The 280,622-nt window shown below is 41.1% G+C and overlaps 5 protein-coding genes and 1 non-coding gene across 13 annotated transcripts in view; 4 read left to right on the top strand and 2 right to left on the bottom strand.

Moving 5' to 3' along the window:
- Positions 1-48,171, top strand: part of PPARG (peroxisome proliferator activated receptor gamma) — a 149,449-nt gene extending 101,278 nt beyond the window's left edge. For 3 of the 5 annotated variants that reach the window (XM_036030788.1, XM_028518765.2, XM_028518764.2), the window contains 4 exons: positions 2,278-2,416; positions 19,105-19,304; positions 28,632-29,082; positions 47,725-48,171. In XM_036030788.1, the coding sequence (XP_035886681.1) occupies positions 2,278-2,416; positions 19,105-19,304; positions 28,632-29,082; positions 47,725-47,972 (1,038 nt within the window). In that variant the 3' untranslated portion in view covers positions 47,973-48,171. Of the gene's footprint in view, positions 1-2,277; positions 2,417-19,104; positions 19,305-28,631; positions 29,083-47,724 lie in introns of those variants that run through there. The other 2 variants (XM_036030789.1, XM_036030790.1) reach the window with 2 other exon arrangements.
- On the top strand, positions 43,701-43,824 carry LOC114502173. The gene has a single exon (XR_003685025.1). It is a non-coding gene; the product is annotated as a small nucleolar RNA SNORA71 (small nucleolar RNA).
- A 45,240-nt stretch (positions 48,172-93,411) lies between the features above and the next one.
- Positions 93,412-132,936, top strand: TSEN2 (tRNA splicing endonuclease subunit 2). 3 transcript variants are annotated; one of them, XM_036030786.1, is made up of 13 exons: positions 93,412-93,519; positions 98,093-98,335; positions 98,733-98,934; positions 100,612-100,693; positions 107,028-107,064; positions 112,776-113,292; positions 114,162-114,239; positions 119,187-119,237; positions 121,481-121,619; positions 126,237-126,273; positions 126,801-126,912; positions 127,987-128,076; positions 129,061-132,936. In XM_036030786.1, exons 3-13 carry the CDS (start codon positions 98,746-98,748, stop codon positions 129,118-129,120), a joined length of 1,392 nt encoding a protein of 463 aa, XP_035886679.1. In that variant the 5' UTR covers positions 93,412-93,519; positions 98,093-98,335; positions 98,733-98,745; the 3' UTR covers positions 129,121-132,936. The 3 variants fall into 3 exon arrangements, with proteins under 3 accessions (XP_035886679.1, XP_035886677.1, XP_035886678.1); XM_036030784.1 differs by having other exon boundaries at positions 98,728-98,934; XM_036030785.1 differs by lacking the exon at positions 93,412-93,519 and adding an exon at positions 97,399-97,742 and having other exon boundaries at positions 98,728-98,934.
- Positions 132,937-138,044: 5,108 nt separating this feature from the next.
- On the bottom strand, positions 138,045-144,509 carry MKRN2OS (MKRN2 opposite strand). Of its 2 annotated transcripts, XM_028518741.2 has the most exons (4): positions 144,112-144,509; positions 140,929-140,978; positions 139,409-139,571; positions 138,045-138,394 (listed from the first exon to the last, which is right to left on the bottom strand). In XM_028518741.2, the coding sequence occupies exons 1-4, from the start codon at positions 144,432-144,434 to the stop codon at positions 138,154-138,156; spliced, it is 777 nt and encodes a 258-aa protein (XP_028374542.2). In that variant the 5' UTR covers positions 144,435-144,509; the 3' UTR covers positions 138,045-138,153. The 2 variants fall into 2 exon arrangements, with proteins under 2 accessions (XP_028374542.2, XP_035886676.1); XM_036030783.1 differs by lacking the exon at positions 140,929-140,978 and having other exon boundaries at positions 144,112-144,169.
- A 3,659-nt stretch (positions 144,510-148,168) lies between these two features.
- On the top strand, positions 148,169-191,251 carry MKRN2 (makorin ring finger protein 2). The gene is made up of 8 exons (XM_028518675.2): positions 148,169-148,331; positions 174,530-174,658; positions 175,777-175,958; positions 177,407-177,705; positions 178,971-179,185; positions 180,472-180,582; positions 189,792-189,936; positions 190,097-191,251. The coding sequence occupies exons 1-8, from the start codon at positions 148,306-148,308 to the stop codon at positions 190,232-190,234; spliced, it is 1,245 nt and encodes a 414-aa protein (XP_028374476.1). The 5' UTR covers positions 148,169-148,305; the 3' UTR covers positions 190,235-191,251.
- A 187-nt stretch (positions 191,252-191,438) lies between these two features.
- On the bottom strand, positions 191,439-275,757 carry RAF1 (Raf-1 proto-oncogene, serine/threonine kinase). Its single transcript, XM_028518674.2, has 17 exons — positions 275,374-275,757; positions 221,701-221,933; positions 212,063-212,175; positions 209,382-209,484; positions 208,684-208,841; positions 207,136-207,234; positions 205,391-205,544; positions 201,707-201,734; positions 201,471-201,598; positions 201,003-201,120; positions 196,746-196,830; positions 195,852-196,028; positions 194,710-194,756; positions 193,427-193,545; positions 192,919-193,050; positions 192,690-192,824; positions 191,439-192,456 (listed from the first exon to the last, which is right to left on the bottom strand). Exons 2-17 carry the CDS (start codon positions 221,905-221,907, stop codon positions 192,313-192,315), a joined length of 1,947 nt encoding a protein of 648 aa, XP_028374475.1. The 5' UTR covers positions 221,908-221,933; positions 275,374-275,757; the 3' UTR covers positions 191,439-192,312.
- Positions 275,758-280,622: the final 4,865 nt, after the last annotated feature.

Raw genomic sequence — 280,622 nt, 5'->3', positions numbered from 1 at the left:
AGTCATATAATAGAATATTATACAATTCTGAAAATGAATAAATCATGGCTTCTCAACAAGAAAGTGGATAAATTTTAGAAACCTAATACTCAATTCTTTAAATGAAAGTCCCTTAAAAAGACATGAAGTATGATAGCTTTTAATAAAGCCCCAAAACAATCATAACTAAACAATGTATTATTTAGTTTTACAGACTGTGTGATAAAACTATATCTTCTTAAAAGCCAAGGAAATGATAAACACAAAGTTCAGAATGATAACCGTCAAGGGGACACAAGTGCAGGAGTTGAATAAGAGAAGAATACATAAGTATTCTGGTCATGATTTTAAATCTTGGGTTGGATAACAGGCTTCATGTGTGATAATTATCTTGTTATATTTTATAATTACATGTATTTTCTACATGTTTGTAATTAATACTAATAAAATAACATAGAAAATAAAAGGAAGAGAGTATGACAATGGCCTTGTAAGACCGCAGTTACAGTTTAGGATCACAGAATATCAGAAATGGAACCACCTCCTCACTTTACACATAGAAAGGGTGAGGCCCAGTAAGGAAGTTAAGTGACACACATGTTTATTCAACAGATTTTAATGGAGAACTATTGTTGGTGTCTGGGTTTCATCCAAGGGTGTATGTAAGATACCATCCCTAGCCCCATGGAGCTCACTGTGGGCAGTGGGGGAGGGGCAATAACATAAACACAAACATAGTAAGTAAATTATATTGTATCCTAGAAAGTCCTAAATCTATTGAGGGAAAAGGAAAAAAAAAAACAAGGGCAAAGTAAAGGAGATCAATATTTCCAGAGGAAAACTGGGGGCAAGAACAGGCCACAGTGTTAAATAAGATAGATAAGCTTCATTGAGAAGTTGAGGTTAACAAAATCTTGAAGGTAAAGAAGGAAATAGGCAAGTGTACATTTAGAGAAAGAGCTTTCTACATAGACAAAGAAATCAAGAGTGACTTCAAGGATTTTGGCTTGAGAATGTGGGAGGATGAAGTTGCATAAATTGAAATGGAAAAGCTGAGGTGAAGTAAGTTTGTGGGGTAAGATCAGGACTTTAGTGTAGAATATGCTGGGTTCACGGTGGCTATTAGATTTCCAAGTGAAGGTGTCAAGTAAGCACTAGAATATACTTGTCTAAGGTTCAAGATAGAAATGTGGAGAAAGTCAAATGACATCAGTGACAGAATCAATACTAGTTCAGTGCTTTTTGTACCAAACAGAATGAGATAAATTTGGAAGAATTAAGAGCTGAGACCTATTAAAATGAACACAATAGAAATGAATAGGAGTACTCTGAACAAAAAAGTGGAGTTAGAAAACATTTTGACTTTTTCCAGGTCTTTTTGCAGAATTTTTTTTAGGTCTTTCCAAAAATATATAAATATAGCAGTATTCAGTTAGCCTCAAGTTGACATATTTCCTATTTTGAGATAGTTGATTTTCTGAGGATTTATCTATTACTTACCATATTATTTTCTTTCTTAAATTTTTATTTTTAAAGATTTTATTTTCAAAGAGATGGGAAGGGAAGGAGAGAGAGGGAGAGAAACCTCAATAAGCAAGAGAAATATGAATTGGTTGCCTCTTGCATGCCACCAACTGGGGACCTGGCCTGCAACCCAAGCATGTGTCCTGACCAGGGATTGAACTGGTGACCCTTCAGTTCATAGGCCAGTGGTCAGTCCAATGAGCCACACCAGACAGGGCTCATGTTATTTTCTATTATTTCTTTTTGTTTGTAGGCTACAACAATTATGGAACACACACACTTTCAGCTGCACAAATAAATGAAACCAATTTTGCAGGAAATTATGCAACATAGAGAATTCCAAAAAATTATCCACATGTGGATTTTTATTGGCCCTGATCATGTATTGCGATGAAATGATTATAACTTTGCCAAACTGCTTAGTACAAGTATAAGGGCTTGGCGTGCTCCTGGAATAGTTTGCAGAGATACTGAACTGATTAATTGATGTTTTATTTGCACTTTTTAGAGCATGCTGAAATCCAAATGTAAAGCCAAAATCCACTGAATGACATTAGTGGGATGTGGTCACTTTCTAAGAGCTTACACAGGACACAGGAAATCCTCATGCAGTTCCAGAAAGGTTAAGTGACTTGCCTAAAGTCACCAGTGCCAGAAGTGTGTGAAGCACCTGACTTTGCTGGTACCTAGGCCAGTGTGCCTTTACCAATACATTGCTGCTTCAATGCATCACAAAGGCTTATAATTCGCTTCTTTTTTATTATCTTTTTGCAGGGTTTCTTCCGGAGAACAATCAGATTGAAGCTTATTTATGATAGGTGTGATCTTAACTGCCGTATCCACAAAAAAAGTAGAAATAAATGTCAATACTGTCGGTTTCAGAAATGCCTTGCTGTGGGGATGTCTCATAATGGTAAGTGAACACTTAGCTCCATGTATTTTATTATTCTCATTGTGGCTGCCAGATCAGTAAACATGAAGGCCATTGATGAAAACGTACTTATACCACAGAATGCCAGGTTTCAGAATATTGCATATTTACAAAGCATTTCTCATTTAGGTCAGAGTTTTTAAGCTGTTGTGAGGAATCCTTTCTGTGGTTGGGCATGTGCTATGATCAGAGTAAATACTTGAAAATCTGGGAGGTGATGGAAATAACTGTAGTATTTTAAAACAAATATATGTGTGATTATATTTTATGTTGCTTTAATAGCATTAAACAGATTATACTTCTGTGTATCAATAGTTTCTTTCTAATTTAAATATAAGAATTCTGCAGATTTCTAGATATGGAACTTTAGGTGGCTTATCAGAATTTAGATTTATATATTCTATTTATTATGCAAAGATGAGTGTAGCTATAGTAGTAGTCTTGACTTTGAGCAGCATACAAACTTGTGAATAAAGAAATACGTTAAAGTTCCACAAAACTTCAGTGTCTGTAGAAAGATAAGAGAATAAAACTTTCTACTTTTTAAACCTATATCAAAAATCAAGCTTATGAATTGGAGTGTTGACCTAATGAGTGACCTAACAAGAAAAATGTAGAAGACCTGAGAAGACCCATGTTTTCATGAGCTGTAGAGTTAACTCAACAAAGTCCTGGAAGATAGGTCTGTTTGAATAAATAGTTCTTGATTTCTATTTAGCTCTGACTGATTAACTAGATTATAAAACAAGTTTGATGTAATGATACTATTGTATTTTTCAAGTATTAGTTCTTTAAAAACTCGTTATAGGCTCAAGAAATGTAAAACGCGAATGTGATCAAATTGAATCCAAAGTCTCATTTCACTGGATATCCTGTTTTTTCTTTCTTTTGCCTTCATCTCTCTCAAAACTGATCTGGTACAAGGATAATCTCTCTCTCCTTCTTTCTCTCTCTCTCTCTCTCTCTCTCTCTCTCTCTCTCTCTCTCAACTGTATTTTTATTGTTTACACTCTTACAGCTGCCCCTATTTTCACACTCTTTGCCTACCTCCCCCTCTTCCCGCTGGCCATCACCACATTGTTGTCTGTGTCTGTGGGTTATGCATATATGTTCCTTGGCTAATCCCTTCCTTTCTTTATCCAGTACCCACTCCCCTCTCCCTTCTGACAGCAGTCAGTGTGTTCCATCTATCCATGGAATCTTTGAATCAATCTTCATCTATAAGGACTCCAAAGCATCTGTGAAAATTAAGTTTTTGCTCATTATGCTGATGTTTTGTTTTTGCAGTGAAAATCATCAAGATATTTGGGAATCACTAATTGGTTGATACCCTACTCTTTAAAAATAGTTTTTAGCCCTGGCTGGCGTAGCTCAGTGGATTGAGCACGGGCTGGGAACCAAAGTGTCCCAGGTTCGATTCCCAGCCAGGGTACATTCCTGGGTTGCAGGCCAGAACCCCCAGCAACCCCACATTGATGTTTCTCTCTCTGTCTCTCTCCCTTCCCTCTCTAAAAATAAATAAATAAATCTTAAAAAAAATAGTTTTTAAATTATACTGTTATCATTAAATGGCTCATTTACTCTAAAGACAAGAATGTGTTATGAATAGATCTATTAGCTATAGTTGACAGGAAGGAAATTTGGTCTAACTTTCCTCAATAGTTAATACATTTGCTGTGTATACAACTGCAGTCATTGATTGCAAAATAATTTGCTGGTTAATATTATCCATTTTCTTTTTATTTCAGACCTCATAAAACATAGGGCATGTTTTCAAGTCAAGGGTTGTGTATTAGGTGATGAAATCAAGTTGCAATAAACTTCATTTATCTTTATGAAGAAATCTTTGATTTGAGGTCATTATCTATAAGACTGCCTAGAAAAACATGCCAGTTCTGCTTTTAATGCTGTTTCTTTTTTGTTCTTTAAAAAATTGTCACTTTACACATTGATGTAAAATATATTTCCTGTTGCTTGTACATATTATGTAAAATATATCTCCTATTTCTTATTTTTAATAGGCAAATAGTATTTAAAGCCCAACCTATGTGGTATTGAGGATATAATTTTCTCTCCCCAGAAAAGTCAAAGAAAGCTATTATGAAATGAGTAAGGTCATGTTTGAACATCTTATGACTATTTAAAAAAAGGAATTAAACATCACACATAAAAGGCTTATACAGTTTAACACTTACAGGAGTGCAAACATGACTAAGAGAATCCCTTCCCAGAGGTTTTTATGGTAATGTGTTTGCTGCAGAGAGAAGAAAACATCCACTTAATCTACACATAAGAAGGGGGACTCCACAACTAGATTTTGATTAGTTTAGCCTGTTTTCCTGATGAAGGTACCATTTTTAAATACAAAATTTTCTAGGAGATCATAGTAACTATTTAAAATTCATTGCTTTGTCCAATGTGAGGCCAACTGTAATGAGATTTCCATTAATACAAAATGCCTTTTTGTTAATGTTTTATATGAATGGTCCTCAGTGTAAGAACCCACCAACTTAATAAAGAGGCTTCTAGTGTTATATCAAAATCAGCACCTCACTGTTTTTAGTATGCACAAGAAGAAATGAAATTCCCCTGAAGTAAATTTGCTTCTTTCTGTGTTACTTTTATTTTTGTTCTTTGGTCTCTGTGTAGTCCATTCTCTGAATTTAGCTTCCATGTTAGCTACACACTCCCAGCTTTGAAAGACACTTCTAAAGTAACCATCAAGGAACCCAAAGGCCCTAGGGAATGTTGTTGGAAAATCACTGAAATCAGCAATTGCTAAGTTCTTTTAACTTTGAAAAGTCTATGATGCTATATAAGTCAAACAACCTATGTCACTGAATTTTTCACTTTTCAACTAGTTATTCCATATCTTACAGTGTCAGTCTTCCCAAATATTTAGGCAACTGATACCTGTCAGTCACCTGAATTTAAAAGTTTCCACCTGTATGATTTGACGCCATAAAAATATAATTCATGGCGTGCTTGGTGGCTGGGACTGCTCTGGAAGGGAAAGACCTAGGTCTCTGACGCTTGGGTTAAATATTTATGTACTGAGGGTCTTGTAGTCTGGCGGCAAGTGTTGGAAACAACTCGCTGGGTTTTGGGATGTATTCCTACACAACAAAGGTATGCTAGCCATTGTTCTGGGCTTCGGGATGGAGGAATTAAAGAGAGAAAAAGGGAGAGAGAAGCATCAGTCAGTTGTCTGCCATATATTCGCCAACCAGGGAATGAACCTGCAGCCTAGGACTATGATACATCATGACATCTTTCAGCTTGGAGATCCTCCAGAAATGGACTTCCGGCAAGATGAAGGAATAGGTGGACGCACCGTACCTCCTCGCACAACCAAGATTAGAACAACAATAATTTACAACAATAATTTACAGACAGAATAACACCCAGAACCGGCAGAGGATTTATCTGAATGGAAGTCGGGCAGCCAAGAAGTTGAAGTAGACGCATTCATCCAGACTGGTAGGAGAAGATGAGCCAGGCAGGTGCGGGGCTGGGGCGGGTCAGCGGCGCGCAGAGGTCGGGGAAAGTTTGGCGCAAAATCGGTGCAACAGCCATCTGGGGTGCAAGAATGCAGCGGTGATCCCTGAGTACGAAAGCTGTGGCTGGCAGACCCAGAGGGGTAGCAATTGTGGACCAGGGCAGAACTTGCAGCCCAGGAGCCCAGAGAAGGGTCTGAGCCCAGGAGAACGGAACTACCGCCATTGTTCCCTCCTGTCCCCACTCCCGCCCCCGCCCCCACCCCCACATATAACGTCGCAATCTAGTGACTGGGGTGCCCAGCCCCGGTGAACACCTAAGGCTCCATCCCCCACCATAACAAGAGGGACCAGACCAGGAAAAAAAAAAAAGGAGAGACAGGGAAAGATATAAGATATGTTCCCAACAGAACAGATCAGTCCCCCAGGACTCATCCTTTTGAATGACCAAGAAATAGCCAATCTATCAGATGCGCAGTTTAAAACACTGGTGATCAGAAAGCTCACGGAATTGGTTGATTTTGGGCGCAAATTAGATGAAAGGATGCAGGTTACCATAAAAGAGATGCAGGAAGATACGCGGAGGAGAGCCAATAGTGAAAGGAAGGAATCTGAGTCTCAAAACAATACAGTGGACCAGAAGGAAGATAGAATCAACCAAGCAGGAAAGCATGATGAAATAAGAATTCAAAAAATCGAGGAAAAGCTTAAGAGCATCCAAGACACCTTTAAACGTTCCAACATCTGAATTATAGGGGTACCAGAATGGGAAGGGGAAAAGCAACAAATTGAGCACATATTTGAACAAATAATAAAGGAGAACTTCCCCAATCTGGCAAAGGGAACAGTCTTCCAAGAAATCCAAGAAGCTCAGAGAGCCCCAAAGAAGTTGGACCCAAGAAGAAACACACCAAGGCACATCATCATTACATTAGCCAAGGTAAAAATGAAGGAGAGAATCCTAGAAGCAGCAAGAGATAAGGGGACAGTCACCTACAAAGGAGTGCCCATCAGACTGTCAGCTGATTTCTCCAAAGAGACGTTACAGGCAAGAAGGGGCTGGAAAGAAATATTCCAAGTCATGAAAGACAAGGACCTACATCCCAGATTGCTCTATCCAGCAAAGCTCTCATTTAGAATGGAAGGGAAGATAAAGTGCTTTTCAGATAAGGTCAAATTAAAGGAGTTCATCATCACCAAGCCCTTATTTTATGAAATGCTAAAGGGACTTATCTAAGAAAAGAAGATAAAGAAAAGACATGTATAGTAAAAGGACAGGAAACTCACAATTATTAACAACCACACCTAAAGCAAAACCAAAAGAAACTAAGTAAACAACTAGAATAGGAACAGAACCACAGAAATGGGGGGCACATGGAGGGCTAGCAGCAGGGGCGTGGGAGGAGGAGAGAGGGGGAAAAGGTATAGAGAATAAGTAGCATAGAATGTAGGTTGAAAATAGATAGGGGGAGGGCAAGAATAGTACGGGTAATGTAGAAGCTAAAGAACTCATAAGTATGACACATGGACATGAACTAAAGGGGGGAAACGTGGGTGGGAGAGGGGGTACAGGGTGGAGGGGAGAGAAGGGGGCAAATGGGACAACTGTAATAGCATAATCAATAAAATATATTAAAATATATATATAATTCGTATGCCTGAATCATGTCTTCTGTATGTTCTGATCAGTTGCTCACTAATGTCAGGCAGTACATTTGATAATTGCATAATGATGCATTTTGATCATAACATGTAGCCTAAACATTGTAGAAAGACATGACTTCAGCATTTTTCCAATTAAAAACCTAGCTGTTTCTCAAATGCCCATTTTCAGCATTGGATAGAAAAAGCACGCAGTTGTTGGATTGATGTACTTGGGGAAATTTTTTGTTTTTCAGTAATTATCAAGATAAATACATATTGCCATGATTTTGGTCATTTAATAATCCTTCATTTTTAGACCGTGGGCCAATCCTGCTGATTGCTCCAAAGTCTTCCTGAGTCATCTCAAGCATGGTCAGCCCAATACCCTGTCTAGACACCTTTAGAGGAAGGCTCCAAAGACAAGTAAAGCAGAAATAAAGAGCTGACTTCCTAGGCTACCCAGAATTAACTTACTAAGGGATTATTACATCAGCTACTATTTGTTTTATATTTTGAATTAATAAAGCAGGTATCTACAGAATCTTGATAAAAACACTCTCATAGATTAATGTTGCCTCTTCAGTCTAATGGGCCCTTACACATTTTTATGTGTAAGGGTTTTAGGTGAGGGCTTTAGGCTTTTAAAGTATCAGTTTTGTGTTCAAGTCCTGTTGTCAAAATCTCTGCCATTAATCATATTTTTAAATATGCCCTTTTTATTTTTAATGAGATAATTTAGTCATTAAGTATTTTGACTAGTCAATATTTCATATTCAGAGATGCTTTTCATGTATGAAGTAAATAATAAAATACTAAGTGTTGGCTCTGCAGAAAAAATAATCTGATGTAGAGAAGAATTGACTTATGATAATTATGAGTCATTCAGCTAGGTTTTTCCCTATGCCATTGAGATTTGAATAAAAATTATGTTTTTCATAAATATAAAAATTAGTGAAACCTTAGCTTTGCTGATTAGGATGTCCTATTATATAAATGATGGGGTTTTTTAGTTTTTAAAAAAGGCTGACAACTTAAAAATAATTTCTCAGTGGCTTCATGAAAATTTAGAAAAGTGGTTTCAGAAATTTTTGTGGCACTCAGCATTTTTAAGGTAGTTCCTTTCTTCCTTGTAAACAGAAGCTCTGGTGTATATTGCAAAAAGAAAAACATCAATGGCAAATAAATTTAAACTTCAAATTGTTACTCTTTTTTTTCTTTATAGTCTTCTTTGTGATATAAAGGAAAATTACCCAAATGTTAACTTTTAGGAAAATATAACAGAGTAAATCATCCTAATGCACATAGCAGGCATGTTACTCAAACCTGGCTGGCCTTCATGACCATTTACAGTCTAGCCTCCACCGCTTTATCCCGCTGATGCTCTTTTCCACGTAAATTTCAGACAAACTGTGTTCTTTGCTCTTCCTGGAAAATGCCTGTGGGCCTCTGTGTACTATGTCCTTCAGTTCCCTAGTTAAAAAAAAAAACAAAACCTACCTGGTATTCAAGGCCCAGTTCAAATGTCCTCTCTTTCATAAGACTTGTACTTCCCCAGTTTTCCTCTTCTCTTGTTTCATACCTTTCTCTGACATCACATTGTGACTTCTTTTTAAATCACTGTTTAACTACAGTTGTCCCCATTTTCCCCTCCACCACTCTGCCCTACCCCACCCATACCCACTTCCCACACTCAATCCTACCCCACCGCCATTGTCTTTGCCCTTAGGTCCTTTATACATGTTCTTTGACTACCCTTGCCCTTCTTTTCCTCGTTATCCTCCTCACCCCTCCCCTGTGGTTACTGTGCCTTATAAAGCAAGGTAGTGATCACATCTGCTAACAAAAACCAGATTTCTATAGACAGCAATAAAAGGGATAAATAAAGCTGAGGACAGGGAGGGAATCAGGGAAATTTATGAGAACTCCAGTAATATATTAGGAACTAAAACATTGGGATGGGTGAGAAGAAATGGAATTAAGAGAAATATCAGAACAATGACCAATTAATATAAATGTCTGCAGGGAGAGAGATTGTCAAAACTATTCGGGGTATCTAGTTTGGCTGATAAAATGAATTAGCCAAAAAAGGAAAAGAGGATGAGGAGATAGTTTGGAAGGGGGAAATGAAAAGTTCATTTTTATGTTGTAGTTGAAGTGCTTATGGGATAGCCAACATCCATGTGTAAAGGAATCTAGGAAGAAGTGAAAAACAAGGATCCAGATCTCAGTAAGAGAACGCAGGAGTCACTGGCACATCTTGTGAGTTAGAGAGAAGATCAAACTAGGAAGAACAGAACACAGGTGAAGGAAGAGGTATGGAAAATAGCATGCAGAAAGAGGAGAACCAGAAAAGCAGAAACCAGCATGAAAAGAGGGTGAAGAATATCAACAGCATTAAGGTCTAGGAGATTGCTGGAGAACACAAGTAGAAGAACTTAGAAGAGGTCCCCAGATCTGTCTGTGAAAAAAGAATGAGAGACTTCTAAGAGCAAAGTTTTGGTAAATTTAAATCAGGCGAAAGCTAGATTGCAGTGGGTTAGGAAGTAAATAGTAAGTGACAAATGCAGATGGAGAGGGAGACCTACTCTTTCAATAACTTCAGTGGTATAGTAAAAAATAGCATGAAGGTGTGGGTACCCTAGGGTCAGAACCTTAAATATCTGCTTAGGTGAAAAGGAAGGAACTAGTAAAGAGGGGTACATGAGAGAAAGAATAATCTATATATATACTTAGGATCTCCTCTATTAGACATGTTTTTTTCATCCTTGGCCACCTCTCCCCCATCCAGTCTGTCTAACACGATGTCTTGTATCAATAGGCATTCAATGAATGAATTCAATGATGTCAAGTAAGACTTAAAGGAATCAGATTGAATCAGAAAGGCAGTGGTGAGGCAGTGGTGTTTTGTTTATCTCTACTTTGGAAAGAAACCTAGGCAAATGTTTAAATGTTCTCTAAAATAGTTTGAAAAATGTTATCCCTGCATAAAAATAATACTGGTGTTCAGGCTGCTCCTTGTTTTGCTTTAGAGGACCTAGAAAATTATAGTTATTAGATTGCCAAATTCTGTAAAACCTCAAAATGCACAAGGTTTTTTTTCCTAAGAAAGAGAGGTGGAAAAACATAACTTACTTGGCAAAAGCTATATGAAAAGCAATAGTGTTGTATAAGACTTATTTACATGATAAGGCTTTTATAAAATAAACATGTTAAAAGTGGGGAAACTGACTATGAGACATAACCTTACTAATTGTCAAAAGCTTGATAGCATTAAAAATTCACCCCTTAGATGTTGAAAGACAAAACTATTTTTAATAAAACTTATTTCATTCTTCTATCTTCTTTTGATTTATTTTAAAAATCTGCTTTAATTTATCTTTGTAATTAAGTAGCACTTAATGATGTTCCTACAGTTAGGTGTTTTTCAAACATGTCATTAATTGTCATTAAGGAACATTAATTGTTTCTAAGATTCAAAGAACAGGATACCTAAATATTCCATGGGCTTGGAGTTGTTGTGTTCAAGAAATCAGTGCTAACACACAATGCTGAATCTGTCATATGCTAGTAGTTAGCTCCATTCAGTTCAGTAAAAGTGTATTACATAAAGGTATGCTGATATACTTTCACCAGAAATTAACGAGTCTCTACAAAACCTTTTCTTCCTATAGGGTGCATAGTGATTCTGATATTGACAATTTTCAAAAAAAAAATAATAAGTTACATGAATTTTCTATAGGTGATTATCCCAAATAGGACACTGAATGCCCATATCCTAGAAGTTGCTCAGTGTAACATGTGCTAGATCTGTAGAACAGACAGAATGTCTTTCATTTTCTCGGGGACTCAAAGAGTAGACAAAAGTGCTTTAAAAAAGAGAGAGCGTAGCATGTTCCCCAGTCCTATGTCATAGAGACTTGTAGAATTTTATAGCTAAATTTAGAACTAGAGGAAGGGATATTGAAAGATCTTCTTTTCCAAGTCTCTCATTCTGCATAACTAAAGCAATTGAAGACCAGAGGAGAAAAGCCACATAGACAGTTGTCCACTAGCTGAAACTAGAAAGTAGCCTAACTACCTCAAGTGCCGGGTTAATTCCATTGCCTGCCAAAGAGGCTGAAAGTTCTCACTTAGTGATGTGTGGAGCATTTTCCTTCTCTTTTAAAATTAATCAGTAGTGTTAGAAGATTTTGAAAAATGTGTTTGTATATGAGCACATCAGCCTTTATATTTCTGGTCCCCAGTTTAGAACTTCCATCTTCTATTTCTAAACTTCAGTTTTATGGAAAACAGCAGTTCATAGAGAGAATACCTCCCTCATCTTGATTCTCAGATTCACTGAGGTTCAAGAATTACTTCACTAAAAACACCATTTCCTAAACAATTTAAAGAAAGAGAGATAGAGATAGAGATGGTTGGATAGATAGACGGATGGATAGATAGAGAGTCAGGCAGGTGGATAGATAGACAAAGGGATTAGGTTTTCAGCTTTTGTTCTTTACCTGTGGGAAAGGATCTAGGTTAGTGTGCCATATCTACCATACTGGTCTATTAGCCCACAGCAGCCACAATTCCTCTAGACCACTTTATCAACAAATAATAAAAGCTGCACATATTAAGCATTACTATGTGCCAGGCACTGTGCTAAACACTTTCTGTGCCTTATATCATCACCTCACATGAGGTAGGTTAGTAGTATTAATGGGATTCAAAAGCAACAAAATAAAATCAGCTTTTTCTCCCTTAAAAAATGTATGCAAATAAAAATTTGTATTTATCATTTCAGATTTCCATGTTTTATGCAAATTTAGTCACACCAAATGAGATATATTTTACATTCCTTTTGTTGAAACTGTACTATGTAAAAAATGCTGAAATCGCCTATGTAATTAGTTGCACTGACAGTTCATTGAACCTAATTTGCATCATGAGCATTTAGCGATACAGAAAATTTGTTGTAAGCTTTTGGCCTTTGGAGGGAACTTCAACTTATAAAAACTAACATTTTATTTTTTCAATTTAATTTTACTGAATTTATTGGAGTAGCATTGGTTAGTAAAATTATATAGGTTTCAGGTGTACATTTCTATAACACATCACCTGTATATTGTGTTCTGTGTTCACCACCCCAAGTCAAAATTCTTTCCATCACCATTTATCCCTCTTTTACCCTATTCTACCTCCCCTACCCCTTTTCCCTCTGGTAATCACCTTACTGTTGTCTGTGTCTGTGAGGGTTTTTTTTTTAATCCCTTCACCTTTATCACCCAGCAGCCCCAGCCTTCCTCCCCTCTGACAGTTGTTAGTCTGTCCTCTGTGTCTATGAGTCTGACTCTGTTGTGCTTGTTAGTTCAGTTTGTTCATTAGATTCCACATATAAGTAAGATCATATGGTACTTGTCTTTCTCCGACTGGTTTATTTCACTTAGCATGATACTGTCCAGGTCCGTCCATGCTGTTACAAAAGATAAAATTTGACTTCAGTCAAAATGGAGGCATAGGGAAATAAGCCTTGCCTCCTTGAGCAACTATAGCAAAAATTACAACTAGACTACAAAACAAATATCACCCAGAATTGTCAGAAAATCAAGCTGTATGGAAGTCCAACAACAAAATATTTAAAGAAACCACATTCATCCAGACAGGTAGGAGGGGCAGAGATGTGGAGACATGTGGAGACGCGCGGAGAGGTGGAGAGGCTCAGAGACACTGAGTAGAGCAGAGATGTAGAACAGGTGGTTCCACATCCACATGTGGTAGATAAAAATGGGGAGGGATACCTGGGGAGCAAGGGATCCCAGCACAGGACCAGACCACCCAACTCAGGGTTTCAGTGCCAGGAAGATAAGTCCCCATAACTTCTGGCTGTAAAACCCAGTGGAGTTTGGGGCAGCAGAAGAAACTTTGGGATTCTCAAGAAACTCCTCTTAAAGGGCCCACAAAGAATTTAGGACCAGGATTCAGCACCAGGGCAATAGTAGAAGGGGCACCAGTCACATACAGGGGGAAATTGTAGTGACTGGCAATAGGGCGAGACAGCTTCCTCCCAGGAAAAACTCCAGAGGCCAGGCAGCAGCATTGTCCCCTCTCTGAACCCTCCCCAAACAGAGCCATAGAGCTGTGACACAGGTTGCCCCACCCTGGTGATTACCTAAGACTCCATCCACCCCATATAATTTACAGGTGCTCTTTTTTACAGTAGGCTGCGCTCCTAAGACAGGGAGTCAATGCAGCTCTACCTAATACACAGAAACAAAGACAGGGAGGCTGCCAAATGAGGAGACAAAGAAACATGGCCCAAGTGAAAGAACAGAACAAAACTCTAGAAAAAGAATAAATGAAATGGAGATAAGCAACCAATCAAATGCAGAGTTCAAAACACTGCTTATAAGGATGTTCAGGGAAGTCATTGGGTACTTCAACAGCATAAAAATGACCCAGGCAGAAATGAAGGTTACACTAAGCAAAATAAAGAAAAATCTACAGGGAGCCAACAGTGGAGTGGATGAAGCCTAGAATCAAATCAATGATTTGAAACACAAGGAAGAAAAAAGCATTCAATCAGAACTGCAAGAGGAAAAAAGAATCCAAAAAAACAAGGGTAGTCTAAGGAGCCTCTGGGACATCTTTAAACGTACCAACATCCAAATCATAGGGGTGCCAGAAAGAGAAGAGGAAGAGCAAGAAATTGAAAACTTATTTGCAAAAACAATGATACGAAACTTCCCTAATTTGGTGAAGGAAATAGACATACAAGTCCAGGAAGCACAGAGTCCCAAACAAGATAGATGCAAAGAGGACCACACCAAGACACATCATAATTAAAATTCCAGAGGTTAAAGATAAAGAGGGAATCTTAAAAGCAGCAAGAGAAAAGCAGATAGTTATCTACAAATGAGTTCCCATATGACTGTCACCTGATTTCTCAAAAGAAACTTTGCAGGCTAGAAGGGACTGGCAAGTAGTATTCAAAGATGAAAAGCAAGGACCTAAACCTAAATTACTCTATCCAGCAAAGCCATCAGTTAGAATTGAAGGGCAGATAAAGAGCTTCCCAGACAAGGTAAAGCTAAAAAAGTGCAGTATCACCAAGCCATTATTATATGAAATGCTAAAGGGACTTGTATAAGAAAAAGAAGATCACAAGGATGAACATTAAAATGGCAGTAAATTCAAACTATCTGTAATTTAATCCAAATAATAAACTAAGTAAACAAGCACAACAGCAACAGAATTATAGATATGGAGATCATTTGGAGAGTTATCAGTTGGGAGGGGGAAGGGGGACCATGGGGGAAAAGGTTCAGGGATTAAGAAGAACAAATTCATAGGTGCAAAATAGAGAAGGAGATATTAAGAATAGTATAGAAAATAGAGTAGCCAAAGGACTTATTCATGACCCATGGACATGAGCTAAGGGGTGGGGGTTGCTGGAGGGATAGGGGTACTGGGTGGAGGAGGGGCAAAAGGGGCAACTGTAATAGCATAATCAATAAAATATATTTTTTAAAATAGGTAAGATTACCTTTTTTACCATCAAATAGTGTTCTATTATGTAAATTTACCACAGCATTTTTTATCTACTCATCTACTGATGGGCAATTGGATTGCTTCCAAACCTCGGCTATTGTAAATAATGTTCCAATAAACACAGGAGTACAAAAATTCACATTTTATTTAGATTGTATCAAAAGACTTTTGCTTTGATTTCTCCTAATTCTAAAATTATTTTTAGAAGTTGTTTTTGGCTATTTTGTTAGGTTATGGACAAGCAGGACTAGCAAATGTAATAAGTGACTCTCTTTGGCTGTTTTTTATTTTAAATTAACTTTTTGGGTTAGAAAAAAAGTATTTTGCTAGACATGTAAAAGTTTTGTATATAATTATAGTTTATTACCTGTGAAAATGTAACCAAAACCTAAAACAATATCTGGCACACGTAGACATTCAGTAGTTACATATTGAGTGAAAAGACAGTATTGTGCGGTCTGTTAAATAACTAAAGTTAAAGAACAAAAGATTTTTGGTGATTCTAGCCATCTCTGTTTTATCATATAACTGATTTTGTCCAAGCTTTACACCAAAATTTCTTCTACTTTTAATATGCCATAATTTTTACAGGGTGCTTTCTTTCATGATCACTTTCCCAAACCTCCCAATGTATATGCATCTCATTTTCTGTTCCCAGACTTGATATTTTGGAGTTTAATTCATCAAGCCCTTATTTGAGTTTAATTCATCAAGATTTTATTATATACCCACTATGTGTATTTTGTTGCACCCAGAAGCAAAGATGAGAAAACCTGGTGCTTATATACTTTATGTTTTAGTAGAATAACCAATATAAGCCCACACAGTAGTATATACAGTAGTATAGTACTAGTTTGATACATAGGCTAATGTATTCATATAACAGAAGCCCATCATTTAGGAAGCTTTTTCTAAACTGTCCCAAACCCCAAGTTTCTGATACATTTCTCACTGGGTATAGGGATGGCATACATAAAGTTTCCTATAAAAGATACATAATTTTAGAAGTAAACAAATGATTCTAATATGCTCTGCCTCTCCCCTATTTCCCAATCCTCAACCAAGAACTACTGATGAAAAGGAATAAACAGTACAAGGAAGCAAATGATTAGACTGGCTTCACAGAGGATTTTGAAGAAATCTGCTATCTAGGGTTTTTTTTTTCTGTCTTATTTCAAAACATATTATACAAGGACTTAATAAGAGCCAGACATTTCATTAAGTTCTGAGTACAAAATAATGAGCAAGTTTCCTGCCTTTTTGGAGATTATATAGCAGAAGAGAAAATAAAACATTACAGATAATTATTTTGATCCATGCTATGCAAGAGAATACAGTTAAGTAATGAGGGTATATCCTGAGGGACTGAATGATCAGGCCACAGGGTTGGGGAGACTGCAGTAAAAATGTGAGCAACCATTCATTGCCCATCCCTGTGGAACTGAAAAGAAAGAGAATGGGGAAAAGGGAGTAGAGAGACAAGATTTTTGACCAAAAAATATGGCAACTTGAAGGGGTCATATGCAGAGAGTATATTTACCAAATAGATACAAGCTAATTTAATTTAAAGTTCTCCAAAGACTGAGAGATAAGATCTCTTCCCTTCTAACTCAGAGGCCCCTAAGGAGGCCCCTACAACACAATATTGTATTAGTTGGTTACAAAGCTTACTTATGGTCAACTGAAAGGAACTTACAATTTGAGACTGAAGGGTACAAAGCAATTTCTTTTTTAACAAGTTCAAAATAAAATTCACTAAGTATTCAGGAATGTGTTCATGTCCTTTTATGTCTATGATAGAATGCTACCTTTAGCATAATAATGTATAGCAAGGTACCATCCATTTATTCATTCCTATATTCAACAATCATTGACTGAGCACCACCAATAAGTGTTAGAGATATAAATTAATACAACAGTCTCTACCCTCAAGGAGCTTATAGTCTAGGGAAGGAGACTGTCATAAAAACACATCACAGTGATACCATATAAGTGTAATAGTATAGCTATGCACAAGGTAATATTGGACATGATGTTCAAATGTCCTTATTATGGGAAAATACAAGGAGTCCAGTCCTTATTACAGGAAAGTGTGAAGACTGTGAAGTGTGGCTCCAAAGTAGCATTAGTCAAAACAATATTTTGCCTATCATCCAGCAACTCCACTTCTAGGCATTCATCTAAAGGAAACAAAAACACTAATTCAAAAAGATATCTTCACCCTCATGTTCATTGCAGCATCATTTATAAAAGCAGCCATATAAAAGAAGGAAATCATGCTATTTGTGACAATATGGATGAAACTTGAGGGCATTATGCTGAGTAAAATAAGTCAGACAGAGAAAGACGAATACCGTATGATTTTACTTAATATGTGGAACAACATATACAAACCTATACAACAAAAAGTCTAACGCATAGATACAGAGAACAAATTGGTGGTTACTGGAGGCAGGGAAGCAGGGCAGTGAAATGGGTGAAAGGGGTCAAAAGATACAAACTTCCAGTTATGAAATAAGTAAGATCTAGGGATGTTAGGTACAGCATGGTACCTAAGTTAATAATACTGTATTGTATATTTAAAAGTTATTAAGAGAGTAGATCTTAAAGGTTCTCATCACAAAAAATGTGTAACTATGCATGGCAATGGATATTAACTAGACTTATTCTGGTGATCATTTCATAATATATGCAAATACCAAATCATTATGTTGTACACCTGAAACTAATATATTGTTGTGTGTCAATTATAATCTCAATTTTTTAAAAGCGTTAAAGCTTTAAATAAACCGCATGTGAAGCACCTGGAATGAGGCATGATAACCGGTTTAAAAAGTAATTAATTAATTAATGATATTTTGCAGATAGTATTGGTAGAGAGGAAGAAAACACATTTGAGTTGAAAGAGTTTCAAACACATGATATTTTTCCCTCAACTGAGGACTTAAATATCTCTCTTAATTGCTCCTCTTTGCCTTTCTTTCTTTAGTTTTCAGTCATCCTTACCCCACAGGAAGCCAAATGTTAAAGAAGTTGTCTTTTTGACAAACAGCATTAAGTGGTACTTCTGGAGAGTCAGGGGGATAATTATGGCTTCTCTCCACTAAATATAAAAGTACTCTCAGAGTAATATGAAAGAAAGCACCATCCATATTTTTTTACTTTTATTGATTTTAGAGAGAGGGGAAGGTAGGGAAACAGTGGCAGAGAAACATTTATGTGAGAGAGAAACATCACCAATTGATGTTTGGGGCTCACGTACACGCCCCAGCTGGGTACCAAACCCACAACCCAGGCATCTGCCCTGACAGGGAATTGAACCCATGACCCTTCAGTCGACAGACAATGCTCCAACGAACTGAGCCACACTGGCCAGAGCCATCCATATTTATTTATAACAGGGACAAAACAGTACAGACTCCCTGAGAACAAAGCCTATGTCTGTATAACTTTGAATTCTGCACAATTCCTTCCTTTAATTTGTGAAACATGTTGATCCTTTTAGCACCTGACTTTATGTCAAATGCAGGGGATACAGAAATGAATAAGACATTGCCCCTGGCCTTCAGGCTGTTATTCTAGAATGGGACAAATAGACATGTAAAATAAATAAAGTACAGTGTGAAATTGCTATCATTGAAGTTTGCATGAAGGGCTGTTGGAATACTGGGGAAGGAATAATAAACTCTGCTTAAAGAAATCAGAGAAAGCCTCACAAAGATGACATTTGAATTAGGTCTTTAAAGGATAAGTAGAAACTGGCTTCACCTTCCTGGCAAGATTGTTTCAAATTAAAGAAATGAACAGTTTAATTGTTACTGATAGGCTGTTTGCTGTGAAATAAAAAGATGAGCAAAGTCGTAGATAGAAACCAGGACTTGAGATTGGTGGAGGGAGAAGGGGCTTTTAATATATGGGCACTAGTGCTGTGAGAAAACAGTATGCATTAGAAGCAGCGATATTTCAGTGATTCATTCTGTCATATCTCTTCCTCTCTAGCCATCAGGTTTGGGCGGATGCCACAGGCTGAGAAGGAGAAGCTGCTGGCAGAGATCTCCAGTGATATCGACCAGCTGAACCCAGAATCTGCTGACCTCCGGGCCCTGGCAAAACATTTGTATGACTCATACATAAAGTCCTTCCCGCTGACCAAAGCAAAGGCGAGGGCCATCTTGACAGGAAAGACAACAGATAAATCAGTTAGTTCTCTTCTACCATCTTCATTTGGGGTGGCTGGGTTTATTTTTGTTGTTGTTGTTATCTCCTTTGAGGAAATGATTAACCATGTTACACACACACATGCAGAGCACTGTTCAGCTGTTGGCTGTTACATATTGTAGGCAGAGTCTGAAGCACAGGAAAGGAAATGTCTTCAGATAGGATAAGTAAACATTATTTTGAAAAGGAAAAAAGTCCATCAAGTTCTCCTACTACTGGTATTTTGCTGTGGATAATATGCACTTTTTTGCCCAAATTTTTGAGAGAAAAATAAGGATGCACATTACACGAGTATAATGATTACATACCATGGGTATAATAATTCTGTGTGTGATACAAAACCGTGGGTGTGCATATGTGGCAAAATACAGTAAATTCTTCAAGAATAGTATAAACATATGCAGGTGATCTTAATTTTAATGAATGGCCAAGCCCCCTTTATCCACCACCTTCTTTCAGAATCCATTTCGTTTCTTGCCATTGAAAATAACTAGTCACAACTACATTCATTCACTCAGCCCTGCTTTCTGGTCCTAGGTTTGGAAAAGGTATTCAGTCTCATTATTTTACCTTTTGGGAGCACTACTAGAGATGCCTCTTAGGAAGTTCCACGTTGGGCAGAAAAATACATTCCAGATACTACATTACCTTTTTTCCTTGTAGCACTCCCTTGGTGATTCCTGGGTAACTGGAAGCATCATCCTTTTAGATGCATGTATGAATTTTATCTTCTGTGAGGCTTGGAGCCACCTGGGCTACTCTAGCTGAGAATCTAGTGGATTCTCAGACATCTATAACCTCATTGATTACCACTGTTTAGAGAACCCAGAATGAATTATAATTATAATTATGTGGAGTCAAGTTTTCTAAAAAGTAGAACTCTCCCCTGATAGGAAGCTGAGAAAGCAACATGGAACCATATTAAAACAAAATATAATTACAGCTGAATTCTAGTCCCAATTCTGCTGTCTGCTTACATATGGATCACATCCCTGTACCTCAGTTTGCACAGGCAGGGTCTGGCTTTCACTGTAATGTCCACAGCATGTCTTAGGGTAGTAAGTCACAGAACACATTCAGAAGGCACCACCCCAGCCCTTGATAGACCTTTTATGCTATCATTTATTTTCAAATGAATATAGCTCTAGGCAAGCTATGCAATTACTTGACGTGTGTGTATCTTTTCCTTACTTGGTTATATTTTTTGGAAAGTTTGATTACCCTTTAATGTACTTTTATAATGCTCTTAAGATGTTATTTTTTCCTTTTAGCTAACCCATAAGAATAGAATCAGCTAATAGAAAGAGAAAACTCCTGTAGTATATTCCTGTATAAAGAGCCAAATGCCAGAAGTACAAGAGAGGTTTTTGATACCTTAACAGTATTATACCTGTATTCAGTTCTTTACAATTTCAAAAATTCTTACAAACTTATATGTTCAAGATATATGACCATCTTATAGCTCCTATTATTACCCTCTTTTTAAAGATGAGGAAATTGATGGTTAAACATTTCGCCCTGAGATCACACAGCATGTGGAAGAACCAAGACTATAATGCAGGCCTTCTGACTACTGCTTCAGTACATTCTGAGCATGATATTCCCTCATGGAAGTTAGTATTTCCCATTGGCTAGCAATGAGCTAGGGTTGCCCTGTACACTAGGAAAGTTTCACCTTGGGAAAGTATTCTGAGTTATGATTTATTTTTACCAACTTTTAGAATAGCAGGAATTTTCAACCTGTCCTACTATCCTAGTATATTCACAGTTGGAAAAATTACCTTGTGCTGTTTTGTTCTTCCAGAATTATAGTGATTAGGACTGTCTTCTGCAGACTTTTATAGACTATAAATCATATGGCAAAGCTAAGTCTATATATTTATTAAATGAAAAAATTGGGGTATAACAAAACAAAAGCAAATGAAGACTTCTACATAGATGATTTGACTATGGAAAATAAGCTGTGCTCATATAAAGGGAGAAAAATAAAAAGAAAGCTGGATTGATGTGGCTAAAGAAGGTTAACAATGGGCAGATTGCAACAACTTGATGAGAGCCAGTATGGAATAGGAAAGTGGAGGACAGAGCCCCAGAACTGGGGAAGGAGTGATAACTGGGAAAGAGCCCTAAAACCAACTGTTTACACCACTGCTTTCCCTCAGGCCATTTAGTTTCCAGGAACTGCTTTCTCACCTTTTCTTATCTCTCAATCCAGGCCTGCAATCCATGCTGGAAAGCCTAGCAATTTAATTGTACTTGGAAGATAGGAGGAAGGCAGTTAAAAAATTTTTTGTTTGTTTTTCTGCAGTAGTCAAGAATTTAAATTTACTCCACCAGTGACCAACATACTCTTCACTGTATTACTGAAGGTCAGAGCCCAATCCACTGTAAACCACTTTAAAACCTCATACCAATTGATTCTTTGGCTCTAAATATTTCTGTTAAAAATAAGATAATTGCAGGCACTTTATGTGATAAATAGGTATTAAGCTATTTTAAGAGAAAAGGCTGCAAAATGCTTGATTATAGGCTTTTCAAGTTCAGAGGCCAAATGTTTGTCATTTTCCCCCTATAATAACTGTAACTGTGCTTTCCCCATAATAGTTACTTGAGATGTATTTGCTTAACTGAATTAAAAACTATTGCCTATGCCTTTGAAATTCTGGACTTTCAACAGAGTTCCTCTAACTAGCCTAATATTTGCTAACCAAACTGGACATCATTAATGATCTGGATAGAGGCAAAAATTGCCTCTTGTTAGGGTCTGGAAAGACAGACTGGGCCAAATTAAAATAATCCATTCACTGATTACACAAAACTGAAATAGAATTGTTTGGCTCTCTCTTTTCTCCTTATCTTGCAAAATCAAATTAAGCACTGGTGGAAAGAAATAGTTCAGAGAGGAAGATGGGAGAGAGGAAAAAAAACCCAAAATGTGATTTCCAAGGAGACTAGGGATTTGTTTTTTATCTTACATGGTCATGTTGTTCATTTGATAGCATCTTTCTCAGGGGTGTTATGTTATCTCTTGGCCAAGACTTATGAAGGTTAAGATTTGAATTGATTGAACAAGCTTTGCAGAAGTATGGACTCTTGAGAGGGTGGTGGAGGATGTGAAAAAGTGGCTATGGCTGGTGCAATAGAGCAGTTTGGGTCTCATTATACACCCTGATGAACTGATGTCATTATTGTTGGTTAGGCCAAGTCTGGGATAGGCTCCTCAGTATTGTGGATGACCAGTTACCAAGAACCTTTGGAAAGGAAATGACTTTACTGAAGAAGCCATTCTTTAAATTTATCTTACTGCTCAATTTAACCATTGCTCATTCTTCTCATTTATGGAATGCCTGCTAATATTTCCTCTCATGCCCAGCACCAGCATTTACCTGCAGGCCAACCAGGGCTTCTCCCTTGCCAGCTTAACTTTCTTCTCCTGTATCTTATTCCCTGGTGCTGTTTGCACCTTTCAAAACAGATAAATGGACAGATAAATTAAATGTTCCTGCTCCCTCTGATCTTTTTAACTTTAACAACTGTATTGTTGGAATATGATGTACTTTTCAGTTCATGCCTTAAAAAAAATAATGCTTGGGAATTTTAGGCTCAGGGCTAGGAAAAGATGGGATATGGAATCACTGAACATGGATCACGGGAGGATTTTAGGAGCAATGGACCTCTTAGCCACCCTAAAATAGGAATGAATTGACTCTCCCACAGTTTATTTTCCTTTAATGGCTTGTTCCAGCCCAGGACCCTTCTTTAAGAGATCCTACTGAACTCTGAAACTGTGAATATACTAGAACTGGAGTGCTGTGGTTCCTGAAGGCAGCTGGAGAACTGAATGGACTTTGGAAGTTCCCAGTGTTTGACCATTACCCTGATGTGATGATCACACTGGGTGCATCATCATCACATGATCTCATGTTTGTTGATGAAAATAAACAGAGAGTGGTTTTCAAAATCATTTTCAATGCCATGGTTTATCATAAAACAATAAATAGAAAAACTCTTGGTGTTCCTGCCAACTTTTCACTCCATATCTGAGAGATGGTGAGGCCCTGGCTGCACTCTCTCTGCCAGTAAAGATAAAACTTGTTATTTGTACTGTATTGGACTTTGCATCCCATCATGTTGCTTATGATAGGTACATGCAGTGTCACTGTTTTTATAATTACAAAAGCAAACAGTGCCATTATAAAAAGGGTTTTCCCTAAGTAGTATATGAAATAGGAAACTAATGATTAATAAAACCAATATATAAATGTAAATTGTGAAAATATTCTGTACTCTTTAAATTTTTCTCATTCTAAAATTTACATGGTCCATCAAATCTAATAACTCAAACTATTGGAAAGATATCTGTGCTTTTAAATACTGAACAAAATTGTCTCTTTCCCTTTTACCTGTGGCAAAGCCTGAGTGAGCCAGGATTTGCTGTCCTGCACAGGAAGATGACAGACAAATCCTTAGAGAAAAGAGACCACAGAGCCCCACTACAAAAAAAAGAGCAGGATAACAGTGCTGTTTTATTTCAATGGTTACTAAAGAACTTGGGCTCCTAAGATTACTAATTCATATGTCAATATTAGTAAAATAAATTCCTTTATTGCCAGAACTGTCAGGAATAACTAAAAACATAATATATCTGAACCAATAGTATTATTTCAGACAATAAATTAAAAAGATAATATTCTATATAGTTAAGAAGAAAAGTACTTGGATTTTTTTCCCTTTTTCATGATTAGATTCAGTTGGCCAATACCCTTGTTTGCCAGCTGAGTAATGTTTTGGCTGGCAATTGATGGTTTTTAAAGAGTTGTGTTTATCTGCTAGTTCATAAGAGTGTGACTAATTCTTCCTATTAGGTTTTCATTTGTCTTAAATCTCTAAATCATACAGGAAAATGGAATTACATTTAAAAACTTTCAAACTCAACTTCAATCACATTCAGCACTTAACTAGCACCTCTAGGATGTGACAGTTCAAAAGGCACTACCTCCAAGATCCCAGCATAGAAGAGTTTCAGTTCCCATCTCCTCCCAGAATATTCATTTTATTTCAAAAAGAAAACATGGGAAAGTCATGTAGAAAGATATAGAAAGAGAAATGAACTAAACCTGAATCAGGAGATCTAGATCTAGTTCTAGTTCACATTTGCTGTAAATAGCTATTTGACTTTGGAACTTCTCTTAGCTTTAACTTATTCATACTTAACCAGAGAGTGATGATGTAGATTATTTCTGAAGACCCCCTTAGTTCTATAAACCCTGTGGTTCTCAACAAGAGGAAAATAGGAATAACAGGGGCAGAAGCCAAGTTAAGGAAACTCAACCAACACATTTCGGATTCACATTCACCCAGTATAGCTAATCTAGGAGAACCATATGTGTCTAAAAGAATTAAAGTCAGTCAGAAGTATAAAGAGAAAGAAGGAAACAAAATGAAGAAGATAGGCCCTAAGAATTCCATTTCTTTCCTTAACGTTTGCTCTAATTTGTCAAGGAAAAAAAAAAAACAACTAAGAGCATCAGGAGAGCCCCACCAGGTGAGGCAGGCATTTTTCCAGGCCATTTTTAACTCTTATATAACCAAGTAATTGTTTGTGAGAGGGTAGAGTTGTCTAATACACTAATTTCACTCTCCCAAATGGTAGAAATCACTGGAACAATCTATGCTTTATTAGTTGACTTTCTCATTTATCTCCTTCAGCTTGCTATTTTATTATTCAAGAAGCTATAAACTTGGAGCATTCATATGTAGTCCCTTTCATAGCTCCTATATTAAAATGCTAATATTATTGGACTACTACGAAACACTATTGTTCTGTTTCCCCATTATTAGCCAGGTTTCCCCAGGACTTTTGTGTGTTACATAGGACGAATATAATAGATCTATAACTAAATTTAATTATCTATATAAAACAATACCCTTAATCCCATCCTGGCTTGATATGTAGAGCCATTTTTTAAAATCAAAATATATAAAAATAAAGTACATTTGATGTATCTTTTCAGAGAAAACTTTTCTGTGATTTCCCCTGACAGGAACTGTTTCTTCTCTGGAAAAAAACATTGTGTCCAACTACAATTTTCTTCATTTCATCCTCACCTTTTTCTGGTCTATCCAATATAGGAGGAGTACCAGCATCATAATGGCCAGAGGCAGCTTCATCAGAAAGCTAATGAAGCTTAAGCTTCAGGGCCCTTCCCTTGCACAGAACCCCTTTGAAAGCCCTGGGAAGAACCTGTACAATTTTGTTCTTATAATTTGTATTATTGAACCCAAGAGTTGTTGTAAATGTACTCACAACTGTATACATTTTAGGTTCCACAAAACCTGGATCTATCCCTGATAATGTCCTAGATGTAATTAAGCATTCTTTCTTGTTAAGGAGATATGTTTATCTAGTCATGTGATAGAATGTCTGAAGATAAATACATTGTTAGCCCCAAACTAGAAGTGTAAGATCATTAAGGTCAAATTTAAAGATGATATGGTTCCTCTTATAATGGCAGATCATCAGACGATACCATATAAGCTAATAGAACATACAAGGCTTCCCTTTGCTTTGTAGAAAATTCAGAAACATGTAATATTTTACACAGAAGTATAATGTTAAATTAATGATTCAAGATAAATTCTACAGACCTAGTTCCACCTGTAGTTTTAAGAGATCAGCTTTCAGGGTAAGGAGGTCCCATTGTGAAATGTGCAAGTGAATTGTGTGCAATCTGTTAGATAAGAATTGGTGAATTGGTGGCAAAGAAAGGTAGATCATATCTAGTGATCACTCATGCAGTTCGACAGATCCACATGGAGGCTGAAAGAATCTATGTAGACCTCAAAATGCAGTGAAAACAGCACAATCATATATGACTGGGAAAAACAAAAAAATCCACCTGGTATTCATTTGCATGTCAATACCCAGAATTTTTTGTCAGTTCATCACTTTTTCAAAATGCTGAAAGGATTTTTTTAAAAAACTGAATGGTTTGGCATAACGGTGGGAGCTGCTGATTCCTTTCTCTGTCCTTGAGTGTTTACTGCCAGGAAATCCTGACCAACATTGATTGCCAAGGGGTTAAAGTCACATTGTTGTTAAATTGGGAGAGAATATTAGCAGGATTTTGTGCCCTATGCTCAACTATCACAGAGTTTCAATAACAGGAACCTGGGGCTTTATATGAGGGGACAGGGGAAGTCAAGGGGAAGAGTCACAGGGTGATTTATCAAGGCATAGTTCCAGATAAATTCCTTACATGGAGGTAGAAGAATTTTATCCATATATTCTGTGCCAAAAAACCATATTGTTGAGCAGAAGCTCATCCAGAAGTTGAAGTGGGTAGTTCTAGGTACAGTATTTCCATATATGAAGAGGTGATGATTTTATATTCTTATAATTTGTACTCATGCATGTGTGGGTAGACTTTTCAGGTATCCATACCATGAGATTCTCATAGCAAAGAAAGCTAGTATTTCATTAACACAAACTATAATAAACTGCAAAACTCCTAGAGGACAGAAACCACATTTTCTCTAGGCTCTGTAAAAGTAACTTTTTCTCATGATTAGAATCTAACATTCTGGGAAAACTCAGCACATTTTCACAGATGTGACTTACTAGCCACTCTGCCCTTTTTTCCTCTCCCACTAATAATATCAATCCTAAAGTGGGAAGGGAGAAGCAAAATGTTCAAAAACATACTAAGCACTATTTTCTCCTGATTTACTTGAAGAATTAGTTAGAGTCACCAGGCAAACTTATTCTTGGGTCCTTATATCCATCCTCCTTTTTGTTTTGCTAAGTAACACAAGTGAATTGAATTTTTCAGTTAAAAAAGTAAGTTAGAATTTCTGGAATAACTCCAGTGAATGGTATTGAAATAATACGCAATTTTGGAAATTTACTCAGCATCTAAGAGTCCTTAGTGTTAGTGTTACATAGAACAGACTTAATAGTTTGGTGGAAATTATATACCTGTAGAGATTAATAGTTAGAATCTCCAAACCAGTAGGTCTTGAAACTGGCTACCACTGCCACTCATGGCACCTGCTTCTGCTTGCCAACGAGGAGAGAATTCTCAGCATCTCTGCTGAAAAGAAACCTTATTTTTAGCACATTGAAGACTCCATGTTCAGTGTATGTGCTTGTGTGCATGCATGCTCACACATATCCACTTACACATCACACATACACACCACACACACACTCTGCAGAGAAATGCAACTAGAATATCCTCAAGAGATGGTAACCTCCAATTTATAAACTCCCCTCAACTGAAATATTTGTAGCCTAAGAAAGATAAGTGACTTTCCTAAAGTCACATAGTTAACCACAGAACAAAAGCTAGAACCCAAGTACCCCCAATTCTTATTCCAGTGCTTCTGTATATATGCACTTATTTGAATAGGTTTGGGATTTTATTCCTTATATAGTTCAGTATATCCAGTGCATATAAAGTACTGTCCCTTCTCAACCAGAGTAGCCTTGAGAGTTTTCACAATGATGAACCTTTGGTTAGTTCTGTACAAAAAAAAAAATGCAGGAGAGAGATCATTTCATGACTAACACAACTTGCTTTTGAAAGCAGCCTATTGTAAACCTCAGTAACCAATGCACATGTTTTATTGATTATTTGACCTTTAGGAACAGATATCTTGAAAAATAAGTTCAAAACTCTTTATTTTGCCACTCTTTGCAGCACTTACCTACAGGCCTTATACATCTGCTCTCACTGAAACAGATTGCTTCCAGAGCATTAAAAAAAGAAATAGGCATTTTCTTGGCTCAATATTCCTAGTCAGCTTTCAGACCAATTTTTTTGTAGTTAAGTATATTTTACATGCACACTGTTTCATTCGAGATCTCAGTAGATTTAATCTCAAACTGCAAGGTTACTTTATGTTTAAGTAGGTCTTTTCAACCCTGGGTTGCTGAAATGATTTTTTACTGAAAGAGGTTAAAAATATACTCTCTTGAAAACCAAGATAAACAATAGATTTTATATCATTTTTAAAATTGATGACAAACATTCCTCAAACAACAGGAATTAAACTATTAGCCAGTCATGGGTAGTGTTGCAGGATGAGCTGAAGGAACAGAAGACCAAAACTGGGAAAACATCTTCAGTCCCAGAAGGCAATTAGGAGGAATAATCAAGACATAAGAGTATTTTGTCATTATTAAGTGTTGGCTCTTTAAAGATTTTAGCTATTAAAGTAAATGTGTATAAAGAAACTGGGATTCTATTTACTGTGAATTAGAAATCTCCAACTCAGCCACTTTTTCCTCTTTTTTTTATTTGCAGCCATTTGTTATCTATGACATGAATTCCTTAATGATGGGAGAAGATAAAATTAAGTTCAAACACATCACCCCTTTGCAGGAGCAAAGCAAAGAGGTGGCCATCCGCATATTTCAGGGGTGTCAATTTCGCTCAGTGGAAGCTGTGCAAGAGATCACAGAATATGCCAAAAGTATTCCTGGTTTTGTAAACCTTGACTTGAATGACCAAGTAACTCTCCTAAAATATGGTGTCCATGAGATCATTTACACAATGCTGGCTTCCTTGATGAATAAAGATGGGGTTCTCATATCAGAGGGCCAAGGATTCATGACAAGGGAGTTTCTGAAGAGCTTGAGAAAGCCTTTTGGTGACTTTATGGAGCCCAAGTTTGAGTTTGCTGTGAAGTTCAATGCACTGGAATTAGATGACAGCGACTTGGCAATATTTATAGCTGTCATTATTCTCAGCGGAGGTAAGATGCATCTTTGATTTTCCGTGAAAGAGGGTGGGATGGTGGTGGAATAGCTGAAAGTTTTTTTTACTTTCTTAGTGTTACTCAATGTTTCTTTTCTCTCTTTACTCACTGTACTTTCCATACAGAAAATGCCAATGGCATAATGCCCCAAAAGTGTCACCGCGCATGTAAAATACCAAGAAAAAATATCATAGATTTGCTGGTTGAAGTCTATGGCTAATCCAGGCTCTTTTCTTTTAACCCTCATAACATTTTTGCCCATCAAATTCAAACGTGGAAGATAAATTCCCTCTTCTCCTTTTTCTTTCTCCTTATTTTCTTTTTCCTTGTCTTTTTCCTCTCCTTTTCAGAAGGCCAATCTAATATTCATTTAAGTAAAGGCATGTATAATTTTGCTTAAGATGATGTTCACTTGCCATATAGAAAGCATTACTAAGTGTTTTTGGTCAAATTATGCTCCTGCCCCACCATCAGTAAGATATTTCTTTGAATTGCTTTAGCAATATCAGGAAACAAGGCATATATATATATATACCATGTACTGACCTCTACCTATTCTCTCATGTATATTCCTCTGATTGCTTCCCTTAAAGTACCTCAGTGAGGTAGTTGGCTGCGATTAAGAATGCAATCTGAACCAAAGAACACAGAGCAGAGAAATAAATTGAGTTACTTAGCAATTCATTGTATTTTTGGCCTTGCAAGTAGATGATCTAACTAACCAACTCCAAAAGCCAAGTTTTATACTAAATGCTACTTTCAATGGCCTCTCACATGTTTCCAACTTGAATAGAAGAAAGTTTACTGTCATCTTGCTCTATAAAAACTGTTTTCAATGACAAGTTTTCATTACTAAAATGGAGTTCAGGTGAGCTTTTTATGTGTACTTACAGAATATCCTCTGTTTGTGAAAACTGATGTAGTGGGGGGGTCCTATAAATATAGATATAAGCTGTGTGTAAATGTGCAGGGTATTATAAAGAACACAGTCCACTCTATTATCCTTTGTTGTCCAATTACTTGAGAGCAGAATGCTTCTGAAATCAGGTGTATAGTGTAATAATAATAATAATAATCACCTATGAAGTACATATTGTGTTCTAAGCACTTCATACACATTCATTTAATTCTTACAACCCAATGAGGTCAGTACCCTTTTGCAAACGAGGAAACCAAAATACTGAAAGATTCAATCTTTTGCCCAGGGTCACAAAGCTAGCAAAAGGTGGAGGCAGGATTATAAACACAGGCAGTCTGGCTCGAGTCTGTACTGATACTGCCATTTACCAGGGTACAAACAGATAACAACATGGCACATGTTCACTTTGGAACTCTAAGTCCAGTGTCAAGTTGTAACTCATTTAAAAATTACTTTTTTGGTGTTATGTTTAATGTAACAAGAATATGTTATCCAACATGTTTTAATATCTTGACTGAATCTACTTCTTAAACAAATTAACCCTTGATCCTATTGGAACTATGATTAATTCGGCAAACAAAAATGAGACTCCAGATTATTTGAGGTTCACTGAGAGGAAAAGATTAAAACCATATTAGAAGACAAGTTAATATTGTTTAACTAGCTAATACTTTAAGGCATATTGTATTTTTAATGAAAAATAGAAATAAAATTATTAACATTTGATATATTTCTAAGATTTTTCCTAAGCATATTATATATATCATGTATGCATTCCTTTCTTTGCTTAATGTTTTCCCATGTCATTACATACTCTTTATTAATAGTTTTTATTCATTTTTAAAAATAAAAGTAATACTTGCTCATTAGATAATTCAAAGAATACAGAAGGGTGGAAGTGGAAAGTAAAGGTTTCTTTCCTCAGAATAAAACTGGATTAACAAAGTCATTTTTCTCCTACCACAAATTTTCTATGCATGTGTTAGCGTATATATATATATATATATATATGCTACTATTTTTTAATTATTTACTATTATTCTTTTAAGAAATGGAGTAAGCAGGGATGAGGTTAAAGTGCAATATGAGCAACTAGTACTACTTTCTGCTCCCCAACTTTGTGCTCCTTTACAATCGGCCCTTTGGAGAAGTTATTGAAACAGTTGGTGGTAAACAATTTGGAAGATCACAGCAGATATTTGAAAATGGAGTAGTTTGCTCGCACATGTGAATTGCAGTGGAAGGCATTCATTTTTCTAGCCTCACTATCTCTCTGAGTTGTTTTTGCAACTGTGGAAGGCTGCAAAAAAAAAGTTCTGGAGGCTGAATGTCCAAGATCAAAGCACCAACATGGTTGTATCTTGGAGAAAGCCCTCTTTCCGTTTCATTGCCAGTGCCTTCTCACTGAGTCCTCACATGGTGGAAGGCCTATGCTACCATTTTAAATGACTCTAAAATATTTCATTTTATAAAGAACCATGACCAACTAAATCATTTCCCTATTTATGTTTAGGTTGCTTATAATTTATTATAAAAACCTATAGAAAAAAATATAGAAAATTACTGAAAACGTGTTCCAAGTTTTGCTGTAGTGAACTTTCTTGTATGTAAATTTCTGTTCATGTATCAGATTATTTTCTTATTTCAAATGGCCAGAAATGGAATTACTGGGTAGATGGCTATGAACATTTTTAAGTCTTTTGTTACATCATTATCAGATCGTTTTCCGTAAAATTGGTACCAGTTTATATTCCCATCACAGATACTGAGGGAGGCATTTGAAATAAACCATTCAAAGATGCTTTGTTTCCAACAAGGAAACATTTAGCTAAGAAACAATCATGATAATTCTGGGCTTTTTGAACCTGAGCAGTTTTGTTTTATGGGCACATGAGACAACAGTGTGGTTTCATCTAGAAAAATACCATTACTGCCCCTATTTTACAAGCTAGATTACTTAATCAGTGATTTGTTAGGCCTTTAAGTTTTTCATTAATAGCCAAAAAAAAATAGTTCTGTGAATAGCTTGGTTCAGTGTAATAGATATTTCAGGCAGGCTTTAACTATGAAAATTAAAAATGGTGCCATTTAAATGCAGATGCTGTATAAATGCGTTCTTTTAGCCTTTCACCATCTTCAGAGTGACCTATATCCAGATCTCACTGAATCCTCACAATAGTGAATGAAATCTGAAGGTAGCAGTAAATCATAGATTATTAAAATCTTGTATCTGTGGTTATAATAAGAAAACCCTGTGAATAATTTTAGACTCACTTAAAAAAAAAAGAATTTCCCATTGACTAGCATATCACAAAAGACAAACCCTGTCCTGATCAAAGTTTTCTTTTGTAAATGAAGTCCACTTACAGTAAGTCGTTGCATGAAAAGGAATAAACTGAACTTCATGTTTATTAAGTACATAGGAATTTTATTCTGTTCTTTAGTCAGAGAAGCTGATTGGGCACAGGTCAGAGAAAGAACTGCTCAAGTCCTTCTAAATCCAAATGCTGGATTCCAGTAAGATCAGAATCCCAGTCTCCTGTAGATGGTAAGATCAGTATCCCAGTTTGTGGTTTGTTGGAGTGCATCATGTAATTTCTTATTAATTTTCATTGTTTTCCTATTGGATTTTCCAGAAAAGGAAAACATTCACATAAGTAAGAGGTTTTAATCCAATCAACAGATTTCTGATCCTACCTGATCTCAGCAAGAGTGATTATTTTCTCCTCTGCAGTTTATTCTGATGTCTATAAATATCTTTAGTGATTTCGGGGTGGAGAGAGTGCTTTTGACAGAGATCCATTGACTTCATTCTGGGCTAGCTTTACAATCAAGAACACTTCATTCTGGTGAAGGCACTATAACCCTAGACTTAAGGAAGAATGGGGAGATGGGCATGGTGTAAGAATAGGACAGTAAGGAATTGGGGAGGTTAAAGGGAGGCCCCAGAGGACATAAAGGGGACTTTTTGGATGAAAGTACCTGATTTGACCCAACAAGTATTTGCTGAGGAAACTAGAGTTGCTACAGTCAGATCACTGTCACTCAGCTTCAACCCTGGAAACTGCTGATAACATTAGATGTGGTACTTAGATTGGCCTGGTGCTTAGCATCTCTACTATTTACTCAGCTTTCAAACCAAGGTTGTGAGGAAGATGACCCAGTTCTTGTCAAGTTTCTCTCCTCTCTCTCTTTCTCCTCTGAGCCTGAGGCAAGAATGAGACTAAAAAGAACATCAACACTCTAGAAACAAAGGAAAGCACTGTATACATTTTAAGAATATTTCATACGCACTCTCTCAGTAGATCCTGACAATTCTGTATTTTTATTCTCATTTTATAAAAAGAAAGTGAGGGTCATAGACTTAAGCAATTTGCCTAAGATCTAACAATTAGTGAGCAGTGCAACTAGGACTGAAACCCAGGTGTTCTGTCACCTCCATGTGCCCCGTCTGCAACAAACCCTGCCCTCTGCTACCTGGCTAGTGGATTGTGACTAACCTTCATATTTGTGTTGGGGGCCACAACCTGTGCTCCCTTCATGATACTCTCTAAGCTATAGATGTACTCATAATCCATACCTTATTCCTTGATATTTGTGATGAGTAATAGTTTCCCTTGCTGCCTGTATTCCCACTGACTAGATGGGTGGCGTAAAGAGTAATAAAACTGCCTCCAGCAAGGGCAGGTTTGCAGCTGGCGCCACAGCATCATGCCAGCCACACATGTAAACTCCCAAAACCTACCCAGCAGCCAAAGCCAAGTGGCTCAGTAAAGCTGACAAGCCCCAGGACACTCCATTGGACACTTTGCCCCTTTGAGCATTTGCTGTTTGGTGAAGAAAAAGCATAGGAGGGTTCCAGCTGGAACTCTACAACAGGAAAAAGCTCTTTTTGTTAATTCAAAACAGTTTGGAATTCATTACAGTTCTTCCCAAACTTCCAAGATATGGGGGAGGAAATTCACTAGATTTTACAATCTATTTTTCTAGGCAGATTGCCATCACCATCCTAATGACAGAGAGGCTATAAATATTGATACAATGGCCATAGATGGCAAGTCATCCAGCCTCCTCCTTTACTCTCTTGAGTCTGGCTTGGCTATCCAAACCACCTATATAGCAGCTTCTTTTTCCAGCAATCCTAGCCATGTTCTTTCTCTGTGAAGCAATTTTGGACAGCTGTTCTTGGAGTGATCATGTGTTCTGCTGTCGAGTGGGCAGGGACAAGAGGGTACAAGAAAGGGGAATTGTTCTCATAATTATACATTTTCAGATCAAGGGAAAATTGATATCCTATGAAATTTTGGATAGCCGCTAATCCTATATGTCAATAACCTGGGTTCCATTTCTCACCCTCGGTCATGACTATACAGTATATATAAGTATAGATACACATTTAGACTTAGGTATAGACTTTTAAATTTGTTGGAATGAGAATAGAATGAAAGCAAAGCCCCTGACCCAGAATAAGTACTTAATAAATGCTTGTTGAATGAATAATAATCAAATATTAATAATAACTAGCACTTATTGGATACTTCACTGTGTGCCAGAATTTATGCTAAGCACTTTACATACATTCATAATCTTTATTTAATCTATCCTGCAGCTCTACAAAGTCTATTATCCCCCATTTAACAGATAAAGAAAGTAGAAGTTTAAAGGAATTAAGCAACTTGCCCAAGGTCATAGAGCTACTAAGTGGTGAGGCCAAGGTTCAGATCCAGGTCTCCCTGAACTTAAAACTGATGCCTTTGCCCTGGCTGGTGGCTCAGGTGGTTGGTGCATCATTCTGTACACCAAAAGGCTGCAGGTTCAACTCCTGGCCAGGGCACATGACTAGGTTGTAGTTTTGAGCCCCAGATGGGGCATGTGTGGGGAGCAGCTAATTGATGTTTTTCTCTCACATCAATATTTTTCTCTCTCTTCCTTCCTCTCTCTCTGATCAATAAAAACATATCCTTAGGTGAGAACTTAAAAAAAAACAAACCTGATGCCTTTAACTACTATTGCCTTTTGTGTGGTTTGATGAGGGAGCATCCCAGTTAATTACCTTGGTCTTAGAGTTCTTTGGTAGTTATCCAAAACTATCTATTTTCATATTGCCTCCAAATATTTTAATCAAGAATTTCCAGGTTATAATCTAGATATTGCTTACAAATATGCAAAGCCCTTCTTAAGACACGATTTTAACCTAACAAAATTACACCCTGGGCTCTGGGAAGAAATGCAGCCCAGTGATAACACTGAAGTCTGGTGTTATATTCTTAAATTTGTTCAGGTTGCATGGCCCCTGGAAATAATATCACTGTTTGCAGAGCACCCCCACAAAAACTGCCGATAAACTTTAAATAACTGAGTAAATACATTCACACTTAATCAGGTACCATCTTACACCAGCTTCTAATAGAGATAAGTGGTTGCAGAAAAACTTATGAGAGAAATTTAAAATTGTTAAAGTACCACCCAGTAACTTAATTCCTTCCTGCCCATTAGAAACAATCAAAATGACACTGGTTCAGTTGTAGCAGCAGAACACCTCATTCCAGCTCACAGAACACTAACGTTCTGCAGGCATGGAGTTTGAGGAACTCTGGGTTTGTGAGTGTCCCATCACTCTGCCCCATTCCCAGCTGCCTTTCAAAATCTTGAGGATATTTCCAGTGCATGTGTAATCTTTCCATTTTACTGAGGAACTATTTCTACTAGTTACAATGGACATACAGCACAGAGTAGATATGCCTGAGTGGGCCTACACTTTTCTTGAGGAAACCCCAGGTTAGGGGGTCTCTAATTCTGCATGGTCCAGTGGCCCCCACATCTTCTTTCTGTGTTACTATCATCCTTATTAGTTAACTGGGAGGATACAAAACCCAAAGTAGTCTAAGATTTAGGTATTAAAAATACTATGAATCATAGTGAGCCAACTTTCTTTTATTCTCCTGTTCCAATTAAATATTCAGCCACCTTATCCATATAGCTTTTTTGGACAAGACTCAGGCTAGTGTCTAGATGGTAAGAGTTATTTTTCTGAATCTTTTCAGGATATTGAGAATAAACAAGAACATCTGATTTCTCACATGACTAAGTTTTAAGCAGGATAGTCAAAGAGTATTATTACATGGTTCAAATCCCCCATCCAAGCCATGACTATGTCAGAGAGTAATAGCATTCATTTACTAATTGAAAAACAGTTAGTGGGCACCTTCGTTGTGTCTGTAAATTTCATGCTGCTCTTCCCTCCTGGCGTTCTACTCCTCCCCCCATGCTGCCATGGTCAGTGGGGAAACCCTGACAGATAGCCAGTGTGGCTTTGAATAATGACTCAATTTGAGTTATCTAGAAATGCCCCATTAGTTACTCTTTTCATAACATCATGGACTTGGCTTAGACAGAAATGAAGTGTATTTATAAGTTCTCTATTGGCACTCAAATTCTGAAAACCAGAGAGCTGGGGGTTGGGGTGGAGGATAGGGAGAAGATGGAATATACTAGAAACATCTGTGAAACTTAAAAATATACACACAAATATACTTAGTCTTTTGCTGTTTGTAGAATATAGAAAAATCTTTATCTGCGATTGTTTCAGAAATAAAATTCCCTCCTCACCATGGGCCTGGTAAGCTGGGATCATTTTAGTGAGTGAGCAAAGGATTGTATTTGACCCCAGAGACAGACATGGGATTGAAAGCCAAACTGCTGAGTCATTCCTGTCACCACACCGGCAGTCTTGGAAAAGGTTCAGTCAGTCAGTCAGTGGGCCGCTTTTTGGAGTACTTTATCATTTTGGGTTCTCACAATGTGTGTTTAAACTCTGGGTGACCCCAGGCAGCCTTCCAGACTGGCACAATTCACCAAGACATTCAGACAGATCATCTGCAAGTGAGAAAGAATGAAACCAAGGACTGGTTCAAGCCACTCATAACAGAAAGGCCAATGCAGGTAGTGAAGGAGTCACGTACTCCTAGGGGAAGCACCTTTCAGGGGTCTTGCCAGCTGACAAATAATTACACCAGAAGAGAGGCAGAATGGTGCATCGGAATCACATGGGCAACCCTGAATTCAAAAACTCCCCACTCCACTACTAACTAGATGTGTAATTTCAAGCAATTATTTACCTCTCTGAGCCTTAATTTCCTTATCAGTGCCCTAAGTAAATGAAATAACATTATGTGAAGTCTTTGGCACAATGCCTGGGACATGTTAAGCACACAACAAAGCTCATTTTCCCTTTTCCCTTCTATGATATAATTGGAAGTAGTATCTCCATTCAATTCTGCCAAATTGCTTATTTCCATCAATAGCCATTCTTAAAATTCTTATTACCATATAAATACCCCCAGAGAGATATCAACTAATCCTTTTATCAGCTATCACTTTAAGGGGATTAGTTGTGGATTGAGAACAAAACCCCAAGGGAAAGAGATATGGAGAAAGGGAGAGGGGCCTGAAAAATTGAGAGAACAGTAAACCCCCTCGCCCCGAAGCAGATAGGGAATAGGAGTGGGGTGGGTTTCCACACTCCTAGAATTCTGATGAGGTTTGGAGGGACATTATGCATTGAGAGGTTATATTTAGAGATTACAGATCATGCCTATGTTTTGAGGTTCTTCTCAAGGACATTGGAAAGAAGACATGGGGATGGTGCAGAGAACTAATACTTGGCCCATTTTTCTTTTTGGTTTGCTGTTGACATTTCTAGAGGTTGAGGAAGCCAGGGAGAGTACTCGGCCTGGGAGCATGAGTGTGTCCAGCTCAATGAGAAAGAAGTCATTCCCCTTTGTCTCTGCTCCAGCCTTTCCTCTGCCTCCCACCCTTCCAGTCCTGGTTAAACCCAGTATTGGATATAGAAGGAGCAGAAATATATCTATGTTCCTTGGCTTGGGGGAAGAACACACTGCTTTTTTGGTCCTGGCACTGAGAAAAGGAACACAGTAGATAATGAAGCTTCAATTGATTGACCTCCAGTGACAGAACAGCAAGGGAACCCTAATCCCAGGGTGAAAGGAGATAGGAAAGACACGGAGATCCCAAGGGCAGGATTGAAATCTCAAGTCCCTTTTCCAGTCTGAGAGACCTGGAAATAAAGCAGAGCCCAAGCTTACTTCACTATAGACACCATGAAGCAAAGAAGTAAGCTTTGAACACAGCATACAGGAAAATGCTACCCACCTGGTGATTTAGATGTCTTTGTGTTGTGTTGTAGTTTGAGAGGGGACTTTTTTGGAGGGGGTAGTTGAGCATTTAAGATAAGGGGACTTGGTGTGGAATTGGCATCTTACTGGGCAGATCAAAGAAAATATTGCCCGGGCTTGGTTTCGTGGTGGTGGTTACCTACCTCCACCATCCTAACCAAATCATATGTGTTATTGTTGTGAAGAGTGGTTCTCATTTGGACACAGAGAAAGCATTTGTTAAATTATTGTTTAAACAGGGAAATGTTAGAACATTAACCCACTTCAGAGTGAAGGCTCTACCAGGACTTTGTGCATTGAAGGTGGAGTATGTTCACTACAGATGATCTTTATCCATTTGGTAAAGCATTTAAAGTGTTTATAAGATCTCTAAGTTATGTTGTTCCCTTCCCCTGATAGCAGCAGTCAACCAAATTTCTCCTAAAACCATCCATTGCTCAGGCTTCTGATTTAGTCTGGCCCTGCTCGGATTTCTAATACCGGACACCCAGCAAGCTTCAGTCCATGGAATGGGAAGGGAAAAACATATGAGGGGTTGGAGGCAGTGGCTGAGGAGACGGGAGCAATTAATAAACCAATAGGAGAGATAGTAAGAGGACCCAGGAAAATCCAGAGAAATGAGAAAAAGGGTAGGAAAGGAAAAGAGGCGAATTATACTATTATAAATAGATAGAGCTAACTTACTGTGTGTCACACACTGAGAGAACTTTTCTTCTGTTAACTCATTTAGTCATCCCAACGACACTATGAGTTTGATTACTGTTATGTCCCCATTTTCTAAATGAGGAAACCGAGGTACAGAGAGGTTAAGGAACTTCACCAAGATTACCTAGCAAATAAGTTTTCAGGTTGGGATTCCAACTGCTTTTCATTAAAGCAGTAGTACTTGCTCTTGGCCGCACATTAGAGTCACCTGGGAGCTTTCAGAAATATTGAAGGTCGTACCGGAGGCCAAGTCAGAATCACTAAAGACAGGACCCAGGTATTAATTAGTTGGTGTGTTTTTAATCTCCCCAGATGATTTCAATGTGTGGCCAAAGTTGAAAATCACTGTACTCCATCAAGCTCCAATTCAAATTTAAATATGAAAAGAACACATGTGAAACTTTCTTACATTATTTTTTCCAAAAGGTGAGATGGTGGGAGGTAATTGCCATAGGCCATACATAGTTTCCCAAAGATAAACTTGACTGAATTCACAGTTTTGCCTAATGCTCACCATGATTCTGATTGTTCGATCAGAAAAGTACTAAAGAATCCCAAACGCCATCTTTTCACAGAGGAAGTGAGTTTGGGAACCAGGACTTACTTGTTTTGTTGTCATGCTTAAACTATCTTTCATACGTGCATTAAGCTACAAGAATGAGAACCTGCCCAAACCCCCAAACTGTGTGTCTGCATCAGGGATTACTTTCTTGCTCTCCTGAATTTATGCTCTTACCCATGACAGCTCAAAAACCTTCCATTTCCCGTGTGTTGATGCCATGCCACCCCTGCTTACACTCCTGACCCATCCCTATGAAAATTGCCTTTATTTGAACAAACACAGAGAATAGTAATATCTTACAAAGTTCCTTTACCTAATTCATTCTCACCATGACCTCACTAAAGAAATACTCATTGTTGTCTTAAAAAAAAATTGAGCCCAAACCTGGGAAAATCAGACTTGTCCAAAATCACAAGGAAGCTAAGTGGAAGAGAGACAGGACTCAAATCAAGTCTTCGGTTTCCAAATCCACTGTTTTTTTTATTTAACACATCCGTGAATTTAGGAAGCAATGGAATAAAGTAAACTGAAGAGTAAGTACAAGGGTGAGATACGAAGTACAAAGTTTCCTAAGTAGCCCTCCCTCCCCTTCAGTTTTCACCCACATCTGAACTAAGGTCTTTCACTGTCCATGGATCAATTTACAGCTGCCCAGCTGTCAGACTTCTTTTTTCTAAATACTGTGAGAGCAGTCCTTTTCATATTACTAATATCTATCAGAAAGCCAGTAGGGATAGATTGGGAATGCCATGCCAGCACCTCCTAGAACAGAGACAAAACCATTCAATTTGGTTTTTCTGCCTCTCCTTCAGGAGACTGCACTGTGGCCATCTGGCTCCCTAACTAAGACACCTCTGAGTGTGGAGAGAATTTGAATCTGCTTCAGATAAGCACTCCACTTAATGGAACCAGATCTAGATAAGATGGAAGCTTTGTAGATTTGCCCATAATCAACAGTGCTCTCTAATCAATTCCAGCACTGTGTCAATGGAGACCGGAAAGGTTTCTTTCCCAATTCTTTGCAGCCTGGGGAGTAAGGAACCAGTAATTGACTCCAGCTTCCTCCAGTGTTTCGTCCTGGAGTAAATCAACACACACTTACCCAAACAGTCCTTCTAGGCAACCTAGGCCAGTAAAGGGGTCCCTTGACCCTGATTCTATTCTAGAACTCAATTCTAACCTTCAGCAAGATGCAGGGAGAAGATCTCAGGCTGGCCTTCTAAGAATAGTATTTTTTTTTTTTGTAAGAGCAAGTTTAACTAGAAAGTCACAGAGGTAGAAGTGAGCTCTGGAAGGAATGGGCTCAGAAACAAGTTACAGAGACGAAAGAAGGGGTTCTTGGAACTTAGGAGAGAGAAGGGTAAAGATAATGTGCCTGGCGAGGAAAAGGAAAGGGGTGGGAAAGACGCCCCATTGAGCTGGTGGGAAGTAGAGAGGAAAGGGAAAGACCCAGGGCTGCTCTGCGTGTTTAGGCAGATTTTTGTGGCACCTATGTGATACCTTGATTAGTTCAGTAAGGGTTTGAGTGTGAGTAGAAGGAAAGTGGAAGGAGAAACATCAGAGAGGGGAACAGGGAACAAGGCCTGATAGCTGACTGGAGGGTGGAAGGTGGAAGAGCAGTCCTGACCAGTCCCTTTTGTCTTTGACCCTAGGGATTGCTTAAGACCACAGGAAGCTTTTCTGCTTTTTAAATAAGCCAGGTGTTCTAAGTTTAATGTGTAAGCTTTGTTAGTACACTTTTCTAATTAGATTGAGTTTGTTTCCCCAGTTTAATTATATAAACTATGTAAAGGGTATTACAAATAAGAGTTAAAGTTTAGAACTTTTGAATTGAGGGTCTTAGAGATCATATATCTAGTCTAATTCTTTTCATTTACAGAAAAGAAAGTCGAGGCCCAGTGAGCTTAATCAGTTTGCCCAAGGTCACAGAGCTGGTTAGTGAAAGACCTAGAAGTAGAATATACTACTTTTTCCACTCTACTGCACTCCATTTTGCCTTGGCTGAGGCTCTGTAAGGACAGTGGGATAGATCTGTAAATGATCTAATTTGTCACTGGAGAAAATATAAATCAGTGGCCACAAAATTTCAGCCAAATTCATCCATCACATCATAAAAAATAACTTGCCAAAGAGAGGATTGAAAATCCAAACCAGACCCTTCTCCTCTCCTAGAGGGGCCAGTTCCATGTTATTGCATGAAAGCCAAATGTTCTCAGCACACCTGATCGGCTGCACTTCAGGGTTTCGTTGTTTGAACTGTCATGATAAATGAAACTTTCTAGGTTAATATAAGCTCTTCAGCAGAAGTTTTGACTCCGTAGATGCTGCTGAAGAGAAAGGAGGAAGGAGAAAAGGCTCTAAGAAGACAATACCCCCGTGAGCTTCTATACAGGGGTGTGCATTCCCAACCCCTGGAGGAGCCACATTTAACACCCGTCTTGACACAAAGTGCTGCCGCTTCCAATGCACATATGTTCACACTGCCACAGGCCTTTGAAATCTGGAACATTTGTTCAGGGGATGGATCAGCAATCGTTGAACCAAAGGCACCAATCCAGGACCTGATTTTCCTTGAAGTGTCAGGGGTTTTCACTAGTGCATAGCAACTGTGAGAAAGGCACCCGCCTCCAGGGGCATGATTCTCTAGGCCAGGACTAAATCATTTTGTTTCATTCTCTGAATTTGAGATTTTTGCTGATGGTTCCAAAATTAAATGCTGAAATTTAAAGAAAAAAGTATATATATTCCAGCCAATAGGACATGTTAGAGAAGTTAGGGGGAAGAAAATCAAACCAAAGGTAACTTTCTGTAATTAAAAAAAGAAACTTAATTTCAGAGAATGTGTTCAGTACCAAAAATCCCACCCTGAGACCATTCTAATATTGCTTTCCTGTGCCTCACTTCAATGGATAAAGATTGCTATAGTTTATTAGATACAGAAAAACACTATTTAAAGGAGATTTCTTCATTGTGTAGTAATCCTGCCTTTAGACTTGTTCACCAACCACAAGAATTATACTTGTCAATGCAGGACTCTTAGCTAGAACAACTTTCTATAACTCATTAACTCAGCCAACTGAGTGCTTTCTCTGTTTCCACTTGATCAGAGAGGATTAGGACATAGTTTCTGCCCTTTGATACCACACAGCTTAGTAGGGGACATAAACAAGAAAATCAGTTCTTACAATACAAGGTAGTAAGAGTTGACTATTGCATAGTGTTTGGAATCAGACAGACTTGGATTCAAATTTCAGCTCTGCCATTTACTAGCAAGTGGCAGATCTTGGGCAAGATTTAAATCTTTTCTCTAAATCTTTGTTTTCCCCTCCATAAAGCACTGACCTCAAGATTAAATGATACATTGTGTATAAAGCACTTAGCACAGTCTTTGGAAAATAAATGTAATCAATAACTGTAATCTACTAGTACAGTAGTGATTGAAGTGTTCATGGGGTGTTACAAGATCCACAGAAAGGGTATTGGAAGAATAAGGGAGAGAAAGGGATATTGTCAAGGAAGGCTGCCAGGACCTGATGACACGGGCTATATTTTGAAGAATAGGTTGAAGTCAATAAGATGGATGAAGGGGAGGTAAGACTTTCAGATAAGAGGAACAGAATCTGCTTAAGCACAGTTGTGAGGGAACATAGGAATCTGAGGGACTTGGTATGGAAATGGCTTAATATGGTTGGAGCAAAGGGATAATTACAGAAACTGAGGCTAGAGGATGAAGGATATTAAAAGGTAAATAAAAACTCTAACACAGTGTTCTAATTTGCAGTGAAGGGAAGAAGAGTTAAAATTAGAAAAAGAGGGTGATTAGCCTTCAAGAGGAATGTCCTAAATGTTAAACATAAACCTTGCACCCCTCTGGTGAGCTTCATGCAAAAACTTTATATTCTAACTGCAATGCAACAAACTTAGACATTAGAAAATAAAACTTAGAAATTAGAAAACAAAAACCCAAACTTTCCACTTGGAAATTTAAAATAATGATTCTATATAACTCATGTCAAAAATGAAATCAAAATTGTGAAACAGACAATTTGGAAAAGAACTATGTTTAGTTCTTTTCCAAAAAGAACTAGTACTCTTTTAGAGTACTGTTTAAGAAAGCCTATGGAGAGAGACCAAAGTGACACTAAGAGGAAATTTTAGATCTTTAAATGCATCCATCAAAAAACAAGAAATACTAAAACTAAATGAATTAAGCATTTAATTCAAGAAATTAGACTTCCGTATCCAGAAGTGATTGTGGGCTGCCTGTGCCCTAGTCATTAATAACACAGGGAGGGAAAGCATTTTCCCCATATTTGAAGGGTCCAGCTGTCCCTTCCAAATCCTGGAGTCTTCACACACTAGCAAAAAAAAGAGAAAAATAAACCTAAAGAAAGTTAGACGAATGAATTATTTGAAAATGAAAACAAAATACCATTTTAAAAAATAAAGTTCATTAACCCTGGCTGGTGTGGCTCAGTTGGTTAGAGTGTTATCCCGTAACCAAAGGGTCATTTGTTTGATTCCCGGTCAGGACGCATACAGTATCCGGTCTGAGTGTATGTGAGAGGCAACCAATTGATGATTCTCCCTCACATTGATGTTTCTCTGTCTCCCTTCCTCTATCTCTAAAAGCAATGGAAAAAAATGTTCTCAGGTGAAGATTCTTTTTCAAATTTTTAAAAAACAGTCAATTAATAAAACCAAAAGGTGTATTTTTTAATGAAAACTTATTTTTTTATTTTAAAAAATATTTTATTTATTTTTTAATATATTTTATTGATTATGCTATTACAGTTGTCCCATTTCCCCCTTCTCTCCCCTCCACCCTGTACCCCCTCTCCCACCCATGTCCCCCCCCTTTAGTTCATGTCCATGTGTCATACTTATGAGTTCTTTAGCTTCTACATTTCCCGTACTATTCTTGCCCTCCCCCTATCTGTTTTCAACCTACATTCTATGCTACTTATTCTCTATACCTTTTCCCCCTCTCTCCTCCTCCCACGCCCCTGCTGCTAGCCCTCCATGTGCCCCCCATTTCTGTGGTTCTGTTCCTATTCTAGTTGTTTACTTAGTTTCTTTTGGTTTTGCTTTAGGTGTGGTTGTTAATAATTGTGAGTTTCCTGTCCTTTTACTATACATGTCTTTTCTTTATCTTCTTTTCTTAGATAAGTCCTTTTAGCATTTCATAAAATAAGGGCTTGGTAATGATGAACTCCTTTAATTTGACCTTATCTGAAAAGCAGTTTATCTTCCCTTCCATTCTAAATGATAGCTTTGCTGGATAGAGCAATCTGGGATGTAGGTCCTTGTCTTTCATGACTTGGAATATTTCTTTCCAGCCCCTTCTTGCCTGTAAGGTCTCTTTGGAGAAATCAGCTGACAGTCTGATGGGAACTCCTTTGTAGGTTACTGTCCCCTTATCTCTTGCTGCTTCTAGGATTCTCTCCTTCATTTTTACCTTGGCTAATGTAATGATGATGTGCCTTGGTGTGTTTCTTCTTGGGTCCAACTTCTTTGGGGCTCTCTGAGCTTCTTGGATTTCTTGGAAGACTGTTCCCTTTGCCAGATTGGGGAAGTTCTCCTTTATTATTTGTTCAAATACGTGCTCAATTTGTTGCTTTTCCCCTTCCCATTCTGGTACCCCTATAATTCGGATGTTGGAACGTTTAAAGGTGTCTTGGATGCTCTTAATCTTTTCCTCAATTTTTTGAATTCTTATTTCATCATGCTTTCCTGCTTGGTTGATTCTATCTTCCTTCTGGTCCACTGTATTGTTTTGAGACTCAGATTCCTTCCTTTCACTATTGGCTCTCCTCCGCGTATCTTCCTGCATCTCTTTTTTGGTAACCTGCATCCTTTCATCTAATTTGCACCCAAAATCAACCAATTCTGTGAGCTTTCTGATCACCAGTGTTTTAAACTGCGCATCTGATAGATTGGCTATTTCTTAGTCATTCAAAAGGATGAGTCCTGGGGGACTGATCTGTTCTGTTGGAAACATATCTTATGTCTTTCCCTATCTCTCCTTTTTTTTTTTCCTGGTCTGGTCCCTCTTGTTATGGTGGGGGGTGGAGCCTTAGGTGTTCACTGGGGCTGGGCACCCCAGTCGCTAGATTGTGACGTTATATGTGGGGGCGGGGGCGGGAGCAGGGACGGGAGGGAACAATGGCGGTAGTTCCATTCTCCTGGGCTCAGACCCTTCTCTGGGACCCTGGGCTGCAAGCTCTGCCCTGGTCCACAATCGCTGCCTCACTGGGTCTGCCAGCCACAGCTTTCGTACTCAGGGATCACCGCTGTGTTCTTGCGCCCCGGATGGCTGTCGTGCCGATTTCGCGCCAAATTTTCCCCAAGCTCCGCGCACTGCCGACCCGAGCCAGCCCCGCACCCACCCGGCTCGTCTCCTACCAGTCTGGATGTACGGGTCTACTTCAACTTCTTGGTTGTCCGACTTCCATTCAGATAAATCCTCTGTCAGTTATGAGTGTTATTCTGTCTGTAAATTATTGTTGTTCTAATCTTGGTTGTGCGAGGAGGTGTGGTGCATCCACCTATTCCTCCATCTTGCCGGAAGTCCAAAAGATGTATTTTTTAAAAAGATAATAAAAGATAAGCTTTTAGCAAATTGAATTTTTAAACAAGGAAATACACAAAAAGTATTCAATTAGTTAAAAATAATAAGAGATTTCAGATTTCTCTCTTTCAAGAGAATATCATGTACAACTTTACTCCATTATAAATGACTAAAATTTCACTTAAAAGTAGTACAAAGCCTGAAGAGACTAAAATATATATAGAAGAAAAATTTAAGGTAGTCAAAGATTTACCACCAGGCTCAGACAATTCTGCCAATGAATTCCAAGAAACCATTAAGGAACAGATCTTACTGCATAGAAACAGGAAAAAAAAAGTTACCAACTCAGTCTATAAGACCAGTTAACATTTATTACCACAACAGGTGAAGGATGGCACAAAAAAGAAGACTCTGGACCAATCTAACCTACAGATTTTAAATTCTAAATATATTATTAGTAAATGAGTACATGGATATAAGGTAATCTATTAATATAATTCACCATACTTGATTATTATAACCATTTCTTTAGAATGAAAACATTAAAAAGCATCTGATGAAATCCAACAACATTCCTGACTAAAACAAATTTAAAATTTTTGGAAAGCCAGGGCTAAAACATATTATAATCTATAGTAAATATCATACTTGTGGTAAACCATTAGAAGCATTCTCTTCAAGGTTAGGAATAAAACAAGAATGCCTCCTACCACTTCTGTTACTTAGTAGCATATTAGAGGTATCAGCCAATGCAGTATGGCAAGAAAAAGCAATGAGAATTGTAAACACTAGAAAAGAAGGAATAAATAAGCCTACCATTATTTACAGATGTCATTTTTGTCTATCCAAAAGAGAAAAAAAATACAGGATAAAAACCACTTTGAATTGACAAGAGTTCAGGAAATTGAAATAGATTTAATACACTAAAATTAATAATTTTCTGAATATCAGCATGTATGTATTAGAATATAAACAAAAAGAAGTATAGAATATTATAAAGTAAAGAATGAAAGTAAAGATGTACTTAAGGATACATTTAACAAGATCTACATGAAGAAAAACATAACAAATGTAAAAGTAATTTAAGCTTACCCTTTAAAAATTTAAAGAAGGAAAGCATAAAGAAGAAAGTGAAAATTACCTCAGAAGAAACCTTTGTTGAAATCTGGGGATGGTCTGTCCTTCCAAATTGTACCTGTAATTAAAAACTATGTCTTGTCTCTTTGAAAATATATATGCTATATTAAGCAAAAGAGAAGACACAGCTTGTTTTAGAAGCATATTTAAAGCTGTGATGAAAAACAATGTAGAAGTTATAAAATATAGACCCATCAGGAAAGAGCAGAAGTTGCAAATGAGATTTCTGAGGGAATAGAGGCATAGTGGCAAAAGAGTCCTCAGTCTGGAGAGGAGATTTCCTTGCAACCATGCTATGTCTACTGATTACACAGACATTGGCCCGGCCAGGGAAAGAATGCCCTGGAAAGGGCTCTGATAGTCTTGGTTTCATTCTATCTTTCTGTATGCAGTTCTTTCCCACTATCTACTTAGCCTCTCTTCCCACCTTATTTTAGAATGAAAGCAAAACAGACCAACAAAAAGATGGGTGAGTAATTTGGCTAAATATGTCTCAGATGTGGGGCCAGAGGATTTTGCAATTGAACCTCCTGTTCTTCTGCTCCCCCAGATCGCCCAGGTTTGCTGAATGTGAAGCCCATTGAGGACATACAAGACAACTTGCTGCAAGCCTTGGAGCTCCAGCTCAAGCTGAACCACCCTGAGTCTTCTCAGCTCTTTGCCAAGCTGCTCCAGAAAATGACAGACCTCAGACAAATTGTAACAGAACATGTGCAGCTATTGCAAGTAATAAAGAAAACAGAGACAGACATGAGTCTTCACCCACTCCTACAGGAAATATACAAGGACTTATATTAGCAGAGAAGTCCTAATTCACTGACAATGTTTCCCTTCTTCCAATTGCACTATTATTTTGAGGGAAGATCTGACATCTAAAAAATTTACTGTGAAAAAGCATTTTAAAAAGAAAAGTTTTAGAATAATAGATCTATTTTATGCATATTGTTTATAAAGATACATTTACAATTTACTTTTAATATTAAAAATTACCACATTATGAAATTGGTGGATGTATTTGAAGACGGAGTCTGATGTGTTCCCCACCTCCCTGTGATCCTGGCTTTTTCCTTTCATTTTCTTCTCAATCTTATAACCTCTTTCTTCCCTTCCTTCCTCCCCCCATCCCTCTTTGCCTTTCTTCTTTCCTTTATTTTTCTTTCTTCTTTCTTACACATTTTTTAAAAATGTGAATGGAACTGCTAATCAGCTTTCACTCTCAGTAAATTAATTTTTTACTCAATTTACAACTTTTCTGAACCCTCCATCTGCTTTAACAATCACACCTAAGAAGGGAAGGGGAACTTCAGGGCTGAAAAACTGCCCAGAGCATGTGTTTCTTAACCTGGATGTGTTAATTTGGAGCATATCCTTAGGCCTATCAAGAATCCAATCTTCTTCCACAATCCCAACGAAGATTTTCACTCACCAAGAGCAGCCTACTAACAGGATACCAAGGCATACATAAATACCTATTGGCAAGTTATGAACTATTAGAAACTGTGAGTAACACAGAAGGGTTTAAAATTTGGCACCTACCAAAAAGAACTTACAATTGAGTTCAGGAGAAAAGATTAATCTTTCATAAAAACAGACCATAATGCACAGTATAATCATCTGCCAAATGAATGGTTCAGACTGTAAGAACTATAAGAGTTCAAAGGAAGTGAAGATTAATGAAGATTGGAATAGTCAAGAGTGACTCTAAATTCATTGAAGTGGGACTCGAAAGATGTGTTGTATTTGGGATAGATAGAGATCGGGAGAGAAAGCATTCTAAGGAAGCAAACTAGCAGGGACAAGGTGAAGAAGAAACCAAACCAAAATAAAACATGAATGAGGGAGAAGAACCATGTTGTGGTTCTAATGTATGTAGAATTATTCCTGTCACCCTCCTTGGGACTGCCTTGCCCAGAGATCTCTTACTTTTCTAATCTCACAGGGTAATTATCCATATTGTTTAGGTATTGCATCCCTCCCCAGCAAGTAGGTTATATGTTCCCTAAAAGCAGGGACCTTCTTTGCACAATTATTAAGATTCTTTGACTGAAGCCACCACATTCACTAGCATTGCCTACCCATGAACTCATAATACTGTCCTGAGGTCTCTTTGCCAGGATGATTACTCCACTGACCTAAATTATTTCCCTGCTGGTTCTCCCTTAGTTTATCTTTCTTTATGTATTAATACTCAGGAGAACATAACTACATTTGAGACTCTCAAGCAGAAATATCAGGAAATACCTTTTCATCTTTTACCCCAAAATAAACATTCCCAAAGAGTCAGGCTACAGAAGTGAGTCCTGACATCAGTCCTAGAAATGTAGGTTTCCTAACCCTTTAGGAGAGAAAACTTCTGAGCTCAAACCTTTAATAAAACAACAGATACAACTGTCATTTTGGGACCAGCGACTGAAGCCATTGTTGGAGTAACACAAAATCATTAGGAAGAAATGTGACAAATTCAGTTCATCACACAGCTATTTTTCCTTTCCTTCACTGATGCCAAGCATCAGGATATTTTGAAGCGGCCACATGACTGACTAGAGGCTTCACTACTGTTTTATGTGGACAGTTTATCATCCAGGAGATCTTGAAAAAGAAAGAACAGGCAGGCAGTAGACAAGGTGATCCTCTGTTTACAAGTTTTCCCAAACAAAAAGTCTTTCAGCACGCTGTCCATCCCTTTGCAGTTCCCACCAGCACTCCATGGCCCATCCAAACCCTTTTCACATTCTCGGAGCTGTGGCTGCCAGAAGGGGGACGTTCTCAGCTCTTTGGCACTGATGATAAGCATTAAATAGCTTTTTAAATCTGGCAGCTTTTAAATTCCCATCTCTCTGACTTTTACCCTGTGGTTTGGACGATCATTTGCTAAATATTTTATGACAAATCATATACAGCCTCCAAAGCTCCTGCTCCTTCCTCTGTCTCCCCTAGGATGATTCACAAGTTAACCAACTATATCACCAGTTATTCATAGTACTTTCTCTGGACACAAACACATTTTCAGATTTGTGTCAACAAAATAGAAAAGTAACTGGTCAAGAGTCAAAAAAAAACCCCGGTTTTGAGGCTCCCACGAGAGCCCTGCTCCCAGCACCACCCTTGCATATGACTTGGCTCCTCTCCCATCTCCATCCTGTGCTTGGAGCACAGGAACAGCAGGGCACATATGAGAGAAACCCTATCTGCGCACCCTGTTTCTCTAGCCACAGTCAAAAACTGGCCTGACCTGAGTTTCTGGCTTTTTTTTTTTAACTTTAGCTGAGGAGAAAGAACTGAAGAGAGTCAGAAAGCGCTAGCTGGTGTCACTCAGCAAATTCTCAATTATAAGCTCTGGTACAGAAACCAGAGGGACGGCTACAGCAATTCCATGGAAGAAAAAGGAATGGGGAGAAATTAGGCTTCTGTAGTAGGCCCACTTAGTTGCTACTGAATTTGAATGGCTTTTTCTCAGCTCCCTTGAGGCTAACAAAGGCAGATCCTTTTGGGGGGCAAGCCTTGACTTGGTTGATAATCTCCTACTGTTTGGTGCTGATAAAGCAAGTCAGGATGAGAGGAGTTGGAAATTGACTCCTGCATACCTGTTCCCTTGGAAATATCTGTTGAGGATATGGGGCAGATGAGGGGACTCCTGAAGAAAGCCAATTTTGGTTCTAAATCCTGACAGAGAACCAGATTAATTTTCAGCAAGAATATGCCATTGCTTTGTCTTTCTTCCCCTTTTCCCACACACTCATTGGGAGAGTTCGGGCTATGAGACAAAGGGACCACCTTCCTATTTTTCTCTTTCCTCACCTCACCCTGTTCTTGGCCCTGGCTCCTGTGGTCTCTGTTCACATTATCATCACTATCATCTGTGTATCCCCAACCCTCACCGTGTGGTTTTCCACGTTAGGCCTTCCAGTTAATGCTTATTGAAATAAAATAATAAAATAAAATAAAATAATAAAATAGCAGGATCTTAAGAGTTTAAAAGACCATCAGATGTCATCTAATCCTACTTCATTTATCAAATATATACTTAACTCGTACTCTAGTCAAGTCTACCACCATATGAAGATGAGTGTGGCCAAGCCCTGCCCTCATCACAGTGTTGATGAAATCAGACGCATAATTACAACTCAGCCCAAGTGATGAACTGCCTGAAGATAGGAAAAAGGAATCACAGGGGGTGTGGGTAGACACAGAAGTGTAACAATGCATAGTATGTTTAAAAAAAAAACAAAACAGCAAGAGGTTAGGTATGGCTGCCATAGCTAGGGAGTGAAAAGTAATGTAACCAAGCCAGCAGCAGATTATGACAAGCCTCATTCTCCATGATAAGAAGCTACCTTGGGCAGTATTCATAAACAGTTGGGATCTAGTAGATGTTGCCAGCCAGGAGAGGGACAGGATCAAATTTGCATTTTGGAAAGTCAACTCTCTAAAATAGCCAAATCCCCTCTACATGGCTTCCAATGGCTGTCCAGCCCCTGAACAAGTATCCAAAGGGACAGGAAGCTCTCTCCTTTCTCAACCCCCAGGTGATTTACATCTTGTAGGCCCAGCTCTGCCCCTGGGGTCACACATACCAAGTGCTTTTTCCTGCACCTGGGCTGTGACTCACCTCACTCTCTTCAATCAGGTTACAGTCTTTTGGCTGGCGGAAGAACTCGGGCTCCCCTGCCCCTCATCCACACTCCCAGCTCTATTGTCCATGTCCATTCCCGACTGCCCCTAGGAGCCAGGGCCTCACATCCCCCTAACTTGCAAAGTTCTTTTGCCTTCATAGCAAGGTCATTTCTAACCCCATAAATCAAAACTTGCCCATCCTATACCCATTTCCAGACAATCCCTGCAGTTATCATAAAATTCTAGAAAATTAGAGCTCAAAGGAGTCAATCAACTGAAATGACAGATGAGAACCCTGAGGGTCAAAGAAGTTAACATGCTCAAGGTCCTAGAAGTCTACTAGGATTAATTTATTCAAAAGTGCTGTATGACACACATACTCTTATCATCGTTGACATTACCACCAGCAGAACGGGTTAGTCGGGCAAGAAAATCTCAAAGTGTGTGACAGGCTTGAAGCTAGTACGAGTAATCTGCATTGGGGAGCAAAGGAAAGAATGGAACAAAATTCTGGAAAGGCTTATTGTGACGATCAAGAGATTATTATATGTTACTTAGGACTGTGTCTGGCACATAGTAGGTACAGCTGTTATGAGAGACAATATCCTAATGTGGGCTTTAGAGTTAGGCTGATTGGGTTAAAATTTTAACTCTACCACCTACTCATGCTATAACCATATGGATTTTGGTCAAACTCTTAACCTCTTTAAGTCTTAATTATCTTTATATGTAAAGTGGGATAATAATACCCAATTTACAGGGTTATCATGAGGGTTAAATGTAATAGTGGTTGTAAAACACTTCACATAGTTTCTTGGCACATCCTAACCAGTCAACCTGTGCTGCCCACGGAGAACATTATTGCCATTGTTCTTGTTAAAGCGCCCTTCATCTAAGAAGGCATCCTGGGCCCATCAACAGTCTCTTCCTGTTCAAGATTTCTGGACCTCCACCTGAATATCCTGTAGGTTCAAATCAGGAAAAGGAATTGGATTTCAGCATTTGGAAGTACAGTAAAAATATGTTCTCTCCCCAATCCATAAGTATTAGGAAAAAATAATTATTTGAAAGACAACTGCTGTGTTCTGATTTAGAACAAATGCAGGGATGAGGCTAAGAAAACATTTGCTTTTCTCTTGTGACTTAACGCTCCTAATTTTAGACTGATATTACATAGTTTACATTTCCAGAGGGGTATGAAGAATAAAAAAATTGCTAATTTGGGTCTGTAGGGAGTAGGTTAGGCTATTTCCATCCCCTCTGGAGTTTTGTAAATAAATTTGTTCCAGGCCAAAAGTTCCCAGGAGAGTGTCATTCCTGGGATCTATTCAGTGCCACGGGCTAGGCTCAAAGAGGATCCAAGTGGCTTTCTGCAGGAGCTGGAAAACTGTGATTCTGTGGCCACTTCTCCACAATACCAGAGGCCATGAAGCATGTATGAGAGCATCTACTGTCAGTCTGAGGCTTAGCTCTGCCACTTGATAGGTATGTGGCCTTGGTCAAGTCACCTTTATCTCCAGGGACATAGTACCTGGCATATAGAAGTCCCCCAGCAAATTACCTCTAATTTGTCCATCGTAAATAAAGGGATGAGTCTCAGTTTCCCTAACTGTAAAATGGGGATGAGACATATCCTGCGTGTCTCAGAATATCACATGAAGGAAGCAGGACAGGCCTGATCACCATTATTCAGATAAGAAAGTGAGGGGAAGGAGCTAGCCCAAGGTTGCACAAAAGGAAGGTAGATGCAGAGCTTAGGCTAGACCTGGGTCTTCCTGAGGCCCACTCCATCTAGGGCTCTTTTCTACTGTCTGCCGCTGTGTCTGGAAGAACCTAACACTTGTAGCCTGGTAGTCAGAGCTCAAGCTCATGGCATGAGAGACTTCAGTTTGAATTTTGGCCCTTGCTGTGTGCTAGCTGTGCGACCTCAGGCATGTTGCTTCCTATCTCTGGGCTTCAGCTTCTTCATCTAGTTGTGAAAATACAAGTTCCCACCTTGCAGGGTTGTAAGGATGAGAGGTCATATATACAATAGGTGACATGCCTAGAGCCCCAAAACAATTAAAATCTTCTAAAGACAATTACCTCCAACCTGATACAATTTGCTAGGTGCTCATTCTGACCTGAGACATTGCTGATCAATATATTCAACCAGAGAAGAAACCACGAGACTCCAGCATGGGAGGAATTATCTAGTGTCGGTCTGAGTTCTGAGTGATTTGCTGTGGCCCTTGGGAAATCGCTTTCTCTGGGCCTCAGTTTCCCCATCTATACAGTCAGAGGGTCTGTTTTGCTCTTCTAGCTCTGACACTCCAGGAGCTTGGGAGCCCCTAGGGGAGGCTGGAAGAGAGACAGCGTTCTCTGGCTGACCATCAGAGGCCTGTGTTCTCTGTTGCCTGAGAGCTTTTTCCCCTCCATGGGCCTGGGCCTGGACAGGACAACAGCCAGCACTCATTAGGGTCTGGGCCTGCTCCAGCCAGAGGGGGCAACGCCTCCAAGGGGAGGGGAGGGGCCATCGGATGGCTGCTTGGTTCCCACCCAAGCCAAGCTGCTGAGAGAGGGGTGTTGTGCTGAGTCAGTGCTCTGGCGGCCAGGCACTGGGGCTCCCTGGCCTCCTGAGCCTGCCAGATGAGATGCAGCCAGGAGCGCCTCTGAGGAGCCCCGAGTGTTATCAATGAGGCTGCCGCTGCTGCCACAGCTGCGGGAACTGTGCCCTGAAAAAGCTTATCCCCAGCCAGGCCTCCCAGGGCTCTGGGGTGGGGAATAGCTGTTGGTGAAGGACAGCGTGTTTTAGGAGCTGCCTCCTTCTGGGAAGACTCTAGCCAGGGCTGCCTGTGCCCTCCCTGGTTTCCCTACTCAGTCTCCAATGATAACCATTATTCTTTTCAAACACCAAGCACAAGCTTTACTTATAAACTGCTCTGCAGCCATTTAATCCTTCCAAAATCCCAATGAGGTTGTTTATGGGGTCCCACAGGAAATAACTGGCTCACTCAAAAGGGACCATTGGAAAGAGCTTAATGCAGGAACTATTCACAAAGTTTGGCGGGCGGGGGGGGGGGCAGTGGAGGGGGGGCAGGCAAAGGAAACCAGTAAAGGATGGTGAGACACCCCAAGCTAGCCCTAGTAGAAAACTTTTCCTAGCCCTACACAGTAAGGATAAAGGAATGAAAGGTTACAGAACCCCAAAGAGCTGTAGCCATAGAAGAGGTCTATCTGGCAGGAGCTGTGGCCCAAGGAATTGAGGATTACCATCACTGCTATCCTCCCAACAGATGAGAACAACTGGGAGAGAAATATCCCATCTTCTTTCTCCCGTCTCCCCCTCTGATCTCTCATTGGCCAAATCCTACAAGAAACCAGGAAAAAAGAGCCCATTGAATACAATCATAGGATTCAGCCTATGGGGCACCAGCAGGGTAGAGATGGGTGGAGGGTGAACCGCAGGGGCAGAATGAGTAGGTGGTACCAGTAAGCCTATACACATGAGAGGAAACAGAATCTTTAGTCTAGGGTCACAGAACGGTAACTGTTCCACTCTGGGATTCAAACTCAGTTCTGTCTAACTCCAAAGCCATAGTTATTTCCACTGTTTTGCACTAGCTATAGGAGCAGACCTAGAGGACCAAGGCAAGAAGGAGGAAAGATTTATGCATTCCATATCTCCTTAGGTCCCCTAGCCAGGGTAGCTGCAGTAGCTGGGAGCTGGCACAGTCTTACTGCATACTTCCCACACATTTCCATCATATTCCCTGGAAATCTGACAAATATAGCCCAAAGCAGCCCATGCACATTTTATCCTGAAAGTTAATGTAGGGTTTGTAGTTTACTCCCCAAAATACATATTTTTTTAATTTAAATTGTTTAAAATATCACTTAGAAATTACTTAATTTATTTCTATGTACCCCAAAACTTCAAGAAGAAAAAGACCCTCCAGGGAAGGGTGCTACTATTTTCCTATGGCTTCAAGTACCCACAAGATAGGGCCATGTACCCCACCCTGAGAAGCACAGGACCTGGTGTCCTACAGAAAAAGAATTACTTGCCCAACATCACACAGCTAATAATGAAACATCGAGTCTGTGACCTGGCTCCCTGCATGGTTGAGACATAGTAAATCTGGCCAAAATGGAGCCCAGGAGAGAACCTCACCATAAGGGTCAGCCTGAGAGAGGAGAGGAGGAAGAGATTTGAGCTCAATGTCAGCAGATGTTCACTGACATTCTCTGTCCCCAACTCTAGGGACATTCAGGTAAGCCTGGCATGACCCACATCATCAAGGAACTCACACTCTCCTAGAGGAGAAAGGCATATGAGCAGGCAATGCCAACACCACCTGACGAGTGGAAGGAAGTGGAAGCACTGGAGGCAGGCAGGTGGGTTCAAAGCCCCAGCCCTACCATGTCTTGGCTGTATGACCTTGGGTGAAGCCATTTAACCTTTCCAGAGTTCTGTTTCCTCTTTTATAATTGGAAAAGCTCATAACTACCTCATAAGTTATGACGAGGAAAAATGAGATGAAGTATGAAAGCACACAGCCCTTTGACTCAGCAAATGTGAATTAATTATTGTTTTCTTACTATAATAAAGCTGAGTCCTCACAAGATAGAGGACTGCATGTGCCATGGCTAAATAAGACAGCTCTGATTTTCCAATCAAAATTTGCACGTAAAATCCAACATCAAAATAGATTATCTCAAATGGCCCCGATAATCTGAGTGCTGTTGTTTTTGTTGCTGTGGGAGCCCAGGAGAGGTTTAACTCTGCCTGAGGTCAGGAGTAGAGGAAAGCTTCAGAGAGGGAGTGACATTGAGATGGACGGAGAGTATTTATAAGGGTTGTCCAGGCAGATAGGATTGTCCAGGCAAGGGGCTTATGTGCAAAGGCACGTGGCATTTTGGGAAGGTTGAGTAGTTTGGTGTAATGGGAACAGGAGGGTTTGGGGAGGAAGGGGAAAGGTTGGAAGTAAATTAGTGTGGGGGCCTATGCTAATTCACAAAGAGGTTGGACATTTTCCTGAGGGGAGCAGAGAGCCATGGAAGAAGATTTAAGCAGGAAATGACAAATCAGATACATTTACTCTAGTCATCCCTTCGGCAGCCGGAAAGGAGGTAGGACCTGACGGGAGGTAGGAAGACTGGGCGGCTGTAACAGTCTTGCAGAAAAGCGGTAATGGCAACACGAGCAAGGGGAGGGCATTGACAATGGGGTCAGAAGGAGCAGACGGATTTGGGAAACAGTTGAGTGTCTGCTTAATGTCTCGGCAAGAGAGGGAAGGACTCCAGGGTGATTCTTGAGGTTTGACTTGGTCAACGGAGCAGGACAGGGACATGCTCATTACTGAGATGGGGGCTTGTTTAAGGGAAGGGTAACAAGTTCTACTCAGAAAGAGCAAGGGTGGGAACCTGTTGGACATCCAGGCAGGGGGTCTGGTTGGCTGTTAGATGGTAGGAGTGATGGAAGGTCATCACAGGATGGCAAAGTAAAGGAAAGACCAAACGATGTTCCAACACATGTCCCAGTTTTCCCACTAAGGTCAACAGGAGATTTGACTTCCTCTGTCTTATTTTTATCCGGTCTCCATTGGTTCCCTAAGTATTTAGTGGTTCCTGCATGCTAGAGACTGTTGGAGAAATAGGATTCCATTCAACTACCAGCTCTTCACAGCGTCCCATGGGCAAGGACATATGTCAACTCGTTTCTCCTACACAGTGACCATCTGAGATGAATAGTCCTTGGTGTTTCAGTATTGCCTCTAGGAATTGGGGGTGAGAGACCTGCCTACATGGGTCCTTGTGGGTGTTTTGATCCAGTTGGCGCACACAGACACACACACCCCATTTCAGAGGTGTGTCTTGCTCTGACTCCTTCGTAGGACTTTATTCTCCCCTGTAACTCAACAGAACACTCTGCTGAGCTCCTATCTTTCCTTTTAGAACCAGAGTTTTATTATCAGAAAACAGTGGCCCAGACAGAAGGTGGGGCCCAGGGCCAGAGTCCTTTCACTCACAGACTCCTCCTCCTGCAGGCTCCTGCCTCCAGTTTCCAGCCCAGGAGACCTCTCTTCTCACCCCAGCCTTTGTCCCTGCACCTCAGCCAGAGCCAGAAACAGCTGGCTACAGTTGAAATTCATCCCTCCTGGTCTGACTCCCTGGGTGTGCTTCCTCTCATCCTCTGTTTTCTTCAGGCCTGAAACCTTGGGGCAAGGTTTTCTCCTCAATAAAATGGAGGTGATAGCCATTTTATATTAAACTTTTATATTTTAGCAAGGCTGTTTGGAAGATCAAATGAAATAATGGGAGGAGAAAGTGCTTTGCAAACACTATAAACTAGAAACCCTGGGGCCATTGAGTTACTTTTAGTATTATTATGGCTATTGTATCCACCTGGCTCCTTGAGTCAGGCCCCAGGGCAGGTACACCCTAGACTGAAGCCCACACTTTAGTCTGAGGCTAGGAAGATAAGCCCAGGACTCTGTAATTCCACCCCAGGGAATCAGCTTTTCTCCCTGAAGCTAAGGGAGGCTCCCGAGCCAACTCTCTGCCTGTTTTATGAGCTCAGAGAGGGTTTACATTATGACTAATATCCCATCCTCTCGGTCCCCTAGTCGCCTCTACCTGCTGGGCAGGAAGTCTGAGGGACTCAACCCCCCTTAATCACCGCCACCTCCCCATGACCCGCCTCAATCGTGTCTCTTTACAGTCAGGCAGAGCCAGTTGGGCCTCCTCAAACTTCCATATCTGCTCTGGCAGATCACTGATAGGGCTAATGGCGTTTGCTCGCCTCCACGCCCTAGGCCCAGCATTCCAGGAGTCACGCAACCCCACAGGCCTAGGGCAGAAACTGACTCCCACTGCACTGAGGCCTGAGCAGGGGAGCCTCTCCACCCCATAAAACATATGAAATGAGCCTTTCTTCATGGCCACCTGGCCAGCCAGCCTCAAAGCCATAGGGCAGCCTTCCCCCTTCCCAGGTACTGCCCACCTGCGTCCCTCCTGCCCTGGCCCTATCACCTACCTATGTTCTCTTGGCTCCCAGGGATCTCAAGACCCCAATCTCCCCCACGAGGGAGGAAGAAAGTTGCTAACCTCATGGCCACTCCACTCGATTCCTTATTTTTTCACTCACTCCTTCATTCAGTACTCACCAAGCCTCTTTTCTGAGCCAGGCCCTGTTGCTGAAAGCCAGGAACGTAAAGATGAATAAGACAGTTGCTGCCCTCAAGAAGTGCCTAGTCAGGATTGAAAGGGGAAAAGTGGAGGTTGGGAGACCATTTGGGAGGCTGTTGCAGTCCCACCCATACCCCTCACCTTTGCCACTTGAGTGCACATGGCTTGACTTTAGCTGGTAGCCCCTGCCTTGCTTTGCCTGATTGGGTTGCTAGCCTCTTAATGTTCCCCCAGGAGCAGCCCTCAGTCAAGGGTGGATGGGAATAGGGTAAACACCACAGCTCCCTCAGTCCCCAGGTAGGGTACCATCCATACTGATTCCCATAGTTTCTGGTGGGATTGAGGTCCAGCTTCCCACAGTGGTAACCAGTTTGAGAACACACTTTCTTTTTTTTTCTGAATTTTCTTCTAGATCTCACTTTCTCACTCCCCTGTTGGTGTCCTCTTCACCTTCCCAATAAAATGCTTACACTCAGATCCTTGCTCGGAGTCTGCTTGGGGGAGCCCAAACTCAGACACCAGGGTAGCAATAACAGGAGCCAGAGTTCGGACAGTGCCACTCACACATACAGGGGTGTCCAACCTTTTGGCATCTCTGGGCCACACTGGAAGAAGAAGAGTTGTCTTGGCCCACACATTAAATACACTGCAACACGTAATTACAAAAAAATCTCACAGTGTTTTAAGTAAATTTATGATTTTGTGTTAGGCTGCATCCATAGCCATCCTGGGATGCACACGGCCCAAGGGCCACAGGTTGGACACCGTAGAGTCAGTGAGGATGTCCTGAGTACCAACTGTATATCAGGTCCTGGGTACTAGGGACACTGGGGGAGACCCCATCATGGAGTCTGCCAAAAGAAATGCACTATCAGCCCTGGCCAGATAGCTCAGTTGGTTAGAGAATTGTCCCGAAAAGCCAAAGTTACAGGTTCAATCCCTAGTCAGGGCATATACAAGAATCAACCAATGAATGCATAAATAAGTGGAACAACAAATCAATGTTTCTCACTCAAATCAATAAAAAAGAAAAAAGAAAGAAATGCACTGTCTATTGAGGGAGACAGACAAACCAACAGTTATCAGAGTGATATAGGCAATGATGCAACTTGGTCCAGGATGCCATGGATAGAAAAAGGAGAGCCCCTAACTCAGCCTTGGGGATGGAGGAGACAACCACTAAGCTGAATCTTAAAAGTCCAGTAGGAGTCCATCAGTGGAGAAAGTGTGGAAAGGTATTCCAGGCAGAGGAGGGGTGGAGGAGAGGGCACAAAGGTATGGCTAAGAATGGACTTGTTCTGGAAACACTAAATAGTTCACTGGGGATGGGATGCAGAGCTCATGGGAAAGAATAGTGGGAAATGAGGCAAAATTCAGATCCTAAAAGGCCTCTTATTATTTTGCATTTTTAAAAGGGAAATCTGAATAGAGTAATGTTTAACCCCAAGAGATGAAACTCTAATGGGTGTGTATTTCAGACACCTGAGGAGCAAGGTCCTTCACATCTCCTTGTCCTACTTCATTGGTGTTCCAGGCCTGGCTGTAACCAGATGACTGTTTGCAGAGGTTGCTGGGGGCACCTCTGCAGCAAGGACTCACAGATTAGACCAGGAGGACACCAATCAGGCCGCACCCAGATCCTACTCTCCAGCCAGCCAAAGCCAGCCCTTAAAGCCCATCCCCAGCAGAACATCTTGCAGGACCAGTTCCCACTCTTCTCAGAGATCCTGCCTGTTGAAAATATGGGAAAATCTAGTCTTGGTAATAATGTATGTGGATTCAGGGGAGGTGTGATTCAGACATGCCTGGGTACCTCAGGTGAGCCAGTGGAGTGGAGCCACCCAAAGCCAGCCCCCTTGGGAAACTGAGAAGCCTGTGAGTTGGGATCAAACAGTCCAATTGGGTAAGAAAGCCTTCAGTGGAGGGGGGGACAATTCCAAGCACAGCAGGAGGCTGTCACTTAAATCTCTTCCCTTTCCAGCTCCAATGAATTATCCTAGGAAAGAAGAGACCTCTGGGTAAAATGTAAAAGAGCTGTTTTAATAAAATCGCTTCCAAATTCTTATGAGTTCTCCAGTCTAGTCTTCCAAGAATCCAGTGAGGCTCTTATAAAATTCTTATGCCCCCTTTTTAAGAAAAGTGAAGCTCAAAGTTGCTGTCATTTGCCCAAGGGCACACCATCTTTAACTCAGCAGAGAAGGGAGGGAGCAATTTCCCACACTGTACTTCTATTGATGAAGTTCTGACCCCCAAAGATCTAGGTAGCCCCAAACTAGGGCCTCCTCATATCTGATTGGTCCAGTCAAAGTCACATGATATACTATCTAACCAATCACTATTTCTAGAGAAATGCAAAAACCCAATGGGCTTCTCCCTACATCACACACCCATCCCTGAAGCAGGGGATGGGGCCCTACCTCCACCATGTCGGGAAGGTGAGAACATCTCCAAACAAAAATCAGGGAGAAAGGAAATGGATTCTGGAGGAGTAAACACCCTGTGACCACCTTCTATGGTCACAAGAGGTAAATGTAACTTATTCCATCCACAATAAAGCATGGAGCACATAGAGCAGGGCTGTTAAACTCATTTTCACTGGGGGCCACATCAGCCTGGTGGTTGCCTTCAAAGGGCCAAATGTAATTTTAGGACTGTATAAATGTAAGTACTCTTCAAGTAGGGGCAAGGAGCTCAGCACTGCCGCTGGATAGAAACTACGTGCCGGGCAGATAAAACAAGGTGGAGGGCTGGATTTGGCCCTCGGGCCTTGTGTTTGCCACCTGTGACATAGAGAATTGTGTCAGGTTCCCCCCAGGAAACAGCAGGCACACTCAGATTGGGTAATTTGAAGAGAGTTTAATAAAGAGATTATTTTACAAAGGTGTGGGCCAGATGTAGAGAAACCACAGGGATAGGGCAGAACCCAGAGCTAGTCACAGTGACAAAAAGAAATAGCAGTCACCAGAACCTGGAGAGAGAGCTGTGGAAAGTACACAGCCTGACAAGAACAATGGCCTTTGTCCAGGGAGGAAGCCAGCTCATGGGGACCCCAGAGGGAGGGAAGCAGGGGAATGAGCCCCAGATTCTTCTCTCCTTCTCCTTCTGCTCTCCTGCATGTGTCCCACAGACTGAAGCAGGCCAACAGACCAATGGTTTGTTGAAGCAAACCATTCAGGTCAGCCTCCAGGGTGCAAAGCATTGAGGAGAAAGGTGGAGTGTGTACCTAGAGAGGCAAATGGAAAGTGGCCAGTACACCTGATAACTCAGCAACTCTTGAAAGTGTGTTGGAATCCTTCATCCTCATGCTGAGAAACTATTTCTTTTTAAGGGTTTATTTACTTATTTTTAGAGAGAGGGGGAGGGAGCCATAAAGAGAGGGAGAGAAACATCCATGTGTGAGAGAAACATCAATCGCTTGCCTCTTGCACGCCCCCAACCAGGGACCTGGCCCACAACCTAGGCATGTGCCTGACTGGGAATCAAACCATCCACTTTTCAGTTTGCAGGACAATGCCCGACCCACTGAGCCACATCTGTCAGGGCACAATTTCTTTAAAAAAATTTTTTTTATTTATTGATTTTACAGAGAAAGAAGAAAAAGGGAGAGAAACATCGATTTATTGTTCCATTTATTTGTGCAGTCATTGGTTGATTCTATTATGTGCACTGACTGGGAATCAAACCTGCAATCTTGATGTATCAGGACAAGTTTCTCACCAACTGAGCTACCCAGCCAGGGCTAGGGGACTATTTCAAACAGTGTTCTCAATGTTATTGAGAACATCTCAACATGGTCATTATGGGCCCCAACAATTGGTACTGTATGCAAACATCCCAGGTGCTTCTGGGTAATAAAGACATAGGTAGTAAATCACAATTTGGGAAACTCCCATACAGAATGAAATGTGGTTTAGGCACTGGGGGTCATGAGCAAGCCAGAGTCCATCAGAAGAGGGAATGAGTAGTTAATTATGTTGATATATCATTTTGTACTCTGAGTGTATCAGTTATTTCCTGCTGCATAACAAACTATCCCAAAATCTGGTGGCCAAAAAAAATTGGTAATGATTTATTATCTCATACAGTGTCTGTGGGTCAGAAGTTTGGAGGTGGCTTAGCTGGAAGGCTTTGGCTCTGAGTGTTTCCTGAAGTGGCATCAAGATGTCAGATGAGGCTTCTGGTCAAGATAGCGGTGTAGGTAAATGTGGTACTCACATCCTCTCACAACCACATCAAAATTACAATGAAACTACAGAACAATCATCATTCAGAACTGCCTGAAATCTAGTTGAACAGAAGTCTTACATCTAAAGATATGTAGAAGAAGCCATATGGAGACTGCTAGGGGTGGTGGTGATGCAGAATGGGCTGGCCCCATACCCACATGTGGTAGATAAATATCAGGAGGGATATCTTGGCTGCAGAGATCACCTCTGAGGACTGAGGGATCCCAGTCCTACACCAGAACCCACAGCCCAGTGTCAAGGAAAGAAGTCCCCACAACTCCTGGCTGTAAAAACCTGCAGCAATTGTGGCTGAATGAGACAAAGGGATGCTGGAGTTCCAAGTGTTCCTTTTAGAGAGGTCAAGCATGAACTTACTCAAACTCACTCCCCCTGAGCTGCAGTGCTAGGACAGCAGCTCAAAGGGCACCAGGGATATACAGGGAGGAACTGAATTGTCTGCATCAGGGAGAGGGCTAGAGGGGCAGCTTTCTCCAAGACAGAAGTGCTAGCAGAGGCCATTGTGCCTTTGCTGAGCCCTCTCTGAACAAAGCTGGCAGGCAGTACCATATCTGAGTCTCCATCAACCTGGCTATCACCGTTTGCTCTGCCCTGGTGATTCCCTGAGACTCCACCCCACTAACTTGCAGGTTTACCCAAACTGTTTCCAGCGGTTTTTCCATACAAATAGCCTGTTTTGGGTCATGCTTCAGACTTTCCTAAAATCTCTGAAACAAGTAGCATCTAGCCTCAGGGTGCCCCCATTTTCCCCTCACTAAGTGGCCTCAGGCCTGGCATTAGTGGCAGCTGGCCTTGGTTCATAGCTTTGCCTCACCTGGGCACCTCCAAGCCTAGTACAAGTAGCAGCCATCTGCAGACCTCTTGGTAGCTCATGCCAGGCAGAACACAGGTGGTGGCAGACCTTGGCCTGCACCTCCCAGATGCCCCAGAACCATCACACCCAGTGGACAGCTTTAGACCACATTGAAGTACCACCCAAACACCTCCACAAGTGACACACTCAAGAGGCAGACTTAGTGGGCACAGAGCTCTGCTGAAGTAAGTCCTACTCCTGTACAGCTGCTACTCCACAGTGGTCAGAGTCAGTGGTTGTAGTCAGTCCTTGTAGCTTATCAGCTTGGGAGTAAATCCCTCCCATTGACATACCAACAACAGTCAAGGCTCAACTACAACAGAAGGGTGTATACAGCCCACACTAGGGGGTGGGGGGCACACCTGGAATGCCAAGCTCAGGTGAACAGGGAGGCTGTGCCAATGGACCCTACAGGACACCCACTACATTAGGCCACTCTACCAAGTCCAGGAGATTTAACAGCTTTACCTAAGACATAAAAACAAACATAGGGAGGCTGCCAAAATGAGGAGACAAGGAAACATGCCTTCCCAAAAAGAACAAAACAAAACTCCAGAAAAAGAATTGAACAAAATGGAGACAAGCAATCTACTACAGAGTTCAAAACAGTAGTTATAAGGATGCTCAATGAACTTAGAACTTCAACAGCATAAAAAAGGACATGGAAACTATAAAAAGAGCCAGTCAGAAATCAAGGATACACTAAAATAAAGAATAATTTAAAGGGAAATCAACAGTAGAGTAGAGGAAGCCAAGAATGAAATCAGCAATTTGGTATATAAGGAAGCAAAAGACACCAAGTGAGAACAGCAAAAAGAAGAAATAATCCAAAAAAATAAGGATGATGTAAGGATCCTCAAATGTAACAACATTTGCATCAAGGAGGTACCAATAGGAGAAGAGCGAGAGCAAGAAATTGAAAACCTATTTGAATAAGTGATGATAGAAACCTTCTATAACCTGGTGAAGAAAATAGACATACTTGTCCAGAATGTGCAGAGAAGCCCAAACAAGACAAACCTAAAGAGGCCCACACCAAGACATAACCATAATTAAAATGCAAAAGGTTAAAGACAAAGAATCTTAAAAGTATCAAGAGAAAAGCAATTACCTACAAGGGAAACCCCAGAAGACTGTCAGATGATTTCTCAAAAGAAACTTTACAGGCTAGAAGAGATTGACAAGAAACATTCAGAGTGATAAAAGCAAGGACCTACAACCAAGATTACTCTACCCAGCAAAGCTATCATTTAGAATCGAAGGGCTGATAAAGAGCCTCCCAGACAAGAAAAAGCTAAAGGCGCTCATCATCACCAAACCAGTATTCTATAAAATGCTAAAGAGTCTTCTTTAAGAAGAAGAGGAAGAAGTGATCAAATATGTGAATAATAAAATGGTAATAAATACATATGTATCAACAATTAAATCTAAAAAACAAAATAAACAAGCAGAACAGAAACAGGCTCATAGATACAGAGAACATTTTGATGTTTGCCAGATGGGAGAGAGATGGGAGAGGGTGAAAAAGCAAAGGGATTAAGAAGTACAAATTGATAGTTACAGAAAAGTCATAGGGATGTAAAGTACAGCATAGGGAATATCGTCAGTAATATTCTAATAACTATGTATGGTGTGAGACAGGTATGAGATATGTCAGGATGATCACTTAGTAAGTTATATAATGTCTAATCTTTGGGGTGTACACCTGAAACTAATATTATATATCAACTGTAATTAAAAATAAGATAAGAAATGATTTTAAAATAAATAAATAAGATGTCAGTTGGGGCTGCATCATCTCAAGACTTGGTTGGAGCCCTGGAACGTGCTTCCAAGGTGGCCCACTCACATGGTCATTGACGGGGGCCTCAGCTCCTTGCTACACAGCCCTCCCCACTTGAGTGCCATCACGACATGGCAGCAGGCTTTCCCCAGACTGAGCAACTCAAAACAGCAAGGCAGAATCCACAATGCTTTTTATGACCTAGCCTTGGAAATCACATTTCATCATTTTCACAAGACCCTGTTGGTCCCACAGGTCAGCCCTATTTACTGTGGGAGAGACTTCTCAAGGGCATAAATATCAAGAGGCTAGTATTACTGGGGGCCAAGTATTAACACAGAGACTGGCATGTACAGGTAACTCATTAGTGTTTGGTCAGTGTTGACTGTGCCCTAGCAAGGCCTGACCCACAGCACCTTCACCCAAGAACTTAACTTATTTTTGGAAAGTTAGTATAGAGACTGAATAGGAGAGGCTTGTACAAGTTGGTGCTCAAGAGAATCAGAAGATAAATAGGCATAGTAGCTAAAAGTGGCTCAGGAGAGTATCCAGTCACCCTCAAGCAGACAGACAGCCAGCTAAACCTCTATTCTTATCTTGTAAGGGAACATTCCTTACTGCTTGGAAGCTAGAGGCACGAAGCCCTAGACCTCTCTAGGGCTTGTTCTGAGCCTCTAGCCGAGTGACATTGAGCTAATTCTGCCTATTTCCTGCCCAATGGCTAACACCACCCAAGACTGTTGTTATTCCAGTTTGGGTCAAGCCTGGAGGCTGTGAGAGCTGGAAGGGTCCTGAGAGGCCATCAGTTCTCATGTTGGATGTGAAACACTGAAGTCCAGAGAGAAAAGGGGTTATCTAAGGTCACTGGAAAACTAACACATACTCAGCACCCACTTTAAGCCATGTCTTGTGCTGGAACCTTCACATCCATCACGCCATTTAATCTGAGCAACCCTGAACTGTAGGAATGATAAACCCCATTTTACAGATGAGGAAACTGGGTGTCAGAGAAGGGAAGTAAGCTGCTCATAGTCACAGAGCTAAATATTAGTGGAACCTAGATTTGAACCCCAGTCAGTCTGACACTTAAGGCCAAATTGATAGTTACAGAATTGCCCATTAAGGCCATGGTCTTCCAGGGTAGAAGCTATACAAGTGGAAGAGAAGGTGGGGCCTGACATCTGTACCCCTGTGTGGGCTCTGGGGACCATTTCTATCTCCAGCCCGGGCATGAGCTTTCCGAATGGTGCCAGGGACACATGGCCACGTTTAGCAATCCCTAAGTAGAGTGGGCCTGCTCAGGGACGGAGCACACAGTGGTGACACTGCTGAGGTCTTGGCTGTCTCCACACTCCCCATTGCAAGAAGGGTAGCTGCCACGTGAGACAATTATTGCCACACTCATGGGGCTCAGCATCTTAGGATAAGGCCATGGGGACTCAGGGGACCTGAGCTCTGGTGCAAAGGCTCATATGATCAGGACCAGTGTTGTGCAATGGTTTGGGTCAAGGGTTTGCCAGTCAGCGGCCCTGATAAACAATGCCGGGCTCCTTAGATACAAACACAACAGGCTTTTCTTGGGTATCCATTGACTGACAGCCATAGAACAGTCATGGAAAACACATTATTTCATATTTTCATAGCATTTCTAGGCTGGGGAGGTATCATCACTCCCCCTTGCAGATGAGGAAACTGAGACCCAGAGAGGAGAAATGACCCCAAAGTTCGCAGAGTTACTAAGTGCCCAAGGCAGAATTGGGACTCAGGGCTATACGACTTTCAGACCCCTCCACCCCAGACTGCCACCTCCATTCTAAAGACAGGGTTGTCTACACGGAGGATGCATGGCTGGGTGGGAAGCCTTTTCTTTGTGTTCACAGCAGGATACCTCTTGCAGCAACTGTCCAGATTTGCAGTGTAGGCCGGGGTTAAACATGGGGCCAGGTGCCTGACAGACCTGCATTCAAGTCCTGATCTGCCACTTCCAAGTCCTGTGGCTTCAGGCAAGTCCCTTGGCCTGAGTGAGTTTCAGTTTCCTCATACGTGCCATACATAGGGTGAGAATCTCCGAGCTGCTGGTCACTGTGAGAATTCAAGGAGCTGATGTGCCTGGGGTGCCTGGTGTTGGAAGCACCTAGTAAACACTGGTCACTCCAGTGGCTGTATTTCTGGCAATTTAAGCCATTATTCTGGAAGGTGAATGGGAAACTAGGGGCTTAGTAGCAGGGACCTTGAGGTCCCCGTGAGCCTGGAAACCCCTAAGATAGACAATAACCGTCTTACTTTGCATCTCCTGAACCCGGGCACTGACGAACTCCAACAGGTGGCTTAAGGCCCCACACGAATTTCACCACCTCTGATAATCTGCCCTTGATTCCTCTGGTCTCTTCACCATGTGCTCACTTCTGTGTTCCTTTAACACTCTGGGCAGACTTCTATGTTGGCATTTATCAGATTGGAGAATATTGTCTCATGGTCAATAGCAAGACAAATCTAGAGTCAAGTTTACCTCTGCTACTTTCTATTTGTGTGGCATTGGACAAATTACTCAGCCCCTTTGATCTTCCAGATTCTTTTCTGTAAAATAGGAATGGTGATCAGAAAGGAAAAAGGACTCATGGACATGGACAACAGTGAGGAGATTGTGAGGTAGGAGAAGGGGGCGTAAAGGTTCTAAATGGTAATGGAAAACAACAATGAAAAATAAAATTAAAAAATAGGAATGGTAACACCATCCTTTTGGGGATAATTAAGAGAATGAAATGCTGTTCATGCCCTTAGCACAGGGAAAGACAGAAAATAAATGCTTAGTAAATGTAGGATCATCATCATTATTGTTGCCATCATTATGACTGCGGTTGAGTAAATATTCTTTTGTCCAGTTGCCTCTCCCCTCTGGCTCTGATTAAGTCATTGCAAGAGACTCAAGAGAAAGACAGTGGATTAGGACCTCTGTTGAGCATCTATTATGTACCAATCTCCATGCTAGGAACTTTGTATATGATGTCACCCCCATTTAACCTTGGTGACAATCCCCTTCAGGGTAGGTGGCATTCACATATTCTTACAGAGAAGTGAACTAAAGGCCAGAGAGGTTAAGTAGTTTACTTAAAGCTACACAGCCACAATGATGTGACACAGGTTTTCTACCCCTGGTCTGCCTCAAGAAGCACATGCTCCTTCCATCACACATATCACATTTATCTTTGTATCCCAAGGTCTATAAATACCTATTGAATGAATCACAGTCCAGGCTCACATTGAATGATGCAAGAGAGGCCCACCCTGCACTTATCAGACCTTGGAGCTGTATACTTTGCAAGGGTAGATAAGGATGCTTTCACCAATGATATAATGCTAGTGTGGGAACAGATGAGAGTTTGATGGACAGTCTTTGGAATCTGGTCCCTCTCTCCATGCCTGGCCCAACCTTATTGCTCAACACAGGCTTCCCAGGGCACTGTCCTCAGCTCAGGCCCAGCTGGACTCCACATCCCCCCCAGGCCCTTGCTTAGACTGCCCCTCACCTGAATGTCCTTCCTTCTCATTTATCCAGGAAGAGTTGGTATGAGGGTAAAGAGAGTGGCTCCCTACCTGCCCTTTTGAAAACATTTCATTTATCTTTTTCTTGACTATACAATTCATTTTAACATAGAAAAACACACAGTCAATAAAGAATGAAATTCTCTATGCATTTTAAAATGAGAAATTAAGGATCACCTGCAACCTGACCACAAAGAAACAAGTGCCATTAATATCTCCCAAACTTTTGGTCTAAGTGGATACATACATACATTTATTAACCAAAATGCTGTTTGGAAACCTGTTTCATCATCTTTAAAAAATGTTATGACAAAAACAATTCCTGTTCATTTGGACCTAGCACAAACTGAATGACAGAAAGACAAAACCAACATCGCCACCACTGCTGACACTGGGTGGTGATTTCTTCCTCCTCTTCCTCCTCCTCCTCTCCCTCCTCCTCCTCTACCTTGAAAGGCAACAAGCATTCATTTGATACCATAGAACTGCAATTCAGGGGCACAGAAGATTCAGATAGAAACTGAGATTGTGCTCCAATTACAGGATGAAGGCAGTGGGTTTTTATGAGAAAAGGAAGGGAAATTATTACATGAATAGAGGAGAGAAATGTCTATTGGTGCTGACAAGTGGTGTTATTCCTTAGCAAGACTCTATCTGCATGAAGAGTGTCCATAATCAATGGTCCTGTGGTCGGGATGCCTGCCTCCCTCTTAGTTTGACACACTAAAACAATGTTGGTTCGGCCCAGTCCAAAGGTTATCTTGCCCAGTTCAGATTCTCCGAAGTGATTTCTTCTTAACCAAGTTTTCTATGTCTATAGAATGAGGTATGACATTGTCACAGGACTTGAATTTAAAAGCAAATTGTTTTTCTGAATCAGATGAATATGGCTTCAGGGTGGGGACAATCTGGAAAGCTGAAGAGCCTCTAATTCTCAGTTTCTCGTGGCTGCCTCTGCAGTACTCACTGGCCACTCAGGGGCAGGGGGCTGTACCCCCGCAAACCAAGCAAGATCACAGGTCATGACTCCACTGTCTACGCCCATAAGCCTTTGTGCCAATTCACCTGTCGGTGGCTCAGCCACCTCCGGGCCACCTCCCAGCCCCCTCAACCTGAGTCAATGGACACAGCCCTTTCCTTCCTACTTTTGTTCCCTCTGACCTTTGAACCCTTCTTCATCCAGAACTGTCCATTGCCCTCACCCCTGGGAGCACAGGCTTTAGGGGGGGAAAGGCTGGTAAGTTCTTTCTGGGAGAAAGCTGATGTGAAGGGAAAGCGATGACACCTCTCTTTCTTCCTAGAGTCTCTTACATTGGCAAGAACAAGTTAGGAATTAAAATGCCAACAAATTATCTGCCAATGGCATACTCCAGCACTAAAAAGAAGTGCAAACACTCTTTTGTAACATTTTTCATTCCTTCTCTTCATAATATTTTTTCTCCTACTCAAGCTATTCTTCTCCTCTGGGTTCATTTTCCTGATTATCCTAGCCTTCAGTAGCCTCATCCTCTTTTGAACTCCTAAGGCTGCGAGATCATGATCTTGGGGTCTCTGGATGGGAGTGACTGGGGCCATTGCTACACGAGCTGAGTTTGGCTGGTGTTTGAATGCCATGAGGTCAAGTCTGCATCTGACCTTGGCAGTACCCAGAAAGAAACAACTGGGGCTAAGCAGGAGTGACTCTTGACTGAGAGTTATGAAGTTGGACAGTACACATCCGTCCCCAAAACTTATTGCCACCAATGTAAGATAGAGGCCCCTCCCAGGATGTGTCTGTGTGGTCAGAGCAGCAAGTGTTGGCCCAAGCTTAAGGGTAAACCTGGTGTTTATGGAACAATGGGGAAAACCAGGGAGAATTTCAGCATCCTCTTCCACAGTTAGATTATGGTGAAGCCCAAGGCTGGTGGCCAGTTTTCTGGTTAGTGGCAACAGCATTGTGCAACATGATGTGGTATCAGGCAGTAAAGAGGTAGGGGTGGGGGCCTCAAAGTGTGCGAGTAAGTGAGGTGGACGACGAGAGCACAATGGCTAACCCACTGGCTTCAAGGGCCGAAGAGTGGCCTTTTCAGTGCCCAGTCCCACCTGTGCCTTCACCCAATTGATCTGGTTTAGCTGGAGCATAATACAGGCTGTCCCAGATAGCCCAAGGGGGACCCGGAGGAAGGAACTGTGTCTATCACTTTTTTTTTATATGTGCTCACTGCATATTCATTCACTCTAGTGATAAAAATGAGCAATTTCCTGCCTTGGCAAACAGAGTGTCCAGACCTCTGGTGACTTTTTCTCACTGCCAGTATCATATTAGGAACTGTAAGAGAGTGGCTTCTGCCCCTACACAAAACAGCCCCCAACTACTGAACTTGACTGTTCCTCTGACTGTCCTATGGCACTTCTATTTCTTTCTGGGCTTAGGCTGGGACCTCTTGTTAGTGTTGGGGTGCAGCAGTGCTCCTCACTCCCCAAATTATCACCCACTCTCTGGGAACTGAGTAATCATCTTATTAAAGCAGTATAATGCATTTAAGTCATTTCTAAATGCAACAGGTGTCTAACACATAGCAGGCACTCAATTGGTGTTGCTCTTCCATTCAGTCAGGGAGCCCAGGCAAGGGGCCTAAAGGAGACCCACCTTCCCTGTTAACTCCATTGTAGCTGCCATCAGATCAAGGTCCCTGTGCTTGGGACCGTCGCCTCTTCAAACACCTTCAATGGCTCCTTCTGACCTACATGATAAAGTTAGAAATCTCCAGTCAAGACTCTCACAGTCTGACTTCAGCTGGCTTTTCCATCCTCCTCTCTCACCTCCCACCTCCCCATTCTCCACCCTGACTTACAGCTACCCGAGACCCCGCAGCCTTCTCCAGCTGTCAATAGCCATTCTTCCTTCAAGGCCAGAGTCCACCTTCGTTCTCCCATTTATTCTAATCCTCATCAAAGTCAATTTAGATTACTGCGGGGTTTTGTCTGTCCCTCACATGGACTGGAACTTGGTGGGATTTCGGTGTTGTTCTGCTAATGAGTCCTTGAAGCCTGTGCTCAGGAGCTCTGTAGATCCCTAGATGCCATGCGGGGCACATTCTCCATACAGAACCTCTAATCTCTGTGACAACCTAGCCAATCAGGCAGCGCTTTCCCCCAAATGCAGTCTCAGGTTCAGTAACTTGCCCAAAGCCATATTTGCTCAGCTTCAAAGCCAGAACTCTTTCCATGTGTGTCTAAATATGTCTGATGTGTGTGTGCTAAAACACACACACACACAAAACACTGCTTCATAGAAGCAGCATTACCTGGACCTAAATCCCACCTCTTGTTTCTTGGGCCTGCATGTTTTTTGGAACTCCCTACCAGGGTACACACCCCCTTTCTCTGAATTTCAATTTCCTCAACTGTCAAGGGGTATGATATTAATAGTTTCCTTCTTAGGCTGACAGAGATAACAGCATACAGCATGCAGCCTTGTGATAAGTCATCTTCCTTCCTGGGTGCCCTGCCCCATCTCCATGCAGCTCGGATGCTTCATAGGTGTCTGAGAAGTGCTGGCTGGGCCAGGGCAGGAGGGCAGGGCTGGGTTCCCCCTGACTGTCCTCCAGAATCACACATCTGGCTCCTCTGGGTGGGAGGGGAAGGGAGCCAGGCTCTCAGGATGCTGATGCAATGTGTCTGTTGTGGGCTTGTTGGGAAATGCTGAAACTGGGGAGGAAGGAACAGCAGCCGTTGTGTCTCCCGGCTGTGTCCGAGGCGAGGCAACTTGAGCAAGCTCCCAGCAGTTGCTCCATCTGCCAACCAGGGTGATGATGCCCCAGGGTGGGATATTGCACCACATTCTTAGAAAGCTGCCTCTGTACATGCATTTCCATTGGAGGCCTGGACTGATTTTGTTTAATCACTGCCTTTTTCACTTCCAAATTTCTGAGGGCAAACTGGGAGACAACAATGTGGTGAAATGATCATAATTAGCCAACTTTCCCTGAATACTTACTCTGCATCCTGTCCTGCGCGTGCTGAGTGCCTTATAGACATGATCTCATAGAATCCACACACCAACCCTCTGAGATAGGCATTATTCCTCTCCACATTTGCCAGTGTAGAAACCAAGACCCAGAAAGGCTAAACTTGCCCATGGCTACACAGCTTATTAATGATGAGGCCAGGATTTGAGCTCACACTGTATGATTCCTGGATTCTTCACTACTTGCACTGCCTCCCGTGAATGGAAAGAACATGGGCCTCAAAATCGGGCTCCTCTGGAGTTAAATCTTAGCAATGCTCCTGGCTCAGGACATGTCCTCAGCTGGCCTTTTCTCTTCTCCAGACCTTCATTTGCCCATCTGTAGCATAAGAGTATTAGAGTAGATCACTGGTTCTTAAATTTTGCACTAGCTTTTTTTTTAATAGACTGTTTCAAGCAGGGATTGACTGCAAACAAACACACAAGAACTTTGTAGGGTGATGAAACATTTTAAAACTGGGTTGTGATACTTACACAACAGCATATATTTTCTAAACATTTTTGAATGAGTGTGTTTTATGGTGTGTAAATTACACCTCAATAAACCTGTAACTTATAGAACATTTTATGAAACATTGATGTGCACCCCAGGACCTGAGCAGGTTGTTTGAAAACCAATGGGCTGGATGACCTTCAGACTCGGACCTCCTGGAATTCTGAGTTCATTTCTGATACTTGGTTTGTGTGGTTGCTATGGATTATATATGGACAGGGATTCCATCTTCTACACTGTCAGCCCAGGCCCAGCACAGCAGCTGGCCCACAGAGGGGTACCTGAACATTTGCTGAATGAGTGAAGGAATGACTTGTACATTTTTTACAAGGGTATACCAATATCCCAGACTTTGGGCTGCTTGGAGGCAGCTACTGTGTATTCATTTCTAAACTCCCAACTCCCAGCACAGACCTGGGGCAGAGTGGGTACTTGGTAAGGGTTTGTTGAATAAATAAATGGGTGAATGAACAAATGGCTTAGCACCTGCTCGTGAGAGAAGTTGGTTGAGAAAGCAAGATTTCAATGCTTTTACACATACCGTGTATTACTTAGGATGCTTCAGGTACAAGCAACAAAAAAATGACTGTAACTTTAGGGCAAACAAACTGTTCTGGGAAGGTATGGGGCAGAGGGCTCACACATCATGCCGTGAGAAGCATGGATCAAAACGTCTCCCAGGGTCTAGGCAGCAGACCCGGCTCCTCTGTTTAGAAAATCTCTATGGGATGAATCAGCTCTAAGCATTTTCCGTGCTTGTGTTGTTCCCCTCAAGATTCAGATCTAGGAGAAGGGCCTCTGGGTGGCATGGGTGGGGTCCTGTGCCCTCGCTTGGCTAAAAACAGTTGAGCACTTCTGTTGACAGCCTCTAAAGACTGCATGTAGTGAAGGGGGCCTCAAAACCAAAAGCAGGTTCTGATTCTGAAAGAGAAGATAAATGCTAAGCAGATTAAAGCAACCAGTGCTCACCGGAAAGTTCCATAACAGCAAAAGGTAGAAATGAGAATTGAAAGAATTAAGGGAGGTGTCACCAAGGCAGGTAAGCTTAGAACTATGAATTTGAGGACTACCCCTGAGTGCCACAGGGGGCAGGGGGCAGAAGAAGAATTGAGCAGTGGGGTAAGAAGTTAAGGAAAACTGGGGCAATTTATAGTTTCTTCTTTTTTCTTTCTTCTTTTAAAACTCTTGGCTAAGCTATTGACATATACTGATAGCCATCTCTCAGCACCAGGGCCATTTCCTTTCTGTTTTGGAAACCTCAGGAGGCTTTGACTAAATGGTCCGAGGAAAACCGTTCTGAACAAGGTGTGCCGGTGGTCTGAGGCCCTACCGGGCCCTCTCCCAAGGCATTTGGTCCCAGCTCCCTTGGCTCCAACTTGTACTTCAGGGGAAAGGGGGAAAGAAAGAATACTGCACAAACTCCTTGTGTGGCCCATGTTGTGGGTGTACGTTCTTGTTCTGTTCAATGTCGTCAGCTTGTCAGTGAGGTATTATTAACCTTATTTGGCAGTCGAGGCAACTGAGACTGACAAAGTGACTTGCCCAGTGACAAGTGACAAACTCAGGATTTGAACCCGGAACCGGGTAGCTCCAAAGGCCCTGCTTTCTTGTTGTACCAGGTGTCTCTTCACTGGTCGTTTCATCTTCAACAAGTCATGTAGCCTCTCTGGGTTTCACAATCTACAAATCCAGGACCTAAAAGACGGGCCTTCTCCTGCCCTACAGAGACAATTCAGAAGTGTTCCAGATGGCCCCAGAGGCCATGAGTACAGGTCGCCCTTTGGGGTGGGTGCAGCTGATGTGACCTGAGCCCACAATGAATCTGTCTGAGATGGAGGTGACTGATTTAAGTGACTTTCCTGAAGAAGAGAGCCAGCCCACCACAGACTAGAGGAGAGACCTAAGCATGCGAGTCACCCCACCTCTTCCTGCCACCAGAGGGGACGATAAAAACCCATGTCTGGTCCCCTTGGGCCCCTACCCCCACCCCCAGGGGTGTCCTGTAACCAGGGCACAGCGATTAGGAGTACGTGCTCAGACACACACACAGAGACTTTGCAAACAATGCAGGGAAATAAAGTTCTCACAGGAAACATTATCATATTGACTCATGACAGACCCATCCATAAAACAAACTCTGGGTACCTGGGGCGGCTCAGGGAGCCGAGGCCGGCCCGGGAGATAGCAGGCAGGCAGTTTGCTCCTGGGTCCCGGAAGAAGTGAGTGCTGCCCCAAGGGGGTGGGGAGGGCAATGAGCCCTGGCTGCCTGACGCTTGCCCAGGATCTGAATTATTTGTCAAAAAGAGAAAAAAATATTTTTTTTAAAAAGCACAAGTCCCAAAGCACTCTGGCCTCTTTGTCTTGTCACAAGAGCTCTGTTGCAAAAATCCTTCTTAATACCGTGGTATTTTGCAAGTGATTTGCCATGTCAATGAGGAAAGTATTACCATCTCCAGAGACCTGTGTCTCCATCAGTCCTTGCTTAGCAAAGCAGGCCTGTAGAAAAGGATTTTGATCCAAGTCTATTTTCAGAGTTGGGAAGGCAGCTTGGGGCATCTGCCAGGCATCAGAGGGACAGGCCTCTTACTACACGTAGTCTCCTTGTTTGGAGCCTCCGTTTCCTCATCTGCAAAATGGGAGTAGCCATGGGAATTAAAGTAAGAAAATGCATGTACAATACAAGGCACAGTGTTCATCTCCCTGACCTTTTGTGAGAAGCAGCACACAAAAGCAACTCTACCCTTTCCTAATCCTGGGAGCTTTGGCAAGCCCCGCCCTCTCTGTACTTGGATTTGCTCCTCTGGAAAAGCAAGGGCTATAACTAGCCCTGGCTGCCTGCCTCCGCAGGTGTAGTGTAACTGTTAGGGGAGCTGGGTTGCCAACCCAGGCTTGGGACACTGAGTTGTGAGGGGTTAGGTACCAAGGGGATGGTGCCTGCAGTGTTCAAGTTGTTGCAACCCCAACTGAGCCCTGGCCATTTTCCCATCTTGAAATGAGAGTGATGCATGGTGTCCCAGGACTGTGCTGAGAAAGAAACAGGATCCCCTTTCTAGTTGTGAAGATTGAGTTGGTTCACCACTGGGAAGGTGTCATCCGTGGTGCAAAAGACACCCCTCCTTCAAGCTGCAGCAAACCCTAGCTCCCCAACAGTGATATCAGCTGACTTCCCATCGCAGGTACCTGGCACAGAATTGGCACATCACACGTCCACGGGCCATCTAGCTCTGTCCATCACTCCTAGCCTTGCTCTGTCCATCCATTCCCCTAGTGGTCATTAGGGTGTTCTCTCAAAAATATACTCGGACCAGGTCACCCTCCTTATCTTAGTCGTCAAGGTTCTTTGGGGTCTGTCATCTGCTGTGCTCACCAGCTTCCCTGTCACCCACCCTGTGCTCCAGACTCACTCGAGGATCCAAAGCCTCCTGAACCTGCCTTGGTGCTGTATGCATGCTCTTCTGACTGGTGGGCTGTTCCCTGTGTTATCTTCTAACCAACTTTGATGTCCTCTTTTCTGTTAAGACAACCCTAAACCATTCTCCAAACAGTTGTCTCTTCTGTGCTTCCCCGGTCCCCTTTCCACCTCTCTGTCACAACAGCCTTCATGCCATCTTATCATTTTTACCTTTTTATAGATCTGTCTCCTACTTGAGACCACAAGCTTAATAGGTTAGAAATTGATTTCTGAGTATTTTGCTCTGAATTCTTAAAATTTCCATACCACACTGAGGAATTTGCCCTCCCCCAAATGGTGATGGTGTGGGTTGTTGCTGTTTAAGGAATCTTGATTGCCCAGCTTTACAATCAAATGTCCTGCAAAGGAGCCAACTTTGCCTTGAAGCTTTAGTAGCTTATTTTTCTACCAAGTAGACTCCAAAAGGGTCTGCAGTAGCCAGTGCACCAGTGGCAGCTGATGCATGCCTGCATTTTTAAAAGGTATTAATGTGTAACTGTTTAATTCTTCCCAGGGAGGTATTTTTCGGATGATAGAGATATTTTGCAAATAATACACTTCTTGCCCTGACTGGCATAGCTCAGTTGGTTAGATGTCGTTCTGCAAAGCAAAGGGTCACAGGTGTGATTCCTGGTCAGGACACAGGCTTGGGTTACAGGCCTGGTCCCCTATTGGGGCACATGCAAGAAGCAACTGGTCAATGTTTCTTTCTCTCTCTTACTCATCCCTTCTCCTTTCTCTAAAAATAAATAAATGAAATATTTAAAATATAATAATAATAAACTTAGAGGTAAAGCAGGGAATGAAAAGTCAAAGCTCCAGAAGAATTACTACTATCTTTCCAGCCCCTAAGTCAGCCCCAAGGATGAGAAATAGGATACATTTCAGCCCTAAGGAATGAAGAACTCCTTGGGATATATGTCTGTCAGGCAGAGTCGTCTGGAGCACTTCCTAGAAATCTTGACCTGTCGCCATCAATGGGGAAGGCTAATTAAAGGAAATAAAAGACTAGTAGCCAGGAGATTCCACTGTGCTGAACAAACAACAGCAGCCAACCTGCAAACGGCTAAGTCAGCTCTCTGCTCTACCCCTGCCCAGCTCCCTGTCCCACCCACCCAAACACTCTTTCTTGGTCTGATTTTGCAGACTTTCCACTACAGACATCTACTCTTTTCTGCTTACCTGGAGGAATCAATAGAGACAACCTTGGAATGCAGAGGTTAATGCAATCACTGGGGCCCTTGATGCCAACCAGGGACCCCTCAAGGGCTGTCCCTTCCTCATCCTGCGTCCTATGCAGGGCCAGGCAGCTGATTGTGGTGGTTCAGAATGAGGACAGGGAAATGCAAGTTAAAACTAATAGACCTTTCTATTCCTCTATCAGAACAACTACAACTAAAAAGACTGACCATAGCAAATGTCAGTGAGGGTGTAGAGCAGCTAGATCACTCCTGATGGGAATACCAAGCAATACAATACACACTTGAGAAAATACTTTGGTGGCTCATTATAAAGCTAAATGTGTGCTTTACTGTATGACCTAGCCACCCCTTCCCAGGTACTTTCAAAAGTGAAATGAAAACATATATCTACACAAAGACTTGTATGTGAATGTTCAGAGCAGCATTACTCATGTAAGCCAAAAACTGGAAATAACCAAAATGTCCATCAACAGATGAATGAGTCAACAAAATGTCATCTATCCATACAATAGTTAGTTGGCCATAAAAAAGAAGGAAGTATTGATCAATGTCATAACATGGATGAATCTTGAAAACATTATGGAAAATGAAATAAGGGAGTGAGTGACAAAAGACCACATATTGTAAGATTTCATATATGTGAAATGTCCGGAGTAGGCAAATCATAAAGACAGAAAGTAAATGCCAGGGGCTGGAGTGAGAGCAGAGTGAGGAGTAACTACCAAAGGGTAGGGAGTCTCTTTTGGGGGTGCTGAAAATATTCGAAAATTGCTTGTAGTGATAGCTGCACAACTCTGAATATATTTTAAAACACTCAGCTGTACACTTTAAAAGGGTGACTTGTGTGATATGTGAACTGTGACCTAATGAAGCTGTTACACATGCATACACACATAGTGGTGATGAGGACCAAGACTCAAGCCCTCTGCAAGCAGCACACTGCACAAGGAATCTCTTAATTAGACCTGCAGTTGAATTGGGCTGTGGAGTCTTGTTTGACTTGGCAGTGTTTGAAAACATTATTTGGTCTCTGTGCCTGTAGGCTGGGCATGTGCTCTCCAGTCCTGTTAGGCACGCAGGATTTACCCATTTACACAACCTACATGGCTTCACATGTCCACCCTTGCAGCCAGGTGGAGGACCCCTGAAAGCCCAGAGGGTGGAACATGATCCTGGCCTGGAATGAGCTCCTTTAGAAGCCACTTTACCTCCTGCTTTCATGAGTGTTATATCATAAGATGCCACAGTACTGGTGAGTAGGGCTGCCACGTTTCCAAACTGACAGAAAGTGGACCCTGGGATGGGGCCCCGAGTCAGCGTGAGACTGGTCTGACGTGTTAGGACACCCTCTTTTGTGTAAGAGCAGTAGCAGAGGACATTTATGGAGTGCTTACTGTGTGCTGGCCCAAGCATCAACCTTAGGGTGTAGCATCTCATTTAAACCCCACCATGACCCAAAAGAAGACATTCCAGTATTACCCCAGTATACCCAGTGGTAGGTGCATGCTTTGCTCAAGGCTTGCCAGCTCCAAGTGGTGGAGCAGGGATTGGAACTCCAGTCAGTCAGGCTCCAGAGCCATGGATGACTTCATGGGTTCACAATGGCATAGTCGAGGGGCCTGAAGTGTCTCATGCTCCTTACCGCACCTGCACCTGGAGAAAGCAGAGCAAGGAGAGGACACCGGCCTTGCCCGAGGGTGAGAGAGCCCGAACTGGGTTCTTTAGCCTGTGACTCCAAGGCCAGCTACATTGGCTGCAGATCAGGAGCAGAGGAGCTGGACATTTACCCTGTGACAGATGAGGAGAGAGAAACACCATGGGTGTTTTCCCCAAAGAGCTGGACTGGAAAATTACCAGGCAGAAAGTGGGCTGCCCATTGAGAGAGAGGATGAGAGGGAAAGAGGGAGAGAAGGAAGAAAGGAAAGTCTTCTCAGCCAATGAATACTTAGAAAATGAGTGATTTTATTTCTTGGTTGGTTATTTTTCCGGGTCATTAATAGCAGACAAAGCCTAGGTTTACTTGCCTGTTTGAAGTAGTTTTGAAATTTCTTATTGAAGAAAACTCTGGCAGGCAAGCATTTAGCTTCCCTGAGACCCCACCCCTCTGTATATTCTACTCTACTTTCTGTTTAGTAGACTCAAAATCAAAATCTTGATTTTGAAAGTTTTATCCATGTAAGAGATACTGGATTGGGCTCACCCTTAGACATAGCTACAGGTCATTTTATTAGGTACAACTCATTTCAAGCTGTATGCACTAGGTCCAAAAAATAAGTGTGTGTCATTGCCAGATAGTAACGGTCAGCATAGCTGGCATCACTGAGGCTCTGTGCACATTGTCATCAGACCCCTTGATGTCCTTGCAAAGTTAGCTCTACTTCTGTCATTTCAGCGATGACCAACCTGTGGCTTAGGGGCGTCATGTCACAGCATGTGAAGGGAAAGGGCATGTAAGTGCAAGCTCTCAAATTCACAAATCTCTGGGAGTAGATCCTTTTTCTTTTTATCTGTTTTGGTCTTTGCTGATGGCTAGCTATAGGTCTTTCTATAGGTGGGCCAACTTTCCCTGCCCAGCTCTTTAACAAACATTCCAGGTGGACTTATCATCCTGTGAGTTATATGGGAAGTTCTCATTTATTTAATTAGTATCACAACCTGAAGACAAAACAAACAGGGAACTGTGTGTGTGTGTGTGTGTGTGTGTGTGTGTGTGTGTATATATATATATATATATATATATATGAATTAAATTGTACCAATCAAAAGAAGTCTGTAAAATTTTTTTCAGTGCAGTTGCAAATTCCCTTTCTCCTCTGTACTTCATTAGCACACGTGGCATACTCTTTTCTGGTATCAAGAGCAAGACAGCTACCACCCAGCTGCTGTTTCTGCCTTCTGGCCAGTCCACAAGCATTCACTGACACCTCTCTGGAGAGGGTCAAGGGCACAGTGGGCACAGATGAGTAAGACCAAGGCCACTGGGGGTGATAAGGCATGCTTATTAAATAGCAATAGGTGCCAGGCTTTGTCTGATAAGTGCTGTGGGAAAGGCTCAGATAAGATGTCGAAAGCATGTGAAGGGAAAGGCCTTTGTGTCTAGGGAAATCAGGCCAGGCTGAAGGATGGGTAGGAATTGAATAGGAAAACACAGTGAGAAAAGACTGCCTCCCTCTGAACTTCTTCCTCACCATCACTGTGGCTCTCGTGGATGGTCATGTGCTCTGGGCCATGCACATTATCCACACTAGGGTATTTAATCCCTAGAGTGACCGCTCTGTTCAGATGAGCAAACCAAAGCTCCAAGAGGTTAAGCCACTTGCCCAAGGTCACAGGAAAGTTCCAGAAGTAGACTTCGAATCCAGGTCTGTTTGAAGCCAGAGCCCCTGCTCTAAGGTTCATTTACCATTTTCAAAGAACTTTCAAAAGCGTTATCCCATCTGATCTTCCTGTACCCAGAGTTTCTCTTTGTCTCACCAGCTTGTTGGCACAGATGAGTCATTCTACCCGTAATATGGTGAATTTTACTCTCTTACCCCCTCCCCCTCCCCTTGCTCACCCTGGTCCTCCGGCCACCTGCAATGTCTCACCCATCTCTGGTGGGAGTCCCCTCTGGGTGTCTACATTTTCCTTTTCCTCCATCCCCCGCCCATTAAACTTCACTGCCCAGGAAGGCCCCAGCTCCTCTACCCATGTGTGGGCCCCCTTTGAGAGTCCTATCTCAGTCAGTGTCCTTAGTACAGTGCACCCAGTGCATGACCTCAGCTGCCCTGTCATCGCCCCTCTGTGAACCTCAGTTCCTTATCTGGGAAGGGAGAGGGGTCAGTCCAGTTCGATACACATTCCCTGAGCAGTGGCTGAATGTAACAGTGAGCCATGGAGCTGAAGGAAATGGGTAACTCAGGCCAGGCCCTGAATAAGACACACACATAAGCCATTACACCCCCAAGCCCCGTGTGTGGGGGTAAATGCCACAAGGCAATCAAACTACTGTGAGAAAGGCTGTTCCTGGTTTGGGGGAGGGCCATATGGTGGCCATAATGTAAGCCAGATCCTGGGACTCAGATCTTCACTGGCATTAACCCGTTTCATTGTCCCCCAAAGCCAGTTGCACAGGAACCAGTATTATTCCCATGGTAGAGATAAGGAAACTCAGGTTCAGAGAGGTGAAGTCACTTGCCCAAGGTCACACAGCTAGTAGTGGTGGCACCTGGCAGAATTAGGTCTGATGGCCCATATTCTAAATTGCTGTCTTCACAGAAGTGAGGCCAGTAAATCTGGACATTCAAATATCAGCGCAGTCCTGATGCTTTCAGCTCTATCTTTTCCTACATTATGCTTCTTGGGCTAGAATCACATATTGTTTTCCCATCTGCACCACCAGCTGGGACATGAATTCCTGGAGCTCACATAAAGCCATGGGGATCATCTCCCAATTCATAAAAAAAAATCAAGTAAACGGCCAGAGCTGTTTCACTTGGGAGTTCTTCTCCTGCACAGTTTTCAGAAACCTGGGGAATCCAGTGTCCCTAGTTCCTTCTAGATGTCACATGGGGTGGTATCTGGCTGATCAATGACAATCATAACCATGAACATCATCAAGGACTGGCAAGCACTTGACATGCATTGCCTCACTTAATCCTCACTGCCACGTGCAGCAGATATTTGAGATCTGTTTTACAGAGACAAGAACCAAGGCTCCGAGTGGGGAGGTGTCTTGCCGGAGGTGACCCCTAGGCAGTAAGTGACTGGTCTTTGAAGTGGGTCTAAAGCCTGTGCTCTTAACTATGACCTGTATACATTTATTTTCCATTTTCTCAGTGGTTCTCAACCCAGGCTGCACATTGGAAATGCCTAGGATAATTTTTTAAAAAGATACTTTGGCTAGACCCATCCTAGTCCACTTCATGGGACTCTCTGAGAGTGGACGCAGCATGAAGACCTCAGCTCTGGGAAATTTCTGGTGTTCCACCAAGAGCCTCAGTTTGACCTGGAACTAAAGGGAGAATTGGGTTGTGGTGAAGGAGACATGAAGTTTAGCAGATTCTCCTCCCCCTCATCTTCCCTTCCATCTCCTCCTTTTCCAGCCCACCCAGAACTAGCCGCTAGCCTCTCTCGCGGTCTGAGACTACTGTGCTTTTGGGATGAGATTTTTATGTGGCTCCTACCCTGCATGATATCTGGTAAGCCTAGCATAGAATCGGTGCCCAGTAAACATGTGGTGAACAAACTCATGAAGAGACCCCCTCCAGCCATTCCTTCCAGGCCGATGAGATCGTGTGGATCTGCTCATGGGAGTTTAAAGAACGTGCACAATGGGACCAAGCAGTGCCCGCCCCAGCAGGCAGCATTATGTTCCCATCAGCGGGATATGAGGGTGCCCCTTGCACCCCCCTTTCTCAGCAATATGTATTCACTTTAAAAAAAGAAATCCTTTCTAATTTAATATGTAGAAAACAATCTCGGTTTTGGTTTGAATTTACATTTCTTTGACTACTGGTAAGGATGAACATTTTTTTCATGTGCTTATTAGTCATTTGTATTGCTTCTGCGAACTGTCTGTTCCCAATTTACTAATTTACAACGAGAAATATAACTGCCAAAGGGACCGGATACACGTGTCCTCCAGCCAACACACCAGCTCCCTGTAGGCACACCCCAGGGGAAGCCAAATTCTAATCAGAACAGTGCTTGATGAGCACAGAATGAGAGAAGGGAGGGGTTGATTTCGGGATTCCAGGGTTTAATGGCATCAGGATAAGCTGGACCTACCACTGGGATCATGGAACCCTTGGCCAGCGCATCCTCCCTCTTTCTCTTTCCTCTGCCACACTGGCTACCCAACCCCTCTTCAGATGGACACATTCTTTCTTTAGAAACATTACTACACTAATTTAGGGTTCCCTCCTGCTTTGTATGCTTGTTCACTCAAGGCCATCTTTATTCCTAGCTCTTTTGCCTCCCTGGACTGCCTTCCTGTTCTTGGGGGATTTACAGAGTGTGGCTGATACCTTGTCTGCCTCCCTCACTGTCTTGGAATTGCCCCCTTCCATAAGTGGAAGCAGCTCTAGAGGTCTGCGAGACTCCACAGTACATCCTGCATCTGGAATGTTCACGTGCTTGTGCGGCTTGCAAGCCTTACCTTAGCCTCTCCCGGGGGGCTCTGACCTCCACAAGGTTAAGATACATTGCCGTGAGGACTTGGAGAATGAATAGGAAGGTGTAGATAGCATAGCCAAAGGATAAGAGCTAAAGGAATCAGGAAGAATGGATCCCAGTAGATGTGAGGTCAGGGAGTGTGCCAGGAGCAGCATGGACAGGGAAGATTTCATTAAAGGACCAGATGAGAAAGAGGATTTTAGGTGGCTCTCTCTGGCCTGAACACACAGCATCCTCAGCTTCCTTCTTGGTGGCCCTTGGCCTTTGATCTGCTGAACTCTAGGCCTCCAGAGTAAGCTTCCTAAACCAAATCTGACCAAGTCATTCCTCTCCTTCAGCCCTTCTGTGTCCCCACCACCCACAGGATAAAATTCAAATTCCTAAAGACAGCCAGGCCCTTCACAGTAAACCACATTCCTTTCTGGGCTTGCTTCTCATCCCCAGAAGACTGCGGAGTGGCTCCTGCATGTGTCATGCATGTTCACACCTGTGGGCCTTTGCTCAGGCAGAGCCTTCTGCCTGGATGCCCTCCCCGACTTAGTCAATTCCTCCTTATTCTTTAAGACCCAGCTCAAATGGCCACTCCTCGCTGAAGTCTTTCCTGAGCCCCTCCCCCCTTGAAACCCTTAACTGTAGCATTTACCGCATTTGTGAGAGCTTAACTTTCCCAAGCCTTCTCCCCTGCTGGCCCCTGGGAACCTTGACATCAAGTATCATGTTTGGTTTGTCTGGGTGTATTAACCTCCATCTGGCACAGTGCCACATGTAGTAGGGGCTGGATGAACAGCAAGGTCACACTGTCATAGCATTGCTCATGGGGAAGCACCATGCAGAGGGGACTGGAGATCTGGACTCTGTCTCTGGCCCCTGGGCCTTGGGCAAATTTCTTATTCTTTCTAGACCTCAGTTCCCATCTTTGTAGAAGGAGAGCATTGGAACATGACTATCCGTGATGCTGTTTATTAAGACTTACTCTGTACAAGGCACTATTCTAGAAATAAACATTATAATAATAATTATATAAGGTATATAAATATTTCCAGTAGCATGAAAATGCAAAACAAAGTCCTTGAAGTTATTTGCAGTCTAGTTCTGGAACCAAGGAAGGGAAGACCAAGACCTCTTAGGGAGAGAGGTTGAAATTGGAGGAAGAGGTGTATTTCATTACAAAAATCATTATGCCACTCTTGGCCCCAAAGAGGTGGTGTGGTGATGTGAAATGAACACAGATGTGAGAGGCGGAGCTCAGATCCCAACTCCACAACCCTCCAGCTGTGTGACCATTAGCAAGTCACTACCTTTCTGGGTCCTAACTATTGGAGATTGTCTCAGAGAGTTGCTGTGATATAGGACCTCATGAATACTAGAAACCCTTTCCTTTTAATCCCAAGGAATATAAGCTACAAGGAAAGGGAGCTTGAACAAGGGACCTCATCCCTCTAAGCTTCTTTGTCCTCATTGGCCACATGAGGGCTGCCAGGAGGACCAACTTGAGGTGAAGTGAGATCACAGGTACAGAAACCAATGCTGAGATGTTCCATAAACGTTAGCTTCCCTCCCAGCCTGGCAGGGTGGCATAAGCCCCAGCTCAACCTTCTTGGGCAGAAAGCTTGGAACAAGGAATTTGGAGCTTTGGGGACAGCTGAGAAGGAAGCACAGTCAAAAAAAAAAAAAAAAGAGTCAGAGGAAGGCCCTGCAACACGTGATGATTGCCTCTCCCATCAGAAAATGCTCTTAAGCAAACAGCAAGTTTCCTCCATTAATAAGGCCTGTGGAATGCAGATGAGATTTTTTTCCTCCTCCTTTTTTGCTGATTAAGTTCCCCCAAAACCCCCTTAAGAATTTTAATAAGAAATGCAAAAATCAACAAAAGTCCAGCAAACCCTTTCCTGTTATTAAATAAAGGGAAAGTAAATATTGCAAATTGGACATATTTCATAAGAGGATGTTTTGTTTGGGCGAAAAAAAATGAGAAAGAAAAGAAAAAACTATTTGCTTTCTGGCAGCAAATACACGTCTTTGCTGAATTTTGGTTTCAAATTTGATGACTGGGGCATTATTCCTGGTTTGCCTGGAATTCAGACCTTTTGACATCTGAGGTGGACGTACCCAGGCGAGCAGGGAAGCAGGTTTGGGCCGCGTTGGCCTCTTCTCCCCTCTCTTTAGTGAGCAAACTGAAGAGTTCCTCAACCACCCAGGAAATTATGGTCCTAAGCTCAGTGGTGGGCACCTGTGGGGGTCACACAAAAGAAAACAACTTGGAACAAAGAAGATTTTTATGAAAGAGAGAAACAAAACACAAAGGTTCTCTGTGCCTCCTTTTTAGGAAAAGATATGAGAGCATAAAATGTACTACATTGATGCAGCACAGAGGCCCTTCCATCAGGCAGGTCTCGGTTTAAATCCTACTTCCGTCACTTCTTAGCTGGGTAAACTTGGGTCAGTTACGAAACTTCTGTGACTCACTTTCCTCATCTTAAAATTGGGGAGAATAAATCTATTTACTAATAGAGCTGTTATACACAATAAATGAGTGAGGAAATGAGTCAATAAAAGGAAAGTGCTGGGCTCTATATATATCATATTATTTTGTCTAATATGACAAATATAAAGGAAAAAGAGAAAAAGCAGTAAGACTTTAGTTCTCTCTTTTTCTTTGTGATGATTGACAGTTTGCAAAGAACGTCAGCACTCGTGACTTTCCGCGCTAGTCACCCCTGCCGGGGGAGATGAGCAAAATGAGAATTGCCCTTAGTTTCCGGCGGGAGCACCTTGTGCTGGAACCGGGTGTGGCCTCTCAAGGAAACACATTAAATGTTCTCATGTGACCATGAGTTCAGAGAAAATGATGAAGGAACAGGAGGGAGGAAGAGAAGCCAGAGGGTGTGGCCACATCCAGCCATCTTGCCCCCACAGCAGAGGCCTATCTTCCCAGAGCCCCTGGACTTCCTCCTGGTCCTCTCTGTTCTCCCCGTGGGGTTCCCACAGCCTCACCGGGCACTTGCTTCTCCCTGGAAGGGAGGACAGTCACAGGTGGTGGGACCTTTTGCTTTTGTGGCATCCAGGAGCTGGATCCCACCAGCCACATTCCCACCAAGGAGAGTCTAGGCCTGTGCTCCCCAGCGATAAGCCCTGTGCCCCTTTCAGGCCATCCCAGAGCACTGGCAACCCCACTTCAAATCGGAAAATTATTTAGGTTTTTGTAGTCTTCTATCTTTACATTTATTTGTTTGCCCAAAGCATCTTGTGTGAAAATTAAAACAGATAAAGACATACAACAAGTAATTGAACAATCATCTATACCACCGCTCTCATATTTGCTCCTAGGTGTGTGTGTTTCTTTTAAGAAATGAAACATAAAGCTAAAGTCCTCTTATCTACTACCTAAGTCCCACAGATAACTAATGAATTTGGTGCTTAGCCTTCCTGTTAGTTTTAGTTTAACTTACCTATACATACTGTATAGTTTAATATTATTTTGTGTGTATTTTAATTTATATAAAGAGTATAAAGGATTCATATTGCTCTGCATCTTGCCTTTATCGCCAACATTGTTTTTAAAATCTATCCATGTTGATATGTATATAAGAGCTAGTTTATTCCTTTTAATTTAAGCTGCATAGTATTCTACCCTATGAACTTTTATAACATGCTATATGTTCATTCCTCTAGGGAGAGCCATTTAGGTCATTTTCTTCCTTCCTTCCTTCCTTCCTTCCTTCCTTCCTTCCTTCCTTCCTTCCTTCCTTCCTTTTTTTAATTGCAAACCACCATTCTCTGATTTTTAAAAAAAGTCTTTGTATGTGTCTCTTCAGGCATCTGTACACAAATTTCTCTAGGAAATTTACCCAGAAGTCAAATGTGTTTTATCGTTAGTCATAGAGCAGAGGTAGGCATACCTGAGATCCAGACTCCTCTGGTGCTTACTTCCTGCATGACCTTGGGCGAATCATTTCACCTCTCTAAATCTGTTGTGTGTGTTTTTTAACCTGTAAAATAGGAGTGTGATATTCCTTAACTCACTGGGTTATGAGAGAATTAAGTGAAACTATTTCTAAAAAGCACCTGAAATTGTGCAAATGGTAGGAGTCCAGTAGCTCTCATCATCCGTGCTACAGGTTTTCCTAGCAACCAACGTGGGACCTCGAGTCAATGCCCAACCCTTTGCAAAAGGGACCCTGGGCCCAGCAAAGCACTGCCTCAGGGACTTGCCCAGCCTACCTCTTACCGGATGGTATCAACTCTTTCACTTGCTTAGCCTGGCGTCAGCTCAGCAAATGGCAAATGTACCCCTCTGCATCTCAGTTTCCTCGCCTGTAAGGTGGGAAACAGCACCTACTTTGAAGGGCTGTAGTGAGGTTGAAATGCTAGACAATGTGTGCAGGGCACTTGTTAAAACTGTCTGCCCTTCCTGCTCACCCTGAACCCTTTCTCCTTCAAAGGTGTTAAATTATCTGAGGCTCATCGGCAAAGTAAAGCGGAACTACGTCCCTAATTTGATTTTGGTTTCACAACCCCTGCATTTTATGATGCGGATGCTTTGAGTAAAGAGTCATTATGCGCAGAGGCTTTGGGAGGTCCCTGGTTTGTTTTCCTCGCCGGAAAGCAGTCTCTGCAGAGGCCTGGTCGTTTAAATTTGCTAAAATATCTCCATCTAGTGGACTTGCTGAAATATTGCAGGGTTCGACCCAGTCTGGGGTGGGGAAAAGAGTGGGGTGACAGCTGGTGCCTCCCTGCCCTGCTCAGAAACGTCGGTGGCTCCCCCTTGTCTACAGGGTGAAGTCCAAAGGCCAAGCCTGGAATTCCAGGGAACGCACAACCGGGCTCCGCCCTGCCTATCGGACCTTATCGTCAGCTTCAACCTCCTGCAGCCCGGCCCAGCCCCTCCCCGCTCCGGAACCTCAAAGTCCACACCTGCCTGGCACGTGGACTGGCCCGGTGTCCCAGGCCCCACCTCCCTTCTGCCTCTCCACTCTCCTGATAGAAACCCTCCTTTCAGGCTCAGCTTGAAGGCCACCTCTTCCAGGAAGCCTCCTCCATCCTTCGACGCATCCCAGCCTCCCTTGACCTCCCACAACACTTGCCTCAATTTTGTATTTCCATATTGAAAGCTGTTTTGTCAATGCATTGCCCTCCCATATCCTGCATGGTGGATTAAAATAAATGCAAGCCCCATAGTCCCTGGCTCTGGGTCCTTATCTGGCCTCCACTGCTTCCTAGCTCTGAGAACTTGGGTGAGGAGGGAACCTCAACTGGGAAATAGAGGTGAGAACACCTGTCTCACAGGGCTGTGGTAAGAATTAATAGGATGAAATGTGGCCAGCACACATTAATGCTTAATAAATTGTCCTTATGGTGGTCATGGAGATTCTGTGTAACATTTTACATATAAATGATATTCTTGTTCACTTTGTTAGACGTACTAAAGATATGGGGATACACACACACTCACAAAGTTGATCCTCATTTTTAGCGGATTCTGCTTTTGCAAACTCACCTACTGGCTAAATTTTATTTGCAGATCCAAAATTAATACTCACAGTGCATGGTCATTCACAGATATGCACAGGCATGGGGCGGAGTGAAATGCATGTCTCTCAATATGCACGTTCTGGCCGAAGTCAACAGGTGATACTCTGTATTCTTGTTTCAGCTCTCATACCATAAACAAGTGTGCTTTTTATAGGTCTCTTTAGTGCCACATTTTTCATGTTATTGTGCTTTCTGGTGATTTTGGTGATTTGGTTGTTTAAAATGGACCCCAAGCAGAGTGCTGAAGTGCTTGCTGTCTAGTGCTCCTGACTCAGAAGGCTGTGCTGTGTCTTACAGAGAAAATGCATGTTAGAAGAGCTTCATTTAGGCTTGCGATGTAGTGATATTGGTCATGAGTACGGTGTTATTGAATCAATGATAGATATTAAACAAAGTATCTTTAAACAGAAACACACACAAAATAAGTTTATTTATTAATTGGTTGATGAATATTGTTGCCAGAGACTAGCAGGAACCTAACCCTGTATTTCCCCTAAGGGCAATGGTTCTGTATTTACTAATTCAATGTTACAGTGATTCTATAGAACTTTGGGGATAATAAAAATTGTATATGTACATACAGTCTCTTTTTATATATACTGTATTTTGCTGTGTATAATGTGCACTTTTTTGCCCAAATTTTTTAGGGAAAAATAAGGATGTGCATTATACATGAGTAGTACTAATTCCGTATCTATAAATATTTTAAATTCTTTTATGTATGCTTATGCGTTAAAACTAAAGAAATCAATGACAATATCCGTATGTAAAAGAGTACTCTGGAATACTATAATTGGTTTTTTTTCTAAATATAAAAAAATAAAACCATTGAATTAAAAAATTAAAATGAAAGATATTTTTCCTGAAAATCTGGGCCAAAAACATGAGTGTGCATTACATATGGAAGCACATTAAACATGGCAAAATAAGGTACATACATATATGTGTAATAAAATGTAAAGATTAGAGATACATACTGAAATATCCTGAATGAAATTACATGAAGTCTGGGATCACTTAAAAATACTCCAATGCCTTGGCTGGCATAGCTCAGTGGATTGATCTCGGGCTGAGAACCAAAGTGTCGCGGGTTTGATTCCCAGTCAGGGTACATGCCTGGGTTGCAGGCCATGACCCCCAGCGACCGCACATTGATGTTTCTCTCTCTCTCTCTTTCTCCCTCCATTCCCTCTCTAAAAATAAATAAATAAAATCTTTTAAAGAAGTCTATAAAAAAAATACTCCAGCAGTGGGATAAGGGTATGTGTGTGTGTGTGTGTGTGTGTGTGTAGAACGTAAAAGAAATAAGATACCAAAGGCCACATTGTGGAAGTGATGATTTATTAGATAACTCTCTCCCAAATGCATGTTTGAAAAAAGTCCACAACAAAAGGCTTAAAATACACATTGAGAGAAAATCTTGGGGGGAAGAATATCTTATTCAGTAACCTATTCTGGACCTTCTGTGGGGGCAGGGCTCCAGATGACAGTACCGAGATCCCCATTGTGAGGGAATCTGGAATCCCAAGTTCCTGAGTATAGAGCACCGTGCTGAGCCTCAGGGGATTGTCTCTGGTCTCAGCAACCCTCTGACTTGCTTGGCCACCTCTGGCAACTCAGTGTGCCTCTGAACCTTTTTTCTTATCAGTTAAATAAGGAAGTTGAAGTGGACAACCTATGAGTTGCCTTTCATTTTAAAACCCTCTAATTCTAAAACCAGTATTTCCTAACTAGGCATATTCTGGTGCAATATTACAGCCTTCCCACAGCTCCTCCTTCCCTGCCCAAACCATCTTGATACCACTCTTCTCTGAATCTTGCTGAGGTTCTTTTTTGCAACACCCCAATAGGAAGCTATTCTGATTTTGGTCTCTCTAAAGTCTGAACTCCTTAGCTGAGCAGTTAAGGTCCATGGTGTCTTGAGCTCTTTCTACCAAGAGCTCACAGTCTAGTTAAGGAGGACCAGAAAACAGGAAGCACAGAGGAAAGTCACCAAGCCAGCCTGGGGAGGCAAGACGAAGTCTCCCGGAGGAAGAGATATCTGAAATGAGACCTAAAGGGTGACCAGGAATTACTGCAGCAGAGTCGGGAAGGATGTTCTGGGCAAAGGCAATGGGGTGTTCCATGGCCTGGAGATGAGAAATTTAAGAAAGGTCCAGATTTCAAACACACTCACACTTAGCCCCGAAGGCGCCACTCGGTTGAGCATAATCCTGCAAAGCATAAAGGTCCTAGTTTGATTTCCCCATCAGGGCACATGCCTGAGTTGCTGCCAGGCACCAGTTGGGGGTTGCGTGAGGGGCAACCAATTGATACTTTTCTCTTTCTCCCTCTCTTCCCTTCTCTAAATAAATAGATAAAATCTTAAAAAAAAATAAAGTCACACTTAGCCCCACCCTGTCACCCACCTTCCCCAACTGCCCAACATACGTGTGTGGTGTGTGCGCTGGGGATCCTAGGCTTCATATTTGAGAAGGTATGTATTGGACTCCCTATCAGTCCTCCTTAAAAAAATTAATAAACAGGTTGGAAGAAATTTTACACTTCCCAATGCAGTTTTGTTTTGCTTATCCCATATAATCCTGACGACCTGTTTTTCAGATGATGGAACTGAGGCTCAGAATGGTTTGGTCACTCATGACACTGAGGAAGTGAAGATTCAAATGCAGGTCTGTCTCCCCATCTGTTGTCCTTTACACTGCACAGGGCAGACAGTGCAAGTAACTTTTAGGCAGCTGCCTGCAAGAGGGCACTTCCTTACAGCCCAAATGCTGCAGCTTATACATTGAATATAAGCTGAGTTCGGCGTCAGGGCCGGGGTCGCGTAACAAAGTCCGGTAGCCTCAAGCATCCCATCTCTCCAAGAGCTAGGACTCCAAGTCTTTAGACCTGGACTCCAGTCGTGGCTTCACTACCTCCTAGCCATGTGTCATTGAACAAGTAACTTCGGATCTCATGTATTAAGTGGGTCATGCGAGACTGTCCTGAGAATTAAACAAGAGTAGCAGCCGCGCAACAGTCTGTCCACATAACGTGCGGCACTCAGGAAAGGGGACGTGCTGCCTAAGCCTCACACTTCACGAGGGACGAGTTGCATGCTCAGGAGAAGCCCCTCCCCTTTTCAGGATGTGCGCGGGCGTGCTCCGAGAACATTCGGTGGGTGTGCCCACGGGCTCTGCAGCTGCGCATTCGTCCCGCTTTGCGGCGGCAGTACTTGACGGCAGCCGTGTCCGCCCTCGCCCCTCCCCCCCGCCGGCGTTGTCGGGGTAACGGTGAGCGCGTGGGCTCGATGAAGGTAAGGTAGCAGTGCTAGGCGCGCGCCGCGTGCCCGGGCATTAAGCGTGGTGTCTCAAGCATACTGGGCAAGGGCGAGGTTTCACCGCAGGAAGAGACACAGCTTCTCCGAAAGCCCCCCAGAGCGAGAGTGGAAAGGGCGGAGAGACTTTCCCTGGGTCCACAGTCGGACCGGAACAGGGCCGGGGGGAGGAGCTAGGCTTCCTGGTTCTGCTGGAATTAACTCCTCGCTTCCTTCTCCGTGCACCTGTGGCCCTTTGTACTTCTCTTTCTCCTTCCTGGAAGTGTTGACGCCACGTCCCACAGCCGCTGGTGGTCGGGCTTCAGGCGACCCCTCTCTTCCTTAGAGGAGCCTCAGCCGCTAGTTGGGTTGCTGGGGGATGGCGGGAGCTCAAGGAAACCGGCGAAGGGATAAGTTAAGACAGATTTAGGAATTTGTTGGGCCCGGAACACTTTTCGAGCTGTGTGCTATCATTCATTGCAGTTTCAACTACCGTCTGGCTAGCACTTCCCCATGGTAGGCCCAGTACCTTGCGCATTTGCACAGTTACCCATTTAACCCTAACAACAGCTTTCAAAGGTTTATTGTTTGTTTATACTAAGTAGTCTTAGGTTCTAACTTGACAGCTTCCCAGGGGCAGGATTGCCTCGTCCCTTATATCCCTGTCTCCACTGGCCCAGGAGTAAGCAGTTGGAATTTCAAACTTTTTTTTTTTCCAATTGGGAGAAGGTGAACTTTGCTGTGTGGGAAGTTTTAACCAGGCTTGTTAAGGCAAGGTGGACCCAGGGAATTGGAAAATTAAATGTAGCTAGTTCCCTTCTCCCTTTCGGTTTTGCTTTGTTTTATGTGTTAGCTTATCTGCTCAAGGGAAAAATAAAGAACAAGCCCTGCTTTTAATAGAAAAGTAAATATATTTAACACTGTGGGCGTCTGGAATCAGGAATGCCCAGGTTTGGGAAGAGAAGAGTAACAACAGCTTACAGGTACATAGCACTCGGCCCCTCGGAGTCCCTTTCTTCATCTGTACAATGGGAATAGTAATAGAATTTACCTTGGGAAGCTGTTGGGATTAAGTGTGTTTGAATAGGCCATCCTATAACCAGTGGTTGGCAACTTTGGATACATGTTGAAATTCTGGGCCCCACCCCAGAATTTCTGATAAAAGTGCAGGTAAGACCAGGACATTAGGAGTTTTAATTTTCCCTGGTGATTCTAAGGGCAGCCAAGCTTGAGAGGCACTGTTACATGCCACCCCAAGTTACTTTTCTTAATCTCTTTTCAGTTGTCATAATCTGCAGTGGCTCCACGTGTAAACCAACCTTCACATCTCAAAAACTTCCTGATGACTGACCCAGTCCTTCCTGTACATCTGTGTGTGCTTCAGACAGGGGTCCTCTTTTAGGCCAGTCTTAACCATGCCTGTCTCCCTGCATTATTAACCTGGTGTCTTTAACAATGGGGCTTTGGGCAAATAACTTGCTCCAAGTCTGGGTTTTTGGTCCTTGAAATCAGGACAGTAGTACCCACCTGTGTAGCATACAGTAGAGTCAGTGCTAGCATGTACCTACCAATCATGATTGGTTCTTCTCATTTAACTTGCATCCTACACCTTCCATCATGCTGTTCTCTTATCGTGGCACTAAAGCAGCACTTCTTAAATGTGTATTGCAGGTTTGGAGAGTTGCAAACTCAATCCTTTCTCCTCTTGCCTCCCAAGTTCAACACAAGGCAGCTCTTCCACAAAACTACAAAATTAGAGGTCATCTGGTTTGTCCTTTCAAGTATAACAGCTTTATTGAGAAATAACAGCTTTATTGAGAAGTCATTCACATACTATAAAGTTCACCTTTGTAAAATGTATCAGTGATTTTAGCATTGAAGAGTTATGCAACCATCACAATCACTGCAATCTAACTTTAAACATTTTCTTCATCCTCAAAATAAACCCCATACCAACATTTCTCCCCTCCCCCCACGCTGGCAGTTGCTAATCGAATCTGTGGATTTGCTTATCCTGGACATTTCATATTATGGTCTTATACATGCAGTATGTGGTCTTTTGTGACCAGCTACTTTTAGCATGATACTGTCATGGTTCATCATGCATATTGTAGAATGTATCTGTACTTCATTCTTTTATATTTGCTGATAATACTCTGTGTGGATATCCCACATTTGGTTGACGCATTTATCTGTTGATGGACATTTGGGTGGTTTCCATCTTTTGGCTTTTATGAATAATACTACTGTCAACATTCACATACAGACTTTGGCATGGACATGTTTTTACTCTTTTTGTATCTATACCAGGAAGTGGAATTGCTGGATCATATGGTTATTCTGTAGTTAACATTACAGTAACTTCCAGATTGTTTTCCAGTCCTGTTCAGTTTGAAGATGAAGAAGCTGGGCTCAGAGATCTTAAGTGGGTTGTGACAGTCACATGATGATGATGGCATCTCTGTATGTATGGAAGGCCTACTATGAGCCGGATTCTTGATGGGCATGCTGTTACATGGGCGGAGACAACACTAGGTCATGGATTTGGAGGCTTTGCAAAAAACTGGGGTTTGTTTTTGTTTTAGGGTTTTTTTGTGGCAAGAAACCTGTCACACATGCTTGAGTCCGAGTACAGAGTTCTTACTATCAAGTGGCATAGCTCAGTATTGCTTTTTTCAGACTACATGAGCAATCTGAAAGGGAAAATCCTGAACAAACCAGGCAAATTAAAGCATAACTTTTCAGTTTTGCTTGTTTGAGGTAATTTAATTGGAAGTTCTTGAGGTTAGCCATTCAGTATTTTCTTTTAAAAAACAATTCCAGCCCTGACTGGTGCAGCTCGGTGGATTGAGTGCCAGCCTGCAAACTGGAGTGTTGTCGGTTCAGTCCGGTTCAGTACCCGTCAGGGCACAGGCCTGGCTTACAGCCAGGTCCCCAGGTAGAGGGGTGTGGGAGACATTGATGTTTCTCTCCCTCTCGTTCTCCCTCCCTTCTCCTCTCTAAAAAGTAAATAAATAAGATCTTTCTAAAAATTTCAAGCATAAAAAATTCTAATGTAGTATATACAAGTCAAACACTAACCAGAAGTTAAGTTATAAAAGTGAAAACCTCATAAAAATCTGAACTGTTCCTGGAAATCCCTAGAAAGTTCCTCACTGAAGATCAATGTCCTGCCTCAAAAAAAGCCAACACAGTATTATTTAAGCTTTAGAAAAAACTGCTGTTTCTACAACCAAATAGTAAGTGTAGTAGTTGGCTTGGGCTGGGGGATAGGTCAGAAAGTGAAAACCTAGTTAAAGTGCTCTTGGAAGAAAACCTCTCAACTGACCATTAATGTGCAGCATACGCCCTTTCGTCGTGAGTGCTGTTCAGAGTGTGTAATGTGCACAGTCACTCTCGGTGTGTGGTTGCAGTGAGGGTTCTTCCTTAAGAAGTCTAGCAGTTTGCTGCTTGGAATACTTTGGCAATTCTACAAAGGTCCAATGCGCTGATGGTTATTTTTCATAGTTAGCTTAGTCACTGATTTATCGATTTCTCTAACTTCCCTTGGTCTGTTCTTGTTTTCTGTTTGTTTGTTTGTTTCCTCATTTAATTCCTCAACCTCCTTGTGAGAGTTGATAAAGACATTACACATTGGGCAAAGCTTTTAATTTTTTTTTAACTGTCATGAACCCTTAAAACCACTCACCTTCCTTTCTCAGCTTTGGCCACCTTCATTGGTTGTAACAGGCTTGGTTACATCCATTGCCCATTGAGATGCTGGTTCTGAATGCAGAAGGCACTTAAATAATCAGTCCTTTCTTCGCAGACTTTGGAGCCACATAGTTTAAATGTGTGTGATATAGCTCCACTCTTTCTTCAAGCACCAGATACATGCACAGCTTAAATCAAATCCAGGCCTGGGACTAAGGGAGCAGCAGATTCAAGCCTCCCTTCTCTAGGGCGTCTGCTTGTCGCTTAGAGTGGCTGGCCCAATTTCTTGCACTGTTTACATTTTTTCCCCCTTGCGTATGATTGAGTTTTCCTAAGTTAAATGCATCTACCACAGCTCTGTGTCTTTATCGCACAATACACTCAACTTGACTTCCTTCCTTTAGCCATTATTGAATTGCAGCCTGTTGTGCATTAGGTGCTTGTTTTGTCTCCTCGGGCTGAGAATAAGGCCTGGAAGGGAGAGGTACTGACTTCAGCTTCCTTTACTCCCTCCTAGTGCTGGGTGCACAGTAAGTAATTCCACAATTCTCTGTAACCCTTTAGCTTCTAACCTTGAGAAAGAATGAACCTTCAGACAAAAGGGGATGGGTGCTACTTGTGCTTGCTGCAGAGCCCGGAGGGAAGAGCTCTGGCATTCAGCAGGCCTGGGATGGTCTAGTGCCCCCCTCTCTGGAGTCTTTTACATAATCTTTCAAACCTGAATCTGTTTCCTTTCTGTATGAGGATGTTAATAGTGCTCACCCCATAATAATACTTAGAGTGAATACATGCATCATGCTCAGCATGAACCACAAACTCTTCTAAGCACTTTATGGGTCTTAACTATAAGACAGAGTTTATTTTTATCCTTATTTTGCAGATGAGGAAACCACAGCACAGGAAGATTAAATAACCTTTACCTGCAATCACACAGCTAGGAGGTAGTGAAGCGGATTCCTGCCCTGGCACTCTGGCTCTAGAGTTCCTTCTCTTAGCCACTTGTATCTGGAGTGTATAATAGACCCTTGACTGGGAACTGCTGTTGCCATTGTTATTCATCAGCTTACCTTAAAAATTGGAAGGTGATTGACATCCCCAGCACCTCTGATACTAGGAGCCCCTGGTAGGTCCATGCTAAAAGTCTGTTGGCTGAGTGAAAGAATGGGAGTAATCCTAATAGGCAGAAATCCTCTTGTGCTTGCTATCAGGAGACTTTTGCAAAGCATTGTGACTTTTGGGGCATGTCACTAGGCCTCAGTCTTGTCAGCTGTAGTGAGAAATAATGCCACTTCTTGGGCACTGTTGTGGGAATTGATTGAGATGTTCTAGGTGAATGAGATTTGCACTTCTTAAAAAAAAATTCTCATGACTGTGTCTTTTAGTTCACTGCTTTATAAATATTTGATTTTTCCCACAGACCACAAAGTTTTCTGAGCCTAGGTACAATGTACTCACATTTTTTATCAGTGTATTCACTGATTGACTGTTTCTTTCTCTTCATTATACTCTTTAAAGAATAGTTGAACTTGAAAAATGGCAGAAGCAGTTTTCCATGCCCCAAAGAGGAAAAGAAGAGTGTATGAGAGTTATGAGTCTCCATTTCCGATCCCTTTTGATCAGAACTGTGGACCTAAGAAAGATTTCAAAATGTTCCGCGCCGAAATGATAAACAACAATGTCATTGTGAAGAACGCAGAAGATATGGAGCAGCTGTATGGGAAAGTAAGTATAGGAGGCCCTGGCAGGGCTACTTCCCGGCAGCCTGGAGCCAGCTATCTTTTCTTCTCCCCATCCACCCCCAAAATAAATAAACTGTAAATGACTCATATTCTTCTTTGGCTGCTTGGTCTCATGTCGGAACACTACTGTTTGACTCAGGGGCCCTGAAACCATGTATCGTGAAGATAACTCCCTCATTCTGGACCCACATTTCAGCAATGAAGTAGGGTCAGTAACATTGAACTTTCTTGTCTCTCAGTGATAAAAGTAATGCATATTTATTGTAAAAAAAAATCAGGCAACTTACAGAAATTAAATTAAGGGTTAAAAAGTTCAACTTCCCCACTTCACTCCCATTTCATCCCCAGAAGTAACCACCGAGTGGCATATTGTTCTTACTCATGGACAGATCAGATCTGGCTCTTTATCTGCTTTCTTCCTAGTTGGGAACCTCTTCTTAGATGAGGGCAAATTCTCGTTTTTACTGTTTTACACTGATAATAGGTTTGAGTTGAGATTGGTAGCTTGCTGTCCCACCCCTGGCCTCATCCCTTAACCAGTTCATCACTGGGTCACTTTTTAATAAATAGCTTTATTGAGATATAATTTACAGCCATAAAATTTACCCATTGTAAGTGTACAGTTCAGTGATTGTAGTAAATTCATAGAGTTGTGCAACAACCCATTTCAGAGCCCTCCCATCAATTAGCACAGAGTTCCCTCGTGCCCATAGCACTTCATCCCGGCTCCTACCTTCAGCCTGAGGCACCACCCGTCCAATCCGTGTCTCTACAAATGTGTCCTCTCTAGATGTTTCTAGAAAATATATAGGTTATAACCACCCTTCCAAAATGGGATACAGTGGGTGGCATTGACTCTGGTGAGATGGGAGTCTAAGCCAAGGACAGTCTCTCCGCCTTTGCAATATATAACATTAAGCAAGAGGCTTTATAAAGTGTATATACCCTGATCAGTGTGGCTCAGTTGGTTGGAGCATCATCCCCCAAAGCAGAAGGTCACCGGTTAGTTCCTGGTCGGGGTACATGCCTGGGTCGTGGGTTCATCCCCGGTTGGGGTGGGTACAAGAGGAAGCTGATCGATGTTTCTCTCTCACATCGATGTTTGTCACCCTCTCTTACTCCTATACCCTTTCTTTAAAAATAAAATATTTTTTAATAAAATGTATAAAGTGCTATGCACATTATTCTGATTGTTAAATCTTGGTAAGGGTAAAAGGTATTCATTTTATTATTCTCTCAATTTTCTATGGGTTTAAATTAAGAAACGGGAGGGGAAAAATCTATTTTGTTTCTGGAATCATTAGGAAGGAAAGGAATATTTCAATCCTGCATACAGGAGAAGCCAAGAAGCTTTTCGTACCAGGTAGCCTTGACTCCTGCTTTTAGACACACTGCTCCTGAAGAAGAATCCCTGCCTCTACCTCTGCCTCTACCTCTGCCTGCCCTGCTGCCTTCAGCATATGAGACCTAGACTGAACTCATGAGTTATGAGACAAAGGAGGTGTACTAAAAACTCGCTAGCTGAAACCTTCATTAGTAATGGCTAGATAATTAGAGGGAAGATGTAATACATCTCTTGTTAACACAAATAGCTATTCTCCTTCAGCTAAACAATTGATAACTAAAGGTGCCCTAATTTTGTTTTCTCTCTTCATGGAAGGGTTATTTTGGAAAAGGAATCCTGTCTAGAAGCCGTCCAAACTTCACTATTTCAGATCCTAAGCTGGTTGCTAAATACAAAGGTAAATTTGTACATCATTCAGTTCTTTTGGCAGATAATTATTTTCTTTCATGTGTGATCCTCCACCTCAGCTTATATAGTAAAATTCTAGTAGAGGAGATGCACACTGACAATTTTACTGCTAAAAATAGTAACTAAGATCATTCTACTGAGGTGAAAGGGTTCTTATAATGGGTGAAAAATGTGTTTTATCTAATTTCTAAAATTATCAAAATTGTTATTCAGTCTTTTCTGTTATTAAGCATTGCCTAGAGGAGTACTGTGGGTGTGGAAGGCACTGATAGTTAGGTACCTACTCGCCTGTATGCAAAATGAGTTTTCTAGAATTAGAATTTGCAACAATAGCTGATATTGATGTGTTTGTTAAAACATAGTAATGTGTGTAGCTCTCACTTGCTGGTCCACTTTTCTTTAATTTATAAATCTTTTAACCTAGTACATTTCTCTAGGGAAATCTCATGGTAATTACATAACCAGAATCAGGAGGTTAAAACATAGTTGGAGAGGATTTTAAAAACATTTTATTGTAAAAAAATACAAATTAAAACTGTACTGAGATATCATTTCAGCAGTCTGATTGGCAAAAATCCAAAAGTTTGCCCATCAGCGAGGCCCTGAGACACTCTTGTGTGTTTTTGGTGGGAGCGCAGGCAGCACAACTGCTACAGAGAGGAGTTGAGCGACATCTAGCAAAATTATACATGTATTCACTCCCCCACCCTTCCCCGTTCTCCTCGCCTCCTGAATCCCGGTAGCCTTAACATGCTTTCCATGTCTATGAATTTGCCCATTCTACATATTTCATATAAGTGGAAACACCCATTATAAAGACTTTGTGTCTTTCACTTTTGTGTTTAGGCGTTCGTCCATATCAGAACGTCAGCCCGAATAATATCCCATTGTACGGATATTCCATGTTTTGTTTTTCTGTTCATCTAAAGATGGACATTTGGGTTGGTTCCACTTTGGGGCTGTTATGAATAATGCTGCTATGAACATTCATGTACAAGTTTTTGTGTGGACATATGTGGACATTTCTCATGTACATATACACACACAGCCCTAGGAGTAGACTTGCTGGGTCATGTGATAATTCTTTTTTAATTTTTTGAGGAACTACCAAACTGTTTTTCACAGTACTTGTACCATTTTACATTCCCCTCAGCAGTGCACAAGGCTTCCAGTTTCTATACATCCTCACCAACACTTGCTATTTTCTATTCTTGTTTTTGATCATAGCCATTCAGTGAATGTGAAACAGTGAAAGTTTTTAATTTTAATGAAGTCCAAATTATCTACTTTTTTTCTTTTGTTGCTTGTTCTTTTGGTGTCATATTTAGGAAGCCATTGCCAAATCCAAGTTCAGGCAGATTTTCCCCTTTGGTTTCTTCTAAGAGTTTTATAGTTTCAGCTCATACATTTAGGTCTTCGATCAATTTTGAGCTAATTTCTGTATATGATATAAACTAAGGGGCCAGTTTCATTGTTTTGCCTGTGGATATCCAGTTGTCCCAGCATCTGTATTTACTTTTATCCCAGTAATTCCACTTCTAGAAATTTATCATAAAATTGAGTGCCAGCCTATGAACCAAAGGGTTGCCAGTTCGATTCCCAGTCAGGGCACATGCCTGGGTTATGGGCCAGGTCCCCCGTTGGGGGTACATGAGAGGCAACCACACATTAATGTTTCTCTCCCTCTCTTGTTCCCTTCCCCTCTTTCCAAAAATAAATAAATAAATAAAATCTTTAAAAAAACAGTAACAGCCCTGGCTGGCGTAGCTCAGTGGATTGAGCACGGGCTGTGAACCAAAGCATCGCAGGTTCGATTCCCAGTCAGGGCACATGCCTGGGTTGCAGGCCACAGCCCCCAGCAACCACACACTGATGTTTTTCTCTCTCTCTCTTTTTCTCCCTCCTTTCCCTCTCTAAAAATAAATAAATAAAATCTTAAAAAAAAACAATAACAACAACAGGAGAAATTTATCCTTCCAAATTTTCCTTCCATATTTTTGCTGCTTAAAGATATAGCAGCAAAAATATGGAAGGAAATAGCATAAGGCTATTCATTGCACCACTATTTCTAATATTAAAAGACTGTAAGGAGGGGATCAGTGGAATAAACTGTAGTGCATTCATATAATGCAGTACTATGCAGCTGGGCATGAGGGATACTGGGATATATTTTTAAGTGAAAACAAGATAAAAGAAAGTCTGCCTAGTATGCTATGGTTTATCTAAATGGGGGAATATAAATATTTTTTTGAAATATAAGGAAGGATAAATCATAATTTTTTTTAATCATTGTTCAAGTACAGTTTTCTCCCCCCTACTCCCATTCCAGCCCACAAATCATAATTTTTTAATGTCTATGGGGGAAGGATGGAACAGGATGGAAAGAGAAGTGAGACTTCATAGATTTGACTTTGGAACTTTGTAAGTGTGTTGCATGGTTACAAAACAAAGTCAGTTTTAAAAAGTAGAGCCACAAGGGGGAAACTATTTTGAATGACTTCAAAACTTGATAATTTGACTGTTTAATTCTAATGGGATAGACTTTGTGTCAGTTATCTCTTGCCACAATGGTATTTAACAAGTCACCCCAAATTTCAGTGGCTTTCAGTAGCAACCAGGTTGCTTACAAGGCTACAGGTTTGCTGGGTAGGTCTGCTGATCTTGACTGGATGTGCTCATCTATCTGGCTAATCATGGGTCAGCTGTCTAATGGGCACGGTCCAATAATGGATTTAGCCAGACTCACTGGTGTCTGGTGGTCTGTTGGTTGGCTGTCAGCTGGTCTAGGATGGACTTAACTGGAAAGAAGGATGGGGGGCACCCTGTGTGTCATCCTTCAGCAGGCTAGCCCAGGCATGTTCTCATGGTCATGGTGGAGGGTCAAGAGCAAGCCCCAGGGTGCCAGTGCTTTTCAGGCTTCTGCTTGCATCATGTTTGCTCATGTTTCACTGGCTCAGAGTCAGCCGGTTTGGCAGATGGAAAACCTGAAGAATCAGGGCAGTCAATCTGCCATATACTCTAAAGAAAGAAAGGGCTACAAAATAATCTTTATATTGCTTTCAGTAATTTTTAATGGGTGGTAGTGTTGTTACTGTTATGCTGAGACTGTTATATGAATATTATATGATTAGGCAAATGAGGAATTATGATGGTGTGGTTGACAGCAGCTAGGATTTTTTATGTGAAACAGCTTGTACACCAGGAAGCAAGGAAGCTAATCAAAAACTAGTAGACATGTTTCAAAGGAGGCCATGGAAACATTTGAGCATCAGTAAGAATAATATTACAATTTATTTTAAAATTCATTCCTTATAACACCCCCCAAGGGCTTGAATCCTTTAGTTCATGCCAGGAGAAATTCATTGTTCACCTATGGAGGATTCATCATTTTGAAAACCGGCATATGTGAACTGGTTCTTGGGGTAACCAGATAAGGGAGGGTTTCTCTTTATTGAAGAATCCCACTAATAAACAAAGAAATAACAGGATTAGAATATCACCATTTAATCTAGGCATTGATCAGCAATGGTGCTGATGACATAGACCCAACAAGTCATTTTGTGTCTTCTAATGAAAACACATGCACTACCTATGAAGTAGGCTTCCCCCCAAATCGAACTGGATCCGATCAAACCTCTAGTTCCACCAGTTCCCAGGAGACACAGGGAAGAGAGGAATGTGTTAAGCCTGTGCCGCTCCAAGTACTGAAATGCGGCAACATAAGACCTTTGCACCAGATTGGAAATAGATTCCATTCCATTTAGCTACTGCTCTTTAACTAATCACTTGCAGCTTCCTTCTCCATGAAAATCTGGCTGTGAAAACAAGGGGAGCTGAACTAAGCAGTGTGCTGAGACAGTTACTTCATCTCTTCCTGAACCGTTGAGCCCATGACCACCTTGGAGTAGCACTGTGTTAACAGCACAAGGCGAGTGCGATCATCTGAGGCCAGATGGGGGGGAGTCCTAAAGGACAGGGGATCCATTTCTGCAACAGAAGAATTTCAAAAAAAAAGCGTAGCAGGGAAACCTGTATATTAGAATCAACAATTGCAGTATAGGGCCTTATTTGGATTTTGAGTCAGACTTTCCAAAACAGAAAAAAGCTGTGAGACAATGCATAGATTTTGGATGATGCAAGGAATTAATATTAGTTTTTAAAAGTGTAATAATGGTATTATGGTTATGGTTTTTTTTTTTTACAAAAGAGTGCTTATAGAAATACATACTAAACTATTTCAAGGTGAAATGGTAAGCTATGAGAGATCTCTTTCAAATAATCTGGAGGCCATGGGAATAGGCAGAAAAACAGATGAAGCAAGGTTGGCCGTGAGTTCATTGTTAAAGATGAGTGATGGGAACATAGGCATTTATTATACTATTCTCTTCACTTTTTCCTGTTTTAAAATGTGTTCATAATAACCTTTTTAAAAGGAGAGGGGGCAAAAAATAGAGCAAATTACATAATGGCCATGCCTCTACTCATCACCCAGCTTTGACAGTTACTAATATTTGACCAAAAAGAAAATCAAAGGTTTTTCAAATAGTGTAATAATCTCAATAATTACTAATCTCTTTCTGTCTCTGTAGTAGCTAAGTTTTAAATGGTGATAGAAATGTGAGGGAAATGAATTTAAGACAAGGAAACAAATTCAGGTTGTGGGCTGCCCTAAAGAAGTAAATCCCAAATGTCCACTTGAGGAAATTCTTCAAACACTAGCTTCAGCCTCACCTTCCACCCTGCCCTCTAGCCACTCACTGGCTGGCCCTGCGGCCACCTGGGGCTGCTTGCCATCGCAGGAACCCGCAGCTCAGGCTTTGTGCGGTGCTTCCCTCTGCCCACGTCCCCGTCCACCTGGCAAACTCCTGCTCTTCAGAGCCCAGCTCAGTCATTCCTCCTCCCTTGTGGTTTTCCTAACTCTCCAGGCAAGTTAACCAGTCCCTTTCTAACCCTTTACTTGGTCACAAATCAGCTTGGGTTAGAATCCTTCATTTCTGCTCTACCTCCTTAACTAGACTAACTACCCTTTTCCTGTTTCTCAGGAAAAGGGTATTTGCTTTACTGCTTCTATATCTCTGATGCTTGGCACATAAAAGGCTATGAGTAAAACTCGCTAAATTTTTATTTGTTGTTAAATTACCAGAGGAGAGAGACCATGACACTGAGAAAACTGACAAATTCCTAACAGGGTATGGGTCTGTGAAATCTTTTTTATGGGATTTTCAAGCTGAACATCCTCTGTTTTAAGCCTGTAATCCACTGAGGGAAGGCTGAATTTGGGAAAGAGAAATGACTTGCCCAAAGTGTTTTTCGTGTGTATTACAATACATAGTTATTTATTTTTTCAGTTACAATTGACGTTCAGTATTACATTAGTTTCAGGTATACGGCACAGCAGTTAGACACTTCGGCACTTTATGAAGTGATCCCCCTGACAAGTCTGGCACCCCTCTGACACCACACAGTTATTCCAGTATTATGGACCCTATTCCTTCTGCTGTACTCTACATCCCCATGACTATTTTGTAACTGCCAGTTTGTACTTCTCAGTTCTCCACCTTTTTCACCCAGCCACTCAAAACCCCTCCCACCCGGCAGCCATCAGTTTATTTCCTGTATTTGTGAGTTTGTTTCTGTTTTGTTTGTTCATTTATTTCATTTTTAGGTGACACATGTGAGTTAATCATATGATCTTTGTCTTTCTCTGTCTGACTTATTTCACTTAGCACAATACCCTTTAGGTCCATCCATGTCATCTTAAGATCTACACTGTTAGGTGACCCAATAAACATTTTAGGTGGAAAGACTCTTCCAGCTAGGTGCCCAGAGCTAGAAGTAGAGCCCAGAACTCCCAAGTCCATACCCAAACACCGCCGTGAAACTTACTTTAACAACCGTTTCTTATAGGTACAGCCTTCACTGAAGATGCTTTATGGAGCACAGGGTAATAGGGGTAAAGTATGGTAACTTTAGGGCCTAAGTATTCTGATCTGGAAGTTGAGAGCATGAGCATTCAGAGGTGGCAGAAAGGAATCTTCTTGCATGCCATTGCTGCTTAGCTAAAGTGTTGAGTTGAGAAGGATTCCGAAGTCACACCTGAGCCCAGCAAAAGCTCTGATTGGTCAGCTACACCTGCCAGGGGTTTGGGTGCATGGAGCAATGGCATGTAAAACACCTGTTTGCTCTTGATGGTTGGACAGTCAACCTTCTAAGGGTATGATTTGGTGAATTTTGAAATTCTCTTAGTGTTCTTTAGGTTTTTAGTGTTTTTTTCTCCTTAAGGAAATTTTATCCGAATTAATAGAACTTCTTTGTTGTTACAGATATGAAGACAAATATGCCTATAATCACATCAAAGAAGTAAGTCATGGTGAACTTTGACCTTGGTCAAAATTATGGTTTAAATCAAGTCTATTTCTATTTTTATTTATTTTCATTGATTGATTTTAGAGAGAGAGAGGAAGGGGGGAAAGAGACAGACAGACACACATAGGTTTGTTGTTCCACTTTTTTATGCGTTCATTGGTTGACTCTTGTATGTACCGTGACCTGGGATCGAACCTGCAACCTTGGCTTATTGGGATGACACTCTAACCGACTGAGAACCCAGCCAGGACAATTCAGGTCTTATTTTTAGATAACCTTTTCTGATGTGGTAGCCCCTGCCATTTTTTTTAAGTAGATGTGTCCTCAAAAATTGTCTAAATTTAATGTGAATCAAATCATATTTCAAATGTACTAACTTAATTTTTAAAATAATCCTAAACCAAATCCTTTGCAAGTTGAATTCCTTCCAAAATATGAACAAATAACTACCCAGTCATGTATAGATCTTTAAGTGCTAAGATGCTTAGACTTAGATTTAGAACTGGCCTCCTGTGCTGGGGGGCATGCATGGCCCTGACCTCTTTCCTTGCTTTACACTTGCAGGGTTAGAGAAGGAAGATTTCACAGAGTCTCTTCCTCACCCACTCACACAGTGCGACTCCTTCCTCCAGGCACTTGTTTACACTGTTCCCGTTTCTTGGAACCTTTCTCCCTAACTCAGCAGACACACACACTGCCTGGCTGTTTCTGCACATTCCACATACAGCTTACTGTCGCCCTCAGAGTTTCTCTGCTCACTATCACCCTCCCCTCCGCTGAGTTAGGAGTCATTCCTCCAGCTCCCAGGGAGTCTGCTTTGGTGCCCCTCACTGTACTGTTCATCATATACCTAGATTTAGGATGTCAGTTCTTGGAGAGCAGGGATCACACCTGGTTCCTCTTGGGAGCCCCAGCATTTAGTGGTTCTGTCATAGCATCTTGTTGGCTAATGATCACCTGTCTAAATCCTCATCATCCCTGAGGTGAAGCTTGAGTTGCAGCTCTTCAGGAATCGTTTCATTTTATTTTATTTTATTTTATTTTATTTTATTTTATTTTATTTTATTTTATTCTTTTATTCTATTTTATTTTATTATTTTAATTTTTTTTAATTCTCACCTGAGGACATTTTATTATTGTTTTTTTAGAGAGAAAGGAACATCAATGGGAGAAAGAAACATTGATCTCTCATATGTGCCCCACTGGGGATAGAACCTACAACCTAGGTATGTGCCCTAACTGGAATCAAACCTGCAACCTTTTTGATGTATGGACATCACTCCAACCAACTCAGCTACCCAACCAGGACTCATCCAGGAAGGCTTTTAAAGCCACTGAAGCCCACAGTGTTTTCTCATCTTGCTTTTGCATACACTGGCAGAATCTGATAGCTCCTTTTTGTTTACATGACCAATAACCCCACAGCCAAAGGAGGGCCCAGGAGGCAGTCGCACCAGGGAGATCTCATTGGCTGCTTTGGCTGAAACCACAGGCTGGGCACAGGAGTAGGCTCCAGTCTGTAAAAGGGCCCTGCTAAGAACCTGGCCGAGCCCCCATCCCAGGAGGGCTGCAGTATCTGCAGGTTGCTGCAGCCAACACAAATACTCAGAAACAGATCAGAAGCCCGCCCCTCAGAACTGCGTCCTGATCGGGCTGGCAGTAAAGATGACCTGACGTTAAGCCAGCTTGACTATGTAAGGTTCTGGATGGGGGAGATGGTCACCTCCCTGAAGGTTATTCCTTTGTAAGCTCTTCATTGAAATATTCCAAGAATTTTATCAATTCTTGTATTAGTTTCCTAGGGCTGCCGTAAGCAAAGTACTGGAAACTTAGATGGCTTAGAGGAACAGAAATTTATTCTCACAGTTCTGGAGGTCAGAAATCCAAAATCAAGGCACACTAGAGCTATGCTCCCTCAGAAGGCTCTAGGGGAGGATCCTTCCATGCCTCATCATAGCTTCTGGTAGTAGCCAACACCACCGTTATCATCGTTATAGCCAAAGGGTAGAGATTGTTCCAGCAGTGCGAGTTACTGTCTGTATAACTGTTTATCATCTCAGTTCATCTTCTTAAGAAACATTTCAGGTAGGTGTAGTCATTTCCATCCCATACATGGGAATCCGTGATTATCTTGCCCAAGATTACGTGAGCTTAAACCAGGAAGTCCAGCTCCAGAGCCTAAAGGGAGTTGACACAGAATGAGAATGACATAGTTTTACGTACTGTCGTTTCTTGAGTATGTTCTTTGTGCTAGGTACCATGCTAATTAGAAGTATATGGATTGTCTTCCTAAGTCCTTCCATCACCCCATGAGGTACATCCTGTCTTTGACAGGTGAGGAAACAAGCAGAGGAGGTTAAGTAACTTGGTTAAGACCAGTACTTGGACCCAAACAGACTGACCCAAAACCCTTTTGCACCATGGCAAGGTGGCTCAGTTAATTGGAGCGTTGTCCACTACACAAAATGGTTGTAGTCAGGGCTCATATCTGGGTTGCGGGTTCGATCCCCTGTCAGGGCATGGATAGGAGGCAACCAATCAATGTTTCTCTCTCTCTTTCCCCCTTCCTTTTTCTCTAAAATCAATGAACATACCCTCAGGTAAGGATTAAAAAAACATTTTGCTGTGAACTTTCAGTGATAAATGGGCATTAATAAGACGGTGGAGAAGGGCATTCTGTGGAAGTGAGAGAGGCGCTCAAGGCACAGAAACATGAGCAGCTGAGGATGTTCGAGCGGCACCGTTCCATGTTCCCGTTGCTTTTCATCAGTCTCATCACTGTTTCTCATCAGAGCTGCCGCCACCTTTTCCTTCTGCCTCACTCCCCCTTATGTTTTCTGACTTTCACTTTTCTCTTCCTGAAGTTTCTCCAGCAGTATTTGGGGTTAACCTCAGTAGGATTTGGCTTTTGAAAGCATTGCCAGCCAATTAGAGGATCCTGTTCTGTGACCCGTGTGCCATATGTCTTAGTCATTCGTGCATCTGGCTGTTTTCATCACCAGTCTTACTCAGAGGCTTTCTTCTACATACTTTGGCAGCCACTGTCTCATTTGTGCTTTCATCAACGAACATCTGAGGTCATGGTGAGACAGAAATGCAGGCATGATTCTGGCATTTGGCAGAAAAACAGAAAGACTAGGGGTGCTAAGTGGCTTAACTGAGAATCACAGCAGAGCCAACTCCAGAACCCAGATGTGGCGCAGCGGTTTTCCCCACATGGCTGCTCTTGCTCACAAAGAGCAGTTACTGTATTTTGCCATGTATAATGTGCACACACATTTTTGGCCCAAACTTTCAGGAAAAAAATCTTTTGTTTTAATTTTTAAATTAAATTATTTATCTATTTATATTTAGATACTTGTTTTTTGTATTATAAAGGAATTTCAGCATTTATTTTTGAACAAAAGATACAAGAAATTTTATGTAACATAATTACAAAATGTAACAGATACAAGGTACTTCAGGTACTACACATATATAATGTGTATCCTTGTTTTCCCCTCAAATACTTGGGCAAAAAAGTGCACATTATACACAGCATAATATGGTAATTAAGGTGTGCATTTTTAATGTGACATATATTTAGTCAAAATGTTTTTATTTTTCAAGTCTCCCTAAAAACCCGACAATTAAATAGTGACAAATATTTATTGAGCACTTACTATGTCCTGAGCGTTTTACATGTCTTGCCTCCTTTAATCCTTGCAACAGCCCCATGAGGAAAGTAGTTATCCCTGGTTCACAGAGGAAGAACTGAGCCTTAGAAAAAAGGGTATGCAGCTATTACGAGAACATGATGGAGTGAGGATTTGAGCTCACATCTGCCTTCCCCACTCTTTTGCAAAGAGCAGAGCAGTGACCTGTGTGTGCTCTCCCTCTCAGTTTCAGATCTTCTGCTCAAACCTTTAATTTGGTGGTTCTTTTCATATATTTTGAGTGAAGGAATTTGATTAAAACTTGTGGTTCCCTTCCCCAGAAAAATATACATTGACAGGAAAATTCATGTACAAATAAAGAAGATTCACAGGCCCCTAAAGCCATAGAACCAATGCTGTAGGTCAGGGGTATCAAACTCATTTTCACTGGGGGCCACATCGGCCTTGTGGTTGCCTTCAAAGGGCCAAATGTAGAGCTCCTTGCCCCTAGTTAAGGAATAGTTACATTTCTACAGTCCTAAAATTACATTCGGCCCTTTGAAGGCAGCTGCAAGGCTGATGTGGCCACTGGTGAAAATGAGTTGGACATCCCTGCGTAGGTGATCTGAAGAGCATAGATTCTTTCTATATCTCTCAAGTGAAAGTTTTCTTCAAACGGCATGCTACAATGACTTTTCCTATGGGTGAAAGACATCTCACTGTTATATGGGCAACTACTTCGTTTGCCCTGATTATAAAAAGCAGCACAGAACGTGATTCCTCTGAGGTAGTAGTAGTATTTACCCCGGCTTATGGGTAGAGAAACTGAAGCACAAAGAAGTTAGGTAATTGGTTTTGTCACACAATTATAAGTGACAGGGTTGAACACAAAATGTGTGTCGCTGCATCCTCCTGCTGCTTCGGTGTTAGAGGAGCCTTGCCAGGTTTTAATTTTTAAATCTAAGATACCATTCCCAGTCTATAGAAATGCATATTCATCCCCATGTAGGATAAACAGAATGTCAACAGCTTGGAGATTCTCTTGATGAATCAGGATTAAGCAGCCACATAATCTTTTTTAAATACAACAGAAGCTAACTTCCATGTTGAACTGTATGTGAGACGTAGCAGTTTATTTATAAGCTATGACATATTCAGTCTTCCATACACAGACAAAATACTCAAGGTGAAGTATAAAATTACATTTGTCTTTTACAAGCCAGTTGTCTTCTTAGGTGCTTTTTACACTTGCTGCTATAGGTAGAGGCAAAAGTGCGTGAGTTTTACCATGTCTTCAGCGTTCTGCTGATCAGATTTCCCACAAGTAGCAGTGGCCTCGTATCCTGTGAGTGTATCCCAGCAGCATTGTTCGATATTGACGCTTCTTAACCAGGGCAGAGCTCTGTTGTCTTACTGTAACTTTTTGTAACAAGAAAGTGTTCAGACTTACTTTCAAGGTTAAGAAACTAAGCGTGTGTTTTTTTACCTTAAAATATAGTTTAAAAATTATTATGGAGGAAGGAGCCATTTCTATTCGGATGCTTGGCTGTATGTACATAACCATATACATTTTTTTTCATGTGCACTAGAGACATTAGGAGATACTGTGAAAAACATTTACTGCATTTTTCATTTTTGCTTTCCATTACTAAACAAAGGCTCTTTATGGTATGAGTGGGATATATATCTGAAAATGTGATACCTAAATTGAAGATAATACAGAACAAATTATGATAAAGAATGGCCATTTTCTTTTTATATCTACCTAAATCATTTGGTCTACCAGTTTTAAATTACATAAATGCTCATACTTTATTAAACTGAGGTTAATTTTTTTCCAGTTGAGCAAGTTAAATGAAGCTCTATAATAAAAACAAAGTAATACATGTTCATTGCAGAACAGTTAGAAAATGCAGAAAAGTACAAAGAAAACATTTACCTATAGCCTGCCATTGAGAAAAAACACTGTAAACATTTTGGCATGCTACCTTCCCATCTTTTTTATGCACTCTGTTGACTTTTAAATACTGAAATTCAAGTGTTGTTACTAATAGTATCTCTATTTTGCAGATATCAGCGTAGTGTAGAATGGGCCACAAAGCTCATGCAAAGACAGGCTCATGATGAGAGTACAGTGCATAGAATCCTTGAAGATTACACAAAACCACTTGAGCATTTTTACATCAAAAGGAATGAAGACATTCCATTGCCTGATGAGCCGAATTCTGAAATAGTTTCCAAAACAGAAGCCACCATGGATAAAGAGACACTTTCTGTGATGAACGGGGACTCAGGAAAGTCAGATGATATTGAGGATCCCAGCAAGCAATCAGGCTGCCTGCAGGAAGGCCCTGGGCATGACCCACTAACTGCAAACGGCTCAGAGGAACATGTGTTAGAGGTCACTGCAGCTCTGCCCCAAGTCCATTATGGCAAACAAGGTGTTCTCCTGCCCCAGGGTGGCACTCGGGACAGCAGCCAACAGGCAGGTCTCTGTGCCAGAGAGAGAGGCCCTGATGACGAGTATGTGCTGGTGGAGGAAGTCGTGTGTGATGATGTGAGCGAGAGGGAAGATGCCCCAGATGAAGTAAGTAGAAGAAAATAAATCACTTCTTTCAAAGCCATCTGTTTCTGGTTCATAGGAGGTACTGACTAATTGGATGTCCCTCACTTGGAACTGGTAGCAGGCCCATATTAAACACCCGGTTTATGCGAGAGGAGGTCACGACACCACACTGCAGACACTCCAGGGGAACCAGCAAGCGCTGGGTTCTGCGCTGGTGGCTCAGTAATTGGAAGAGCTGTTTCACTAAAACCTTAAAGTTTGTGAATAACTTAACATTTTAAAAACATACAAATTACAGCAGGTCCAATAATCCCCCTTTGTGTGGGAGAAGAAGAAACGCAGCAGTGATCGCACACAGTCCTGCGTATGGATGCGGGGGTGGGTCTCTGGTGTGGGGGTCAGCCGTCGCAAGAGAAGGCTGAGAAGCAGACTCACAGCCACTTCATTAAGGGATGCACTGTTAGAGTTGCCCTAGAATTATCTGTAATCGTTAAAAATGAGAAACAGCCTAATGGTTAAGTAGTAGTATATGAAGCACGCACTTGAAGAGATGTTATCCAGCCTTTCAAATGAGGTTTATGATGTCTCATTAAGAACCTGGGCACCGGCTTGTGAGGTACAGTGAAAAAAAAGCAAAACATAAAATCAACAACATGACCACTAGGGGAAAAATTCATGGGACAAGAAGAAAAGAAATAAAATGTTAATAGTACAAAACCAAAATTTTTTGCACATAAATAACAAAAAAAAATACTTTTTAACAGTATGAATCCAACAAATGGGAATCTGGGAAATTTGTAAGAAAATTATTTGTTTTAAAATACAATCTCCTCTATATAACATCTAGTGCTTCCATTTGTTATGTATGTATTTTACTTCTTTCTCTTCAGTTGGCACAAGAAAAGATATTAATATGCAGAAGAAACCCATATAGGATCTTTGAGTATTTGCAACTCAGCCTAGAAGAGGTATGTTTCCAGCCTGTTCTCTTTTCAGCCACTGTCTCTGGGCCCGGGCAAGACTGTGTAGGTGAGTCTACCTCAGAATGCAACTCTGTACATAATTCAGTAACTAAGTAATCAGTAATTGAGTATCACAATTAGGTATTGGGTCACCCTGGGCAGCTTCCAGACTAGACCTGCCTAAATTTCACTCCTTAGCTTTTATTTTATCAATTTTGAGATGTGCCTTGGGGGTGGGGGGGCTTCTGTATATCATTCCACAGAGGTTCTAAGAGGTTTGTCTGAGCACTTCTTGACACATCAAAATTTTAGATTGGCCAAGTATTACTAATTTTCACTGGGTTCAAAAACAATAGTTTATTGAGATAGAGTTCACATGCCATACCATTCACCCATTTAAAGTGTACAGTTCAGTGGCTTTTAGTGTATTTGTGGAATTTCACCAACTTCCAGTAAGCTGTGATGCACTTCAAGACATGTGATGACTGCTGATTACCAAAGGCTCTCGAGGTATTTCCTTCTGCAGAATTACTAATACAGGACCTATTTAACACAGTAGCTACTTTCTCACAAGTTGGCTAAAAGCATAACTTCCTAAAAACCACATCATGTTTTTCCTCCGGTTCGGAGTTCCTCTAGCGTGGGTTCATGTGACATTCAGCCCTTCCCTTTTTTTGCTTACATTTATACTGTACACAGAAATGTCCTTTCTGCCCTTGAGGATGACACCCCTTCCACAGTCTCATGCCCAAGGGCATTATGTCTCCTGTCCGGGAGTGCTCTTGTCTGGCTTGGATAACTTGCTTCTGCAGTAGTTCTTGGTGTGTACGTAGGTGTCAAGGAGTGCTTGTTAAATGCATCCGTGTGGGTAATTTCATAGCTGTGTTAACGAGGAAGTAACTGTGTCTCCATAGCCTCTTGATCTCTTGGTCTGCATTTCCTTCCTTGCAGTGAAGCCATAGGTACAAAGAATAGACTTTCAGACAGGAAAGGATGTTTAGAATTATTTACTTCATCTCATTTTACAAACGAGAACGCTTAGTCTGCTGTTGAATACAGTAGCCTCTAGCTGTGTGTGGCTATATTTAATTTAAATTAATTAAAACTGAACAAAATTCAAAATTCTGTTTCTCAGTTGTGCCAGCTACCTTTAAAATACTCAATAGCCACATATAGCTAGTGGCCATTGTGTTGGACAGCACGTATGTAGAACGTCCCCTGAGTCTCAGCTTTCTTCTCTGTACAATGAGGGTTACATAACCCTTGTTCATAAGGTGCTCTGGAAAGTAAATTGTGCATGCGATGGGTTCAGCTCAGTGCCTGGTGTATAGTAGATGCTCAGCAAGTGTTCGTGCCTGGTCTTGTCGTCAGCATCATTACCAAGTTACTTTGAAAAACTATTAGTAGCTCGGGAAATTTTTAGAAAATATACCCTTTGAAGAAAAAAAAACCTGTTTAGTAGCTAATTGGAACTCTTTATTTCACAACAGTATTTTTTAATTTAAGTGTAGTAGGTATATAATATTATAGCAATACAAACTGTTTTACCAGTATGAATCCAACAAACATGAATCTGGGAAATTTGTAAAAAAATTGCTAATTTTAAAACATAATCTCCTCTATATAACACTTAGTGCTTCCATTTGTTCTGAATGTATTTTCTTTCTTTCTATCCAGTTTTAGGTATGCAGTCAGGATTTTGCAGAGGTATTCACTGGGTGTTTACTGTGTGCCAGGCACTGGGCTAAGTACTAGTAATACAGGAGTAAATAGAATACGGCTCTGGTCCTAAACAGCCCAGAAATCATTACAGTTCAGAGTGATAAATATAGTGTGATATTGATACACACACACACACACCTTGTCCCAATGTTGCTCCTGTTGTGTCCTTATACCCAATACCTCACATCCATTAGGTGCTTATTACTTGTTAAATGGATGTGTACAGGTATGAAATTTGCATAGAAATTGATGGAGTCCAAAGGGACACATGCTAGCTGGAAAGACTTTACAGAGTTGGTGATACCTGCAGATGTTAAAAGAATAAATAGGGGATTGCCAAATGGACACAGGGGACGGCATGGGCTCTAGGTCCCCTATCATTCAGCTCAGCACTGGAAGTGACAGCAAGGGAAGGCTAAATTGTGACAGGCATGAGTCTGAGCTGGGCCATGGTGGCCCCGGGACATTGCAGGCGGTGATGTAGGGGAGTGGCAGGAACCAGAGTTGGCATCAGTAAGAACGTGGGCTGGAGGGCTGACCCTTGAGGACCCTCCCAGCCTCTCAGCTCTGGGAGGTGGCAGCAATAGGCCTGGAGAGAATATCAGGGGTAGAAAATGGAGCTTCAACCTTCCTGACCCAGGTGGGTGACCAGTTGATGCTTTTAATGACAAATAAAAAGCCTTCCACACACTCCTTGAAAAAAGGCGAGAGTAATAGGAGGTAGCAGATGAGGTTGGTCTGCATTCTTGGAAGCTGTTTGGCTCCTGAAAACACTCCAGAGACGTGTTGCAGAAGTTTTCAAGGAACATGCAGTTAAACCTGGCTCTGCTTCTCACTTCTGTTCAGCAGACTTTCTTTGAAAGGATCACCCATGTTCAGCACACAGCTTGAACATTTTAATGTATTTCCATAAATGTCAGGAGCACAAGCAGCCCTGCTACAGTGACTCACAGCAGTTCTTTTTAGCAATTGAATGGCACTACCAGAGCTGATTTAAAGGTCTGCCTCTCTGAGATCTGTTACTGATAGCTATTCTTCTGTTATAGTGATTTGGGCCTTATGTGGATTTAGCGATACAGCATTAAAATCATTGTTCAACTCATCCCTCTATCTTATTAGAACTACCAAAGCAAAGACTTATCAGTGAGATCTCAAGGGACATAATCACCAGCCTCCACAGACCTCCCCAGTATACTGATGACTTCATTCTAAATAAAACCAACTCAGTTGAGTTAAGATCCTCTCCATCTGTAATAAGTGCCTAAGATCAGTTTGCATTGATTCATAAAAGCCATTTCAGGTCAATAAAAATGAGGCATTGGTTTCATCAGTTCTTAAGGAAATATATTTGCTAACAGTGGAAAATTTCTGAAGAACTTAAATTCTAACAGATACGAGGAAGGAATTTCTTGCTAGGCAAAAGTTGGATTGAACTTTTACAGACTGCAACATCTAAAGGGTTTTTAGAAAGAGGGGGCACTAAAATGAATTGAGCAGTTAGATGCTTTGCAGAGCTTCTTAAATCTTTATGAGCTTTAACTTCATTAAAGCTTTAAGAAGACATTATTATTCCCATTTTATAGGTGAGGTAGGAGAGTTTAAGTGTGACTTCCAAGGCCCTGGCCATTAATGAGGACTCCATCCCCGGTCTGTCATGTGTCAGAGTTCATTCTTTCCGTTACACTGTTCTGAACCAAGCAGTGAGAAAGTGAAAGGGAAAAGAGGGCTCGACTGTTTGAGGAACCAACTTTGTCTTTTCCATTGCAGCTTTTGGCCACCATTGGTGTCCATCTGAGGGGGAAAGAAAGGTATTCTGTATTAATAAGTGGGCCGTGGGAAGAGTAAAGGTCAGAATAAGATTGTTGGACACCTGGGAGGCCATCATTAGTACCTGAGAGGAGAGATAGGACAGTGTGTCCACACTGAGGAGAAAGGAGCTAAAAGAGCCCAGTCTGCTTCAGGTGGCTCTGGCAGTTTGGGCCTGAACCAAGGGCAGGATCCAGGGACCTGTTTCCTTATTCAGTATGACTCTGAGCACCCACAGTGTGCTGCATGCCTTTCTAGACCTGTCTATTCTCACAGAGTTTGCATTCTATTTGTAAAGACACATATAAGAGGGATATTTTCAGATAAAATAAGTGCTCTTTAGAAGAAGACAGTCAGGATGGGGTAACCTAAACATTGTGGTTGGGGAAGACCTCTCTGAGAAGTGACCTTTGAGTTCAGGACAGATTTTGCCAGATATGGGAAGCAGGGCAATTACAAAGGCAGAGATGAGCTTAGTGTGTTGAGTGGGCCAAGGCAGCTCGAGAGACTGGTGGTCAGACATGGAGTGGCTGCAGGTGATAGGAAGCAAGAGTGCAATAAAGCCCTTTGGAGAGTTATAGTCATGGGAGCCACATCATCATATTTTAAGAAAATGACTCTGCCTCCTGTGGAGAGCGAACTACGAGGGACCAAGTAAGAGCAGAGAGTCCAGGCAGGAGCAGGTAGCTGGACCTTGGTGACTGAGGTGGGCACATAACCACCTTCACCTTCAAAAAGCTCTAGATTTAGATCTGGGTAAAACTAAAGTAGCTCTCAGACCACTTTATTCTTTTAAAGATTATCAAGGATTTCAAGGAGTGTTGTTACTTGGATTATATCTGTGGACATTTATCAAGTCACCTCCTTGGTTAAATTTATTCCTAGGTATTTTATTCTTCTTGATGCAGTTGTCAATGGGATTTTTTAAAATTTCTTTTTCTGATAGTTCATTATTAGTGTATAGAAACAACAGATTTCTTGATATTTATTTTATATCTTACAACTTTGCTGAATCTATTTATTTGTTTTAATAGTATTTTGGTGGATTCCTTACGGTTTTCTATGTATAATATGTCATCTGCAAATAGTGAGCTTTACCTCTTCTTTTCCAACTTAGGTGCCTTTTATTTCCTTTTCTTGCCTTATTGCTCTGGCTAGGACTTCCAATACTATGTTGAATAAAAGTGGTGAGAGTGGGTGTTTTTTACTGATTTTAAACCAGTCTGTGACATTTATGTTTTCATAGATTTTTTTTTAATCCTTGAAAATTTGTATGAACCATTTCTGTTAAAAATATGTGATTACTTGATAAAGATTCAAGGACATGAATTTTTATTTGAGGCAAAGACAAATCAATCTGTAAAATACTTTCTCACGAATATGGAATAGTTTCTAAACAGCATTTTCTGCTTGCTCTGTTTCTAGGCCTTCTTCCTGGTCTATGCTCTGGGATGTCTAAGTATTTACTATGAGAAGGTAAGATGTTATATTTAAATACAATCCATTTTAAATTTTCCTGATGTTAAAAGCAGGTTGTAGTAATTTCAGTTGCTTCAATACAAATGTATCTACTTTCACTGAATAAAACAGGAATTGGCTTTTTCTCTAAGTTTCAGCTTTGGGTCCTGAATTGGAACTGATAAGGCAAAAGCTAGCTTTGACACTCTTAGATTGAGTTTTATTCCCAGAGGTTAGGAGAAGAGCATTATTTTACATAATGACCAGGAAATCTATGTCAGAACAACACTAAAAATTAATAACAAAAAATAAAAGCTACCAGTGTTTAGCCCCACTTCAGGCTGTTTATTGGGTGCTTTACATACAATACGTCCAATCCTTAACTTCCATCTGGTAAGAATTTTATAGATAAGGTAAGTGAGGCTCAGAGAAATTAAATAACTCACCCAGGGTCCAAAGCCCATGATTTTATAGAGTGGCCTGCTTCCCCTAGAAGAAAGGTCATCCCATAAGAAGTTAGACCACTGCTTGCCTTCTAGTAGAGGAAATGGAGGGCTGGCAACACAGATAGGAGGGTGACTTTCCACTGTTCACTTTTTGTACTTTTTGAATTTTGAACCATGTGAATATAATATGCATTCAAACTAATTCAAATGAAGTTAAAATTAAAAAGGGAACAGTAAATAGACCAGGGAAAGCATATTTTATTCCATTCTTGGAAGTACTTAATTTTATCATTCATCAAGTTCTAATTACATAAATCTTTTTCATGAGTATTCCGTTGGTTTGGAAATTTGGTGTCTAGTTGATGGGTGACTCATTATTCCAGATGGTGGCCATTCTTAGCCCACCCTGTCTCCTCTCCTGGGCCTTAGCAGAAACTTGTCAGAACATTCCATTTGCTACATAGAATCCTCAACATCTGAAACACAGTGGGCTATCCATGTTGGACGTTCAGCCTTCTCTACAAGACTTGCTTCTCAGAGGAGGGGTTGAATGTTTCCTCTCAGTGGGATTTGAAGGCCACACACATAAGGAGATTCCACCTTAGGAACAACCCCAGAAAAGTAAAAGGGAAAAAAACTCCCAACTCTAACTCATATTTATGGTATTAACTTCTTCATTTGAGCCAGCTGAGCAAATCTTTTCAAGTGAGTGAACCCTAAACCAACAGAAGAATTGACCATTTTACTAAGCACTGAAATGAGGCAAAAACTTTCCAAACTTACCTAGTTTTTGTGGTTGTATTATTTTGTATTGATACACCGGAATGTTCTCTGAACCAAACCATTCTGTCTCTTTCAAGTCCTACATTAGAAACATAGTTCTCTTATAAGCAGTTGGATTATTAATTTATGCCATCAGATAAAGTCTCTAGTTTCAAAAACTAAATGGAGTATTTTTTAAAAGCCTTTTACAAAATTATTGGTGGCTTTTCTGAGCATGGCCCGACATACAGTAGCTATCTGTTAGGGTCTTTTGGAACGTGCTGCCCTTGTGGACTGGTTACACTTGAGCACCCCAGCCCGCACTCGTCTCTCTGCCTGGGGTGTTCTTCCCCAGCTGTCATCACCTCCTCCTCCTCCCAGGCCCTCCCCACTCCCTTTCACTTGGCTACTCTCTTCTCATCTCAAATGTCATTCAGGGTAGCCTCAGACAGAAGCCACCAGCATCATCTAAAATTTTCTGGTAGCCACATTAAAAAGGTTTGAAAAAGTCAGTGCCCTGACCAGTGTGGCTTAGTTGATTGGGTGTCATCCCTCAAAGCAAATGGTCATGGTTTCAGTTCCCCAGCAGGGCACATGCTTGGGTTGTGGGTTCAGTCCACAGACAGGGTGCATACAAGAGGCAACCAGTCGATGTTTCTGTCTCATCAATATTTCTCTCCCTTTCTCCTCCCTTCCCCTCTCTCTAAAAATAAATAAATAAAATCTTAGGAAAAAAGATTAGGTGATATTAATTTAAAATGTATTACATAGTTTATTCAACCCAACATATCCAGAATTATTGAGATCATTTATTTATTTATTTATTTATTTACATTAAGCTTTTGAAATTCCGTGTGTGTTTTACACATGCAGCACATCTCAGTGCAGGCATGTCATTGGACAGCACAGGTCCAGATCTAGTTAAACCCCTTTGCTATGGTTACCAGTGTTTGTGTTTTTCACTGCTTCAGCTTCACATTTACAGATGTTGATTCACTGGCTGAATGATGAGTGCATATATAATAATGCCTGTCTTTTATTCAATAACTTCAGGAGCCTTTAACGATTGTGAAACTCTGGAAAGTTTTCACCATAGTTCAGCCCACATTCAGGACTACCTACATGGCATACCATTATTTCCGAAGCAAGGGCTGGGTGCCCAAAGTAGGACTAAAGTACGGAACAGATTTACGTAAGTAATTCCTAGCTTGGTAGGTGTGAGGACCAGGGTTTGCATCAGATCCTAGGATGAAAATCAGATTACTGATCTTTGCTAAGAGGTTCTTCCTTCTGGCATACATAAGAATATTGGATGTTTGAATTAGGTTTAGGGTATGTCCAGAAAGATTGAAAAGACAAGCTAGGAGAAAAACCCAGGAGTAGAAGCATGCAGCCTCAAGTCAGGCTTTTCCTCTCATCTGCTCTGTAATCTTAGAAGAGTTCTACGGCACGCCCTAATACCCGCCCCCCCCATTAGCCATGTGATCATGTGATATAGGGCAGTCCCTTGTCTGCTGGATCTCAATTGCCTCATCTAACAAATGAGAATAATCATTGCAACAGTAATTACAGCTACCTTTTATTGAGCATTTACTATGTGCCAAGCATCGTACTGTTTTACATTCATTATCTCATTTAATCCTTCCAGCAGTCCTTTGCAATAGGTACTTATTATCTTTTTTCTGAGAGGCAGACTGCAGTTTTGGGAGAATGGGTCATTTGCGCCTAACAGGTTTCAGGGCCAGTAACTTACAGAGCTGGATTTTGAATTTTGGAGCCCAGACTCTTAGAAATTTATATACACTTCTTCCTCCACTGATCTTTACTAAATGAGGAGGCCAAGCCAGGTGACCACTTCATTCAACAGAGAATTACTGAGGATCTCCTGTGGGCCAGGTCTTTTTAGGGGCCAAGAATACAGGGGTGAACAAGAGAATCACAAAGCCACCTTGATGGAGCGACTTACTTTATGGTGGTAGAGGGCAAACAAGCAAACAAATGTATACATGATGTAATTTCAGGTGTGGTAAGTACTATAAGAAAACAGCAGAGTAAAAGGATAGAGAGTACAGGAAGTTATTACAGGTGGTCAGGAAAGCCCTCTCTGAAAATAATGTGACCACAGGGAGGGAGCAGGTCACTTGAGAATTTGGGAAAGAACACATAGGCAATGTGAACAGGAAGTACAAAGGCCCTGAGGCAGGAACAACTCAACAGCAGGTCTCAGCAACAACAGAAGGACAATGTGTCTAGAACTTAGAGATCCAGAGCAAAGTGGCATGAGGTGATGTCAGAGCATTAGGCTGGGACCAGGTCACGTAGACACTTTGGATGGTATTCTGCGGATTGGATGTCTCAAGATACTTACAGCAAGGGAGTGATTTAAGTTTAATGACTTAATATGATAGGACCCTCTATCTCAGGGGTCCCCAACCTCTGGGCCATGGACTGGTACTAGTCCAGGCCTGTTAGGACCCGGGCTGCACAGCAGAAGGTGAACTTGAATATAATGCCCTTGAATCATCTTGAGATGGGTCCCTGGTGCCAAAAAGGTTGGGGATTGCTGCTCCATCTGCTCTCTTACTAATAGACTTCAGGAAGGCAAAAATGGAAGGAGAGGGACTAGTTAAGGAAGCCAAGCTCAACCAGCCCTGCAGATGGAATGGACATGAGATTTGTGGGTAAGAGAGGAATCAGGAATATAATGCCTAGATACTTGGCTTAATGTTTCGGACACAATAACTGGACATACTGTGAAGATAGGCGGCCCAGGAGCACAGAGAGCATGGAGATACAAGTCTGGCGTTGTCGCTGTGTAACTGGCACTTAGAGCAGGGGCCTGGGTGAGCGGAGCAAACGTGACCGGCACTAGTGTCTCCTTCAATAAGTGCCCACACTCATTTTCCTCGTCTGCCAAGAGAGGGTGCTTCTGGATGCGTTTCAGAATTGTTCATGAGGTTGAAACAAAAATTTCAAAATATTTGCGAGAGCTTCTAAGCAGTCGTGGCCCTGGAGGTTTTTTGATCTGTCATATATTTGTTTCATATGCTTTTGAGCCTTTTTAAATACCCAAAGAAAGCCAATTCAATTCTTTAAATCTTTTAAAGATTCGAATGCTTTAAAATTGAGCGTGCTTAACCTAGACTCATAGGATGGTCTTCAGGGGGTTTCTTGTACCCCTTGAAATTTTATTCAAAATATTGTGTTCGTAGATTGGTGTGTTTCTCTGGGTCGAGTCCATAGCTTTTATGAAATTCTCAAAGAGGGCCAGCAATTTGAAATAAATGTTAGGGATCACTCATCTTTCTATGATAAATGGTTTACTTTGTTTCTTCCATGACTGGATTTCAGGTACAGATATCCTAACTCAGAGTTACCACACCAGTGATCGGGATTAGCTTGAGATTAGTTTGCTAGGTTTCCAGATAAGTGTGTTGGCCCCAGGTCACATTGCTTAAATGAGTGATGTGCCTTTCTCATTTTTCTTCATTGACTTCCTGCCCCTTTCTCCTTTTCGTGTTCCTGTAAGAATAGCCACTTGGTGTAAATCGTTGGCAGGTCTTCTCCAACTTTCTCATCATATGGTGAAATTTGAGTAGAATTTTCCAGTGGACAGCTACAGTGATGCATTAAGAGGTGACTTGGGGTGATGGAGAGAGCTTCCCTCTCTGGGAACTCCTTGGGTTCATGGCCGGCCCTGGTTCTTATTTAATCTTTATGCTCCTGTGAGGTGTGTAGTGTGTGTGATTTCAGTCACGTCTCCTCATCTCCCTGAGTTTTTGTTTGGTCATCATACAACATGGGTAAGAATACCTTCTTTATAAAATAACATCTTTATTTTTTTAAAAATTACTTGCAGGGGAACGGAGCCTTTGTTGAGTGCCTTCTAAGCATACCTTATCTCATGTATTTTAGTACTCAAGCCATATTTGTGGATGTAGAGAGAACTTTCCTAATTTAAAAATAAACTGCCTTATAAGGATGAATGAAAGAACAAGCAGACAGACTTTTTAAAAAGAAAAGAAATAAATCAACTGCTGTTTCCCAACTCCCCAGAGGCCTTTGCCACAGCTGGGGCATGTCATGCACTTCAAGCTGCTTGTATAATTAATGTGAGACCAGGTCTCAGGCCAGCAGCCACATGAAGGGTGTCTTCACAGCGCCTGCTGTAGCAAAGGCTCATGGGCAGTGCTGGCCCAGATGGGAGGTGCAGCTTCCGAAACTTCACCTCTTCTCCAGGCTAAGCTGCTCAGTGCCACTGGTTTTTAACAATATTATTTTAGTTTTGAAGGCTAGTGATATAATCACGTGTACCTTAGAACTGCCAACACAGGTTAAATCCAGGACATCCACTTAACAGTTGTTTCTGGTTACAGAGCTAATGACACATGACAGAGGGCCGTTATGAAATTCACATCTTATCGGGGAAACTCTTCCTTGAACAAATCTTGTCAATCACATTTCATTCCAGGAGCAGTATGTGGAACAAGCGATAGGGATCTCAAGTGCAGCTGCCAGCTGGTTTACCTTGATCACCCACTGGTGAAAACAAGACTAGAAACCAAGGGAGTGGAGTTGGAGGGACCTTTCTTTACATTCCCCACGCAAAAGCTCCCGTGGCTGCTGGCTTCTTTGGCAACCAGGCATCTTGCCTTGGTGCTTCTCTTCTGTTGTCTTATTTAATCTTCATACTTCTGTGAGGCACATGGTGTTCGCCTCCCTGCCACAGACTCTGCCCCCGAAGGATGACCGCCACGACTGCATTACCACTAGTCCCCCATTATCTGACCTTTTGCTTTTCGTGGTTTCAGTCATGTGTGGTCAATGTCAGTCTGAAAATATTACATGGACAATTCCAGATATAAACAGCTCATAAGTTTTAAATTGTGCATTGTTCTGAGTAACATGATGAAGCCCCTCGCTGTCCTGCTCCATCCCACCCAAGGTGTGAATCACCCCTTTGTCCAGTGTCTCCACACAGTAAATGGCCTCCCTCTGTTAGTCACTTAGTAGCCAGCTCAGTTATCAATTGACTGTTGGGGTATCGCAGTGCTAGTGCTGAGTAACCCTTATTTCACCTTAATAATGGCGCAAAGCCATTCACGTAACTTCCATCATGGTATATTGTTGTAATTATTCTATTTTATTATTAGTTGTTGATCTCTTACTGTGCCTAATTTATAAATTAAACTTTAATATATGTGTGTATGTATAAGAAAAAACATATATAGGGGTTTGGTACTATTCACAGTTTCAGGCATCCATGGGGGTCTTGGAACATAACCTTCATGCATAAGGCAGGCAGCTACTGCCGTGGGCAGACTAATCTCTGAGCGGCGTGTATGGTTACGGGATTTTTTCCCCCGCTTGACTTTGCATTTCTTAAAAATAAGCATGAGCCTTGCTCATCTCTGGCACCAACACCTAAGTCGGTTCCTGGCCAGATTAGCCCAGACACTTTGAATTACATTGATTTGACATGCATAACAAATTGTCAAACTTCACATTCTTGATATACTTTCAAGTTCTCATTCTAGAGAGTATAAGATAAGAGGCAAGAGGAATTCATAGGTTGGGTGGGGGTGGGAGGAGGGTGTTAGGGTCCTGATGACAGATTTGCTTTACTAATTGTGTTTTATTCCTGGGGGAAAAACAGTTTGGGTTTTAAAAATAGACTACCGGGCAGATGGCAGATTTCCCACATACAGATAATTGGGTGTTTATGTCTCTGTGGAGAAGAAAAGACTTAAGTAATAAAATCAGATTTTGGTTTCTGGAGGTTATATATTTTCTTTCTTTTTCTTTCCAGTGCTCTATCGAAAAGGACCTCCATTTTACCATGCAAGGTTTGGAGTGATTTTTCAATAAGTTAATGGCTTAAAGGGACATGATATTTCTGGCCTCCACTTTGATTTTCAGTGCTACAGAAACAATTAGTCATGTTCCTGATGAGGATAACTACTATATGTCCATGCCTTAAACACCAACATTGTTACACTGTATATAAAATAATAAATAGGTTATGATAATGTGTCTTTTCATGTTACATACTGAGTTAACCTATATAGTAATTGTTCATCTTAATATCAGTGAGTATTAGTATCTAAACAGTTGAGTGAATTCTCAGCTTTCATATTGGGAGAAATATTTCCATCCCTTTCCTATAGGTGTTGAAATCAGTCTAAAATTTTATAACATAAAGTTTGAGTTTTTCATTAATATTTTCTGAGCACAGTCTAGGGGAATTCAGGATCAGGTGATGTATATTTTATATTTTTCTGTAGCTTTGTTCTTGGTAGGACAAACGATATTCTTTTTAAACAGACTGATTCCATGCTTTTTATTTTTAATACACCCTTTGTATGTTTTTCAGTTACTCCGTCATTATCGAGTTGGTGGATGACCATTTTGAGGGCCATCTTCGCAGGCCTTTCAGTTGGAAGTCACTGGCAACCTTAAGCAGAGTTTCAGTGAATGTCTCCAAGGTAACATCAGCTCTGGCATTACCTGTCATGTAAATGGTTGGATTGTTTCCCTTAAATGTAGTAGAAATAGAAAAGTCATTTGTGGAAACTTCAAAGTGTTCCTGCCATTGAAGTTCTGGAAGATTGGGCCAGAACCTGTCCTCCTTTCATATTCCCTCCCACCACCAGCTGGTTTTAAGCTCCAAGAATTGAGCTTCCAAGTTCCCTGTAGTGAATGGCATTGGTGGGCATTGCCTTCCTTCTCTGGGATGCCCTTGGTCAGCACAGCCAGCACACACTCCAGATTCACCCACACATTCACAAAGGAGTCCAAACACTGACATGTTTCTTTCCAAAGTTCATAGATTTCTTGAAAAGGCAGGAAGGGAATTAATATTTATTGCTAACCACTTTACATGTTTTCTCACCATCTATTTATGATCCTCATCCTAAGAGTGAGGAACCAGAGTCAGAGGTGTTGTGAGTGAGCACCCCATGATCATGCAGCTCATACGCAGAACTGGTGTTAAACCCAGAGCCAGCTGACTCCTGGCTGTGTTCTGTTTCCTGCTGCCATTAAGGTAGGAGGGAAGTCACCAGGACTGTAAAGGATGAGAGCCTTGTGTGTATACTGTGTGGACTCAGTAATTTGCTACCTAAAACAAACTGTGGCCCCTGCCAACTCTGTCCCACGCTGCTGGAGGTGTGGTGGGAGCTGAGACTGTCTTGACTGCAGGTTAAGTTGCTTAGGCTTTGGCCTATAAAAAGTAGCTTTGTCCCATAGAAATAGGGAGTCTCTACTGTTTCTGGTGTTTTTATGTCCACTTTTTGAGGCTTACAGTATATATTTAATATTTTAAATTGTATGTTTTATAACCAGTATTATCTACTTTATTTGCATTCTCTTGACATGTCAACAGTGACGAACTGGGAAGCCCTTAGTTACGATGGCCCCAGGAGGAGGCTGGTGCACTTGCGATGCTTGCAGGAGCACTCCGTGAGAGGGCATGGAGACTGCCTGCATGTCCTGCCCAGGCACTCAAACTCGTACCCTTATTTTGTGGAATATGGAGGTTGTTTTTCATTTCTCAATAGGAACTCATGCTGTGCTATTTGATTAAACCCTCTGCCATGACTGACAAAGAAATGGAGTCACCAGAGTGTATGAAAAGGATTAAAGTTCAGGTGCGTAAACTCAGATAACTCATGTCACCCCCAAGATTCTGTTCCTTGTACTGTGTCGTCTTGAACATGTGCTCCCAAGAAAACAAATGAAACCCATCTTGCCTTGGTCTTCTCTGGCTCTTCCCTGCTAAACCCACTCTTACTCCCCCTTAATTCCTGCTGCTTCCTTACCTGCAATGTGATCTGGTTTTTCTCCTCACCAGTCAGCTGAAACTGCTCTCCCAGGTGGCCTGGGACCTCCTGGCCAAGCCAGGACCTCTCCTGGGTCTCATTCCCAGAGACTAGAAGTGTTGCCATTGACTCATTCCTTCTTGAACTCCTCATCTGGCTTCTGGGGTTCTGTGTTGAGCTGAGTTTCCCCTTGTTTTCATGGCAGGCTTTTCTCTGCCAGGGATGCCAAGTTCATTGTCTCGTCACCCAGTGTTTAATAGTTCCATCCCTCACCCTGTCATTGACCCCCACCCTCACATCCAGCATCTCGTTGTTTTTGTCTAACATTCCACCTTCTTCTTGGTCTCACTCCCCCATCCCTCTGCAGACCTGCTTGAGGGCCACAGCGCCTCATCCCCTCGCTTTGTCCTACCATCCCCACTAGGTTAGCTTTAAATAAAATGCCCATCAGTGTCTACTTCTCCCCTCTCATGCTGACCTGGATATGGCAGCATCATCATAGACTTGGTTTTGATGTTAAAGAGGCACTTTTGTACTGGCACTCCTAATCCCGGAAAGTGCTAGTAGAATACCTCCGCTGAGGCAAGTTTAGCTTTTAAAGTCTTTGCATGGTTATGGTGGATACTGTTTGCATGTAAGGTTTATATTGCTACATTCACATTTTCACCAAACGTTCAGTGACAAGGCATGGGAACAGGTATCCCCATTGTATAGATGGCTTTTTGTGAAATGTAGCAGCGATGTCACATGGCTAGCACGTTCTTTCACTTGTTTTTGAAATTCAGTCTTCTTTTTTGTTTTGATTGGTTACAGGAGGTGATTCTGAGCCGTTGGGTTTCCTCGCGAGAGAGGAGTGACCAAGACGAACTTTAACAATTCCACCTCTTATTTCTGATTTCACCAACAAATATTTATTGAGTCTCCTACAATAAGCCAAGTTCAGGGCAAGGTAAAGAGTCCTTTTATTGTAATTGGCCTTTAATTTAAAAGTTTTAAAGGGCATGGTGCTCCCAGAACCAGAAAACTGTTAGTATTTGAAAATATAAAATTACACAGGAGAGAAAAATAGCCCCGGGCGGGGACTTCAGATTCTGTCCTTGAGTCACACTGACTGTGACTGGCCTTGAGCTCCTGGCCTCTGGGCCTCTCTCCATCCTCGTCTGTTCAGTGAGGACATTGAGTAGATGAGTCATGAGAAGACTCGTCCAGCGACAGGGAAGTTCTGTGGTACTCTGATTTTATCTGAAAAGGATAATAGTTTACATGGATGTGGCATGCTACAGTTCTCAAAGCAGCACTTTTATACACAGGCACCTCTCATTGCCCACATCCAGTCGGCTCCTGGAAGAGGGCTGGAAAGTAGCCTTGGGGACTACAGGACACTATGCCCCCTTAATGTAAATGGAAAACATAACATGTCTCTGCTTGTCCGAGAACTCCAACCAATTACTCAAGAACATAAAAATCTATTTAATGTTTAACAAGGATTTCTGAATCATAGAAAGCATTTAAAACAATTACCTAATTATTTGTCAGTGAGCTAATTGGTAGGCATGTTGGTGTAGAATGTAAAATATTATGCAGTATTAGGTAAAAATTGCTTCTTGCTTCAGTGAACTTGTTATGAAGTAAAAATAGGTGGTGAAGTAACATATGAAGATACATAATGAGTGCAGTTAACATTTAGGAAACACAATAAACAAAGCCTTTTCTTAACTGATTAGATTCCAGTGAAGAGTTGCCTGAGGCCTGGCATTTGGAGGCAAGAAGAAGGAAATGGACAGAGGGTGTGGGGGTGAGGTGAGCGAGCCAAAGGGGGCCGGTGTGGGAGTGAGGGGACACGTGTCTGAGACTCATCCACTGTCTGAATTCAGGACACTGACAGTCTTCTTGGCACTAAATATACCAGAAGTAGATGGTTAAGATTCATCTTTGGAAGCTGAGATGAAAAAGAAACAACAAAAAGAAATAAATGGGTACTTGTTTGCACTCTCTTGCATGATCTTAGAGCTCCTGATGGTCTAAGAATCTCTTATAGTTGTATTTTACTGTGGTAGTTCTGTTCACATCATAACCCTGTGCTCTCCCAATGAAATCATTATGTCCACATGCTCTACATTTTAACGATTTGGCATGCAAATAAACGGGGCTCCCCTTCCTCCCCTGCCTCAGACCAAAATGGCCATCAATTTGAAAAATCCTCTTAGTAAGTTCTTTGCTTTTCATTAGTGATACTAATAGTTCTTCAACATTGTTACTGTTCACTTTGCTTACTCCAGGCTCCTTAGCAAAGTAAAAGACTTCACTTTGAATCATCAATTTCTCATCTCAAAACCTTTGATGTCGATCTTCCTTATTTCATTGATCATGTGTAGTGACACTTCTTTGCAAGCCTAGTCAGTGCATCAGATGCCTTTATGGTCAAAACTCTTCCATGAATCCTTCATCAAAGTATGATCTTTCTATCAACACTCCACCTCAGATGCTTTAACATCAGCTAATATGCATCGAAGCTTTTTTTTTTATCGTAAAGGCTACAATAAAGATGTAGAAAAGCCAAAAGACTACATAGATACTTGTAACTGAAGGCTCTAGAAGACTGTCCAAAGCATCATCTTTAGTCAAAGAAACCTTGTATGAAGGATTTTCCTTCTTTGTGTGTAAGATTTGAACACCATGTAGCAGGCCATGCACTCTTCAGCGGTACCTGAGGGCCCTGGGGCTTCTGGAATGATGCACCAGCAAACATTTTGGTTGCCAGCTAAAAGCAGTATTAGCTTATCTTTGGAAGTATTAAGTCCTAGCACTTTTTTCTTACCTTCTGAAACAAATGTTCCAGATGGCATTTGTTTTCAAAATAAAGCTCAGATTCATCCAGATTGGAAATTTACCTTGCGATAAAACCACCTACAGGAGAAACTGCTGTTCACTGGAGGAGACGCTGTAGCCTCACTGAGGGCGGAAGTTGCTTCACCTACACCCTCAAAGCATCAGGCTTACATGGTTCTTAAACCTCTTGACCCTTCCAGATTTGCTTTAAAACTGAAATCCACCAAATCCTCTCTCTCCTCTATTACTTTCCAGTTCTCCAAAGGCATTCGAAGCCACCCACTTGTACCAGCATGTATTCAAGTGGCATCAGGCTGACTGGCCCCACAAGAATTTCACTAAAAATAGCACATCATGGTCAAGAACACCGTGAAACTTTGTGGAACCAACATTTTTCACAAGTTACATTTTGTCAACTGAGTACCAAAAAATATATATATACAAAAAGAGGCAGATACCTGCTTGGCCAATATTATATCCCTTATATCAAGGGTCCCCGGCGTCCCTCTTCCTGGTCCGTGGCTACTGGCATTACCACGCGAGCTCTACATCCTGTTCTCTCATTCCCCATCCTCACCTCTCCCACCCCCATTCCCAGTCCACAGAAAAACTGTCTTCCCCAAAACTGGCCCTGGTGCCAAAGAGGTTGGGGACCACTGCTTTATATGATCACTTTTCTCAATACACTATCACATCCAACTTTTTTCCTAATGCAGAGATATTTCCTAGGCCTCTAAAACTCACCTACTTTCTCCACAGGCTTTTCCATTTCATAGGAGACATTGTTACTTAATAAAGTCAGGAAGATGACGTGATAATAGGCCACATCCAAACCTCGCAAGCATTGGTCATCTAAGGAGCATGTGCTATGTCATCTTTCTGGTCCTGACTCTCACAACTCAAATGATTTTGCTGCAGACTCTTACATATCCATAACTTTTCATTTGGATAACCAGTATAGAGTAACATTTCTTTTGTATACAGTTACAGTAAATATTCAGATAATGGGAGTTGAGGCAGGGCAGACACCTTGTTCATTCTTACTCCACAGCAGCTTTTTGAGTTCAGGTGCTGAGACCTTCCACGGGAGGAAGGTTTGAGGCTCAGAGACATGGCTGCTGTCAGAAGTACAGTCAGACGACTTGACCTGGGAGCTCCTCTATTCAGTGCCTTTACACGATCTCCACTACTACAGTGACACCAGCCTGGAGAATCATGTGAAGTCAGAAATACAGCCCCGTTGGGGCTTGGCCGGGTAGAAGTTAAAGAGAAAGGCTGCCCTCCACTCCAAGCAGGGCTGTGTATGTGCTGGCATGCTTGGGGGGTGGTCCTTCACCTCAAGGGTTGGCCTGGAGCATGAGATTCCTCTCCCCAGGAGCTGCTATGCATATAATTTTGCATACATCTTTGGGAGGTTCACAGATTCCATGAGGACCGTCTGTGGATCCAAGATTAAGAATCTCGAGCAATATGTGGTTCTTAGCATTTAATTAGTATCCTCAAAGATCATTTTATTGAAAGTCAGATAGCAGAATGAGCCTTCTAGAAAGGACCCATTTAGATCTCAGCTCTGCTGCTCAGTGGGTATGTGACCTTGAGCAACTTACCTTGCCCTTCATGAGCTTCAATTTTCTTACCTCTAAAATGGGGCCAATGATAATATTTACTTCATTGTGGTTAACGTGGATAAAAGAGTACTCAAAAAAACACCCAACACAAGGGGTTTCCCCTCCCTTCCTGGAAGGAGTGACTCAAACCCACCAAGCTGGCAAGAGACTGAGATGGCCCAGTGCCTGTGCTCAAAGCTAAATCTGGATTGAGAGTCAAAGGGTGTTCATGAAAATTAGGCTCATCTGGTAACAAATGCAAACATTGTTTATGCACAGGAAATGCAGAGGTGCCAGGACTTTGTAGAGGGTCCTCAGTGTGCCAAGGGGCTACTTTGTCCTTGGAGTGAGTTGAGTTTCCTTTAGCCTATCTTCTGAAGAATGTGTGGCCAGAATCAGGCAGCCACCATTGGACGTGCTGGACCAGCCCAGGGAGCAGCGGGCACCCATGTGTGGTTCTGTAACCACACACCTGCCCAGCCCTTAAGACACCACCACCTCAGGTTAGAGTCCATCGCTTACAGTTTTCAGGTTTCTTGAACTATTTGTAAGACTCTGGTTTTGGTATTAAGTTTCAGCAATTCCTTGGTCTTAATTGGCCTTGAGGGCAAGATGGCTAAGAGTTCCTTGGTCTGGAGTCAGACCTAGGTTTGCATCCCAACTCATCCACTAACGAGCTATGTGATCTTCACCTCTGTTTCCCTCATCTATAAAATGAAGGCGATGTCATCAACATACACATACAATGGAGTGCTATTCAACCACACACACACACACAAATGAAGTACATGCTACAGCGTGGATGAATCTCGAAAACACGCCAAGTGAGAAAAGCCAGACACAAAATGTTGTATATTGTTTGACTCCAATTACACACCCCAAATGGGTAAATCCATAGAGAACACAGATGGGTGGTTACCGGGACAGTGGGGAGGGAGGACTGCGGAGCAGCTGCTCAGTGGGTACAGAGTGACCTTTCAGGGTAATTAAATGTTTTTGAGCTTGATAGAGGTGGTTGCACAACATTGTACTAAATGCCACTGAATTTTTTGCTTTAAAAAAGATTTATGTAACATGAATCTCACCTCAATGCAGAAATAAAAACAATAATGTTATCAACCACAGAGGGTTGCTGGAGGATTATGTGAGTTGGGTCTTGCAAGTTTCGTAGCACAGTGCTGGGCTGGTAATGTGCTTTCAGCCATTTGCCGCCCTGATGATTCACTGTGGGGGAGGAGGAAGCACTCGCACGGTAAGAACCGAAGTTAGCTGTCAGCTATTAAGGCAGTTTCTTGTGTAGCTGATTATTGCACATTGGGTCTCAGCTTCAGTTTGAGAGGCTAACGTTTCGGACCTCATCCCCCAACTGCGAGGAAAAAGGTGACATCTGCACCTTGCTGCCCGAGTCCTCTCATAAAGAGATTCACTGCTATAAAGTAATTGGCTTATTATGCACAATATCTGGCTGAGATTAAACTGACATGAATAGGCAGGTTTACCATGCTGGAGTGTTTGAGAATCGTGTACTAGTCTGAAAATTTCTTGTTACTTATTGATTAGTTTTTATTTTGTTTTATAGTTATTTTGCCTTTATTGTTTAAAACATTTTCATTTTCTCTCTTTAAAAACAGCTATCATTTACTAGAATGAGGTTTTTTAACTTAGTTTTCTCCCTGTGGGGGAGTAATTGGGTTACAAAGAAATGAAATGTTCCTCCTCCCCACCGCCCACCTTCCATTTATGATTTTACCAAATTGAATTTTTAGAAATCTCATTACAGACTCAATTATCCCATAATGTTAACTTCCTTAAAACTGTTACTGAGCCCCATTTCTAAAATTGAGAGATTTAAACCCATTAATTTATCTTAAACCTTTACTTTTTATATATATGCTGAAAAAGGTTAAGTCTTGTTACCTTTTGTGAAATAAGGGATGCCTCACTTACGAATATGAAAAAGCACATTTGTGCCCTGGTCTGGTGGGCTCAGTGGATTGAGTGCCAGCCTGCAAACCAAAGGGTCTCTGGTTCAATTCCCAGTCAGGGCACATCCCCAGGCTGTGGGCCAGGTCCCCAGTGGGAGGCCCACAAGAGACAACCATAGGTGATGTTTCTGTCCTTCCTTTCCCCTCTAAAAATAAATAAAACATTTTTTTGTTTTTAAGAAAAAGCACTTTGTAAAATTGTTAAACTAGGGGTAACTTTTTATTTCAAAGCAATTCAATCTAATTTCTTTTAAGTGAAAAGTACTAAGCACTTAATTTTTCAGAATGTTTACATATTCTGAAACAATATAACAAAGATCTTCCTAACTTAAATGGTACATTCTGATAGAGTAGAAACAGTCAAGTCGGGAAAACTTGGTCAAAATTCCAGCTCCAACCCAGGAAAGCAGGAGTGACCTTAGGAACTGTTGTTGCCTTGTAACTCAGCCTCCGTTTCCTCTGCTGTGAGATTGGGATGGTGACTACCTCCGCAGTTTGTTTTGCAGACTGAATGAGATGATTTACATAAGGGTCTGGCACATGGTAGGTATGTATACTTTTTTCCCTTTCATATAAACCAAAATTGTCAGCATTGCCATAACCATTTCTCTAGGGATTACAAAGCCTAGTTTATGCCCTGGTAGGTAACACAATGAAGGAGATGATAGAAAAATAGTGTGAGGTGAAGTCAGCTCTGAAGATGGGGGAGATGAGAGTAAGCACAAAGGGAGCTAGATATGGCTGCTGTGGAGTAATGTTTATTTGGGTTTTCCTGGTTACAATAGTAATCCATGCATGCTGTACAGGCTTTGGAAACATGCCTTTGTGTGGGTCATTTAGTCTTTCAAATCAGTAACACTGGGGCAAACTGACCTCGCTGTGAAAATGAGCCCAGTGATTGGGCATTCTGTGAGCACTGATGGAAGACCAGGTGTGTGCACACAGCAGAGATGAATGCTGAGGTGAAGACATGCATTTTGGGAGGTGCTGGGGAGAGCTACAGGACTTCCTCTGGGAGGCAGAGCGGGTGCCAACACTGATCTCTTCATCCTTCAGTTAGCATTTAGCGGGCATGATGGAGGAAAACAATCAGATTCTGTTTATAATTCTGAAAAATGGAGCAACATTGCCCTCTATTGGTGTGAAGAGATGCCTCATTTCCTTTATTGGGGTAAAACCTCGAGGGTGGTACTGTGGTTTTAGGGATGGGGAATTTATAGTCTGCTGAAGTGAGGAAGTAACAGAGGCGACTGCTGCCAGCACCACCTCCAGGCTGGCAGCAGCCCCTGGAACGGAAAGGGGACTGCTGAAGCTTTGAAAAGCAGAGGATACAGCACTAAGAGAAAGCACAAGCTGGACATTTCTGTTTCAGCAATTCTTATTTTATCTGAATTGTTTTATGACATGTTATTTACTTCCTTTCCATGCTTGAATGTTGATGAAAGCAAAACTCTTTATTTTCTCCTTTCTCGTGCTGACCCAGTTGCACATCCTAGGTACACTGGGGTCTTTCAGGTCACCAGGTGGCCCAGGAGTTAAGTGCACGGACCTCACAGTCAAACAAACGTCTTTCAGCCCTGCTTTTGCCATTGTGTAACTTTACGCAAGTCATTTCTTGTTTGCCTTTTCATCTGTGAAATGATGCCAGCATAATGCTAGTATCTACTTCACAGGGTGGTCTTAAATGAAAGGGAAGAATAAGATGTGTTTATTCTGGTGTAGAGAACTTTATGAATACTTGTCAACTACAGCTGCCATGATTGTCAATATTCAAGTAAAGAATGGAACCAGAGAAGTGAAGTCCTAAAATAACATGTTAATAGCATGGGGCAAATTGGAATATTCCCAAAACATAACACATTTTTATCTTTACCCACTGAGAGCTTTATGAATTCTTGGACACTAAAAAATAGCAATCACAGTTATGTTCAAAGTGGTATCACGTTGTGCATGGGGAGTTTTGTTTTTCTTAAAAGTACCAGGTCTGCCTGATGTGGCTAGTGGATTGAGCACCAGCCTCTGAATCAAATGGTCACTGGTTCAAGTCCCTGTCATGGCACATGCCTGGGATGCGCGCCAGGTGCCTGGTTGCAGGTGTGTGAGAGGCAGCCAATTGATGGATCTCTCACACATTGATGTTTCTCTCCCTCTCTTTCTCCCTCCTTTCCCCTCTCTCTGAAAATAAATATCTTTTTAAAAAAAATTTTTAAAGAAAAAAGAAAGCACCAGAACTTACAAGTAAAAACGTTGGTGTGCCCTGCATTTCTTCCCACTGAAGTTGCCAATGCCAGAACATTGACCAAACATCTCTTCGGAAACAAGCTTTAAGGATCTGTAGCAAATTTTCTGAATATCTGTATTACTGGGTAATTATTGATACTTTGATGAGGGGTACACTGAAGATGGGTTTGTTCCTTTGAAGTTGAGTTCCTTGAGGATGGATTTGGTTTTTGGAAGTTAGACATCACTTGGTGACCAGGCTGCAGAATAAGATTAGGTGGAGTCCTGTATCACATTTGGCCAAAAACAAAAGTGATTTCTGGAAGCAGATTCCAAAGAGGGATTCTGAAATGTTTTGCTGATTGGCTGCTTAAAGCTTGATGATTATTTGGATATACAAATTCTAATATGCTTGTTAAAATCACCTCATTTTTTTTATAGTTGCTCATCCCAGTTTTCCCCTTTCTTCTATTAGAGAAACAACAAGACAGCCCTTCACTGAGTCCTTTTGAAGTCTGCATTTAAAGGGAGAAGAGAAGGAGCTGTAGTAAACCCAGCCCTGCCACCCCCCAACCCCCATGATCTTGTCAGATCAGGCAAAATGAGAAGGGAGCAGACTGGGGCTCCACTCCCGAGGGCTTGCCAGTGCAGTGTGTGCATGTGGGTGAGGGGGGCTAATGCGGGAGTGCCCATTTCCTGACTCTGGTTCTAAGACCTTTTCTTTTTTTTACTTTCTTTTTTTTCTATTGTTGACCATCAAGAGGCTACCATATGCTGTTTAAAGAAAAACAGTGAGATAAAAATAGCCATTACTTTGTAAATTGTAGCTGTGTTGCTCACCTTCCTACAAATCCCTCCACCTTCTGGGTTCATATTGAAAGGTAAATTTATCCAGCTCTAATCAATTTATGGGGAGACTTTTCATTGTTCTGTGAATAAAAGATGCTGCCACTTTATGCTTTAACACATATTCTCAGTTTGAAAACCAAACTGCTATGAAAAAAAAAAAAAAGAAAACCAAACTGCTATGAAAAGAACTTACTTGTAATGCAAACAATTTTGAAAACCCAGGACAATTTTTTAAATTTAATTTTTTTCTATTAATTTTGTAAATTCTTATACTGCAGTAAGCTGAGGTATGCTTAAAGGAAAGCCATATCACCTATTTTTTTATTAACCACAGTTTAAGTGTTTAGAAATCCCTAGTATCTATTAAAGTAGTAACCCCCCAAATGCCCTGTCCCTTCTGCTCTTACACAGCACACTCAGCACAAAACGCTTCCTGGAGAAGGGCCTGGCTCTTGATCTGGGTGGTCAATCACATAGAACCCATGCTCTTCTATCGCCCGGTAGAGTGTGATGTACTTGGAAGCCTTCCTGGTTCTGGGGACCACAAATTTCTCTGTGAACTCATTTTTGTCCAGTTGCTCCTTGCCTTCCGTAGCCAGAATGCAGTTAATGAATCTGAGGGTATAACTGTAGCAGTTGTGGCAGTCTTCTTGATACCTTCGAAACAAGGGCATGGAGAAGAGAAGACTTAGCTTTAAAAGCTGCTCAGGAACAGGCTGAGAAACAGCTGAAGGCCTTTCTCACTTAGCAAGATGGGCCCACTCTGTGCAGGAAGGAACACTTGGTATGCTGGGTTATTTCTGCTTGCAACTTAGGTACAGATGGGACTCACCTCAGTGTTTGGAGTGGTGAGTTAAGGTGCATATAAACTCCAACTTTGTAGCCTTAATTTCACTGAAATTCTAGATTCTTGAAGTAGAATTTAGTATCTTATATGTTAGGATATTCCACAGTGTCTAAATTTATTTCAAGGGTATCCTAAAAAGAATTTAAATTGACAAGTACGCTGTATATCTTAAGTGTTAAGGAAGCAAGGAACTGAGAAATCAATTTCATAATTGCTAAAACAAAACAAAAAAGCTTAAAATATGTATAAAGTTTGAATATCATTTAAATTTTAAAAGATTTTATTTATGTTTTTTAGAGGGGAGGAAGGGAGAAAGAGAGGCAAAGAAACATCAACGCGTGAGAGAAAAATGGATAGGTTGCCTCTCGCACTCCTCCAACCCGGGGTCTGGCCTGCATCCCAAGCATGTGCCCTGCCTGACCAGGAACCCACCTGGGCTCAGTTTATGGGATGATGCCCAAGCCACTAACTGATCCACACCAGTCAGGGCTAAAATTTTTTTGTTTTAGGGAACATAATATCATGGCTTTTGCTGTACATATTATTCTTAAATGTTAAATATGTAAAAATGCCCAGTCAATTAACTAAAATAACCAGAGTTCCAAATTTTGGTCCTTACAATGCTCTGATTCTTTGTGTAATGTACGCTGGCTTACCTCTTCAGAAACCCCGAAGTAAATCAACCCCTGCTTAAATTCTGTTACAGGCAGACTACTGTCTTGGTATGGGCTCAACTACATGCAGCTTAGAGTTCTCTGCGAACTGAGATCACACTTGTGTGGCAAATGAGGGCCAGGGAGCAGGTGGTCCGTGCAGGCTCATACCTGTGGGGCAGCCAGGCCGCTGTGGTGGAGAAGTCTTCCAGGTACTTGTCCCACTGGTCCATCAGTCCAAACATGCCGGGCTGCAGTAATGGGATACTTACACTCTGCTCCCAACCTGCTTCATCTCGCTGGACACCGTGCATGGTGTAATTATAGACAACTCCTGCAACCAAAACCAGAGTTGTGCAGAAACTTGAGGGGAAACGCACCTCTGTGAAAAGGGGATGTCAGAAAATGACAGGAGCCATGCAGTAACTACCCATCAGAAACCAAGGTTGCACTTTCTTGTTATTGCCAGTTAGCAGTAGGTCATTAGAGATTCTAGAACCTCCTTTCTCCAGGATCATCAAATTCAACAGGTAGCCACCTAGGAGATTTAGAGAGGGTCCTCTCTGGAGTTAAGGATTGGCTATGGAGCTCCCTCCTCCCCTGTTCTCTGCCCTGTCTTCAGGGCAACCCACTTCTTGCTCTGCCTGCCCTTCGGCACTCCCAAGTCACCCGGAAACAGAGACAACAACAGGCACCAGAATATTTTTGTTGAAGTTCTCTACTTATAAATGGGCCTATCTTGTTTCCTTAAATCAGCAATAAATTTCCAGTGATCAGATTGATGGTAAATTTTACTGCTCATATGGATAACTCTGAGTTCAAAAACCCAGTCCCAGGTTTCTGCCCACAGCATGAGTCTCTCCTGCCTCAGGGGGGTGAGGAAAGCCTCACAGGGCTGGCCTTGCTCACCATCCCAGGCCTGCACTTCCTGCAAGTGGCCAACCAGGGCCCTTTCCCTGTAGACAAGGATGTCTGGGTTCAAGGGTTGCAGACTCCATGCCCTTAGAGTTAAATCTGGCCAAAGGAACTGTTTTATTTAAACATGCTTCCTTTCTTTTTAATTACTGTTTTTTAAAGCAAACCACGGTAGGCCGCACCACCTCCTTTTATGTGAGGTGTCCCCTGACTTCTCCCTGAGATTTCTGCCTACGCCCTGCAGACCCTGGAGTGTGAGGACCCAATAGCAGTGGGCTGAGTAAGTATAGGACTGGGGAGCAGAGGGCCTGGGTCCAGATTCTGATTGCCATACACGATGAGGACCTGGGCAACTCAGTCTCTCCAAAACTCTGGTTTTTCCTCTTTTTAAAAAATGTATTGATCTTAGAAAGAGAGAGAAAACATCGATTTGTTGTTCCACTTACCTATGCGTTCATTAGTTGATTCTTGCATGTGCCCTGACGGGATCAAACACTCAGCCTTGGCTCTAAACAACTGAACTATGTGGCTGGGGCTCTCTTTCTAACTCTTCTAAAGACCAACCAAAAGGTAAACGGTTTCTGTCCCTCTTGGCTGAGAAAACATTCAGCCAAGGCGGGAGGGGAAGTAGCATCGTCCCATTGGTGCACAGGAGAGCCCAGGGCCTGAAGGAATTACTGTTTAATGTTTCATGATCACATTTTCTTTAGAAATACTGCTCTCCTGTGGGTACTTTGGGGACTTAAGCTAAAAAATAAAAATGAAAATGCACTCACCATTCGTGTTGGTTATTCCAACATGAAGATCAGACCTTCCGTCATACTCCCTGAAAGAAAGCAGTCATGTTTTCCTCGTTTGCCTATGTCTGGCGTGAAGAGTTGTCACTGGAGAGTGATGGGCCTCCTCTCTGGGCTGGGGCCAGACTTGCCATCAGTGTCCAGGTTAGTGAAAGCCCAGTTTCAAAGCTGGTTAGGATAACACTACATTTGAGATCTAAAATTTCCCCCTCCCCCTAATGCTAAAGGTGAGTGTGCTAGAAGGCCAGCCCTGGAAGAGGCGCCCAGCCAGAGGTCAGCTGTTGAAGGAGCTCCTATTCTTTCCTCCTTTTATGTGAGGTAACAGCCTCAGGCAGACGTGGGTGAGAGGATCCTGAACCTCTACCTTCAAAACTAATATAGCCCATTTCGGTCTTGCAGCCTGTCGCACACCCACTTCTCTCGGACCACCCTTGTTTCCTGCAATTATTATTTACCTGAGACTGGGTATTAGTTGTATAAGTCCATAAAAGTTAACCTGCATATACAGTCCCAGGCCATCACTTACTAACCCGGGGACTTTGGGCAAGTCACTTATTCTCTCTGATCTGTTTCCTCAGAGAGGAAAATGGAAATGTCATAAGCCTCCTAGTGAGCTGATTGTAAGAATAAAATGTCTATTGAGTGCCTGCCACATAGAGATGTTGAATAAATCAGAGGTTCTTTTCAAATGATTAAGGTCCTTTATCAGACCACAGGTCTGGATATTTGGTTCCTCATTAAAGCAAGCAGTTGCAGGTTTTAAAATGACCAAGGACACAAATGGCTGCCCTGCCTTCTTCAGAGCAACCTCCCTGCACCCCAAGGCTATCTTGTTGAAGCCACTTTTGAGTGGAGACCTTGGGGGTTCAAACAGGTAGAGTCTTGGGTGCCTGACGACAGCCTGTACCCCCCTGAACACATGGCTGCACTTGGTTTCCTGCCCAAATCCTAGGCATTTCCTTCCTGACTTCCTCCTTCAGTTATTTCTCAGTCTTGCAACAGATATCTATCAGGTACCAACTATGGGCTTGTTTGAAGTGAAGGGCTAATGACAGAAAATAAGACCAGGTCTCTGCCCTCATGGAGTTTTCTCACTTGCAGGGAAGATGTTTTCGCTTCAGTCTGCAAGCTTTTAATAGATTGGTATGTGCTATGAAGAGAAAAATATATACAGAATGCTGCAGATGCATGTGATGGAGCGGGGTAGGGCCATGCCTCTCCTTGACAAGAACTCTAAACAAATTAAGAAAAGGGGCCCCTTCTTCCTGCAGACGGAGCTGTGCCCAGGTGCTTGGCCTGGTGAGTGGAATGCAGACTGAGTTTCAGCACTCACCACCACCTTGGCCTGGTGCCTTCGTGCGGTCCACAACCTGCACAGCCATGCAGCAGCCCTGTCGGGTCCCGCCCTAGTTAGATCAGAGCCTCAGTGATTCCTTTGGGTGGCTGCTGGTTCCCCTTTTAAAAATAGGTGAAATCATCTCAAGGTGAATTGTGGAAGTCAGTCCTGAAGGTTTAGAAATTGGATGACAAGGAAGGAAATCGTTTAGAACTTGGCTTTAGAAGGTCTTTTGGGCAGGGGCTACTTAAGGACTCTGCAGATCCTGCCTGAAGGGTTAAAGGGATGGGAGGGACGCCAAAACATACATGACTTGTTTCAACGCCGCCACCTCACTTCTGCCGATGCCCAGAGAAGCCGGGCCCGTCAGTATCACCACATCACAGAATAAGGAACTCTGACCAGGGGCCAGCGTGAAAGCCTGTCCTGTGTTGTTTCTTCAATGCAGGGCTGTGGCTTGTTCACAGTGACATCCCCAGAGTGCTGCTCAGTGAGGAGCTCCTGAATGAGCCATGCTATGGCAAATGAATTCCAATTTTAAAGACTTTATTCAAAAGCTTTTGTATTCAACCAGTTAATGACTTCGAGTTAGCATGAATGAGAGGCTCTTATTAAACAGCTTGGTGCAACACCTTTTACACACTTTGGTTCATTTCAGCCTCATAGGGACAGAAAAGAAATCAGTTAAAGAAGTTGGTTAGCAGAGGTGAATAGTCAAGTCTAATTTTCTCATCCCAGGCACTCTTGAGGGCATGAGAGAGTTGGGAGGGTGGATTTCAAGGGGGCAAGGAGTTCTCAGCATGGATGATGCGCCCGGACACGCTTCCCAAAGCACACACCATCACTGAGTACCACCCCTGCACTCTCACAGCCTGGCTTGTGCAGGGCCAGTCGCAATCCCATTTGTAGACTCCACAAGGACTCTAAGGAGGCACAATCCTTGCTTTTGATTTCTGAAATCTTAAAGTCAAGGAGCATGTACAATTGAAATAAACCAGCTCCAGTCTTCAATTTAATTCACCTCCACATAAAATAGTCTATAAGTGGCCATTCTTCAGGCTCTGTACATTATACCTGGTTGTCACAGAAATTACAAACTAACTCACAATAAAAGTATTATTTTTCTTTATTTTTAGAGAGGGAAGGGAGGGAGGTAGAGAGACATCAATGTACGGTTGCTGGGGGTCATGGCCTGCAACCCAGGCATGTACCCTGACTGGGAATCGAACCTGCGATACTTTGGTTCGCAGCCTGTGCTCAATCCACTGAGCTATGCCAGCCAGGGCTTAAAAGTATTATTTTGATAAGATTAGCTGCTGGGTCATTTTTCCAACCAGCCTCTTAACTGAAAATCTATGGGTAAAAAAATCTCCAGACTATGGATTTTTCTCTCAAAATTCTGTAAGTAGATTTGCCCTAACCAGTGTGGCTAAGTTGGTTTGGCATCTTCCCACAAAGCAAAAGGTTGCCCTTCGATTCAGGTCAGGGCACATGCCTGGGCTGTGGGGTACAGTCCCCATGGGGGTGTGTAGGAGAGGCAACTCATCAATGTTTCTCCTCGCTCCCTCCCCATCTCTCTAAAAATAAATAAAATATTTTTTAATTGTGTAAGTAGTTTTGACCTTCATATATTTGTGCACTTATTCCAGGAAAGTATGCACACCATCTATTCTTATAAAACAAATAGGCCTACATTTTAGAATTTAGTGCTGAAGTGCTGGAAAGAAATACCCATCACACCGCATTCACACTGTAAAAGAAGATTTTAGTGACTACAACACAGAAGGAAAAGTTTGCACAATTCAAGGTAACAGAAAACACTGTACCTAAGAAACGTCCCTTGAGTTGGTCTGAGGAGGAATGAACATTTTTCTTGATGTCCATTGGTAAACGGATTGGAGATGCTAACAGGTGCTTCCTCCAGTTTCCTCGAGCCCACGTCCTGCCGGCAGAGGGGGCAGCATCGCGGCACACTGAAGCTGTAGATGTATTTCTTACAGTGATTGAATTTAATTATAGGCTTTCCAGCCTCTGCACATTGCATGGCTTTCCCCTCCTGGGGGCAACCAGGGGCGGTTTCCCCAGACTTCCTGATTGCCCAGGTAGCAAATTCACGCAGCCGGTGTAACCTGATCAGCAATGACGTCATTCTGATTGACGGCCTCAGAAGCCAAACCGGGTAGAATTAACCAGTAACCAGGCCACCCCGTAAATTAGTGTCCTAAAGAGCTTTCATTTTCCTTTTCATTTGTGCTTGCTTACAAATTTTTTTTCTAACCTTGTGTATTTTGCAACTGTTGGCAACCAGCTCCTATCCTTAAAAGCCTTACGTTTCTGCGAAATCTTTCTCCGCTTTCCCCCAGCGTTCCCTGGCTCTGGCAGCGCCGGATTCAGGTTTCTACCAGAGCTCTGTTCTTTAATTAGTCATAAGTCTGTGAGCTTCCTGAAATTGGGGACATGCACGTATTTTTGTGCTTCTAGAAAAGGTTATATCGTTTTGGCTTTGAATAAGTAATTCTTACCCTGGGGCTATTTCTCTTTTGATGTTTTATATTGTCGACGTAATCTTGCCCATAAAAAATTAACAGCACAGTAAAAATAAGGATAGTGGTTACCCTAGGTAGGGGTTACTAACTGGGAGAGAGTGTAAGGGGTTCTGAGACTCTATTTTAAAATCAATGAGCTATATGTCATTTACAAGAGATATACATTAAATATAAAAAATACCAGGTAAGTTGAAAATAAAAAAGTTGGAAAAATAAACCTGAAGGAAAATTGATGTAACTATATTATTATCAGACAAAATACACTTCAGTAGAAGAAAAAATCCTAGACATTTCCTTTTTGAACCCGCATTCTCACAAACATCTTTCACATGCAACACACTGTCTGGGGTCATCACATTCTCCCCCTGAAAACGGTGCCCTGATGCAGTGAACAGCTAGAATTCTTTGAAATATCTTTTGTATGCATGTCTTTACGTAGTGTATTGTGTGCTCAATAGTGAGGTGTATACATTCTTTCACTGATTCACACTGTCCAGAATCACATGGCAACTAACATAATACAGAGAGACACTTCTTAGTCACAATGTGTTGACAAAACAGAAGGGAACTCTCTTAAATTTATTTGAACCTAAAAATACAAGCTTCACAATATATAAATCCAATGTTGACCAAACTAAAAGAACAGACAATCCCACAAATGTGGGATTATGCTAGAAATTAAAAAAAATCAGTAAGAAAAAGCTAACTAGAAAATCCTCAGTAGTTTGGCCCTGAGCTGGTGTAGCTCAGTGGATTGAGCACAGACTGTGAACCAAAGGGTCACTGGTTCAATTCCCAGTCAGGGCACATGCCTGGGTTGCAGGCCAGGTCCCTAGTAGGGGCCACATGAGAGGCAACTGCACATGATGTTTCTCTTCCTCTCTTTCTCCTTCCCTTCCCCTCTCTCTAAAAATAAATAAATAAAATTAAAAAGAAAGAAAATCCTCAATAGTTTAGAAATTAAGCAGCACATTTCTAAATAACTTACAGGTCAAAGAATGGAAATTGGAAAATATTTCAAATGCAATGGTAATGACATAAAAACTTGGGGCACACAACTAGAAGGAGCTTAGAGGGGAAGCTTTAGCTTTAAATACTTAAAAAAGAAGAATGCTTGAACATTAGTGATTTAAATTTCTATCTAAATAAGCTAGAAAACAAGAACAATTTGAACTAAAAAAACATAGAAAAAAGATAGTAAAGATAAGAGCAGAAATCTGTAAAAGCACATGTATAATGCAGACAATGAACAAAGCCAAAGTGAACTGGAGGCTGAGATGGCTTCAGTTATAAATTTTTCCAAACATTTAGGAAAAAAACAATATCTATATTACACTCTTTTCCAGAGAATAGAAAAGAAGGAAGATGTCTCAACTCATTTTATGTGTATCTCAGATACCAAAACCTGACATGGACATTACAATGAAGGAACACTGCAGACCACTCTCTCTCATGAACAAGGATGCAGAAATCCAAAACACAATTATTAACAGACAGAATCTAATGGCTCATAGAAAGAATAATCATCATGCCAAATGGGGTATATCTGAGGAATTCAAGGTTGACTTAACATTAAAAAAAATACAACTCAACACACTAGCAGAATAAAGCAGTACAGTTTTCTTAATAGATGGGAAGGAGAGAATTTAAACTTAGAGGAGGAAGAAACTTCCTTAATTTGATAATGGATAGCTTCAAACACACTAGAGCTAACTTTTTAATTAATGGTGAAATATTCAATAATGTCCCTGAGTTCAGAAACAAGACTAACATGTCCACTATTACCACATCTATGTAAGGTTACACTGAAGGTTCTCTGTAGTGCATTCAGACAAGAAAAGGAAAAAAAAAGGATATAAAGATTGAAAATGAAGTAAAACTGTCATTATTTGCTGATGGCATGAGTGTGTTGTAGAAAATTCAAAAACAGTCAACAAATAAAACATTAGAATTAATACATGAATTTAGCATGGAACAACCAATCAGGACATTTTTTAAAATATAATTTAAAATAGCATCCAAAAAAACAACTAGATATCCAGGAACGCTTCTAATAAAAATTGTCAAAAGGCCTATATACTCAAAACTACAAATTTTCCAATGTATTTCCTAAATTTGTGAGAGAAATTTCAGAAGTCCTAATTGCAAGTATATACTGTGCTGATTCATGGGAAGACATTTTACAGCAAAGTAAAACAACATACAAGTGTTGAGGTTCTACACAATATGTATAGATCAACACTCATAGCTGTATGTTCTTACAGCATGAATAGATCCCACAGATATAATGTTGGTCAAAAGAGGGCAAAGAGTACATACTGAATTATTTCATTTATATCAAGGTCAAGAACAATCTAATTTGTGATGACAGAAGGAGAATAACAGTTTTCTTTGGGAGATATTGAAGGGGCATAAGGGAGTCCTCTGGGGTAATGATAATGACCTTCGATCTGGGGGGTGATTTCCTGAGTGTATACGTATGTTCTGTGCACTTTGCTATAGTTATCTTAATAACTATAACTTAATAGTTATGTTTACAAATTATAAAAAGAATTTTTACAATAAATAGCAATGGGAAACCATTGAAAGGATTAAACGAGGTTAATGACATGATCCAACTTACGTTTTAAAAATAGGTTTTGTGCAACAACAGGTTAGAAGAGGGGAGAAGCCAGAAGAGCAGTTAAGAAGCCATTCATTGCATGGGCCCAGGCAAGGAATGATGGTCGTTTAGACTGGAACCATGAAGGTAGAAGTGGAGACAACCGGATGCATTGGAGAGCGGGATCTGCAGGATATAGAGACCCAGAGGAAAGAGTCAAGAATATCTTTTTTGGTTCCCAACACAGGAAATGGAAGACAAACAGTAGAGGAATGCCTGGAAAGAAAATAACTGAAACTTGAGATAGAAGTAGGGATTTTGTAAAACTAGCAATTGGGAGAGGATTAAAGAATTCCTTATTTGGGAGTCGAGGTCTGGCGAGAACAGTTGAGACAAGGCCCAAGAAAGGGGCCCAGGAAGTGTAGGTAGAGGATTTGGGATCAATATGCGCAGAGCACGGGCAGGAGTTTAGCCTCGGGAGGGGTGTAGGGATTGTAGGGGTGCGAGATGTCTCTAAGGAAGGCTCCTGAAGATGGGCAGACCCGTAGGAACTACCAGTTGGCAGGAGACGGGATACAACTGGCAGAACTAGGGTGGTAACCACACCCTGCTCATGAAGCTTGGAAATGCGAAACAAGTAGTGCGGGGATTGGGGGTCGCCCCCCCTCAATTCCGGGGCGGAACCAATTGTGACGGTGGCGAGGTTTCCGGCCGGCGCTACAAAGGTGCCACACGCGAGGGGGCGGTGTGCGCCGGCGTGACGCATTCAGGGGGGAGGGGCAGGGCCGAGGCAACGCGGAGGCGGTGAGAGCGGGAGGCTGCGGTGGGAGCGCGACGTTGCGGCTCGACCCCGGCCCGGTAGCCCTACCACCATGAGCACCAAGCAGGTTACTTGCAGGTTAGTGTGCGGCTCCGCGGGGTCCGGGAGCACCGGGCAATTTGGGGCCTCTCTCCCGGGCTCTGGGCAACCTGCGCGTTCAGTGTTACGGCCAGGGAAACTGAGGCTGGAGCGGATTCATGGAAGGTGGTTTAACCATTCGCGTTCCGGCTTTTCAAGGTGGAGCTAGCGCTGCGGCCGGAGCCGGGGACCCGGCGTGGGTGGCTGTGTTTTAATGGTCCAGACCCTGGATGAGGCAAGCGCGGGGGCTGTGCTGCGAGCTTGAAGCGTGGTCCCTGTGGGTTGGATGGAAGTGCTAGACAGGGCCGTGCAGGGTGCTGAAGCCCTTGGAGAAGAGTTCTTGGTACGTACAGTTGAGCTGGTAAAGGAGATTTGGAGTTAAGAGTACACTGAAAGGACGTTTACAAACGGGGATGCGACGCAGGAGTAGGTGGTTAATCGAAGATAAGGGCCTCAAAGAAGCTGAGGCCCGAAAGGGGCCTTAATTTCCTCAGAGTCTGAAGTACTCCTATGTACCCTAAACTTACAGAGAATAAGCAAGTAAGCATTGTTTTGAGGAAAATAATGGCAGGTGGGATTTACCGAAAGCTTAAGTGCTCCGTATATTTCCATGCCATTTATATTTATAACACAATTAGGCAGATGTAATTCCCATTTTACAGTGCAGAAAACAGACTGAAATAGGGTGATACTTGCACTTTACGGAGACACCAATTCGTAGAGAAATATGACGGTAATAGATGGATGCTTGTAGAAGGTTCAGAATCGGGTGACTACAACTGACTGCTCTTGTGAAATGGAAATAGCTTGGTTGTGTAACACCGTCATTCCTTGGTAAGCTTGTGGCTTACCTGTATTGGGATCCTGGTCTTACTGAACGGATACTGGGAAAGTACAAATTTTATTTTAATAATTGGTTTCAGTAAAATCTGTTTGGGAAACGTTGCTTTAAAAATAAAAATTAGCTTGATGATGTAATAGTTTATTTAAGAATCATTTGTTAGTTCTCTTCATTAGTATGAATAATTTAGAAGTGACTATATAAAAAATTTTCTGTTAGCATTGGTGTATATTAACTGTTCAATCAATTTTTATCCAAAGCCCACGTGACTTAACGTTAAGCAGTTGTCAGAAATGTGCACTTGGTATCTATAGGAAAGACTTGTAAGAGGTTACTTGTTCTATAAAGTCTTTTGTGGAGATATGTGTGTTTGTTTTTATTTTTATAAAGTTTCCCTTGTTAACCTAAAATTACAAGGCCTTTCAGAGTGAGAGGCAATAAGCATTTGAGATTTAAAAAAAGGATTGCCATTCGGGAAGCATGGATTCAGGCAGAACCCCAAATCATGTTTCATTTAGGTAACAAAGACAAGGGGTATTTAGGAGAAAGGGAAGGTGAACAATTACATCTGTAGGAGGAAGGCATTTTTATTGATGCAGATAAGCTAGTGATGCTAGTTCTAAACAGTGTTTAAAAGGTTAAATCCATAGTCAAGTCTGCTTTCTTGTTATCCTTGCAGACTTCTTTGGGAGGCAGTGTTGCTTTAAGCCCAGTAAAGGTTATTTTGCCCTGTTTTACATTACAAAGGCTTGAGGCATAAGACCTGCAAGGCAGTTCCTCTGGAATGGTAGCTCCAACTGTATTTTAAAGTGGCATCGCTTATTTTTTTTTTTTTTTAAAGATTTTATTTATTTATTTTTAGAGAGGGAAGGGAGGGGGAGAGAGAGAGAGACAGAGAGAGAGAGAGAGAGAGAGAGAGAGAGACAGAGAGAGAGACAGACATCAATGTGCGGTTGCTGGGGGTTCTGGCCTGCAACCCAGGAATGTACCCTGGCTGGGAATCGAACCTGGGACACTTTGGTTCCCAGCCCGCGCTCAATCCACTGAGCTACGCCAGCCAGGGCTGCATCGCTTATATTTTATTTAAGCCCCTTTTGGAACAATTTCTTTAAAAAAAATTCACCTCGGGGGGAGGGAGGTATAAGAGAGTTAATTGGTAATGGAAAGAAATATAATTAACAAAATTTTAATCACCTCATATTTATTTTTATTTTTTATTTTTCTTATCCTCACCTAACAACATGCTCACTGATTTTAGAGCGAGGGGATGGGAGAGAGAGAGGCAGAGAAACATTAATGTAAGAGAGAAATATAAGTTGGTTGCCTTTCATATGCACCTCAACCAGGGATGGAACCCACAACCTAGGTTTATGCCCTGACTGGAAATTGAACTTGTGACCTTTTGGTTCACTGGAGGATGCGCCAGCCAACTGAACCACACCAGCCAGGGCCCTGTTGGAGCAATTTCTTAGTCATTGTGGACTGGAGCAGATTCTGGCTACTCCTCCTAAGATGGGTCCACAAAACAATGCACATTTATATAGTGCTTTATAATCGAATCTCAACTCTGTGTAGTATCCAGTTTCACAGATATGGAAATCTTATACTCAGAAAGACTTGAGACTTGCCCCAAACTTCACATCTAAACTGCAGGAACAAGAACTTAAATCAGCCTCCTCCTACACTAGGAGATGGCCCAACCTGAAAGCTTTAATCTGTGTTTCCCAAACAGGGGTGTCCTGCAGGATGTTGTTGCATATAAACTAAAAGTGGGTTGGAATGTTGGGAAGGGATCACTTCTATTTAAGTACAAACCAATTTTGTTTGCAGGGGGAGTGGTTTACAATGTGCCAGTTGCTCTACCAGCCTTATTGCTTGTAATCCACCAATCAGGACTATTCCATAAATCATGAAACTGAGCCCCAGCCCCACTGAAGTGATGGCCCAACGTCATTCAGCCTCCAGGTGGCAGAGCTGTGGCATCATATTTCATGTTCCTGTAGACTGTGTAGCCTACAACTAAGTTTGGGAAACACTAAATGAAAATGTCTTTACTACAGGAATTTTCAAAGCTTTCAATATGCTCATATAAAAGGAAAACATGCAGAAAGGAAGTTTACTTGCCAAAGGGATGTGAAGGAATCAGCCTTGTAAGGACTGCCTGGCCAAATAAAAACAAAACACATATTTAAATGAAAAAAACAAACAAACAAACCCAGCAATATTACCAAGAGTACCAAGTTTATGTTAGTACATTCATGGTGGAAGAGCTTTTCTCTATTTATTATCTTATTCACTAAAGTCTTATTTCCAGACATTAGAACTTATAGATGTTCAAAGTATGATTTACTTGGTGGGCTGGACCAAAACAGTTGTCTTTGGTTTATCTCAGGGTGAAGAGTGTTTTCTGCTTTGTGTTCCTGCCTGTGGAATGTGATGTACATGCTTACTCTGAATGGCAGCAGGACTGTGTTCATTTTGCTCCTATTACAACCCCGCCCTCCCCCCCCCCAGTCTTGTTACCTTAGTCTTACTTTCCCACACCTGAGGGGGTGTGTCTGCCTGGGGCAATTATGTGCCCCACGTTGGGCACCAGATACTGTTATAGAACCAACACCAGCCCCCCACCCCCTGCCTGCCCTTGGGGATCTTGTTACTTGGTTCTTTTTTGCCCATTGCTGGTAGAAATCGTGGCTTTCAATGCTAGAGTTGGGTAAAAAGGAAAGGAAACGTTTATTCAAAAGTTATACAGCTTTAGAGTAAAGGTGGAGTGTCGCTGTTAAATTCCAAAATCCCTTTAAAGCACCCACAGGCATGCGCGTGCACGCGTACACACATGCACACGCACGCACACACACACGCACACAGTCCTGCCTCCCTTTGCCAAACCAGGCCAGTCAGGGGTACCATATCTCAGGAAAAGAAAATAGAAGTCTGTAGTTTGGCTAGGAACCCATTGTTTATTCAAAACTGCATCCTTATGGTGGGCTGGGGAATCCTTTTGCATCCTTTCAAACTACACGGCCAAGAGAGAGCTCTGCACAGCCGCTACATCCTACTCTGTTGCTTTATAAGCCATGTCATGTGGTCAAGAGAGCCACCTCTTTGCTTCCAAACCACATGGTTAAAAAAGTCCCCAGCGTGGCTGCCACACCTGTGTTTAAATCCCAGCCCAGATTTTCCTCCATAACCCTATTTTCTTTTTTTAATATTTATTTATTTATTTATTTTTAAAGAGATGGGAAGGGAAGAAGAGAGGAAGAGAAACATCAATGTGTGGTTCTCTCTCACACCCCCCTACTAGGGACCTGGTCTACAACCCAGGCGTGTGCCTTGGCTGAGAATTGAACCAGCGACCCTTTGGTTCACAGGCCGATGCTCAATCCACTGAGACACACCAGCCAGGGCCATAACTCCATTTTTGGCTTCTGCTACACTGGGTGACATCTACCAGTAGTCTGGTTTCTTCTGTCTTTCTTGGCTGCCGTTATTAGTCTGTCCAAGCATTGCCCTGTGATGCAGAAGCTGCCTCCAAGCTGCTCTCACAGGTGGAGGAAGCCCGCTCCGGCTACCTCGCATACCCAGTTAGAGTTATGCCCTTCTCCCTGGCTCCAAGTGCTGGCACAGCTTTTTAACATCATTAAAACACTGGCCAAGTTTTTCAGATATGCAAAGTAGCTCTCAGTGGCCCTGCTCTGCTTACCTCATCCCCCAAGTGATAGCTATAGGGGTTACCCTCCATTTGAGGGTACCTCCAGCTCAGCAGCCCGTTACACACCTATCTCTCTCCAAGAGGTAGATGTGAGGTGCTAGAATTTCCAAGCTTAATGACAAAGACACTGTATATGTTTAGTCTGGAAAGGCAAGAATGGTGGCTCACAGTTGCATTGTTAGTCAACTCTCCAATTCCTTGGCATGGCACTCTGTCCAGAATATCATGGGGATCATTTTTGCTGATTCACCTTCCTAACAATTTCCTGTCTTTCAGTCTGTTTCAAAGCACTGATGCAGGCCTTTATTATAGCTTGGTAACCAGTTCTTTTTTTGCCCTCAAGATTCTTTGTCTCATTACTAGTAAAGACCTAGAATTTTAGTTTTCTGAGAGAGTCAAGCCTAGAGTTTTTGATTCTTCGAAAGTCACAAAACATGGGGCATCTTGGCCAGTATGTAAGTGGTAGGAAAAACGAGCTTCAGAGTTGGGCAGTTCTGGATTCTGATCATGACAACCACCTGTGCCACAGTTTCCTCATCTGTAAAAGGGGGATAGTGATGCCTAACCAGCAGGGTTGGCTAAGACATTAAATAATAACCACAAACCATCTTGGAGCATTTACAAAGTGTTAAGCTAAACAGTTCCATGCATCATTTAAGTTAAACCTCACAGTAGTCTATCACAGAAATCCATGAAGTACAGTTATTGTAATCATATTATACATGGGGAAACTGAGGCTTGGAGATTTAAATAATTTGCTCAAGGTTACATAGCAAGCTGACTTTAGAGTCTTAACCACCTCACTATTTCATCCCTGCTTCTAGTACATGTTTCAAGTCCACTCCCATGCCTACTACCATGCCTAGCATTAGCTCCCTTCCCCCTTGACAAATCTGTTTGCAACAGTACAGCCAGAAATTTAAGCCTGGGAAAATGTGTAGGAAAATATAAAGGAAGGTGACAGAGAGAATGCAAATTACCCATATACTTGGGGATGATTTGCAAAAGTGTTTTGCTCAAGACAGGCACCACTAGAAGGCCTGCAAGAAACCAGGTTGATTCTGTTTTTGTTTTTGTTTTTTTTTTTTTCAGCAACAGCTACAGCTACTGGCGGTTCTGTGGCTCATAGTGAACAGATACACTTTACATCATGTAATAATAACCATACCAGCTGAAACCCAGAACAACAGAACCCTTTGGAGTGTCCCCCAGAAAGAATCTCCCTATTTTTTTAAGTCTCCTGCTATGTACTTCCTGGCCCTCTTACTACCTGGCCCCCATCCTCTGCCCCTGTTCATGGCTCTGAGGAAGGTATAAGGGATGGATGGTTTGGCCATTAGGAAGAGTAGGCAGGTGGAAATTCACTACAAAGTATAATGTGAAAGAGGCCTGAATTAAGTTTAGTACAACATAGATGGGGAGAGATGGCTGTAAGTGCTTGACAAAAATGCCCCAAAGGTGAAGCAGAATGTACTCAAGGTAGTTTGGTGTTTGTCTCTGGGGAGTAGAAAAGGTGGCATACGCTACAGAAATAAGACTAGGCTGGCTTCACCTCCTACATAATACTCATGTCACACTCACCTTTCTTAAAGGTTGTGATGATGGTCTAGAAGTTATTTTTGAACCTCTTTAAATTTGAGCTCAGTCACTTACGGAAGTGAGATGGCTTGCACGAAGTCACCAGTTTAATAAGAGGCAACTCTAACTAGAAGCTCTGGTTGGTGGTTAAATATTCGTTTTGGTAATGGGAAAGATAATTAGTGAATACAACTTGGAAGGCAAAATTTCTTAATATGACTTGTGGGATGTAATGGCAGAATCATAAAAGGAATTGTTGTATGACCAATGCTAAAAACCTCTTTTCTTACATGCCGGTCAACAAATAGTATCTGGAAGAGGACTTCTGGTTGTCTCCTACCCTATTTTTTGTTTGTTTGTTTGTTTGTTTGTTTGTTTTCAGGAAACCTTGTCTAGTTTCTGCAATAGAAACCATTAATGAAGTATTTGTAAGATCTCAGTTTTGTGGAACTGTTTATATAGCCACTGTGAGCCTGTTCTCTTCCAGTATTTGAGTTTACTGATCCTGATACCTGCCATGTTAATTATTTTCTTCACACTTAAAATCAGTATTTATCATTCAGACTTGGTTCTTGGCACTGATTTTTTTTTAACTTTTATACCTTTTAAGATCAACGATTACCATATTTGAGGATGATTGAAATAGTATTACAGGCTTATTTTGGAGTAACATTTTCCAGAAAGAATTATCAAACTTGAGAAGTATAATACATTTGTGTGTCCAGGACCCACCACCTCTGTGTCCAGAGATTAACTGGGAAGACCCACATGACTGACTCAGCATGTAGTCGTACTCAGGGCTGAGATTTATTACAGTGGTGGAGTAAGGAGTCACAGTTGGATTACAAGGGAAAAAGATATGGGCAGCATCTGGAGGAGCCTGTGTGCAGGCTTCCCGCCTTTACTCTGTCCCATAAAAGATCACACAGCATGCTTTGCCCCCAGCAACTAAAATGCAGCAACATGTGTCCTGGGAAGCCCATTAGAGATTCATTGCCCAAGCTGGTCACTCTCTACTTAGCATCTACCAAAATTCTAGATTCCCAGAGAGAAAGCAGATGCTTAAGATTAACCACATTGTGCAGTTAAGACACTGTAGCTAGTCTTATCACTTGGGGAAATTTTATATCACTGTAGAGAACTGTTTACCAGCCAAGTTCCAGATGCTAGGCAGGGACAGCCTTGCAGGCATGCCCTTCTAAGGGTAGCAGGCTTAGACCTTACATGTCAGCTATGTTCTGCACAGTTAAAATCAGTATTGGCAATAAAAAGGCCTTTGGTATAGGCCTTTTTTATAAAGCACCTAGAGTTTCTATTTTTTTAACTTTTTCAGTTACAGTTGATGTACAATATTATATTAGTTTCAGGTGTACAACATAGTAATTAAATATTTATATACCTTACAGAGCGATGAACATGATAACTCTCATAGCCATCTGATGCCATACGTAGTTATTACAATATTATTGACTATATTCCCTTTGCTGTACTTCACATCCCTGCTTTTTGTAATTTTTAATCCTTTCACCTTTTTCACCCATTCCACAGATGATGAGTCAAAGAATCAAAGATATAGGGGTGCATGTCTTTTCAAATTAGTGTTTGGGTTTCTTCAGCTAAATACTCAGAAGTGGAATTGCTGGGTCATGTGGTAATTATATTTTTAATTTGCATTTTTTAGGGGTTTTTTTTAAAGATTTTATTTATTTACTTTATAGAGAGAGAGTGGAAGGAAGGAAGAAAGACGGAGAGAAACATCAATGTGTGAAAGATAAATCAATTGGTTGCCTCTCACACACCCCCTACTGGGGACCTGGCCTGCAACCCAGGCATGTGCCCTGACTGGGAATGGAACCTGCGACCTTTTGGTTTGCAGGCTGGCACTCAATCCACTGAGCCACGCCAGTGAGGGCTATATTTTTAATTTTTTAAGGAACCTTCATACTGTTTTCTGTAGTGGCTGCACTAATTTGAGATCCTATCAACAATGCATGTTGATGGTGCCTTAGAAAAGGGACCTCATCCTCACCACCATTGTTTTTTGATGATTTATTAATGATAGCCATTCTGACAGGTATGAGGTGATATGTCATTGTGGTGTTAATTTTTTTAATTTGCATTTCCTTGAGAGTTAATGATGTTGAGCATCTTTTTATATGTCTATTAGTTATCTGTATGTCTGCTCATTTTTTAATTGGATTGTTTATCTTATTTTATTTTTGGTGTTGAGTTGTATGAGTTCTTTACAAATTTTGGATATTAAAACCTTATTGGATGTCTTTTTGGCAAATATCTTCTCCCATTCAGTGGGTTGTCTTTTCGTTTTATTGATGGCTTTCTGTGCTGTGCAAAACCTTTTTGGTTTGGTAGTCCCATTTCTTCCTTCCTTCCTTCCTTCCACAAGCAGGGGCATGTGAGAGGCAACCACACATTGCTTCACTTCTGTGAAAGATGCCATTGGTATTTTGATAGATTTTGCATTGAATCTGTGGATTGTTTTAGGTAGTAAGGACATTTTAATGATGTTAATTTTTCCCATCCATGAGCACCTATGACCTTTGATTTATCTGTATCTTCTTCAGTTTTCTTAATTTCTGATAGTTTTCCAGTTACAGGTCTTTTACCTAGTTGGTTAAATTCATTCCTAGCCATTTTATTCTTTTTGACAGAATTGTAAATGGGATTGTTTTTAAAATTTCTTTCTGACAGTTCGTTATTGGTATAAAAAGAAATGGAACCAGTTTTGAAATACTAATTTTGTGTCCTGCTATTTGACTGAATTCACTTGTTCTACTGGTTGTTTTGGTGGAATCTTTAGGGTTCTCTCTCTGTAGTATGTTATTTGCAAATAACAGTTATACTTCTTTCTTTTCGATTTTGGTGCCTTTTATTTATATTTTTTGTTTTTGTCTGATAGCTGTGGCTAGGATTTCAATACTATGTTGAATAAGAGTGGTGAAAGTGGACATCCTTGTCTTGCTCCTGTTCCAGAAGATTTTTATTTACTTTTTACAGAGAGGGGAATAGAGGGGAGAAAGAAAGGGAGAGAAACATCATTGTGATAGAGAAACATCAGCTGGTTGCCTCCCGCATGCCCCCAGCCAGGGACCTGGCCCACAACCCAGGCATGTGCCCTGACCAGGAATCAAACCAGCAACCTTTCAGTTCGCAGGCTGGCACCTAACCCACTGAGCCACACCAGTCAGAGCATTTCAATTTTAAAAAAAATATTTTATTTATTTATTTTTAGAGAGGGAAGGGGGGAGAGGGAGAAAGAGAGAGAGAAACATCAATGTGCAGTTTCTGGGGACCATGGCCTGCAACGTAGGCATGCGCCCTGACTGGGAATCGAACCTGCGATACCTGGTTCGCAGCCCGCGAGAAATCCACTGAGCTACACCAGCCAGGGCTGCATTTCAATTTTTTTAACTGTTGAGTATGATGTTAGCAATGGGTTTGTCATATGTGGCCTTTATTATGTTGGAGGTGTGTTCCTTCTATCTCCACTTTGCTGAGAGTTTTTATCATAAATATATATTGGATTTTGTCAAATGCTTTTTCTGTATTGATTTTTGTCTTCATTTTGTTTATGTGATGTATTACATTGACTTGCAGATATTGAACTAATCTTGCAACCAAGAATAAACTGTACTTAGTCATGGTGTATGTTTTTTTTTAATGTATTGCTGAATTCTGTTTATATTTTGTTGAGGATTTTTACATCTGTTATTGATCGGGGATATTGACCTATGGTTTTCTCTTTTTTTTGTAGTGTCTTTGTCTGGTTTTGGGATCAGACTAATACCGACCTTATAAAATAAGTTTGGAAACTTTCCCTCTTCTTCAGTTTTTTGGAATAATTTAAGAAGGATAGATATTAATTCTTTTTGGAGTGTAGTAAAATTCACTTGTGAAGCCACGTGGTCCAGGACTTTTGTTTGTGGGAAGTTTTTGATTGATGACTTGATTTAGTTAGTAGTTATTGGTCTGTTCAGATATCTGTTTCTTCCTGATTTAGTCTTGAATGATTGTGTATATCTAGAAATTTCTTCAGTTCTTACATGTTGACTAAATTTGTTGATATATAATTGCTCATACTATTTTCTTACAGTCCTTTGTGTTTCTTTGGTGTTGGTTGTCACTTCTTTTCTGAATTTATTTGGGCCCTCTCTTTTTCTTGATGAGTCTTGCTAAAGGTTTATCAATTCTATTTATCTTTTCAAAGAACCAACTTGGTTTCACTGATCTTTAGTGTTTTTTTAGACTTTTGTTTATGTCTACTCTGATATCGCTCCCCCCACCCTTTTAAGACTTATTTATTTACTTCTAGCGAGAAGGAGAGAGAGATTATCAGTGTGTGAGAGATACATCAATCAGTTGTCTCTCACATGTCCACAACTGCCCCGCAACCCAGGCATGTTCCCTGACTGGGAATTGGACCACTGGCTTTTGGGTTCACAGACCGCCACTCAGTCCACTGAGTCACACCAGCCAGGGCTATTTTTAATCTTTATTGTGTTTTTTTCCCATTACCATTTAGTCTCCTTATACCCCCACCCTAGTAATCACCACACTGTTGTCTAAATCCATGAGTCTTTCCTTTTTTCTCAATCCCTCCACACCCCAACCTCCGCCCCCCAACTAGTTGTCATCCTGCTTTCCATCTATGACTCTGTCCACATTGTCCATGTTAGTTTAGTTCATTCATTAGATTCCACATATGAGTGAAATTATATGGTATTTGTCTTTCTCTGGCTTATTTCACTTAGCATAATGTTCTCTAGGTTTATCCATTCTGTTGCAAAGGGTAAAATATTCTTTTTTATAGCTCAGTAGTATTCCATTGTGTAAATGTCCCATAATTATTTTATCCACTCATCATTAATGGACACTTGGGCTGCTTCCACATCTTGGTGATTGTAAATAACAATGCAATGAACATAAGGGAGCTTATGTTTTTTTTTTTGAATTAGTGTTTTGGGTTCTTTCAGATATCTTCCCAGGAATGGGATCGCTGGGTCAAAAAACAGATCCATTTTTAAGTTTTTGAGGTATCTCCATACTGCTTGCCACAGTGGCTGCACCAGTCTGCCTTCCCACCACAGTGCAAAAGGGTTCGCCTTTCTCCACATCCTCACCAGCACTTGTTGCTTGTTGATTTATTGATGACAGCCTTTCTGACAGTATGAAATGGTGTCACATTGTGGTTTTCATTTGCATTTCTCTGATGATTAGTGACATGGAGCATTTTTTCATATGTCTGTTGGCCTTCTGTATGTCCTCCTTGGAGAAGTGTCTGTTTACGTCCTTTGCCCATTTTTTAATTGGGTTGTTCTTTTGGTGTTGAGTTTTGTAAGTACTTTATAAATTTTGGATATTAACCCCTTATCAAATGTATCAGTGAATATGTTCTCCCATTCTGTGGGTTGTCTTTTTATTTTGTCGAATTCCTTTGCTGTGCAGAAACTTTTTAGTTTGATGTAGTCCCGTTTGTTTGTTTTTTATTTATTCCCCTTGCCTGGGAAGATATATCTGATTAAAAATTGCAATGAGCAATGTTCAAGATTTTGCTGCCTGTTTTCTCCTAGGATTTTTATGATTTTGGGTCTAACATTGAATGAAGTCTTTGATTGATTTTGAATTCTTGTGTGGTGTAAGAAGGTAGTCTAGTTTCATTTTTCTGCATGTATCTGTCCAGTTTTCCCAACACCAATTATTGAATAAACTATCTTTAGCCCATTGTATATGTTTGGTTCCTCTGTCAAATATTAATTGATTATAAATGTGTGGGTTTATTCCTGGGCTCTCTGTTCTGTTCCGTTGATCCATGTGTCTGTTTTTATGCCAATACCAGGCTGTTTTGATTACTAAGGCATTGTAATACAGTATGATAGTAGGTAGTGTGATTGTTCCAACTTAGTTCTTCTTTCTCAAGATCACTTGTTATGTGGGGCCTTTGTGGCTCCATATAAATTTTTGAAATATTTGTTCTAGTTCTGTGAAATAATGTCGTTGGAATCTTGATAGGAATTGCGTCGAATCTATAGATTATTTTGGGTAGTGTGGACATTTTAATGATGTTAATTCTTCCTATCCATGAACACAGTTATACTTCCACTTATTTGTATCTTCTTCAGTGTCTTATTTTCCAAGCGAGTACAGGTCCTTCACATCCTTGGATAGGTTTATTCCTAGGTATTTTATTCTTTTTGAAGCAATTGCAAATGAATTGTTTTCTTTTTCTGTTAGTTCATTATTGGCATACAAAAATGCTACTGTGTTTTGGAGATTAATTTTGTATCCTGCTGCTGAATTCATTTATCACTTTTAGTAGTTTCTTGGTGGAATCTTTGGGGTTCTCGATGTACAGTATCATGTCATCTGCAAATAAAGACAGTTTACTACTTCCTTTCTAATTTGGATGCCTTTTATTTCTTCTTGTCTGATTGCTGTCGCTAGGACTTCCAGTACTGTGCTGAATAAGAGAAGTGAAAGCAGACATCCTGTCTTGTTCCCGATCTTAAGGGAAATGCTTGTAGTTTTTGCCCACTGGGTGTGATGCTGGCAGTGGGTCTGTCATATATGGCCTTTATTATGTTTAAATGTGCCCCCTCTATTTTCACTTTGCTGAGTTTTTATCATAAATGTGTGCTGGATTTTATCAAATGCTTTTTCTGCATCAGTTGATATGATCATGCGGGTTTTATCCTTCACCTTATTTATGTGGTGAGTCACATTATTGATTTGTGAATGTTGTACCAACCATGCATTCCCAAAATAAATCCCACTTGATTGTAGTATATAAGCTTTTTGATGTATTGCTGTGTTCAGTTGCTAATACTTTGTTGAGGATTTTAGCATCTGTTTCATCAGGGGTAGTGGCCTCTAATATTCTCTTTATAGTGTCTTTATCTGGTTTTGGAATTAGGATAATGCTGGCATCATAAAATGAGTTTGGGAGCCTTTCCTCCTCTTGAATTTTATGAAATAGTTGGAGAAGGGGAGGTGTTAGTTCTTCTTGGAATATTTGGTAAAATTCCCCTGTGAATCCATGTGGTCCAGGACTTTTGTTTGTTGGGAGTCTTTTGATTACTGCTTCAATTTCATTAGGTGTAATCTCTGTTCAGATTTGCTTATTCTCCCTGATTTAGTTTTGAAAGACTGTTTCTAGGAATGTATCCATTTTGTCCAGGTTGTCCAGTTTGTTGGCATATAGTTATTCATAATATTTTCTTACAGTCCTTTGTAAGGTATCAGTTGTTATTTCTCCTCTTTCATTTCAGGTATTATTTTTGGAGATCCTTTCTTTTCTCTTGAGGAGTCTGGTTAAAAGTATGTCAATCATGTTTATCTTTTGAAAAACTTAGCTCTTGGATTAATCTTTTGTGTCATTTTTTTACTCTTATTTCATTTGTTTCTGCTCTCATCTTTCTCATTTCCTTACTTCACTTTGGGTTTTGTTGATCCATTCATTGTTTAATAACATTATTGAGCTTCTATGTCTTTGTATGTTTTTCTGTGTTCTTCTTGTGGTTGATTTTTAGTTTCATAGCATTGTGGTCAGAGAAGATGCTTGATAATGATTTCAGACTTCTTAAATTTATTTTCACTTGTTTTGTGTCCTAACATGTGGTCTATACTAGAAGATGTTCCATGTGCATTTGAAAAGTATGTATGTTCTGCTGCTTTGAGGTGAAATGCTCTGAAGATATCACTTAAATCCATTTGATCTAGTGTGTCATTTAAGCCCCTGTCTCCTTGTTGATTTTCTGCCTGGAAGATCTAGCTATTGAAGTCATTGTGGTGTTAAATTCCCCAACTATGACTATATTTCTGTCTGTCTCTCCTTTTGTCCATCAAGATTTGCTTCACTTATTTAGATGTTCCTATGTTGGGTGAGTAAATATTTACTAAAGTTATATCCTCTTGTTGGATTCTTTCCTTTATCATTATGTAGTGTCCTTCTTTGTCTCTTACTATAATAGCCTTGGTTTTAAAGTCTATTTTGTCTCATATAAGCACTGCTACTCCAGTTTTTTTTTTCTTTTCCATTTACATGAAATAACTTTTTCCACCCCTTTGCTTTTAGTCTATGTGTATCTTTTGATATGAGATAGAGCTCTTGGAGGCAGCATTTATGTGGGTCTTGTTTTGTTATCCATTCAGTACCCTCTGTTTTTTGGTTGGAACATTTAAGCCATTTACATTTAAGGTGATTATGGACAGTTATGTATGTAGTGCCAGTTTATTGTTACACTGTTTTCCTCGGTTTTATTTTTCTTTCTCTTTTTTCTTCTTTTTTAAAGCAAGCCCTTTAACATTTGTTGCAGTACTGGTTTGGTGTTAACAAACTGCTTTAGCTTTTTCTTGTCTGGGAAGCTCCTTATTTCTCCTTTGATTTTAAATGATAGTCCTGCTGTGTAAAGGATGCTTCGTTGTAGGTCCTTGCTTTTCATCACCTTGAATATTTCACACTGCTCACTTCTGTCCTGAAATGTTTCTGTTGGGCAATCAGATGCCATTCTAATTGATGCTCCCTTATAGGTAACAACTTGCATTTTTCTTGTGGCTTTTAGGGTTGTCTTCTTGTCTTTAGGCCTTGTCATTTTAATTATGACATGTCTCCATGTAGGCATCTTTGGGTCCAACTTGTTTGGGACTATCTGAGGTTCCTGGATTTGTGTGTCTTTTCCCTTCACCAGATTAGGGAAGTCGTCAGTCATTATTTCTTCAAATAGGTTCTCAGTCCTTTGCTCACTCTCATCTCCTTCTGGTATTCTCATGATGCAGTAGTTGTTATGCTTCATGTTGTCCAAAATGTTTCTTAAGCTCTCCTCTTTATTTTTTAGTAATTTTACTAAAAATTTTAGTAATTTTCTTTATCTTTCCATTTTGGCTGCTTTGTATTTTCTGTCTTAGCTGTTAAACTATTCTGCTGTTAAACTAAGCAAGGCTTAAGCTCCACAGGGTGGGGTTGAGTAATTCCTGTGGGTGTGCTTTTTGCCTCCCCTCAGGCTGATGCAGTTTGGAGAGGGATGGTTTGCCTGAGAAAGACGGCTTCTGCAGCATGGGGAACGAACGACTCAGCACAGGGATCCTGATGGCCGTTCCATCAGTTCTCTCCCCAAAGCCACCAGTCACAGACTTTCCTCAGGTGTCTCTAGTCCACTCTGCCATCCCTCTGCCAGTGCCCAGGGTAAGTGGCTGCAAATGAAATGTTGTGCATTGGCCCTTAAAGAAGCTCTCTGCATCTCCAGCCATCTCTCCCTGGCACGCAGAGACCCTGCTGTTTTTCACAGCTGGATTTTATCTGGGTTCCATTGTGGCTTTGGTGCTGTAGGCTGGGGAGTCCAACTTGGTGTTAGATCCCACACTTCTCAGGGGGAACCCCCTGGCTGCCGAAACAGCCCTCCAGCAGTTCAGCTGCCACCTGCCAGCCATCTTGTGCCTCCTCTGCACTCCCCCCCAGTCTTGTGGTGGTGAAGTGGTTTCTTCTATCTGTCCTTGGTGATTAGGCTTCTCTCCAGCTAGTGTTCAGTTGTTTATTCATGATGATTTCTGTATAATTTAGTTGTGATTCCAGATTGGTCCTGGGAGGAGTGTAGCTTCCACTTACTCCTCTGCCATCTTGGGTGTATATTTTTTATTTACATGTTTCATCTTGTTTTCTTAAGCCCCTTTATCGTTTCTTTTTTTTTTTTTTACCATTTCTTATAATACAGGTTTAATGGTGATAACCACTGTTAGCTTTTTTGTGGGGGGGGGGGGGGTCTGGGAAGCTCTTTATCTCTCCTTTGATTCTAAATGAAAGTGTTGCTAAGTAGAGTAATCTTGGTTGTAGGTCCTTGATTTTCATCACTTTTAATATTTCTTGCCAGTCCCTTCTGGCCTGAAAAGTTTCTGTTGAGAAATTAGCTGGAAATCTTATAGGACCTCTCTTGTAGGTAACTAACTGCTTTTCTCTTGCTGCTTTTAAGATTCTCTGTTTGTCTTGAACCTTTATATTTTAATTATGGTGTGTTGGTGTGTGCCTCTTTGAGTATGTCTTGTTTGGGGCTCTCTGCACTTCCTGGACTTGTATGCCTATTTCCTTTGCCAAGTTAGAGAAATTTTCAGTCATTATTTCTTCAAATAAGTTTTCAGTTCCTTGCTCTCTGTCTTTTCCTTTTGGTACCATTATGATGTGGATGTTGTTCCACTTGCTGTTGCCCTAAAGGTCTCTTAAACTAGCCTCATTTTTTAAAATTCCTTTTTCTTTTTGCTGTTCTGATTGGGTGTTTTATCTTTTGTTGAAGTTCTCACTGAGTTCATCTATTCTTCCCCTAAGTTTATTGAGCATCCTTTTAACCAGTGTTTTGAATTTTGTATTTGGTAGATTGCTTGTCTCCAGTTCACTTAGTACATATGAATTGCCCTTGATTGCTGTTGCCATGTCTGTGGGTAGGGTTGAACCTCAGCATCACTGGCTCTGAGAGCTGGTGATTACAGCAGATAAACTTTCAGCCCCTGGACTGATCCCATGGATCTGGAGTAACTCTAGCAGGCTCTTTTGCCAGCCAAGTGTGTCCTTCAGGAGTTTCATTTGTGGAGCTCACTGGATGGTGCCCTAGTGTGGTGGGAAGCCAGCCACTGGGAGTGTTGGTTCTGGCGCCTCTTGGGGGACCTCCAGTACAGGCCAAAGGCAGCTGCAACTTTTGTTTGGCTTAAAGGCACTTGGGAGAGGTTATACTGCAAACTGATGCCAGCTGCCACTTGTGCCATGCTTTGGTCCCTTTGGTGGGCACTGATGTGAGCTGAGGCTGTCCCTGAAAGGAACCAGGCCCACAATGGATCTGCCTTGGGCCAGCTGGTAGTATGTGAGTTCTTGACTATGTGCAGGGAAGACTTCACAATACAAGTCCAGGTGATTTTGAGTATATGTTTATTAAGGCTGGGGACAGTGAAACAAAGTGGCTTAGGATGGAAGAAACAACAAGAGAGTGCCTAGGTGGTGCTCTGCCTTGGCCCTCTAGAAATGTTAATGGAAAGAATTGAGTCATTCTGGGCTGCATGAGCTCACTGAGAAGTAAGTCACAGTGACAGAAGTGAGCCAAAGCAGGGCTGCTGTTAGCTCACCAAAAAGTCAGAGAAAGTGGGGACTTGGAGACAGGGTCAGAGAGCTAGCTCAGGATAAGCTGCTGTGCTCACTGCTCCCCTGGTTGCATGTCTCGTGGGGACCCTTAAGAGTTTAGGAGAAAGAAAATAAAACATAATGCCCAGGAAAAGTAGGAGTGTGGTGTGTTCCAAAGAGACATGTTCTAGGTTTGTTTTGAGTGTTCTTACCTGTTTTGTAAAGGCAGGTATCCTAGGGAAAGTCCTAGGGGAGGGTTTCAGTAGAATATTCATCATGTGTTCTTTAATATGCTGATGTGCCAAAATGAGTGCATGGAGGGACCAGGGTCATTTTATGGTCAGCTTTACCTCTCTCTTTGATTTGTTTGATTCTGATTGGGTTTTTTGTTACATATTCCCTTCATTTGTCCTTGGGTTTAACTGGCACAGATGGCATAATTGGGTCTCTGTTATCTGTCTCCTTGACCAGGGTGATTTAAGCTATTTACTCTCTGGTTAGGGAGGAGAAATGTAAACCATTTGGTCTCAAGTGTTGGTTAGGGATGATGAGATCTTATAGTTTACTAGCTGGCTGTAAATTGCTCAAATTGGCCCCATTTGTCTAACCATTTTTCTCAGTTTTGTTTTCCCATTTGTCAAAATAATTCTCCTAACATCTAACTATCCCGTCTCAAGGCCAAGCATCATTTGTGCCAAGCTTGTGGACACTTAGTTGTAGTATGTTCAAAGCCAAGACTGGCCACCTTTATGCCAAGCTTGGGGCCATCTGATGGGAATTACAGTGCAAGTTGAGTCCTTTGCCACTTGTGCTGGGCTCAGGGCTGCTTAGTAAGAGGTACAGGCCACAGCAAGGCCAAATGCTGCTTGTTTGGGGCTTGGGGACTTTTGCAGGGTTTTAGGAAAGTCCACAGTACAAATTCAAGCAGGCTGCTTTTGTGGAAAAGATGCTGGACATGGCTGGGGCTGGGTACGTGAGTTGAGTGGGTCAGGGTCTCAGGGCATCACCAGAGCTGGGCAGCCAGTGTTAGCCAAGTTAATGAAGACCTCAGATTTGGCACTGGGTGGGAGGAGACTTTAACAAAGGAACAACAGTGCCTGCCCCACTTCCATCAGGGAGAGAGCTATCCTGCTCTATCCTGACCCCTGCTCTTCTTGCCCTTACCCTGAAGCTAGTCTGTTTAGTTTCTCCTCCTGTGTCCCTGGTGTGTTTTGAGCTGCTGCCCCAGTACTGGGACTTAGAGTTTATAAGTGAATGAGTGAGGCAGTGAGGCAGTGGATGGCCCCTTCATAAGGAGCTCCTAGATCTCCAGCAGCCGTCTGTCTTACTTGGTCATAACCCCTGCTGGTTTCACAGCCAGATGTTATGGGAACACTTCTTCTTTGGCACTGGTGTCCTGGCCTGGGGAGCCCTATGTGGGGCTTGGGCCCCTTGCTCCTCAGGGGGTCCTCTACAGTCAAAACATCCCTCCTAGTACTCAATTAGCACACCATAGGTGAGGGATCTCTCTGTTCTGTGTCTCTACCCCTTCTGCCAGTGTCATGGTGGCTTCTTCTGTATTTCCTTAGTTAGGGTACTTCTGTTCACCTACCTTTCAGGTGATGCTCAAAGATGGACCATAATTTAGTTGTAATTTTGATGTGATCATGGGAGGAGGCGATCACAGCGTTTACCTGCTCTGCCATCCTGACCAGACTCCTCTTAGGTTTTTAATGAAGAATACCCTTGTTCTTCAGACTGGGTGTCCTTGCCTTCCTGCCTCACTCCTTCTTTCCCTCCCTTTCTTTACCTACAGCAGACTTATAGCAAGTGAATGTACAGTCTCTGATCTAGAAGAAGACTTCCAAGGGAGTGTTGCCTGGGAAAAGCCTAGCTGATCACCCAGAAAAGACTATAGGGTGTCACCTCAATATAGTCCCTTAAGTCATAGGGTCCAGTTCTCATCTTTGTAGGCTTAGAAATTTGATTCCGTTGGTGTACTTAGAGGTAGCTCATGCTAGCCAAATTTAGGAGAGACTGCTGTAAAAATTTGAAATTTTTTGAAATTTCCCCTCATCCTTTTATAATTTTCCTGGAAGAAGAGAAATTGTCAGATCCCAATCACTGCTTCCTCTCCTTTGGGGGAGATGAATCGGTGAAGAAAGAAGTATGCTTGGTGAGCAAGGAGGGATGGAAAGTCTTCAGATCTTACAGCCTGTAGCTGAGGCACCCTCCCATCCCCACTGTTGGTACCAGCGTGCAGCGTGGATCGTCACTTGTGTCTTCTAGCACCCTTTCCCTGGAAAGGGCAGTTGGGCCTCTTGGGTCTTCCTTGCCTTCCCTAGAGACTGTTTCCTGTCTTCTGTTGTCAGTCCTTTTTGCAGTTACTGGCAGAACCATATGATGGTTAGGTTTAGGCTTTCTGTATTTAGTGGCATTTAGTGATGTCCCAGCTGAGCCTTCCTGAAGTTGTTCCCACACATTCTTCATTAGCGACCAGACGTTCCTGACTGTGTTCAAGAGCACTTGGTCTTGTGGTTCAGGAGCCCCGACTGGGGAGCTTCGTACCGCTGGTTGCCAGCAGTGCATCTGGGGGGTTGGAGGAGGGAAAGCACACTGGGCTGGAGGGGTGAGAAGGCTTCTTGGGCGAGTCAGGATTCATTCATGGAGGAAGGTGGATTGTAACTAGTGCAGGGAAAGATGGGGCGCAGTGTCTTACACAGCAGCCCCATTATAGACAAGGCAGAGTGACAGGGGAGTCAGTTTTGGTGGGAAAAGGTCAGGGCTATCTGAGAAAACCAGAGCTGGGGTCCACTACCCAGCAGTTAGATCTTCTGTAAGTCATCAAACCTCTCTGAACTTCAGCTCTCCTGTTTGCATCACGAGCGTAGTAGTAACACTCCTCAGTGTTGTTGTGGTTCAGTGGGACGGTGAGGAAGTGAAAGTGCTAGAGTAATGGTAGTACGGTTGTTCATCACATCTTTTGTCTTCTTCTCATAATGTACTTGCCCAAAGATCTTCATTTAGGGGGTGTGTCAGTTACCCTCTTATAAAATAGAAAAATTGTCAAAGTCATGTGGGGGGTTGGTCACACAAGATTGGTCCTGAGTTGATCATGTGAGAGCTGGTGCTGGTACATGTTGAGAGTGCATTCTACCGTTCTGTTTACTTTTGAATGTTTGACATTTTCCATAATGCATTTTTTAAAATATAGTCCACAGATAAAGCTGCTTTACAAATCAGCCTCCTAATGGGCTCCTCACATGCATTGTTCAGTCCTCAGTCCTCTCTGATCTGTTCTTCCACACTGTAGCTCAAGTGGCTTTTTCTGAGAAAAGCCTGAAGAGGGGTATGTTTAATGAAAGTAAACAGTTTTCTATGTGACGGACACTCATAACCGTTCCTCTCCTGCTGTCTGTTTTAAACCTCTGAGAAAGACCAGGCCATGGTTTCCTAAACTGACTGTGGGCCCTTTCTGGCATCCTGAATACACACTCATCAACATTACAGCTGATACCGAGGTGTCTTGGAGCACAGTTAGGGCGATGACACTCCCATGCCCACCCCTTCACCATGGCTCCCTTCCCTGCCTTTCTTGCTGTCTTCTCTTGCGTCACGTACTCCTCTCACCCACTGACATCCCCTCCATTTTGCAGACTCGGCTTGGGTATGAACTCCACTGCGACATTACCCCTGATGTCTCTCCGCGCTCTGCGGGCTGTGATAAGGCACTGATCACTCTTGTGGCCGTCAGTTTGTCAGTGCCCTTCACTGGACTTTAATAAGACCTGAACTTTTGAGGGCACCTACCGTCTGATAGGTACTATACTGAGCATTTTTTATGTATTTTTTAACCATACCCTAACCAATATTAGTATTTATAATTTTTAATAAAGATTTTATTTATCTATTTTTAGAGAGGGGGGGAAGGAGGGAGAAAGAGAGGGAGAGAAGCATCAGTGTGTGGCTGCTACTCACATGCTCCCACATGGGGACCCAGCCCACAACCCAGGTGTGTGCCCTAACTGGGAATCAAACCAGTGCCCTTTAAGTTCACAAGACAGCACTTGGTCCACTGAGCCACACCAACCAGGGCTATAATTCTTTAAGATTTGCCTATCCAGTGTGGCTCCGTTGGTTGGAGCATCTTTGTGCACTGAAAGGTCACAGGTTTGATTCCCAGTTGGGGTCCATGCAGGAAGCAGCCAGTCATTGTTTCTATTACATCAGTGTTTCTCTCTCCACCTCAACTCTGGAATCAATAAGTATTAAAAATAAATAAGACTAAAACTACCATTTATTATTACAAGATCAGTGTGTATTCATGGTAGAAGTGTGAGAAAGTACAGATCAGCAAAAATAAGAACATGAAAATACCATAAACCATCGAGGATTGCCACCGTTATACTGTGTAGTAAAATGGCTCAGTTGCTATGGAAAATAGTATGGCAGTCCCTTAAAAAATTAAAAGTAGAATCATTGTATGATCCAGCAGTTTCACTTTTGGGCATATATACAAAAGAACTGAAAATTAAGAACTCAAATATTCAAGTATTTGTACACCCATACTCATAGCAGCATTATTCACAATAGCCAAAAATTAGAAACAACCCAAGTGCCCATAAATGAATGAATGAATAGACTAATTGTGGTCCATACACACAATGAAATATTATTGCACCTTGAAAAGGAAGGAAATTCTGATGTGTGCTGTACCATGGATGAATCTTGAGGACTTGATGCTATGTGGAATAAGCCAGGAACAAAAAGAAAATGCTGTATGTTTCCATGTATATGAGGTCCCTAAAGCAGTCAAATCATAGTGATAGAAAGGATGGTGGTTGCCAGGGGCTGAGGAGGGGAGGGAAGTTAGTGCTTAGTAGATAGAGAGTGTCATCTGGGGAAGAAGAAAAGAGTTCTGGAGGCAGATGGTGGGGGGATGGTTGCACAACAGTGTAAATGTGCCTAATGCTACTTGAACTTTTCACTTAAAAATGGACAAGATGGTAAATTTATGTTGTGTATATCTTTATCATATTTAAAATGTTTTTAAAAGCACATACAGTATGCTTTCATTTTGGTAAAAATTAATTTAAATACATATAAATACATGCATTTAAAAATCTGGAAAGACAGAGTGGGGTGAAAGTGGGTTTACCAGTTGTGTGGAAAGTAATACAATAATTAATATATAATAATACAAGAATAAACTCTGTGTTTCACATACTCACCACTGTAAACCTACATTTGGCCCACCCTGTGTATAGTGGACTAGGGATATAAAAGACTGCCACAAAGTCACCAGCAAAACTCAGATACTAAACTGTCCTTTTAAAATAGCCCCTTAACACAAAACAAACAAAATGTTGTAAGTAAGATGCCTACCTGTGGGGTGGGGGGCGGTGGCTCCACCCGCATGGCCTCCCTGGCCGCCATGGATGAGGATAAGTCTACCAGGACATGATCTGCTTGGGGAGGAAAGGTGGCCAATCTCTCAAAGGAGAAGGGCCAAGAGCCTTTTCCTCAATGGGCTTTTATTGCATTCATTTTGCACAGGAATACAGGTGAAGCTCATTAATCACTGTTAGGCAGTAAGGATCAAATAATAGGTAACATACAAAGAACTATGAGGGTCTGTTAGCTAAAGGGCTACAAAACTTTGGGAAACAAACTCATTTCCTGCTCAGGCCTTTATCATTTAATTAAGAGCATTCTTAGCAAAGCAGGTTTCACAGGATTTTATGTATTCTTTCTTAGGCCTGATCACCCAGGGAACCTGTCTTTTCCAGCACAGGGCTGCACCGCCCTCTGTCATTGTTTCAGGCTTAAGTCAGACAGGGGAAGTAAGGCAGACAAGAGATGAGGAGACTTCTTGCAGACAGAATGAGGACTCAGGCTATGTCAAAGCTGAGGGGTGAGGGTCCATCACCTGCTTTTGCTATAGCCCCCTGAGTCCTTCCCTGGGGGCTCCCAGTGATCATGCCTATCTTAGGTTGTCCCTCCCTTGAGGAGTCTTACCCGTCATTGGCTAACCAACCAAGCATTGGGGGCCAGGCAGGGTGAAGTAAAAGGGGCAGAGGTGGTGCCCCTGCCAGGGAGATAAGCTTTGTCTCCTTAGTGGCTTATGGTCCTAAGGTCACTCACTCAGCCTTAGCCATGGGGGAAGTTACAGCTTCTGAAACCAGGCAGGGCAGTTCCCAACACTTACCCCAACTTTGTATAAAAACAATATACTGCAGTTCACCCATGGATCTAGCGGGCTTCAAAATGGAGAGAAAATATTATTAAACATTTTAAGGAAAAACTGCTATTAATCTTACGATCTTATGTCCTGTTGTTGAAAGGCAATTCTCAGAATTATCTCACATGAATATTCACTTCTGAAAGTAATTAGTAGAAATCCGTAGTTCATTGATATACTATAGAGTTCAGTAAACAGTATATCACAATATATTTACAACTCTTTAATTCATAAGAACTCTTTCAGGCTGTAAGTTTTCTGGTTCATTATATATATGGATTAATTTCTATCAGGCATCTTCACATTACTTCTGTTTCTATTTCTTTTTCAGGGGAGTCTTCACAGGTAATGGTGTGGGCCAGCTCGAGTTTACATTTAAGAGGTTTTATCCAGTGAGTCCTCTCATGTCTTTGAAATGAACTGGGATAACCGAAGCCTTTCCCAGAGTCTGCAGTGTTACATGACTTCTCTTTGGTGTGCATCGTCACACGACTTTGAAAAGTTGTGTGACAAATGAAGGCTTTTCCACAATCCTTACATTTATAGGGTTTCTCTCCAGAATGAGTTACTTCATGTGTTTGTAAGGAACTGGGATCTCTGTAGGCTTCACCACATTGTTTACGTTCAGACTGTTCCTCTCTGGTGAGATTTCTTGCATGTTATTGAAGATCCCTGGGATACCTAAATGCTTCACTACATTTTTTTATTTATATGCTTTTTCTCCACAGATTCATATGTTTGAAAACTGTGATGATATCGGAAGCCTTTCCCACATTCCTTACATTCATAAAGTTTCTTCTCAGGGAACTGGGATCTCTGTAAGCTTTACCACCTTCACAGAGTCTCTCTCCAGTCTGAGTCCTTTTGTGTCTTTGTAAGGCACTGGACTGCCTGTAGGCTGTCGCACATTACTCACATTCCTAGTGATTCCTTCCAGGTGCTTGAAAACTCTGATAACATCTGAAGGCTTTCCCACATTCTTTATATCGATAGGGTTTCTCTCCAGTTAATTTTCTTTACTATTTTTGAAATTTTTTAAAAAGGTTTTATTTATTTTTAGACAGGGGAAGGTGGAGAGAGAGGGAGAAACATCAATATGTAGTTGCCTCTTACGTGCCTCCTACAGGGGGCCTGGCCCAAAACCCAGGCATGTGCCCTGATGGGGAATCAAACTTGGTGACCCTTTACTTCATAGGCCAGCACTCAATCCACTGAGCCACACCAGCCAGGGCAGATATTGCAGTTTTCCTTTCTAGAAGTTCCATTTAGTTCTTTTTATATTTTCCATTTTTCTTTGAATCCTTCAGCATATGAGCATATTTATAATAGCTGTTTTTAAAGTTCTTGTCTGCCGATTCCTGATTCCTGCTGATTCACCTGTCACTCCTGTTACTAATTTTTCTCCAGGTTTTGGGTCACATTTACCTGCTTTTTGGCGTGCCTTTGTAATTTTTGACTGGATGCCAAATATTTTGAGTGATTTGAGTGTTTGAATTTTGTCTTCTTTCAAAGAGTATTAAAGTATGTTTTGGGTGACAATAAGATATTTCCTATATAGGGTGTATCTAAAATACTTTTTACACCCTGGCTCAGTGGATTGAGTGCCAGCCTGCAAACCAAAGGGTTGCTGGTTCAGTTCTCAGGGCACATACCTGGGTTGCGGCCAGGCCCCCAGTAGGAGGCACGCAAGAGGTAACAGCATATTGATGTTTCTCTCCCTCTCTTTCTCCCTCCTTTCCCCTCTCTAAAAATAAATTTAAAAATCTTTTTAAAAAATAAAATGTTCTTTACTTTAGGACTTGTTTACCCTTAATACAAAGGTGTGCATCTCTGGGATCTGTTTACTATTTGCTCTGCATGTTCACCCAGGTCTGTACTCTGGCTAGACAGAATAAGAATGCCTCCCAGTTATTTCTTTGGGGACAGAATTAGACATCTCAGTGAAACCTTCTTATATGTATGTCTTTAGGTGCTATGTTATCTTATTTGATCTTTACTCACAATCCAGTAAAGTAGGTAATGTGATTTTCCTTTTATGGGTAAAGTTAGCAAGGCCCAGGGAAGCTGGTTTTGTGACTTGCTCATAGGTTACAGGGCTGGGTGTTGGGCCCAGGTCTCTTTGACTCCATTACAACCATACCCTGTAAGCTCCCTGAGAAAAAGGGAGCAGTTTTCCAGAGAGTATTTCCTCAGTTATGAGATGCACATTTTATACATGTTAATGTATCTCAGATCAAGAGGATATATCTTGAAATAGAAATAAAGGGGATCACTTTTCTTTCAGAAAAGCTGTCATCAAATTCGTTGTGGTGTGTCTAAAATCACTATGTTGTCTTAGACCCTGACCGGTCTTGCTCAGTTGGTTGGGCATCATCCTGCAAGGCAAAAGGTCACTGGTTTGATACCTGGTCAGGGGGCATGACTGGGTTGTAGGTTCATCCCCAGTCAGGGCACATGTGAGAGGCAACCGAGCAATGTCTCTCTCTCACGTTGATGTTTCTCTCCCTTTCTCCCTCCCTTTCCCTCTCTCTAAAAATAAATATCAATAAATAAAATAAAATAAAAATATAAATAAAAAAATCACTGTGTCTTAGAAGCAAGGAAATATGTCTCCATTGCAAAATAGAGCCTTGAAACATAACATATGCATAATAGACATTTGTTTGCTCAGTTAAAAAATACGGTGATTTTATAAGCAAAGTGTTCTACAGTTTTATGCCTCTGCTTGTTTCCTCAGGTATTTTATGCATGGTGTGTGTCGGGAAGGAAACCAATGCCTGTTCTCACATGACTTGGCAAACAGCAAGCCGTCTACCATCTGCAAGTACTACCAGAAGGGCTGCTGTGCTTACGGGACCCGTTGCAGGCAAGAGCCCCGCCCTGCCCCAGCTGTTGTGCTGTGTTGGACACCATCAGGGACTCAGATCCTTCGTTTGGAGCATGGGTCTAGATGAGGGAAAGCTTAAATTTAAAAGGGGGGAAGGAAATGAGGGACATCTATAGTAGTGGCAACAATAAATTTTTTTAAGTAATATGACAACATTACAAAAAGTATGACAAATAATTTTGAAACCTCAATTTCGGTACCTAAAGCTAATTTTTCAGAAACACCTTTCAGGCCTTATTCTTATGAGTCTCTAGTTATAAAAATTGCATTCATAGTATATTTAAGATTGTATATCTTCTTTTTTCCCCACTTAACATGTCATAAGCTTTTTCCTGTGCCACTACTTTATCCATAACTGTAATTCTATGTTTCATAATGTTAACAGATCATCATTTTATTAACTCTGCCTCTATTAGAAATTTAAGTGGCTTCCAGTTTTTTGCTGTGAGTACTCCTGCAGTGAACATTTACATACATAGAGTCTTCCTTTTTGCCACTGACATCTGTAGACAACTTTATAACTTTTAAATGGAGAAATATCACAGAAACCTGTTCTTGTCCTTTTGTAGTTAAGAGCTGCTTTGTTCTTTCCTGGGCTGCAAAGCCCCCTTCGTTGCCTCCTCTGGCTGCCCAAGGGACAGAGGAAGTTGGCCCACCTTGCCCTACCCCTGCCAGTGGACGCCCTAGAGAGACAGCCCAGGAAAAGCTGGGCTCCTCCAGCTGTTACACTGGCCATTACTAACACTGTGGGCACTCCTGCCAAAAGAGCACTGGGTTGCGTGTCAGGAGATTTCAGTTCAGTATCTGTCTGGAATCTTCAGGGTTTCTTTGTGTGGTCTGAGGCCGTGTGTCTGTCCCACTCAAGTCCTACAAGGACACTTAATTGTCAATGATAGACTACAGTGTGCCACTTGCTCTGAATTGCCAGGCAGTTCTTACTTAGTGATAAGCCTCCTATCGATTAAAATATGGGGAAAGATTGTTTCATTCTCCATCTCCATAAATGAAGGAGAAAGTAGGACATTCCCCTCCTGGGCAGTGTGGGAGACATGTGCATGTAGTGTGTCTGTAATGCATCTGCTGTGCGTTTTGTTCAGATATGATCACACGAGGCCCTCTGCTGCCGCTGGTGGTGCTGTGGGCTCTGTGCCCCACAGCGTGCCCTCCCCAGGCTTCCACAGCTCTCAGCCTCCTGCCAACCTCAATGCACCTATCGTGAAAACTAATTTACATGAGCCTGGGAAACGTGAGAAGAGAACATTGGTACTTAGAGACCGAAGTGAGTGAGCCCCTTTTGTTGCCTCTTTGAAAAGCATTCTTGTCTTGTTCTTCACGTTCCTTTCTGGTCTTCTCTTGATAAGAGGGCTGCTAACCTAAACCCCTGCAAGCTGTCTAAATGTAGATACACCAAGTCTGTCCTGGGAATGGCCTTCATTTGGCTGCAGAGTGTTCAGATGATGCATTTGGCCTTGTGCCCAAGGCTGAGCTGAGCCCCAAGTTTGGCCTGGCAAAACATAAACAGTAACTTTTTTGTCAGTGTGTAGCTGCCGTCCTCATAGTGTGGTTGCCCAGTTCTGAGAAGCACCATATTGTTCATTTCGAAGCTACGTATTTTAATAAAGACCCTGTCTCATCGTTTGACCTCTAGGTCATGTAGCTCTTATCCTGAGCCAGAGTTTACCATTTCACGTTGCACCTTTAGTAATAGAATAACATGTTGGGTTTTGGGGAGTGGTCCCTACCCTGGAACAGGGTTTGGGGAAGAAGAAGGCTACAAATCATAAAAGTTGTTTATTGTCCCGTCTACAGCAGGTGAAGGGATTTCTAGTTCTCAGAATTGTGTGGCATAAGATAGGCAGATTCCATCCTAAGCAAATAAGTAATTGATCCTGTTAAATGTGCCCCCTCTGAAAAGGCCAGAAGTGTGTGTGTGATGGGAAGGAAAGGAGAATGAGAAGGGGGGACCATAGGGCAATTCTAACGTTGACCTCAGGACCCAGAGACTCATTCTAGATTTTCACTAATTCTAGGTCATTTTAAAATGATGGGAACTTTACTGGTATAAAGGAAACCACTGTATTCTATTGACCACATTCTAAATTCTCTTTGACTTTTATATATATATATAAAAAATATATATCGACATACACATTTTAGTATTAACTGTTCCAGATGTTGACATTTCCATACTTGCTGGGGTTTTTTTGTTTGTTTGTTTTTAAGATTTTTTAAATTTATTTTTAGACAGAGAAGAAGGGAGGGAGAAATAGAGGGAAAGAAATATCAGTGTGTGGTTGCCTCTTGTGCGCCCCCCACCGGGGACTCAGCCCACAACCAAGGCATGTGTCCTGACCAGGAATCGAACCAGCAAGCCTTTGGTTCGCAGGCTGGCACTCAATCCACTGAGCCACACCAGCCAGGGCTATACTTGCAGTTTTTAAATAACTTCAGTGTTCTTAAATAACTTCAGTGTTGTTTTGTATAAACATATCATGGTCTGGTTTTGCCATTTCCCTGTGTTGCCCATTATAGTTTTCATTTAATGTCACTGTGTACATTTTATGCTGTTCCTTTTCATTTTTCCCACTTGACCTGTTTTTTCTATATGTTCCCAAGAGAGAAATTCCCAAGGTCAGAGTTTCTTAATCTGTTAAATTTTGACTAGCTGCTTATCAGAATGGTTGGCCCAGTTTTCATGTATGTGTGTGCTGTGTGCTTTATATTAAGATCTCTCTGGCCTGGCTGAAGAAAAGGCTTGCCCAAGTGTGAGTAATCCAGGAGGCAGTGATCCCCAGAGTAGCCTGGAGATGAAGCCGAATTCCTACCTAGATGCAATCAGGAGTGGCCTCAGTTATGTAGAAGCCGGCAGCTCCTACAGCAGCGAGCAGCAGCTGTGCCCCTACGCAGCTGCCGGGGAGTGCCGGTTTGGAGATGCTTGTGTCTACCTGCATGGGGACATGTGTGAAATCTGTAGGTTACAAGTCCTGCATCCCTTCGACCCAGAGCAAAGGAAAGCTCACGAGAAGGTAAAGTTAAAAGCCTATGTATGAACTCATTTTAAGAAGTTTGAAATGCACTGAATGACAAAATTGTTAGTATTTCTGCAAACATCTGTCTGCCAGTAATACCTGCATTATGTACCTGGTATATTTATATCCTATTAAGTCCTTTTTCCTGTTGTCATTTGACAGTTCTTGACTATTTAGAATAAAGAAAAAAGGAGAGACATCAGAAACATAAAGCTATGCAAAGTTCAGAGAATGAATCTCACTCAGGAGCCGTGTGTGTGTGTGTGTGTGTGTGTGTGTGTGTGTGAGAGAGAGAGAGAGAGAGAGAGACAGACAGACAGACAGACGCGCACACCCCTCCTCCCCAGGGTTCCATGTCATGGTGGCTGCAATCTAGCCAGGCTGAGCTCTAGAGAATCTGAGGAGCTAAGTGTTGAGGGGACCTTTCAGGTCGTTAGATCCCAGTGTTTAGGAGGCACTGCCTCACAGTGGGCCCCGTGCTTGGCTTAGGGCTCTGAAGATGAGTAAGAGAGAATGGGCAAAGCCCATGGCTGCACTGTGGAAGCCGTCACGGTATATGGGGGTTGAGTCTGCCGCCCTCCCTTGTCTTCCCAGGGGGCCTGTTCAGGTGAGTGCAGAATTAGAGCTTCTCTCTTCACGCAGGTGTGTCCAGGTCTTGGTGCTATGCAAGTTGATTTATCTCACGTCTGTGTCCACTGTGAGCTCCCAAGGGCAGAGCCTAGGTCTTTGTATTCTTTTCATTGACTCTAATGCCTGATACACAGTACTGTGCATCACCTGCTTACTGAATACGTGAATTCATTAAGTAATTGGTTCTCTTGAGAAGTGGTGCTCTTCACTTCTGACTCTGAACTGCCAGCCTGATGTTTCAGGTTAAGGATTATTCAGTATTTCTGGTATCGGTGTGGTTCAGAGTAGGGAAAGCTGGTGCCCAGAGGAGCCAGGAGACCAGGGTCCCAGTTCTTATGAGCTCTGTGATCCCACAGTGGTCCTGTACCTTTTGGGACCTCTGTGCTCTCAGCTCTAAATTGGAGGTGACCATATCACACTAGGCAAACGGGGGGCTGTGCCAGTGATGGCTTGAAGTCCTCTTCATGGTCTGAGGGAGCTTCGTGTCCCGAATCCAGGGGTTGCTGGGCCCTGCCTGAAGCAGCCGCAGTCCCCGTTCCTTCCTGATCTTGGTTATGTAGCAGTGTGCCGGCAGCTGCTCCCCAGCAGCCCAGAACCTAAGAGTGTTTCCCTGCTCCTCCTCTGTACTTCAGATCTGCATGTCAACCTTCGAACACGAGATGGAAAAGGCCTTTGCCTTCCAGGCAAGCCAGGACAAAGTGTGCAGTATCTGCATGGAAGTGATCCTCGAGAAGGCGTCTGCTTCCGAGAGGAGGTTTGGGATTCTCTCCAACTGCAATCACACATATTGCTTGTCCTGCATCCGACAGTGGAGGTGTGCCAAGCAGTTTGAGAACCCAATCATAAAGTAAGTACAGCAGTAAGGAGTTTTAGCTGTAGAAGTGGGGGAGAAAATTGGGCTTGGGACCTTCTTCCATCCACTCTTAAGTCCTCCCTTGTCCTCCAGAGGCATTCAGTGCAGAGGATAACTGGTGGGTGCTGGCTCCTGGGTGTGTGAACTTGGGCACATCACTACCCTTCCTGAGCCCAAGTGCCTTTCCCTTTGAAATATGGGTAACAGTTCCTGCCCAGCTTCAGAGTGTTGGAGGGACACTCTGCAGGGACCGTCCATGTGAGTAGGTTGATGGCACTGGCCTGTTTGACTGCAGCACTAACAGTTACCAGTGGCTGCCCTTAGTCCTTTGCCTTTTGCCCTTGTTAAGCTTCATTTTTTTCCATCTGTAAAATAGGGTTGTTTGATGGTTAAATGGAATAATGCATGTAAAACATTTCACGTGTCTGATACAGGGGACATGCTCCATGGAGCCATCACAGGGCTCTTTTTCCCACTGTGCTGAGACGTAGCTTTATATAACAGCACAGGATGCTCGCATTCTACAGTGGGGCGGGGTGGGAGGAGCAGACCGATTCTGAGAAGTTACTGCATGCTGTGTACTGTTTTCGAAACTCTTCGCGCACAGTAACTTATCCTTCTCTCAGAGACCCTGTGGTCATCCTCACTTTACAGATGAGGAAACCACGGTGTGATAGGCTCAGATAACTTGCCTAAAGCCACACTTGGGTGGTAAAATTACAGCTTTACTGAGATAAGAGTGCACAATTCAGTGGGGTTTTTTAAATTTTTATTTATTTATTTTTAGAGAGGGAAGGGAGAGAGAAAGAAAGAGAAAGAGAAACATCAATGTGTGGTTGCTGGGGACCGTGGCCTGCAACCCAGGCATATGCCCTGACTGGGAATCGAACCTGTGATGCTTCGGTTCGCAGCCCACACTCAATCCACTGAGGTACACCAGCCAGGGCCAATTCAGTGGTTTTTGTATTCTGATAATTAATGATACTGTGTGTCAACTCATGATACTGTGCATTTTTTTTCTGTGCTTTTTTTGGCCATTTTGAAGAAATGCCTACTCAAATGCTTTGCCCATTTTAAAACTGGGTGGTCTTTTTATTAAGAAAAATATGTTTTTATGGGTAGTCTATTTTATTGTTGGGAAAAAGATGTTTTTAATTGTAAATCTGGTTCAGTCAGCAAACATCTGGAATGGTCATACATTTGAGCAAGGGGTGTAGTAGTGTAGTGTGCCCAGGACTCCTAACTTAACCTCTTCCGTACTAACCCGAATCTTGTTTCAGGTCGTGTCCAGAGTGCCGTGTGATTTCAGAGTTTGTAATTCCAAGTGTGTATTGGGTGGAAGATCAGAGTAAGAAGAACGAATTGATTGAAGCTTTCAAACAGGGAATGGGGTAAGTGCTTTGAGCTCAGGTATGACCTTGGTGGCTGCCCCAGCTCCTGTTCCAGCCTTCGCCTTCACCTGTGGAGAGCCGCCTCCTTCCCTCCCTGGACCATCATCCGCTCGGGGTTTCTTCTCTCAGGCATCATGCTGGGCTGTGAAGATGCAGAGATGAGCAAAGCTATTTTCTTAGCTGAGCAATATGCCCTAGAAATTGTTTCTGGTGCTGAGGTTGTCTTGTCATCTGTGATCATTCATTCATTCAACAGATGTCAATTAAAGATCTATATGATGGGCCTTTTCTAGTCGTTTGGGGTACAGCTTGAAACAAATCAGACCAACTCCCAGCTGCCATACAGGTGACATTTTAGTGAAGGAAATAAATAATGAGAAGAAACAAAAAAGCTAAATAAGGAAGAAAAATATTAAGTGGTGAGCAGGGCTAAGGAGTGAAATGTGCCCAGAAATGGGGAACCAGGAGTAAGAGGGTTACAGTTTTAGTGTGGGAGACCCGGGAATGCCTCAGTGTGGTGACATTTGAGCAAAGACCTAGAAGAGATGAGGCAGCAACCCATGATGTGAGTGAGAATGTTCTAGATGGAGGGAATAGTCACTGCAAAGATTCTGAGGCTGAAGCAAGACAAGGGGCAGATTGTGCAGGGCTCTGCAGGTCATTGGATGAACTAGGCCTTTTATGGGTGAGACTGGGAGTTTTGATTAGAGAGTGATATGAACTGATTGATATTCTTAAAGGGTCACTCTGGCTGTTTCATTGAGAGTATATTAATTAAAAGACAAGGCAGAGGTAGAAATAGGAGACCAATTAGGCTATTGCAATAATCCAGGCAAGATACGAGAATGACTGGGAACAGGTAGTGGGTATGAATGTGATGAGAGGTGGTCAGATTCCAGGTGTGTTCAGAATTGCTGATATATGTTGGATGTGGTGCAGGTGTGAGCAGAGGTTGAGGATTCAGATTTCACTTCCAGCATTATTGCTTTCCATTTCTTTGCTGTACTTCCATGTTTGTTTTCCAGTTTCCTCTTTCGGTTCTCTATTTTTGTAAAATGATCACTGGGTTTATCACTGGGAAACCAGGAGACAACAGAACTGCACAGATGCACAGTGACCAGTCCCCAGCAGACGTTGGAGGAGAGTTTCATGATCGGTCTCAGGCTGTGGTGCACGGTTGCTATCGACAGTGATGTGGCCGGAACAGCTAAGAGCACCATTTGTACTTTATGCAGTTACTCACAGTTAATGTTTTATAGTAATTAAAATTTGAACTGTGCTGAAGAATTAAGTGTTAACTAAACCATGGTGGAATGGTTCCCTAGGGCTACTGTAACAAATTCCACAAATGGGGTGGCCTAAAATGATAGAAATTTAGTCTTACAGTTTGGGAGGTTGGAAGCCCAAAAGCAGGTGTGGGCAGGGTTGGTTCCTTCCGGAGGCTGAGGGTAAATTTGTCCCATGCCTTTGTACTAGCCTCTCATGGCTGCTGGCAGTCCTTGGCGTTCCTGGGCAGATGGCAGCCTAACTCCAGTCTCTCCCTTTATACCAGGTGGGGCAAAGCAGGTTTATAGTTCTGAGTACTGAAAACAGAGTTCATTCTTGCATTACTACTTCTTATTGTATTATTTTCCATAGGAACAACTGTAAACCTACTTTTCCCCCACCCTGTATTCTTTGCTGTGTTTCTTTCTCCCCATTCTGTCTCTTGTAAGAACAAGTGTGATTGGTTTTAGGACCCTCCCCATTTATCCAAGGTGACCTCATCTCAAGGGCCTTAACTTTATCTGCAAAGACCCTTTTTCCAAGTAAGGTCACATTCATAATTACCAGGTTTTAGAATTCATGGTGTCTTAGTCCATTCTGGCTTCTGTAGTAAAATGCCTCAGTCTAGGTAGCCTATAAACAACACAAACTTATTTTTCACACTTCTGCGTGCTGGCAAGTCCCAGATCGAGGTGCCAATATGGTTGGATTCTTGTGAGCACCCACTTCCTGCTTCATAGCTGGTGCCTTCTCACTGTGTCCTTACTTGATACAGGCTCGAGGGAGCTCTCTGGGTATCTTTTATAACAGCACTAATCCCATTCTTGAGGGCTCCACGCTTTCAACTTAATCCTCTCCTAGTCTCATCACGTCCATTTTAAGGGGATGCCAACATTCAAACCATAGCCCATGGTAACTGAAATTACTCCTAGCAGAACTGTGAAAAGCAAGGGCTACGCATTTGCCATTTTGATCGATATCTATGCTGTTTCCAGCTGAATATTATTTAGAATTTCATTTTAACTTACCGCTTTTTAGCTTTACTTCTTTTTCTTATAAATAGTTTTTCTTGGGGCTACTGTATACTCTTAATTTTTTCACAGGCAGAATTAATAATTTTACTGTCTTATATAATATGTAGCTATTTCCTTGTTACCATCTTCCGCACTACATCTGTACATTATATTTACATACATTAGAACCCCACAAGCTAACAATGTAGTTTTTTACATTTCAGCTTTATTGAGATACATATTTTTTGTTGTTGAGAAAGTTTATTCTACTGTAATAGCAAATACCAATTATATATAGTGTTATCAACTACAATCACCGTGCTTTACATTACTTCCTTGTTCATCTTGTAGCTGAAAGCTTCTTTATTACTCCCTACATTCATGGTTTTAGTTCTCGTGTTCAGGTCTTTAGTCCATTTTGAGTTGGTTTTTGTGAATGGTGTAAGAAAGTGGTCCAGTTTCATTCCTTTGCATGTGGCTGTCCAGTTTTCCCAACACTGTTTATTGGAAAGACCATTCTTTCCCCATTGTCACAGGCTCCTTTGCCATAGATTAATTGACCATATATGTGTGAATTTATTTCAGAGCTCTTTTCTGTTCCACTGACTTATGTGTCTGTTTTTATGCTAGTAATGTACCGTTTTGATTGCCATAACCTGTAGTGTAGCTTGAAATCAAGAAGCGTGATGCCTCCAGCTTTATTCTTTCTCCAAATCGCTTTGACTACTTGAGTCTTTTGTGGTTCCATATAAATTTTAGTATTGTTTGTTATATTTCTGTGAAAAGTGCCATTGGAATTTTAATAGGGATTTCACTGAACCTGCAGGCTGCTTTGAGTAGTGTGAACATTTTAACAGTATGTGTTCTTCTAAATCATGAGCATGATATCTTTCCATTTATCTGGGTCTTTATTTCATCAATGTCTTAATAGCTTTCAGTTACAGATCTCTCAACTCCTTAGTTTAATGTATTCCTAGGTATTTTATTCTTTTTGATGCAATTGTAAATGCAATTATTTTTATAATCTCTTTGATAGTTCATCTTTAGTATATAGAAAGTCAACTAATATTTGTATATTGTATACACTGCAACTTGACTGTTATAATGTATGGATGTAATGTTTTATATACATTAGAACACTGCAAGGTATTAATATGACTTTTTGCCTTTAAAAACTAGTGTTTTTTTTTCATATATATTTTTAAAGATTTTATATATTTATTTTTAGAGAGACGGGAAGGAGGGAGCAAGAGAGGGAGAAAAACATGAATGTGTGGTTGCCTCTCATGCGCCCCCAACTGGAGACCTGGCCTGCAACCCATGCGTGTGCCCTGACTGGGAATCGAACTGGCAGCCATTTGGTTCACAGGCCTGCACTCAGTCCACTGAGCCGCACCAGCCAGGGCTAGAATTCTGTGTTAATAGCTTGTTTCTTTCTTTTCTTTTAGCACTTTGCAAATGTTCCACTACAATCAGGCCTTTTACCAACCTCACACTGTCCCCACTCCCCAACCCCCCACCAGACTCTGGCAACGATTTTTCTATTGTTTCTGTGAATTTAACTTTTTCAGATCCCACGTATAAGTGATACCATATAGTATTTATTTGTCTTCTCTGCCTTACTCGGCTTAGCATAATGCCCTCAAAATCCGTTTTGTCATAAAATGACAGAATTTCCTTCTTTCTCATGACTGAATAATATTGCATTGTATACTTGTTATTTCCATATCTTGGCTATTGTAAATAATGCTGGAATGAATACTGTGCTGCAGATATCACTTCTTAACAGATGTGAGGTCATATCTGTGATTTTGATTTGCATTTCCCCGATTAGTGATGTTGAGTACCTTTTCATGGACTTACTGGCCACTTATTTGTATGTCTTTGGGAAAATGTCTGTTTAGTTCCTCTGTTCATTTTAAAATGGACTGTTCTTGTTGCTGAGTTGTATGAGTTCTTTATATATTCTGGACATTAACCCTTTGTCAGATACAAGATTTGCACCTATTTTATCCCATTCAGTAGGTTGCCTTTTACATTTTGTTGATGGTTTCCTTTCCTTTGCAGAAGCTTCTAGTTTGAGCTAACCCCGCTTGTTTATTTTTTGTTTTTGTTGCCTTTGCTTTGGTCTCAAATCCAAAAAGATTATTGGCAAAACCAATGTCTAGGAGCTTATTACCCCCTGTAGTTTCTGATAAGAAGTCAGTGGTAATTCAGATTATAATATGTCATTTTTCTGGGGTTGCTTTCAATATTTTCTCTTGGGTTTCAGCAGCTATATATTTTGCATAGGAGTGGTTTTCTTCATATTTTACTGCTCAGTGTTCTCTGAATCTATGTTTATGCCTCTCACCAAATTTAGGAAAATTTTGGTCATCACACATTTTCTCTACCTTTTTTTTTCTCCTGGGACTTTCAGATACTGTCCCACAGGTCTTGGGCTCTGTCGTATCTTTTCCTCTCTGTTCATCATCTTGAATACATTTTTAGTAGCTGCTTTGAAATTCTTGTCGTCTTGGTTGGTCTCTGGGTCACATGTCCTGATTCTTCATATGTTGTCATTTTGGATTGTAGTATAGACATTGTTAGGTTGCTAGATTCTGTTAGGTTCTACAAAACATTTTATAAAGATGTCCTAGAAGAACATCTATAAAGCATTGATGTTTCTGTCTTTAAGTATTTTTTATTTATTATGCTATTAGTTTTCCCAATTTTCCCCCTTTATCCCTCCTCTACCCTTGCCTCCCAACCCTCCAACATCCCACCCCCGCTTAGCTCACATCCATGGGTTGTACATATTAAGTTCTTTGAGTCCTCTGTTTCGTATACCATTTTTTATCTCTCCTCATCTGTTTTTTGCCTCCTAGTTATGCTGCTTCTTCCCTGTACCTTTTCCCCAATTCCTCCCTTCCCCCTCCCCACTCATCTCCCTCCATGTGATGTCCATTTCTCTGATTCTGTTCCTGTTCTGGTTGTTTGCTTAGTTTTGTTTTCATTCTTTTTCTTTTCTTTTAGGTTCATTTGTTGGTAGTTGTCAGTTTTTTGTCATTTTATTGTTCATATTTCTTATCTTTTTCTTAGGTAAGTCCCTTTAATGTTTCATATAATAAGGGCTTGATGATGATGAACTCCTTTAACTTGACCTTACCTGGGAAGCACTTTATCTGCCCTTCCATTCTAAATGAAAGCTTTGCTGGATAGAGTAATCTTGGATATAGTTCCTTGCGTTTCATGACTTGGAATACTTCTTTCCAGCCCCTTCTTGCCTGCAAGATTTCTTTTGAGAAATCAACTGATAGCCTTATGGGAACTCCTTTGTAGGTAACTGTCTCCTTATCTCCTGCTGCTTTTAGGATTTTTTCCTCATCTTTAATCCTGGGGAACTTAATGATGGTGTGCCTTGGTGTGTTCCTCTTTGGGCCCAATTTCTTTGGGACTCTGTGGAATTCCTAGACTTCCTGGAAGTCTGTTTCCTTTGCCAGATTGGGGAAGTTCTCCTTCATTATTTGTTCAAATGAGTTTTCAATTTCTTGCTGCTGTTCTCCTTCTGGCACCCCTATAATTCAGGTATTGGAACATTTCAGGTTGTCCCAGAGAATCGTCAGCCTCTCTTGATTTTTTGGATCCTTGGTTCTGATCCAGTTGGATATTTATTTCTTCCTTTTGTTCCAAATTGTTGCTTTGAATCCTGGTTTCCTTCTCGTCACTGTTGGCTCCCTGAATATTTTGCTTTATTTCATTTGGGGTATCTTTCATTTGTTCTTTCATTTTTTGACAAAGCTCAGTCAGTTCCGTGAGCATAGGTTGGCAATTTCATTGCTTAGTTCTCTTTCTGAGGTTTTGCTCTGTTCTTTCATTTGGGCCATATTTCTTTGTCTTAGCGCAGCTGATAGGCTATAAGGGGGTGGGGTCTTAGGGATTAACCCAGGCAGGGCAACCCTCTTTGCTTCACTGCCTGTGGGGGAGGGGCCAGAGAGGGAACTGGGAGCTTGCCTGCTTGTCTCTAGCACCCTTTCCAACAGAGTCTCGTGTCAGACTGGAAGTACCTCCCACCGTGGCAATCTCGGCCACAGTCAGCTCTGAGTCTCTTTTTCCTTTAAGTCAGCCCCGCCCCTCGGCCCCCTGACTGCGGTTTTTCTGAGTTGGGCTGCATAGTCCCCTTACCAGTCTGGTTGTTCTGGTTGATTTTAATTCCTTGGTTGTTGGAGTTCCATGCAGTTTAATTTTTTGGAGGTTTTGGTTGTTTATTGATTTTAGATTCATTGTTATCCTCTTTTTGGTTGTGCAAGGAAGCACAGGCTTTCTGCGTGCACCTCCATCTTGGCTGGAACTCCTCTGATGTTTCTGTATTAATAATAGGCAGGTATATTGTTTAGACGCAAACTCTTGGGCAGCAGGTCAAACCTCAGTTCAGTTCGTTTATCCTAGTGGAGTTGTCCTGCGCCTGCCACACTGATGTGTGGGTCAGAGGTTCGGGCAGAGTTAATGCGCGGTGTTTGGAGCACCGCCTCTCGGGCCTTTTCTTTGTGGGATTTCTTCCAGTTCTGTCTTTTCTTCAGGCCAGAAAGACTGGATTTCACCATTGCAGTTCTATCTATCCTGAATAAACACACACCCAATTTTGGCCTGCTCTTGGATAAAAACATTTCTATAAAGGTAACTTGCTTCTTTGCCATTCCATTCTTCTAGGTATCTAACCTCTTGAAGAATCTTCCTGCTTCTGTTCATTCTCCAATGCCTGTAGGTCTTTTAAAAAGGTTTGTGTTTCTGGTTATCTGCAAGAAAGTCAGTCAGGTCTAGGAGAAGCAGTAATGGTTCCTTATTAATAGGAACCATTAATTAATATTATTAATAGGAACCATTAATTAATATTAATTGCTAAAGGCTTGGTCTTTTCCTATATTTTCCTCATGTAATGTCATTATGTGTCCACCAGAGAGCAGCAGTGGCAAGGCAGAGTAGTTCAGCCTGTACAAAGGAGCTCCGCTGGAGTTGTCCAAAAATCCTCATGTTATTGTTGTTTGAATCGTTCCTGGCCTTAGTTTCCATAGATGACTATGTTTTTATGCATTCCGCATACATTTACTGAGTACCCACTACAGGCCAGGACCTTCAAGCTAAGCACCAATGGGGGCTATCGAGTAGAGATCAGTAAAGGTAATTTCATGGAAAATTGCAAAGGGAGCAATTACGATACAGATATTCTGGTGACAAATTCTTCATGAGGGGCCCAAGCCAGATGTCACAACAGGGAACGCACTTGGGTCTACCTGGGTGGGAGTGTCAGGGAAAGCTGTGAAGATTGGATGCTTTTCCATGTGTTGAGAGTGAGTGGGTGGACAGAGCGACATGGGTGCTAAATGGTGCAAGTTTTGTGTTTGGAGAGCAGTGGGAGTGGTCTCTGAGGTTGAAAAGTATGTAGAAGGATGTGGTACGACCTACTACCACAGGGGCAGTGGAGACAGATTGGTCAAGTCTAATGGAGCAAAATAGGTGACCCATTGGAGATGCTCCTCTGTGGTAGTGTGAAGAGGTTGGAACCTGGTGGGAGGGGAGGCCAATTAAGAAATGACTGACAGGCAGGCAGCTGAGTTTGGCATCCTAAGGGTTTCAGCAGTGTGGGAACTGAAAGGACAAGCTGATTTGGGAGTGCTCTGTAAGCAGAAGTGTAATAGTTGGATTTGAGAGCTGAGAACAAGGAGTGAAAGTGAACTGAAAGCTTGAGTGCTTGGAGACCAGATGCGGGGGGTGACATTCATTTTTGGGGTGGGAACTAGAGTTAAAGCTTGTGTCCAACAGACTCTGATAAGGATGAACTGCTTGAGCAGTCATTTGAAGATTTGCTCAGAACTTTGGGGGCTGGGGGGGGTTGAAAAGTGTCGGGTTGACACAACTCTGCTTGAGTCCATGCCCTGGCCTCGAGTGCTGGAATCAGACCAGGTGGGAGTAGCACACAGGCAAGCAGCACACTTCCTTCCCCCTCTGTGGGCAGTTGCTAGGGTCTAAGAGGCCTTCATCGCTGGTCTCTTGCCGCCATCCCCTTGGCTGAGAAACTGGAGTCATCTGCCACCAACATATACCCCAGCTGTCCCCTGGCAGCAGCCCACCTTTTCTGTGATTTGGCTTTCTGCAACTTCCCTTCCCCAGCATTCCCATATGGCCCTCTGGGTTCTTGGGCTTTATTCCTTTTCTTCAACTTGGGATCATTTATGAAAATTTCATTTGAACAGGAAATGGGGATTCTCTCTTTGGTTGTGATTTTCCTCAGGAGCAGGGGTTCTTAACATAGGGATCTGTAGGTACAATTCAAAGATGGAAAAAAAATTAACATTTTGATACCTCTACTTCATAGACCTGCATTTTATGCACTCAAAAACACTGTTCAAAGAGGGGGGTCTACAGCACATAGTTTAGAACACCGGCTCCAGAGGGTGTGGACCAAGGAAAATTGGAACGAGACCTTTAACTTTAGGCAGCTAAAATTCACCACTTTCCCTATGACTCCCAAGTCAAGGCTTCCTGTGGTCACACTGACATCATTGCTGGCCCAGAGAAAGGGAACTTCCTTGGGTGGAGCTCCTACCGGGGTCTTGGAACTGAGATAGTAGCCCAGCTTCAGCACTTTGGAACCCATGACAGCTGGTTTGAGGAATGAACAATCAAGCCTACATTCCCTGTGGCCTTTCTGGAACATGGCAGTCTCAGAACGGTAGAGTCCCCTCATGCAGGTTAAGTTCTGTGTGAGGCCATATATCACAGTGGGAATTTTATCCAGCAGCATGGAAATCATCCCATTCTGAGCTTCTGCTTCCCTACCTATAACTGAGGTTGACCCAGTTCTGGCGTTAAAGGCAGAGATGGAGGAAAGCAGTGGTTTATCTGAACTTTAGATTCTCCCACTACCTTGATTTTTCTCTTCCCACTTTTTAGGAAAAAAGCTTGTAAGTACTTTGAGCAAGGCAAGGGGACCTGCCCATTTGGAAGCAAATGTCTTTATCGCCATGCTTACCCTGACGGGCGACTAGCAGAGCCTGAGAAACCTCGGAAGCAGCTCAGTTCTGAAGGCACCGTAAGGGTAAGGAGTTTGCCATCTCTAGTCGGAAGACTCATTCACCTGTGTCCCTTTCTCTAATAGCTTTCGCAACCAGAAATGGACAAAAGAAAAAGAGAAAAGCTACCCAGCCTTCATGTTGCCATTTATAATAACCAGGCATGTTTACTGGCTATTTTTGCAGTTCTTCAATTCAGTGCGGCTCTGGGATTTCATCGAGAACCGAGAAAGTCGCAATGTCCCCAGCAGTGAAGATGTCGACATGACTGAGCTTGGGGATCTCTTCATGCACCTGTCTGGTGTGGAGTCATCAGAACCTTGAAGAGTAGATGGGTCACCTGCATCTTGGGCTCTGCCAGCAGGGCCTTCCCCGAGTAAGGTGTGCAGAGCTTCCTTTACTGCAGCTCCAGGTGGCGTGTTGCTTGGATTTGAGTGGGGTTGTATTTAATCTTGGTCTCACCCATTCTCCACTATTACAGCCACGAGAAGAGTGAAGGATATAAAATAACCCAACAAGTGTATGGAATCACTACTTTTATAGTCAATATCTTAGTTGCACCTCAGGTTCCTCAGGGGGAACCAGCTAAACAGCCAGGCTGAGTTTTGACTGATTGCTTTTAGAACAAATTTGGCTCCTGTCCTTCATGAGCTTTAGCTCCCTGTAAACAGTCACGTGCAGTTGCCCCTAAAACGGATTTCTTTTTCTTACCAAAGGATTCTTCACTCCTACAAAGGATTCCTGCAGTTAATTTCCATAGTACTTGTGGTCAAAACTACACAGAACTTTTCCAGAAGCAAAAAAAATGGGTACTACACACACCTTAGTGTCCCAAATCAGAGCAGGAGTCTCATTGCTGTATATTCAGTGAGTATAAACTTTCTTCCATGAAAGGGAGGCTCTTGAAGTAGCAGGAAGTGTACATAGTAGCAGAGGTACAGCCCCTCAATTCTGGCTGGTTTGGGGGCAACTGGAAGAAACCTTGTGCACATGCCTCCAGGCAAACATGTCCCCGGCTCCCTCCCCTGTGGGCACAGGCCCCAAGGTAATTGTGCTGAGGACTCAGCACACACGTGCTCTTGTGTGTGGCTCCTACCCAAGCCATCTAGTCTTACCTGTAAAGCTTGGCTTTCGTTTGTAAACACTGAACAGCATCTAAAAAATTTGTTTGTGACCCAGCAGTAGTCCTCAGCATGAATCTGTCATCAGTTGTGATTTTAATTGAAGGAGCATAATCTTGTGAATCAGAACAAACTCATTCTAACCCTGAATTACGTATTTTTATAAATAGCTAGAGATCAACTATTTTGTAAAGTGCATTAAAGTGTGGGTAGAAAAAGATCTATTCTTACCTGTGTGCTTTATACATAATTTTTATAGTTATCTCTTTAGTGAAGGGTGACAAAGAACGCAGGCAAAGGCTGAATTAAGGCTCTAGGCCCATTTACTGCTTGTTGAGTCCTGTTACAGAAGGGATGAACAAAACATTTCAAGCTGTGAGCTCATGCTCGAAAGGAAGAAACAGCCATTAAGCCTACATTTAATTTATTTTATTAAAATAACATAATTGAGCCATTGAATAACTATTTCATCAGGCGCAATAAAAACAAAATTAAAATCCAATCAAGAAAACCTGTATTCCTGGCTTCCTTGCATACATATGCTGTGATTGTTGAGACAAAGCTGGCCAGTGGCCCCACCCCATAGGGGCAGCTCCTGGAAGACAAAATTCAGCATGATGGAAGACTGCTCCCTGAGAGGGCAGAGACTGGGAGGGGCAGGCCAGGCACCTCTTCTGGAAAACCATCCCGATGCATTGGAGACCTCCAAGAAATGGAAGTGTCCCATAGTACCAAAGCAGACTCCTTTAGGCGGCCGAGATGACAGTCCTGGGCTGTTTGGTGCATTATGTGCAAAACTACCTGTTTGGTGCCACACCACTAACTGAAGAAAAGTACTTCCTGTGATATAAGCATTCCTCATAGGACCTGATACTCAAAATTTATCCACGTTTCCCCTTCAGGGCTGGTTTACCTACTTTCATTTCCCCTCCGACTTCTTTTTCTTACCCTAAAAATACTCATTTAGCCAATAGCCAGGGTCCCAGATCATGTATCGCCATCAGCAGCCACTGGTGCAGCTTGGAAGAGGCTCAGCTCATGAGCATAGGAGACGCAGGTGGGAGCAGGACAAACCAGCATTGTGAATGGCCTCCCTCTCCCATGGCCAGAAAGGGTAGAAAAGAAGGCAACATGAAGTAAGGCCCTGTGAATAGTCTAGAAGGTCCTTAGCAGCAGCTTCTCTGAAAACGAGCTCTCCGCTTCCATAGAAAGGGAGCAAAAAGGTGGTGCCTGCTGATTTCCCTTCTTCCCCTGGTGGCCTGAGTGCAGGTGCAAAGTCAGCTAGAAGACAGGCAGTCTAGGGGATGTGGTCAGTGTGCAGGCATTGATGTCCTCGGTGTGGGCTGCCCGATGCAGGGATGGCTCAGAAGCGCTCCGGTTGATTTTCGGTAGAGAGTGTTGGAGCAGTTCAATGGAAGACAGGATCTGAAACAAAGCCAAGTGGTCTTGTTACCTGGGCCCTGGCATTTTCACAGCAGCTTTTGATCAGGAATCCAAAGACATACATTGCTCTCACCTTACCTGTAACATCTTATGGAAAGTAAGAGCCCTCCCTATTTAAAAAAAAAAACAAACACACCATACTTCCCTCCTTATTTCTCATTAAGACCTTCTGCTTTTAATTTAATCAGTTCCAACACCTTTGAGCTAAGTCTTACCTGGGGGAAAAGAGGCCTCTCTTCCTTAACTTTCTTCACGCAGTCTGCAACAAGCCGCTTCATTGCTTTGGGGCAGTTCTTGTATAGCTTACTAAGGTCTGGGGAGGCATACCCTCGGCCCACCATGAAGATAATCTGAGGGAAAGAAAACAGTTGAAGGAATACATGAATAAACAAGTGAAACCAGGGGCTTCCACAGAAGTTGAGTCCTTTGCGGCAGTGCACATACCTGATCTCGGTTGTTGATGTGGGAATAAGGTAGCTCCCCTGTCATAAGCTCATACAGCACAATGCCATAGGAGTAGACGTCGGACTGGAAGCTGAAAGGGTTATTATCCTGCATTCGGATCACCTCTGGGGCCTACAGGGACAAAAGGTGTATTCATCACCACCACCTGGGCCCTTAACATCCAGGGGCCCAACTATCCCTTCCATTGGGTATGAGAGCCTTTCCTCTGCCCCCTATAACTTTTCTCTGAACAGCCCCTCGACAACCCTCAGGCATTGCTAATTCAAGCCCAGAAATCCTGGTCATGGGGCATCCCTATCACCCAACTCCTCCAAGCTATGTTTCTACATGGTTCTGATCACCAGCTTTCTCCAGGAAACCCAAGTTCACCCCAGGCTGTCTGAGGTCACCAAAAACATCAGTGAGGTGGCCTGGACTTTGGGGAATTACAGAGTTCAGGGCGCCCCTTCTGCCCTGCACCGTGCTAGTGTGAGCCTCGCCTGCTTACCATCCACAGGATAGAGCCGGTGGGTTGTTCAACCTGCTGAGAACCACTCCAGCGTGACTTTACTGTTGCCAAACCAAAATCTCCAATTTTCACAGTCAGGCCTTCATGGAGAAATATGTCTCAATGCTTGTTAAGGACTCTGGTTTCAAAACACTGGTCAGGTTAATTTTGAAAAACTTACCAAAGTTCTTACTAGCACAGCATCTCTCTACCTCCCACCTGCCCCAGCCTTCTCTGGACTGGATCTGCTAGGGTTTCTGAAGTTTTAAAAAGTGCTCCTGAAAGGTCCCTTCTATCAGGAGGCACACGAGGAATGCAAGATGATTTGGCTTCCACCCCATTCACACATCTGGGTGCCACGTCCCTGGCCTGTGGTCTTCCCACATAATGTAGGTGCCTTAAACCCCGAGACTTACTTCTAAGAGTGCAGGCTGCCTTCTGGTGCTCCTCAGAGCTGAGCACAGCCTGCTGATTCTTTACCTTCATTTCTGCCTGCATTCTGCCCTCAAGAAAGATGTAAGTAGCAAACCTCTCTGTGATTTGCTACTGTAAGTGCTGAATGCTATCCTAAGACATTTCCAGTAGAACAGGTACCACTTGGTAACTTCAAAATCAGAACCAAACTCACCTCAAACTCACCAGTTTATGGCTGACTTCTGACTCACACCTTCTTAAAATCTATGGTGTCTGCTTTCATGGCATAATGTGTTGGCCCCAAACAACCCACTACAAAAAGGTATTCCATGCCTCAGACATGTACCCCAAATAAAAGCCGTGCCCCATAACCCAACTCAATGCAGCTGTTATGCCGCTCATGGCCACCAAGCAAAGTTTGGCTATACCACCCCACTCCTTTCAAAGGGAAAAGCTGGAGGAGAGAGGGAGATGTAACCTTGTTACATTTCATGCCCTTTAGTGTGAAAAATACCTTAATGTATTGAATATAATGAATTAAGTCTTAGAAAGAGGAAGGGTTGATTCTAATAGTAGCCTCCAAGGAAACTTTCTACATATTTAAGACAATTATAATTTTGAAAATCTTACATTTGGCTTACAGCTAATTTCTGACCAGATACACACATTCTCCACAACTAGGGAAAAAACATGAAAGACCAAAAAGCCCCACCCCAAGTTAAAGTGAGTACTAAACTGCATATAAAACTAGCCTACCTCAAGCATGACCCAAACACATATCTCAACTCTTGCAGAAATTTTAAAAGTCTCCCTCCTGTTTTCCTAAATTTAGAACTGAGCAGTGAAATGAAACTGCCACCAAAGGATACTGTTGGATTTCATGTCTCTGTGGATGATATTCTTTGCATGCAAATAGCTGTAAAGGGAAAATAACTATTAAAATCAGTTCAGGGGGCATGGCTAGAAAGCGGCTTCTAACTACATCTAGGGAACAAACCACCCGAGGGCCTGGCTCCGGGCATAGCTGAATTCAGGGGTTGGCCCTGCACAGGTTCAGGTGGGGACGCATGGTGCCTTACTGTGATGGGCAAGGTCACAGCAAAACGGAGCGACTCTTTAAGCATCATTTTACTCAAAAAAAATTTCTTACCATATATACATTCAATGGAATATTATCAGACACAAAAAGGAATGACACACTAATATATTCAATATGGATGAACCTCTCAAAAATATGCTGAAAGAAGCCAGACAAAAGACCTCATATTTTGAAAATGTTATAAAATTAGTGATGGTTGCACAACTCTAAATACACTTAAGAAACTACTGAGTTATATACTTTAAAGGAGCGAATTTTACGATGTGAATTTTATCTCTAATTTTTTTCTAAAAAGTAATTGTGACTAGTTATTTCCTAAAATGTAAGGTAGAACATGAGATTTTCTACAGCACTTACTAGCACAGCTTAGGCACACACAAAAGGGTAGTGTTAGTAGAGGTGCTAAGGAATACTTTAAGCATTCTCCAAAAGAAAAATAAATTGCCCTGGCTGGTGTGGCTCAGTGGATTGAGTGCTGGCCTGACAACCAAAGGATTGCTGGTTCGATTCCCAGTCAGGGCACATGCCTGGATTGTGGGCCAGGTCCCCAGTAGACAACATGCGAGAGGCAACCACACATTGACATTTCTCTCCCTCTTTCTCCCTTCCTTTCCCTCTCTAAAATAAAACCTTTAAAAAAAGAAAAATAATTCATCCAACATTTGATGCCCACAGAGGGCAGTGCCATGGGTATCTGGGCAGTGGCTGAAAGCTGAGTCTGAGCCCCATCAGGGCAGCCTTGGCTTGGGTGAGGAACATCACGTGACATTCCTTCAGCCGCCCCCAGAGGCTCACTTTCAGATGTGCAAAAATATCACAGAAATCTCAACAGACTTGGCTTTTCCTAATCCCAACTGCGATTTAGAGACAAGTTGATGCTTGGATCCCAGACTTTGTAGTTAGTCTACTTACTCCATTCCCTGAGCCGTCTGCCGGGCAATGTCAATCAACTGGAACATTTGGAACTTGGTCTCTTGGACATGCAGGTGTTTGTAGAGGCTGCTGCCTTCACACCACTGGGTCACTATCGCCAGATTGTCCTTCGTCATGTACCCCATGAAAAGCAAGATGTTCACGTGTCGGGTTTTACTGGAGTGGGGAGGAGAGAAGGTTCTGAACTTTCCCTTGTTTCAGCATAAAGAGATCTACTCTGCTTCCACAGTGACATCAAATCCCGTGTGTTCTCGACACCACCCGTGCTTACAATCTGCGTGGCTGGCAAAGCATACACACGTGACTACAGATAATCCAGTTGGTGTTCTGAGCCACCAAAGGAGCCCACTATGATTCACCTCAGTGCTGGCCTTGTTTGTAGGGACAACATTCTTTTTATCAGCATACACTCCCAGTTCTCCCCACAGGGGTCACTGGGACCCTGCTTGATGGAATTCATCAATATTCAGTTTGCTGCTGTAAGTCCTAAATAGTGACTCAAAGATTTCAGAGCTGAAGGTTTAACATCCAAAATAAATCAAATTGGCCATTATCTAGAGCTCATGGAAATAAATGTCAAAATCAAACCTATTTTTCCCTACCTCAAACCAAAGCTCAAGACAGAACCTGTGCTATAAGATACAGTGTGCCCAGAGACCTAAAGCAGTGGAAGGGGGTAGCTCATCAAAAGGGGCTCTTCTAAAGGTCTGAAAACCACATAAGCAGAAGGAAACCTGCCACTCCCCTTCACTTGGAGGAGTTTCAACCACAGGTTTGCCCTGTGCAGCCCACTTGCTCTGTGGTTTGTGTACCACCACCCATGCGCCACCCTTGCCACTCCAGGGGGGCTGGACAGGCCAGCTTTCTACTCACCGCAGTACAGCCACCTCGTTCCTGAAAGCCTGGAACTGCTCAGGTGTGGGGTCAACAACCTTTAGGATCTTGACTGCAACGTCTCCTGCAAATTAGGTTGTCGTCAATACAATCAGTTGAATGATCTTTATTTTTCATATACCCTAGTTTTGAGATATAGTCAATCATTTATTCAAAAGTCATGTACCTATACAGATGAAGAATGATGCAAATTTCTAAATTATTTAAGTGGCTGAAAAAAGTTATATAAGCCTGGCATCCTGAGGCAAGGTTTCGTGTAACAGGTCACAACCTGGGCCTGTGAGGATGACATCAGTGGGTGGATATGAATGGCCCAGCAGATTCTGAACGTTTGGGGCCAGAAAGGCTGGTGCTAGGCAGCAGGCCATTTAGCAAGCAGTTGTTAAACCCAGCAGCCACGTTTCAGTGAGACCTCGGGGGGTGGCTTGTACAAAATCAAAGACATATTGAAATTAGCTTCCTTGCTTTCAATACCATTCAAAAGAATCCCTAGTGATTACTACTGATTGCTCACTACATGCTGGTAGTGTTTCACGGGCATTACCTCCTTTAATCTTCACATTTGGTCTGCAACATAAACACTGTTGTCCTCATTTTACAGAAAACAAAAGTTTAGCCACAGATCATAGCCAGAAACCAAAGTGCCAGAACCAAGATTAGAATCCCAGTCCAACTCCAGTGACTACACTTCCAACTACAATACTGACAGAAAACTAACCACTGTCGATCACCATGTGCCTCTTTACATAACCTTAGCAATAGCCATGGGTCACTTCTACTTTATGGGTGTTACCAATTTAGAAGCCAACTTCAGAAGTACTTTTATGTCATATTACAGAAATTACTTAATTACTTAAAGCCTATTAGGACCTCAGATTTTCATGGCAAATGAATTTACTAAAGTACAGCCTTCTGGTGGTCAAAGCGGGAGTTAGTTAAATAACATCTTGAAAGTACTTAGTGCCTCCACAGAGCAGGCATGTCGTACCTTTGCAGCCTCTGCTGGAGACTTTCTGGGAGCACCGACTGATAGAGAGATGGTCCTTACAACAGACCCCCAGCTGCTGCACTGTGACCTCTGGTTTTACCACCTAAAGCTCAAGTCCCCACTTAACAACTGGCTCTCAGTCCACTGCCACAAGTCTTTACCAAGAGCCCAGGGCTGCCTGCAAAGGCGCTGCTGACCTGGGATGGAAGATGGAGCTAGTAAACCATGCGGCCCCAACCTCGGCTCCTTATGGTTCAATAGAACAAGCGTCTTTAGGACAACTCATTCTGGAGCAGTTTGAGTCAAGATGGGGAGGAGGGGACAGAAGTGGAGTAAGTCTTTTGGTAAAGAGGATGTAGAAGGGTCTGAAGGAATTGGGACAGAAGCCAAGGGGAGGATCTTACTAACTGGGAAAGAGGCTGCTCTGAACTTCTACACCAGGAACAAAGGTGAGGTAAGGGAGGGCGGGGTAAGAGAAACCTCACCTGTGCTCAGGAAACTCCAGCGTGGGATCTGGCATCTGTGGGGTAGCAGGGAAGCCAGGGAGGAGTCCGCTGCAAGAGCCCCAGTGAACAGGGCTTATCCCTGTTAAAAGTTCATCTTTCCTTTGTCCCATCATCGCGGCCAGCTCAAATCCTCTCATCTCTCTAAATCCTATTCTCCAGAGATACATCACAACTATGTGTAAGTCATCCACAATACCTGAGGTTGGGGCCGCCTGGTTTACTTCATGCAAGTCACTGATAAGAAGACTGAACAGGGTCAAAGCAAACACAGAGCCCCGTGTCTCCTGCTGGGACCCATCTGCCAGCTAGCTTACAGCGAACAGGTACAATAACAGGTTATATGAGTATGCGGTTTCTCACTCAGAAACCCAAACTCTCTATGACCCTGTTCCCTAATTTACATGTAAATACTTCAAGGACTGCCATGATAGGCATTTAGTCAAATAGGGACAATGGGCAAACATAGGAAAATGGATATCAAGTCACAAAAAGAACGCTTTTCTGCTTGGCAGGAACTGTCCAGACCTAGAATGATATCCCGTGGGACCCTCCAGTCCCCACCCCCCAGGCCTCACTCCTACTTAGCCTTTCCCCTCTTAACTCTGCTGAAGCCAGCAAGACCTCCTTGACTTCCTCCAACAGGCCAGGTGAGTGGTCCACTTTGCACCTGCTGTTGCTGCCTCCCCAGGCGTATGCATCACCCTCAGGCCTCATGAAAATGCCACTTCTCAGCAGACTCCGCTCCATCAATCTACAAGAACTGTGACCTGGGGCTACCACTCCACACACACCTGCTTCCCTCATTTTTCTCCTTAGCATAAAATACATTATGTACTTTGCTCTTTTTGGATATTGTCCCCACCAGAATAAAAACTCCAGTGAAAGATTTTTTATCAAAGTTTTGTTCACTGCTTCATTCTTAGTCCCTCGAAGAACACTTGGCATTAGAAGAGTGCCCGGGAAGAACCTCAAAGAAACGAATGAATTCTAAGATGCAGCTGTCTGCAAGATAAGTTATGAATTAACAAGCTGCCTGTTTGAGGCTCCGCAGTGGGAAGTGGGGGCAGCCTCCGGCAGGGAATACTGAGGACTCGGCAGCATGCAGCCCAGGTCAAGAATCAGTTTCTGGCAGGGCAAGTCCGGACTCGGTGCCCTGTCTCAGGCCCCCAGGCATGCCTGGGCCCAAGCCTATAGATTTAGGTCAGGGTCCAAAACAACGTCTGCTCTCCAAACTATCCAAATAACTCTCATATATAGTTGACAATCTTAAAGCACCTAAAGGATGGTACTTATTTACATTAGCAAGTAATATAAATGGCCAAGGTAAAGAGCCAGGAAACTTTTTATGGAGGGTAGCTACATGAAGTAGTTAACCAGAACGTCTTATTTTCCCTTAATAGTAAAATTAGAGGGAAATACAGTATGAACAAGTTAAGACATTCCTATTGATTACTGTGTTTTTAGTAAGATACTAAGTTGTATCTCATTCATCATCATTGAAGAAGGAAGCACTATCTATTGTTGGTAAACGTAGAATGTTTTAACCTTTTTAAGCACCAGTTCATTTCCCTGTTTAACCATTTAAGATTTTCTAAAACATTATATACACCCTTGCTGTCTAGAACAGAACAGAATGAACGCCATTCCTCCTCGTCTTACTGACTCAGTGAGAGGTATAAGCCTTGGCCTTAGGCTGAGACAGGGATCCCCAGACAAGGGTGACACCAGACTGCTTGCCTCACACTAAGTGGCCCAAGACACTCCTCCAGTTTGGAGATCTGCTCTTGAGGGTTTCTGTTCCTCCTCACACTGTCCATGATGGTCCTTGCCATCAGTCTGACAGTCTCTACTGCTGTGTTCATCCCTCTTAATGTGCTGTTTGTAATTAGAAGAAACTAGCAAATCAGAACCCAAACTTATACTTAAAGGGAGACTCTGTGCTTAGACCCAACGGCCTCTTCTTTTACATAAAATGCGCTTTCGTTCATGGATCTGAGTCTCCATCTTGCCTGCTTTGAAACCCTTCTGTTTACTTTCATAGCTGCTAGACAGAATCAAAAACTTAAAAATCACCAAAGCAGTGATTTTAAATGGACTGGATAAAACATCATATACAGGAACCGGAAAAGCAGGGGGAGTATAGCACAAAACACTCAATCTAGAAATTATTGTTTCCTTGACCTTTCTGTTTTTCTTCTTTATTCAGAGACCTTGGCTCACTTTCTGAGAGGCTGACGTAAAAGTCAATTGCTCCAAAAAAACCACAAAAGTCCATTGCTCCTCGCTCCTGATTTTTGAGACTCTTAAGTTAAAAAACTAGATTCTTAACAGCATTCAACATGTTTATCAACCTTCTAACAGGAGTCTTCATGGCAAAACTAAAGATTTTTATTTATTTTTAGAGAGCGGGGTAGGGAGGAAGAAACAGAGGGAGAGAAACATCGATGAGTGAAACACTGATCGGCTGCCTCTCGCACGCCCCCAGCCCAGCCTGCAGCCCCGGCATGTGCCCTTTCAGTTTGCAGGCCAGCACTCAATGCACTGAGCCACACTCTATCCAGGGCTAAATAACATCTTTTTATAAATAAAATAAATAAAAAGAATGCTATGAAGATGTAATCAGCACCCTGGAGAGTGCTGCCTCAAGCCACAGAGCTCCATGACTCTTACCCCTGCAGACCCTCTCTGGACCAAAAGTTGACTTTTCACCCCCATACCTTGAAGTAAAGGCCCCAAACTTACCGTGCCACTTGCCCTTATAAACAGTTCCAAAGGAGCCTGACCCAATCCGAGTGGAGAGCATCACTTCACTGGCTTCTATTTCCCAGTAATAGCTTGAATCTCTCTGTCCACGAGGCCTCTGAAACAATCAAAGATCATCAAATATACTCCATGGAATGGTAAAGTTGTTTCTTAACAAGGGTTTCAAAGATCAACTCCATCTTCCCATATCTTTTAAAGATAGACATATTAACTAGAATTCTAATTTTTATCTTTTGAGAAAACACCATGTTAAGTTGCACCCTCCCTTAAATAAACCAGCAAGTTTTCCCAATGCCAGCATACCTGAAATGGCACTGACATTTATGATTCATTAAATGTTTTTGTTTTATTAGAGATCCCTCCTACCCCCAAAATTAAAAGCATTCTCATTTCTAAGTTTTTCTTACTGAACCCTAACCTGCAGGAGATAGTACTGGCCATACTCACAATTTTGTTTTTCTCCTGGGTCCCAGATCCTGGTGCCCGCTCTCTCTGCGCTGGCACAGGGGTTTTGGGCTGTGACCAGCCTGTTGGGCTCAGATTGTTGGGGCTGCCGGACAGGGCTGAAGGTGAGGCTTAACAGACAAGACAAACAGAATCCACACATGGATAAGCCAACAGAAGATACCCAGCATAAAGAGAAAAAGCCCATTACTATTTGCTAAATGACTCTGGACAAGTACCTGATTCACTGTGACTTCGAATTGCATCCTGAAACAGAAAAGGAAAGCTGGTCAATTTCTGCACCAGAAAAGATGCTCTCTAGGAAAGGGGAAGAGGAGGATTTGCAGGAACAAAGAAGATTATAAAACCTCTAAAATGCAAAAAGTCTAATTACACACTTTCTTTTGAATAAATTCACCAAATGTCAGTGGCTGATATCCCCAAGAGTGTTACCATCAAATATTAACGGGACTGATATTAATTTGTCATATATAATTAAAACCAAATTCTTATCTCAGAAGCAAGCAATGCACACAGCAAACATACTCTTTTAGGAAGCCTAGCAAAGTTACTATCAGCTAAGATCTTCCCTGTGATTGGGGATCTTGCTCCAGTGAGGCTCAAAAAAAAAGTAGGGAGCTCCACTGACACTCACTCTTACTCCTCTGAGAGTTCACTCGAGCACATGGACCAGAAGCTGAATTTGATACGAGTGAGCACTGTGGCTATATTACTTTATCCGAGCCTAAAATTGTGGAAAGATGAAAGGATCATAATCCCCTAGTCCAAACCCTAAATTTTACATGTAAGAAAACATGTAACAGGACAAGAGACTTGGCCAGGGTCACACTGCCAGTAGGTGGCAGAAAGAGAACAAGAAACCATCACCATGGATCTTGGCCTGTGCGCCACAAAACACTCCTCAGACCTCATGGGCACGCTCTGAAATTAGCTGCATTCTACGCAGGTGAGTGAAGTCCGATACTATCTTTAGAATTTATTATAAACTGTTTGGGTGGAACAGTTTAAATCACAAGGCCCTCCACAAAACCCAAATCCTCATTTTATATATCCTCACTTGGGAGTATGTAAATAGTAAGAATATAAAGCCACTTGTGGAATATAAATCCACATCCTTGAAAAGGATATTTTTCTGGGAAGTCCTAGTCGCTCTGTTTTCTTTGTGTCACCACAGCCAAGACAAGATACTTTTTTCATGCAACTACCACTGCAATGCTCCCACTCCATGACACCTTTACAGGATTAAAAGAAAAGTCATAAACCAGGCTGCCCACTCCGCCTTTGGCAGCCCCACCAAAGCATCCTCAGAGTTTACCAATAAAGCCTGGTTCTGGGGTGCCCACACCTGGCAACTCTTCAAGAATCACATAGAGAGGTGTGTAAGGTGACGGATTCCCAACCCCTCTCCTCCCAACCAGGACGGCGTAGGCATGTCCGGGAGAGCGGGGGCAGGTCCGAGGGTCCGCCAGGTGCAACAGGATGACTGCCAGGTGGGCAAAGCGTTGGCTCAAAGTAAACGTGAGCTTTATTAGAATATGAAGCAGCTAGTTTTATTACCCAACTAATCTATTCTTTGTTCTTAGTTAAAGCATGGCCCAATCTGTTTTTATTGACCAGAATTATATTCCCACTTACTAGGATTTTTTCCTTCCCTATGTCTTATTATATACCTCATATTTTTATCCTGTGTTTATTTCTACACTTGGAATGAGTTATCCTAGAAAGGACTTTTCAATCATCTTGGAACTTAAATATTAAAGAGAAATATAAGTGGCTTAAACAAAGTAAGAATGTGTACTTGAAAAATGCTGAATCATATGTGATAAAAAAAATTAAAATTTGCTGTCTCTAAAGTACAGAGAGGATTAAGCACAACAGTAGTTCTAGTTTACTTTTATAACAAATATTCAAGAATTTTCACTTTTAATGTTTCCTCTAAGAATTAGAGTACTTACATAGGAACCAGTCATATAATAGAAAAAAAGCAACTGGTTATTATATTATCAGGACTAACCATGATAATAGAAATAAAATTCATAGCTCACATGACCTCCTCACAATAATCTTGTGATATTCAAAGTACACCCCACCCTACAAATGACTACAACAGATTCCACATTCAGAAGCCAGTTTTTTGTGGAGTCCCTGCCAACTCTGATTGGTAGGACAAGTATGTCTAAGTGACCTGAGGGTTGAGTGAGGTAAGCCGTGCCTGAAGAGGCAGGTGTCCCCGAGGTTTTCCAAGGAACAAATCATGATGTAGAGAGAGCACAGTTGCCTCTAATAAGCTTTTATCAGAGACAAAGGATTTTCAGGGCCTATCAACCCAACTGACAAAAACAAAATTATCTTCTGGAGGGTGGGCCTCTTGTAGTATAGACTTCTCCCACTAGGTGAGTTCCCCATATGTATCAGTGTACCGGCTGGAGTTGTTGTGAGAGGCTGTGTTCAGCTTCAGTGAATTTCTTTTGATGACTCAATATGTTTGCCCATTTCATGATTGGTTATTTACAAGCCCACCTCCCACAATGCGCTGAGTGTTCAGCAGTTTTGGACCAATAACATTACCCCCATGCCCTACCCTCCCTGTTCACCCAAATCTCACCCCAAGTGACTCTGCGACTTTCATTTTGGGTTTCCCCTGGATGAGAAAAGTCCTCAAAGGGAAAAGTTTTGCCAATGTGGAAGAGGTGAAACAAACAAACAAACAAACAAACAACAAAAAATGCAGAAGCACAAGAAGGCATCAAAATTGATGAGTTCAAAAACTGTTTTTGAGCAGTAGAAAAAGTCTCAATACGTGTACTGCATCAAATGGGGGATATTTTAAACATGACTGAAGTTTAAACATGTAAGATTAAATGCACAATTATTTATAAATAAATTCCATTTTGGGGGGTCCCCCTCGTTTTTCATTTCTAAACAAGGTATAAACAGAATAGTGACGCTGTACCAACCAAATAAATCCAGCACTGTTCTTGGGTTGGAACTGATTCTTAAAAAAAATTTTAATGCCTTCATCCTCAAAATCACACTTGAGAAACTTATTTCACTTATCAGCAATACCATATACAGTATTTTTTACTCCTATATACTCTATTATAAAACAAAAAGTGAAAGTATGACAAGAAATATGTAAAATGTTTAACTTAGTGATTATTTCATTTTTGACAGTCTACGATCTGACAGTCTTAGCAACCCTGTTAATTGACAAGAAAGCAAAGGCATGAAGAAGAATACCTACTCTTCCCCTCAAACAAACTCCTCTGGACCACGCCCTGGGAGAAGCATTCAGGCTGTTATTCTAGTCCAAAGCAATGAGAAATAAAGAAGAATAAAGAACAAAGGAAGTGTTTTAAGTGTATTCAGTTGTTATTAAAGATGAACTAGAAAGCAAACCAAACAAACAGAACATACCAAAAGCCAAGAAAATAAAAAGCAGTTTGAAAACGTTAGCTTTGGGCCCTTTCACATCTCCCCTAAATACATGCTGATTCAAGTCCTATGACCCCACCCTTCGGTTCCTTAAATAAAAACATTTGGAGTCTTTCAGAGAGTTTCTAGTTCTCCATCACTATTATTTTCTTTCCTGCACCAAAATGAAACTACTCTTTACTCATCTCATTCACTAGCTCACTGAAATCCTATTCAAATCTGACATATAAAAGTAAGTTCAAATGTTAACATTTCTTCAGAAAATTTTAGTTCTCCACTTGAATGATATACCAACCAGATTACCCAGCCAGTCTAAAGATGTAGTGGATAAAAAAGAAATTCAGAAAGTCCAGAGACCTAAGAAAATGCTGCAACATTATCACGTTTGAAACCCTAAACTCTCTGGCCCAACAGTCAACCCCACACAAATAACTGGTCCCCATTTCCACCCCATAGGGCCCCATTACCTCAATCATCCTGCTGTCCACAGGCAGGGTGGTGCTGACCATGTGGACATTAGGTGTGGACGTCGACCTCTGCCTCTGGGAGAGGGAACCTTCAGAGGAGGGGCTGGAGGTGTTGAACGTGAAGGCGTGGGGTGTGGAGTATCTGTGCTGGGAACTAGGCAAAGGAAAAGAAAGGTGATACTGTAACAGACACTTAGGCCTCCCCCCTGGAAAAGTTACTCAACTACAGACTTAATTAAGATGCTCTGGGACAAGCCCCACTTGTACTACAACCTTTCACAGGTGTTCTTTTCTTTGTTGTTAAATATGCAACATTTCAAAAATTTCTTCTGTCTAGGTGCTTTGGCATGCAAATTTTTAAAACGGAAATAATATATGATCTTGGAATTCACATGAAAAGAATACCACATTATAAGTTTTTCTTTTTTAAACACATCACCTCTAGAAAACACTCCAAATTTTTAGACCATCTCTGGGAAAGAACAGATTAGCATTTGCCAACCTACAAAGCTAGCTGGAATTTGCCCAGTTTAATTCAGAGACTAAATTAGAGAACTTTAAGGAAAATTATTTAACAGATGGTTAGACCTGCTAAGCATGTCTACAAAAAGGCCAGCATTTTATCTACTGTCCATCCTCTCCCCCCATAACCAGCTCACGAAGTCTATCACTGGGACTTCGGTTTCTAGGTTGCAGTATCTAACTGTGAAATTAATCACTGGCCTCTTTCAGAATGCCATTCCCCCACCAACCAGCCTGGAAACACACATGAAGTATAATATTTTCACTATGTGCTCTAAAGATGTTTTGTTCCGATTCAAGTAACTCTGTGAATGAAGTCAAGAGATGAAGGGTTAGTTTTTCTAACAGAAATCGCTCTGTTGCCTTGGAAAACTGCCTTCCCAGGTACTTCGATGTTTATGCCCTCAGAGTCCTGGCTGCTTCTGTGAAATCTTCAGAAGCAAGCACAGTGTTTTGGTCAGATGTGCATTTCAAATTGCTAAGAAAAATAAAATCATATATCCAGGTATTTTTCAATACAAATCCTTTGTTCTAAAATATGCTGCTTTTAACAATTCTATGATAGTTTTATAAAGGTCATTAAACATTATACAATTAAAGTAAGATTTTGGACAAAGATGTAGATTTTTTTAAGTACCAAAGTCACATGGAACACTAAGCAAGTCATGAACTCCACAAAACTCTGATTTTAATAATGGAAAACAGAATAAAGACAAGGTATATTCAAATTCACAGGTATATTAGAAAGAATATTTATATTAAAAAATTAATTAGATTCTTTTTTAAGATAGCAGTTTATTAAATACCATGGTCTTAGCAATGCAAGACCATAATAAGCATTTCAAAATTGAGTGTTTCATTTTTATTACATCACTCTATATAGTTTTGGGACCCTCTCCCTGAGGCTCACCTCACTACATACTGGAGGCAAAATCTCAAGGTTTTAAAAATGTGATGATATTAAGGGGCATACCATAACAACAGAAGATACCTCTAGTCAGGGTCACTTTCCAGAATGTAAGAACTAAAGGACCACAAAGAGAAAGTTCTTCATTTGTTCTAACACCAATATTAAGTTCCACAGAAGCAGCAAAGAATTTATACAGAGAAAGGAAAGAATGCAAACGAATCCTTTTCTTTTGTATTCAAGATTCAAGACCACCCGCCCCAATGTAGCTATCCGAAAAAAAAAAATTATAAAAGCTATGGGTAAAACAAATTACCTAACAGGCATCCGGGAAACAGACTCTCGCATCCGACGCATTGTCAAAGAAGGCAGTGCTGGGACCCCACTATCGCCAATAGTTGAATTTGGAAACAATCTAAATGAAATCAGAGAAAGACTAGTTCACAGACTTGGAGTAAATTTTACAGAGTCAGCCCTGCCTTGCCTTGCAAATTAACAGCTCCTCAAACTGAACTTTTCCTATTCACATTTTCTTTCATCATTTTAGGCTACCCAGAGTAAAGAGATCACCAACCCAAATAACTGGGTTTGAACTGTGAATAATATTGATCTGCCAATGAATATACAAGCTCTATGTGTTTTTAGGAAATACTTGTCAAAATACTTATGTCAAATTATATTTCTTGAAGCCCCAGTAAGGCATTTTTATAACAAAAATCACATAGAGCTTTTCTGGAAACATTCTGTCTTGGAAACACATAGATGAAGACTGAAATATAAAGAAATAAGTCACATTCAGCACCAGAAGTCATTAGAGGAAAAGTGATATTGACATTAATTGGGCATCTTCTACCTGTGAGATGAGCATTTGTGCTCAGCAATTTCACATTATCTCAAATAACAAGAACATTGCCAGGAAGGTAACAACCTTTTTCCAGCTGAGTGAACTAAGGCTCAAAGGTGGTTATAGTTAGTTAATGGCAACATTGTAATTTTAACCCATGTCTGCAGAACTCCAAGACCTGTGTCATTTATCTTACACAAGATCTCTTTGCAAAAGCAGTATGTCACTACAACAAAAGCAAAAAAGATGTTCTCCTTGTGGTTTAATGATTACACTCAGTTTACCCCTCAAAAAAGGATAAAACTTCAACTTTGACTTTTCATATCCCTATTAACAGTTTTTAAAAGGCACTTTGGAATATGAAATTTTCAAAATTCATTTATTTATTCTTAGAGGGGAAGGGAGGGAGAAAGAGAGGGAGAGAAACATCAGTGTGTGGTTACCTCTCGTGAGACCTCTACTGGGGACCTGGCCCAGAACCCAGTCATGAGCCCTGATTGGGAATCGAACCGTCCACCCTTTGGTTCACAGGCCAGCAGTCAATCAACCAAGCCACACTAGCCAGTGCTAGAATATGTACTTTTAATTTAAACCTTACTAAAAGGCATTCTGTCTATCGGAAATATATTTTGGTAACTGGTTTGTTCCCTGAAGAATACAAATGTCTCTTAAGGCTGTACATTCAAGTAATTTCAAGACAGTTTCTCTAATTTGAAGTGAAGATAATGTGTACTGGCAAACTAATAGATGACACTGTCTTTTATATCCCTTTGTTCTTTATGTTACTGCATCACAGTATGACAACTTCTTTATGACAGTAATACTCCCATCTTCTCATTTTAGAGTTATTCCACACTAAAACTCGATGGTTTACTGATGTCATCTTTCTAAAGTAGTTGGTTTCCAGATCACAACAACTCATTTACTAAACTCTGACTTGTCAAATATACAGTAAGCAATCTCAAAAGAGGTATACCTCCTAATCCCCTTATATTATTTTTAAAAAGGATGATGCCTTACAAGAGTTGTCTGACATTACTCCAGTCCACACACATAGTAGGTACTTTGGTGCTACAGTGCTCATGAAATTTGTAGCCACAAGTCTGACATCGAAATCCATTTAGCAGGAACTTCTGACACATGTCACAAAACGCAAGCTTCAGAAAGGTCTTCCGAGCCTGGAATGACAAGAACATGGTTGTAAATTATGCTGTAAATTACAAATGAGAGGTGACAAAAGACAAAGTAATGTCCTTCTTGACCACCAAGAGGTTTCAAAGAATGAAAAATCATACTTCCAACATTTGTAAAATTCATAACTAGAAATTAAAGTATATCTATGATGCCCTGGCTGGTGTAGCTCAGTGGATTGAACATATGCCTGCAAACCAAAGGGTTGCCGGTTGAATTTCCAGTCAGGGCACATGCCTGGGTTTCGGGCCAGGTCCCCAGTACAGGGCGCGTGAGAGGCAACCACACAATGATGTTTCTCTCCCTCTCTTTCTTCTTCCCTCTCCCTCTCTCTCTAAAAATAAATAAAATCTTAAAAAAACAAAAGTATATCTGTGACAAATGAAGCCTAAATTGCCTTACTGTAAAACAATGGCATAACTAGAGACTTAACCAATCCAACAACATATATGCTTATCACCTCTGAGAAATTCCTGCTGGTCAAAGAACCCAACATGCCACAAAGGAAGAAGAGATTTGCAACTTACAAAGTTGTGTGTCGTGAGGGGAACATGATCCAGGAAATCTACTTGAAGTTCTTCTCCAATCAACGAGGCAGCATCAGTGTTCCAATCTAAACGTGCTTTTTTACTAAAGGAAATTTTTAAAAACATAACACAAAAGGGAAACGTTTAAACAAGGTAAGAGTTTGATGCCAGTAATAACAATAGCGACTATTTATTTCCTGCTACATAAATGCCAAACTTAATCACACACAAAACAAATTTACTTAATTCATACAGTAAACCTATGAGGTAGGCAGTATTATTCCCATGTTAAAAATGAGAGAATTGGGCCCTAAGAAAGTAACTTGCTCAGGGCAACACAGTGGGTGTTATGAGTCTAGTATTAGAATCCAAGGTAGATTGGACTCCAAAGCTTATGCATTTAGAATAAAGTTTTTCTTTAAAAAACGAAATACAAAAATCTCATGATAAAGTAAATATGCAATAAATTGGACCTTGTGATTTTTAAAATCCTATAAAAAATCCTAAAACCCTGTAAAACTAGTTACATATGCTGCCACAATAACAAAATTTAATCTTCACTTGCCAACTTCAGTCTAGAAGATAAATATAAAGAAAGCCCAAATAAAATGTATTTTTCTATTAATATTAAGTTGGCCAAAAAGTTCCTTTGGTTTCTTCCATATGATGGTTCTAGTAGTGCTTAATTGTCTTTAACTTCATTCAAAACAATTTTGTTAGACTGTACTGTGACAGCTGTCATATCAGTGTGCATTTAAAAAAACCAAAATTGCTAAATTTTTGTGCAGACATTTTAATACTGAAGATGGAAGAAAATATGCAAAATTTCCAGCATTATTATCCTTTATTATTTCAAGAAAGGTTGAAACGCAGAAAAGATTTGTACAGTGTATGGAGAAGGTGCTGTGACTGATCAAACATGTCAAAAAGTGGTTTTGCAAAGTTTCATGCTGGAGATTTCTTGCTAGATGACACCCCATGGTCAGGTAGACCAGCTGCAATTGATAGCAATCAAATTAAGACATTAACTGAGAACAATCAACATTGTACCACAGCAGGAGACAGCCGACACACTCAAAATATTCCAATCAATAAAGTTATTGGTGAAAATGAAAGATGTGTCTTATTTTATGGAAAAAACTAAATGGACTTTTTGGCTAACCCAATACTAGGCTCAGGTCTGTAGTTTGAGGAGTTCCTAACTTGACAGGAGTCTTGACTGTCGTAATATTTACCCTGAAAGCACTCTTTTTGTGCCTAAACAAGACAGAAAATCAGTACGTTCAAGGAAAATGTAGTGCCCAGCTCCTTTCTCATGTCTTGTCTAGTACATCAGGCCCACTATCCTGAATGATGAATACTCTCAAGTAGGAAGAGAACAACACATAATATACCACCATTCAAATCTCTTCCTTTGCTTACCAAAAATATTCCAGCTAATGCTGTTGTTGCCATTAGCTGATAGTAAATCATCTATCCCTTAATATAATTCCCTATATACAAGGTCTGGGAAATCCCTTTCACTACATAATGCTGTTCTGCCCTAAAGAAAAATGAGGGGTGGTGCTGTCTTCCTACCAGTCTTCAGCTGTTGTCTATTCAAGAACGAACCCCAGGTAGCTCTAAAACAATGCAGCCCTGGATGAGAGTGGACCAACTTCATTTTCTCGGAATCACTCTTGCCTTTTTTCTTAAACAACAGAACTGATTTCTCACAGTTCCAGAGGCTGGAAGTCTAACATGAGGGTGCCAGCATGGTTAGGTTCTGGTAACAGCCCTCTTTCTGGATTGAAGGCGGCTGCCTTCTCACTGTATACTCCCATAGCTGGGTTCTCTAGTCTTTTAGGGAGCACTACAGATTGGCTTGGAGACCAGCCCGAGGCTATACCCAGATAAAGATGACATCTCTTACAGAGGTTTGAGGCATATCGTAAGTAGAGGAATTCATGCTCATTCCTTTGAGTCGACTCATTCCCTGGGCTAGATTCTCAAATTGGAGGACTCCTTGAACTATAATAATGTAAGCTGAAACCCAATACCAAAACTAGCACTTTCCAAGAAAGAAAAGATAAGGTTATTTATTCACATTTTGGGAAAATAGTAACAGATAATGGGTAATTATGAATGGCTCTGATATTCTAGGGTATATTATTACTCCTAGTCTTAGAGGGGATGCCTCTATCTTGCCACTATGGATCTTCCTTGAAACACGAAATTCTTCTGTATCTTTTAGCCCTGCGTCAGTCAAACTGTAGGGATTCAGTAAATATTAATTGAATAAAATAAATGAGTGAATTACAAGACAGCCAATCTCTTAAGAGTAGCATTCTTTTAACTATAAACAGCAATACAAAAACTTCCTGACTACCTACTGTGTGCACTGCATTAAGAGCAAATATGAATATCTTTGCTCTCAAGAAACATGCCATCTGACATTACTGTTTCCATCTATGGGAACACCTGACATGTATTTATTTTTCAATGCAATGTTTTCAAGCAATAATTTCAAGCTCTTAACATTTCATTTTTCTGAACCATTTCTTTGTAAACAAGGATACACAAATACACAGTATTTTACAGGAAGCTAGTACATTTTTTAAAAAAGAAAACAGCTATCATTTCAAGCTCGGAGATCCTTACTAGTGTGGAAGGGGAGCAAACTAAAACTCTTGGGTTCTTACCCTTTGTGTTCATGGAGAAGTCTGAACACCGCACAGCACTCTGGTTGCAGGCCCCTCACCTTGAGTGCTTTCATAAGGCAGTCATGCAAGCTCATTCCATTTCGTACATTGACCTACAAACAAAGGACCATCTTTAGGACCCACACAGGCTGCACGCCTCTTGGAAAGGTGAGCACAGAAAGCATCGCCACTGATTATAATGGTGTACACACACACAACCAGAATGTCCTGCAACAGGTGAGTGCTTGAATGAGGTATGGAACATCTGTATATGTCACATTATGCCACTACTACATTACTCATAATAAATGGCCTGAAGGGAGGGGTGTCCATGATATGTTAATTGTCCTGGGGAAATATGTTTCAGAATAATATACAAAGAAGGACTTCTGGCCAAGATGGAGGTGTAGGTAGATACGCTTTGCTTCCTTGCACAACCAAAAGAAAGACAACAAAATTAAAAACAAAAAACAACCAGAACTGCCAGAAAATCAACTGTATGGAAGTCCAACAATCAAGGAGTTAAAGAAGAAACATCCATCCAGACCAGTAGGAGGGGCAGAGAGGATGCACAACAAAGCAGTGGCTGGAGGACCAGGAGGTCCTACATTCACATGCAGATAAGCTGGGAGGACCAACAGGGGAGTGAGACAGACCATACAACCTAGGGTCCCAGGACAGGAAAAGAATGCCTCAAAGCCTCTGACTGAAAAAACCTGTGGGGGTTGAGGCAGCAGGACAAACAGCCTCACGGAAGAGTTCACTGGAGAGACCCACAGGGTCCTAGAATGTACACAAACCCACCCATTGGGAGTCAGCACCAGAAGGGCCCAACCTGCTTATAGGGAGCAGGGGAAGTGACTGAAAGTAGGGTGAGAGACGAGCGAGTGCAATTGTTTCCTCTCGGACCCCTCCCCCATATATAGCATCACAATGCAGTGACATGGGTTGTCCCACCCTGGCAAATACCCAAGGCTCCGCTCCCTACAATGTAACAGGTGCTCCCAGACAAAGAAATATGGCCCAAATGAAAGAACAGGTCAAAACACCAGAAAAAGAACTAAATGATAAAGAGGTAGCCAACCTATCAGATGCAGAGTTCAAAACACTGGTAATTAAGATGCTCACAGAAGTGGTTGAGTATGGTCACAAACTGGAGGAAAAAGTGAAGACTATGAAAAGTGAAATAAAGAAAAACAGACAGGGAACCAACAGTGAAGGGAAGGAAACCAGAACTCAAATCAACGATTTGGAACAGAAGGAAGAAATAAACATTTAATGAGAACAGAATGAAGAAATAAGAATTCAAAAAAATGAGGAGAGGCTTAGGAATCTCTGAATAGCTTTAAATGTTACAACATCCGAATCATAGGGATGCGAGGAGAAAAGGAAGAGCAAGAAATTGAAAACTTATTTGAAAAAATAATGAAGGACAACTTCTCCAATCTGGCAAAGGAAATGGACTTCCAGGAAGTCCAGAAAGTCCAGAGAGTCCCAAAGAAATTGGACCCAAAGAGGAACACACCAAGGCACATCATCATTAAGTTCCCCAAGACTAAAGATAAGGAGAGAATCTTAAAAGTAGCAAGAGGAAAGGAGACAGTTACCTACAAAGGAGTTCCCATAAGCTTGTTCGCTGATTTCTCAAAAGAGACCATACAGGCAAGAAGGGGCTGGAAAGAAGTATTCCAAGTCATGAGAAGAAAGGACCTACATCCAAGATTACTCTCTCCAGCAAAGCTATCATTTAGAATAGAAGAGCAGATAAAGTTCTACCCAGATAAGGTCAAGTTAAAGGAGTTCATCACCAAGCCCTTATTATATGAAACGTTAAAGGGACTTATCTAAGAAACTGAAGAAGATCAAAAACTATGAACAGTAAAATGATAACAAACTCACAACTATCAACAACCGAACCTAAAAAAACAAAAACAAGCAAACAACTAGAACAGGAACAGAATCACAGAAGAGACAACAGAATAATACAAAGAGTAAAATTATTTAAAGGTGCGGAACCTATAAACATATAGCTGGTAAGATCAACAGAGAGTGGTTGGGAGAGATAAAATAATCAACTTTCTCTTTATACATCTCTAACTTGTCCGATTCACTGAAAGGTACATGGAAGCATAAATATCCACCAGAAAGAAAAATAAGCCAATCTGATCTGTAGACAAACAGGAGTTTTTCTGATCAAAAATTTGTATTTCAACCTATTTTCAACCAGATGATCTTCATTAAAAACAAAACCAACTTCATCTCACATGCACTTCACACTAGTTAGGGCAAACAGGAAGTGGAAGGGATAGATTCTGCCTTGCTATAAGTACAAACTCACTGCTAATTTAAGTAAATGTGCACAGCATCCCAGGTAGCCTTAGCATTATATGCCTCTCCACATTCCCCCATACCCAATCCTCAAAAGCTAGGCAGGCACTCAGAAGCCTGGTAGAAAGTAATGAATGCCATTAATAATGACAGCTATATAAAATTTTCAACTAAAACCTTTGGAGGTTTTATAAAAGCCCTACACATTATATTTTTAAAGCCAATAAAGTTAACAAAAAGTAAGGCAACTATTAAGAGACAGTATGGCCAACCATGAAGAACAGAATGTAAATTTGCAGTTTGGGAACTGCTAGAGTAAAGCTCCCCGACTGGGTGAAAGTATAACAGCTGATAGTGGCTGAGCCAGCTGCTTCCCAGAGAGAGGTGTGTACTTTGTATTTATTTTAAAACATTCACTTAAAATGTTCCATAACAAGTTATTTTAAAGGTTTCTTGCCCTAGCCAGTGTGGCTTAGTTGGTTGGAGCATCATCCTGTAACCAAAAGGTTGCAGGTTTGATCCCCAGTCTAGGTACATATAGTAGGCAACCAATCCATGTTTCTCTTATTTCAATTTGTCTCTCTCCCTTCCTTTCTCTCTCAAACCAATGAAAATATGTCCTTGGGTGAGGATAAATAAATGCATTTTTTAAAAAGGTTTTTTGAAGCAGTGATACTCTTAAAAAGATCATATTAACTTCTAGATTTTCAGAAACAAAATAAAGTGAAATTCAATGAGCTGAACTATGAAGACAGCAAGAGTGAGGATAACAAAGAATAAACACACATTAACAGTAGCAAGACCTGCATCAAGTATTGTGCAGTAATGCTTTGAAAACTGTAAGTGGTACCTGTATTATAACATTAATCTTCATTAAAAGTAACATACTCTAAGAGCTAGACAGTTCTTTAAATATCCTCAATCTAGTAGAGTTCTCAAATGTGGCTGTCACTGGAATCATGTGGGGCTTGTGAAATACAGATTCCCAGCCTCTCCCCTCCGACAGATCCAAGGATTCTGATTCCATTAATTTGGAATGAAGCCCCAGAATCTGCATTTTAACCTGTTTTAACAGTCAATTCTAATTATCAGCAATGGCCCCCCGCTACAGTCCATCACTCATCCAACAACAACAAGCAGTGGCAGCAGTTAGTCAAAGACATGTGTTTACAAAATAAATGACAACAAAAATTCGAAAAATAAGCAACTACCAATTATTACTTCTAAAATTACTTAAATCAGATATGCATCCTCCCTGTCATTCTCCTCTCTTCAACTCCCCATAGATACATGCTGAAGTCAGTTAAATCTGACTAATTTCTGGAGGTGACTTAGTGATGATGAGAGTTATTTTGGGTTCTAGCAGTGAAGCAACCTGAATTAAAAACAACCGGCTGATGGTGCTGGCCAGCACCAGTGACTCCCAAGTGACTCCCAAGCTGGGTACCTGGTGAAAGAAGTTGGCTCTTCCAGAGACAGTTCAATTCTGGTCAAAGAAATAGGAGAAACTAACTTTCTCTGCTAGAACCTTCTCATGAGCTGTATGAGAAATCAAGTTTCCAAATCACTGGTTCCCAACTACCAGCTGTGTTTAATTGAAGACTGCCAACTAACACAAAGATGTAGAAAAAAAACTCAGCAATAATCATAGCTACCATTTTGCTTATGAATTAGCCACTGTATTCAGCATGAGCCTCATTTCATAAAGGTCAGGAAACAACTCAAAATACTGTGTAACCTATCTAAATGACACAGCTAATAAAAGGCAATACAGGAATTTAAATTTTGGCCTGCTGGGGACTTCCAGTCAAAATGGCAACATAGACAGAAATGGCTTACCTCTTCCCACAACCACATCAAAATTACAACTAAAACAACAACAACAACAACAACAACAACAAACAACAAACACATCACTCAGAACCATCAGAAATCAAGTTCAAAGAAGTCTGACAACTATGGAATTAAAGAAACCACATCCATCCAAACTCATAGGGCAGGTACAGAAGCAGAATGGGTTGGTCCATCAACAACATGTGGTGGATAAAAATTCGGAAGGGATATCTCGGGAGCGAGAACTCCTAGTCCCACACCAGGCCCCACTAGCCCAGGGTTCCAGAGCCAGGAAGATTAAGTCCCTACAACTTGTGGCTGCAAAAACCAGTGGGGACTGAGTGGGTAAAAGAAACTTCTAGTCCCCCAAGCAGTTTTCTTAAAGAACCAACACACTGACTCACCTACTCAGATTCACTCTCTCTAAACTCCACCTGGGTAGCAGCTTGAAAGGGACCAGTAGCATACAGGGAGAAACTGATGTCTGGCATCAAGGCGAGCAGAGGTCACTGTCCCTTTCCTAAATCCTCCCCCAACAAAACCAGCAAGCTGGTGCCATATCTGAGACTCCATCAACCTAGCAGGACCACCCAAGCTGCTTTTCCATATGAATGGTTGATCTTGGCTCATGCTTCACAACTTGCTAGATCCTATCAAACAAACAACAGCTGGCCTCAGTGAGCCCTAGGCCTGGCACTACCAGCAGCCAGCCTAGATTTTCAACTTGGCTTTGCCTGGGAATCTCCAAGTTCGGCACAAGTAGCAGCCATCTCAGATTGCTTTATAGCTCAGGCATGGTGGCCCCAGGCAAAACACAGGCGGTGGCTGACCTTGGCCTGCATCACCCAGGAAACCCCAGTGCTACAGACCACATAGGAGCACCACCACCCTGCCCCTGCACAGCTGATCCTCCACAGAGTGTGGAGGTTGGTTGTCAGTGGTCACAGCCAATCCTTTCAGCTGACAGGCCTGGGTAAATGCCTCCTATTGATCTGCCAATAGCAACCAAGGCTCAACTATAAGAGGAGGTTGGACTGAGGCCACACAAAGGGCACACCTTGAGTACCCAGCCTAGATAATAGGGGAGGCTGTGCCACTGAAATCTATAGGACATCTATTACATTAAGCCACACTAACCAGACAGGGAGTCAAAGCAGCTCTAACTAATACATAGAAACAAACACAGGGAGGCTGCCCAAATGAGGAGGCAAAGAAACATGGTCCAAATGAAACAGATCAAAACTCCAGAACAGAACTAAACAAAATGGAGATAAGCAATCTTTTCAGGTGCACAGTTCAAAACACTGATTATAAGGATGCTCAAGGAACTTAGTGAGGACCTCAACAACATAAAAAAGATCCAGTCAGAAATGGATACACAAATTGAAATAACAATTTAGGCATAGGTAGAAATCCTTCACTTCCTTGCACAACCAAAAGGAGGCTAACAACCAATCTAAAAACAATAAGCAGCCAGAAGTGCCAGAAAATCAAACTGCATGAAAATCCAACAACCAAGGAATTAAAGAAACAGTCAACCAGACCAATCAGGACAGTGCACCAAGAAAAAGAAATATGGCCCAAATGAAAGAACATAGCAAAACTCCAGAGAAAGAGCTAAGCAATGAGGAGATTGCCAACATATCTGATGGAGAGTTCAAAACCCTGGTAATTCAAATGCTCACAGAACTGATTGAGCTTGGTCAAAAAATGAAAGAACAAATGAAGGAAACACAAAGTGAAATAAAGCAAAATATTCAGGGGACCAAGAGTGACAAAATGGAAACTAGGACTCAAATTAACGATTTGGAACAAAAGGAAGGAATAAACATCCAACCGGAACAGAATGAAGAAACAAGATTCAAAAAAATGAAGGGAGGCTTAGGAACCTTCGGGACAAATTTAAACATTTCAATATCCGAATTATAGGGGTGCCAAAAGGGGAAGAATAGCAGCAAGAAACTGAAAACTTATTTGAAGAAATAATGAGGGAAGAACTTCCCCAATATGGCAAAGGAAATAGACTTCCAGGAAGTCCAGGAATCCCAGAGAGTCCCAAAGAAATTGGGCCCAAAGAGGAACACACCAAGGCACATCATCATTAAGTTCCCCAGGATTAAAGATAGAGAATCTTAAAAGCAGCAAGAGGAGACAGTTACCTACAAAGAAGTTCCCATAAGGCTATCAGCTGATTTCTCAAAGGAAACCTCGCAGGCAAGAAGGGGCTGGAAAGAAGTATTTGAAGTCATGAAAAGCAAGGGCCTACATCCAAGATTACTCCATCCAGCAAAGCTTTCATTTAGAATGGAAGGGCAGATAAAGTGCTTCCCAGATAAGGTCAAGTTAAAGTAGTCCACCACCAAGCCCTTATTGTATGAAAGGTTAAAGGGACTTATCCAAGAAATTGAAGAAGATCAAAAACTATGAACAGTAAAATGACAACTCACAACTATCAACAACTGAACCCCAACCCCCCCAAAAAAACCAGGAAAGAAAGAAAAACAACAAAAACTATGCAAACAACTAGAACAGGAACGGAATCAGAGAAATGGACATCACATGGAGGGTCAGTGGGGAGGGGGAGGGGAGGAATGGGGGAAGGTACAGGGAATAAGCAGCATAATTGGTAGGCATAAAATAGATGGGGAGAGGTTAAGAATGGTATAGGAAACAGGAAATTCAAAGAACTTATATGTACAACCCATGGACATGAACTAAGGGGGGAATGCTGCAGGGTTGGGGGGTGCAGGGTTGAGGGGGATAGAGGGGGAAAAATTGGGAAAACTGTAATAGCATAATCAATAAAATATACTTTAAAAAAGAGAACAATTTACAGGGAAATCACAGTCGAGTGGATGAAGCTGAGAATCAAATCAATGATATGGTACATAAGGAAGCAAAAAAACTACCAATCAGAAGAAGAAAAAAGAATCCAAAAAAATAAGAATATAAGCAGCCTCTGAGACAACTTCAAGAGGTCCAACATTTGCATCATAGGGGTGCCAGAAGGAGATAAAGAGCAAGTAACTGGAAATCTATTTGAAAAAATAGTGAAAGAAAATTTACCCAATTTGGTGAAGGAAATAGACATGCATGTCCAGGAAGCACAGAGTCTCAAGCAAGATGGATGCAAACAGGCCCACTCTAAGACACACCATAATTAAAATGGCAAAGGTTTAAGATAAAGAGATAAAAGCAGCAAGAGATAATAAGCTAGTTACCTACAGGGGAGTTCTCATAAAACTGTATATTGACTTCTCAAAAGAAACTTTGCAAACTAGAAGGGATTGGCAAGGAATATTCAAAGTCATGAAAAGCAGGCACCTGCATCCAAGATTGCTCTACCCAGCAAAGCTATCATTAGAATTGAAGGGCTGTAGAGCTTCCCAGACAAGAAAAATTAAAGGAGTTCATCATCACCAAACCATTACTATATGAAATGTTAAAGGGACTTATTTAAGAAAAAGATCAAAACTATGAACAATAAAATGGCAAAAAATATATACATCAACAATTGAATCTAAAAAAAGCAAACAGAAGAACAGAGTCTGAATCATGGTATATGGAGAGCGTTTTAATGGCTACCAGATGGAAGGGGGCTGTGGGGGAATGGGTGAAGAGGTGAGAGGATTAAGAAGTACAAATAGGTACTTACAGAATAGCCATGGGGATGTAAAGTGCAGTATAGGAAATGGAGTAGCCAAAGAACATATGCACATGACCCATGGACATGAACAATTGTGGGGGGATTGTCAGAGGGAGTAGGGGGTGCTGTGTGGTGGGGGGTGGGCAATGGGGGAGAAATCAGGACAACTGTAATAACATAATCAATCAAACAGATTTTTTTTTAAAGTAAAACAAAATAAATTTGGCCCTGCTTGTCTTAAAGATCCATACACTTAATCATGATGCCCAACTAAGTTTCCCAGTCTCCCAGGTACACTAACATGGGGATAAAGGATAGCCACAGTAGCACCCAGAAGCAGCAACAGCTTCCCATTACATTCATGCTTCTCACCTGAGCTCTCCAATTAAGATTAGGAAATTGAAATAATAGGTAAAAATTACTTTGCAAATGAAAGACAACTGCTGAAATGTAAGGGGATTATTACTGTTTATTTTGCCAATCATTAAACTTTAATTTTTAGGAAAGGAAGCAAAAATAAATTTACTCAAACTTTAAATGCCTTGAGTTTTGCCTCCAGTACAAACATTCCTAAATACAATACTATAACTGGGAGGCTCCTTAGGTTCACAAAAGAAGTATAAAGAAATTTATTAGTAAACTGGGAAGAGTGGAACTGTTAGAACAAACTGAAAACTCTGAACAGGACCCCCCAGCCTCAGTACCCTGACTCTCTTCTCCTAAGTACAAAGAGTAAACATAATGCACTGATTTTACACAAAGAATGGAAAGTGGGCAAGGAGGAGGTTCAGAAGTTTGACCTACGGTTTTCACAAATGTCCCACCAGCAAAATGAGCACAGTTTCACTTTACTTTATTGTTTCAACCAAGTGGGTTTTCCCCCAGAATAGTAGGAAGCTTTCTTGAGCAGTAATTTTTAACAGTATTTTATTTACCTTTAGAGGGTGGGGGGAGAGGGGGAAGGGAGGGGGAGAAAGGGAGAGAGGGGGAGGGAAGGGGAGGGAAGGGGAGGGAAAGGGAGGGAAAGGGAGGGAGGGAGGAACATCGGTTGCTTCCTGCACACCCCGAACCAGGAACCTGGCCCACAACCCAGGTACGTACCTTGACCAGGAATCAAACCAGCAACCTTTCAGCTTGCAGGACAATGTCCTCCACTGAGCCATACCAGTCAATGCAGTATTTTTTTTTTTAAAGTTGGGTGTTTGTGTCAGAAAACTGAGTGGCAGCACCCTACCATGATGCCAATTTAATCTGTCACTGGTACTCCAAAAATAAGCTCTGCAGGAATAGCTGATTAGTGCCAATGCTCTGGAAAAGATGATGATTCCCTCATTTCTAAGCAATTTCAGCTTTGCCTGGGACCCATGAACTTTAACAAAATAATTTTTCTAGGTAATTTTATTTTCTTCTAAGTGTTTGATTGTAATATCAAAACAATTTTAAGTTAAAAATTTTGCTTTAATATTCAGAAGAAAATAATTTTTAATCAATAATTTTTTAAATTTAGCTAGAAAGGTTTAAAGGAGCTTTTCAAAAGAAAGTCTTTGAAATATATCCCCATAAGAATGTACCATTTGTTTGGATGAAGTACAGAAAGAAAAGAACACATACCAGGCAAGAGTAGTAATAAAAGGCCAAGGGTTGGGAAAAATAGAGGGTGTAAAAGGAACACAGCCATATAAAGTAATAAAATCTTCAACTGAAAAGACAATTAATAAAGACCTTAAGTGACAGTGAAGATTTTGCCTGTTTATAAGATGGGCAACATGATACATAATGTTTGCTATGGGCAGATGGACAACTAAATTTTCTGAAAGGAATGTTCACATACCACCGTTCTTTGCTTGTTTGGCAAGAAAACACGAATAGTATTGCTTGTCTTAGATGAGTCTGTAAGTTTGCCATCATCTGATGCTCGGCGCTGATAGCCAAACTGCTGAACTATCGTGGGGGAAATGCAGCTGGGGCCATCAAACACTGCGTCTTTGAATCCAAAACCATTGCTGATCGTCTTCCAGGCCCCCTGTATGTGCTCCATTGATGCAGTTTACGCAGTACTTAAACCTGGTTTAAAAAAAAAAAAAGACAAATAATTATAAAACACAGTCAATTAATTCAACAGCACAATATATAAATTGTGAAAATAGTGGTATGTGGGCTTTCCTTTTTTTTTAAGCACTTAATTTTGCTTATTTATTTTTCTTTTATTTTTGTAATAATACAACATGAGATACTTGTGACAATTTTTAAGTGTACAGTACAATATTGTTGACTACAGGTACTGTGTTGTACAGCTCTCCAAATCTTGTTCATCTTACTTAAGAAAAACTTTTTGTACTTTAATTAATAACTCTCCATTCCCCCCTACCCCTCCCTTGGCAACCACCATTCCACTCTTGATTCCATAGATTACTATTTCAAAGCTTTCTTATAAGTGATACTTTGTGCTTAAATAATCAGAACACTCCCATATTAGTATATTTCTATAAAATATTTCAGAGACAACTAAAGAATTAGCAAAGTGGGGGCTAAAGATCGAAAGATTCATCAAGGGTTATACCACAAGTTAAAAGCCAACTTCGAACATGAGCCCAGGTCTCCTGACTTTTAGTCTAATACCTTTACAATTACATTACTCTTCTTCAGTTATTGTATATTAAGTATGAGCCACTATACTTGAGTATGAGTAACACATTAGTACTATGAGAAATCATTTCTAAAGTGTGAGCCATAATTTTCTGCCTTCAAGAAAGGAAAAGAAATGGGTACTTCTAGGATGTGTAGGATATTTCATATATAAATTACCTCATTTAATTTGTATAAGATTTTAAATCCCTTTCTCCAGCCACACTTTATTTGTTTAAACAAATAAGGCACAGATGAGTCATGCTACTTGCCCAAGAACACCAACATGATAGGTAAAATAACCAGATTCTATGTGTTTAAAGTCCATGAACCTTCTACCACTATCTTGAGTTCAGTTTTAGTGCAGAAACAAAGCTCATAAACAGAAGCAAGCAGAGACAGTCACTTAAATAAAAATAACCAAATGTTTTAATTGGGCAACAAGGAAACAGCAATAGCAGTCCATAGAGAGTCACACGATGACAGCAAGTCAGAAACTCTACAGTGAGGACAAACAGTGACTGCCCTGATATTGATGGGGAGTCAGCAACCACATAGAAATGAAATGTTTGTTTCCTTCTTTAGAAAGTTTACAGTCACATCCTTCTCAAGCCTTCCTCCTTCAGAAACTTGTTTTGTTCTATTATTAACAATAGCTATCATTCATTAGGTACCTAGTATGAAGACAGTATAGACTATATACATCCTACTCAGATTATCCAACCTAATCTTTAAGAGTGGTACTCTAGGCAGGAATTACATTCGAATTTTACAACTGAGAAAATTCTCACAGCTTTAAGTGGCAGAGCTGGGATTCAAAACTGGCAGCTTTGACTCTAAAACCTTTACCTTCTCATCTGTATCACTGACACTTGAAATCATTTAGTCAGAGCTTAAATAGCCTAGAATTAAAAGCTCATTTAATCAAAACCTCTTTTTTTCAACTGGTAGTTTTTGTCTAAATACAGACTATGTGCTAAAAGCTTTTCTCACATCACATGCCTAAATCAAGAGGTGATGAAAGATATTAACTATTCTTAGCTGACAGCTGAGAAAACCGAAGAGGTTTAGAAATTTACTCAAAATCACAACACAGCATTCCTCTCACACAGTCTTAGCATAACATTTTTTTGCAACATATGGTAATAACTACTAGAATTTTGAAATGTTCCTAAAGGCTGATCTAGTAATTCAATGCTACAATAGGATTTTGTCCTACAGTAAGTGTATAAAGATGTATGTGCAAGCGTCTGCACCACAGCATTGCTCATACCCTTGAAAATGAAAGAGACCAAACACCTAATAGGGTATTAAACAAATCATATTAATAATCCATGTAATAAATCAAGTATTTATATGTACACACACAGAAAAAGCTACCCAAGATGAACAAAAAGTAAAAAATGCAGTTTGAACCTTTTTATTTAATCTAGAAAGAGGGAGGAAATCATAAAGAGGGGAAAATCTAGAATAATACACAAATATTAACAGTGATTATTTCAGAACTGTGAGGAATTTTTACTTTTTAAACATTATCTATTTACTTCTTGCTTTTTATATTTTACTATTACACTATAAATTTCTACCTACCTATTTTATTTCTGCAAGGGGAAAGCATGGGACAAGATCCCACAGCCTTCAAGTGGCAGGGCCTCCACCTCTGGCACTTAAACCTGAGCCCCAACATACTCCAACTCTGTGCCTCAGCTACCATGAGGTCACATTTTTAGGGGCACCCATAGCTCCTATCTTCCCTAGGTCTTTTTCCCCTAGCTACTGAGGAAGACATAAAGGAGTTTACAATCAGATGAGAGAGGACTCATTTGAGCATCTTACTAGTCTGAAATGCTGTGACTACTATGACCTAAAGATATAAAGTGGCCAGATCGATTTTTTAAAATTTTTATTTATTTTGAGAGAAAAGGGAAAGAAAGAAAGAAAGAAAGAAAGAAAAGAAAGAAAGAAAGAAAGAAAGAAAGAAAGAAAGAAAGAAAGAAAGAAAGAAAGAAAGAAAAAAAGAAACATCAATGTGTGAGAGAAACATCAACTGGTTGCCTCTTGCATGGCCCCAACCAAGAACCAGGCCCACAACCCAGACCTGTGCTCTGACCAGGACTCAGACCAGCAACCTCTCACTTTAACAAACAAAGCACAACCAACTGAGCCACACCAGCCAGGGCCAGAGCAATTTCTAAAATGCAACTCACCTGGCCCTCCCACTTAAGACTCAGAATGAAAGCTAAAATACTTCTTTCTGAATATGCCAAGATTCACACCTTGGGACTTTTGAACCTATTCCCTTCACCTGGAAGGTTAAAACCTCCAGAAATAAGCAAGTTGGACTTTTCTCATCATTGAGATCTCCACCTAAAAGACCTGTTTAGAGACACTTTCCCTAGCCACCCTAACCAAAAGACACCGCTCCCCTAACCCCTTCAAATGATCCTGTCCTATTTTCTTCCTGACACTCACTACTACGTTAGACTATTTACAGATGTGGTCAGTATCCCACCCCTCCTTCTGCTTCATGAGGGCAACACTCTGCCAACCTTGGTCACCACTGTATTCTTAGTCCTAAATTACAGAACCTGAAACATGAAGGCACATAAATATTTATTAAATTAATTAAGTTAGGAACCAGAATAATGCTAGAAAAAATGTAGTGTTTTTTATAGAAAAGATCCTCCAAGTACTAGTAAGTATGAATTAAATCTCCACTTGGTAGTACATATTTTTAAAAAACTGCCATGGAGCACAAGACAAACTGCAATAAATTGCATTGTGGGGAAAGACTGTATTGGACACGGTGGAGCAAAAGTAGGTTTACAGTTGTTCATATGGAATATAATACAATAATAAATAAAATACAAGAATAAACTTTGTATTTCACATACTCACAATTGTAAACCTACTTTTGCCCCACCCTGCATAACCTATTGGTTAAAGAACCCACTTATGAGACTTAAATGTGGCTTAAATCCAAACACAAAGTTATTTTATGATGAAGTTTAAGTCTTGTAGAAAATAACAGCACTAGTGCTTAGTAGATAATATAGAATAACTTCTAGTAAAAAGTGACAAAAGAAAAAAATCCACTTTAATTCTCCAATTATAGATTACTTATCATTCATAATTTTTATTTTTCTATGCTATATCAGGCCCCCTTACAGGCTAAGAAGCATGCTAAGTCAGTGCTTCCCAACCTTTCTTGTATCACACACACAAAATACTTGTAAAGGAATGCTGAGGTAAGCAGACAAGCCCAGGCAGGCCAAGGCTAGTTGCCCCAGGGCTGATGGGTACTCCTCTAACCTGTTCCTCATAGGGAAGCTCTATGGTAGAGTATTCCCTTAATCAACATTAAAGAATACATATCTGAAAGCAAGACACATTTTCTGAAAACCACACAGCAGCAGCACTCAGTCTTCAATGGAAACATTCAGAAACTTCATTGATACTACTCTCAAATATAAACACTGATGTAACAAATTTAAACCTAGCTTCTGGTATTGTGATCTCTCCCACTGATCTGTTGACTAAATGCTCTAAGTCAAAAAATATATCTACACCCACACATATATACCCTAGAGACATACTACAGTTATATACTCTGGAGTATAAATCAGTTCCTGAATGTGAAATGTCTTTCACAGTTCCAAAGTTTCAAAACAAACACATTTTCTTTCATCTGAATGGAGAAATTTATTATGTTGGAAAATACCAACCCTTTTTTAAAAGACATATATATCGCCCTGGCTGGTGTGGCTCAGTGGATTGAGCGCCAGCCTGTGGACCAAAAGGTTGCCAGTTCCATTCCCAGTCAGGGCACACACCTGGGTTTTGTTAAGTGAGAGAGACAACCAATTGCTGTTTCTCTCACACATCATGTTTTCCTCCCTCTCTTTCTCTCTCCTTCCCCTCTCTCTAAAAATAAGTAAATACATGTCTGTATATTAAAGAGATGCAAATTTTAAAAATAAAGTACTGACTGGTGTGGCTCTGTGGGTTGTTGTGTCAGTGGGCTGTGTGTCGGACTGCAGACCGAAAGGTCACTTGTCCAATTCCTGGTCAGAGCGCATGCTTGGGTTTGCAGGCCAGGACCCCAGTTGGTAGTTATGCAAGAGGCAGCTGATGGATGTTTCTCTCCCTTTCTCCCTTCCTTCCCCACTCTCTAAAATAAATTTTTAAGTATAAAAATAAAAATAAAGTATCATTTGTGTATTCTTTTATTTTTAAAAGATTTTATGTATTTATTTTTAGAGAGAGGGGAAGAGAGGTAGAAAGAAAGGGAGAGAAACATCAATGTGTGGTTGCCTCTTGTGCACCCCCTACTGGGGACCTATCCCGAAACCATAAGTCATACCAGCCAGGGCTAAAGTACTATTTTTAATATCAGATTTATAAAATTTAAAAGACTGGAAGCATCCATCACAAGCACTTGAGGAAATTTACCTCTCATTTTACTTGCTGGTAATAGTGTAAACCTCAGCAGTCTAAAAATCTAATCGTGTCTATTCACTATTTAAAGATTTAAATTTACTTACCCTCCTGGGGGGTGGGGAGGGGTGAGGGGATGGGGAGTTCTGAACTCAGGACTGCAAAAACACACAGGAATGTTTACTGCAGCATTATAATATCAATAAACTGTAAACTACTTCAGAGCCAAAGCTGTGGAACTAAACTAGGAACAAAAAGCAAGACTGGTTTACAAAACACCTCCTAGGAAAGAATGCTGCTCCAATACACTGGCTACAGGCTAATTTAAATAACATTTATCTAGACATTTTTGTCTAGAAAAAAATATTATCTAAAGTTATGAAAACCCTACTTTGTTCTGCCTGGGAAAAATTATTATTTTTTTTTTAGGAGAAAAAGAGAGAAACATTGATCAGTTGTCTTCAGCACGTGCTCTGACAGGAGAGAGAACCTGCAACCTGGGTATGTGCCCTAACCAGGAATCAAACCCACAACCTTTCAGTTTACAGGAAGACATGCCAACCAACTGAGCCACACCGGCCAGCGCATGAGCAAACTTTTTTTAAAAAAGCTTTTAAACTTTAAGTAGAAAGTACTTTATACTTTTGTATTTAAGTAGAAAAACTACTGAGTATCACTGCTAAAATTATTTTCCATAACGTAAAAATTGGACCAATGTCATCTATCTGTCACCAATACATTTAAAAGTACCTTAAAAGACTATACATTATGTAGTATCAAAAGCAAGCCAAACATCAAAGCATTCAAACTTTACATAAAAGTGTGTTGTTTAAAGGATTATTAAATATGCCATTTGAAGGTAACTTTGGTTATACAAAATCCAGTTGTGAAAGTCCAATGACAAAAAAAAATTTTTTTAGATGACTCTCAGCACATATACAAAACAGTAGCTTTATTATTGCAAAAGTGCCCTGATCTTAAACACTTATTTGGTGAAACAGTCTGAGAATTTCTATTCTAGAGACTATACAATTTGTTGTGACAGCTAAATTCTATAAATTTAGAAAGCTTACAATTTATTTAATATGAATTCTTCCAGCCTATGCTACAATTCAGGTTCAACTGGTTCTAAGATGTGTCTTTCTGAATTCCAGAACCCCTCCCTCCCCACAGCAACACAGAACACCTCAGAAATCAAAAGCCTAGATCCTAACTCTACTCTGCTTCCTCCACTTTGGCTACTCTTCCTTTAATGAATTGCCACAACAGGCCTAACCCCCAAAGTCAGTTTCTGGAAGACATCAGAATATGGATATTTCATGATAGAAAAAGAACTTACTAGCTGTTAATACTTTGGCTTTCTGTAGCCGCCCACTCTATATTTGTCATCATCAGTTATCTAAATTTCTCTGAATCTAGTATTTCTAGCCCGCATCATTTCTGAGGGTGGTGGGGGTCCATAGGTTCACCAAAAAGTTTGCCTTTTATTGGCTTCATACTCCACTCTGCCATACTGGAGTCTGAAGGTATGTTCACTTTAGTCACTTAATTCCAGACTTTTATAGTCTAAACTCTTTTTCAAAGCTTTGTCTTTATTATCACAGTTCACTTGTCATCATCGCTCAAGTTCATTTATTTTCTACATGAATATTTAAATCTTTAGAAATTTAAGAGATATTTCCAAGTTTCTATATCTAAGTTAAAAGATGGTTTATAAATTCTAAATAGTACAAAGTACAGTATTGTAGAAAGACACACAGCCCTGAATTATGCAGCAAGGGAGTCAACAAAGAGTCCAAGGCCAAGCCCCTGAATCGTCTGATAGGCTTTATCTTGAGATCATGTCAGCTGCCTTCTTTGATCCCTTTTTGTGGTTTAACTAAAACAGTACCCCCTATGGTTTCAAATAAAGACAGAGTAGGTACCTTCTTAACAGCCAGCTTCTTCAGGGAAGGGACATAAAATACTCAAATCTCTTTCTTTCCTAGAGTATATTATAACTCAGCACTTTTTCAAACTGTGGTGTATGACCCATTACTGGTCAGGAAATCATTTTTGGTAAGTCACAATCAGCTTTCTTTAAAAATTAAAGTGAAACATTTCACAAAGGACAGGTAAGTACTATTTTGAGAAATCTTTGGTTTAGGTACACATACATTATAAAATATATTTCTTAATGTGGATCACTACTAAGTTTGAAAGCTACTGATGTAATTCTAACACCTAGTCTCTAGGAGAGCTGGCACTGATTTCTCCAAAGGCATTTATCCAACAAAAGAGTATCTTCCTGCACTTGAATAATCACTTTTTAAAAGATACATCATCTTAAAGTGTTTTTATTAGTCCTACCAATGAACTCTCTCCATGTGTGTGCTAATTTTAACTTATGTTACATTTTAAAAATAATACTTGGTATAGTTCTTCCAATTTCATGTACTTCACTGTTATCTGGACTCAAAAAAAATAAATAAAAGACAAACCCTCAATATATTAAGTTTTCATTCTTTTCCTTAGGTATCATTAGGCATTTTGTGACCTTACCATTCAAATTTACTGTGAAGCTATCTACTTTAATGGTTACAATGACTAATCTGAGATCTTTCTCCCAACACTGACTAGGTTAAATTGTTCACTAACTTAAACCATAGGACATTTTTAAGGCACGGAAGTTACATACCCATGATTCTTACACTACACAGTCTTACTAACTAAATTATTTTGCCCTGTGTTGAGTTCTAATATTATTTGTCTCTCAATATTAGCCCTTCCTCTACTTTCTCATTTACTACTTCTTAAAATGATCTTGGTTACTGAGGGCCTTCTGTTTCCTGCCTCCTGAGAGGATGTTCACTGCTTTCAAATAAAATACCAAAGGAGAGTTGGTGTTAACTCTATTTCACTGAACTTAATGTAGATTCCTTCCCCAATTTAAATCCTTCTCCAAAAGGTAGGGAACAAAGATTCTAATGATAGCACTCATTTAGTCTAGTGACTTTTTACCTTCTCTTCTAGATGGTTTGAGAGATCCAGTCTTTGTACAGCAGGAAAACCTGCAAATGTACAAAGTGGGTTTCTGGAAGTCATTCTTTGAGGGCATTCCCTCAGTAGAACGCTGAACACCTCCACTGAGGCTTTTGGGTCCTCTGTGATGTTCTTTAGGTAAAGCACCAAAATTCTCCCTCATAAAGCCTCCCTTCTTTGCTCCCCATTCATAAAGAATTCACTACTCTCCTCTTTTTCATATTTATATTACTTACACATATACTAACAGCACTTCTCACCCTGTATTATTATTTATTCACATGTCTGCCTCCCCATCTGCTGTAAACTTCTTTGTTCTCCCAGAACTTTGTATGACACCTGACTCACAGACATTATTACTCAACCAAGACTTCAAAATCAATGGGATGGTAGTTGTGGAATCCACAATATATTAAATATTAAAATGTTAAAATGTATATAAATTAGGGAGGGTTGGGGGGTGGATTGGGATGGGAGCAAAAGATAGAAAATTGTACTGCAACAATTTAAATACATTTTTTTTAAAAGAGGCAAAGATTAGATTGTCAGATTGGCTAAAAAGTAAGACCCAACTATATGCTGTCAAAAGCAAACTCTGACTATAAAGATAAATTGATTACAATAGAATGGAAAAAGGTATTTCATGCAAACATTCCCCAATAAAGATTGATACATTTAAAAAAGTGCATAAATTATTAAGGAAAATGGCTATTTTTAACATGTAATATAAAATTATAACCACAAACAGGCATCTATAAAAAACACAAATATTTAACAAAGATTATTTGGCTATCTAAACAATTAACAATACTGCTTTGCTCTCTATTTTGACACCTGCCAACTGACTAAGCAACAAGATATATCCTCCACTACCCCCCAAAAATCTTAAAATTCTCTACCAACTAAGCAGTAACAATAATGATAATATTGACTTTTTTCCATTTCAGTATGTACTAACAAGTTTGTTCTTTACATACAATATCTCATTTAATAATCCCAACAATTCTATGAGAAAAACTATTGTTCTCATTTTGGAGATTAGGAAACTGAGGACCAAAAAGGTTAAATAAAATTGTCCAAGGTTATAACAATAAGACAGGGAACCAAGATTACTGACAGAATATCTAAGGTCAAAACAATCACAAGTTTCACCAGGGTTTTATCATACCATCATTTTTTATTCTTCAGAGAGATAAGATCAGTGCATTTGTGAGACAAGCAGTTGCTCAGATAAGATGCCACATTTCAATCTTGTGGCTGCCTGCTCTCGCTTCCTGATAGATAGCTGGCTTTTTCCTTCTACTCTGGTAACTTTAAAAGTTTTACTTTTGTTTAAAACAATATAATAAGAATTAAATTTGAAAAAAAGGATAAAGGGAAAAGGTTACCCATAATCTTACTCATCCTAAACATTTTTTTGACAGCATCTCCTAATAGAAGCAGAATATATGGATCTCAGTTCAAAATCTACCTCCACCTTTTATTAGCTGTGTGTCCTTTTGCTTAAATGCTTGACTTCCCCCATGCCAATTTTCTCCATCATTCATGCAATAAACATTACTGAGTGCCAAGCACCAGGCACTGTTCTAGATTCTTCAGTTACCTCAGTCAAATACAGACAAAGATCTCTGATTTCAGGAGAAGCGTTATCTTCTAATGGAGGACACACAATAAAGTTATATAATACAATACTGGGTGGTAAATGCTAAAGGAAGAGGCAAGTTGCAATTTATATAGTGAGGACAGACTAGGCCTCAGGAATGAGGTAACAGTTGAGCCAAGACCTGCAAGTCAGGGAGTTCGACTTGTAGATATCTGGGAGAACAGCCAGTGAAAACCCTAGAGCAGGAGTGTCCTGTGTACAAGGCACACCAGAGAGATCATGGAGTTCAGTGAACTGAGAGTACAGCTGGGGGCAGGGGAGACAATGCAGATAACATACTGCCTTGCAGGTAACTGTAAGGACTTTGCCTTTTACAGAGCAAAACAAAAGGCCATGGAAAGGTTTTGAGCAGAAGACACAAAGCCTGCCTTAGGTCTTAAAAGGATTGCTCCAGCTGCTATACTGCAAATAAACAACACAGACAACAGACATATAATTATGAAGTTCAGAGGATGTCTGGGTTGAAGAATTACCTGTAAAAAAAAGGGATAATACCTTACTGAGTTATGAAAATTGTTCAGTAACGTTTGTAAGGTATTTAGCACTGTGCCTAACACACTGTAAATGACACTGTCAAAACTTCTGCCTTACACAAGGACACCCAGCACAGAAAATGAAGCAGGGCAGACACTCAGGTATGTGCCTGGTACACAGACACCATCAGCTTAGAGCAAGGGGATTCTCCTAATTCACATGAAGGGGGCAATCCTGCTAGCTGAGCTATGGACCTTTTGCTATTTGGCAATGGTGGCACTGGGGCTAGTTGTGGCCTTAATCCTTCTCTATATGTATGCACAATTGCATTCACAATCCAAATCCTGTGCTCCATTATTCTTCCAATTTAATATTAAATATTTGATAATTATTTGCCTAATCATACTCTGCTGTGTTGGATGGAACTTAGTCTTAAGTCACACATTTTTAAGTCACACATTGTTACATTCTTTCAAATTTCTGAAATTGCCTTATTTGTCCTAACAGAGAACCTGAAATAAAATACCTTCAGCAATACAGTCATTGTACTTAATGCCCTAGGCATGGATTAACTGGGTCAAAAGGGAAGGAAAATGCATGAGTAATCCGACTGTCATGTTTTTAGTGTTTTAAAACTGGATTTAGGTGAATTTTTGTTTTTAACGTAAGCTTGTTTTCTTAAAGCGATTGGTTGCTATCTATTTTTTCTGATCTTTTTGGGGAGGAGGTTTAACCCGGAAACGGCAAGTTGTGCTGTTATTTCATCTTCTTAGAAATAACAAAGAGTTCTAAAACTTTAGAAAAGGTAAAGATACAGATTGATAAAGGCAACACCAGTGGGTGTAACTTTTGTAAGAATTTCACACCAGGTCAGCTTTCCATCAGCAGATTAAGTATTAAGTGAGATAATCTGTGGTTTTTATACTCCTTCAAAGAAAAGTATAACTTGGCCCTGGCCGAGTAGCTCAGCTGGTTAGAGCATTGTCCCAATATGCCAAGATAGGGTTCAATCCCCCAGCCAGGGCACATACAAGAATCAATCAGTGAACACATAAACAAGTGAAAAAACAAACTGATGTATGTTTCCCTCTCTCTCACCCTCTTCCCCTCTCTCCATTCCTTTCTCTCCCCCTCTCCCTCATCAATTTTTTAAAATATTTTATTTATTTATTTCTAGAGAGAGGGGAAGAGAGGCAGGGATAAAGAGAGAGAAACACTAATGTGTGGTTGCCTCTCAAGCGCCCCATACTGGGGACCTGGCCCACAACCCAGGCATGTGCCCTGACTGGGAATCCAACCAGAGACCCTTTGGTAAGCAAGGCAGCACTCAATCCACTGAGCCACATCAGCCACAGCTAATTTTTAAAAATATATACCTTAACAGCCTAGTTCCCAAGAGCTCTCTGAAATGCTTATAATAAGAAGGCTCAATACCTTTCATTTCTAGAAAAGGTTAAATAGAAGGTCTCTAGACTAGGATATACAGTTTAGAGCATGGAAGCCATTCTAAAACCTATGCTAACTGAATGCTTGGATGCAGAGACCAACAGCCTCTTCCATAGGCGGGCAACCAGGCTCAAAGAAACTGATACTGTAAGTTGCCCTACATTAAAATGAAACTCAAATGACAAGCCTAACCCACGCACTCAGATTCCAATCAGCTCTTTAATCCTATCTTTTTAAAAATAAGCAGACTGTCAAGGATTACTAGACATTTTAGGAGAGCCTCTAGCATGGATGATAAAGACCAAAACACATAGGGAAAAAAACCCAACTGGATGACTTGAGCTATCAGATAAACTGGAGGTATCAGAACGGAGCCCATCGCCTAGCATATCAAACATTATAATGAAGGACCAGAAGATTCTTACAGAGGAAAAAAATAGAAAGAACCAAAAACCAGACTGACTTCAAATTTCTCAACACTGGGAAGTTTTAGTATGGAACAAAGCTTTCTAAATTCTGAAGGAAGGTTACCTCCAACTTTGAATAATCAACAAAACTATCAACAAAGGTAGGAGGGGAGGTAGTATTTTCTAGCATTCATAACTACAGAAATTTTACCCTTCATGACATCTTTCTCAAGGAATTTGTCATCACATGAATAAGAGTAAATCAAAAAAGAAAAAGACTTGTGGTATAGAAAAGACTTGGGATATATAAACTAGGACATTCACACAGAAAAGTGGTGAACTCAAATCCCCTGGAGGCCGAGGGAAATACTTGAATGACAAATGTGCATCAGGGACAAAAATCCCTAATTATGTGACGCTTTCTAGCAACCTCAAACCACCAACAACAATACTCACCTATATAAGGGCTTTTTCTTTTGGGCGGAGGGGTTGGAGGAGATGGGGAGGGAGAGAAGGGGGGAGGAGGCAGGGAAGGAAGGACATGCTCACATTTCAAAAGTTTAACATGATCCAACCTCCCCCGCTTTAAGTACCCTATTCCTCGAAGAGGGGGTAGTAAGACCCGTGCTGGGTCTTGAGATATTCTACGTGGCTGAACAACATAAATAAAACAGTGTAGCAGCATGCATGGGTCCACATATTAATTTATGGTTCACAAAATGATTTTAGGGGATTTGTGAACAAGACATAAAATAATGAATTAATCAGATACAGATTATAATAAGGAAAATGCCTGGTATTTTTATTACTTTTTAATACTTCCTAATCTTTTTAATAATTAAGAAAAAAAAAAAAGAACAGATTTCAAACTCAAAACCACTGACAGACCCAGCAGAGTGGAAGTCTTCAGTTAACTTTTGAAAAATGGGATAAATAAATGGGACACTGATGGAGTTGAAACGAAGGTATTGATGCAGCACTACCATAGATAGACTGGGTGAACCAACAGTGGACCCTCACTGGTACCCCAACATTACAGGGCCCCAAACAAGTCTGTTCAATTTACCCCAGTAAGATGAGGAATCTGACCAAGAATCCATTGGAGTGATGGTTAGAAATATTAATCAAGGCTAGGATCTGCTGATCTACCCACAGCCAGAGAACCAAGGCCATATGCACACGTGTGGGTAAATGGCCAGAGGAGAAGAAACTTTTCTGGGCCTCCGTAACACAGGATCCCAATGCACTATAAAGCCAAAACCTGTTGCCCTGATTGGTGTGGCTCGGTTGGTTGGGCGTCATCCTGCAAAGTAAAAGATAGCTGTAGCTCTCAATACTTTTGGGACCTTATGACCACCACTCATTTATGATTCTGGAAGTATCTGCCACCAGTATTCATGCAGACTAACACAGCCAAAAGCCCATGAGAGCTCCACAGCGCGGACCATTGGGATTTTGGACAAGAAAATTCCAAGATGCTGCCAACCAGTTACACTTACTCTTTGAGAGGGAATTATTAGCCTGCTTGGGCACTCACTAAGACTGTCTCAATGACTGAAGGACATATAATAATCAGAAAACTTGAGATACTCATAGTGTCTTGGATGATGCTGAAGAAACATTCTAATGAGAAAGGCAGTGCCCAGAAGAGTTCCATAAAATGGTAAAGGTTTTCAGGGGAGCATGCTGCCTAGAAAATTCAAGGAGGCAGCCATCATATCTATGAGTAAGTAGCCTTTTTTCCTTTAAAACTGACTTTGGAGCAGCTACCCAAAGGACTGCTGGAACCACCTGCCACATGGACAGTGCCAGATGAATAGCTCTCAACAACAAAGAGCTGCTTGGTTCGTGAATGGCAGTTCCAAAATGAACAGACAATATCATAAACTCACACTCCTCCTTTAAGACCTTCCTCCCCTCACCATAGGAATAAGCCCCAAGCAGTGATATTTATATGTTTATATTCATGATCCTACCCTCTAGGCTCCACTAGAATGGAATGGAGCAAGGATCCAAGATGGGCAACTTGATTTGAAATTGAGAGACTATGCCCTGGCTGGCGTAGCTCAGTGGAATGAGCGCGGGCTGGGAGCCAAAGTGTCCCACGTTCGATTCCCAGCCAGGGTACATGCCTGGGTTGCAGGCCATGACCCCCAGCAACTGCACATTGATGTTTCTCTCTCTCTCTCCCTCCCTCCCTTCCCTTCCTAAAAATAAATAAAATCTTAAAAAAAAAAAAAAGAAATTGAGAGACTAGACAGAACAGTACTATGAACTGAGAACATGTAAACTCAGGAGCTGAGAGGAGAATGTAGGTCCATTTATATGTCCAAAGCAGTAAAAGCAAGTCTGCTGTTAAGATGGCAATGTCCTGCAAGCTGACCTATAGTTGCAACACAATCCCTATCACAATAGGATTCTTTGCTGGTTTATCTATAGACACAGACAAGTTGACTCTAATATTCATATGTAAACTCAAAAGATGCAGAATAGCCAAACGATCTTGAAAAAGATCAAAGTTGGAGGGAGAACTCATACTTCCCCATTTCAAACTTAGTCAAGACAATGTGATAATGGCATAGGATATACATACAGATTAACGGAATAGAACTGAGAAGAGTGCCTAATAATGGCCCCAGCACAAATGGTGCTCACACAACTGCATATCCATATGCAAAGAATAAAACTGAAACTCTACTTCACAGCATGTACAAAAAATTAGCCCAACAATTCAAGACCCTTTTTGTAAGAGCTGAAACTAAAAAACTATAAAACAGTTAAAAGAAAACAAAGGAGTAAATAAATCATCATGATCTGAAATTTTGCAGTGGCTTTTTATCTGTTTTATTTTAGAGAGAGGGGAAGGGAGGGAGAAAGAAGGAGAGAAACACTGATCGGTTGCCTCTCGCACACACCTGGACCAGGAACCTAACTGGCAACCCACGCATGGGCAGTGACCAGAACTGAACCACAACCCTTTGCGCTTTGTGGAGCGATACTCAACCAACTAAGCCACACTGGTCAGGGCTGACAGTGGCTTTTTAATAACACCAAAAGCACAAGCAACAAAAGAAACAGATAAATTGGACTTCATCAAAATAAAAAACCTGCATTTCCAAGGACACCCTCAAGAAAGTAAAAAGTCAACCTACATAGTGGGAAAAAATGTTTGCAAATCATATATCCAGGGACTTTCATCCACAGGTGTCCAACCCACAGGCCGCACACAGCCCAGGATGGCTACGAATGTTGAGTATAAGTATTCTGTAGAAAACAGAGTTCTTAAAACTCAGTAATAAAAAGACAATCCAATTTAAAAATAGACAAAGGATTTGAATAAACATTTTTTTCTAAAGAAGATATAGAAACAGCCAATAACAATACGAAAAGGTACTTAATGTACTAATCCTTAGGGAAATAAAAATCAAAACAATGAGATACCATTTCATATCCACTAGGATGACTGTTATAAAAAAAGTGCTGGCAACAATGTGGAACAAATGGAACTTCTGGGCATGGCTGGTAAGAATGTAAAATGGTGTGGCCTCTACAAAAACCAGTATTGCAGGCACTTCATCAAAAAAATTGAAAATAAAATTACTATGTGACCCAGCAAGTCCACTTCTGGTTATAGACTCCCCAAAACTAAAGCCGTTACTCAAAGAAATATTTGCATACCCATGTTCATAGGAGCATTATTCATAATAAAAAAGGTGGGAAAAACCCAAGTGTCCAATAGCCATGAACTGATAATAAAAAGTGCTATATGCATACCAGAAAATATTGTTTATCCTTAAAAAGCAGAGAGACTCTGATACATACTACAACATGAACCTTGAAGACATTATGGTAAGTGAAATAAGCCAGTCATAAAAAAATAAATATTGTTATGTCCTCGAGTATTCAAATTCATAAAGTAGAATGGTAGAGTTGTCCGGGGCAGGAGGGAGGCAGGGAGTTTGTTTGGAACAGAGTTTCATTCTGGGCTGATGAAAAGATTCTGAAGATGGATAAGAGTAATGGTTACAATGGTGTGAATGTACTTAATGCTACTGAAGTGCACCCTTATAAACAGTTAAGATGTAGATTTATGTGTGGTGAAGATGGTAAATTTGTTATGTATATTCTACCACAATAAATTTTTTTTGTTTTTTTTTGTTTTTTATTTTAATCATTGTTCAAGTACAGTTTTCTCCCTTTTACTCCCAATCCACAATAAATTTTTTAAAGAATATTTATAGTTGCCTAATCCTACCATGTCATTACAAAACAGATAGCATATTGATCATTACAAGTCAAAACACTATCAAAGTCACTGATACTAAATTTGAAGACACTAGAACATCCATGCACCTCCCTAGACCTGTGGCTTCATCTTAATAATGAAGTGGGTAGGAAGGACTAAATCAGTCCTACACCCAGCTTAGCGTTTCTGCACCCTGTGGATTCCAAATATAATTTTTAAAACTCTTCTGGTTATTTTCACTATTTCCAAATAAAACCTAATAAAATTATTCTTTTACCTTCCAAAAGCCTGCCCAGGGCAATTAAAAAAAAAATCAGGGCTGGTTGGTGTGGCTCAGTGGATTGAGCACTCCCCTGCAAACCAAAGGGTTACTGGTTTGATTCCCGGTCAGGGCACATGCCTGGGTTGTGGGCCAGGTCCCCAGGAGAGGTCACACAAGAGGCAACCACACATTGGTGTTTCTCTCCCTCCCTTTCTTCTACCCTTCCTCTCTGTCTAAAAATAAATAAATAAAATCTTTAAAAAATAAATTCAGCCCTGACTGGTGTGACTCGGTTGGGTGTCATCCCGCCAAGTGAAAAGTCACAGATTCGATTCCTGGTCAGAGCACATACCTAGGTTGCAGGTTCAGTCCCAGATTGGGTCGCATACAAGAGGCAACCAATCAATGTTTCTTGCATCGATGTTTCTCTCCCTTTCTCCCTCTCTTAAATAAATAAATACACAGACAGACAGATAAAAAGAAAAATACTGCCAGTAAAAAAACATTCATTTTTAAAAAACAATCAGGGTTATCTCTTTCCTGCAGACTAGAATTATAGGGCTCCAGGATGGGTTTGCAAGTTATTAAAACTGCAGGACCTTGGAATGTTCATAGCAGCATTAGTCCTAATAGCTAAAAGGTGGAAACAGCCCAACTGCCCATCAACTGATAAACAGATAAACAAAATGTGATATATCTAAAGAACGGAATATTTGGTCATAAAAAGAAATGACATGCTGATACCATGCTACAACATGGCTGAACCTTGAAGCCATTATGCTAAGTCACAAAAGTTCACATATTACATTGATTCCACTCATATAAAGTCCAAAATAGGCAAGTCCATGGACACAGAAAGTGGATTAGTGTCTCGGGCTGGGGGGATAGGGAGGTTTGGAAGGTTATAGCTAAGAAGTTTCTTTCTGAGGGTGATGAAAATCTTCTAAAATTGACTGTGATGGTTTCACAACTCTCAATACACTAAAAACCGCTGAAATATATATATTTTAAATGGATCCATTGCATGGTATATGATTTATATCTCAATAAAACGGTTACCATAAAAAGGGGGGGCATGTCTGCAGTAATTTGATAGGAGCTATTTGGGTTTCTGAACTTTCTAATTACTGGTTCCACTCCTTCATAAATCCTGGAACTTTTCCTGTCCAAAATCCCAGTCTCCACCCACAAGTTTTACTATTATATTTAATCTAGTTTGAAATGGATTCTGTTCCTTGAAGTCTAAGGGTCCTAGGAAAAAACATTTCTACCCTTAAAAACTAAAGGTATTAAGAGTAGTTGCTTAAAAAAAAATTTGCTAAATAAATAACAGCAACAGCAAGAGTATGACTACTTATTACATCATAGGGGCTATATAGAACACCTTCTATCAATTACTTAAGAAGCAAAACAGTATCAGACATTATTTGTCTTTGAGTAAGAAGACAAATAATGGGTTTGAAATCCAACTTCACTATTTACAGGCTGTCTAAACTTGGTCAACATATTTTTAAACTCCCTCAGTCTCAGATTCCCAGCTATAAAATTAAGATAATAAGCCCTGGCTGGCGTAGCTCAGTGGATTGAGCACGGGCTGCGAACCAAAGTGCCGCAGGTTCGATTCCCAGTCAGTGCACATGCCTGGGTTACAGGCCACGGCCCCCAGCAACTGTGCTTTGATGTTCCTCTCTTTCTCTCTCTTCCTCCCTCCCTTCCCTCTCTAAAAATAAATAAAAATAAAATCTTTAAAAAAAAATTAAGATAATAATAGTATTAACAGTACAAATGTTACCAAATCCAATGAAGAATAAGATAATGTATGTAATGTACCTAGCCAAGAGTCTAACACATAAAAAAAGCCAGTAAAAATTGTACCTGTCATATTAAAAATTTTTCAAGTGGGGAAGCTTAATTTTAGATAGACATACAGGTAGGTAGATAGATAGTCGGTCCACTAGTAAGCTTACAGAACCACAGCATCATTTAGTAGCAGGTGTGAAGGCTACCATATTTTGCTGTGTAGAATGTGCTTCCATGTATAACACACACCCACGTTTTTTGCTCAAACTATCAGGAAAAAAACTTTTGCTTTAATTTTTAATTCAGCTATTTATTTATTTATAAGTAGATACTTATTTTTTGTATTATAAAGGAATTTTAGCATTTATTGTTTAACACATTTTATGTAACAAGTAATTATAAAACACAAGAACAGAAACAAGGTAGTTCATGTACTACCCATGTAGTGGGTATATGTGGGTCCTTATTTTTCCCCAAAAAATTTGGGCAAAAAAGTGTGCATTATACACAGCAAAATATAGTAACTTCAGACCTTCAACTTCTAACAGCCTCAGTGAATTGCAGAATTCCTGGATACTAATAGAGGATCTTGGATATATGCATATTTACATCTTTCTGGGGAGATACCTTAACTTCTATCAACATTTGAAAGCAATGCATAATCCAAAAACAATCAAGTATCGCTGGATAAGGGACAGCAGCAATTAGAAACCTTTTGACCAGCTCTTCTTTCTCATTTCTAATTTGCTGTTTTATACCAGTTACAGATTTTAACATTTAAAAAGTCCAAGTATATTTATCCATTATTTTTTCACGGAGACTAACAAAATAAAGTAGAAGAGACATACATACATATTATGTAATGTAGTAAAATTATATACTGTAAGGCAGAAATATTATAATAAACACAAATGAGATACAACAGCACATTCTAAAACAAAGAAAATTAAAGCAACTGGGGGTAGCTTATTATTTTAAGAAAAATAACATTTAATTATTACTTAAATGTACTTATATGACTTGTCTCCTAAACTGTAAGTTACTTCAGGGCAGGAAATAGTCTTCAGCTCCCATACCTTGCATGGAGTCTAGCACAGGGCAGGATCTCAAATATGTATTGAACAAATTAATGGATAAGCAATACTTTCTCAACCAATGCTTGCAGACAAATTTAATTTTACCTGGAAGCATACTTTTGAACTGATTTTCCTAGGTCTAGGCTCCTGGGTATTTGATGTAGTGGTTTAGGGGTAAGCTGAGTGTTATTTAAGTTTTTGGGTTGCAGGCAAAAGAAAACCCAATTCAAACTGCGTAAGTAAAAATAATTTAATGGTTCACTCAACTGATAAGACCAAAGGTAGATTGATTTTCAGGAAGAATTGGTCCAAAGGTTCAATGATTATCACTAAAGATATTGATTTCTTTTGTTTTCTCCTCCCTGCCTTCCTTGGTGTTTGCTTTGTTCTAAGGCTGGCAATCCCCCACATCCCCAAGTCACAACATGGGTGACTACAAGGAGATTCTGAGACAGAGCTACATCCATTCTCATATAAATCTAACCAGCATTTCTCAGGGAAGCTGCTTATAGTAAGGGAGCCCCAAACATCTCATTACGTCCAAATGGCTGGGCGTTACTGATTGGTTTAAGCTAACTAGGCTCTCCCATAGAGCCTGATGGGGTCAATCTCATCAAAATGGAATGACTATGTATATGTTGGGTTGGCTAAAAAATCAGTTATTTTTTTCCATAAAATACACATTTTCACCAATAACTTTATTGATTCAGATATTTTCAGTATGTCAGCTATCTCCAGCTTTTGGTTTCTAGTGGGTAGAGGCCAGGGGTGCTGCTAAACATCTTCCAATGCATAAGACAGCCTCACAGCAAAAAATTATCTGGCCAAAACATCAGTAGGACCAAGAAACTTCAAAAACCACTTCTGACACATTTAATCAGTCACAGCACCTTCTCCATACACTGCACAAATCTTTTTTTGCATTTCAGTTGCATTTTTACCTTTCTTGAAATAATAAAACAAAATATGCCAAAACTGGTATGCATCTTCTTCCATCTTCACTGTTAAAATGGCTGCACAAAAATTCACCAATTTTTTTAAAGTTTTTATTAAATGGACGCTGATATGACAGTTGTCACAATACAGTCTAACAGTATTGTTTCAAATGAAGTTAAAGACAAATAAGCACTACTAGAGCCATCATACAGAAAAAACTAAATAAACTTTTTGGCCAAACCAATAATTGTAACAGGGACTACAGGTTGACAGTTCCTCACGGAAAAATAGGCGATACACTTACCAGTAAAACCATGGGTGGACTGTGGGCTGGGGTTAGGGGTAGGGGGCAGGCTCCGACACTACACAGAGATATCCTTAAATTGCGAACAAATTTAATTTTACCTGGAAGCATACTTTTTGAACTGATTTTCCTAGGTCTAGGCATATTGTGCACTCTTAAATGGTACAATAAAAATTCAGGTAATACATTTAACTTTAAATAAACTTCTCAGGCAAAGCTACTTTTCATATAACACCCACCCATGACAACTCATGCAATAAACACAGGTCTTAAGCCTAAAGGCTTACTTATAGCGCTCCGTTCTTTTCCTCCCTCCCTCCCTCCTCTCTTCCTCCCTTTCTCCCTTCCTTTCTTTTTTGACCTTTCTTTTTCTTTCTTTCTTATTTACTTCTATTGCTTCTTGAGCAAATCTCAGGGGCAGAATCTTTGTAAGACTATAACCCAATGAACAACAGGGGACGTGATACCAGAAGTTTTCTTGCTTAACTGCTTCTCTGGATTACATCTTTCACTAGGACCAGGAACAGGAAGTTTCCAGAAAAATATGAAACATAACAGAAAAGGGACAGACTGATAGCAAACAGACTAACAGCTGTCAGAGGGAAGGGGGGCTGCAGGACCAGGTGGAAAAGGTGAACAGATTAAGCAAAACTCACACACACCGCCCCCCTTCACAGACAGACAACAGCATGGTGATTACCGGGGGAAAGGGAGGAATGCAGAAGAGGGCGTGAGGAGGGTAAATGGTGATGGAAAAAGACTTAAATTGGGATAAAATTGTAGACCTAAAGCCTATTATTAGCCAATGTTACCCCCCAAAATTTAATTTCATTTTGGTGTATAGGACAACACTCTAACCAACTAGAGCCACCCAGCCAGGCTCTGATAAATTCAACTTAAAAAAAAAAAAAAAAAAAAGAGAGAGAGAGAAAGAAAAGAAAAAAGAAAGAAAAGTCAGTAAAAACAACAGGAAAGGGGTGGATTTGAAGGTTGATTTAGTAAAGATTAAATTTCTTAGCTGGACAAAATGAGTATATACTTGATTTTCTTATATTGAATAAAAAGAAAATTATGTAAAAAAAGGTCCTGGCCAGTGTGGCTCAGTTGATTCAAACACTGTCCTACAGACCAAAAAAAACGGTCAGAAGTTCAATTCTCAGTCAGGGCACAAGCCAGGTTGTAGATTCAATCCTCAGTTGAGGTGAATGCAAGAAGGCAACTAATCGATGTTTCCCTCTCACATCAAAGTTTCTCTCTCTCTCTCTCTCTCTCTCCCCCTACCCCCTTGCCAAAATGGAGGCATAGTAAACATGGTACACACACACACCTCACACAACCGCATCAAAATTACAACTAAATTACAGATCAACAATCACTCAGAACCATCAAAAATCAAGTTGAATGGAAGTCCAACAACTACAGAACTAAAGAAACTGCATCTATCCAGACTGCTAGGAGAAAAGGAGATGCAGAATAGGCTGATCCCACACCTTTGTGTGGTGGATAAAAATTCAAGAGGGACATCTCAGAGCGAGAGGTCCCAGCCCCACAGCAGGCCCCCCAGACCAGGGTTCCAAGTGCCAGGAAAATAAATCCCCATAACTTCTGGCTATAAAAACTAGCAGGGTTTGAGTAAATGAAAAGAACTACTGGAGTCCCAAGCAGTTCCTCTAAAAGGGCCTGCATCCAGACTTACTCAAAGGCACTCCCTCTGAGCCCCAGCACCAGGGCATTGGCTTGAAAGGCATCAGAGGCAAAAGGGGAGGAACTGAAGTATCTGACATCAAGGTGAGAGCTGGGGGACAGCTTTCTCCCAGGCAGAAAGGAAGGTAGAAACCACTGTTCCTTTTCTGAGCCCTCCCCTACCACAGAGCCACACAGCCACAGAGCCACAGGGCAGCAGAGATACAGAGCCAGCTGGCAGGAGCCATATCTGACTCTCCTTCAACCTGGATGACACAGTTTGCTCCTTCTTGGGGAATCCCTGAGGCTCCACTCCATACCACTTACAGGCCCATTCAAGCTGTTAACAGTGGCTTTTCTGTATGAATGGCTGCTCTCCAGTCAGACTTCACATCTTCCTTAATCCTCTCAAATAAGCAACAAGCAGCCTCAGCAAGCCCCCAGACCCCATACCTCTGGCTAATCAGACAAAGGCATGGCACTGGAAGTAGCCAGCTTTGAGTCAAAGTTTGGCTTTGCCTGGAAACCTTCAGGTCTAGCACAAGTAGCAGCCATCCGCAGATTGCTTTTTAGCCCATGCTGTGTGGCCTCAGGAGGAACAGAGGTGGTAGCTAACTCTGGCCTGCACCACCAGGGAAACCTCAGAGCCTGCACACCCGGTAAACAATTATAGACCACACTGGAACACCACCACCCTGCCCCTGTACAGCTGATACTCCATGGAGGGAAGAGGTTGGTGGTCAGTGGTCACAGCCAGTCCTTGCAGCTGACTGGCCTGGCTACATCCCCTGCTGCCCCCCACCCCCACCCCCTGCCATTGACCTGCCAACAGCAAACAAGGCTCAAATACCAGAGGAAGGTGTACTCAGCCCACATAGAGGGTGTACCTCAATTTCCAAGCTTGGATGATAGTGAAGGTTGTACCACTGGACCCTATAGGACACCTACTACATTAGGCCACACTATGAAGACAGGTAGTCATAGTTCTACCTAATAGATAAAAACAAACACCAAAGAGGCTGCCAAAATGAGGAGACAAAGAAACATGGCCCAAAGGAAAGAACAGATACAACTCCAGAAAAAGAACTAAACAAAATGGAGAAGCAACCTATCAGATGCAGACTTCAAAACACTGATTATAAGGATGGTCAAGGAACTTAGTGAGGACCTCAACAGCATAAAAAAGATCCAGTCAGAAACAAAGGATACACTAATTGAAATAAAAAATAATTTACAGGGAAACAACAGAAGGAAGGATGAAGCCAAGAATCAAAGCAATGATACAGAACATAAGGAAACAAAAACAACCAATCAGAACAAGAAGAAAAACAAATCCAAGAAAACCAGGATAATGTAAGGAGCCTATAGGACAATTTCAAGTGTACCAAAATTTGCATCATAGGAGTGCTGGAAAGAAAAGAGAAGCATAAGAAATTAGAAATCTATTTTAAAAAATAATAGAAAAAAAAGCTTCCCTAATTAGTGAAGGAAATAGACATGCAAGTCCAAGAAGCATAGACAATCCCAAACAAGATGGATGCAAAGAGGCCTACTCCAAGACACATCATAATTAAAATAGCAAAGGTTAAAAATACAGAATCTTTTTTTTTTAAAGATTTTATTTATTTTTAGAGAGGGAAGGGAGGGAGATAGAGAGAGAGAGGAGAGAGAGGAGAGAGAGAGAGAGAGGGAGAGAAACATCAATGTGCGGTTGCTGGGGGTCATGGCCTGCAACCCAGGCACGTACCCTGACTAGGAATCAAACCTGCGACACTTTGGTTCGCATCCCGCACTCAATCCACTGAGCTACACCAGCCAGGGCTTCAGAGAGAATCTTAAAAGCAGCAAGAGAAAAGCAGTTAGTTATCTACACAGGAGTTCCCATAGGACTGTCAACTGATTTCTCAAAAGAAACTACAGCCTAGAAGGGACTGGCAAGAAATATTCAAAGTCATGAAAAGCAGGGACCTACATTGAAGATTGCTCTACCCAGCAAAGATATCATTTAGAATGGAAGGGCAGATAAAGAACTTCCCAAACAAGAAAAAGTTCAAGGAGTTCATCATCACCAAACCATTATTATGTGAAATGTTGAAGGGCTTTAAGAAAAAGATCAAAACTATGAACAATAAAATGGCAATAAATACATACCTATCAACAATTGAATCTAAAAAACAAACTAAGCAAACAAGAAGAACAAAGAGTTTTCTGATGATTGCCAGATGGGAGGGGGATATGGGGAAATGGGTGAAGAGGTGAGGCGATTAAGAAGCACAATTGATAAGTCACAGAATAACCATGGGGATGTAAAGTACAGTATAGGAAATAGAGTAGCCAAGGAACTTATACACATGATCCATGGACATGAACAATGGTGGGGGGATTGCCTGAGGGATACTTAGGATTGCCAGTAGGGGTACTGGGAGGGGCAAAGGGGGAAAACTGTAACTTTAACATTACAATCAATAAAATATATTTTAAAAGAAAGAAAACAAAAACCAGCATCTTTTAGACATCTACCATGAGCTAAGTAGGCCCTGAGCATATATAGATATAATGTGCTATTTCACTTAATCCTCATAACTCTGAAGTAGATAGAGACAAAAAAAGTTACATAATTTGCATTACCTGAGTTTAAATCCAAGCTCTGCAACCAACTACAAATGTGACTATAAACAAATCAATACCTTTTTTGGACCTCAAGTTACCCCCTCTGCAGAATAAGTATGAGATGATTTATAATGATCCTTCTAGCTACAAAATCTTATGATGATTCTAGTGTCATAAAAACCTAACATATATTAAAATTTTCTAATATAGAATATTGCTTCCCTAGGTTTCCAATTAAACTATACCAAGCAACCTTTTCTTAATGATTTATAAAATACTGTAATGAGAAAACTCTGGTTACTGACAACATATAGACCTTGGAATAAGTTATTATTTCCAATAATTTTACTCAGACTTTAGTTAATAAGGTAACTATTATTTTAAAACTTTTTAAAATGATTTTAGCGGGCTGGGAACCAAAGTGTCCCAGGTTCGATTCCCAGCCAGGGTACATTCCTGGGTTGCAGGCCATGACCCCCAGCAACCACACATTGATGTTTCTCTCTCTCTCTCTCTCTCTCTCTCTCCTCTCTCCCTCTCTCTCTCTCCCTTCCTTCCCTCCCTAAAAATAAATAAAATCTTAAAAAAAAGTAAATAAATAAAATGTTTAAAAAAAAATGATTTTAGAGAGAGATGGAACAGCGGGGAAAGAGAGACAGAAACTGATTTCTTGTTCCACCCATTTTTTAAATATATTTTATTGATTATGCTATTACAGTTGTCCCATTTCCCCCCTTCTCTCCCCTCCACCCTGTACCCCCTCTCCCACCCATGTCCCCCCCCTTTAGTTCATGTCCATGTGTCATACTTATGAGTTCTTTAGCTTCTACATTTCCCATACTATTCTTGCCCTCCCCCTATCTATTTTCAACCTACAATCTATGCTACTTATTCTCTATACCTTTTCCCCCTCTCTCCTCCTCCCACCCCTCTGCTGCTAGCCCTCCATGTGCCCTCCATTTCTGTGGTTCTGTTCCTGTTCTAGTTGTTTGCTTAGTTTCTTTTGGTTTTGCTTTAGATGTGGTTGTTAATAATTGTGAGTTTGCTGTCCTTTTACTATACAAGTCTTTTCTTTATCTTCTTTTCTTAGATAAGTCCCTTTAGCATTTCATAAAATAAGGGCTTGGTGATGATGAACTCCTTTAACTTGACCTTATCTGAAAAGCACTTCATCTGCCCTTCCATTCTAAATGAGAGCTTTGCTGGATAGAGCAATCTGGGATGTAGGTCCTTGTCTTTCATGACTTGGAATATTTCTTTCCAGCCCCTTCTTGCCTGTAAGGTCTCTTTGGAGAAATCAGCTGACACTCTGATGGGTACTCCTTTGTAGGTTACTGTCCCCTTATCTCTTGCTGCTTCTAGGATTCTCTCCTTCGTTTTTACCTTGGCTAATGTAATTATGATGTGCCTTGGTGTGTTTCTTCTTGGGTCCAACTTCTTTGGGGCTCTCTGAGCTTCTTGGATTTCTTGGAAGACTGTTCCCTTTGCCAGATTGGGGAAGTTCTCCTTTATTATTTGTTCAAATAACTTTTCCACTTGTTGCTCCTCCCCTTCTGGTACCCCTATAATTCGGATGTTGGAACGTTTAAAGGTGTCCTCGATGGTCTTAAGCTTTTCTTCGATTTTTTGAATTCTTATTTCATCATGCTTTCCTGCTTGGTTGATTCTATCTTCCTTCTGGTCCACTGTATTGTTTTGAGACTCAGATTCCTTCCTTTCACTATTGGCTCTCCTCCGTATATCTTCCTGCATCTCTTTTATGGTAACCTGCATCCTTTCATCTAATTTGCGCCCAAAATCAACCAATTCTGTGAGCTTTCTGATCACCAGTGTTTTGAACTGTGCATCTGATAGATTGGCTATTTCTTGGTTGCTCAAAAGGATGAGTCCTGGGGCACTGATCTGCTCTGTTGGAAACATGTCTTATGTCTTTCCCTGTCTCTCCTTTTTTTTTTTTTCCGGTCTGGTCACTCCTGTTACAGTGGGGGGCAGAGCCTTAGGTGTTCACCGGGGCTGGGCACCCCAGTGACTAGATTGTGACATTATATGTGGGGGCGGGGGCGGGAGCGGGGACGGGAGGGAACAAAGGCGGTAGTTCCGTTCTCCTGGGCTCAGACCCTTCTCTGGGATCCTGGCCTGGGAGCTCTGCCCTGGTCCACAATCGCTGCCTCACTGTGTCCACCAGCCGCAGCTTGCGTACTCAGGGATCACCGCTGTGTTCTTGCGCACTGGATGGCCGTCACGCCGATTTGGCGCCAAATTTTCCCCGACCTCCGTACGCCGCCGACCCGCGCCAGCCCCGCGCCCGCCCGGCTCCATCTCCTACCAGTCTGGATGTACGGGTCTACTTCAACTTCTTGGCTGCCTGACTTCCATTCAGATAAATCCTCTGTCAGTTCTGAGTGTTATTCTGTCTGTAAATTATTGTTGTTCTAATCTTGGTTGTGCGAGGAGGTACGGTGCGTCCACCTATTCCTCCATCTTGCCGGAAGTCCTCTTGTTCCACCCATTTATGCATTCATTGGTTGATGCTTGTATGTGCCCTGACCAAGAATCGAACCCACAAACTTGGCACATCAGGATAATGTTCTAACCAACTGAGCTACCTGGCCAGGGCCTAAGTAACTAATATTTTTAAATATTTTCATAATATTATAAAGTAAAATCCAAGAACCAAAGATTTAAGATAAAACATGACTTCAAAAAACTCAGGTTTAAAAAGTAGGCATTGAATCTTCTTTAATATTTAGTGGAAAAGTTTAAAAAATGATGAAAATGAACAAATTTAACAGACAATAGAGTTCTGTGTCTCCTCTGTATTCTTCAGATACTTATTGAAATCTGTTGCCAGTGCCACTTCTGACTACCACTGTATTTACCTCTATTAACTCCCCTACTCCTCGGCATGTGCTAATGACAACCTGATATGAGAGAAAGAAAAAAATTAAGTTTGTGTTAAGAAGAACAAGAGAAAAGACTTTAGTGTAGACTTACTTGCAAGATCTGAGCTATGTTCCAGAAGATTAAGGCTACCAAAAATCAGCATTCAAGTAACCAAGGTCCTCCACACAACTGGACCACAAAATTGCATACACTATTACGGTACAATTTTTTTAACACACAAAATATAAACTTTTAAATTTGTAAGAGCAGTGACAGTTTTGTTAATCTCAGTAAACTTAACTCCTAGAATACTTGGTGAGTAGTTGCTGAATGACTGACTAAACTGACCATTTGCTTTGAAGTCAATGAAACCTGTAGTTGAAGAAACTTCTTGGCTGTGTGGATCTGGGCAAATCACACCTAAGCCCTAATTTCTTCATCTGTAAAATGAACACAACTATATTTAAGAGGTTTTTGTGAGAAGTAAATTTTAAAAACTACGAAGAATGCAAAACTTAATATCTTATATATAGTGGGCATTTACTCCATGATAGAGCTATTACTACATGATAACTATATTACCATTATTGATGACAGAGCTTATCAACACAAAAAAAGTAACCAAGAGCCCTGACTGGTGTGGCTCAGTAGGGGTCGTTCTGCAAAATAAAAGGCTGCCTATTCAATTCCTGGTCAGGACACATGCCTAAGTTGCATTTTCATCCCCAGTCAGGGCAAGGGAGAAAAGTGGCCAACTGATGCTTCTCTCAGACAGTGATGTTTCTCTCCCTCTCTTTCTCCTTTCCCCTCTCTCTAAAAAGAAATAAAATATTTTAAAAAAATATCCAAGATGTTATCCTTGGTTCCTTTATTTTCCTCATCCACCACACTTAACCATCCATTATGTCTCCTGTCAGTTCCTCCTTCAAAATCCAAACACTTTAACCTAACCCCAGCCAATCTAACCTAAGCCATCATCCCTTGCCTAGATTACTCCAAATGTCACTATGTCCACTCCCAAACTCTCTAAATTTATTCTCTATACTATCACCTCAAAACACAAATTGATCACATTATTCCTCTCCTAAAATCCTGACAGCTCCCCATCATACTCAAAATCAAATCCAAACTCTTGAACTATGACCTACAAGGCCTTACATAATCACCTGGCCTCTACCTCCCTTTTCTACCTTATCTCCTATCTTTCTTTCTCTTGCTCACTTTATTTTTGTTATACTGTTCTTGCTGCTAGGATACTTATCGATCATGTTTCCACTCACATGTCATTCCTCAAAGGGGACTTCCCTGACCATCCTATTCAAGTATATCCTGCCCCTACCCATCAAACTTTCCTCTTTACTCAGAAATTGTATTAGATCTGCCTACTCAAAGATTACTGTATCCCACTAGACAGTGTGCTCCAAGAACCCAAATTTCATTTCACCCTTGAAACACCTTTGGCTTTAACAGTGTCTAGCATATGTACATCTTTGAGATATTTCCTATATAAATAACAAATGCTGTTACCTCGGTCTAATGAGTGCTGAGTTCTAAAAGAAATCGTCAGGGCTGTCACTTAGGAACTACTCTACACTGAGGGACTACATTCTAGAATTAGAATGCTAACAATTGTGGAATTCTACAACTGTAGAATTGGCACAATACAATTGTTGACTGGCAGTCAACTAAATAGTCATATAACAACTCATCACACAGATTCCAGACAAAAACCAGCTGATAATAACCAACTTAAACCATTATGGAATTCTACTATGCTGGAGTAATTTCCAAAGTTTGATTTACTAGTATCATTTGGCATTTTCCTTCATAGTTTTTTTTTTAATCTTAAAAATAAAACTAAGCAACACTCCTGTTCACCTGCTGTCACACTAAACTGTAAACATTTTCCACCTACACACATATTCAATCTGCCCTAAATACACACTGCTGAAAATAAAAAGTGGTTTTAAACCACAGTGCCTCTCCTAAAGAAGTGTGGAACTGTTTTTAAACCTGCTTAAGATCATGTAGAATGCAAAACAATGTGTAGAAAGAGAATCTCAGATTGGTGGTAGGGGGTGGTGGGTTCCATTTTAAAAAAATACAATTATTCCCAAATGTATTAGGTACATGTCCCAAAACAAGAATGTTTTAAACATTATACTAAGTATAGTTTGGATTCTTGGGTATAAATTTCAAATATTCTTCATGTACTTAAGTTGTCCACCATGAAACCAACCAGACATTCAGTAAAATTAAGGAGTAAATAGTAAATAATTAAAGAGTAATAAAGTACAATGAAAAAGTAAACAACCAACAGGAATAATCAGTAAAACAAACTTAAAATTCTGTTACTGTTTCCAGCAATTTCCATAATGAAAGCTAAACAGTGAAAGGACTGCTACATTTTCACATCATGTTTGCAAATTATTCTATAATGGAAAGGTAGTCACCACTTCCTCTGTATTTGTTATGGGCCAAACACCATAGGCCATAAAGATGTAGCCCTAAGAAAAATTCTCCATTTTAATTAAAAAAAAAAAATCTCAATTAAAAAAAAATTAAGGGGCCATTGAATTTCAACAAGTTTTATAGGCCACAGTTAATTTACTGACTTCTATAGTGCAATGTAAGTTTCTCAAACTCCTTGAATAATCCCAAAATATAGGAATGTTAAGAAAAATCAATTTTTATAGCAAATCAGGTTTTTTAAAACCAGAAACCCATTCCTGAGGGTTTTTCCATTAATAACATGCACCAGTATAGCCAATGGGTTATTTGTATGCACCCAGTGGAAAGCTCTGAAGAAAAAGAATAGAAGCAGGAGGCCAATGATTTTTATCTCCTTACTTTCAATAAATAAGGTTAATTATTTTTTTAAGTTTAAATTTTGGTAAGGCAAGGTACAAGTCTTCCCCATAAGATTGCACTTCCATCCTCAGGCAACAAATCGAATGGCCAGAAAGAGCAAAATACCAACCACCCAACCCCCAGGCATCAGCAGAGAAGTCACAAACATTCTTTTGGCTAAGGCAAAAGGCTGTACTGTATTTCCAGAGTCTGCAGAGTTCTGAGAACTGTTCCCACAATCTGCATGCCCCAATCTACACAAAGCGCCATGTGGCTGAGAAACAGGTTACAGCAGGTTAGAGCACTCAGGTATGCAAACATGTCATGGATGGAACAAAGTAAGAGGGTAGTGAGTACAGGGGCCACACACAGTTTGTGAAAACAGACCTGTTAAAAATTTTAAAAGAAATCAAGTTATTTCCTAGTACAATTCCTAATAAACTGTAAGTGATCTTACAAAGGACACTTGTATAATTTATTCTGATGCTCATAATCTGGGAGAACACCAAATTGTGATAAAGTCATTTTAAACTCAACACATTCATTTCAGCCTTCTCACAGTATGACCCAGCTTTAGTGATAATTTCACTGAATTGCTACATTCTGAGGCATTTCTAAAAATGAAATACTAGTGCCAGATTAATAAAATGTAAGTTAGAAGACAAAATAAACTTTTCAAAAACCCTGGGAAGGTCTTCTTGTTTTTGCTTGAGTTTATCAAATGCTATAAAAATGTTTTGAAAGCAGGACTATGTTTATGTTTAAGGTGCAATATTATTAGGGAGCAGTACATATACAAAACACTATTAAGTAGTCTCAGGACAAGTCAAGTCTAATAAGACTACAATTATGTAAATGTAACTGTCAGTACTTAGGGTATAACTTTAAGCGATTTGAGTTCTACATTTTAAGGTCCATCTCTCACTGCAGGGGTGTCCTGAACCGCATGTGGCCTGGGATGGCTATGAATACGGCCCAACACAAAATGGTAAATTTACTCAAAACCATTTTTTTTGCTCATCAGTTTTCATTAGTGTTTGTGTATTTAATGTGTGGCCCAAAACAACTCTTCTTCTTCCACTGTGGCCCAGAGATGCCAAAAGGTTGGACACCCCTAAAGCCTAATGTGAGGCATTAACTGTTTGGAAACACTCCTTCACCAACATCTGGAGATAACAGACCACACTGGAGCACTCACTCTACATTTCTCATTGATCTCTTGTCACACAGTTCCTCTCCTAAAAAACGATCCTATCTTTTGGTTAAAAAAAGAAAACTTTATAGCAATCCTGATTAATCTATGAATCTTTTCAGGAGTTCAACGTACAAGAATCAAAAAGTCCTAAAAACTTCTGTCTAAAGAGTCAAAAAGCAGTCGGCACATTTAGGGTTCAGGTTGACTGTGTTTCACCCTCTCCCCATCTAAGCCAGTTCAAGAACCCGAATAAATCTTACTACTGACACTTTCTGAGTAGGGAAACAAACACAAATAATATAAAAACTTCACACACAGGCATTTTAAATTTTTCTCAAAATGCCTCAGCAAGTCAGTGTTTATAATTAGGTACTCTGAAAAACTTCACTTTTTAGTTTTTCTTCAAATATTATCTTATATTTCACTTACATTAAAGCAGTCGAACAAAAATACCTAAGGTAGCCAGCACGTTGGTATTTAAATGAGGTTTTAAGAGCCTCAATCTACCTAAAACCTAGTTTCTGAGAGTGTAGCAATCCATTCTGTGTGGTTAAGATTGATTCCAGAAAGTTTACTTCTGTCAGAGAACTTACAGTTTTACATAACTTTACAGTTTGTTCACATCTCCTCACCTCTATCTCATGGGACTGTTAAAATTAACCAGGGTAAAGCAGGTTATTCCTGTGTCTTTTTTATTGGGTTGGCCAAAAAATCCATCATGTTTTTTCTGTACAGTGGCTCTAGTAGTACTCAGTTGTCTCTAACTTCATTCAGAACAATTTTATTAGACTGTATTGTGGCAGCTGTCGTATCTGTGTGCATTTACAAAAATCTTAACAAAATTGGTGGGTTTTTGTGCAGCCATTTTAACAGTGAAGATGGAAGAAGATATGCACCATTTTTGGCATATTTTGCTTTATTATTTCAAGAAAGGTAAAAACGCAACTACAACGCAAAAAAAGATTTGTTCAGTGTATGGAGAAGGTGCTGCGACTGACTGAAGGTGTCAACAAAAGTGGTTTGTGAAGTTTCTTGGTCCTACTGATGTTTTGGCCAAATCTTTGCTGTGAGGCTGTCTTATGCATTGGAAGATGTTTAGCAGCACTCCTAGCCTCTACCCACTAGAAACCAAAGTTGGAGATAGCCGACATACTGAAAATATCCAAATCAATGAAGTTATTGGTGAAAAGGAAAAATGTGTCTTTTATTTTACAGAAAAAATGTAACAGATTTTTTGCCAACCCAGTAAAGAAAATGTGAAGTTCAAAAGGTTTAGTGATAATTTAAGAGAAGCAAAACATTAAAAATTCAGATCATTCTTAAATAGCAGCTCTATTATAACACAAGGAATTAATAATGTGATGTTACTGCTGTACTACTTTTACATAGTTTATAAGTAAATCATCGACCTGTATGTGGAGGAAAGGAACATATATACCATGTCTTATGTATCATAAATTTAAAATTTTCTTCATATTTAAGAGATGTTTACTTCATGCCTTTTCTCACTTGGCCTTGCTTTCTTTCTCCTTATCCATTAAATGATACAGAATAGAAGGTGTATCAAAAATTAATGTCATCCTGGCCAGTGTGGCTCAGTTGGCTCGAGCACTGTCTGTAAAATGAAAGGTCATGGGTTCAATTCCAGTCAGGGCATGTGCTTAGGTTGTGGGTTGGTCAAGGTGCTTACAAGAAGCAACTAATCAATGTTTCTCTCACATCAATGTTTCCCTCCCTCTCTAAATCAGTAAGTATGTCCTGGGGAAAAATATAAAATAAACTGAAGTTTAAAAACACATATATAATCTCTTATTCAGAAAGCTAATTCTTAAAATCTTCTGTAAACAGGTAAGAATTTAGGACATATACAATGAAGAGTCTATAAACTTTTTAAAGTTTTTATTTGATTTTTAGAGCAAGAGTGAGAGAAAGGAGAGAAGGATGGGAGAGAGGGAGGAAAAAAGGGAGAGTGAAAAATCAATTTTGTTGTTCCATTTATTTATAAATTCCTTGGTTGCTTCTTGTATGTGCCCTGATCAGGGACTGAGCCCATAACCTTGGTGTATCTACATGATGCTCTAACCAACTGAGCAACTCAGCCAGGGTGCTCCATAAATTTCTTTTGAGCCATTCTTTTTTGTCCTCATTCCAAAAAAAATTTCCCCCAGAGTTGGTAATACAGATTACATTTAAAAAAACCTCCATGCAATTAGAAGATGCTGAACTACAAACCATGAGTCACTAATTCTGAATATTAGTCAATACAAAAGAATTCCTATACATCAAAACAACCTGGGCACTGCCCTCCAGTTAAAATTCTGTTGTAATATTATCTAGCTGCCCTGAGTTTCTCCTTCATTTGCAAGCAAAAAGGAGGAACTAGTAGCAAGAGCTTTAAAATTCTATGTCTGGCATACATGACCTAAATGTACTAAGATGTCTGTATTTTTAAACAGCATTTTTCTTACTGACATCTAAATTTAAGACTTACTGGGGCAGGGGGTGGGGGTGGAGGTGGAAGAAGATAAAAGGGGGATAAATGGTAATAGAAAACATACAATAAAAAATAAACTATTTATTTTAAAAGACTGGTATTTCTCCTCTACTTGGCATGTTTTATAACATGTGAGAATTAAATAATATATGGAAAGCACATAGAGTTAACCTGAGATAGTAAATGCTACCTACTACCATTATCATCTGTTATATAATCAGTAACGGTTCTACTCAGAAACTCATCTAGATGGCCCTTAAACCTCCAGCCTAGGTTTTCTGAGTTCAAAGCCTAAAGCTCTTAACCACTATGCCACTGCACTCCAAAAATTAAGCTCCACGTTCCAAAGTACAGATCAACTATGAAAGACCTTGTTTAGTTCTCACATTACTTGGGAAAATAAGACTGGCATAATCTTGCTCATTTGCTCTTTGCAAACTGTCTCCATATTCCCAGAGATCCCTCACAGAGCCTGCAGGGGGCAATCTAAATGCTTTACCCATAAGTCTATAACTTGGAACCTATGAATGACATCAACACACTCCTAAATTGCCTAAAATCAACCAAAACAACTTACTGGAAAATACCTCTCTCCCTCTCCTCGATCAATCATTTCTTCAAAAAGCTTCTTATTTCTCCATATAGATAAGATCTAATATCAAAAATAAGAGAAATTAAACCAAATGCTATATACAGTTCCCTTTCTGTTTCTTCCACTTTAAAATAGGGTAACAATGTATGTGGCTACATCACCAGATTATTGGTAAGATATTTTAAGAAAAAGATCTTTAAAGGGTATCGGCAAGTAGTCAATAAAAATAAGCTATTTTCTTTAAGGACCTTTTTTTTTTAACTGTTCCTGTAAATAAAAGAATCACTCAACTGTTTAAGATGATAATCAAACTGAAGGCTTATAAGAATTGAGAATGATGAAAGAATAGGTTCATTTTCTTCAACTACAATTAAAATCTCACAAGATCATATTATATTCAGTAGGAGGAACAGTGGCTAAAATTGCCTGCCCTATGATAAAACAGTTTTGGCCCCTGACATGTGGTTCAGTGGATTGGGCATTGTCCCACAAACCAAAGGGGTGCCAGTTCGATTTCCAGTCAGGGCACATGTCTGGGTTGTAAGTCAGGTCCCAGGTTCGGGGCATGCAAAAGTCAACTGATCAGTATTTCGCACATCTATGTTTCTCTCCCTCTCTCCCTCCCTCCCCTCTCTCTAAAAAGAAACAAACAAAATCATTAAAAACAAAAACAAAAACAAAAACACAGCCCTGGCTGGTGTGGCTCAGTGGACTGAGTGCCGGCCTGGGAACCAAAAGGTTGCTGGTTTGACTCCCGGTCAGGGCACATGCCTGGGTGGCAGGCCAGGTCCCCAGTAGGGGGCATGCAAAATGCAACCACACACTGATGTTTCTTTCCCCTCTCTCTAAAAATACATAAATAAAATTTTTAAAAATAATAATAAAAACAGTTTTGGGGGCAGAGCAAAATCATGGTTGAATACTCACATCTGAATGTGCTTTTCATGCAACTTCACTATTTCTCCTCTAAGCTCATTCCTTTCTTCAGTCCAGCTTTAGTCCACCTGAGAGACTGTATAATCAATTTTTCAAAATTACCCCAATTTCCTTTAGGAAATAAGTGCTCCGTTCATGCTTTGTTTCCCCCCCACCCCCAATTCAATTGGTCACACGACACTGAAGGAAAAAAATCACTCTCACATATGAAAAGTTTCTGCTGAACAGACATGCTCAAACACCTAAAAATCAAATGTCATCTCATCCAAGCTAGGAAACAATAATATGTCCAGTTTGTTAAAGGATTAGGCTACAATTTCCCAACCAGTTCAAAGGGGCACTCTGATGGACTGCAAGGTGGTGTGTATGTGTCAATATTTTGAGTTGCCTCACTCCTCTTTCTCAATTTCTGACCACAAACTGGTAACTTCATCAGATGACTTGCCAGCATAAACGCACATGGAGAAATGTGACACTAACCCTTCTAAAAATTAACAAGCAAGGGCTGCCTAAGTTTTGAAAAATACTGTTTAAAAAGGTAATCAATTTATAAATACAAGTTAAAAATCAGCTAGTGAGAACAATTATGTTCAAGCAATCAGTTCCAACAATGAAAAATGTCTGTAGCCAATCTCACTTTTAACTCTTGCCACAAGTCAGTTTTTCATTATTTTCATTTTAAGTCACTTTGTCTGAACTCTTATAACCCAAGTTTTGCTTTTCATCTCCAACTCAGTTGATGTTTTATAGGGAATGAGAGGAGAGGAAAAGTCTAGAAAGAAACAAATCTAATTATGAAGAGTATAGCTGTTTTACTTTTTATACAACTTCATTTTCCTTTTATTTTAAATCTTCAAATTTAATGACTTTACAAACATTCCCATTATAAATAGCACCCTGTTTTCCCATCCTCAGCTCCCTCTAAAACTTGCCCTGCTTTATTTTTTTCTATAGCACTTAAGTGATATATAAATTAGTGGGGTTCTTTTTAAAGATTTTATTTATTTTTTAAAAGAGGGGAGGGGAAGGAGAAAGAGAGGAGAGAAACATCAATCAAGATGTGGCTGCCTCTCACGCACCCCCTACTGGGGACCTGGCCCATAACCCAGGCTAGTGCCCTGACTAGGAATCGAACTAGAACTGGTGACCCTTTGGTTCCTAGGCCTGTGCTCAATCCACTGGGCTACACCACCCACGGCTAAATTAGTGGGTTTTTAAAGCCCTTCTTTGCTTTAACCTTCCCTTTTTTCTATCTAACCACACCAAGTAACCTATATTAACAACCTGATATTATTCTTTGGTGATTTTCTCCATGCTTATAATCCCATACAGATGTCATATGTAGAGAGTTTTTACCAGTAATTTTTATTTCCCAATCTACTAATTTTTAAAAAGATATGTTGCCTGATTACGGAATACATGTTGAGGGGGTTTCGAAGGGTTGGAAAATACAAAAATAAGTAATCTATAGATTGCTCCTGCCAACATTTGTGAACATACGAATCTACACTTTTCTATACACACATACACTTACAAATACCTCTTTATAAAATTGGGATCTTCTTATATATATTTTAGTCCCCTACATTTTCATTTAACATATCGTATCATCCAGGATTAATTAAAGTCATCTTTCAACAGTTTACTGAGTATATTTTAGATTAAAAAGGTGTAAGTATATAAAGAAAGGTGGTTACTTACAACCACGTACAAGCTTATGAAAATAGATGAGTCATTGGGTTATTAATTTCTCTTTGATGAATATTACATATAAATATCTGTAAAAGGGAGAAAAAAAATCCATCAGATGCAACTATAGCCAACTTCTAAGCTACTAGCTTCCTATTAGATTAACTAGCAGAAAGAAAAAAAGCCTAGGGCCATTTCATATCTATTAGAACAGTATTATCAAAAAAGGAAAAATAACAAGTTTTGGCAAGGATGTGGAGAAATCTGAACCTTCATGCATTGCTGGTAGGAATATATAATGGCGTAGTTGCTGTGAAAACAATTTGATAGTTCCTCAAAAGGTTAAACAGAACTACCATATGATCTAGCAATTCCACTCCTAGGCATACACTCAAAGGAAAGCAGAAACTAAAAACAGACATTCGTAAACCAATGTTCATAGCAGTATTCTTTACAACAGCCAAAAGGTGGAAATAACATGAGCCCATCAACAGATAAATGAATAAATAAACTATTACATACACAAGATTATTTAGTCATAAAAACAAATGAAAGAATGAAATGACAATGGAAAAAAATACAAGAAAAGTTAAATTAAAAAAAAAATGAAATTCTGCACATGGTACCATATGAATGACCCTTGAAAACACACAAAGTAAAACTTCCAGCCGAGATGGAGGCATAGGTAAATACACGATGCCTCCTCATACAACCAAAAGGACAACAAATTAAAAAAAAAAAAAAAAAAAACAGAACTGCCAGAAAATCGAAATGTATGGAAGTCCAACAACCAAGGAGTTAAAGAAGAAACATTCATTCAGACCAGTACGAGGCACAGAGAGGATGTGCAGCAAGGCAGTGGGCTGGAAGACCCACATCTGCATGTGGATAAACCAGGAGGAACGACTGTAGAATGAGACAGATGGCACAGCCCAGGGTTCCAGAGCAGGGAGGAAAACAGCCTCAAAATCTCTTGACGGTACAAACCTGTGGGGGCTACGGCAGCTGGAGAAACTCCCAGCCTCACAGGAGAGTTCACTGGAGAGACCCACAGGGTCCTAGAATGTATACAAGCCCACCCACCCAGGAATCAGCACTTGAAGGGCCCAATTTGCTTGTGGGTAGTAGCGGAAGTGACTAAAAGTAGGGCAAGAGTTGAGCAGACAGCACTGTTCCCTCTGGGACCCCTCCCCCACATACAGCACCACAACCCAGTGACATGGGTTATCCCACCCTGACAAAAACCTAAGGCTCTACCCCTCACCACATAACAGGTATGCCAAGACAAAAATAAATAAATGAAAAAAAACAGATCAAAGCTCCAGAAAAAATACAACTAAGCGACAGATAGTCAACCTATCAGATGCAGAGTTCAAAACACTGGTAATCAGGATGCTCACAGAAATGGCAGAGTATGGTCACAAAATAGAGGAAGAAGTGAAAGCTATTCAAAGTGAAATAAAGAAAAATGTACAAGGAACCAACAGTGAAGGGAAGGAAATCGGGACTCACATCAACACTGTGGAGCAAAAGGAAGAAATAAACAACCCGAACAGAATGAAGAAACAAGAATTTAAAAAAAAATGAAGAGAGGCTTAGAAACCTCCAGGACAACTTTAAACTTTCCAATGTCCAAATCATAGGGATGCCACAAGGAAAAGAGGAAGAACAAGTATTTGAAAACTTATTTGAAAATATAATGAAGTAAAGCTTCCCCAATCTGGCAAAGGAAATAGACTTCCAGGAAGTTCAGGAAGCTCAGAGAGTTCCAAACAAGTTGGACCCAAGGAAGCACACACCAAAGCACATCATCATTACATTATCCAAGATTAAAGAGAAGGAGAGAATCTTAAAAACAGCAAGAGAAAAGGAGATACTTACCTACAAAGGAGTGCCCATAAGACTGTCAGCTGATTTCTCAAAAGAAACCTTACAGGCAAGAAGGGCCTGGAAAGAAGTATTCCAAGTCATGAAAGGCAAGGACCTACACCCAACATTAATCTATCCAGCAAAGCTATCATTTAGAACAGAAGGGCAGATAAAGTGCTTCCCAGATAAGGTCAAGTTATAGGAGTTCATCATCACCAAGCCCTTATTATATGAAATGTTAAAGGGACTTATCTAAGAAATAGATGATCAAAAATATGAACAGTAAAATGACAACAAACTCACAACTATCAACAACTAAACCTAAAAAAAATCATAAACAAGCTAAGCAAACAATCAGAAAAGGAACAGAATCACAGAAATGGAGATCACATGGAGGGTTACCAGCGAGAAGGGGGAGGGGAAAGAATGGGATAAAAGGTACAGGCAATAAGAAGCATAAATGGTAAGCATAAAATAGACAGGAGGAGGTTAAGAATAATATGGGGAATGGGGAAGCCAAAGAACTTGTATGTACCCCCATGGATATGAACTAAAGGGAGTGGGATGGTAGTGGGAAGGGGGCTGCAGGGCAGAGGGGAAAAAAGAGGAGAAAATAATGGGACAAGTGTAATAGCATAATCAATAAAATATACTTAAAAATTAGTTAAAATACTAAGTGAAATAAGCCAGCCACAAAATTATAAATACTATTCCCCTTATGTCAGGTACTTGGAATAGGCAAATTCATAAGAGAGAATGTAGAAAAGTTTACCAGAGCCTTGAAATAAGAAGAATGGGGAGTTATTGTTTAATATGTGCAGGGTTCTGTTTAGGATGTCAAAAAAGTTCTAGAGGTAGTGGTGATGGCTGCACAATGTTGTGAATGTACTTAATGCCACTGAATATAAATATGGTTAATATGGTAAATTTTGTGTTATGCATATTTTACCCCACCACCACCAAAAAAGTCTTAGATTAGGGGGCCATTCTGTAGTGTCAGACAGCTAGGTAAATACTAGTCATGGATATCATGATCTCAAATCTCACAAGTCACATTCCCATTCTAATTCCAGTCCATAATCAAGTCAAAGAAGGTAGAAGAGCATCATTTATCCCCTAATTCTCTCTGGTTAAAATGTTCTTCCATGTGTAAAGCTTATGAATGCAAAAAGAAATAGCCAGCAGATAGGGCCAATGAGCTGGGGAGCTGCTAAAACAGGCAAATGTCCTCAGAGGCTAGCAGTGAGAACCCGGAGCACTCTACAGATAATGCCCAATACAGGGGGAAGCTAAATAAGCAGTGTAACTCTTTCAAGAAATGTCCTAAGTTACAAAGTTCTGAGTATGAGTTTGGTTAAGTATATCCTCTTAATTGTAAGCATCTGTGTGTGTGATGGGCCATAGGAAGGCACTAAATCCAAAGGCAACAAACTTCTGACTCACCACTCATTCAATTAATGTTTGTTATATAATCAAGACAAAGTTTTAAGAACTGAAGATTTATAAACAAGAGTAAGACATGCCCTGCCTTTAAGGAACTTAAATCTAGCCAGAGATATAAGACATCTATACAAAAATTTCAATTCAATAAACATTATTTAGCACCTTACATTCGCATTAATTGAGCTGCAATCAGAGGCCAACCACCGTGCTAAACTCTAGGTATTCTAAAGTGATTAAGATACAGTCCTATGAGAAGACAGACATAAATATTTTAACAAAATATATATTACAATAAAAAATTAATATAAAGTCTACAGTGCATAGTACCAAAAAAGTACTTACACAAACCATTTAAGTTTAAATAAACTATCATAGAACCTACATTTTTTTAAAGATTTATTTATTTTTAGAGAGAGAGGAAGAGAAAGAGAAAGAGAGGAAGAGAAACATCAATGTGTGATTGCCTCTCATGCGCCCCCTACTGGGAACCTGGCCCACAACCCAGCCATGTGTCCTGGCTGGGAATCAAACCAGCGACCCTTTAGTTCCCAGGCCCACACTCTATCCACTGAGCTATTATACCAGCCAGAGCTTATGGAGCCTACTCTTTAAGTGTTGAAATTTAGATTCAATGCTTTCAAAGCACACAGGTCTGGTCCCTCAGCCTCTTAAAACAGCAGTCCCCAAACTTTTTGGCACCAAGGACAAGTTTCTCCGTGGATGAAGGAGAGATTGGGGACAGGAGGCAGAACTCAGGCAAGTTCCTAACAGGCCACAGACTGCTATCAGTCTGTGGCCAGGGGCTTGAGGAACCCTGTCTTAAAGAAATTTTTTTAAATATATTTTACTGATTTTGCTACTAAGTCATCCCAATTTTTACCCCTTTGCTCCCCTCTGCCCAGTACCCCGCTTCCCTCCAGCATTCCCTCCCCCCTTAGTTCATGTCCATGGGTCATGAATCTAAGTTCTTTGGCTACTCCATTTCCTATACTATTCTTAACATCTCCCTATTTTGCACCTACCAATTATGCTTCTTAATCCCTGCATCCTTTCCCCCATTCTTCCCCTCCCCCCACAGCTGATGATAACCCTACAAATGATCTCTGTATCTATGATTCTGTTCTGTTCTGGTTGTTAACTTTGTTTTTTTAGATGCAGTTGTTGATAGTTGCAAATTTGTTCCCATTTTAATATCCACAGCTTTGATGTTCTTTTTCTTAAATAAGTCCATTTAACATTTCATGTAATAATGGCTTGGTGATGATGAACTCCTTTAGCTTTACCTTGTCTGGGAAGCACTTTACCAGCCCCTCAATTCTAAATGACAGCTTTGACAGATAGAGTAACCTAGATTGTAGGTCCTTGCTTTTCATCACTCTGAATACTGCTTTCCAGTCCCCTCTTGCCTAAAAAGTTTCTTTTGAGAAATCAGCTAATAGTCTTATGGGAACTCCTTTGTGGGTAATTCTCTGCTTTTCTCTTGCTGCTTTTAAGATTCTCTCTTTATCTTTAACCTTTGGCATTTTAATTATGTGTCTTAGTGTGGTCCTCTCTAGGTCCAACTTGTTTGGGATTCTCTGTGCCTCCTGGACTTGTATGTCTATTTCCTTCACCAAATTAGGGAAGTTGTCTTTTATTATTTTTTCAAATAAGTTTTCAATTTCTTGCTCTTCTTCTTCTCCTTCTGGCATCCCTGATTCAGAAGTTGGTACGGAGATGTCCCAGAGGCTTGTTATACTACCCTCGGTTTTTTTTTTTGAATTCTTGTTTCTTTTGCTGTTGTGGTTGAATGCTTATTTCCTCCTATGTTCCAAATCACTGATTCGAATCCTGCTTCCTCCTTTCCACTGATGGTTCCCTGCAGTTATTCTTTATTCCTAGTGTAATCTTCATTTCTTCTTTTATGTTGTTGCCACACTCAATGAGTTCTTTGAGCATCCTGATCATGAGTGTTTTGAACTCTGCATCTGATAGGTTGGTTACCTCCATTTCATTTAGTTCTTCTTCTGAGGTTTTGTTCTGTTCTTTCACTTGGGCAATATTTCATTGTCTCCTAAATATGGCAGCCTCCCTCTCTTTGTTTCTGTGTATTAGGTAGAATTGCTTTGATTGTCTTAGTAACATGATTGTAGAAAAGGCACCTGTAAATTGTATGAGGCAGAGCCTTAGGTAATGGGCAGGGCAACCCGCTTCACCGCTTTGTGTCTCTGTGTAGGGAGGGCTCAGAGAGAGGGCAATGCTGCTGCCTGGCTTCTGGAGATCTGCCGGGCACTTGTCCCATTTCTAGTCACTTCACCCACTTCCTAAATGGAACTGGCACCCTTCCAGCTGTTGCCTGGATGGCGAGTCCCACAGTGAGTGGATCTGGGATCTGTTCTAAGCCAATGAGTGCCCTTTAAACATAGCCTCCTGAAAATCTTGGCAGTTTCTTCTGCCACCTTAACCCCCACTGGTTTTTACAATTAGCAGTTATGGGCAAGTATCTTCCCAGTGCTGGACCCTGGGCTATGCGGTCTGACCTGCAACTAGAATCACTGGCTCCCAAGGTATCCCTCCCTATTTTTATCCACCACACATGAATGTGGGACCACCCATTCAGCCACTGGTGTGGCTCTCCATCTGTTTCCACGACTCTACCCCTCTTATCCATCTGAATGAATGTGGCTTCTTTAAAACCTTGGTTGTTGGACTTTCATACAACTTGCTTTTCTGACAGTTCTGGGTGTTACCTGTCTTGAGATTTAGTTGTAATTCTTTCTCTGGTTGTGTGGGGAGGCTAAGCAATGTCTACTTATGCCTCCATCTTGATCAGAAGTCTGGAAATTTTTTCCCACATACATTAATAAGGAGCTGCATATCGTTTTAGAAGCATTATTTTGAGTTTATAATCTAACAGACTGGTAAACTCACAATTACTACATGATAAAGGACATAAAAAATAAATGCAAAGGATTTTAAAGGGCTAAAGAAAATAACAGTAAGTGAAAAGAGAAAAAGATCAAGAAATGATATTTAGAAGATGGTATTCAAAATGGTATTTAAAAGAACAGATAAAAAGTGAGAAAAATAGTGCCAATCTCTCTTCATTAGATGAAGCTACTTAAGGCAGGAACTTTATTTGTCCAGCACCACGCACAGTAGCCTGCACCTACTTAAGCGCTAAAAAATAGTTTCTGAATTCTACTAAAGATAATATGAGAAATCCATGTTAGCAAGACATAGAAGCAAGAGCTGTATGCTTAATCTGGTAGGCACCAGAGGAGACTCTTGGAAGATTTGCACAAAAAAGTAAGGCCATCATATCTACCATTAACTATTCTTGTATCATCATAAAAAGGATATATAAAATAACCCCGTAACATATTTCCCTCCATGAAAAGAAGCTGGGTAGCTGGTGAACAAAAAGGAAGGTAGCATTACTCTGCACAGCATAACTTCCTGTATCCACTTAATTTTGTTGGCATGTGACTGTATTATCTATCCAAAAAATTACTAAAATTTAATATTTTTTCAAATCTGTGCCTTAAGAAAGTGACTCTGGCAGTAATGTGGATAATGAACTGGCATAGAAAGAATAAGAAAAAGGAGTTCAGTTCAGAGGTTCTACCAGTCAAGACAAATAATAATAAAAGCCTGAACTAATCTGAAGTAGAAAGTAGTTGAAAGACAGTGACTGAATTTTGGAGTGATGAAAGGGCCAAACCATGAACTGAACTGATTTTTTATTAAATATATTTTTCTATTTTAAAGGCAATATACTCAGAGAATATGGGGAACTTCTGGCCAAGATGGAGGTGTACGAAGACACACTGTGCCTCCTTGCACAACGGAACAAGCGCCATTGTTCCCTCTCAGACCCCTCCCCCGTATATAGCATCACAACCCAGAGACGTGGCTTATCTCGCCCTGGTGAATGCCTAAGGTTCCGCCCCTCACTATGTAGCAGGTGTGCTGAGACTCCCTAAAAAAAAAAAAAAAAATGGCCCAAATGAAAGAACAGATCAAAGCTCCAGAAAAATACAACTAAGCGACACAGAGATAGCCAACCTATCAGATGACCAGTTCAAAACACTGGTAATCAGGATGCTCACAGAATTGGTTGAATTTGGTTGCAAATTAGATGAAACAATGAAGGCTATGCTAAGTGAAATAAAGGAAAATGTACAGGGAACCAATAGTGATGGGAAGGAAAGTGGGACTCAAATCAATGGAGTGGACCAAAAGGAAGAAAGAAACATCCAATCAGAAAAGAATGAAGAAACAAGAATTCAAAAAAATGAGAAGAGGCTTAGGAACCCCCAGGACATCTTTAAACGTTCCAACATCCGAATTATAGGGGTACCAAAAGGAGTAGAGGAAGAGCAGCAAGTGGAAAAGTTATTTGAAACATAATGAAGGAGAACTTCCCAATCTGGCAAAGGAAATAGACTTCCAGGAAGTCCAGGAAGCTCAGAGAGTCCCAAAGAAGTTAGTTAGACCCAAGGAGGAACACACCAAGGCACACCATAATTACATTACCCAAGATGAAAGATAAGAAGATAATCTTAAAAGCAGCAAGAGAAAAGGAGACACTTACCTACAAAGGAGTGCCCATAACACTATCAGCTGATTTCTCAAAAGAGACCTTGCAGGCAAGAAGGGGCTGGAAAGAAGTACTCCCAGTCATGAAAGGCAAGGACCTACATCCAAGATTGCTCTATCTAGCAAACCTTTCATTTACAATGGAAGGGTAGATAAAGTGCTTCCCAGCTAAGGTCAAGTTAAAGGAGCCCTTATTCTATGAAATGTTAAAGGGACTTATCTAAGAAAAAGAAGATAAAAAACATGAATAGTAAAATGACAGCAAACTCACAGTTTTTAACAACCACACCTAAAACAAAAACAAAAACAAAAAACTAAGCAAACAACTAGAACAGGAACAGAACCACAGAAATGGAGAATACATGGAGGGTTAGCAACAGGGCAATCGGAGGAGAGAAGGGGAAAAGGTACAGAGTAAGTAGCATAGATGGTAGTAGAAAATAGACAGGGGGAGGGTAAGAATAGTATGGGAAATGTAGAAGCTAAAGAACTTACAAGTATGATACATGGACATGAACTACAGAGGGGGAATGTGGGCGGGAAGGGGCACAGTGGAGGGAATGAGGAGGGAAAATGGGACAACTGTAATAATATAACCAATAAAATATATTTTAAAAAGAAAAAGAAAAGAGAGAATACGGGAAGTATAAGAGGAACATCATCTTTATGTCTACTGTTTAGCAACAATTGTTAACATCTACATGTATTTTTTTCGGACTTCCAGCAAGATGGAGGCATAGGTGGATGCACCGTACCTCCATGCACAACCAAGATTAGAACAACAACAATTTAGAGGCAGAATAACACCCAGAACTGACAGAGAATTTATCTGAATGGAAGTCAGACGGCCAAGAAGTTGAAGTAGACCTGTTCATCCAGACCAGTAAGAGGGGTTGGGACGAGCTCGCAGAGTTTGGGGAGAGCTGGGCACCTGAAGCAACCAGGAGCGAGTAAGCCATCCAGGGCACGCAGCGGGTGGACCCTGAGTACGCAAGCGGCAACTGGCGGACCTAGTGAGGCTGCGACTGTGGACCAGGGCAGAGGGCGCAGCCCAGGATCCCAGGGAAGGGACTGAGATCCCAGGAGAGTGGGGCTGCCACCATTGTTCCCTCCTGCCCCCACCCCCACATACAACGTCACAACCTAGCGACTGGGGTGCCCAGCCCCAATGAACACCTAAGGCTCCGCCCCTCACCGTAACAAGAGCGACCAGACCAGGAAAAAAGAGAGTGATGGCTCAAATAGAAGAACAAATCAGTGCCCCAGAACTCATCCTTTTGAGCGACCAAGAAATAGCTAACCTATCAGATGCACAGTTCAAAACACTGGTGATCAGGAAGCTCACAGAACTGGTTGATTTGGGGCGCAAATTAGATGAAAAAATGCAGGTTACCATAAAAGAGATGAAGGAAGAGGCACAGAGAACCAACAGTGATAAGAAGGAAACTGGGACTCAAAACAACAGAGTGGACCAGAAGGAAGAAAAAAAGAAACCAAACAGGAAATAATGAAGAAAAAAGAATTCAAAAAACCGAGAAGCTTAGGAACCTCCAGGATATCTTTAAACGTTCCAACATCCGAATTATAGGGGTACCAGAAGGGGAAGAGGTAGAGCAACAGATTGAAAATATATTTGAACAAATAATAAAGGGAACTTCCCCATTCTGGCAAAGGAAATAGACTTCCAGGAAATCCAGAAAGCTCAGAGAGCCCCAAAGAAGCTGGACCCAAGAAGAAACACACCAAGGCACATCATAATTACATTAGCCAAGGTAAAAACGAAGGAGAGAATCCTAGAAGCAGCAAGAGATAAGGGGACAGTAACCTACAAAGGAGTGCCCATCAGACTGTCAGCTGATTTCTCAAAAGGGACCTTACAGGCAAGAAGGGGCTGGAAAGAAATATTCCAAGTCATGAAAGACAAGGACCTATATCCCAGATTACTCTATCCAGCAAAGCTTTCATTTAGAATGGAAGGGCAGATAAAGTGCTTCTCAGATAAGGTCAAGTTAAAGGAATTCATCATCACCAAGCCCTTATTTTATGAAATGTTAAAAGGACTTATCTAAGAAAAGAAGATAAAGAAAAAACATATATAGTAAAAGGACAGCAAACTCACAATTATTAACGACCACACCTAAAGCAAAACCAAAAGAAACTCAGCAAACAACTAGAACAGGAACAGAACCACAGAAATGGAGATCACATGGAGGGTTAGCAACAGGTGAGTGGGAGGAGGAGAGAGGGGGAAAAGGTATAGAGAATAAGTAGCATAGATTGTAGGTTGAAAATAGACAGGGGGAGGGTAAGGATAATATGGGAAATGTAGAAGCTAAAGAACTCATAAGTATGACACATGGACATGAACTAAAGGGAATGTGGATGGGAGAGGGTATACAGGGTGGAGGGGAGTGAAGGGGGGAAAATGGTAAAATGGGACAACTGTAATAGCATAATCAATAAAATATATTTAAAAAAACATCTACATGTATTTTTTCCTATTTGTAGGCTTTAAAATTTAACAGCTTACAATATAATTCATATACCACACAAATCACACACTTAATGTACAATTCAATGGTTTTTATTATATTCACAGAGTTGTGCATCCATCTCTACAACCAATTTTAGAACACTTTCATCACCCCCAAAAAACCCTAATCACAGTCACTGCCCATTCCCTATTCCCTCCAGCTCCCGGCAACTGCTAATATACTGTTTGTCTCTGCAGATTTGCCTATTCTGGCCATTTCACAAACATGGAATCATACAATATGTGGTCTTTTCTGACTGGATTCTTTCACTTGACATAATGTTTGTAAGGTGTACACATGTTGGAGAATATATCAGTACAACATTTCTTTCTGTTTACTAAATAATACTCTACTCTATTAAGATATATATACAACCATGATTCTTTCGGATACATAATTTTGTGTTCAGCATTTTTCATGTCATAAATATTTCATACATGCCATATTTAATGAAAAGCATAGTGCCCCATCAAGCAGCTATACCACAGTGTAGGAAATCATTTTATTAGTGTTGAACATTTGAATTCTTTCCAGTTTTTTCTATTGTAAACAAACTTTGTCAAGTGATATGGGAGCTCCTTTCTGAATGATCTATCTGGATTCAGAGAAATGCCTCTCCGAGAAGTTCAGCTTCCTAAAGAAACTTGCCACCAAGAACAAGAATCATGTTCTTCCAAGGAAAACTCAGATTTTCATCTATCCCAAGCCACAGTAAAGGGTAGATGTTAAAAGCTATCTGAGGCTGAAAAGGATGTCTCCAAAATATCCATTTTCAGAATGAAAATGCATAATTGTAAAGATATATTAGCCTGACTCTTCCACCAGAAATGTACATGGATGGAGAAAGGTAAATACTCCCTCCAAATGTGATAACTAGTATTAGTAACTTCAAAGAAATCAGAAAACTTTTTTTCCATAGCAGATTGAAATAAGATAAATAGGGGAAAAAATCTTAAGTAAAACAGTAAAGATGTACTTACTCTTGCTACCAAATGACAGTAAATGTAATTCAACAAGTAGAAAGAGGAGAAAATGACACTAGTATAGTCCACAAGGTCCTCAGAAACAACCAGAAATACTAGGTTTTTATTGCCATTGATTGTCACTGCCTGCTACTTCCCATTCATTAACCAAAAATGTAAACAATCTCTAAAACACAAACTAGTTTTAGGACTGTTAGTCCCCACCCAGTAAAATCTCTTAGAATCTAGTCTAAAAATAAAACTATGTGTCAAGTGTTCCTCAAGAAAAACTATGTACACTGATTGGAATGTGAAGTAATTAATACACTTTGTGAGTGATTTGCCAAAGAGACTTCAGACAGTCTGGGCCAAAACCAGTAACAAAGAAACAACGCCCACTGGACATTTTCCTTGGGTAAACTGAGATCCTAGGAGTAATTTTAGAAGAAAGGCTAACATCTGAAGTTAACTACTAAAATCACTGAGATCCATACACGTATTCCAGGAGAAATGAAGGAACAGATGACTCAACCAGTATAAAATTAAAGATGAAAACTTTACCACATAATTAAGGAATTTTTAGCCCTGGCTGGCGTAGCTCGACGGATTGAGCGCAGGCTGCAAACCAGTGTCGCAGGTTCGATTCCCAGTAAGGGCACATGCCTGGGTTGCAAGGCCATGGCTCCCAGCAATCACACACTGATGTTTCTCTCTCTCTCTCTCCCTCCCTTCCCTCTCTAAAAAAAATTAATAAATAAAATCGTAAAAAAATTATTTAAAAAAAAGAATTAAAAAACAAGGAATTTTTTGCTCACAACTTTGAAGCAAGAATAAAACACCCAGCCTTTATAGACAAGGTAGTTTAGCTCTATACATGAAACACTAACTGAACCTTAACACAAATATCTAGTATTAACCTAGTCTGTTAAATAGGAATTTTTATCCATCCATACACATACATGAACCCACAAAAGGCAACACAAATCCTATAAACCCATCTTAAAGAGCCCAGTGTTCCCTGATTTCCAATTAATTTAGTCAAGGTGAGCAATTTTCCAACTACAGTCATTTGTTTTGAAAAAAAAAAAGAGAGAGAGAGAGAGACTTCCATGAGCTGCACACTTTAAAAAACAAAAAACCTTTTCAAGTCAAAGCACAATTTTGTGGTTTCATAAACCCCCTACTGTCACATTAGTCCACTGCCTTTCAAAGGCAATATTTAAAATTCCCTTCTGCAAGTCAACATTAAGGCATGCTGTTTGGCTAACAAGCTCCTCCCAAGACCAGGATTATTATGTATGGCCTATTATGTTCCTAACATACAAACAAAAGCACTCTCTCATGTAACATTTTTCTATTTTTAGGCAGTAAGTTACCAACAAAGTTTTTTCTGAAATTAAAATGTAAAACAATCATACATCTAACAAACTACTTGAAACAGTAGTTTGAAGTTATTAGTTATATTTTCCATTTAATAAGTAATTTAGTGCTTTTGGAAAAGTCAAATTTAACTTGCAAGAAGTTATTTCATCTTCACAGCAAACTACCTACCATGGATTTCACAAATGGCATGATTTAAACTAAAAGGAACTAGTTTCAAAGCAGCTGTAACACAACACTTGATATTTAATCATTTTATTTCATCTTTTAGATACTTTTCATCATAAATGACCAGCTTATTTAATCTGCTTCTCAGTGTTTTCTTCTGGTAAACCAAATTCTGGTAAACATGTTTTGGTGTACTTCACTTGAGCCTTCTACTTTGAAGGCATGCACATTTTTTTTCAACTATTAACAAGAGTTTTACAAGACTAAGCAATCACACTGCAATTTATACCATGTACCTAGAAGATAAGCTTTTACAATAGAAACAGTAACAGGTTTATTTTTCCAACTATCCAGTATTCAACTGATTCAAATATTTCTGTTGAATTTAAACAACTTAGTCCTTGAAGTGGTAAGAGTGGAAACAAGCCAAAAGAATCTTTTTAAATTTATGGGGGCAATATTGATTAGTAATATTGTATGTTTCAAGTGTACAATTTTATAATACACCATCTGTATAGCCCACTCTGTGCTCACCACCCAAAGTCTAGTCTCCTTCCATCACCATCAAAAGAATCTTAATATTCTTCAGTGGTATATAAGCATCACAATCCAAGAAAGATTTAGGAACTGTTAGCTGAAGTCTGTTAATATGATAACAATCATCACTCTCACATAGCATTAATCGTAACACAGCTATTTTGGGGAAATCATGTTCATAGAGCTAAAGACTTTAGAACTGAATTGGAGTCCATGGAATCAATCCAAAGAAATAGTTTACTATATAAAACACATTTACTAAACTAAAAATACCCACTTGCAATCTACACTTTTTCAGATGTTTTATATAATCTGCCAATTTCTACATGACTGAGGAGCTCGGTTTTTATGGTCAACAACCATTTAAAATGTAGTGAGTACAGGGTACTACATTTATAAAGGCGACAGTTTTGTGAGCAAGTATAACTTGAGAACAGCAATTTTCAACCTTATTCATCCATAGCACACACAAACTAATTACTAAAATTCTGCACCACATCAAAAACTACGTTTTAGTCAATCTGACAAAAATAGGTATACTTTTGATAAATTCACATAGGACAGCTATTGTGTTGGCTGTTGCCATTTTTTTTTTTTAATTTGACAATCTAAGGGGCAGTGCCCCTGATTAAATAATCAACTATTGCACATTTTAAAAATTCTTGCAGCACACGCCGCACACCAGTTGGAAATTGCCGTTTTGGAAGTGTTCTGCAAGAATCCCTAGGAATATGAGTTCAGTTTATTCGCTGTGTAAAGCACTTATTAAAAATGTACTCCCTAACCAGGTAGTAGTTGGTTAGAGCCTTATCCCACCCAATACGCCAAGGTTGAGGTTGGATTCCCTGTCAGGGTACATACCAGAATCAACCAACAAATGCATAGATAAGTGGAACAACAAATCTGTGAACAAGAATAGATGTCTCTCTCACCCCTCCTCCATCTCCCGCCCTCCCTCTCTCTGAATCAATAAATAACTTTTTAAGTGTTCTTAACTGGGTTTAACAAAGTATACCTTTTCAATTACCATCACCTTCAACATCACCAAGAGGACAGAAATTAGTTATCAGCAAGAGAAAAAAAAAGCAACACAACACTCATTTAAAATAATCCAAATAGTTTACTACCTTCAACAAAGATCCTTCACAATCTAGACAACTTTTCTTTTAGATCCTCATCTCCCACCCATTCCTTCCAGCACCCCCGACTATCGACTTGCTGCTCCCCGAACTCATCCCAACTCCAGCATATTTCTGTGCCTTTGTACCAGCTCTTTCCTTGCTTTAGAATGCTCTCCCCTCCTCCTCACCTGGTGTGCACTTACTCATCGGTCCAAACTCGTGAAAAGTCCCCTCCACTGGACAAGCTTCCGCAACTCCCTCAAGGAAAAACTAGTTCCAAATTCCCAGAACACTTGGTAAGTCCATCCCTATCACCGCGCACTGTTTTCATGCCTGAGGGGGAATGGAGGACAGACTCCCTCCACTAAGCCCACAAAGAACAAGGCAAGCAGAAATGATCAATGAACGTGCGCTGAATTCATCCCTACACCGATGAAGGGATCCTCTAGAACCCAGCCACGCCTCAAGAAGACATAAGAGAGATCCTATCATTCTTCTCACCAGAGAATGAATACCAGAGGGCACACCCAGAGCTCTGGAAAAAGAACAATGAATGAACACAGCCGCCTCGCCTCTCCTGAAGTCCAAACTCCTCTCTGGGCATCGCCTAGCGCTGCAGAGGCTCTGCAGCTGCAGAACTGAGGCATCCTGGCGGATCTCACTCCACACAAAAGACAGCCCTGGCCCTTCATTCCAAAGCATCCCAGAGCCAATCGTCAGTATAAGCATCCCAAAGCTTTCACTGGTAACCCACAGAGTCCTGAAAACCCAAAGCAAGGTTCCTATGCCTTTGTGGTTGGAGCACCGACCCATATCCTCCTCTTGTCCCAGATTCCTCTCGTCTTCCCTAAAAAGGGTATCACTTGAGTGATGGACCTTCAGAGAAGATGCAAGCCCGGGTCCCCCCACTCCCGGTCAAAAAGAAAAGGAATTAGCCCATTTAAGTGGTAACACAATACGGTGCAGCTCTGGGCGGATTCTCCCATTGCCAAAATTATGAAGAATGTGCACCGGGTACAGGGGTGGCGCTGGCACGTTTCCCCGAAACACAAGGAAATTACAGAGGAGATGTGGGGAACTCGGCTCGCCGGCCATGACACCGAGCCTGGGGCCCCGTCTGCCAGTGCCACCCAGGGTGACAGCGGGTTGGCTGGGGCCCTCCACCTACCAGTTGTGAGGCCACTCCGTCAGCACCACCTAGTACGGGCCGCCAGGGAACTGGCCCCTTCAGCCCCGCCACTGGGCTACCCCGGCATCCAGGCCCTGGCCCTGCCACCTACCTGAAGGAGCCTGGCAGCCTCCGTTTCCCGTCGTCAGGCAGCGGCGTCTGGCCCGCTCCTCCTCCCCGCGGCGGGTGAGGGAGCGGGAGGCGGTCACATTCGGCGAGTCCCCAGCCCAGGGGTTGGGGCCCCGGGCAGCCCCCGCATCGTCGCACTTGTGCTCCGCGCTTCAGGGCACACGCCCCAAAGCCCGGCCAGCTGGCCCTCTCTGGAGAGAGGCCCAAGGAGAGCGGCAGGGAACCCTTTCCGTCTCACGCTGCTCGTCTTCGTCTTACTCCCGCCATCTAAGATGGCGGCCTCAGCGCCGGCGATGAAGAAATTCTCGGGCGGCCCCGGCTAGCGAGCCCTCGACTCGGTGCTCCTCCTCCCGACCTGTGGCGCCACTGATTCTCTGCTTCTGCGCGAGTCTGCCAGGCACCCAACTTCAAACTTGGCTCGGGCATCTACTACTGTGGCCTGTACTCAGGCCCCGCCTCCTGAGGAAGGGGTGTGGCCTCATGCGGGAGCTGGTCGCCATTTTGGAGAGGTGGAGGCTGCTGGGCGTGTACTTGACTGGCACTGGGCTGACGCTGTCAGCAGTTGAGGAGGGTCAGAGATTGCCTGCCGCTGGGGAATCTGAGGCTTAGACATGGGAAGAAGGCCACCCTGCCAGCATCACAAGGCCCGGAAGTACCTGAGGATGTTCAGCAGGAGAAGACTTGTCAAGCTTCAGCACATCCTCTCCGGAGTCAGACACTTGGGATGTCGAATCGCAACTTCACCACTTACCGATCATGTGGGGAAGTCCCTAAACTTTTGAGCGTCAGTTTCCTCATCTGTAAATTGAGGTTCCTTTTACCCCATCAAATTGGCAAAAAGTTGAAAAGCCATACTCAGTCTGGTTCAAAGTAGATGAAACCTGTTGTATCCCCTCCCTCAATCAGTACTGGCAGGAATGGATATCTGCAGGGCAGTTGATTATCTGTTGACATTTTTAACCTTCTTACCATTCCAGCAATTCCACTTCTAGGCACTAATTCTAAAGAAATGTGTACATATATGCACAAGAAGATATATGCTAAGATGTTTGCTGCCATATTGTTTGCATTAGTGATACACTCGGAAAAACGTGAAATAGGAAACTGGTTAAATAAACGGAGCTACTTCCCAGTATGGAAGATCTGTTAAAAAAAATGAGCTAGATCCATATACTGATTTTTTTTAATTCTAAGACATTAATATATTTTAAAAAGTAGAACATGTATGGCATATTTATTAAAACACAGGCACACAACTGCTGTGTGCAACATTCATTTAAATTTCTGAAGCCTATTGTGTACCACATATTGTTCTAAGTATTGGGAAATCAATAATCAAAAGTCCTACCTTGTAGTAATGAGAGACCAAAAGAAAGTATAAATAATATTCAGGTAGTAATATATGCAGTATAAAGAAAAATGAAGTGAAGCAAGATGAGATAATGACAGGAGTATGGTCCAACATAAAAATACATGCAGGGGGAAAGATGAAAGCACTGAACATGGAGGAGCCACAAGGGGATTTTTTTAAAAAACAAGAATAATGTAAAAAAATTGAATCATGTAATCTTGAAGATCTAATTGACTTTATTGAGTGATTCATGAATTGGGCAGCATCCTGTCTAGCAACTAGAAGGGCGTCCTAAGGGTACAAAATGGAAGGCTTTTATAGGAAGAAGGTGGGGCAAGGGAGCTATTAGTGAAAGAAAAATTATTATTTTGAGGTATGGACATCTTTTCTCTGGGCAAAGAGAAGGGGAAGGGTTTTTATGATGCAGATTGTTTCTTCTTTTCAAGGGGAATGGAGAAGGCCTATGTGACACATTACTGGTACTTGACCAGAACATTTCAGACTGGTTAATTAAGATTGTGTCTGGGAGAGGTTGAAGCTGCAGTTAGATCAGGTATTAAATCTAGGTTTGGTAGCATGGGCTTTTAGTGGAGTGACACATTTTGGGCCTGTGGTGTTTTCTTTAACATAAGAATAACACCTACTTCACATGATTAAATGAAATAAAACATGGAAAGTACTTAGCACAGAGCCTGAGGTTTGAAACTTCAGTTTGTGGAGTTTGACGGCCTAGGCTCAAATTTGGACTCTGCCACTTCCTCATCTATGACTTGAAAAAGTCATTTAAACCTCAGTTCTTCAGTTTCCTCGTCTGTAATGAAAACATGATAGTACCCACCTGTTGGCATTGTAAGGCTTTAGTGAGTCTAAGATTTAAAGCACTTGGAATAGTGCCTGGCTCATATTAAACATAAAAGTGCCAGCAGTAATTACTGTAGCTGTCTCTTATCATTATTATTTAGGGCAGAGCAGCAAAACCACCCCTGCTGACTCCTAGGCCGTTTCTTTCAGTTGACCCAGCTGGTATTTGCCCAGCACTTCCCAGCTTAGAAAGCTTAAGGAACCTCTGCCTCATTCGAACCTCTCAGCTGGCCAATAAGAGTGGCTACTGAATTTTTGTTTTGAAATGAAATTCCCATAACATGCAATTAACCATTTAAAGTGAATAATTCAGTGGCATTCAGTACATTCACAATGTTGTGCAACCACCATCACCATCTAATTCCAAAACATTTCCATCACCTCCGAGTACAACCCCTTAGCCATTAAGCAGTTTCTCCCCAGCCCATCCCCACTCAGCCCCTGGCAGCCACCCAGTACATGTCCCATCACTGTGGCTTTATCTGTCCTGGATATTTCATATAAATGGAGTCATACAAAATGTGACCTTTTGTCTGACTTCTTTCACTTAACACATGTTTTCAAGGTTCATCTATGTGGTTGCATGTTATCAGTAGTTCATTCCTTTTTATAGTTGAATATGTAAATACCACATATGTTTATCCATTCATTTGTTGATGGACATCTGGGCTGTTTCCATCTTTTGGTCATTAAGCATAGTGCTGCTATGAGCATGTATATATACGTACTTGTTTGAGGACCTGTTTTCAATTTTTTCAGACATATACCCAAGAGTGGAATTACAGGGATCATTTTGCACTCCACTGAGTTAGTTGCATGTCCCCACTTTGAAACCTCTAGTTTGGTGTGTTGACATAAGAAATGTCCAAACCTGTACAGAATTTTTATAAGATTTGAGCCAAAGTGATGACATATGCCGGGGATTAGATCTCAAATGCTCCAGAGAATAAGTGTTGCCAGTTCCTTTTATGCATTTAAAATTAAGGAGAGACCATAAGGAAGATTACAGGAAGGAAGGAGAAAGCAAAGTAGAGATTGGATTACAAGATTGTTGAACTCCAGGGTAGACTCCTACTTTTAAGGAGGGGTCCGAAGGAGTGCATTTCAAAGGTGTGTTAACCTACAAGCAAAGAAACAATAGACAAGGCTTGCTTAAGGCAAAGATAAGCCTTTCAGTAAAGAAGCTATATGCCTGGGCCATGACTACCCACCATGGCCTGCTCAGTTAGGAATTTATGATCAGATCACCCTGTGAGGTTACTTTCCATACAACCCCTTTTTAATCTACTGCTGTAGGAGAGGTCAGGAGAGCTACAGTTTATTAGGGAAGATCTCAGGTGAGGAAAGGGGGAAATGAATGAGTCAGAAGTGGCTTGAAGGAAGAATGGACATGCCATGATCTCGGAACAAACAGAGGAGGGAAAGAACCAGAGGTATCGGTGAGAGGAGGGAATGGGGGAGACTAATGTGAGAACTTGCCTGGGTGTTGGACTGTTGTACTTAATTTGGGAAGTGGTTACCTGGGCATGTGTGTACTATATGTATATACATATATGTACATTATATATTAGTGATTGGTGTGTGTACTTTTCTATACATTTGTTACACCACAATAAAAAATGCTTTGGAAAAATGCCCGGTCTTTAAGCCTGGCAAAAAGGTGCATTTTTCAGATGAAGGAAAGAAAAATTTCACAAATCATAGTTACCATTTATGAAGCTTTTTCATGTAATCAGACATTTTACACAATCTCCATTAGAGATGGGATCAATCTCATCTCAGCTTGAAAGGCCTGATCTTCAAATGAGGAAGCCTTCCAAGAGGGTAATTAATCCAAGGACAAAGCTGGGAAGTGGTGGAACAGGGATCTGAGCCTGTTCATTTGTTTATTCCTCACGATGTTGTGCCGAATATGTGCCAGGCCCTGCAGTGAACAAGCCAAAGTCCCTGCCCTCGAGGCCTAGCAGGGGAGACAAGCAGCGATCAAGTGTACCAATATATCAACATGAGAGTTAGGACTGTGATAAATCAATAAAGGGAATGACAAGAGAATGATAGAATGGTAAGGATTATGCCTGTAGACTCAAGGAAGGCCTTTCTTCAAGGTGGTAGTTAAACTGGGCACTGAAGGATGAGAAAGAGCCAGGGGAAGAGCATTTTAAGCAGTTGGAACAGCCCATGAAAGGCCCTGAAGTGGGAAAGGAGTACAGGCCAATGTGGTTAGAGCACAGAGAACGCCAGGCAGATGAGGCTGGCAAGGTGGGAAGAGGACAGAGGATGGAGTCACATTCCACACCGGTGGCCTTTCAATACTATCCTTCCTCTGGTGAGGTTAATTTTAGTCACAGATGAGTTTGAAGTATGGGCCGGGCCTGGCCTGGACCGAGTGCTGGAGATAGGGCCAGGTAAACAGTTACCCCACCAGGTGATTCAAATGTAGTCTAAAGGCAAACCGTCCAAGTTATGTGGGAGGGCACCCAGAAGAGAGAGGGAGTGAACAGTTCTGCCCAGGAGGGTCAGAGAGGCAACATTTAAGCTGAATTTTTAAAAAAGATTTTATTTATTTTTAGAGAGAGGAGAATGGAGGGAGAAAGAGAGGGAGAGAAACAATGGTGTGGTTGCCTCTCACACACCCCCAACTGGGAACCCTGGCCCACAACCCAGGCCTGTGCCCTGATCCAGAATCAAACCGTGAGCTTTCAGTGTGCTGGTTAATGCCCCACCCACCCCTAAGCCTTACCAGTCGGGGTTTTTAGCTGAATCTTAAAGGAGGAGTAATTTCCCAGACTGAGAAGGAAGGGAGAGCAGGGCAGGAGGTGGAAACAATGTGGGCCAAGGCAAAGGAGGTGTGCTTAGCATGTGTTTGGAAATAGCATACATTTAGAAAATAACAAGCCATTCTCAGGATTGGAGATTGCCTACCTCAGGAAGAGAGTGCTACAGGAGTGATGAAGGGGAAGTCTAAAGGAGCAAAACAGGCCTGAGCCGAGGAATCTTCCTCAACGCATAATGGGCAGACC

Source organism: Phyllostomus discolor, chromosome 7, assembly GCF_004126475.2.
Source record: "Phyllostomus discolor isolate MPI-MPIP mPhyDis1 chromosome 7, mPhyDis1.pri.v3, whole genome shotgun sequence".
NCBI classification, from domain to species: Eukaryota; Metazoa; Chordata; class Mammalia; order Chiroptera; family Phyllostomidae; genus Phyllostomus; species Phyllostomus discolor.
This window is presented reverse-complemented; position numbering and strand designations above follow the sequence as displayed.

Bases quoted from the DNA above. Each gene is read 5' to 3' on its own strand.
- TSEN2 (XM_036030786.1), top strand. From the start codon at position 98,746: ATGGCAGAAGCAGTTTTCCATGCCCCAAAGAGGAAAAGAAGAGTGTAT. The intron at 98,935-100,611 runs GTAAGTATAGGA...TCTTCATGGAAG, and splicing joins TGGAGCAGCTGTATGGGAAA to GGTTATTTTGGAAAAGGAAT. The intron at 119,238-121,480 runs GTAAGATGTTAT...CAATAACTTCAG, and splicing joins TAAGTATTTACTATGAGAAG to GAGCCTTTAACGATTGTGAA.
- MKRN2OS (XM_028518741.2), bottom strand. From the start codon at position 144,434: ATGACGTCATTGCTGATCAGGTTACACCGGCTGCGTGAATTTGCTACC. The intron at 140,979-144,111 runs GTACAGTGTTTT...GCTTTCTTTCAG, and splicing joins ACTCAAGGGACGTTTCTTAG to GGAGTATGACGGAAGGTCTG. The intron at 138,395-139,408 runs GTATGAGCCTGC...CTTGTTTCGAAG, and splicing joins GCGGCCTGGCTGCCCCACAG to GTATCAAGAAGACTGCCACA.
- MKRN2 (XM_028518675.2), top strand. From the start codon at position 148,306: ATGAGCACCAAGCAGGTTACTTGCAG. The intron at 148,332-174,529 runs GTTAGTGTGCGG...TTGTTTCCTCAG, and splicing joins ACCAAGCAGGTTACTTGCAG to GTATTTTATGCATGGTGTGT. The intron at 180,583-189,791 runs GTAAGTGCTTTG...CCCACTTTTTAG, and splicing joins GCTTTCAAACAGGGAATGGG to GAAAAAAGCTTGTAAGTACT.
- RAF1 (XM_028518674.2), bottom strand. From the start codon at position 221,907: ATGGAGCACATACAGGGGGCCTGGAAGACGATCAGCAATGGTTTTGGA. The intron at 201,121-201,470 runs GTGAGTATGGCC...TGATTGTTTCAG, and splicing joins CCCAGGAGAAAAACAAAATT to AGGCCTCGTGGACAGAGAGA. The intron at 193,051-193,426 runs GTAAGCAGGCGA...TTGTCCCTGTAG, and splicing joins CCGGCTCTATCCTGTGGATG to GCCCCAGAGGTGATCCGAAT.